The sequence below is a fragment of the Schistocerca americana genome, chromosome 3 (assembly GCF_021461395.2).
Source record: "Schistocerca americana isolate TAMUIC-IGC-003095 chromosome 3, iqSchAmer2.1, whole genome shotgun sequence".
Lineage (NCBI taxonomy): Eukaryota > Metazoa > Arthropoda > Insecta > Orthoptera > Acrididae > Schistocerca > Schistocerca americana.
The window spans coordinates 209,942,601-210,230,958 of NC_060121.1; the positions used below are offsets into that span (position 1 = coordinate 209,942,601).

At 43.4% G+C, this 288,358-nt stretch overlaps 1 protein-coding gene and 1 pseudogene across 5 annotated transcripts; one reads left to right on the forward strand and one right to left on the reverse strand.

Annotated features, from left to right (window-relative positions):
• The first annotated feature begins 86,497 nt into the window (after window positions 1-86,497).
• On the forward strand, window positions 86,498-184,083 carry LOC124606861 (basic salivary proline-rich protein 3-like). Of its 5 annotated transcripts, none has more exons than XM_047138944.1 (8): window positions 86,498-86,604; window positions 98,277-98,316; window positions 118,572-118,757; window positions 132,108-132,272; window positions 141,469-141,615; window positions 148,520-148,699; window positions 174,154-174,288; window positions 183,701-184,083. In XM_047138944.1, the coding sequence occupies exons 1-8, from the start codon at window positions 86,542-86,544 to the stop codon at window positions 184,018-184,020; spliced, it is 1,236 nt and encodes a 411-aa protein (XP_046994900.1). In that variant the 5' UTR covers window positions 86,498-86,541; the 3' UTR covers window positions 184,021-184,083. The 5 variants fall into 5 exon arrangements, with proteins under 5 accessions (XP_046994900.1, XP_046994901.1, XP_046994902.1 ...); XM_047138945.1 differs by having other exon boundaries at window positions 141,478-141,615; XM_047138946.1 differs by lacking the exon at window positions 174,154-174,288.
• A 28,868-nt stretch (window positions 184,084-212,951) lies between these two features.
• LOC124607898 lies at window positions 212,952-213,069 on the reverse strand (annotated as a pseudogene).
• Window positions 213,070-288,358: the final 75,289 nt, after the last annotated feature.

Here is a 288,358-nt window from a genome sequence, read left to right on the forward strand (position 1 = left end):
AGTAGTTCACCTTCCGTAATGTTCGCACATGCACTGACGATCCGCTGGCGCATGTTGTGAAGCGTTGTCGGTGGATCACAATAGCACATATCCTTCAACTTTCCCCACAGAAAGAAATCCGGCAACGTCAGATCCGGTGAACGTGCGGGCCATGGTATGGTGCTTAGAGACCAATGTAGCATTCTCAACACCGACGTTTTTGAGATTTCCGATTCTCGCGTAATTTTTCTGCTACTGATGTGCGGATTAGCCGCGACAGCAGCTAAAACACCTACCTGGGCATCCTCATTTGTTGCAAGTCGTTGTTGACGTTTCACATGTGGCTGAACACTTCCTGTTTCCTTAAATAACGTAACTATTCGGCGAACGGTCCGGACACTTGGATGATGTCGTCCAGGATACAGAGCAGCATACATAGCACACGCCCCTTGGGTATTTTGATCACAATAGCCATACATCAACACGATATCGACCTTTTCCGCAATTGGTAAACGGTCCATTTTAACACGGGTAATGTATCACGAAGCAAATACCGTCCGCACTGGCGGAATGTTACGTGATACCACGTACTTATACGTTTGTGACTATTCAGCGCCATCTATCACAAAGTGAAGAAAGTGGTCCAACTAAAACATTCATATTTCTTTACGTACTACACGAATATGTAATAAAAATGGAGGTTCCTATTAAAAAAAAAAAGAAACGCAGTTGATATCCGTTTGACCTACGGCAGCGCCATCTAGCGGGACAACCATAGCGCCATCTTGTTTCCCCCGTCAAGCTAGACTAGTTTTGTACTTTGCAGTTTTTTCGTTTAGAACTTATTTAGTGACAAATTGGGCCCGGACACTATCAATGGACCACCCTGTATATATATATATATATATATATGCGCCCAGAAAGTAATACACAGCATTTTTTTTCTCAACCGAAAACAATGCTACGAATGTGAAACGTTACGTATGTATAAGTCTCCTGTGAGAGAGCGCCAAGTTTCCGCCACTTCCGACAGATAGCGCAGCTGCAGGACAGTTTCAAGATGGCGTCTGTAGATGACGTACATTACAAGCAACGTGCCGTCATTGAATTTCTCACTACAGAGAAAGAAACTGTGGGACATATACTCAAATGCTTGTGCAGAGTCTATTGAGCATCTGCTGTCGGCAGAAGTACAGTTAGTCGCTGGGCACGGAGTGAAGGTGGTTAGGCTGAGCTCCACGATTTGCAGCGGTCTGGGAGACCACCCACGGGTGTCACACCTGACATGCTGCAGCGAGCTGATTTTGTTATTCGCGAGGACATACGCATTACGACTTGAGAAGACATTTTGAGGACGATGAGGGGGTGATTCACACAGCGAAGCACTGGCTCGGCCATCAGGACAAGGATTGGTACCGACAGGGCATACGAGTACACGCCCTTGTTTTGCTCTGGAGGAAGGTCATGGAATTTGATAAGGTATTCACTAATAGACTGACTCACGAGGAAGTCTCTTATACACAATTTATAAACATTTGTTGCTAAAGGGCTTCAATATGATGAATTACAGTACCCCGCTTCGTTTTTCTGTCTTATTGTGAAGTAACTGCTGTGGGGAGTTTGGTACTTGTCGTGCAATCTGCATGAGACACGGAAGATATCTATTCAACGCGTTTAGAGTGAATTCTCGTACTTAACTATTTATCAGGTATATACAGTGTAGTAGAAACAATACATTACTTAATTTGTAAGTGTTTGTAGGGTATGTATGGGGGCTAAATATGTTCTCAGTGCAGTAACCTCAGGCAATGAGAATGAGTCTAGCCCTGCTGGGAATAGAATAGAACTGTACTCGGATGGTAGATACGAATGCTGCTTCGGCTCTTGGTCACAGTTCATCAACCATAGTGGCTGGCAAGATATGTCGTGCTAGACTCTGAAACTCAGGACCAAGTGTTTTCACCGATTCGAACATTCTCTGAAAGGAGGTAGGCGAGGAAAGTAAGATCAACACGCAGTTTTGCATAATCTTTGGAAACCAGTGTGTATCCAATGATACCCCATCATCACGCCAGATGTTCACGTGACGTTGGCAAGGGTAATCCGGCAATTTTGGTTCTGCCCGGTGCTTACGTCGCTCGTGATGCTGTGTGCAAAATCAGGACTCGTTTGTTAAGAAGACATAGTGTAACTCCTGCGTCGAGTGTTGTCTTAGTCGCACTTCTGTCGGAGCATCTCTCTCCGCTGCCGCCTCAGGGGAAGCCACAACACGGATGCTGTGCTGTCAATCCGTGATGCCCTAGATGTCTTGGTACAGTCTGAGCGGATACTTCTCTTGCTGTAAGCAAGTCAAGTTCCTCACTCAAGGTACGTGACATGGCTGTACGATCCTGCGCAGCGGAGTCGAACGACCAGTATGTCTGTTGCCTGAAGCAATAGTCGCTTGGTGTCAATAGGATACCAGTTCGCATACAGCATAGCTCTCCTAAACCCATAGATTCCAGGCCGGCATGACGGGCGTGGGATTCCATACAATGCAAGCAGCAATATCGCGGAACGACAAACCAATGTGTTACGGCTGTGACGTAATCGACTCACACGAGACATAATTTAGCCGTCTCACAAAGAAACAACATAAATACGGAATTTGTGATTGACAAATCGTACCATGCAAAGGACTTTCATAATCTCTCCATCACTACACAAAAACTGTTAATCATACACAAAAAATAAACTGAGCCTTTTCGAAGAAAATGTAATGTAGTTAAATTTGGTGCTGGGACACGTTTTAGCTAGAGGCAACGGTTTTCGATTTATTCAAGAAAAAAGTAGAAAAGTGACTTCCAAACGCGTTTTACTTGAAGAAATCGAAAACCGTGGCCTCCACGAAAGCGTATCGCAGTACATAATTTTACTACATTAAATTTCCTACAAAAACGTCCTGCTCATTTTTTCTGTAGGACTGATAGTTTTCACTAATCGAGTAAGGTAAAATGAAAAGCTCGCATGTTGTTTTTAAGCGCAATGCGGGTTACATAAAACCCATAGGTGGGAGCAGATGCAAGATCGTGTAGGCAGAGTGTGTATGGCGTTACTCCAACAAACATTTTGGAGTTCCGCTGAAATGCTAATAATTTGCATATCCAAGCATGTTTTACCCTTCATGCCAATTTAACATTTGTTTCACACTGTCTATGTGTTGTGAAATTTTAATGTCCAGAAGTACAGGGTGTCCATAAAAGAATGTCCCAGTTTCAGTGGTATTTTATAACAGTTTACTGTAGAATATTACAGCATCAGGCTGAAAGTAAACTAAGCTCTGCGCTCGTTGGCAGCACACCGCGTCTTGTACTCGTCCACGGCAGCGCTCGGGATCACAGCACCAAGTTACGACACCTGAAGATGGGCGTATGAGCGCCCTAAACCGGTCGTGTGGTAAATGAAAGAGCCTTACAACTGTAGCAGTATTTTCAACTTCTGGTAACCTAGTTTTCCTGACAAGTGTTCAATATGTGCACCTTCAATTATACAGCACATATCCAGCCTACAATCTAATTCATTCCACACTTTGATTAACAACTCTGCAGTATGGAGAAAAGTAACATCTTCAGTTCTGTGTCTTAACTGTGACAGATCGTTAGGTAGTGTCAGAACGTAATGCTCAAGAGGGAAAAACTGCATCGAATGAGGCCAAATGAACGTGGAGGTTAGCAGAAAAGAGCTTAGTCGTATTGGACAATATGACCAATCCAACGGTCAGGGACTTCAAAGTTCAACCACTATCGCACAAAGAGATGCCAATGGGGAATGGCTTTATCTTGTTGCAGGGACTTCAACGTTCAACCACTGTCGTACAAAGAGATGCCACTGGGGAGTGGCTTCACCTTGTTGCCAAATAGTTTTCAGGTTCATCTTCTAAATACGAAAAGAGCCACCACTGTTACGGTAGCTTCAGCGAAAAAAAAAGATGATCTATGCACTTGACACTTGAGGTCGAGTACAGTGCAGAACGTTTAATTTTGGAGACTCTCTTCGATACAGTATGTTGTGAGCAAACGAAGCTACATTCATTGGGCCATAATGTGGGCTCTTTGTTTGCCCGGTGAAACAGATCTTTGCCACGAGAGGTCGTAGAATATTTACAACCGACTTGGTGCACACAGTCACAGACCTTCCTCTTGAAGTACAACGTTCAACACTAACAGATGTACATGTTCCAGAAGGCTTCGACTAACACTATACGTTGTTGCGTGCTGAAGCTGAGGTCACAAACTGGGCCGAGCTCGAAACTATATTGACCTCAGTGTGAGGGCACCGTTGTTGCTGAGAGTGAGGTGCAGACCCCCTAGAGCGCCTCCCATACATCGTTGCGGATTGTAGGGAGCCCTCGCTAATGTCTGTGGTATCAATTCCCTCTGTTGACTTGGGTGTGGCACCGCGATCTCTGGTCGATACAACACTGTACAAGTTCATGAAAATGTTCCGACTATAAAGAGTAACATTATGACTATTTGCCTTCCCACAGAAATGAAATGTTTCCTCACTAATGAACACCAAACCACCAAGGAAGTCAACTTCCCGCTGCAACTTTTCACTTGTAGATTTATAATGTACATAAAAGTAATCTGTCTTTAAAGCGTGAACCAACTGCAAATACACACATCAAATAAGTTTTGCATCACCTCGGTTCCTGAGTTTCGGAACCTGTACAGAAATTGGAATAGAGATCAACATAAACATCATTTACTCCCTTTTTATTGTTCATGAAAGCCACACATTGCATTGTACCACCCTACAGCCAGACCTTCAGCGGTGGTGGTCCAGATCGCTGTACACACCGCCACCTCTAATACCCAGCTGCACGTCCTCTTGCATTGACGCATGCCTATATTCGTCATGGAATACTATCCACAAGTTCATCAAGGCACTGTTGGCCCATATTGTCCCACTCCTCAACGGTGATTCGGCGTAGATCCCTCAGAGTGGTTGGCGGGTCACGTCGCCCATAAACAGCCCTTTACGACCTATCCCAGCCATGTTCGATGGGGATCACGTCTGGAGAACATGCTGGCCACTAGTAGAGCGATGTCGTTATCCTGAAGGAAGTCATTAATGCGGTATCGATAGTAACGATGCCACTTTCAAAGGTTGGCACTACCATGAGACACCGACGGCAGCACCCTCTAGCTGGTGCTGTGTAGCTCTAACGAGCTCCACGACAGATTCTGCCCAGCCAGGACACTTCGCTTCAACTTCGCACCACCTTGCAAGTTATGTAATATGTTTGCATATCTTTATCAACTAGTAAAAGTGCTTAAACCGTATTTGCAGTACCGAGAGATTAGTACCTTTTCCTGTTCCTGTCCCTTACCCACACGCCGCCTCCCAGGCGGGATACAAAAATTAACAAGATTTGCACGATGGAGGCGCGAATTGTCGTTCAAATGGTTCAAATGGCTCTGAGCACTATGGGACTTAACTTCTGAGGTCTTCAGTCCCCTAGAACTTAGAACTACTTAAACCTAACTAACCTAAGGACAGCACACACATCCATGCTCGAGGTGGGATTCGAACCTACGACCGTAGCGGTCGCGCGGTTCCGGACTGAAGCGCCTAGAACCGCTCTACCACCAGCGGCCGGCGCGAATTGTCGTCCATGAAGACGAATGCCTCGAGAATATGCTGCCGATATGGTTGTACTATCGGACGGAGGATTGCATCCCCTTTTCGTATAGCCCTTACGGTGCCTTCCATCACCAGCAGCGGCGTACTTCGGCCCCACATAATGCCACCCCAAAACAGCAGGGAACTTCCACATTGCTACGCTCGCTGTACGGTGTGTCAAACGCGTTCAGCCTGACCGGGTTGCCTCCAAACACGTCTCCCACAGTTGTCCGGTTGAAGGCATATGCGACACTCATTGGTGAAGACAACGTGATGCCAATCCTGAGCGGTCCATTCGGCATGTTGTTTGGCCCATCTGTACCGAGCTGCTTGGTGTCGTGGTTGCAAAGATGGACCTCGCCATGGACGTCGGGAGTTAAGTTGTGCATCATGCCGTCTATTGCGCACTGTTTGATTTGTAACACGACGTCCTGTGACTGCACGAAAAGCATCGCTCAACATGGTGGCGTTGCTGTCAGGGTTCCTCTGAGCCATAATCGGTAGGTAGCGGTCATCCACTGCATTAATAGCACTTGGGCGGCCTGAGCGAGGCATGTCATCGACAGTTCCTGTCTCCATGTCCGAACAACATCGCTTTGATTCACTCCGAGACGCCTGGACATTTCCCTTGTTGAGAGTCCTTCCTGGCACAAAGTAACAATGCGGACGCGAACGAACCATGGTATTGACCGTCTAGGCATGATTGAACTGCAGACAACACGAGCCGTGTGCGTCCTTCCTGGTGGAATGACTGGAACTGATCGGCTGTCGGACCCCCTCCGTCTAATAGGCGCTGCTCATGTATGGTTACATCTTGGGGCGTGTTTAGTAACATCTCTGAACAGTCCAAGGTGCTGTGTCTGTGTACAATATCCACAGTCAACGTCTGTCTATCTTCAGAAGTTCTGGGAACTGGGGTGATGCAAAACTGTTTTTGATATGTGTACCACGGACACATGCGTGAACGTTTTCTTGAAACCTTCTGTGCTGCTTTGTGAGCAGTTTTCTTGGGACTACGAAGGTAAGATGATCTTTTATGGTCAACATCTTCTTCAGGCACTTTTGGTTAACCATGCGTTTTTCCCTTTACACACACACCTCGTCGTTCCGAACAGACTACGCCATTGGCGGATGTTTTGGTATGTGGGAGATCACAATTAAAGTTTAAAGGAAACACACGTTGAACCGAAATTACAGATACACTGTCAGCATAGGGCAGAATCCAAATCGCTTTACGATCAGTAGTCATCATTTTGTGTGTGGCCCCGCAATTGGGAAAACAACAAAGTAGTACTCGCGCAGACGCTTAGCTAAAACAGTTTGAGTTACTCCTTAACTGTCACCCTGAACAACATTCTATAGCGCTCACAGTTGATACTATTAAAATGTATACCTCGGACACTCTTTTAACACCCTGTATGTATAACCAAGTAGCTGATGCAAAACCAATGTAAGGAAACCCACGATAATTCATTAGGTAGCAGTTTCTTCGCTACATTTTGTCTCGCTTCTCTGTTTCCTGTTTTTTTCATTGTACTATTCAGTCGGAAGACTGGTTTCTAAAGCCATCCGCACTAGTCTATGCTGTGCAAGTGTCTATATCTCTGAATAAAAACTTCTCGGTTTTCAAGCCACGTCAGTTCGAACAAAATTCTCTCACTTTTGATGGCTACCTCCACCAGCGCGGTCAGGAGTGAGTGCCGGGGCTGCTTCTTTTCCCTTTATTTTATTTCATCCTTGAGCCGTGGTAAAAATTGCTGTTTTGAAGACCGCGCCCCAGCGCGTAGTGTGAAGCCGTCGTCCTCCGTTTCTGGCGGTGGCGCCGCTGTCACAATCGCTGCTTTGGTGTCTCCCTCTGGTGGGAATGGGGAAAGGTTGCCTGTTCACGTGCATTTAAGGGGCGCTATGAGCTCGCCAGTTGGTCAGTTGGTCAGCCTGGTCAGTGTGGGGCAGTCAGTGTCTGTCGTCCGGAGTGCTAGTATGTGTTAGGCCGCCAGTCTGGAGTTTGCTCAGGCAATGGGCATTGGCGGTTGGATCGATCGGTTGGTCGCTCGCGCACTGGGACACAAGATAACTTCTCCGTCTTGAGCGTCGGCAAATGTGAGGTCGCCACGTCAGTCCAGTGGAGGGGCAGTGGCTTCGCGGCCGACACGAGAGCAAGAGGAGTCAACCCACGACATCAGTCTGGCCGGGGCGAGCTGCGACGCCGTGAGACGGGAGATTGGCGGGCCTTCCTGCGTCCGTTGAAGCGGCTGGCAGCGGACGGTTCGGAAGAGCGTTTTGGGGGTGCTGCGCTTCGCCAGACATCGCAGTTTATTAGAAGTTAAGTGATTCGTGATATGTTGTTTCATTTACTTGTTAAATTCTACTTGTTTTCTTGGTCAGTCTCTCGTCCCCAGCTTGCTCGTCTGTCTCCCGTCTGTATTTGTTAGGCAGTTAGTGTCTGTCTGTCTGTCTGTCGGTCTGCCGTACGTTAATAGCTGCCTCTGTCATGTTTGTCAGATTCGGTGTTAACGAATTTATTGCTTGAAGTGTAACGGCCGAATTCCTGAAATATGTTTTTATCTTGCCTATCAACTTGCGAGGTGTTATATGTGTAATGCAGAGCATGTTTGGCCAACATTGTATATTTTATGTAAGACTGCATTTCATGGGTTTTTATTTAAATGGTCATTTTAGTATATAAAGTTGCCACCCTTCCACCGTAAGACTTTTCTTAAATCAAGTTGCACCTTCGGTGGCAACTTAATCTTTTAATGTTAGTGTTTTGTTCCATTTCCATCCCTCCTACGGGATGCATAGTTTACGAGGTGCGGCTAGAAAAAAACCGGACTGATGCTGGAAAAAACATTAATTTACAATTATTTACAATTTCATTTTATCTCCTTCAATGCACTCTCCTCCTCGGTCTCTACACCGCTCCATACGAATTTTCCACTGTTCATAGCAATGCTGCAGATCATTTTCGCTAAGTCCATACATTACTTCCGTCGCTTTTTCTTTTACTGCTTCAACAGTCTCAAATCTAGTTCCTTTCAAAGCTGACTTGACTTTAGGGAAAAGAAAAAAGTCACAGGGGGCCAAATCAGGTGAGTAGGGTGGATGATATAAGATGGGAATGTTGTGTTTTGCCAAAAACGTCTTCACTGACAACGCACTGTGAGCTGGGGCATTGTCTTGGTGAAGGATCCATGACTTTTTTCTCCACAAATCGTTCCGTTTTCTCCGTACTCGCTCACGTAGGGTAGCCAGGACGCTAATGTAGTAATGCTGATTCACTGTTTGTCCCTCTGGTACCCAATCAATGTGCACAATCCCTTTGATGTCAGTTTTTGCTGACAATGGTCTGCCAGTGCGAGTGTCATCACTGGTGTCTTCGCGGCCATCTTTAAATCGTTTAAACCACTCAAACACTTGTGTTCGCGATAAACAATCATCGCCGTACACTTGTTGTAACATTACAAACGTTTCACTTGCAGATTTTCCTAGTTTGAAACAAAATTTGATGTTAACACGCTGTTCTTTCTGTACACTCAACATTTTCCGACGCACAGACAAAACGTCAACTACTTAAAACAGACGCCACGGGCAGACTGAGTGCAGGAGGCAGATGAAACTCGAGCAGTAGGCGGAGCGAGAGTCACGTGACAGGCCACGCGACTTTCAGCCTTATTGCATTCGTTTTATTGTTTCACCAGTACTAGTCCGGTTTTTTTCTAGCCACACCTCGTATGTGCTTGTGTGAGTTGTTAAAAATTTTTAGTTTAAAGTAATCTGGTGTGTTGCAGATTTGTACCAGTGTAGTCTTTCAGAGGTTGTTGTGAGCGGTCTTGACTACGGCCGCGTCAAAAGGGAGCGGCGAGTTTCTCAGCCCGAAAGCTCATACAGTCAAAAATTTGTTCTTTCTGCCTCTGAATAAATTGTAACTTGATATTTAGAGGGTGCTTTCTGATTATAATTTTAAATCTGTTTCTAAAAAAAGGGGCTTTTAGGAATAAAATTTCCATTTGTTGAAAGAAATTTGATTTGTTTTCCATGAGTTACCCACTGGCACTTCCACGCTCACATAGTGTGATTAAATGTGTTAATGTTCTTGATGAATCGATAGTAAATAAAGTAAATTCTTTAAAAAAAGTTTTGAAAGTAAATTCACGGTTCAGTCCTCCCTCGCCCCATGTAAGCGGGAGGGGAGGGGGCAGCCAGTAGAACTTAACTCTGACTTAGATGCTAAAGACAATAAACAAGGAGACGCATGTACTATGAATTTAAAATACACTCCTGGAAATGGAAAAAAGAACACATTGACACCGGTGTGTCAGACCCACCATACTTGCTCCGGACACTGCGAGAGGGCTGTACAAGCAATGATCACATGCACGGCACAGCGGACACACCAGGAACCGCGGTGTTGGCCGTCGAATGGCGCTAGCTGCGCAGCATTTGTGCACCGCCGCCGTCAGTGTCAGCCAGTTTGCCGTGGCATACGGAGCTCCATCGCAGTCTTTAACACTGGTAGCATGCCGCGACAGCGTGGACGTGAACCGTATGTGCAGTTGACGGACTTTGAGCGAGGGCGTATAGTGGGCATGCGGGAGGCCGGGTGGACGTACCGCCGAATTGCTCAACATGTGGGGCGTGAGGTCTCCACAGTACATCGATGTTGTCGCCAGTGGTCGGCGAAAGGTGCACGTGCCCGTCGACCTGGGACCGGACCGCAGCGACGCACGGATGCACGCCAAGACCGTAGGATCCTACGCAGTGCCGTAGGGGACCGCACCGCCACTTTCCAGCAAATTAGGGACACTGTTGCTCCTGGGGTATCGGCGAGGACCATTCGCAACCGTCTCCATGAAGCTGGGCTACGGTCCCGCACACCGTTAGGCCGTCTTCCGCTCACGCCCGAACATCGTGCAGCCCGCCTCCAGTGGTGTCGCGACAGGCGTGAATGGAGGGACGAATGGAGACGTGTCGTCTTCAGCGATGAGAGTCGCTTCTGCCTTGGTGCCAATGATGGTCGTATGCGTGTTTGGCGCCGTGCAGGTGAGCGCCACAATCAGGACTGCATACGACCGAGGCACACAGGGCCAACACCCGGCATCATGGTGTGGGGAGCGATCTCCTACACTGGCCGTACACCACTGGTGATCGTCGAGGGGACACTGAATAGTGCACGGTACATCCAAACCGTCATCGAACCCATCGTTCTACCATTCCTAGACCGGCAAGGGAACTTGCTGTTCCAACAAGACAATGCACGTCCGCATGTATCCCGTGCCACCCAACGTGCTCTAGAAGGTGTAAGTCAACTACCCTGGCCAGCAAGATTTCCGGATCTGTCCCCCATTGAGCATGTTTGGGACTGGATGAAGCGTCGTCTCACGCGGTCTGCACGTCCAGCACGAACGCTGGTCCAACTGAGGCGCCAGGTGGAAATGGCATGGCAAGCCGTTCCACAGGACTACATCCAGCATCTCTACGATCGTCTCCATGGGAGAATAGCAGCCTGCATTGCTGCGAAAGGTGGATATACACTGTACTAGTGCCGACATTGTGCATGCTCTGTTGCCTGTGTCTATGTGCCTGTGGTTCTGTCAGTGTGATCATGTGATGTATCTGATCCCAGGAATGTGTCAATAAAGTTTCCCCTTCCTGGGACAATGAATTCACGGTGTTCTTATTTCAATTTCCAGGAGTGTAATTGAAAAGGTGACTTGAGTGGGAGAAGTATAAATAATATAACGCTGTCTTCATGAATTGTTTAAAGACAGTGAAAAAATGTTGACAGACAGCACAGTTAAAAAGATGCCAGGTGGGACGAGGGGCCGCCGCCGCGTTTGAAACTGCCGCCCCCGCTTCCCTGCAAGCGTCAGGCATCCGTCGCTGCTTCCTTTCGTCATCCAAAGCCCGTCCCCACTCCCTGTAAGTGCGTACCCGTTGTCTCTGAAAACATAATTGCTGTTCTAATCTCAGCCGTCTCTTTTATAACGGAATTCCAATACGTTGATACATGAGTCAAGACTCTCGTGTTCTCAAACTACGTTTTGTGCCCGTTTTCGAGGTAATGCTTGCCTATGGACTTGTGGAGCTACCTTTGTTTAATAGGTCGCTTGTGCTCGATACGACGCTATATTCATTTTTTTAAGCTACTCCAGGCACAACTTTACTCATGCCACATTCTCCATTGACAGCTTTTACTCTCATACTTTCCTCTATTACCGAATTGACTATTTCTCGCTACGTCAGGAAGTGTTCTGTCAACCGATTCATCCTTTTAATCAAGTTGCTTGATACAGTTGTTTACTCCCTGACTTCGTCAGGTTTCGTGATAACGTTGTTTATTTCCTGATGCGATCTAGTACGTCTTTGGTAGTTACTTGATCTATCCATCTAGTCTGCGACATTCTTCCGTAAAACCGCGTTTTGAGAGCTTCTGTACTCTTCCTGTCTGTGTTGTTTATCACCTACATTTCGTTTCCGTATAAAGCTTCACTGTTTCTCATACTCTGCTTCTCACTCCCCTATTGTACATCGAATACATGCAACGACGCCAAACGGTCCAAAAACTGTAGTGTTATTCGGGAAGAGCAACGCTCAAAAAAATTAAATGGCTGCGAGCACTATGGAACTTAACTTCTGAGGTCATCAGTCCCTTAGAACTCAGAACTACTTAAACCTAACTAACCTAAGGACATCACACACATCCAGGCCCGAGGCAGGATTCGAACCTGCGGCCGTAGCGGTCGCGCGGTTCCAGACTGAAGCGCCTAGAACCGCTCGGCCACGGCGGCCGGCCAGTAACGCTCAAATCCTCTCGCAGTCTATCTGATTTACTCCATCCATAGCTTTCCTAAATGGTTTAAGTGAGTAATGGGATATCCCACGGCTACTTTCTTCCGTAAACGAGCTAGTGCACCAACTCAAATGACTTCGCCGTCGGCGGAATGTTTTTCTGCCCCTTTAATCCAACGTTCTCAACAACCCGTGACAAATGAAACTTAACTTAAACTTTGTGTTCTGCCTTACGGCAGGTCTGGTCATGAGGGGAGCCCCGTCAGAGAGGTCCACCGCATGAGTGTCTAGGGAAGTGATTCCAGTGGTGGTTTATCGTTCCCTTCCACTGATGATGATGAAATCATAATGAGGACAACACAACACCCAGTCCCTGAGCGGAGAAAATCTCCAACCCAGCCGGGAATCGACCTCGGGCCCCTTGGCGCGACAGACCGTCGAGCTGACCACTCAGCTATCGGGGCGGACTGACAGATGAAAGCCGCCTCGTATTAGACACTTACCGTGTCTCCCATTCGTGTGATCGTCTATAGGCACTTGTCTACTTCAGAGCGCTGTAGTCACTTATATATCTGCTGGGGGTAACACGTATCTTGGTCGAAACTTTATAAGTTATGTCTTAACAACCCGTGCAAACATGGTGGGACTCAAGCAACAAGGAATCCTGGCTGCAGAATCGGTTCGAGAGGCCCGGTGGCCGGCAGACAGACTCACTACTGCCTTCCGCCTGCTGCCGGGACGTTTTGTCTTGTCATAGTTAATCGGCAATACCAGGGCGACTTCGTTGCGGACTAGGCTGAAATGGTTGCTGGCTGGGAGACTTGTGCTGCATTGACGTGACTGAACCTGACGTGGTATTCCAGATTTTGCAGCGTTAGATTCTTTTCTGCAATAAATTTTGCAGTCGAGTTTAACGTTGTAAATGTAAGATTCTTGTTCGTGTATTTAACTTTTCAGAACACGTGGAATTAATATACAATTTCAGTCGTTCAAGGTTTCAAATAGCTTATTGATCTTCGACTCATCAAATATTTCGGGCATTACGTGGTGGTAATGTAAAGGAACCATTCCGTTGAATTGGACTTTTATATGAAATATCACATATGGTACTCAAATATTGAACATTTTGTTACGTGTGACCATAATTTGTGATTTTTGCTAGCTTATTTTCATTCCCATTGGTCTGCGTTTATGTAAACCTTCCACGTGTTCTATACCTCGCCATGGATTCATCCAAACACTTCGTACTCCCAACGTCATATATTAGAAAATAAACTGCCTTAAGCAGAGATCAGAGATTTAGTAAATAAAGTTTTCAGTTGTACAAGTGATCTACGACGCTGTTAAACTTCGAGACACTAGCCAACGAAGACGGAGCCATAGAAAAGGTTTCTGCTACCACGCTAGCACAGGTTTTTCTAGAAAATTGTTAGGAGTTGTAGGATACAAAGAGCAAAAACATTTTCACAGCACGAATTGTATCTGAGGGGCACTCACAAATGACAATCGAACATCCACCACAATAGAACCACAGACTGAAACCGACGTCTGCGCATGTCTTTCAAAAAAATGTTCAAATGTGTGTGAAATCTCGTAGGACTTAACTGTTACGATCATCAGCCCCTAAACTTACACACTACTTAACATAATTAGCCTAAGGACAAACACACACACTCATGCCCGATGGAGGACTCGAACCTCCGCCGAGACCAGCCGCTCAGTCCATGACTAACGCGCCTGTGACCGCTTTATTATTATTATTGTTATTCATTTTTGGTCGATATTGTTCGCTGCGTTTGGTCTGGGCGGACGTCACAAGACACCCGTTCAAGTTGATCGTTGATGTTTTGACTCAGTTTTGTTTTATTACAGAGAGCACGCAGCCCTCTGACCGAACACACTGTGCTACCGTGCCGGTTCGACCGCTCGGCTAATCCCGCGCGGCGCATGTCTTTCTTCAGTTCCCCAGAGATGTGAAAATCGCATGGTGGAAAATCCGGGCTGTACGGAGGATGTAGTAGTGTTTCCCAGTCACATAAAATTGCTGAAGCGTAGCTTTCGTGAAATTGTGGTTCCACGACCATGTGTATCGCTAAGAGCTCGTATAGCGACCGGGCGAGGAATTCCGGCCGCCTCTGCTATACAGCTGTCTGAAGTATAGTCGAGTCGTAAGCGGTAGCGATATGATGCTGTGAAAACTGAACGAACACACTAGTTCAGTCCGACAACAACCAAGCTCATAACTCAACAACTGCGTGCGCCTGTGATGTGACACAGTGGCGTTCCCCTACCACAACGGTGACAGTATCGAAACGTAATAACGGTAGGGCATCCTCTCGTGCAGACTGTTTTTTTATGGCGGATCTTCCGTGTTTTACTTGACTTCCCCTTGTATAAGATGCAGTTCTTACACGTATATAATTAGTAGCGGCATGAGGTCTGTTATAAGGAGTATAGTTTGTTTTGTCTTGGTTAACTCTTATTACACTCTCTTTCAATTATTCCGTTGCGCTTTGCCAAAGTTCTTACCACTACGAAACTTAAAATAAAGTTAGCCACATTGCGTTTATTCAAATAAAAGACCATATTTTATACCAAAGGGTAACATTTCAGTTGGTAAAACCGGGGTCGTAGCCTCTTATGAACTCACAGGTTAAAGTAAACAGTAACGGCAGGCTTTCGCAAATATTCCAATATTTTCCCTGCAGCTTTCTCCCCTTTTAGTGCACCAAGCAGCGAGAAGCAGTGAAACCCTGTTGTTTAAATACAGGAATCTGATATTTGAGGAAGACAATTCTGCTGCTTCCATCAGATATATCAATCGCCATGAGCTAGTTTACGAGCCTTTGTACTTAGGGCAGTTTAAGACGACAGTAAGAGAAATACACACAACAGTAAACGTGACATGGAGTGCCGTCCGCAAAAAGTTTTCAAAACGAAGATTTTAATGGGAAAGGGAAAGTTTGTTATCGGTGTGTGTCAACATTTCTGTGTAATATCACTGACTCTCGATCATTCATAAAATGAGGTTTTTTTTCAACTTGCCGTGGAACATTGTGGCAAGAGAAGTAGTCATGGGCCCTTCCAGAAGGTCTCTACGGCGAGAAGGGCAACGGATTGGTCAGCTGGTCAACTGGCTCTAACTAATATACTGATAACGGCTGAAATCCGAGCAGAGATTACATGCATAGTTCAGCACGAACCGTCGGTACCAGATTACCGAAGTCTGGACTGAGATCTCGTGTTTCCATCCGTCATTTACAGCTGATACCACACCACAGACAACGGAGAGCCGCATTGTGTAGGGTAGTGCCAGAATCCAATGTGACGATGGGTGGCATTCCGCTCAACAGCGACGAGGCTCTCTTCTGTCTGTGACGGTCGTATCAATGTCGAAATGTAGTTGGACGACTTGGTGATAGGTCAAAACAAGCTGTGATATCCGAGACCCATAGATCTCTACCTAGGAGACACACGATATGAGGAGGTACTGAATTTGGCAACAGGGCTGATTTAATAATTATTGAAGGGCTGAATGATGTTAAACAGTATTTTCATATCCTTCATGACCAGTATACGGAATGACATTTTCCAGCAAGATAATGCAAGCCCTACACTGCAGTTCATACCACAAATGCGTTCAGGAATATATGGACACTTGACCAGCCTTCTCCCCTCGCCCAAATGCCCGTAAGGAACAATGGGAAAGTATATATTTTCAGAGCAGCCTTCAGGCGGCAATTTTAATGATCAGATAGAGCCTGTGTGAAACTTCAAGATACATGTTGGAGTAGGAAAAGAATCCCTTGGAAGGGTGGGTCCACAATTCTTGCATCATTTGTACTTTGAATGATCACATTTATTTGCAGTGTGCATGATAACATAAAATAAAATAGAATAATCATCAAATATATCTCTGAACATAAGAGGTTGTTAAATGAAAATAAGCCTTTTTAAATTTAAACCACTGACTGACATGACTAAACTCTCAATTCTTGCTACCACAAGGAATGAGTACCCGTAACAAATAAAACATAAATCGTAATAAAATCTGTCTTAAATAATCAATAAAGTAAATGATAACTCTTGCACAATATTCTTAAGCATTCACAGTTATTAAGAACTGATAGTTTAGAATAGACACCCAAGCTGGGGAACCTGACAAATTTTCTTACATCCATAGAACGGATACAATGACAAATTAAGCTAAAACAAAGAATAGTGAACAGTGGTACTACCCAATTCTTTAGAAAATCAAAATTACAATATCACCACAGTTATTTGAAGGAAATAGGAAGCCCGCGATTACTGGTAGTGGACAAGCTTGTGATTGTTTTACAATTTTAATTTGATTTTATTATAAACTTCAGTTCGCACACTTGCCCTCTTACTGATGCAATATACAAATCTTCACTTTGGTTGAATTACATAAACACGAATAAGAATCATACTATTTTGCCTCCGCAACCAAAATCATAGATAGTAGGCACAGTGAATAATCAGTCACAAACAATCATTCTTGTTTAACCATATCTCAAGAGACTAATAACACTATACACTTTCAACCAAAGTTACACAGCCACATAATACCATAACTTCATAAAGAGAAAAGAGATCTTAAAGCTTAATAAAACTGAACTGTCTCCATAAAGGTCCACAGTGAAACATGCTTATACTAAAAATACAAAGTGGGCCAACCAAGGTCGCATAACTTGTACACAAAAATAATAACAAGTTGCACGTTCATTAAAGATACATAAATGATTAACATAAGTGTTAAATAAAAGGGCTATTAATAACTCAACCTATAAAATGACTTAAAGAAACGCCAATATTAAAAGGGTGGCCTCACTTAACTAACGGACATAATGTCTCAGAAAGATTCCCAAATTGCACTTAACTTTAGAGAACAGCGTTAAGGCCCATGGCAGTGTTTGGAAGCAATAACGCTACGGCCGGCAGGCAATACGAGCGTTCACTCCCCACGGCTTGTGCACAGGGTCACATAGCAGGCGGTATATATTTATATATAACCCGACCGGCCCCACAATGAGCGGTGCTGACAAGAATCCATAACCGCGCCGACGCCAGGGAACGAGCAGTCTTAAGAAATGGCCTGCAGCACAATTGGATTGCAATGAAAACAAGGTCAAATCACCGTACACTGGAATATATAATAAGCACGCCCCCAAATTCTTAAGGAGCAATACTCTACATGACCCGTCTCCTAGTAAATTAGCAGGAAACTTAGAGATCACTCCCAGATGTCTTAAGATACTTTCAAAATTAAATAAACAACATACCAAATGCTGCCGTGACAAATGATTAAACCATTATCTCTACGGCTGCCAGGCACGTACACAACCGCAGCCAGTCCCAAAGTGTAAAATATGTCCTAAAATTAAGTTCAAATTTGCATGAAAACGACTTAAAACACATACTCCACGGATGATCAAAGACGGACTGAGCAACATCAGCCTCCTTAAAATAGCCACTGTGGAACCAAGTTCAGAACCATCTCCGGCGGTTACCCATGCCACAATAAGTTTCAACAATCTTCTTACTTGAACACAGAATAAAAGTAATACGTAACTCGGAGCTTGCAAATTACGAGCTGAGAAGCTGTTAAACGTGAGACGACGAACCCACCACAATTTTGCACGTCAAGGCGCCCAATGATCGGCACCGTACATGCGGCGCACGCCAAAAGACAAGGGCGGCGAGCACGGCGAAGCCCATGCACCACGGTTTGGGACGCGGGCTTGTTTTCAACACAAGTTGGTTCGTTGAACGCCGACCGGAGACTCATTCTCACACGTTCCAGGAAAACCCGCCGGGGTAGCAGTTAAAGACAGCAGGACAGCCGAACATCAATATCAGCGATGCAAGTCGAACAACCTAGAGCCAGCCGCCACGGCTCAAATGAGACGATACTGCAGTGCCTGTCTTATTCTGATTACGATGCAGAGTTTCTTTCTACACGAATGCATGGTCCAAAGGAACTATGCATCATAATCAGAATAACAAAGTGTTGTGTACATAGTTCTGCGTAGTCAGCTCGTACACAACTTTCCTACTAGAGCGCGCCCTGCTAAACAAAACAGCGCAGGCGCAGCGCTCGTCCGTCTCCACACTACGAGATGGCACTGCCATAGAGACGGACCAAATTCTACTTCCGCCGCTCCGTGTATTAACATGTAATGCAGCCAAAGAGATTGCTGCTAACGTAGAACCTTTTCTCCTCACGGATCACACTCGCGCAGTGATACATGAACGCGCAAGGTATTATAACGAGTGTACAGACCTCCGATTAGTCAGTCTGCATTTGTCTGTACCATCTGCAATTGTCTGTACCAGTCTGCATTTGTCTGTATCAGTCTGCAATTGTCTGTACCAGTCTGTACGAGTTCTACATTTGTCTGTACCAGTCTACAGTCAAGTTTCAGTCTGCACCTAATAAGATTACCATATTCCTCTACATAGCCAGGAAGATAAATGTGTAGACACTTTTGTCAATTATCAGAGATATATTTGAGAATAAGATTATCGTACCAGTACCAAAGGAACTTCAGATTGTCAATTGTAAATAGCATCCAGAACTAAGTTAAGTAATTTTTATGCTTGTTATTATTTTAATAAGTGTGTGTGAAAATTAATCAAGTTCTGTTTAAAGTTGGTCACCATCAATCTGCTACTCTAAGCGTGCAAGTGGCATTTCTATCATCTGACCTAACGGTAGAAGATAAACACGCCACGATAAGACCACGAGACATATTGCTGACACTCGCCTACTTCTTTAGAGCGACAAGTCAAATAATCTGATGGTGTGTGTACTGAAGGTCTTACAGTACGCACACCACACAAAGGCATTGCAGTAGCCGATACCGAGCAAGCGACTTTCAAATACAACGTATGACCTGTACGTGAATATACACAATGGATGTACGGGTACAGCTTGTAGAGGCGTTGTTGACGACGTACGGTAATTGGGTCTAGCCGTGAGTCGTCCTCGGATAGCTAAATGGTAAGGCGACCGCTGTCGATAAGCGGGAAATACGGTTTGAGTCCCGGTCTGGCATAAATTTTCATTGTCGCCATTCCATTCTACAGCTGATGGTTGACCTTCATCGCAGTTGCGAAATCAGTTAAAAAATAGTGAGTTATAATTAAAAATAGAAGTCAGAGGAGATGGAAATCAGAACGCAAGTTTCTTTAATATTTCCCTCGGCGAATCAAGTATATACGCAAATATTTGAACAGGCAAAGGAACGACTTCGAAATTTACTTACAACATTGTTCACATATAGGCCTTTAGGCACTATTTAGAGGTTAGAGGCAGCTGGGAAAGGCGAAGCCTGAAGGACAGCCGCAAGGGTGAACAGTTCCACTAAGCGGATGCGTCTCAAGTGTAGCCGGAGGGTACGTGCAAGAGCACAAGAGAGCAGAGCCCCGTGGCCGCCAGAAGTTGTGATGACGAGCATGCAATACACGAGTGTAGCGTTTCATGATGCAAACCCCATAAACCAAACTTGTAGTCCGGGGTGATATGTTACAATACAGCATCACCGGTCTATTGAAGTCTAACTGTGTTGGGGAGGCAGTAAATTTCCACAGGGCAGTGACTGCGTCACTACGTCCGGGGTGATATATTACAATACAGCATCACCGGTCTATTGAAGTCTAATTGTGTTGGGGAGGCAGTAAATTTCCACAGGGCAGTGACTGCGTCACTACAATTCACTTTGGAGGTGTGGCGGTGAATGTGCGACGGAGTATTAATACAATGATATATGTAAAATACCTGCGCGAGAGATAAATACTTTGTGGAATTTAAGAATCTTCGTGCGAACTCGATAACAAAGATATACAGACTGTATTAAGCTACGGCAAAGATATAATTATTCCATGTTGGACATTGGAAGGGAGATGCTCTATGTCGGATTGAGAGGAAATTGTTGGAAGCCGCCATTAAGGCAGTAATCTATTTTTTATGGTATTGAAGAAAATAAATACATATAAAAGCACAAAATGATTATCATTTCAAAAGTCCGTCCCAATAGCTGAGTGGTCAGCGTGACGGACTGCCGTCCTACGGGTCCGGCTTCGTTTCCTGGCTGGGTCGGGGATTTTCTCCGCTCAGAGACTGGGTGTTGTGCTGTCTTCATCACCATTTCATCCCCATCTGGCGCGCAGGTCGCCCGCTGTGGCGTCGAATGTAATGAGACCTGCACCAAGGCGGCCGGACCTGCCCCGCAAGGGGCCTCCCGGCCAATGATGCCAAACGCTCATTTCCATTTCAAAAGAAATATTCAGTGATTATAAACACGCAAGTCGTTCAGAAGTGTTGTGTGGTTTGATGGTACAAACCTGCAATTTTACACGGTTTTGGGATTCGTCGAGAATATTTCTCCGAAGACCTAAATAATATCACGAACTAAAGTTGGACGCCACATTCCATAGAATGGAGGGCGGCTAGAGCCAACGCAATGAATAGCACCAGACAGAACTGCAATGTGTTGAACAGTGAATACAGAAGAGAATTGTACGAAATAGCTATGTCCAAAATGGGTGCAATTTTGGGTGATGTAGAGATGTGGGTAGGTATTGATGATTGTAGCAGAAACAATAAAGAAGAGAGAGAAGACAAATCTAATGAAACTAGTAATGACGAGGACACCAGTTATTACACTGCGGGATTTTTCTGAGAATGTGTAATCAGGAGAGCCAGTACAGACATTTGTTACTGAATTATGCCACCATTCACCTTAAATAAAATTGAGGGTGAATCTTAACACTATGGTCAGGATACATTTTTATCCTAAAGGACCTTTCTTATATCTTCTTTATTTAATAATTTATTTTTATTTGTTCTTGAATATTTAATCACTAGTTGTTCATTAGACTGGAATTTTATTATTTCAAAGATTTTCATGAGAGCACAATGCAACAGCATACGACCAAATATCTAAGTTGGGAAACGAGTCACTGAATTGATTTATGGTTTTGTACTCGTTTCCTGATGATCAGGTAACAACTAATTATCATCATCACCCGAAGGTTAATTTCACCTCGTTGAACTCCTACTGTAATCCGCCTGGTACATTGAAAACTATGACATCAATATTGCAGCGATGAGCATCTGCTATCACTTGCTCTAAGCAGCATTTTATTTGCGTTCTGTTCATTTAAGTACGCATTACACCTGCTCATTACATCCAAACGTCTCCGTCTCTCCAAGAATTCCAATGACGCATTCTACCAGTCCTCACAGAGAATCTTCCAGTTTTTGAATGAAATGTATGGAAAGTGGATGACTTCCGGCCATAGATCAAAACTGGCAATATACACTGGTTATAAGCTTTCCGTTTCACATTAGACTTTTATATCTAAAAAATCAGTGTAGTTTATAAAAAGTGCTTCAGGTCATCTTTCTAATTCTGTTTATGTCTTTTCCTGGTCATGTAGCTACGCTCTTCAGCCATCCGATATACAAATACTCCTGAACTGGCTCGAAGACTGCACTGTTAATTTGTATAACTTTCTTTGTGAAGCATTGTTTAAAAATTATTTTAGGCTTACTGTAAGAGATTCTTGTATATATTTTTTTGTATTCAGTGGAGCCGTTTCTGATGAAAGCTCATTTTACTCCTCACCATCAAAATAAGATAATTCTTGTGATTTTCTACCTGATAAAGATGGTGTGAACTACGAAAAAACATATCAGAATAATAAAGAAGTGACGCGCAGAAGTTTGTTTCATTTACATCTGTTTCTTTGTTCACGCCTTAAGTTTACACGGATTAATTGTCCTATCAGAGAAATAATTTCCGCCCATGTGTTCATTGTACACTATAAAGCTGTCGAATTAAAACTGTGACATATAAAACAAGTTCATGTATATTTTAATTCTAAGAGGAAACGCAGTTGCGATTTATCCTTCATAATCATATTTTTGTATTGACCATAGTTAACTGTTTATTGTCATATTGAGCTAAAAACGAAATAAATATAATTTTTAACAAACAGACATAGTCATGACAACATACCTCATCTCGCAAGGGCTTAGTGTCGGGTTCTTAACTTCTCGGAATGGATTACATGAACTTGTACTAAAGCGCTATAATGGTAGCAGTTAAAACAACATTCAATCAAAACGTTCTGTAGGTTGTGCTGAAATTCTCAAAGGTTATTCTTTGCCCTCAGCGTCTGTGGTAATGCGACACTATTCAATAGCGTTGCATTCTTTCTGTCTGTGACACATTAATGACAATTAAATCGAACGAGGCATAGAAGTGCATGATAAACCAGTCTAATACTGATTTAGGTTTCGCATGATATCCTGCAATTACTTCTGGCGATTGGCGTGAGTATCCTATAGACAGGTCAACGGTTTGTATCCTTTGTTTTCCTTATCGAAGATAAGGCCTACTGCTGAATATATTGTATGTTTATGGCTTCTGTATTTAAAGTGATACTGACGTTTGTAACAATCTGGTATTCTTATAATTAAATGTTTCCATGAGACATTTAAGTCTCTTTTCATTATCTACAATAATGATCGAAGCAGACGAAATGAATTAAAACTTGTGCTACAGCCGGGACTCGCACCCGGGTCCTCCTTCTTGCTAGGCAGAAATACTAACCATTTGGGGAGGGCACTCACCTTACGTAGGTCGTGCACCAAAGTTGACCATCTTACTGCGGCGGTGTAATGGTAAGCATTTATGTCTACCAAGCAAGAAGGCACTGGTTCGAGTCTCGGCCGCAGTACAAACTTTAATTCATTTTTTCTGCTTCGATCATAATCTGGTATTCGTTTCGTAGTTCGTGCAACCTACAAGAAATGTTTTCTTATCAGCGCCAAATAAATTACAAAATGACGCTCAGTTTAGATAGAGTTTTTTTTTCAGTTTAGTTTCGACGTAAATAAAATTTATTATATTAACTTAATTTTAAGATGCAGTTTCGAATGCAGAGAATTCCACGAGAAGCAGATAAGCTACGCGAAAACGATTATTCAGCTAAGAAACGAAGTCTAATAAGATTTGGAACTGGTGATAGTTGATTACACATACTGAAGTTTAAATTACGTAGACTTCGTTGCTAACGGATTATAAAACTGGTAGCAGGGCAAAATACTGTAATCTTTAAATCTACTATAAACTACTAGTAAAAGTGGAAGCAAATTACTGATTTAATCTTTTCAGTACATGTGATGACGCCCTCCTCTCATCATTTTCCACAATACCAACTAAAAAAGAAATATATTTGTGATCAATATGCGAAATCTCTGACAGTCAACAAATATTATAATTCCCTCAAAGATAGACAATTTTTTGTAGACAGTTTTTAAAAGTGCAATGGACGTGTGGCCCGGGAAGGACGGAGAGTGCATTTGCAGGTCAACCGGCAGTTTTTCGACTCATGCCTGGCACGACGCTGCAGTCGGAGGCGATCGATACTCACACAAATCCAGCTGTGGAAAATCCGATAAAGGGGATTTCCACCTTTTATGCGTCTCAGTGACTTTAATTATTCACCGCTACAGGCGGAACAGTAGCGAAGGCCCCCACTTTATCTTCTACGTCCGAGTGCGTCTCTTCTCTCGTGACTACACGAGACTGCATCCGACATACTGTCACCTGCTCAGTACGAAGCAGGACTGGACTGAATATGGCAGAAAATATTGCAACTACACTAGGAGATACTGATATCATTGATACATTTCGTACCAAGAATGCTCTTATTTAACACGTTGTAATACGTCCTGTCATTCGTGCTAAAGCCAAATTTCTTCACTGTCGCTCATGTTCGACCTATACGTTTGGCGCTAGTAGAATATACACTGAAGAGTCAAAGAAACTGGTACACCTGCCTAATGCAGTGTAAGATTGCAGCGAGTACACAGAAGTGCCACAACACAACTCGGCATGGACGCGACTACTGTCTGAAGTAGTGCTGGATGGAATTGACACCATGAACCCTGCAGCGCCCTCCATAAATCTGTAAAAGTACGAGGGGGTGGAGATCTCTTCTGAACAGCACGTTGCAAGGCATCCGAGATATGCTCAATAATGTTCATGTCTGGGGAGTTTGTTGGCCAGCGGAAGTGTTTAAACTCAGAATAGCGTTCCTGGAGCCACTCTGTAGCAATTCTGGACGTGTGGGGTGTCGCATTGTCCTGCTGGAATTGACCAAGTCCGTCAGAATTCACAATGGACATGAAACGCTGCAGGTGATCAGACAAGATGCTTACGTGTGTCACCTTCCAGAGTCGTATCTAGACGTATCAGGGGTCCCATATCACTCCAACTACACACGCTGCGGTCGACGCGGTTTCTTCCGTCCATTACCTGCACCTACCTGGGAACTCGTTGCAGCAGATCGCCGGTAGGAAAGTCGAACAGAAACCTACCTTACTGCCACTGGCCCCAGCCTGCATACAATGTAATTATTCCAAGAATCGGGAAAAGGTCTTAATTTTGAATGAAAGGTGGAAGTCCTAGCAAAACTTTGGTATATTCTGAACCTTGATATTGTACACGTTCACTGCCAAGCCCGTGCTAATCATAACACAGTCATGCACAAACCCTTTCATTCACGTTAGCAAGTCTATGGTAACGTATTTCCAGAAATATGAACAGCTACTAAGCACGGACTGCTGTTAAATGTAAATACTTGCCATACTATTAAGTTTATCGGTATCTAATGCACTCACGTTTTTAGTCACAGATCTGTTCAATATGCCACACGGAATTACTGTCTTTTCTCAAACACAAAACTACGAAAAAAATCCGTACATTTAAAAAAACACACCGGAATGAATATGCCTTTACTTTTAAACGCGTTTGAAACATGTAGCACAACTAAAACCGGCAAATTATAACTTCCTTCGAAGCTCATACTACACACGATCGCACCATTGAAAAACTGGACTCCGACTTATTTTGACTGCTGTAAGCATTCTATATCTCCAAGAGAATAGACGCGCGAAGAATAATCTGTTCCGATTGGTCAGTTTTCTTAAAGGCCAACAGAAAAACATTACTCTCCCGCGTTAGTCCGCGCTTTTCATGACTAAGCAATCAACAAATAACACACTTTCGAAGTGCACTTTTTCCCGTAGTAAATATTTAACATTTTGATGTTGTTGTTGTTGTGGCTTCAGTCCCGAGACTGGTTTAATGCAGCTCTCCATGCTACTCTATCCTGTGCAAGCTGCTTCATCTCCCAGTAACTACTGCAACCTGCATCCTTCTGAATCTGCTCAGTGTATTCATCTCTTGGTCTCCCTCTACGATATTTACCTTCCACGCTGCCCTCCAATACTAAATTCGTGATCCCTTGACGCCTCAGCACATGTCCTACCGACAGATCCCTTCTTCTAGTCAAGTTGTGCCTCATCCTATTCAATACCTCCTCACTAGTTATGTGTTCTACCCATCTAATCTTGAGCATTCTTCTGTACCACCACATTTCAAAAGCTTCTATTCTCTTCTTGTCCACACTATTTATCGTCCATGTTTCACTTCCATACATGGCTACACTCCATACAAATACTTTCAGAAACGACTTCCTGACACTTAAATCTATACTCGATATTGACAAATTTTTCTTCTTCAGAAACGCTTTTCTTGCCATTGCCAGTCTACATTTTATATCCTCTCTACTTCGACCATCGTCAGTTATTTTGCTCCCCAAATAGCAAAACTCCTTTACTACTTTAAGTGTCTCATTTCCTAATCTAATTCCCTCAGCATCACCCGACTTAATTCGACTACATTCCCTTATCCTCGTTTTGCTTTTGTTGATGTTCATCTTATATCCTCCTTTCAAGACACTGTCCATTCTGTTCAACTGCTCTTCCAAGTCCTTTGCTGTCATCGGCGAACCTCAAAGTTTTTATTTCTTCTTCATGGATTTTAATACCTACTCCAAATTTTTCTTTTGTTTCCTTCACTACTTGCTCAATATACAGATTGAATAACATCGGGGATAGGCTACAACCCTGTCTCACTCCCTTCCCAACCACTGCTTTCCTTTCATACCCCTCGACTCTTATAACTGCCACCTGGTTTCTATACAAATTGTAAATAGCCTTTCGCTCCCTGTATTTTACCCCTGCCACCTTCAGAATTTGAAAGAGAGTATGCCAGTCAACGATGTCAAAAGCTTTCTCTAGGTCTACAAATGCTAGAAACGTAGGTTTGCCTTTCCTTAATCTAGCTTCTAAGATAAGTCGTAGCGTCAGTATTGCCTCACGTGTTCCAATATTTCTACGGAATCCAAACTGATCTTCCCCGAAGTCGGTTTCTACTCCAAATTTTTCTTTCGTTTCTCTCACTGCTTGCTCAATATACAGATTCAATAACTATTCGTTTGTAAAGAATTCGCTTTAGTATTTTGCAGCCGTGACTTATTAAACTGATAGTTCGGTAATTTTCAGACCTGTCACCACCTGCTTTCTTTGGGATTGGAATTATTATATTCTTCTTGAAGTCTGAGGGTATTTCGCCTGTCTCGTATATCTTGCTCGCTAGATGGTAGAGTTTTGTCAGGACTGGCTCTCCCAAGGCCGTCAGTAGTTCCAATGAAATGTTGTCTACTCCGGGGGCCTTGTTTCGACTCAGGTCTTTCAGTGCTCTGTCAAACTCTTCACGCAGTATCGTATCTCCCATTTCATCTTCATCTACATCCTCTTCCATTTCCATAATATTGTCCTCAAGCACATCGCCCTTGTATAGACCCTCTATATACTCCTTCCACCTTTCTGCTTTCCCTTCTTTGCTTAGAACTGGGTTTCCATCTGAGCTCTTGATATTCATACAAGTCGTTCTCTTATCTCCAAAGGTCTCTTTAATTTTCCTGTAGGCAGTATCTATCTTACCCCTAGTGAGATAAGCCTCTACATCCTTACATTTGTTCTCTAGCCATCCCTGCTTAGCCATTTTGCACTTCCTGTCGATCTCATTTTTGAGACGTTTGTATTCCATTTTGCCTGCTTCATTTACTGCATTTTTATATTTTCTCCTTTCATCAATTAAATTCAATATTTCTTCTGTTACCCAAGGATTTCTACCAGCCCTCGTCTTTTTACCTACTTGATCCTCTGCTGCCCTCACTATTTCCTCTCAAAGCTACCCATTCTTCTTCTACTGTATTTCTTTCCCCCATTCCTGTCAATTGTTCCCTTATGCTCTCCCTGAAACTCTGTACAGCCTCTGGTTTAGTCAGTTTATCCAGGTCCCATCTTAAATCCCCACATTTTGCAGTTTCTTCCGTTTTAATCTACAGTTCATAACCAATAGATTGTGGTCAGAGTCCACATCTGCCCCTGGAAATATCTTACAATTTAAAATCTGGTTCCTAAATCTCTGTCTTACCATTATATAATCTATCTGATACCTTTTAGTATCTCCAGGATTCTTCCATGTATACAACCTTCTTTTATGATTCTTGAACCAAGTATTAGCTATGATTAAGTTATGCTCTGTGCAAAATTCTACCAGGCGGCTTCCTCTTTCATTCCTTAGCCCCATTCCATATTCACCTACTACATTTCCTTCTCTCCCTTTTCCTAGTGTCGAGTTCCAGTCACCAATGACTGTCATCTCCCTTCACTAACTGAATAATTTCTTTTGCCTCATCATACATTTCATGCATCTCTTCGTCATCTGCGGAGTTATTCGGCATATATACTTGTACTACTGTGGTAGGCGTGGGCTTCGTATCTATCTTAGCCACAAGGATGCGTTCACTATGCTGTTTGTAGTAGCTTACCAGCATTCCTATTTTCCTATTCATTATTAAACCTACTCCTGCATTACCCCTATTTGATTTTGTATTTATAACCCTGTATTCACCTGACCAAAAGTCTTGTTCCTCCTGCCACCGAACTTCACTAATCCCCACTATATCTAACTTCAACCTATCCATTTCCCTTTTTAAATTTTCTAACCTACCTGCCATTCCACGCTCCGATCCGTAGAACGCCAGTTTTCTTTCTCCTGATAACGACGTCCTCTTGAGTAGTCCCCGCCCGGAGATCCGAATGGGGGACTATTTTACCTCCGGAATATTTTACCCAAGAGGACGCCATCATCATTTAACCAGACAGTAAAGCTGCATGCCCTCGGGAAAAATTACGGCTGTAGTTTCTCCTTGCTTTCAGCCGTTCGCAGTACCAGCACAGCAAGGCCGTTTTGGTTAGTGTTACAAGGCCAGATCAGTCAATCATCCAGACTGTTGCCCCTGCAACTACTGGAAAGGCTGCTGCCCCTCTTCAGTAACCACACGTTTGTCTGGCCTCTCAACAGATACCCGCTACAGCCGATGTATGACTAAGTTGTCCAGGCTGTTGGCTCACCTCAAGCCATGGAATGGACCATAGGGCAGAAGGATACTCAGATCGTAGTCTCCAGCATAATCAACATCCAAGGCATGTGGTGATCGGCGTTGATGAAAGCTCTGCTTCTAGCAGGAAGCAGTCACCCAGAGGGGGATCCGGTGGTGTGAAGGCACCAAGTCATCTGCACATACACACAATCCACAGCAAAGGCATTTGCCTGCTTATAAGGAAGGATGGAAGATTGGGTTTAACGTGCCATCGACAGTGAGGTCATTAGAGGTGGAGACAAGCTCGGATCGTCTCAAGGATGGGAATGAAATCGGTCATGACCTTCGAAAGGAAGCATCCCATCATTTGCCTGGAGTGATTTAAGGAAATCACAGAGAATCTAAATCTGGATGGTCAGATGCAGGTTTTTAACTGTCATCCTCCCAACTGCGAGTCCATTGTGCTAATCATTAACCATCTCACTTGATGCGTGCTGATACTGGAGACAAAGTCCATCGCTGATGAGTGGATACTCCATCAGGCGTTTCAGTAGTCTCTATCTCAAACAGCTGATGGAGATGGCAATGACTGGCATCACATAAACATCCTGATAACGTGTACAGGGAACATCGGTGAAAATCTGGGAGCAACTGAATACCTCTGCGTCCGAGTTCTGGTTTGTGTGGAAGGGGGGGGGGGGCGATATTTGTGAGAGTACAGCCAGTATTTCTCCAGCAGCAGCTCCGCCACCTCCCCAGAAGAGACAACAGGTTTTAGTAGTCAAATGCCGCTATTGCATGGCGATGGTTTCATTCCTTCAGCTCTTCTTGTTAGCTTCTGGAGCTGTTGTATTACCCGACTTCGCTCTTAGGACGCGCTAGCTAGCTTTTTCCGATTTTTCAGCTTCCAGAATAAGCGCTCTTCCACTATGAACAAGTGTTCTTATTTCATAATGCTTAGTCACCACAATGACGGCACATCTCTCCATTTGACTTCGTTTTTCTTGATTGGCGCCAGATGATTCAACGCCCCAAATTAGGGAGTGGCGCAGCTCTGCAATCTGAGCAGGACAAATGCGTCTTTATCAGGTACACAAGATATGGATCTACATCACTTCTGCCAGATGTGCTGCCCAGGAAGGGAATGCTTTGTGCTGAGAACTGCACAAGGCGTCCAACTGAAAGGTACTCGGTCAGTGCTCTGATTGGTCGACACTGGCTGACAAAAACCGGTGCCGGTGCCAGAGATAGGGGCTCGTGTGACATTATTCTGAACGTCTCGTCCGAAAATTACTTTCAGCAGATAATTAGAGAACCAATGTCTTAGACTACTTAGCAACCTGAACTTACGGAATTAGTGATCATGAGGCTGTGACATTATCTATGACTGTCAGCTTTACAAGGAGTGTTAAGAAAGATACGACGATATTTTTGCTTAGCAAGAATGGCAGGATACAAATTGCAGAGTATCTGAATATTCAGCATCAAACATTCAAGGATGAAGACGAAGATGCCGAACAAAAATGTAAAGAAAAGTATATAAAAGCATCTTTCAATATGCCTCAGACAAGTATGTTTAGAGCAAGGTCTTAAAGGATGGGGAAGACCCACCATGGTTTAACAGCCGTGTCAGAAAATTGTTACGTAAACAAAGAGAACTTTATCTCAGATTCGAAACAAGTCAAATCCTAGCGTTATTTTGTCAGTCGGTGCGAGTAAAAACCGTAAGAAGGATTGGTCTTATGCAAAATCGCAAGCAGTTCAAAATAATCTATTCATTCCCTCAGAAACCATACTGGCACCGAAACGGTAGATAATAGAGAGAACGCCAAAATAATGAATTCGGTTTTCAGAAATTGGGAAGATCTCAACACAGTCTCTCCTTTCAGTCATCATAGGAACGTCGGAATGGGAGATACTGAGATAACCGGTCGCGGAATAGAAAAGCAACTACATTCGCTTAGATGTTTGGACAACCTGGTTATGGAGTAACAGCAATTAATATACATTAACTTAATATTAAGAAAACAGTCTTAATCGCGTTTTTTATTTATTTAGTACCGACCGATTTCAGCCCATCGCAGGGGCCATCTTCAGGGCGAAAATACTGTGAAATTACAATATATATCTTGGGTAAGAGTAATGATAACTATCTTTAAGGAGTGTATTTCGTAAATATAATGTTTTATCCACTGGTCGACTGCTGGTGGCGTCACGTCATACCAAGGTGTCTTTACCTTATGTCTGGGTTTATATAGCACGTTATGAGCACGTGATCCACTCTTTTAAGATAGTTATCATTAGTTTTATCTAAGATATATATTTTAATCTCACATTAAGTTTGCCCTGAAGTTGGCCACTGCGATGGTCTGAAACCGGTCGGCACTAAATAAATAAAAAACGCGATTAAGACTGTTTTCTTAATGCTACATTCGCTTAGTAGTGGAAAGGCTTCAGAACCAGAGGAGATACCCATAAGATTCCACAAAGATTACACAAATAACTTGCTCCCCTTCGAGGATCAGTTTATCGTAGACCGCTGGAACAACGAAGGTTACCTACCTACTGGAAAAAGTGCCGGTCATTCCGTTTTCAAGAAGATCCATAGAACAAACACAGTTATAGACCTAACGTCCATGTCAGTCTGTTGTAGAATTAAGGACAATGTTTTATGCTAAAGAATTATGACTTTTTTGGACAACAAAGTTCTCCTCTTTAAAAGTTAATATGGATTCCGCAAACAGAGACCTTGCGAAACTCCGCTCGCTCTGTTCTTCCAAGAGATCCATAGCGCTGTAGACAGCGGCTCTCAGGTTAATGCCGTGTCGCTTGACTTCAGGCAGGCGCTTGACACCGCCCCGCACTGACTTTTAGTGAAAAAACTACGAGCTTATCGAGTACTGGACCAGAAGCGGGAGTGGATTGAAGCCATCCTTGCAGGTAGAACACAACACGTCGCTCTTAACGGAACAAAAGCAGCGGTTGTAAAGGTAATTTCCAGAGAACCCAAAGGAAGTGTGACAGGAACGTTACTGTTTACATTGTGTATAAATGATCTTGTAGAAAGCGCCGGAAGCTTTTTAAGACTGTTGGTGGATGATGCGGTTGTCTTTAGGAAAGTAGCAACACCAGAAGACAGTATTGATTTGCAGAATGACCTGCAGAAGACTGATAAATGGTGCAGGCACTGAAAGTTGACCCTGAACGTGAATAAATGTAACATATGAATACATAGAAAAATAAATCCACTACCGTACAACTATACTATTGATGACAAACAGCTCGAAACAGTATCTGCAGTAAAATATTTAGGAGAAACTATCCAAAGCGACGTTAAGTGGAATGACCTCATAAAAAAACTAAAACTAAAACTCAGAACAGGCCTCGGAAGTCAAGCGATACCAACTGACAGCTATGTCATTCTCAGCCAACAGGCGTCGTTGGATGGGAATATGAAGGAGTCAGCACTCCTGGGCGTTGTGTGCTCTCGTGACCGGAGCCGCTACTTTTCAGTCGGGTATCTTTCTCATTGGCCTCCAGGGGCTGACTGGACCCCGATAGAGAGCCTGTATAGTGAGAGAGTGGCCAACCGGACGATACGGCGGCCATTTTTCTACCAAATTGCGGGCGGGACTTTTGAATGGCCAGTAATGGAGTACACACTCACAGAATCAAAATCACAAGACAATATGGCGAAATCATTCGTTAAACGCCTTTGTTTATAAGAATAATGTGTTATAATAATTTTCACACAGCCAATTTACAGGTCTGTTTTGAAATTTATCTATGTATATTGCAAGTTGTTTTATATGTAGTAAAAAGCAAAAACGATTTACTTCGCATAGATAAGAGTACTTGGTTGGTTTCCACAAGGCTCAGGTTCGATTTATGTCAGCCCTGTTGACTGCGACTGCCCACTGCTTTCGTCTTTCTTCATTGTGTGGAAATGCTAACATGCGAAATCCACCTTAGTCTCTATTGGAACAACCAAATGCAGCACAACCTGGCATCGTTTACGAACGTCTGCAGAACGAATTACAGATGTCAAAAACAATACTGTACAATTACTAACGTGTTTACTTCAAACATGTGGGCCTACCGACTTCATCACAAGACGCTTCATTATTTCAACTCGTATTTAAGATCGCAAACATCTAATTACGTACTAAAAACGATATACAGCTAAATCGAACATGCATGCACAACGCATAACAAGTCTCTCAATAATTCAAATGCCTTTTAATCGTTTACAAAAGTCCTCTGCACTTCAATTCAACTCAAAAGCACGGCGTACATAGGAAGCGCGAGAGACGTTTGGTGCCATTTTTCTGCCAAAGATAATCAACCAATCACGCGCAACTTCACCTATAGCCACTCTCTCCCTATACAGGCTCTCTAGACACCGCTTGCCAACAGCGCTCTGCAGGCCGGATGGCCAACCATCCAAGTGTTAGCCAAGCGCGACAGCGCTTAACTTTGTTATTTTGAAGGGAACCTGTGTTACCACTGTTGCAAAAGCCATTGGCACAACACAAAACAAATGCCAGACTAAGATTCATAGGAAGAATCTTAAGCAAACGTGACTCGCTCACGAAAGAAGTAGCTTATGAGGCACTTGTTTGACCGATCCTTGAGTACTGTTTGTTAATATGGGATCCTTACCAGGTTTTATTTAATCGTATGGTGATTTTATACTATATATACAGTTGATATAAGGCAAACGATCTTATACAATATACATATGATATTAGTCAAGATTAAACCTTAAAGTCCGTGTTTCTCAACCAGTTAATTAAGCTGGGTGTGAGAGTGAACAAGTCATCGGGAATTCCAGGGTGTGAATGAAGTGGACAGCGTTGGGCCGGCCGGTGTGGCCGTGCGGTTAAAGGCGCTTCAGTCTGGAACCGCGTGACCGCTACGGTCGCAGGTTCGAATCCTGCCTCGGGCATGGATGTGTGTGATGTCCTTAGGTTAAGTAGGTTTAAGTAGTTCTAAGTTCTAGGGGACTGATGACCACAGATGTTAAGTCCCATAGTGCTCAGAGCCACTTGAACTTGGACAGCGTTGGACTAAATTTTCAGTTGTCTGCTCTTCTTGATTACATTCACACATTGGTGAACTGATCCAGCCCCATTTGCACCTGAAGTACCTACAACAACCATGTCCAGTCCTTAACCTGTTGAGGCGGCACCAAAGGTTCCTCGGTAGGTCAAAACCTTTTGGCTTCTTTGTGGGATCAAGGTGATGGGCTCTTGTTCCCAATGTTTTTGTTGACCATTCATGCTCCCAGATTTCATTTAGATCAAAACCATCCGTGATGAGTTGTCCTGCAGTAACACTTGCTGGTCTTCTTGATCGCAATCGTTACTGTGGCGGATGGCAGAATTACTGGTGCAGTGGTAGAGAGGGTGGTGCAGAGATTTTCTTGGCCTCTTTCAGTAGAGCTTGTTTCCGCCTTAAGTGAGGTGGAGGGATGTGACTCAGTACAGGTAACCAGTGGCATGGGGTTGATTTGGTGAAACCAGTAATGCAGCGCATTGTGTCGTTAAGTTTTGTGTCTACCTTCTTCACATGTACACATCCCAACCAGACAGGTGCACAGTACTTGGCAGCAGAGTACACAAGACTTACCAGGTAAGACTGATAGAAGAGATAGAGAAGATCTAGTGGAGAGCGGCGCATTTCGTCAAGGGGTCGTTTAATCGGCGCGAGAGTGTTACTGAGATGCTCAACAAACCCTATTGGCTGACATTACAAGAGACGAGGACATTCGCGAAATTAGAACCAATACAGAAGCTTACCGACAATCATTCTTCCCACGAGCCATTCGCGAGTGGAACAGGGAAGTGGAGGATCAGTTAGTGATAGCAGAACCTTCCAGTGCACATCATTAGGTGGCTTGCGGAGTATGGTGTACATGTAGTAAGCCTTAGTGTCTCCACAGCTGTTATGTATGAAGTGGAAGTATGGGACTCGTGAAAAAAGGGTGACTCGACTGAGTCACGCAATTTAACTCTTAGTATGATCACGAGGTGTGGCCATTAATTGCACGTAGACTGACTTGAGGATCAATGAACTGCACTTGACGGGACGTATCTGGAACATCTTAGGTGATTAGAAAGTTAGTGGACAATTGTCAATGCATAAACTGTATGTGGCATCTGGCTAGGTCGTAGCTACTGGCCTAACTGGAGGCTATGCTAACTATCGTCTCTGCAAATGAGATCTCTGAAGCTATAACGAGTGAACCATTCCTATTAAAGTCGGTTGTAGAACTGGGCAGTGCGCTAGTTTGCCTCGTAAGACCAGCCGAGTGGCGGCGCTCGGTCTGCTAGCGTCGACAGTGGCGTCTCGTGGGTCCGATGTGTACTGACGGACCGCGGCCGATTTGAAGCCTACAACCTAGCACGTGTGGTGCCTTGCGGTGGCACCACAACAACAGATACCTATTTTTAAAGATGTACCACTCTACCGCACAAATTCGACTTGTGGCAGACTGTCTGCGAGTTGACAAGTGACTTACGCGTGGTCCGTGGTTGCGCAATTTATGAACCCTCGTGAAGCAGCGGTTGCCTTTCACCTTGCACAGGTACCTGCAAATAAACCAAAAAATAATTATTAACAATATTTCCGAATGAATCATTAAATCTTCATGACTGCCTCCCGTAGATGTACACTACTGGCCATTAAAATTGCTACACCAAGAAAAAATCCAGATGATAAACGGGTATTCATTGGAAAAATATATTGTGGTAGACTGACATGTGATTACATTTTCACACAATTTGGGTGCATAGATCCAGAGAAATCAGTACCCAGAACAACCACCTCTGGCCGTAATAACGGCCTTGATACACTTGGGCATTGAATCAAACAGAGCTTGGATGGCGTGTACAGGTACAGCTGCCCATGCAGCTACAACACGATACCACAGTTCATCAAGAGTAGTGACTGGCGTATTGTGACGAGCCAGTTGTTCGGCCACAATTGACCAGACTTTTTCAGTTGGTGAGCGATCTGGAGATTGCACTGGTCAGGGCAGCATTCGAACATTTTCTGCATCCAGAAAGACCCGCACAGGACCTGCAACATGCGGTCGCGCACTATCCTCCTGAAATGTAGGGTTTCGCAGGGATCGAATGAAGGGCAGAGCCACGGGTCGTAACACATCTGAAATGTAACGTCCATTCTTCAAAGTGCCGTCAATGCGAACAAGAGGTGAGCGAGATGTGTAACCAATGGCACCCCATACCATCACGCCGGGTGATTCGCCAGTAAGGCGATGACGAATACACGCTTCCAATGTGTGTTCACCACGATGTCGCCAAACATGGATGCGACCATCATGATGCTGTAAACAGAACCTGGGTTCATCCGAAAAAATGACGTTTTGCCATTCGTGCACCCAGTTTCATTGTTGAGTACACCATCGCAGGCGCTCCTGTCTGTGATGCAGCGTCAAGGATAATCGCAGCCATGGTCTCCGAGCTGATAGTCCATGCTGCTGCAAACGTCGTCTAACTGTTCGTGCAGATGGTTTTTGTCTTGCAAACGTCCCCATCTGTTGACTCAGGGATCGAGACGTGACTGCACGATCCGTTACAGCCATGTGGATAAGATGCCTGTCATCTCGACTGCTAGTGATACGAGGCCGTTGGGATGCAGTACGGCGTTCCGTATTACCCTCCTGAACTCACCGATTCCATATTCCGCTAACAGTCATTGGATCTCGACCAACGCGAGCAGCAATGTCGCGATACGATAAACCGCAATCGCGATAGGCTACAATCCGACCTTTATCAAAGTCGGAAACGTGATGGTGCGCATTTATCCTCGTTGCACGAGGCATCACAACAACGTTTCACCAGGCAGCGCCGGTCCACTGCTGTTTGTGCACGAGAAATCGGTTGGAAAATTTCTTCATGTCAGCACGTTGTGGGTCTCGCCATCGGCGCCAACCTTGTGTGAATGCACTGAAAAGCAAATCATTTGCATATCACAGCATCTTCTTCCTGTCGGTTAAATTTCGCGTGTGTAGCACGTCATCTTCGTGGTGTACCAATTTTAATGGCCAGTAGAGTAGATACAAAGGGAAGTATGGAGCTCATCGGAGATGAGATTTTCGGGAGGTTCCGTGTTCCCCCCACACGGATTGGGCAGTCCAAGCGTACAGGAATTAGAGAGGTCCGCCAAACGGGGAGGAGAACAGGCGCGGCACGTGGTGACTGCTGGCGGGGTGGGGGGCGGGGGCGCCGGAGGAAGCGCGGCCGCTTTTATTGTCCGCACAAAGGGCACAATGGGTGCTCCGCACACACAACTCGCGCCTTCCTGTCACCTGCGCGCGGGCCAAGTGACTAATAACTTCCCCTGCTGTGTGTCCACCGCCGCGGACGGCGTTAAATTATTTCCGCACCTCTCCAGAACGCCGGACTCGGAGCTGGTAACACCAGTGTCCGCCTCCCGGTGGGACGTCCACCTCTACAGCTACAGCTACACGAGGACCGTTTCTTATTTCATTTATATATTTAACCTCATCTGACAATGCCCTTCAGACCCTCGCTTACAACGGACCAGGGTTTATCAAACACAGGACCTTTTTAAAATCATAATTATTTAATAAATAACATTTTTAATATGACAAATAATATTAAAATGATTAGAATGTCTATAGTGGCCCTGTGAATAAAAAAACTGACTATGAACTAATAAAGTTAATAGGAGTTGTAGGCCCCTATTTGTACTACTGTCACTGCTCCCATTGATAGTGATGATAGGATATAAATGACAATAATAACAATAATGACCATCGCAGGTATACACACATCAAAAAATGTTTTGCATCACCTCGGTTCCGAGAATTACGGATCCTGTACAGCAAATTTCAATAGAGATCAACATAAACATCATTTCCGCCCTTTTTATTGCTCATGAAAACCACACATGTTGTACCACCATACAGTGAGACCTACAGAGGTGGTGGTCCAGATTGCTGTACACACCGGTACCTCTAATACCCAGTCGCACGTCCTCTTGCATTGATGCATGCCATCAAGGCACTGTTGGTCCAGATTGTCCCACTCCTCAACGGCGATTCGGGGTAGATCCCTCAGATTGGTTGTTAGGCCACGTCATCCATAAACAACCATTTTCGGTCTATCCCAGGCATGTTCGATAGCGTTCATGTCTGGAGAACACGCTGGTCCCTCGAGTCGAGAGATGTCGTTATCCTAAAAGAAGTCATTCACAAGATGTGCACGATGGGGGCGCGAATTGTCGTCCATGGAGACAAATGCCTCATCAATATGCTGTCGATATCGTTGCACTAACGGTTGAAGGATGGCATTCACGTATCGTACAGCCGTTACGGCGCCTTCCATGACCACCAGCGGCTTACGTCGGCCCCACATAATGCCACCGCAGAACAGCAGGAAACCTCCACCTTGCTGCACTCGCTGGACAGTGTGTAGAAGGTTTTCAGCCTGACCGAGTTGCCTCCAAACATGTCTCCGACATTGTCTGGTTCAAGGCATCTGGGACATTCACCAGTGAAGAGGACGTGATGCCAATCCTGAGCGGTCCATTTCACATGCCGTTGGGCCCATTTGTACCACGCTGCACGGGGTTGTGGTTGTAAAGATGGACCTCGCCATGGACGTCGGGAAAGAAGTTGCGCATCATGCAGCCTATTGCCCACAGTTCGAGTCGTAACACGACGTTCTGTGACTTCACGAAGAGCATTTTTCAACATGGTGGCGTTGCTGTCAGGGAGCGGTTATCCACCACAGTAGTAGCCCTTGGGCGGCCTGAGCAACGTATGTCATCGACAGTTCCTATCTCTCTGTACCTCCTCCATGTCCGAACAACATGGCTTTGGTTCACTTCGAGACGCCTGGACACTTCCCTTATTGAGAGTCCTTCCTGGCACAAAGTAACAATGCGGACGCGATCGAACCACGGTATTGACCCTCTAGGCATGGTTGAACTACAGACAACACGAGCCGTGTACCTCCTTCCTGGTGAAATGACTGGAACTGATCGGCTGTCGGACCACCTCCGTCTAATAGGCGCTGCTCATGCACGGTTGTTTACATCTCTGAATAGTCAAATGGTTCAAATGGCTCTGAGCGCTATGGGACTTAACATCTGAGGTCATCAGTCCCCTAGAACTTAGAACTACTTAAAACTAACTAACCTAAGGACAGCACCACATCCATGCCCAAGGCAGGATTCGAACTGTGACCGTAGCAGTTGCGCGGCTCCGGACTGAAGTGCCTAGAACCGCTCGGCCATCACAGCCAGCTCTGAATAGTCAAAGGGAATATCCACAGTCAAGATCTAGCTTCAGGAGTTTTGGGAACATGGATGATGCAAAACTTGTTTTGATGTGTGTAAAAAGATTCTGTTTTTACTTACATTTTTTACAAAAAACGGACAAAGAAAATTGTTTAGTACAAGGGCTCTTATTGCTTTTCGAAAAGTTCACCTTCATAAGTTATACACTTTTTGCAGTTTTTCCAATCAATTCTGAAAAAAATGCATTGTAATGTTAGGACATCAAAAATGCATGATTTGGATAGCTTTAACAGCCTCTAGAGCTGATGAACAGTGGCATCTGCGTATTCCTTACAAGACGTAAGGAAACCGAAAGAAGTCATTATGCGATAACTCAGGCTAATACGGACGAAGGGAGGCTAATTAAATCGTTTTAGCGTTTCTCCATTTCGTACTAGCTTCAAAAAGTACTACCTTCAAATTCAAACATTTGATTTTGAAATTCTGACGCAATTTCAATATACATATATAAATAGAAAGTGTATAATATAAGGATGAAAATGAATGTGTTCTCACTATGGTAAAGTGTAAAATAAATTAACAAAAATTCATTTAAAAAACAAATTAACTTACTTCACTAATCAGGTACAGGTGAAATTTAACAAATGGTTCAAATGGCTCTGAGCACTATGCGACTTAACTTCTGAGGTCATCAGTCGCCTAGAACATAGAACTAATTAAACCTAACTAACCTAAGGACATCACACACATCCATGCCCGAGGCAGGATTCGAACCTGCGGGCGGAGCGGTCGCTCGATTCCAGACTGTAGCGCCTAGAACCGCACGGCCACTCCGGCCGGCTGAAATTTAACAGCATTAATAAATAACAACTTATTGGTTGCAACATTTTCTACAACTAGGGGGTCTACAACTTCACTTTTGACATTTTGCAGCAGGTAACAGTAGCGGCAGGTGGTGACGCGCGTGTGGGTCCTAAGTCTCATACAGGAAGGTTAAGCGTTCATAATCATAGCATAATCAAAATATTGGTCGCTTTGCGACTGGATCATAAAGTTATGTCATCTTACGTGCCAGTTTCTCGTCATTTGCGGGTTGTTTTAGTTTTCTGCTTTAACACGAAGGAACTTGCGGCTGAGGCTCGTAGAATTCTGGGTAAGACCTATGGTGAGGCACCTGTCTGTGAACGCACGTCTAGGGAATGGTTTCAAAGCTTCAAGAACGTTGATTTTGACTTCGATGACAGGCATGGCAGAGGAAGAGAAAAAGTTTTTGAAGCTACTGAAACCGAAGGAAACGATCACAGATCATTATCGAAAGCAACTGATACGTTTGAACTGAACACTGAAAGACAAACGGCCACATTACAGCGATAGACACGAAAAGGTGATTTTTGCAGCTTGACAGCTCCCGACCCCATGTCGCAAAAACCGACAAAACACGCTTAGAAACGATGGAATGGTAAGTCCACCCCACTGACATACTCTCCAGACACTGCCCCATCTGACTAGCACCTCTTACAATCAATGGTATAAGGCCTGGCTGATCACCACCTCCGGTCATTCGAACTAATACAAAATTGGATCGATTCATTGATCTCAAAAGACGTCCAGTTCTACCGCCACGGGATTCGTATGGTGCCCAAAACATGAGAGAAAGTAGTGGCCAGCGATGACCAACACTTTGGATAGTTAATTTTTGGTAAGTTTTTAACAATAAAGCCTCGAGAAAAAGCCTTGAAGAAAAAACTACGGAAGCATAGTTGTAGACCCAATATTTAGAGTTAGAAATTTAAGAAAAACTCAATTAATGAATACCGACTCCATTTGCTAAAATGATCTTTACTTTAGACCGCTTTTACTTGCAGATCTGAAAATTAGGGTGGTGACGAAGTAATGTCGATAAAATCTGATACCTGGTGATCTAAATTAAAGAACATTTTAGCAACAGGGGAGGGTGTACTTATATTCAGTGCACAGTTCCGAAGCAGCGGTACTCTCCATACACGGAATAACGAACGTTAATCAAAACTTCTATAAGAAATTTATTTTGGTCCTAATAGGTATGCTGAAGACAGTCATGGCTTTTCATCCGCGAAAAATGATTCAAACACTGTCTACACATATTTAATACTGACGCATAGAAATACAGTTCACATGGGAAATTACTAATCTAAACAACTGCAACCGATATCCGTATGAATGCGGTTACTGTATGCACACGTATGTCTCCAGCCAAAATTTTAATCACACACGCACACACAAACACACACACACACACACACACACACACACACACACACACACACGCACACACACACTTCCGTACATTACAAAGCTGATCACTTCTTGATGTCCCAGGATGTGTCCGATCCCTTCGTTTAGTCAAATTGTGCCATAAATTTCAGTTTACCACAATTCTATCCAGTATCGCTACATTAATTATTCGATCTACGTGTTCAGTCTTCAGCATTGTTCTGTAGCACACCATTTCAGCAGTTTTGTTCTCTTCTTGTGCCGGCCGGAGTGGCCGAGCGGTTCTGGCTTTACAGTTTGGAGCCGCGCGACTGATATGGTCGCAGGTTCGAATCCTGCCTCTGGCATGGATGTGTGTGATGTCCTTAGGTTAGTTAGGTTTAGGTAGTTCTAAGTTCTAGGGGACTGATGACCTCAGAAGTTAAGTCCCATAGTGCTCAGAGCCATTTGAACCATTTTTTCTCTTCTAGTGTGAACTGCTTATCATCCACGTTTAACTTCCGTACAAGGCTGCAATCGAGACAAATTGCTCCAGAAAATGCTTCACATAAATTTGTATTAGATAGTGAAAAGTTCCTCTTTTTCATAAATACTTTTCTTGCTGTTGTGAATCCGCAGATTGTAACCTTTCTGCTTTGGCTCAAAAACGGTTCAAATGGCTCTAAGCACTATGGGACTTAACATCTGAAATCATCAGTCCCCTAGAACTTACAACTACTTAAACCTAACCAGCCTAAGGACATCATACACATCGATGCCCGAGGCAGGATTCGAACCTGCGGCCGTAGCAGCAACGCGGTTCCGGACTGAAGTGCCTAGAGCCGCTCGGCCGCAGTGGCCGGCTCTGCTTTGGCCATGTCAGTTATTTTGCTGCCCAAATAGTAAAATTTACCTACCAGTTTTAGTTTCCAATTTCGTAATCTTATTCCCTCAGCACCGTCTGTTTTAATTCGACAACTTCTCATAACCTTGTTTTATTTTTGTTGATTTTATATTGTTGTTGTCCGCAGACTGATTTGATGCAACTCTCTGTGCTACGCATTTCTGTGCAACCCTCTTCGTTCCCCAATAACTACTGCATCCAACATCCTTCCGAATCTGCTTACTGTATTCATCTCTTCGTCGTCCTCTACGATTTTTATCCCCACACTTCTCTGCAATACTAAACAGGTGATCCATTGATGTCTCAGAATGTTTCCTATCAACTGGTACCTTCATCTAGTCAGGTTGTGCCACTGATTTCTTGCCTCCCCAATACTTTTCAGTACCTCCTCATTAGTTACGTGATATGCCTATCTTCTCTTCAGCATTCTTCTATATCACCGCATATCAGGACCTTCTATTCTCTTCTTGTGTAAACCGTTTATCGTCCATGTTTCACTTCCATACATGGTTACACTCCAAATACCTTCAGAAGGAACTCCCTAACATTTAAGTTTATATTCGATGTCAACAAAATTTTCTTGAGAAATGCTTTTCTTGCCATTGAGAGGCACCCACATGCCTTGCTCATACTGTGGAATCAAGCAGTCAGGCCTGCAAGATGAGTGGGCTGCCAAGCGAGTGGATTTGTTGTTATTTCTCCTGTAACATCAATGACTGATTATGAGCTCTAGTGCCCACAATCAAGCTACAAATTATTCTCCTGTTCGAATATTAAGCAACGGAAACGGATAACGCACATCTGACTATTAGTAATTTACACAACTCTGATTGTTCACTACACTCTGGCAATAGCACATTTTCTTTCTTACCCAACGGCTTTGACGAACACGTGGCCATCGCACTGAATATGAATGGTGCACACATTATAAATTCTGGGTATCATAACTACACAGTATTTGAAGAACAAGGCCACCAATCTTTTTCTTTTCACTATCTTTTTTTATTCCGATAAATCCTATTATGGTTCAAAGATAACCTAAACACACCATTACATTTTATACAACAATTACACATGAGAAACTTCACCCAGTGGGCATGGCTTTACATTGGTGATTCTCTATCTTATGGTCTCGTAATTATTTAACGCTACAGTGCACTTTCTGGATAGGATGGTGGATCTTTTGCTACATCTCACACTTCGACTCTCATACCCATCATCACGAAAATTTACTCCAGACCGAACGGTACAAAAAGGAACATGCATAACCCACTGCCACTGAACATCTCTTAATACATCACACTGGCAACATACATCACAAAGAATAGTCACAACGTTAGAATCACTTCGCTTTCAGCTTTCCCACTTCAATTAGTATTCATCCCAGTTTCACACGACACTGCCCCACTTCGTAACTTTTCTTTCCTACTACGAACTCTGGAGGATATATGCACGTCTTCCTGTGCACTGTAAGCCAAGTGGCGTTGCTGGATAGACGGCTGACTCACCTTGCTTCTCTCTCAGAGTATTAGAGTTTGAATCCAGCGTCACACGGAAACATAACGCGCAAAGTAATATTAAGAACATATTCGTCACACAGGCGAGTGCTCAACTGATACGATGGACGAGTACTTCTCTTTATCCTTTGACTCATACACAGATTGAGACTCACACAGTACTCACCACGTGGAAGTACTCGTCTCTAATTTCAAGTTCTGTACACGCCATTTCTCAAATATTTCCAACTTATAGTACACACGCCAGTAATTCAGCTTAACATTAGCACTCGGAAGTATTTCCACTTAGTACTAGCACTCGCAAGTAGTTCAACTTATTGCTACACGTGGTTTCATTGTGACCGTTGGTCACTTCCGAAGATTACTACGATCCCCTTAATATTACCTGCCTGACATTTAATTCTCCCCCCAAAAGTTCCTAAAACAGAGAAATAATTATTCCAAACTACTCTTAAGTATTTCACATGCATACCATTGTCTCCACTCTTTTGTCTTTACGAAGCACACCAAAGACAGGTCTTACCAACACAAGATCCAGCGCCAGAGTGCTGAAACATGGCCGTTCTTCAGGTCATCTCGCACCTCTGCTGAAGTGGGGGAGCACCTTGCTACCGTATTGGTCAGCCACATTTCAGGTGCTCAAAGCTCAGGTAAATTTCATCTCTTTGGTTCCACCAAAGGTGACCAAAGGACCGTCTCAAAGATGATCATATATTGCACATTCGCTATCTGCGGTTAGCAGACGACCATAATTCATTCATTTCACAGATCTCACCAAACTGGATGTAGGGATTTATTTTGTGGGAGTGCACATGTGATCAATTAAATAAATAAATTGTCCTTCCTTCCTACACTGGTATCCGGCTTCGGTGTATTAAGTGAAATTGAGTTATTATTACAAAAAATATGTTGTTCTGACAAGACTAACGAAGAATGTTGTACCTATTTTCAATGTCGGGTGGTACTGTACCCTTTCACCATTGCTACTCTAAATTTTGTATTCTCTCTGCTTCAGCCATCATCAGTTTTTTTTTCTCAAATAACGGAACTCATTTGCTTCTTTAAGTGCCTCGTTTCCTAATCTAATTTTCTCAGCGTCACCTGATTTAGTTAGACTATATTCCATAATTCTTTTTTTGGTTTTGTTGACGTTCATCTTATACCCTCCTTTCAAGACACTGTGCATGCCGTCAATTGCTCTTCCAAGTCTTTTGCTGTCTGTGTCCGAATTATGGCTTCCTTTGCTGTTCGCTCAATGTACAGATTGAATAACATCGGGGAGAGGCTATAGTCCTATCTCACTCCATTCTCAATTACTGTTGTTCTTTCTTGTCTCTCGACTCTTATAACTGTTGTCTGGTTTCTGTGCAAGGCACAAATAGCTTTTCACACCCTGTATTTTACCGTTACTACCCTCAGAATTCCAAGGAGAGTATTTGAATCAACACTGTCGAAAAGCTTTCTCTAAATCTACAAATGCTATGAACCTAGGATTGCCTTTCCGTAACCTATCCTCTAAGATAAGTCGTAGGGTCAGTATTGCCTCGCGTGTTCCTACATTTATCCGGAATCCAAACTGAAATTCGCCGTAGGTTGGCTTCTACCAGTTTCTCCATTTTTCTGTAAAGAATTCCCGTTAGTATTCTGCAACTGATGGTTCGGTAACATTCGCACCTGTCATCACCTGATTTCTTTGGTATTGGAATTGTTACATTCTTCTTCAAGTCCGAGGGTATTTCACTTGTCTCATACATCTTGCGCACCAAATGGAAGACTTTTGTCATGGCTGGCTCTCCCAAGGTTATACGTAGTTCTGACGAAATGTTGTCTACTCCCGGGGCCTTATTGTGTCAAATTTTTCGCAACATCAAATCTCCATTTCATCTTCAACTGCGTCCTCTACCACTTTGCTGTTAAGTTCATCTCCCTCGTACAGATAGTCTATACATGTCTTCCACTTTTCAGCTTTCACTTCTTTTCTCAGAACTGGTTTTCCATCTGAGCTCTTGATATTCATACAGTTGCTTCTCTTTTCTCGAAAAACCTCCTTAATTTAGTTGTAGCTGATATGTATATTTCCACTAGTGATATGTGCTTCTAAATATTCACATTTTTCCTCTAGCCATTCCTTCTTAGCCATTTTGTACTCATTTTTTTAGATGTCTGTATTTCCTTTCGCGCACTTTATTTGCTGCATTTTTATATTCCCTCCTTTCGTCAGTTAGACTCAGTATCTCCCTTGTTATTCAATGATCTCTACTAGGCTTTGTCTTTTTACCTGTTTTATCTTTTTTTGTCTTTATTATTTCATCTATCGAAACTAACCATTTGTCCTCTACTGAATTCCATTCCCCTGTTCTTGTCAGTCGTTGCCGAAAGCCCTCGGAAACTCACTAACTTCTTCAATAATTTGTGACGCAGTTTCTACCAGCAGAAATTTCCAAATAGCCACCTAATCCGAACTTCCCTATCACATTCTTCAATCTCGGTGCGGGAAGAGGACCTCTCCGAATTTCTGCAATGCGTCGATACTAGCAAAGAGTAGCAGCACTATTGATGTTGTTTTGATAAAACAGCTTTTCGACTAAGGCTCTGCTCACCTTGTCTACATCCAAGTCGACTGTTTTCAACTGTAATGCACACTGATGCTTATGTATCAGCCTTACGTCGCCGTACCAGCACCGGCGGCTATCGGCAAGTCGGCGCCAACACCACTAACAACGCAAATCCTGCAGCGCACCGTCTGAACATCATTCCTATATAGTTGTGTATCCATACTGTAAATAGTTTTCCGTCTACACTGGCTCAAGCAGCGAAAGTTTAATTGTAACCATTCTGTTCTAAAATATTTGAAAAGAACGCTTTTTTTTTATGTATAATGTACATAGGCGACAGCATTATCGTATTGGTAGGGTGGTAGTATTCCTCAGTTTTCTAGAAGCTCTTTGCATTTCGCATACCAAATAATGGAGTTGGCGCGAGAGGAAAAATTAGACGCAATAAAACTCAGTGTTCGCTTAAATTAAACCATACAGCCACAGAAATTTACGAAAAGCTGCAGCAAGCTTATGATGAAAATGCAATACCGCGTGAAACAGTGTTTAGGTGGTTCAAGGAATGGAAAGAAAGCCAACTTGTATGTGCTAAGCAAGGTGGGACTGCTAATTTGCCTTCTGCTGTGACTGAAGTCAATATCAACACATCTACTGTGTTTATCCATGAGGATCGGCAGATAACATTACATAACCTCAGTGAAGTGTTGAGAATTTAATATGGCAATGTCTTCACGATTATGATGATCATCTCCATATGACCCATGTTTGTGCCCGTTGCGTGCCACGTCTGATTCCTGAACAATAGGATGTGCAAACGGGGTGGTGCGTCTCCTTCCTGATGGAGGAAATGTTTTTCCGGAATCTATCATCACTGATACTGAGTCATGGCTGCACCATTAAGATCCTGGAGGAAAACGAACCAGTACAGCTTGGAAATTGCCAGCTTCTCCGTCACCAAAAAGGACGAAAGATGTTTTATCCGCGGGGAAAGTTATGGTGACTACATAGACAGTTCTCCCTCACAGTACTGTTAAAGCAGCGTACTACATGTCAGTAGTGACTAAACTGAGTGCGGTATCACCCGCTATCCGGACGGCCGCACTTTCAAATATGCTCTCCGCCAGTTACGCCGCCACGTTTCCTACAGCCGCCACCGCGGCACGAAGGCGCTGTCACGAACGATTACGCCGTTACCTATGAGATGCGAGCATCGTCTCTCCGGAGGTCCAGCAGCAGGTCTACTTACGTTCGAATATTCATGCACTAAACCCCTTTTCGTTTGCCAGCTGAATAACATTTCCAGATTTTCGTACTGGCCAGGACTCGACGTCTTCTGAATAGGCATTGTATTGAAGAGTGACAGATTTATAAATCTTTTGTTTCTGTATATATTTCTACATTCAAATCTACTGTTAGCAACTGACGCTGCAAACATAACAACGAAGTTATGTATTATTTTTACTATTTAATATTAGATGTAGAGTAAATTAATATCTGAATTCTCTGTTCATGAACGGCATTTGTTCCTTGCTCGTGCATCCACTAACAAAGCATGCAGTGTGCAAGGAGGTCCTAACAAACTGGCGACGAGAAAATTCTCTTTTGTGTGTGTGAGTTTATCATGTTGAAATACATACGCTGAAATATTTGAGATATTTATGGAATCATGGCAAAATGGGGAGAGCAACATCTAAGTGCTGTGCACATCAATTGTTCTGTTTCAGAGTCAATAAATAACAGAATTGTACAAGCACAAGCAGCCCAGCAACAAAAGGGGTCAGAGGTTAAAGAAGGAATTCAGCTGTCACCCCCTCTGCCCTTCTGACAGTTCGATGAGACAAAGGAAACATGGAAAGATTGTATAACACTGCATCAACATTTCGACACCTACAAAATCACAGGTGAATTACGTCGTGCATTTTTCTTTTCATGTGTAGGACGGTACACCTAAAACTCCTAGTGAAATTATTTCCCCTCAGTGAGCCCAAAATCCAGCCCTACGAGGTCATAATTGCAAGATTACACGAATTTTTTGAGAGTCAGATATACGTTCCTGCTGCACAGTATAAATTTTTCCGCATACAACGTCGTAGTGTTCAATCCCATAAAGAATGGATTTCGGAATTGCAGGGCACGACTAGAGACTGTAAATTCAAGCCGCGCCGTGTAGCCGTGTGGTCTTTGGCGCCTTGCCACGGTTCGCGCGTTTCCCCCCGCCGGAGATTCGAGTGCTCCCTCGGGCATAGGTGTATGTGTGTTGTTCTTAGCTTAAGTTAGTTTAAGTTAGAGTAAGTAATGTGTAAGCCGCGGGACTGATAACCTCAGCACTTTGGTCCCATAGAACTTTACCACAAATTTCCAAATATTTTGTAAGTTCAGTTGTTTCTGTGGCGCAACTTATCAAGATGAAATGCTTCACTATACAATTATTAAGACTCTGTCAGATCAGATAGGGCTGAAATTCTAATGCATCGCAACCCTAGCTCAGCGTAGAGCTTAAAGTTATCGTTGCACTTGAAGTTCAAGAGCCGGCCACTGTGGCCGAGCGGTTCTAGGCGCTTCAGTCCGGAAACGCGCTGCTGCTACGGTCGCAGGTTCGAATCCTGCCTCGGGCATGGATGTGTGTGGCGTCCTTAGGTTAGTTAGGTTTAAATAGTTCTAAGTCTAGGGGCCTCATGACCGCAGATGTTAAGTCCCACAGTGCTTAGAGCCATTTGAACCTTCCTTTTTTTAGAAGTTCAAGAATTAGCTGAGCAAGATTTCTGCCTACCAGCTATTGCTTCTCTTGAGACAAACAAGCCGTCCCCAGCCACAGCCCTGGCCCCAGCAGTCACAAGTCAGAACGGCGTAAACAAGGCGGGACACATTACATACAGCGTTTGCCGCTCCTGATTAACGCTAATTACACTGTCCCAGCTTCACGCGTAGCGAAGTCATGTGTGAAATGCACGATCGAAAGAACTGCTTCTTCAGACAAGATGAATGAAATTTTTGTCATCTCAGGGAACGCACAAAACCGGTGCGTCTTCGAAAGACTAGAAAGCCCTACTCCGTTTCATGCGAGATAATACAAAGCAGGTAAGGAGGGGAATCAATATCATTTCGTGTTCAGATTCTGCTGCTCCTCCTGCTCAAAATCAGACAAGCGAAGACTCAGAAACGCACATACAGTCATTTAATGCGTTCAGCCAGGCTCTCCTAGTCTCGAAATTCACAAAAATGCTATAGTGCGCAGATGGAAACAGAGAACAGTTTTTCACAGCACCGAATGGAAAATTGTATTCAGAGAACACACCACAAACTGTCGATTACACTGCAAATTTGTAACCAGTCGATGCTTTTTCAACTAGATACCGATGCTTCCGTCACGTTGCTTAGCCTAGATGCATAAGAAAACTTTGAACAGCGCTCAGATTAATTAAAAGCTGGACAAGGCTGCCCTGGCTATAATATATGGTGTCACCAAATTTCATCATTACCTGTATGGCAGAAAATTTTTCCTGGTCACGGACCATAAGCCTTTGACTGCAGTGTTTAATCCGTCGAAAGAAGTTTCCGACAGCTTGGCGCAAAAGCTTCAATGTTTGTCACTATTATTGTCATAATATCAGTATGAAACTGTGTGTCGCCCGACGGTGTAATGCGCAAAGCCGACACATTGTCTCGTTTACCTGTCGGCACAGATACAGCATTCGACTTACCGGAAGCTGCTTGTTTACAGATTGATCCTTATGATTTTCAAGCACTGGATTCTTATCCTATTGATTTACGGTCGATCACACAAGTCACGATGCATCACCATTCTCTACGATTGTTAAGAGGTTACATTCGCAAAGGTTGACTGCACTGTCAGAAATGTATTCCTGATCCTTTAGTGCAAAGGTACTTTGTGCACCGCAACAGTTTGTCTCTTTTGAATGATGTGACTCTCTTGCACCGCTTAAGGAATAGAGCAGAGAGCTAAGCCTGCCTCGTTCCAACAGCAAGTGTTAAGTCTTCTACAAAATCTCATTGGGGAACAGTATCCACTAAGCAATTGGTCTGCCAACACTGTTCATGGCTTGGTTTAGATAAGATTAGATAAGAAAATGGAACGTGTGACGGCACACTGTTGCACATGCATGGACTACCAAGCCACTCCGCAGCAGGAATTTTTCTCCTGGCCACATTGTGATACCCCATGGCAATGCCTCCATGTAGGCTTTGCTGGCCCCTTTTGGCAAAAACGTTGCTTGTTTATCGTCGATGCCGACAGTAAATATCCTCTTGTTATCTCAATGCATGAACGCATTCCGCCAGCACTATCAAGGCTCTCACTTGGCCCCAAACAATTGCTTCTGAAAATAGACTACCTATTTCGCCCAAGAAATTTCCACAATTCTGCAAACACAATGGAATACAACATGTGAGGATGGTACCATTATCGCCTCAGTCTATCGGCGAGCCGGCCGCTGTGACCGAGCGGTTCTGGGCGCTTCAGTCCGGAACTGCGCGACTGCTACGATCGCAGGTTCGAATCCTGCCTCGGGCATGGATGTGTGTGATGTCCTTAGGTTAGTTAGGTTTAAGTAGTTCTAAGTTCTAGGGGACTAATGACCTTAGAAGTCAAGTCCCATAGTGCTCAGAGCCATTTTAATTGACGACGTCGAACGTTTCGTTGGAACTTTCAAGACCCAAATGTCAAAACCTCGTGCTTCATATTCACATGGTGGTGGCTTACTGATGTTTCTAGGTTCATGTTGTACTTTGCCTGCTCCTGACATTTCGTCAGCAGAACGTTTGCATGGGAGGTGCCAGCAGACCCCGCTGCATTTGATTCGTCGTTACCACTCTGCTCCAGCATCAGACTTGACCACGAAGTTTCACATACGTCAGAGTTCAATATCGAGTGTGTAACAAGCCACATTTATGGAAATCCGGCGTTGTCCTCAGATAAGCTTGCAGTGCGCAGTATGTTATTCGCAACAGTGCAGGCGCACACCAACGCCACCAGAAACAGCTACGGTTTCATGAATTCCGTGATCCTACCGCAGATCACACTGTTTCAGATTTCGGCACTACATGACGTCCGGCCGCCGTGATGCAGCCACGTCCGTCCGCCGCCACGCACCCTTCTACGCATCTTACCGAGCGGATGGCTCCACCCACGGCCATCTCACCGACTGAAGTCTCCGACTGCTCACCTGCGACGCCGCAGCTCGCCTCTCCCACTGACATCGACACCGTCACCGCCGCCTAGTCGCCGGCAACCCCTGCAGCACCCTCCATGCTCGTACCTATGCTATCAGATACGTCCCGCACCTGGTTTTCCGGGGGAATTTCCCTGGCTCTAGCAAGATGAAATTTCGGTAGGTGGGTTGGTGTGTTCTCCCTCCAGCCAAGAAACCAACCTCATCACTATCCACGGCACAGACCTACCCCGTACCTCCCAAACTGGGCGGGAATGGGTGCGGTTATCGGTCGCTATGCGGACGGCCGCACTTTCAAATACACTCGCCAGTAGTATGCCGCCGCGATTCCTATAGCCAACATCGCTCCACGATGGCGCTGCCACGAACGATTACGCAGCTGTCAATGACATGCAAGCATCCCCTCTCTGGAGCTCTAGCGGTGGGTGTACGTCAGTCCAAACATTTATGCATTGAGCTCCTTTTTTTGTGTACCTGCTGAATACTGTTTGCAGACTCTCATAGTGGCCAGGATTCGACATCTTTTACGTAGACATTGCATTGAAGAGTGGCAGATTTATCAATATTTTATGTCTGTATATAGTTCTACATTCAAATCTGCTGTTAGCAACTGTCGCTGCAACTTCAGCAAAAAAGTTATGTTTCATTTTTGCTGTCTGATATTAGATGTAGAATAAATTAGTGTATGAATTCTCTGTTTCTGTACGGCATCTGTTCTTCACTCATGTATCCACTAAAGAATCACACAGCGTGCAAGGATGTCAAAACACTGAGGAAAGACAATGCAAGGAAATGACCAGAACTTTCACCGACTGGGTGGTGACTTCATGATGACAATGAATACCATCTGAAACGCCCGCTAAATCACGCAGGGCTAACAGGTAATTAGGGTTGTGGAAGGGGCCAAGGGAGTCGCGGGCGGATTCATTTCACAATTGTAATTTATTATCATTTAGTTGAGAAACTTAACATCGGGACTGACCGTCACGAAGTAGAGGACGTTAAGGAATTTACTACCTAGGCAGCAAAATGACGAATGACCTACGGAGCAAGAAGGACATCAAAAGCAGACTAGTACTGACAAAAGCCGGCCGGGGTGGCCGAGCGGTTCTAGGCACTACAGTCTGGAACCGCGCGACCGCTACGGTCGCAGGTTCGAATCCTGCCTCGGGCATGGATGTGTGTGATGTCCTTAGGTTAGTTAGGTTTAACTAGTTCTAAGTTCTAGGGGACTAATGACCTGAGAAGTTGAGTCCCATAGTGCTCAGAGCCACCTACTGACAAAATCGCATTCTTGGCCATGGTAAGTTGACTACTATCAAGCATAGGCCTTAATTTGAGGAAGAAATTTCTGAGAATGTACGTTTCGAGCACAGCATTGTATGGTAGTGTACCCTTGACGAGTACACTTTTCAAAGAATTAAATTTGCTTCGCGGCTGAAGGCCTCCAAACAGATGTTTTAAAATAAGTTGAATTTTGAAAAGAGATGACATAGCTAAATTTACGAATAAAATAAATCGTATACATATGTGAGATCAGCATGCGGAGCGGCTGAAAGCTGCCCGATTAAATCTTCAAAATTCCGAATATACTATGATGATTACTGAAGGCAGAAGGTCTTGTTTTTAGAGGCTAACAGGGCTGATGGCCCACAAGGTTCACAGAAAGCGAAAAACGAACGCAATAAGACGGCTAAAGGCCGCAAGGTTAAATTCTGCAAATTAAGGAAATATTTATTGCAACAATCGGTTAAACAATACATTAAGGTTAAAAATTTCCTTTTTGGAATACCAACGGCGGAAGGCCCACAGTAACTTGTAAAATCTTTCAGAGGAAATTACGATAACCTTTCAAGAGCAGAAGGCGATAATGCTTGGACTTGAAGAAAACTCTGAGAACATGTTTCCAGGGCTGAAGGCCCACAGCTAACCTTACCAAATTAAAAATATAAAATACAGTTAAATTACAACAACATTAACACTCATCATCATCAGTGTTCTGCCTAAAGGCAGGTTTTCACATGGTAGTTCTCCAGGCTGTCCGGTCTTCTGCCATCCTCTTCAGGTCTGCATAATTTCCTCTTCCCTTTATGTCGTCTATCACCTTGTATCTCCTTCTTCCTTTCAGTCTTCTCCCACAAACCAATCCTTCGAAAGCATCTACTGGCAAGCTCTCCCTTCTCAATGAATGACCCAACCAGTTCTTTTTCCTTTCTCTTACAACCTTCAGCAGACATCTTCTCTCACCAATCCTTTCCAATACTCTTTCATTACTCACTCTTTCCATCCAGCTTATTCTCTCCACTCTCCTCCACATCCACATCTCAGCTGCTTCTAACCTTTTTTATCCTTTCGTCCTCATTACAACTCCCCGACTGGCAGGTCCGGACTGCATTCCAGACGCGTTCCAACTGACTGGCAGACGGTACTCGCTCAGAAGGCTTTTATCGGAAACATGTCATTAATTGAAACTTAATTATACCAAATAGTGCCAAGGAAAAAGTGTGTTTGTAGTTCTCCAAGAACCTTTACCCTGAAACGGCATCCTTTCATAACATGTAAGTTTCAATTTGAAAATTCTTTAACCATCAACATTTCGTCTCTTATCTTCCTATTAAAAGGTTAATCGTATGGCTAGAGCCCCCGTCGGGCAGGCCGTTTTCCGGGTGCCGATCTTTCACTTTGACGTCAATTCGGCGACCTGCAGTCGATGAGAATGATAGGATGATGATGAGGACAACACAACACTCAGTCCCTGGCGAAGAAAATTTCCTGACAGTCGGGAATCGAACCCGGGCCCAGAGTATTAACAATCCGTCACGCTGACCAATTTTTTTTTTTTTTAACTCATTGTGTTCGGTATAGTTCGTTGCGTTTGGTCGGGGCGGATTTCACAAGACATCCGTTCAAATTGATCGTTGATTCTTTGACTCAGTTTTTTTTATTACAGAGAGCACGCAGCCCTCTGACCGAACACGCTGAGCTACCGTGCCGGCGCCATTCAGCTACCGGGGCCGACCTTATTCAACCGTTATAATTTAATAACCACACCAGAGTTAATATTTTTTTGCCAGCTTTAAAAACCTGATACTGTATTTTACTAAGATCTCATCTAATCGGACGATGATAATGGAGGAGCTGCCCCCACCTTGTAGGACACACAGTTAAGTGACATACCTGTATGATCCACATTTCTATATATTCCCTCATACAGTGCAGAACGAATATTTTCCTCACTGATCCTAGCAGGGGATGGCGTTGTGTCATGTGCTATCTTCTCAACAACAGATAGCTCCTGTTGTAAGCTGGTAATTTGAGAAGTGACACTGTCTCGCCACTCCAGAAAATCTTTACTCAAGGTAGTTTTAATTTGGTTCAATTCTGCCTTAACTCTGAAGCTCCTTTACAGGACAAGACTTCAAAAGGCATATTTTTTTACAACTCTTATTTCTGAGTCTAACTTTTCATTTATTTGTGTGCAAATGGTTCAAATGGCTCTGAGCACTATGGGACTTAACATCTATGGTCATCAGTCCCCTAGAACTTAGAACTACTTAAACCTAACTAACCTAAGGACAGCACACAACACCCAGCCATCACGAGGCAGAGAAAATCCCTGATCCCGCCGGGAATCGAACCCGGGAACCCGGGCGTGGTATTTGTGTGCCTTTATTGTAAATCCATTATGAGGAATTTGAGGGAAAACTTTCTCTTTGTGTGTCATATTGTTCCCTTATTTTAACTTCCCTTTCAGATGAAAAATTATCAATTATTTCATTTATTTTACGAACAGATTCTTTTATTTGGTCTTGTTCGTCATTAAGTTGCCGTAGCACATCAGGAATTCCCTGGTATCCAGTTTTTAATTCTGTACTTTCAATCGCCAAGGCACTCTGATACGCCAACAAATTTGTGTGTTTAGAGGACAGTTCATTCTGCTTAGTGGACATTTGAGACGACTTGATACGTTGTTCTTATCATAAATTTGTCACGTAAGTTAGCAAGCTTATTAGTCTGCTTGGTGGTCATGGTCACTTACCTTGCGTTGTAATGAAATTTGTTCAAAACTTGTTTTTATCGTAGTTCCGTATCGGTAATTGGATCTTGTATGGGGTTGGTGGTTGGATTAAATTCCTCGTCCTCGGCGTTCAATTCAATTTCGCGAGCTGAGGCTTCAATGTTTTCAATAGCTGCATCAGCAAATTCAATATCACCGGCATTTGATCCTATATCTCCGCGCGTTTCGGTTTCCATTTTCGTGAGCTTCCCTATTTTTACCATATCACAAGGTGACTGAATTTACGTGCGTAAAGTTACGTATTTTTGTTTTGATATCAGCACCTAAATAGCAATAGTGCTAAAATAAACTTTCCAGAAAGACAACATGAGTATTCTGAAACAAGCTAGTATCGGCGCGCAGTACTGCGCACATGCGGTGTAAAAATCAGACATCTTGTGCAAGCCAGCTTCACTGTTGTTAAAACTAATTACTATAAAAACTTTAAAATAACCAAACACTAAATACAACTGGGCAGTGAATGATGAGATTTGTTTAACGGAATCTACTATACGCATAGACGTAGGAGAATGAACGGTGTTGTGTTAACTCGTAATGTAGATCGCTGTCGACAAATTTATTTATTTTTTTTTTTTTTTTGAAAAATTTGTCTGAATTTGTAAGTAACTTGTAATCCTCTTTGTATTATTTGCTTTTTACAATTACAAGATCCTTCGTGAATTATACATCAGTATAGTCCATTGTTCGTTGTTTTCGTGATACATGAAACAGACACAGAAAAGTACGTAACGATGTAATGACTATAAAATTTTATAGGAAAATGTACATCGGACGCTCGTCCTGTAACTGAGTCGCCATCGTAACGTTTCCCCTTTTAGTGTGACAGTACGTCCTTTAAAGGTACAAGAAAAAGAAAACATTTTGCTCGTAAATTCAGTGATATGGCATAAGTTTATCTTTAGTGCCATGATCTCCTTTTCTCGTCGGAATTTCGGAATTATCATAGTCAGAGGTCGTAGCTGGAAAATGGTTAGCTTGATGACGCCAGACCATACAGCTATTACGGATAATGGAAAAAACTTCAGCCTTCCATGAAAATAATAATTATGATCGGACTTCGCTAAAAATGCAAACTACAGGCTCAACTGACGCACATTGTAATTCGAAAACGGTAGCGCGTTTATGGAGTTCTCATTTTTTTTTAAACATTGTAACACCGAAATACAGACTTTATAACTGTAAATATGAAATATAGTTTCTGCAGCACTACACATTTTCTAGGCATTCCACAGTCTAAATGAAATGCCAGAATGCTGTAGTTGGAAAACTTTTATTGAAAAAACAGTAGAGCACTGTGAAATACTGTAAACTGAATCTGTGGGTTCACTACTTTTGAGCAAATGTTCACAGCGTTACGACCACCAATTTCTACAGCTACATGGATCTCCATGGATACTCTGCAAATTACATTTAAGGCCTGGCAGAGGGTTCATTGAACCACCTTCACAATAATTCTCCTTTTTCCAATATCGTAAAGGTCACGGAAGAAACGAACACCAATACATTTCCGTGCGAGTTGTGATTTACCTTAATTTATTATGATGATCTTTTCTTCCTATGTAGATCGGCGTCAAAAAAATATTTTAGCATTGGGAGGAGAAAGTTGCTGACTGAAATTTCGTAAGAAGTTTCCGCCGGAACGAAAAACGCCTTTGTTTTAATGATATCTGTCCCAAATCCTGTATCACTCCAGTGACACTCTCTCCCCTATTACGCGATAACACAAAATGTGCTACCCTTCTTTGAACTTTTTCGATGTACTCCGTCAATCCTATCTGGTATGGATCTCAAATCGCGTAACAGTATTCTAAAGGAGGACGGACAAGTGTAGCGGTGGCAATCTCTTTAGCATCTCTGTTACCTTTTCTAAGTGTCCTGCCAACAAAACACAGTTTGGTTAGCCCTACCCACAACATTCTCTATGCGTTGCTTCCAATTTAAGTTGTTCGTAATTGTTATTGCTAGGTATTTACTTGAATTTATGGCCTTTAGATTTGACTGATTTATCGTGTAACCGAAGCTTAACAGGTTCCTTTTAGCAGTCATGTGGATGACCTCACACGTTTCGTTATTTATGGTCAATTGCCAATTTTTGTACCATACAGTGGGCAACAACGTACCACGTTTCGTCTGATTCTCTGGAAGATTTCACGCTTCCTTGGGATGAGATGCACTTATTGAGCTCAGATACTTGTTGCTATTAATGTTGAGTACATACGGGACTATACATAACTTCTGAGGAAAAAGGCAAGAGGCATGCGGAGTCAGGAGAGCGAACTGGCCAAGAAATCTCTGCCTACAGTTTTGTGTGAGAAGACCTGGTCCAGCACGAAAGTGTACTGGAGCTCTGTCACGCTAAAACCACAAACTAGCGCGCAATTTAAATGGGGCTACCTATAGAACATCAGGTAAGGCGTTCTCGAGAAAGGTCAAATACCATAAACTATTCAAACGATATAATATGTGGTCCTAAAAGGTTTCATCCAAGAACTCCAGCCCAGAGGTTTACTGAAAATCTCACCTGGTAACTTCTCATATGGACAGTGCGTGGATTTGCAACAGCCTATTGGTAGCCGTAGGCGCAGTTAAAAATAGCCTCCCTTTTAAAAGCTGACTCATTAGGAAACAGTAACATATCTAGAAAATTGAGGACTGCAGCACATTAACGAAGAATCGACTGTGAGAATTGTTGCCATGTTTCAGAATCGGTCTGTCTCATAGTTTGAACCAGTTCATCACGGGATGGATGTAGGTGTGCACCATGCAAAACCTGCCAAACAGGTGATTTAAGTGCACTGCCACTGCACGAATAGTTGCACGTATGATTGTTTTTGGATTGGCAGCTGCATGTTCCACAACGTCTTCGTGTTCATCTTGCACCTGCCTGAGGCGTATCAGCCGACTCGCTTCCTCTCCACCTCGACGACGAACATTAGTGAATAGTGGGATGCTTCCTGCGTGTAACTGATGAGCTCCCCTACCATTTCCGCTAGCTTCACCATAACAAACATCGACAGAAGCAAGTTCTCCGAATTTGTAATTACCCCCCATGGAGAAGACAGAACTTAACAACAGGACGTAAATCACGATAAGTAGGGAACTGTATCCCGACTCACGTTGACGAGCAGTGTGTTTACCGCAGCACGTGAAAGAAACGGTTGAAATTAAGGACAAGCACTAAGTAAACAACTTCCTGTACATCCAAAAATGTTCAAATGTGTGTGAAATCTTATGGGACTTAACTGCTAAGGTCATCAGTCCCTAAGTTACACACTACTTAACCTAAGTTATCCTAAGGACAAAGACACACGCCGGCCGCGGTGGTCTCGCGGTTCTAGGCGCTCAGTCCGGAACCGCGCGACTGCTACAGTCGCAGGTTCGAATCCTGCCTCGGGCGTGGATGTGTGTGATGTCCTTAGGTTTGTTAGGTTTAACTAGTTCTACGTTCTAGGGGACTGATGATCACAGATGTTAAGTACCATAGTGCTCAGAGCCATTTGAACCATTTGAACAAACACACACACCCATGCCCGAGGGAGGACTCGAACCTCCGCCGGGACCAGCCGCCTGTACACCCCTCTGACTCATTTGGAACACTATAGATATGTATTTACAGTCTTCCATCTGCAGAAATAAAATATCGTTAATGGGTGAAAGGGTAGCTACCCAAGTTGCAGAATGTCTGACACCTCCTACTGCTGTAGAAACTTGATTTCACATTTCGGGCTATAGGTTACTTACTGCAAAACGTTAGAATTTTAGTACTAATGATTCTATGTGATCTTGGGATTGAATAAACAGTTTATAGAGGTACTCAATGCATTCGCAAATGTTAGCATGCATGAAAATAGAGAATCTGCTAAAATAAAAAAAAAAGGAATGTGCCGAGTGGTGAAGAAGAAATCAGTATATCAGTATTACAGTTAATATGTAGTCGGGATTCATCTTGTTAGAATATAGTACTAAAACTGTGTTGATGAAAATAGAATGCTGTCAGTGTCTTCAGCTTGCCTCCCCACTGTCTCTTCATCTGTTCCTACCTCTCTCTTTGTCCGTTTCCCTCCACCCATCTGACCATATTTCCTTCCTCTGACTATATCCTCCTTCTCACTCTCTTTCCACCTCTGCCTCCTTCTCCTTCTTTTCCACCTGCCCACTGACCCTCTGCACCTTCCATTTGCCTCATACATCTCCCCCTCGTCTCCTCTCACTCTCTCACCTTCACTCTGTCCATCCTCTCCTCCATCCATCTCAACCTGTCCCCAGCCATTGGTACATGTAGCCCCTGCAATCCAGTTTAATAAAGCAGGCCAATACTACACCTACAACACGCTTGTCATGCAGGGCAAGCTACGACACTGCCTTAAAATAATTTACGTATTCACCCCTGAAGCATAGGTCGTCATGCAACACAAGTCGATAAAGCAGGCTGAAACTTCTCCAACACAACATGGCTGTCATGCAGGGCAGCCTACATGTTGGGGCCTGGAAAACTTTTCTTTGCCTGTGATATGCAGGCTGCCCCCCAAAGCAGGTTGATTTGGCAGCCAATACTATTTTCACCAAGAAGATTATTATGCAGGGGAGGCTGTACGCCAGAGGCTGTGAAATACACGTTCTTGCCTGTATCTCCACTCCTATTGGAGTTGGGAGGGTATAAACCCCAGTGCGATAATCATGAGACTCTCTGTTCTGTACCAAATTTACGTGAGATCAGTCCAGGGATTTGGAAGGAGATCCTGGGCATATGCACCTATGTATGTGCGCTCTGCATTACACTCACACAGTGTGACTCACTTGACCTTATCGATGTCGTATTATACAATACACAATGGTGTATCTGAGCTTCAAATACCAAGTGGAAGATTTACATATTCTCTCGTTCATTATGCGCAAACTTTAAGTCCTACAGCAAAAATGAACATGACCCATTTTAGGAAATTTAACTTAGTTACATTTTGTACTCAGATACATTTTCACTGAATGCCACTGTTTTCGAATTAGTTAAGAGAAACGTACATAAGTGATGTTCAAACATGTCTCCACCGCCAAACTCATCCATCTACAATCAGTATTTAAAGTATATTGTTCAGGATTTCAAGCATGTCGTTCATAGCACTCTTGACCCTACAAAAATTTCCGACTACACGAGCTAGTCCCCATATTTGACCTTTTTTGGTCTATATTGATGAGGCTATTACCCCACTAATATAGTCGGCTATTTGATTAACATTATAAATTCAAATGTGCCTGTGAGGATAATGGAAGAGAACTGCCTTTTGTACACGTTACACTAAAACTAATCACATTGGCAATTCAGTCCAGACTAAACTCTAAAAGGACAGTAGTTTCGTAGGCAGGCCTGGCGAATACAACGATGTAACTGTTTACTGTATGATGTTAAAATTGACAATATTGCTAGTTAAAATTTACGCAAACGCCAGTTTTACCATTTTTAAGTGTTCGATTAAGTCGGTGGCGTAATAAGGCCAGTCAACAAAGACCGGAAAAAGTCGCATCTGGGAAATAATTCGTATAGTAGCAAATTTTTGTGCAGTGGTAGGAGGGAGTCTAATGAACATCATACTAGAAACCCTGACTGCAGGGGGCTGAGCGTGAGAGTAGGGGTATGTTTGTATGTCTTTCTTGAAAAACTCGAAAACTACGCCCTGTAACGAAAACGTATCCCAGTGAAAAATTTAACAACATTAAATTTTCTACAAAAAAGTTCTGTTCATTTTTTCTGTAGGACTTTCAGTTTGTGCGTAGCGAGCGAGATAATATGAAGATCTCGTGTATAGTTTTTGAAAGCTAGATATTACATTGCGGGTTGCACAAAAAGACATCGGTCGGGTCAGCTGAATCACCCTGTGTACGTAACGTATGAAAACTAATGATGGTAAAACACTACGTTGGGGTGCGCCCGAAGTTACTTTTACATCTGAAAATTTCTCTATTTCCAGAATGATTCCTGTGTCCTATTCGCTAGGAACCTTTCAATCTAATCCCAAAGCCTATTTGGTATTCAGTACCTTCCTATTTTGTTCATTAAGCGATGATACTGTATCGAACGCCTTCCGTAAATTAATGTAGATGGGCGCAGGCATCTACTGTCTTCTGGGTACTGCGGACAATCAGAGTTTGATGGGTTTCGCACGCTCGTTGTTCGTGAAATACATCCGAGGACCTATAGTCAACAAAATGCGTTGTTTGTGTCCAATACACTGTCTCTACAATTTTATACTGATTCAACGGCCAAGGAAGAACTCGAATCAATAGGCGCAGAGTTGAATACAGTACACTGTATAAAACATTATGTCCACTGCCCATCGCGATGTTGAATGCCTCCTGGTGGTGTTGCAGGCACGTGATGAAGTAAGGAAAGAAAGTAAATGGAAGAGACACGAATCGGCAGTGACTTTAGAGAAGAAGTGGTTCTGACAAAGGGCACATTGCTGTAGCGCTACGGCTAGAAACGAGAATCTCTGAAATGGCGAAGCTGGTCACCCGTTGGTGTTGTACTAATGTCGCGAGCGTCTATGAAAAATGGTTGGAGAATGGTGGAATAACGCTTAGGCCGTATGCTACTGGAAACCACGTCTGACTACAAAACCTAGAGGTCGGAGGATCCCCTATTGTGTAATTCAGGATACGTAGTGATGTGTGGCAGATCTGACGTCAGAGTACAATGCTGGTGCAGGCACAAGTGGTTCGGAGTTCACCGTTCAAAGTCATTTTTGAATATGGAGCCCCACATCCCACCATCCTACGTGTTCCTGTATTCATCCAACGATATAGCCAGTTACCATTGCAGGGGCACAGCATCACTGAATTTTCACCGTGGATCAATAGAAACATGTCCCTTATCGAATGAATCACATTTCTTGTTGCACCAAGTTGATGGCTGGGTCGTTACACGCCGTCAGGCGGATGGCTGCTTGAAACACCCACCGCGCCACACATGCAAGCCGTTGAGAGCAGAATTATGCTGGGGGGTACACTGAGTTGGGCTTCTATGGGACCTATGGTACAGTCGAAGACTTCATGTCAGCCGGCCGATGTGGCCGTGCGGTTCTAGGCGCTGCAGTCTGGAACCGCGAGACCGCTACGGTCGCAGGTTCGAAACCTGCCTCGGGCATGGATGTGTGTGATGTCCTTAGGTTAGTTAGGTTTAACTAGTTCTAAGTTCTAGGGGACTAATGACCTCAGAAGTTGAGTCCCATAGTGCTCAGAGCCATTTGAACCATTTGAACTTCATGTCAGCGGTGAACTATGTGAACATTATTGCGGACCACCTGCATCCCTTGATGGTTGCAGTCTTCTCCGACGGCGATGACATCTTCTAGCAGGATAACTTTCTGCGACACAAGGCCAGACTCGTGCTGAAGTGATTTGAGGAGCATGGTAGTGAACTCACATTGATGTCTTAGTCAGCAAATCCCCTGATGGAACACATATCGGGCGCCACCTGCGTGCCGCAAACAACAGTTCCGTAATTTGAGGGAATTTAGTGGCCCGACAGTAGACATGTGGCGCTACACGCTTCGGGAAACCTATCAAGCACTTGTAGAATCCATGCCAAGCAGAATCATTGCTGTACTGCGTATGAAAACTGGACCAAAACGCTATTAAACAAACGATCATAATATTTTGGCCCATCGGTGTGTATTCAGGTTCGGAAGAAGGAAGGAAGGTTCAAATTGGTGAGCATTTAATTTTTTTCCTTAACTTGATTAAGCTGTATGTGAATTTGTTCGTTCATAAGACCACGTCAAATCTCCTCCACAGGCCACATTCAACTTCGCTCATGGTCGTTCGCTAACTATCTCGACGTTTACGAAACTTCGAACGAGAAACTTCCTGCCTTCTTACTCACACACGCTCCTCTACCGTGCAAATGTAATCGAACAGTGGAGGCAAGTAGTCCTCAATCACCATACAAATGTCGAAATGGCAGATGTTGAAATAACTGATCGCGGAATAGAAGATCAACTACAATCTATCAGTAGTGGAAGGACACAAGGACCAGATGAGATAGCTGTAAGATTCTACAAACATTGTGCGACGGAAATTGCTTCCTTTCTAGCAGCAGTTTATCGTAGATCACTGGAGCAACGAAAAGTACCTAGCGACTGGAAAAAAGCGCAGATCATTCACATTTTCAAAAAAGGTCGTACGGCAGATGCACATAATTTAAGGCCTGTACCGTCGGCGTCAATCTGTTGTTGAGTTATGGAATATGTTTTATGCTCACATAGTACGAAGTTTTTGGAGTACGAAAATCTCTGCTATAAATATAAACATATATTCCGCAAACAGAGATCTTACGAAACTCAGGTCGCTCTGTTCCTCCGTGAGATCCAAAGCACGGTAGACAAGTTTCAGGAAGGCATTTTACATCGTCCTGCACTGCTGCCGTGTAATACACTCACACACAGACACACACACACACACACACACACACACACACACACACACACACACACTCACTCACTGGTCATACCGGACTCGAGAGTCCATTACCGCAGCAACGTATTTTCGCCATCTGTCCCTGTCTTGTGCTATTTCCTTCCATTTACGTTCAATACCTAGGCTCCTCAAATCAGCCTTCACATTGTCCTCCCATCTACGCCTGGGTCTCCCCACAGGACGTTTTCCTTCTAGGTGCCCTACCAGTTCTCTGCGCGCTGCCCTGCCCCCATCCATTCGAGCTACGTGACGCGCCCATCGCAGCCTACGTGATTTAATAATACTGATTATGTCAGGGCTTGAATAGAGTTCGTGAACCTTTTCGTTATGCAGTTTTCGCCACTCTCCGCTAATGTCATCCCTTTTTGCTCCGAAAATTTTCCTCAAAATTTTGTTTTCAAATACTCGAAACGGCTTTTCATTTTGCATAGTGAGAGACCAAGTCTCACACCCATACAGCATAACTGGTAGAATAATAGTTCTGTATATTCTAATCTTTAAATTCCTAGACAATATCCGTGATGAAAGTAATCTATTCAGTGAGACGTAGTACGCATTTCCCGCCCATAATCTCTTCTTCAGTTCGGAATCAATCTCACTTTTGGAGATAGATACTTAAATGTGTTTACTTTTTCAAACTGCACGTTCCCAACTCTTAACATTTCCTGATCTACTGCTGTTGGCATTCTAGTAGCAACCAGGTATTTAGTTTTGTCTTCACTTATCTGCCGTGTAATGAACAAAAAAATAGGAGCTTTCCAAGAATCTGACCAGATTTGAGACTGAATACATCTTTACAGATGGAGCTCAACAACGGAACAAAATAGACAGATGTAAAGGTAATTTTCGGAGTGCCCTAAGGCAGTGTGATAGGACCGTTACTATAACAATGCACATGAATGATCTAGTAGAAAGTGTCGGAAGCTCTTTAACACTGTTTGCAGATGATGCAGCTGACTATAGGAAAGTAGCAACAACAGAATACAGTATCGATTTCCACAATAACATTCAGAGGATTGGTGAATGGTGCAGGTTTTGGCGGTTTACCCCGACCGAAAATAAATGCGACATAAAGCGCATAGAAAAGGAAAAGAAATCCACTACAGTACAACTGCACTATTGATGAGAAATTGCTGGAAACTGCATCTGCCGTATGATATCTAGGAGTAACTATTTCCAGAGCAATGTTAAGTGGAATGACAATGTTAAACAAACAGTAAGAAAAATAACTGCCAGACTGAGATTCATAGAAAGAATTTTAAGGAAATGTATCTGATCCACGAAGGAAGTGGCTTTCAAGGCGCTTGTTCGACCGATTCTTGATTATTGTTCATAAGTCTCGGATCTTTACTGGGTAAGACTGATAGAAGAGGTAGAGAAGTCCAACGAAAAGCGGCGCTTTTCATCACGGGATAGTTTGGTCAGCACGAGAGCGTTACCGAGATGTTCAACAAATTCTAGTGCAGACGTTACAAGACAGGCTTCGTGCATCACGGAGAGGTTTACAGCTGAAATTTCTAGAAGCCACTTTTCGTGAAGAGTCGGACAACATACTACTTCCTCTCACATAAATCTCGCGAAATGACAGTGACGAGAAAATTCGAGAAATTAGAGTTAATACAGAGGCTTAGCAACAATTGTTATTCCCACGCGCTATTTGCGAGTGGAACAGAGAAGGGGGAATCAGTTAGTGGTCGCAGGAGTGCCTTCCACAACGCTCCGTTAGGTGGTTGACGGAGTATGATGTAGGGTGTACGTGTAGGTACAGATGTTAACGAGACTTTAAGCGCCAAACTTCGTCTCTTTCTACTCACAGAACTCCTCCGGGTAGCAAAGTTATCGAATCGTGGAAGCAGACAATTTTATGCGTCTATAAATTCTCTGATCGGGAGGAAGATACTTTGTTTATCAGTGAACGAGATTGTGCTGATCATTAAGTCTCTGATTATTACTAACTGACGTCAGTTTTTCGACTACGTCTCTGTTCAGTTCACTGCTTCCGCACAATCCTACTTCACATCCAGAATGCAGTTAAGTGAATCGGAAAGTGACTGATTATCAACATCAATCGGTATTCCCTTGTTTTAACGTTGTTGGTAATTCCAGTCATACAAGAATGTGAACTGGCGGAGACGCGATGCATTACACCATGAACATCTTGAGCGAACGCTACTAAAGTGATACTGCAGTGACGAACAAGTGGTGACGAGTTGAACTGTAGAGACTGCACTGCGAGAAGATTGTAGGATTGTTCGACTGGCTGTTATGAATAGTCGCCGGCCGGTGTCGCCGAGCGGTTCTAGGCGCTTCAGTCTGGAACCGCGCGACCGCTACCGTCGCAGGTTCGAATCCTGCCTCGGGCATGGATGTGTGTGATGTCCTTAGGTTAGTTAGGTTTAAGTAGTTCTAAGTTACAGGGGACTGATGACCTCAGGAGTTAAGTCCCATAGTGCTCAGAGCCATTTTGTTATGAATAGTCGGATGACAACAACTGGAATCCGGGCAGAAGTCACGACCAGTGTGTCAGCGCGAACTATCGGGAGCCGTTTACTGGAAATTAGGTTGAGATCCGGACTGGGATACTGGGTGGCATTTTGAGGTGCTCGACGATGAGTGTCGCATGTCTTCTTGGCGGTCAGATTCACTCCAATGTCTCCGTAGACGACCTGCGAAAGGCCTCAGGAACTAGCAATTCTCGAGACCCATATTGTCCAACTCCAGAATCGTGGTATGGGCAGCTATCGGTTGAAGAGAGGCTGAATGCGTGCTAGCATATGACAAGAATGAGAAACCCTGTCGTCATACCAGGGCACCAAATTACATACACAGAATGATTATACAAGGTCCCACACTGCAATCCACACCACAAACGCCTTGAGAACTGTATGAATCAGTCACAGGACTGCCTGCTCCTCTGACATTTCACACATACGGCATGATTGGGACGAGATATGATGACATATAACTTGATACCAGTCTAAAGTCATCAATCTTCATGATCCGATAAAGTATATCACTGAGGCATGGTAATAAAATGCAAAAACAGTTTTATGTAAAAACATGAAACAGTATAGTGACAGTATCAAAGCAGCCTGTATCTTACTTTCTTTCATTTGTAGATGACCCAAGACTCACTTCCGTAGAATAGTGTGGGAACGATCATTACTTTAAAAAGCACTGTTCGTATTAGTTTCCTCTCTGATGTTTCTAAAGTACCTATTTATTGTTCACACTCACAAATACTGATTAATCGCTAAAACGGGTTCGAGTGGTTACTCGAAACCGTTTTAGCGATTAATCAATATTTGTGAGCGTGAATGTTAACCTATGTAGTCAAGAGACTAATACAGTAGAATGAAAACGGAAGTGCGACGTAAAGTATATTAAACAAGCGACAGTTACATGGAGTTTGAAAGTCGGTAATATTTTATAGGTGCTGCTACTGGAGACCGTCCAAATCGGGCTTAAGGATGGCGAGTACTGGATATTGATTAGTTGTGTGTGAGAAGACAAGATTTTCAGAACATGACACACATCTTTTCAGGTGTAGAAAAGTACGAATACGAAACAGAGTGGTATCAGGAATAATACGCGACAAGAGAAGTCTACGGGAATACCTGCTATGGTGAACATATTGGAATCAGGATAGCACAGCATCAGAACATTTAAAGCGCGCGCGCGCATACACACACACACACACACACACACACACAGAGAGAGAGAGAGAGAGAGAGAGAGAGAGAGAGAGAGAGAGAGAGTCGTATTGGACGTTGCGAATGTGTGACATTTGGTGAGGGATCACCGAAGAGAAGGTAGGAATGGACAGATTAGTAGTCTAATATTGCAGACCATTGGTCGTTATATCGGAACAGGGGAAGTGAAGTTGGTAGTTTCTCGTCGTCGTTTAACTTCTGAAATTCAGTTTATCCGAATATAGAGAATGGAAGATAGTAAGAGATGGGCCAGACTCGAGTGACCTGGATGTTTCTATTGCTCACGAGACACGATTTGTCGTGTACCCCTCTAACAGAAGAATAGTACTGCAACATGCCGTCGTTTGTCGTGGAGCAGGGTCCACTGTATTTTAGTTACGTCTAAAATAATAAAATTCCTCCCTTGCGACAAGAAACGGCACTCAAATTCTTTATAAGTACAGAGTAGTATAAAGGATGGGTGGAGTTATATCGAACACTCTTTTTATTTCGTGAATGGGTCAATGTTTTAGAAAAATAATACGATATTGATGGGCAAGTAATTTCGTTTCTTCTTCTGAGCTTCAATTGCAAGGCCTTTACTTGTTGTGATATCCGTCCAGAGTTCTTCGGCCTATCGGACTTTAATAATTTCTGACTCTCTGAGGTAGTCTGCTGTTGCTCATTCTGTCGACATGTTAGCTCGATTTACTTCTATTGTATTTATGTCTATCGCTTACGTTAAGTACGTTTAATTTCTCCATGATATCGCTGTTTCTTAATCTGTCTACTCAGCCTTTCATATCACTAATAAATCTCATTTCAGCTGCCTGTATCTTACTTTTTGTTCGTCTGTAAATGACTCAAGACTCACTTCCGTAGAATAGTATGGGGACAATCATCACTTGAAAAAGCGTTATTCGTATTAGTTTCTTCTCTGTTGCTTCTAAAGTACCTGTTTATTGTTCCACATATGTTTAAAAAATTTACTACCTTCTTGTCTATATCTCCATCATACTCGTTGTGATATAAAATCCCAGACAATCAAAATACCTCATTTGTTCTATTGTTGTATTCTACTACTATACTGTTCACCACTATTTTTGTACTTAAGGGATCCCTTCCTATTAAGGCCATTGTTTTAGTTTTATTTGCGGTTTTAATCATATCGCAGTCTTCGGATGTTTTGCTTAGAAAGTAAATTCCGACAGGCAGGCGGCCATGATTGTCGGACGAAATACTTAAACTTACTGATTAGGAAACAGAAAAACATATAGCTAAAATCTTTAATGCTTGGTATTCAAACACGAAGCATCCCCACCTCTTGGAATCAAACAGAAATAATGCTTCTACACAAGTAAGGAAGTTTTCCTGATCTGAAGAATTACTGTGGCATCAGTTTACTCACTGCAATCTACAACGTTTTTGCTTGAGTCTTAAACGGCAAGCCACAGAACTAGCTGGATTCTACAGTGGTAATATCAAAGTTGACCGATTACACATACAGAGCATGAAGTAATTAGTCGAGCTAATGAACATGAAATACAGCTACGCACAGCTTTCATAGGTTTTGATTGTGTCAGCCATACGGCAGTTAATAGGTACGGCTGAGCAAGGTGCGGGAACAAAGTACATAAACATTTTGTGAAACATTTGTGATATCTCGATGGCTTCTGTCAGCACAGGAAAACACACAAGGAAATTTGCCATTAGAAGAGGAGTAAACCAGGGTGCTCTCATATTCCTCAAACTGTTTATAGCTGTGCTTGAGAAACCTGTGTCCAAACTTATTTGGAAATAAGGGTAACTAGAACAAATGCGAAAAGACTAACTTGAGATTGGTAGACGATATAGTAGTTTTAATCATGAGTGTTAAAAAGACTGCAACCCTCTGTAAAGGATTTATCAGTTAGTTAAGAAAAAGTTAGCCTTAAGATAAATCTGTCCAAAACAAATGTTATGCACAGAAAATCAAATAATACTGAACAGCAACTACACAAAAGTGTTAACGAATAGGTTTATCTGGAACAGTTAATTGGTGCCCAAAGTGACTTAAAACCTCAAATTTTCTTCCGAATGAAGCTGGGTTGGAAGGTTTATTGAAGAGACGCAACCGTTTTTAAATCCAATGTGTCAATAAATTTTAAAAGTGTTGTTTTCGAACGATGTGTTCTTCTCGTACTAACATACGGCTGTGAAGTTTGCTTTTTAAAAGAGTTTTTCAACAGAAAACATCGAACAGCTCTGAGAACTTCGGAAAGGTTATTCCTAGGTCTCACTAAGAAAGATCAGAAAGGAAGCGAAGAAATAAAATAGGCGTCCAGAATGTTGTGGAAAGGCTAAAGACTCTGAAATGGAAACGAGCAAGGCATATCGTACGAAAAAATGACGGAAGATCGACAAAGGCAGTAACTAAGTGGACCCCAGAGAAAGACGAAGTACGCAAGGCAGATCACCCTAACACCAGCGTAAAGGACTGAAGAAAGCCGCAGGCTTGAACTGGCAGAAGGCAGCAGGAGACATGAAACATCAATTGAAATTGAATCTGTTAGCCTAACATTGAAGAGACTACAGTTTGTAAAGGTAGGATTAGCTTAAAAAGTGTGAGTGAAATGCTACACCCTTCTCTGACTCCCCTGTTAGTGGTGAAGGTTGGTGCCATTTATCTCTTTACCTCTAACGTGAATGTCGTGTTTTGATATGGGCTTCTTAAGGTGATTATTAAATGGAAAGTGTACCTTCTTTTTTTCGTTATGCTCCACTGTTTTCTCTGTTAGCTTTATCTAAGACTTTTGCCAAATCAACAAATGCTAAGTGTATCTCTCAATTAATTCCTGCTTATTTTTCAATGATCTGTTTCGTCTCAAATTCTTCGTCTGTTGTCAATCTTCCTCTATGGAAAGCCATTTGCCCTTCACATAATAAACACCCTGATATTACTCAGCTGTTCAGGATCGAAGCATTTCCCCATTTCCTGTCTTCTGTTACATACCAAAAGGATCTTTAGTGTTCGCACCATTATTGCTTTTCTACGTTATTTATCTGCACTGCTCCTATGTCTGATAATTATGTTAACCATTGTCATTGTCTTAGAGACTAGTGCTCGTCGTCCGTGGACGTCAACGTTGTAGTGGTTAGTAAATTTGATTTGATACTATAATCACTGAAATAACATTACTATACCCTCTTCACCTGCGAAGTTTCATTTCGTTTCCTCCTCTCATTGTACGTGCTTCAGTCTTTTTATCAGGAAGTTTCGTGAAGTTTGCATCGCAACAGGCGAGACCGCCTGCCTTGCCTTTCAATTTCAAGACACTTCTCGGACACTTTTGCTTTAGCTTCAGCACTAATAAGCGCTATATTGCAGTACTTGTCTTTTCAAGAGCTCTGGAATGCCCTTACAAGTACATCATTTGATTAAAAAAAAATACACCTTATTCGATGTCACGGTCACTGCAAGATTTAAGAATATTAACCATGCAACAAAATTAAGTACCCTTCTGCATCTTCTGAGAATATATAAATAGCGCCTGCCTCATTGCTTTTAACGAAAACACAAAGGAAAACCCTGAAATTCATTTTTAAAAAAATGGTTCAAATGGCTCTGAGCACTATGGGACTCAACTGCTGAGGTCATTAGTCCCCTAGAACTTAGAACTAGTTAAACCTAACTAACCTAAGGACATCACACACATCCATGCCCGAGGCAGGATTCGAACCCGCGACCGTAGCGGTCTCGCGGTTCCAGACTGCAGCGCCAGAACCACACGGCCACTTCGGCCGGCGAAATTCATTTCTATTGATCTTACCCAAATAAGAAATTTGTAACACACAAAACAAATAATTTTCCAGTCAGGTGCATGTGGATATGTGAATGCAGCACCTGTGTTAAAACTGTGTTTTTAGAATCTACTGCACACAAAAGGAAGAACACATCAAGATGTGTTTAGAGCAATGAAAACTACCACTATCTTCTCACTCCACCGTGCGAGTACTTATCACATTTTGTCTTTCATTTTATCGCTCTGGAAATATTCCCTTTTTATGATATTTGACACATGAATGAACAACATGAATGATAGCGAAACATGGGGTAATGAACTAACTTTCATAGCGCAATGGAACAATAAAGCGACCTTTAACATGCTGAATCAAGATAAATTGTAAAGAATGAGATTTTCACTCTGCAGCGGAGTGTGTGCTGGTATGAAACTTCCTGGCAGATTAAAACTGCGTGCCATACCGAGACTCGAACTAGGGACGTTTTCCTTTCGCACGCAAGTGTTCTATCGACTGAGCTCCCCAAGCACGACTCACGACTTCAAATGGTTCAAATGGCTCTGAGCACTATGGGACTCAACTGCTGTGGTCATCAGTCCCCTAGAACTTAGAACTACTTAAACCTAACTAACCTAAGGACATCACACACACATCCATGCCCGAGGCAGGATTCGAACCTGCGGCCGTAGCAGCAGCGCGGCTCCGGACTGGAGCGCCTAGAACCGCACGGCCACCAACGGCCGGCTCACGACTTCAACTGTCCTTTTACTACGTATCAGCGTATCACTCCATAGGAGAGGTATGTGCAATACAGATGTAACTGTACATGGTATGAAATATCCATTCTCGGATGTTCTATGGAAGAGGTACTAATATCTATAGTGGTGTTACGTAGCTGATCGTACCACCACGTAGCCCTGGTTCTCAGTTGACCTCGCCTTTTCCAGTAGGAGGCATTGTCTTTGTGGTGTTGTCTGAAAAATGAGGTGTCGTGAGACGGAACCACAATTAAGCACAACCCCTGCTAGACGAAACGACTAATTAGAGACTTCGGCGTAGACACGCCTTCAAGAGCATCCATACGCCGCCTCTGCTGAAGACTTGACTTACGCCAGAACGGAGTGCCGCTCAGCCCCACTCTGCAATCATCGCCGAAGACGACAGCATCGACTCACTACAGAGCCAGTAGCGCGAAAGTTGTATTAGACAGAGCTATGTCTGCAAAGTTTATAGTAATTGAGAGGAGAGACTATTATTCTGTACTGTATCAAGTGGTTCGTCAGTGACAGTAACAAATGTTGTGGACTGGCAAGACAGCCAATCCACAGTGACGGGTAGCCGAAAGGCACGCGTTTAAGCTCACGCAGGCTGGCGTGAGGTCAGGAACTGGACAAGGTAATTAATATAGCCAATAACGTACGTAGCTGCTGGAATACTTAACTTTAATCCACAATTGGTGGACATCGGTCCGACGGTACATGCATCACAAGATAAATAGCAATTGATAATGGCGCCTTGCTAGGTCGTAGCAAATGACGTAGCTGAAGGCTATGCTAACTATCGTCTCGGCAAATGAGAGCGTAATTTGTCAGTGAACCATCGCTAGCAAAGTCGGCTGTACAACTGGGGCGAGTGCTAGGAAGTCTCTCTAGACCTGCCGTGTGGCGGCGCTCGGTCTGCAATCACTGATAGTGGCGACACACGGGTCCGACGCATACTACCGGACCGCGGCCGATTTAAAGGCTACCACCTAGCAAGTGTGGTGTCTGGCGGTGACACCACAACAAATATACGCAGACAGTTCTGCGGACATGGATTGTTTCCAATTTAAGTATTTCATCTTTTTCAAGTTATAATAAAGCGATCCAGTATTTTGTGCATGTTGCAGCATCCGCTCGCCCTCGTCCAGAAGCAAAGCTAACAACCTACCACAATAACGAAGAGGGTTTTTCGTACGTCACGACAGTCTTGCTGCTTCGTTCAACGAAGTCCAAACGCTGCCATTGACGTGCATTTAAGCATGGCGGATGCAGTCGTCGAGATTTCCCATAGAAGGGAATATACTGTACATTAACTCTTAATCTTCATACATCCATAGTTGAAATGGAGGACAGTGGGACGTCAACTGGTATAAATGTATATTAAAAATGAAGAAATTCCTCCAGCTACATTTAAGGTGTCGATTTTATTTTTGCAACTAGTTTTCACGTTGTAACAACGTCATCTTCAGGCCCATACACTTCTTGACGTCAACTGCGTGCGGCTGATACTAGAAGTCAGTGGTGAGATACGGACGTGCTCTGTGTTGAAGGTAACTAACCACCTTCTACACGGAGCACGTCCGTATCTCACCACTGACTTCTAGTATCAACCGCACGCAGTTGACGTCAAGAAGTGTATTGGCCTGAAGATGTTGTTACAACGTTGAAACTAGTTGCCAAAGAAAAATCGACACCTTAAATACAGCTGGAGGAATTTCTACATTTTTAATATAAATTAACTCCTAATAGCTGTCGATAAAATACGGGTTTGGAAGTTTTTAAGCTAACGGTAGGGCAACAGTAAGAGATTAATCGGTCCACTCGCGGCGGGTGCGCGTAATTGCACGCAAAATGAGTGGACAAATCAGTATCGTCATATTTAGTTACTAGCATCTGTATTATCATTTGAACAATTATTAAGGCTATAGCGAACTGTTAGAAGCGTGACAGTTTATTTTCGAAAAGCAGTACAGCAATGGAAAACCTAGACCTGAAGTGTGACTACATTTAAGTTCAAGTGTGGGTATGGCTGTGTCTAACCATAGTCAGAAAGAGCGTTACTTACGAAATCAATAAATCAAGTGAATGGCATGGACCATTAACCGGACAAAATAACCTTTTCACTTGTAATTAAAGTATTTAAAAACGCTAAATGTTCGTAATTAAAAACCTTCAATGTTCGTAAAGAAAATAACACACGCTCAAGTTTTGTACGAAGTGTCTTCTCGCTGCTGCCCAACACTTACCCAAAGAAAACTGTTTCAATTAAGCTCCAGCGAAATGTAACGACAGAGAGGTTACATTTGCTTCTGAACATATTTACAAAAGGGAGGGAGAGAGAGGCAGCATTCTGCTTATGATTCATTCTGACTTCCGTCCACAAATCAGCACATATTGGAAAGCATCCCTCGTGCGAAACTCAAGTTGGCTTTTTTCTCATAATATACTGCGAACAATGGTCGAAGCGCAACAGGTAGATTGCATGTTCCTAGGTTTCCGGTAAGTGTTTGACAAAGTGCTTCATTGCTGACTGTTAACGAAGGACAGATCATACAGAACAGGTTCTCAGACATGTGAATGGCACGAAGACTTCTTAAGTAATACAACGGGACACATTGCGCTGAACGGCGAGTGTTCGTCAAAGCCAAGTGCATCGTCAGGAGTGCCCCAGGAAAGTTTGATAGGACCGCCTTTGTTTTGTATATACATAAACGATCTGACGGACAGGGCGAGCAGCAATCTGCGACTGTTTGCTGATGACACTGTAGTGTACGGGTAAGTGTCGTCGTTGAGTGACTGTAGGATGATACAAGATGCCGTTGACAGAATTTCTATGTCGTATGATGAATGACTTGCTCTAAATGTAAAAAAAAATGCAAGTTAATACAAATGAGCAGGAAAAAAATTCTCGAGTCGCTGACTTCAGTTTATTGGGAGAATTCTAGGAATGCGTACCTCATCTATAAAGGAGACTGTGATTTTTGATTTGTGGTAAGTTCCTTTGGGACCAAACTGCTGAGGTTATCGGCCCCTAGGCTTACACACTATTTAATCTAACTTAAACTAACTTGCGCGATGGACAACACACACACCCTTGCCCACAACACACACGCCCATGCCTGAGGAAAGACTTGAACCTCCAACAGGGGGAGCCGCGCGAACCGTGGCAAGGCGCCCAAGACCGCGCAGCTACCCCGCGTGGCCAGGAGGCTGTGTATCGAACACTACTGCGAGCCATTTTCCACCAGTTCGGATTAAAGGAAGACGCTGATGCAATTAAGAGGCGTGCTGCTGGATTTGTTACCGGTAGATCCCTAAAGGCGGAAGAATCAGCAATGATCAACGGCATGAGGGTGCAGAAGGCAATGGAAACCACTGCATTAAAGACACGTAACGTGTATCCACAGGACATGTGGCCTGTAATTGAAGAAGTGTCATGATGATCTCCCCTTTGGCAAAAGATTCCGGAATAGTCCCCCATTCGGATCTCCTGGAGGGGACTGCCAAGGGGGAGGGTACCACGAGAATAAGATTGAATAATCAACGAAAGGATAACGTTCTACGAGTCGGGGCGTGGAATGTCAGAAGCTTGAACGTGGTAGGGAAACTAGAAAATCTGAAAAGCGAAATGCAAAGGCTCAATCTAGATATACAGTCCTGGAAATTGAAATAAAAACACCGTGAATTCATTGTCCCAGGAAGGGGAAACTTTATTGACACATTCCTGGGGTCAGATACATCACATGATCACACTGACAGAACCACAGGCACATAGACACAGGCAACAGAGCATGCACAATGTCGGCACTAGTACAGTGTATATCCACCTTTCGCAGCAATGCAGGCTGCTATTCTCCCATGGAGACGATCGTAGAGATGCTGGATGTAGTCCTGTGGAACGGCTTGCCATGCCATTTCCATCTGGCGCCTCAGTTGGACCAGCGTTCGTGCTGGACGTGCAGACCGCGTGAGACGACGCTTCATCCAGTCCCAAACATGCTCAATGGGAGACAGATCCGGAGATCTTGCTGGCCAGGGTAGTTGACTTACACCTTCTAGAGCACGTTGGGTGGCACGGGATACATGCGGACGTGCATTGTCCTGTTGGAACAGACAGTTCCCTTGCCGGTCTAGGAATGGTAGAACGATGGGTTCGATGACGGTTTGGATGTACCGTGCACTATTCAGTGTCCCCTCGACGATCACTAGCGGTGTACGGCCAGTGTAGGAGATCGCTCCCCACACCATGATGCCGGGTGTTGGCCCTGTGTGCCTCGGTCGTATGCAGTCCTGATTGTGGCGCTCACCTGCACGGCGCCAAACACGCATACGACCATCATTGGCACCAAGGCAGAGGCGACTCTCATCGCTGAAGACGACACGTCTCCATTCGTCCCTCCATTCACGCCTGTCGCGACACCACTGGAGGCGGGCTGCACGATGTTGGGGCGTGAGCGGAAGACGGCCTAACGGTGTGCGGGACCGTAGCCCAGCTTCATGGAGACGGTTGCGAATGGTCCTCGCCGATACCCCAGGAGCAACAGTGTCCCTAATTTGCTGGGAAGTGGCGGTGCGGTCCCCTACGGCACTGCGTAGGATCCTACGGTCTTGGCGTGCATCCTTGCGTCGCTGCGGTCCGGTCCCAGGTCGACGGGCACGTGCACCTTCCGCCGACCACTGGCGACAACATCGATGTACTGTGGAGACCTCACGCCCCACGTGTTGAGCAATTCGGCGGTACGTCCACCTGGCCTCCCGCATGCCCACTATACACCCTCGCTCAAAGTCCGTCAACTGCACATACGGTTCACGTCCACGCTGTCGCGGCATGCTACCAGTGTTAAAGACTGCGATGGAGCTCCGTATGCCACGGCAAACTGGCTGACACTGACGGCGGCGGTGCACAAATGCTGCGCAGCTAGCGCCATTCGACGGCCAACACCGCGGTTCCAGGTGTGTCCGCTGTGCCGTGCGTGTGATCATTGCTTGTAGAGCCCTCTCGCAGTGTCCGGAGCAAGTATGGTGGGTCTGACACACCGGTGTCAATGTGTTCTTTTTTCCATTTCCAGGAGTGTAGTAGGGGTCAGTGAAGTGAAGTGGAAAGAAGACAACGATTTCTGGTCAGATGAGTATCGGGTAATATCAACAGCTGCAGAAAATGGTACAAGGGAGTAGGATTTGTTATAAATAGGAAGGTACGGCACAGAGTGTGTTACTGTGAACAGTTCAATGACAGGATTCTTCTTATCAGAATCTACAGCAAACCAACACCGACACGTAAACTGAAGATGAAGAGATAGACGAAGTATATGAGGACATTGAAAGGGTATTACAGTATGTAAAGGGGGATGAAAACCTAAGAGTCATGGGGGACTGGAATGCAGTTGTAGGGGAAGGAGTAGAAGGAAAGGCTACAGGAGAATATGGGCTTGGGACAAGAAATGAGAGAGGAGAAAGACTAATTGAGTTCTGTAACAAGTTTTAGCTAGTAATAGCGAACACTCTGTTCAAGAATCACAAGAGGGGAATGTATACTTGGAAAAGGCCGGGTGATACGGGAAGATTTCAATTAGATAACATCATCGTCAGACAGATATTCCGAATTGTACGGCATACACAGGGGCAGATATAGACTCAGATCACAATATAGTAGTGATGATGAGTAGGCTGAAGTTCAAGACATTAGTCAGGAAGAATCAATATGTAAAGAAGTGGGATACGGAAGTACTAAGGAATGACGAGATGCGTTTGAAGTTCTCTAAAGCTATAGATACAGCAATAAGGAATAGCGCAGTAGGCAATGCAGTTGAAGAGGAATGGACATCTCTAAAAAGGGCCATCACAGAAGTTGGGAAGAAAAACATAGGTACAAAGAAGGTAGCTTCGAAGAAACCATGGGTAACAGAAGAAATACTTCAGTTGATTTATGAAAGGAGGAAGTACAAACATGTTCCGGGAAAATCAGGAATACAGAAATACAAGTCGCTGAGGAATGAAATAAATAGGAAGTGCAGGGAAGCTAAGACGAAATGGTTGCAGGAAAAATGTGAAGGCATCGAAAAAGATATGATTGTCGGAAGGACAGACTCAGCATACAGGAAAGTCATAACAACCTTTGGTAACATTAAAAGCAACGGTGGTAACATTAAGAGTGCAACGGGAATTCCACTGTTAAATGCAGAGGAGAGAGCAGATAGGTGGAAAGAATACATTGAAAGCCTCTATGAGGGTGAAGATTTGTCTGATGTGATAGAAGAAGAAACAGGAGTCGATTTAGAAGAGATAGGGGATCCAATATTAGAATCGGAATTTAAAAGAGCTTTGGAGGACTTACGGTCAAATAAGGCAGAAGGGATAGATAACATTCCATCAGAATTTCTAAAATCATTGGGGGAAGTGGCAACAAAACGACTATTTACGTTGGTGTGTAGAATATATGAGTCTGGCGACATACCATCTGACTTTCGGAAAAGCATCATCCACACAATTCCGAAGACGGCAAGAGCTGACAAGTGCGAGAATTATCGCACAATCAGCTTAACAGCTCATGCATCGAAGCTGCTTACAAGAATAATATACAGAAGAATGGAAAAGAAAAGTGAGAATGCGCTAGGTGACGATCAGTTTGGCTTTAGGAAAAGTAAAGGGACGAGAGAGGCAATTCTGACGTTACGGCTAATAACGGAAGCAAGGCTAAAGAAAAATCAAGACACTTTCATAGGATTTGTCGACCTGGAAAAAGCGTTCGACAATATAAAATGGTGCGAGCTGTTCGAGATTCTGAAAAAAGTAGGGGTAAGGGGTAAGCTATAGGGAGAGATGGATCATATACAATATGTACAACAACCAAGAGGGAATAATAAGAGTGGACGATCAAGAACGAAGTGCTCGTATTAAGAAGGGTGTAAGACAAGGCTGTAGCCTTTCGCCCCTGCTCTTCAATCTGTACATCGAGGAAGCAATGATGGAAATAAAAGAAAGGTTCAGGAGTGGAATTAAAATACAAAGTGAGAGGATATCAATGATACGATTCGCTGATGACATTGCTATCCTGAGTGAAAGTGAAGAAGAATTAAACGATCTGCTGAACGGAATGAAGAGTCTAATGAGTGCAGGGTATGGAATGAGAGTAAATCGAAGAAAGTTGATGGTAATGAGAAGTAGTAGAAATGAGAACAGTGAGAAACTTAACATCAGGATTGATGGTTACGAAGCAGATGAAGGAACTACCTAGCCATTAATATAACCAATGACGGAGGGAGCAAGGAGGACATTAAAAGCAGACTAGCAATGGCAAAAATGGCTTTCCTGGCCAACAGAAGTCTACTAATATCAAATATCGGCCTTAATTTGAGGAAGAAATTTCTGAGACTGTACGTCTTCAGTACAGCATTGTATGGTAGTGAAACATGGACTGTGGGAAAACCAGAACAAAGGAGAATCGAAGCATTTGAGATGGTGCTGCAGATGAATGTTGAAAATTAGGTGGACTGATAAGGTAAGGATTGAGGAGGTTCTATGCAGAATCGGAGAGGAAACGAAAATGTGGAAAACACTGATAAGGAGAATGGACAGGATGATAGGACCTGTTAAGACATGAGGAAATGACTTCCATGGTACTAGAGGATGTTTTAGAGGGCACAAACCGTAAAGGAAGACAGAGATTGAAATACATCCAGCAAATAATTGAGGACGTAGGTTGCAAGTGCTACTCTGAGATGAAGAGGTTAGCACGGGAGAGGGATTAGTGGCGGGCCGCATCAAACCAGTCAGACGACTGATGACAAAAAAAAGGATCCTTTCAACAGACGACTGTCACGGAAGTGCTCCGTGGCCTCAAATGGCAATCCTTGGAGGTAAAGCGACGTTGTTTCCGCGACATACTATTCCGTAATTAAAATATTAGTGCAGCCGCGATTCATATATATTTTTCCTTATTTTATATACGTCGGCGGCGGAATAGACAATCTGATATACTTACGTAACGTGTGGCTCTTGGTTACGTAATTTCCGAAGGTGCTCGTGCTGGTCGAGTGAAACATGTCAATAGAGGATATTTACATGCCACTTGTGACTGCTCTACATTTTTATTCCTAACGGTCTCTGTTCCCCTGAAGGCGAAGTTTGCACTTGTTACTACTGAGAAAATCTAGAGAACTGCCATTCGTGGCTAATAGCAGAAGGATTCTACTGCCACCAATGTGCATTTCTCGTAATGACTTCGAAGACAAGATAAGCTGGACTCGTACACAGGCATACAGAAAGTCCTATTTCCTTCCCTTCATTTTCGAGTGGAAGAGGAAAGGCAGTGAGTACTAGTGGTACAAGGTAACCTCCACCATTTACAGTATGGTGGCTTGCAGAGTATGTACGTTGACGATGATTCTACTGTGCATCTTGCCTAGATATCAGTACATACGGATGTAGTCATCGCAACCTTCAATAGCTACCTTATCTCCCGTCTGTCGAGTAATGGCATCCGGCGCTTCACTAGACTGGTATTGGCTTTGTATTTATGTGGCAGTCGGCATGTTCAGTTTTGGTGAATGTTCGTCACTAGTGTTACGCCTCCATGTTGCTACGGACTGCATCTAGGACGCCGGGCTTCTACACTTCCACTCTTGCAAGCATGCCACATACCAGTCGGATTTTTGTATTTTTTTATATTTATGGTACATGAAGTTCAGGAAAATGTCAATCAGCCATCTCTGTTCAATGCCACTCTCAAAAATTCTCGAGAAAATCGAGTTTGTAGTTTCCCGCCCATTTTTAATACACAAAACAATGGCTGTTGTTTTCGATAAGCAATGTGCTATGCGGTAGACTGCACACATGACTCGTGTGGGGCATGACTTCAGTTCCTGATGGAATCAAATTTTTAAACAAAGGTGCATATTCTACTAGCATTTGTGTGAAGCGTTAAGTGCTTAAAGAAGGAAAAAGCTGTAATTTTTTAAAAATATAAACAATTCCAATTAACAATCTTTTGTAAAAGATCAGTAATTAAGAACGCGTTTGCAACGAAAAGTGGAGCTAAGTGTGTGATGTGTACATGGACGAAAAAAAATTGCAACACCAAATAATAATTAATGTCGAGTAAAGAAATTTCTGTAATACACTTCTCTAGGCAACATATTTAACTGATTAAGATTGCAAGATCATAGTAAAATGTAAACATGCGCAATGCCATTGCAAATGTGAAATTCTGGTGCATTAATAAGCAGTGTAAGCGCCAGAATGTTGAATGAAAGCATGCAAAAATGCATGCTTTGTGTTGTACAGGTGCCGGGAGTCTGTTTAAGGGAGGAGTTCCAAGGTGGTTGCACTTAGTCGGGCAACACACGGATGATTAATGCTCGTTGTGGATGATGCTGGACTTGTCGACTGATGATGTCCCATACGGGGGCGTTTGAAAAGTCCGTGCAAAAATAAAAACTACTTACGTGTTTGGGGTAAACCTTTTTTATTTTTCGACATAGTCTCCTTTTAGACTTAAACACTTCGTTCAACGCTGTTCTAATTTGTTGATCCTTTCCGAATAATAGGAACTGTCCAAGTCTGCAAAATAGCTACTAGTTGCTGCCTTCACCTCCTCATTTGAATGAAATCTTTGGCCCGCCAGCCATTTTTTCAAATTAGGGAACAAATAGTGGTCCGAGGGAGCCAAGTCTGGAGAATAGGGGGGATGTGAAACGAGTTGGAATCCTATATCCATTCATTTGGCGACCACAACTGCTGAGGTGTGTGCTGGTGCATTGTCGTGATGGAAAATGACTTTTTTGCGGTCCAATCGCCGGCGGTTTTCTTGCAGCTCGGTTTTCAGTCGGTCCAATAACGATGAATAATATGCACCTGTAATAGTTTTACCCTTTTACAGATAGTCTATGAGGATTATCCCATGCGAATCCTGAAAGACAGTCGCCATTACCTTTCCGGCCGATGGAATGGTCTTCGTCTTTTTTGGTACAGATTCTCCCTTGGTAACCCATTGTTTAGATTGTTGTTTGGTATCAGGAGTATAGTGATGTGTCCATGTTTCATCCACAGTGACGAAACGACACTTAAAGTCCTGCGGATTCTTCCTGAACAGCTGCAAACTGTTCTTGCGACACTTCAAACGATTCCGGTTTTGGTCCATCGTGAGCAATCGCTGAACCCATCGTGCGGATAGCTTCCTCATGTCGAAATGTTTATGCAAAATATTATGTACCCATTCATTCGAGATGCGCACAGCACTAGCAATCTCACGCACCTTAACTCTTCTGTCATCGATCACCATATCATGGATTTTTATCAATGATTTCTGGAGTCGTAACCTCCAAAGGGCGTCCGGAACGTTCAGCATCATTTGTGCCCATATGGCCACTCCGAAAATTTTGAAACCACTTACAAACTGTTCTAGCCGAAAGTACAGGGTCAGCATAATGTTTATCAAGCTTCTCTTTAGTCTCTTGAGGCGTGTTGTCTTTCATAATGTAATGTTTAATCACCACACGAAATTCTTCTTCGTCTATTTTTTCACAATCACTCGACTTCCTTGATTCACACGAATGCCAAACACAAAGAAATAGACCAATATGGCTGAAACTTGGTGTGCGATCTTTCCAAAGATGCTACTAACTAAACATGACCTCGATACGCGCCGGTGGTGCCATCTCTCGGACTTTGCACGGACTTTTCAAACGCCCCTCGAATGTGCTCGATTGGAGATCGACCTGGTGATCGAGTGAGCCAGGGCAGCAGCTCGACACTCCGTAGAACATGTTTGTTTACACAAGCAATATGTATGCGAGCTTCATTATGTTGGAATACAGACCTGGAATGTCGTTCATGAATGGCAGCACAAAAGATCGAATCATGCGCGGGATTACCACGAGAGTGCTCCTCCCGTCATACGAAGTCGCACCCAGACCCTAACTCAAGGTGTGTTTAGCACACATTTTGGTTGGAGACCCTCAGCTGGGCCCTTTCTAAGCAACACACGGCCATCACTGGTACCGAGGCAGAACCAGCTTTCATCACAAAACACAACAGACCTCACCCTGCCCTCAAATGAGCTCTCGCTAGACACCTCTGAAGTTGCAAAAGGCGGTGGTTTGGGGCCACTGGAATGCACACTGCAGGGCGTCTGAATCGAAGCTGTTCTTGAAGTAAGCGATTTGCACCGGTTCGTTGTCACTGTGGTGCTAACTGCTGCTTAAATTGCTTCTGCAGGTGCGCCGGAGCCAGACACCGAACTTGATGGTCTTCTCTCTCAGTAGTGCCACTTGGCCATCCGGAGTCCCGTCTTCTTGCGATCGTATGTTGTCGTGACCGCCGCTGCCAGCAATCTAGTTCAGTGTCTACATTCCTGCTAGCCTCTCTGTAATACCGCAGAAAGAATATTCAGTTTAAAAAAATGGCTCTGAGCACTATGGGACTTAACATCTGAGGTCACCAGTCCCCTAGAACTTAGAACTACCTAAACCTAACTAACCTAAGGACACCACACACATCCATGCCCGAGGCAGGATTCGAACCTGCGAACGTAGCAGTCGCGCGGTTCCGGACTGAAGCGCCTAGAACTGCTCGGCCATCACGACCGGCAATATTCAGTTTCTTGTGGCTCTGTTGCACGACCTCGTTCAAACTGAGTGAGGTGTTCATGAGGGTGTCTTTCTCCCCTTAAAGGCATTCTTGAGTAACATCAACTCACCATGTCCAGTCTCAAAGATAACTACCGCTCCCGACCGTCACAACTTTTATTTAAGCGAACCTGATTTGCATGTATATAGTGGCGCTACTAGCGCTAGTCTTAAGCAACTGGTGCCAGATTTTAATGGACTTCATGTTTTAGATGCACAAACAAGATTATGAACTTTCGTTTATGTCGCACAGATTCTTCTTAGTATTGCGATTTCTTTCCGTCAGTCAAATTATAAATAAGGAGACGTACATTGCTCATAAAGATGACAATTAGAATCGTCAATTAGCTTATATTTTATAAATTTTACTTTTAAATGCCGTAGGTATTTGAACTGAACGGAGAAAACTAAAAAAATAATAACCGAAACGAGACTCATTCGAGCAATTAACAGACTCGAATGCTACCAAGTTTTTTACAACTTCACTTATTGGACGCTTAACGGAAACGTTCGTAGAACATACGTCTTTGTTTAAAAATTTGCTTCAGCCATGAATCGGACGTGTGGCCCCTTGTGGGTAGCGAGGGAGCCATACCACGGAGCCACGCTTCTTGTCGAGAAAAGTGTCTAACTTATTTTAGCTTATTAATCCTCTCATTACCAAGGGGGCAGGGGAGGATGCTAGGTGACTTACTTTTGAAAAAATATTGTGATCTAGTCAGTTACTTCATATTTTAAAATTTTGAATAAAAATGGTTATTGTTTATAATGAATTCTTCTTCCGGATTCCATAAATGTTTTACATTTTTCAGGGAAACTTAACCCAGAAATTTAAGTCTCAGTAGACCAGTAGATGTCAGACCCGCCAGGTTAGCAGAGAGCGCTGATGCGCTGCTTCCTGGACTGAGGGACTTGGGTAGGCGCACCGGTCCCGTATCGAATCAGCCCAGCGGTTTAACGACGGAGGCCAGTGTGCCGGCCAGCCTGGATGTGGTTTTTAGGCGGTTTTCCACATCCCCCTACGTGAATATCCCGCTGGTCCTGATGTCCCACCTCAGTTACACGGCTCGCAGACACATGAAGACATTCACACTGTTCCGTGGATTGCACTCGACACAGACAGTTGGGGTACACTAATTGCGTCTGGGATATGGGATGGCGGCAGGAAGGGCATCTGGTCACCCCTTAAATTAACCTTGCCAACTCCGATTAACCATGCCGACCCTGCGTCATTGCGGGAAGAATGCTCAAGCAAAAGAAAAAAAAAAAAAGACTAGTAGATGTCACTTTGTCCAGTGAACCCCATATTCATTATTTTGAAGTTTAGTACCTTATTTACACATCAACATTTTTTTGAAAAGTATGTTGTGCGTAAAAGTCATCAACAGTCAACGAAATTTGCACTTGTTGTAATTTTTTTGGGGTAGGCGAAAGTATATCCCCCCTCCCAAGCTTGGCAGTACATGTTATTAAAAGTGTATTGATATTGCTAAGAGTGGGCTATAAGATATTTTCTTGTTCTGGACTCAGCTAACATACCAGTGCCTTTTTAAAAAATAAGTTGTTAAGATAAGTCAATTACAGTTACTGAATTATTTTTTGGCTAGGCATGAAGTAGCTGCAATCCCTTGGTAATGCGCGTTATGGAAAATACGTCGGTGTTGTTGTTGTGGTCTTCAGTCCAGAGACAGGTTTGATGCAGTTCTCCATGCTACTCTATCCTGTCCACGCTTCTTCACCTCCGAGTAACTACAACAACCTACATCCTTCTGAATCTGCTTAGCGTATTCATCTCTTGGTCTCCCTCTACGATTTTTAACCTCCACGTTTCCCTCTAATACTAAAATGGTGATCCCTTGATGCCTCAGAACGTGTCCTACCAACCAATCCTTTCTTCTAGTGAAGTTGCCCCCACAAATTCATCTCTTCTCCAGTGCTGTTTAGTACGTCTTCAGTTATATGGTCTAGCCATTTAATCTTCACCGTTCTTCTGTAGCATCACATTTCGAAAACTTCTATTCTCTTCTTGTCTAAACTATTCATCGTCCATGTTTCACTTCCATACAAATACTTTCAGGAAAGACTTCCTGACACTTAAATCTATACTCGATCTTAACAAACTTCTTCAGTGACGCTTTCCTTGCCAGAGCTAATCTACTTTTTATATCCTCTCTACTTTGACCATCACCAGTTTTTTTGCTCCCCAAATAGCAAAACTCATCTACTACTTTAAGTGGTTCATATTCTATTTGAGCGATTTCCGAAATCTCTTGTATTTGGAGTCAGCGGCTGGTCGATGGCGTAGATGCTGATGAGAAGAGTGAACACTTACCCGAGGTATTCTCCGTGCATCCAGCTATTACAGATGTTACAGGAATAGCTCTTAGCACAGAGGATGTGTGGAAACGTCTGGATCAGATTTGCGGGCGCTCGCCGTAAAACTCTGTCATTAACTTTCGTGCAAGTGATAATGACAAACTGTGTTATGCGAAAATTTGACACTCTGTTGCGAGTGCACAGTGCGTGGCGCTCTGTGACCTCAGCTGTCAGCAGCTGGACGGCCAGGTCAGCAGCAAAAAAAGCGCAATAAAAATGATACCCGGGCCACCAAGTTTCCGCCGGAAGGGTATAAAAGCGAGTCTGGAGGCACGCCGCTGTTAGAGCAGCAGCAGTGCTCACCATGGGGAGAGTCCGACACAGCCCGCCCCCGCTTTGGCTGGGGGCTGCCGTCGCAGCCTGCCTGGTGAGTGAGTCCACATCCTCCGCTCGCTTTCACGTCCACCGCGTCATTCTTACCGGGATTAGACAGTAGATAATACAGACCACGCGTGACATCATTATGTTGAAACCGAAATCTCGATCAGCTGACGAGAGCGGCGGTATCCATTTGCACGCGACTTCTGGAATACTCTTCAGTTCATGTGAACATAACTGCGTAGATAATACAGAGTACTCGTGACGTCATTATGTTGAAACCAACATCTCGATCAGCTGTCTAGAGTGGCGGTATCCAGTTGCACGCAACTTCTGGAACACTGTTCAGTTCAAGTGAACATAGCTACAGTAGTTTCAGCAAAGGTTTTTTTATTACAGTGGCGAAATCTTGCGTAGCGTTTGATCACATATGTGACGGAAAGTAATATTCCGTTCCGCAGGTGAAGTTGTTTGGGATTAGTGAATTTACACGCTCAAGCTAAGGACTGATAGAGTTACCAAACGGGTGCGAATGGTCTTCTATTTGCCACTACTTATTTTTAATATGAATCGAATGATAAATATGATCGTGTTAAAAAAGAAACTTCTGTAGTTTGAGAGGCAGTACAATCGAACAAAACAATGAAAAAAGTTCCATAAAATTTCAGCCATGCAGCCGCATAAATTCGACATCTTCTTCTAATATTTCGGCTGTATACTGTCCAGGCATCTTCAGAGCGAGCTCACTCTGTACAATATTCAGCTAAAATGTTGGAAGAAGAGGTCGAATATATGCTGCTGCAGGCCAGAAATTTTATGGAACAGTCTTCGCGCCACCAAAATATGGAAATGGACAACGAAAAAAGTTCAGTAAACATTGCGTCTAAAACACATATCTTGGGTTATGTGCGCTTCTTGGAAAGAACATGTGTTTCAAGGTAGTAAAGATCAGAAAGTGCCAATAGCTCGTAAGATATGCATTTTAGGGCCATGTATACTGGACATTTTTGTTTTGTTTCAGTGCACACTGTCATCTCTGAAAATGTTGTTGTTATTGTGGTCTTCAGTCCAGAGACTGGTTTGATGCAGCTCTCCATGCTAATCTATCCTGTGCAAGCTGCTTCATCTCCCAGTACCTACAGAAACCTACATCCTTCTGAATCTGCCTAGCGTATCTTGGTCTACCTCTACGATTTTCACCCTCCACGCCGCCCTCCAATGCTAAATTGGTGATCCGTTGATGCCTCAGAACATGTCCAATCAACCGACCCCTTCTTCTAGTCAAGTTCTGCCACAAATTTCTCTTCTCCCCAGTTCTATTCAATACCTCCTCATTACTTATGTAATCTATCCATCTGATCTTCAGCATTCTTCTGTAGCATCACATTTCGAAACCTTCTATTCTCTTCTTGTCTAAACTATTTATCGTCCATGTTTCACTTCCGTACATGGATACACTGCATAGAAATACTTTCAGAAACGACTTCCTGACACTTAAATCTATTCGCGAAGTTAACAAATTTGTTTTCTTCTGAAACGATTTCCTTGCCATTGCATCTACAGTTTATATCATGTCTACTTTGACTATCATCAGTTATTTTGATCCACAAATAGCAAAGCTCATCTACTACTGGAAATGTCTCATTTCCTAATTCCCTGAGCATCACCCGATTTAATTCGACCACACTCCATCATCCTCGTTTTGCTTTTGTTGATGTTCATCTTATGTCCTCCTTTCAAGACACTGTCCATTCCGTTCAACTGCTCTTCCAAGTCCTTTGTTGTCTCTGACAGAATTACCATGTCATCGGCAAACCTCAAACTTTTATGTCTTCTCCATGAATTTTAATTCCAACTCTGAATTTTCCTTTTGTTTCCTCTGAAAATATAGAATACTTTTTTGTAATATCCTATTTACAGGGTGATTCAGCTGCCCCTACCTATGCGTTTTATGAAACCTGCAACGCTTTCAAAGAGCACGTGTTAGATTTTCATGTTCTCTCGCTTGCTATACGCAAACTGTTAGTCCTGCAAAAAAAAAAAAAAAATAAAGTGGACCTTTTTGTAGGAACCTTAATGTGGATAAATTTTGTGGTGGAGTACATTTTCGTTAGAAGTCGTAGTTGTCGAATTATTCAAGATAAACCAACAAAAATGACCCTCAAATGTATTTTTATTGAGTGACTCAAACTCTGTGGCCTCCAGCAATAACGCGTCCGAGTACAAAATTTAAGCACATGAAGTTTCCTACAAAAAGGTCCTGTTCATTCTTTCTGTAGAACCAAAAGTTTGCGCATACTGAGTGAGAGAATATGAAAAGTTCGAATGTCCTTTTTGAAGGCGTTGCAAGTTGCATAAAACCCACAGTTAGGGGCAACTCAATCATCCTGTATATAGGGCGACCCTCCTAGGAGTCATCAGGCTCATTTTTTCTGGTGTTTCAGCAGATACTTGCCGTTCAGTTTTTTGCAATGTGAACGTAGAGTCACCTCAAACAGATATTGCTAATCGCGTCTTTCATGTGACACCCAATGCCAACTAAAAGTTTCAGTTTGTTACCCACTGCAAACAAAATGAATTTTTAAAACGGAATTTTATGTGCCCTTTCGCCGTGGTGGTTCACAGTTACTCTAGTGAGATATTCGTTTTACCGATATGTATTTACAGGGACAGTAAAACACGAAGAATAACCAGTGCTCTAGCAACGACCGAGCACCGCCATTGCCGGCCCTGACTGTTATCGCCATGCACCGGCTTCGCACGAAAAAAAAAAAAAAAAAACCCTTGATGAATGATATATAAACCTTGCACCTCACGTCCAAAGCTTGATGGACGACAAAAATTTTGAGACGACAGGATGTTAATATCAAACTCAATACTCATTTTCTAATACAGCATGCTTCTTATGTTAACATTGTTTCGCTGTCTGTACTGGACTCAATGAAACTCATAGAACATAATCGCTTATTTTTGTAAAAACCGGGCATTATGGAACAGAGACGTATCTCATTTCTTATAAAAGCATAATAAAATATTTCACATGTATTGTTGAGGAGTTGTCAAAGACTAAATACTTTCTGTCAAACCTATGTTTTCTTTTTTACTCCTGTGGTAGCAGCGAACTAATTGACTCACTTTGATACAAATACAGGAATTCAGCGAAGAACTGTAATTCTATTGCTTGCAACATAAAAATCTTTCACGCAGGGTTTAAAATGTTTCTTATCGTTACACATGGACAAACGTAAAGGTGATAACTATCGTACTAATACTGGAAATGGACAAGTTGCGTTAATTGTACTACTACATGAGTGTTACTAATACAAGTCGTTCAACAAATGAGGAAAATCGTAAACGTCAGCTCTACTTCGCACAGTACGTGATGTTAGAAACTCGCCTTTTTGCTCTCCGTCACACGATTCAAAGGCTGATTTCAAACCTCAACATGGCAGAAACAGGGGGGTGCGCAGTCTAATCGTTCCTATGTCTGCGTTGCCGGGTCTGCTTCATACAGCAGGTGCTGGTGATAGTCCTACGGAAAGGGGGCCTCCCGTAACAAATAAAACTTGTTGTCATCACTACTTATAATATGCTACATAGCCAATGATTTTAATGACAATAATAATAAATATATAATATGATTTAATATAATACTAATCTGTTTACATCAGCGCTTTACCGAGCGAGGTGGCGCAGTGGTTAGCACACTGGACTCGCATTCGGGAGGACGACGGTTCAATCCCGCGTCCGGCCATCCTGATTTAGGTTTTCCGTGATTTCCCTAAATCGCTCCAGGCAAATGCCGGGATGGTTCCTTTGAAAGGGCACGGCCGACTTCCTTCCCTAATCCGATGAGACCGATAACCTCGCTGTTTGGTCTCTTCCCCCAAACAACCTAACCTAAACCCTAAACATCAGCGCTTAGTTTGAAAGTTACCTGAAAGATAAAGTTCATTAATTTAAAAAATTAAAAACTTACGAAACCCCAGTCCTAAGTAAAACTGAGAACAGATATTTGACATGCTACATCGTTGGCGAATTTCAGATTTTTACGTGATTTTTATAACAGTTGGAGATATTAAACTTATTTTCTATTCTCCGCGGACAGCAGAACTCTGCGATGACTTCCTGAAGACAGTTCTTGTAACAAAAATGTCGTAACCTGGACCCTAGGATATGGCGTCCCAGGCTTTTCAGTTGGTAGATCTCTGTGCAGTACGATCCTTCGTAATGACAGAGCCAGTTTTCGTGTTTGTTCTTGCAGATTTCGGGCCATTTCCCTTTAATTTATCGAAAACATGTGTGATGGTGGTTATAATTCCATGTTCATGGATTCATGGATTCATCCCAATTCCAAGAACTCCTGAAAATAGACGTTGAATGTGGATATTGCATCACAGACACAGTCTGTTCAGTGTTGTCATTAAACCCGCCCAAAGATGTAACCATGCATGAACAGCACTTATTAGACGGAAGGGGTCCAGCAGCCGATCAGTTCCAGTCATTCCGCCAGGAAGGAGGTACACGGCTCGTGTTGTCTGTAGTTCAACAATGCCTAGACGGTCAATACCGCGGTTCGATCGCGTCCGCATTGTTACTTTCTGCCAGGAAGGGCTCTCAACAAAAGAAGTGTCCAGGAGTCTCGGAGTGAACCAAAGCTATGTTGTTCGGACCTGGAGGAGATACAGAGAGGCAGGAACTGTCCATGACATGCCTCGCTCAGGCCGCCCAAGGGCTACTACAGCAGTGGATGACCGCTACCTACGGATTATGGCTCGGAGCCAGCAAAGCTATCATGTTGAATAATGCTTTTCGTGCAGCCACAGGACGTCGTGTTACGACTCAAACTGTGCGCAGTAGGCTGCATGATGCGCAACTTCACTCCCTACGTCCATGGCGAGGTCCATCTTTGGAAACACGACACCATGCAGTGCGGTACAGATGGGCCCAGCAACATGCCGAATGGACCGTTCAGGATTGGCATCACGTTCTCTTCAGCAATGAGTGTCGCATATGCCTTCAACCAGACAATCATCGGAGACAACCCGGTCAGGCTGAACGTCTTAGACGCACTGTCCAGCGAGTGCAGCAAGGTGGAGGGCCGACGTACGCCGCTGGTGGCCATGGAAGGCGCCGTAACGGCTGTACGACACGTGAATGCCAACCTCCAACCAATAGTGCAACAATGCCGGCAGCATATTGGTGAGGCATTCGTCTTCATGGACGACAATTCTCGCCCCCATCGTGCATATCTTGTGAATGATTCCCTTCAGGATAACGACATCGCTCTACTAGAGAGGACAGCATGTTTGACACACACAGTGGTTACGGTTACTACAAGCCACACCACAAGCTGGGAAACGGGGCCAAATTTCTAGTAGTTTACTGTCGAGTTGAGATTCTCACACACAAATGTTTTATTCATATCTTACAGGAACTAGCAATACGGCAATAAACAGCCTTTTAAACACGCCGCTAACGGCAATCAAATCATTTATAACAATACAACAATTTGAAAAAAATTCTTTTCAAAAAAATGGAAGTGACAGTACGGCAATCAACAACCTTTCCAAAACACGCCGCTAACGGCAATCAAGTAATTTACAGCAATGCAACAGTTTAAAAATTTCTTTTAAAAACGGCAATCAAGTCATTTACAGCAATACAACAGTTCAAAATTTAAAAAAAAAAGCAGAAGCTAACAGTACGGCAGTAACAGTCTTTCAAAACACGCCGCTAACGGCAATCAAGTACTTTATAGTAATACAACAGTTTAAAAATTTTAAAGAACATTAGTAAACAGGCTACTACAGTAAATACAGAACTTTGTTAATAAAGTACGGTGAGGTAGTGAAGCTACCCACACCGCCATTAAAAAAAAAAAAAAATCAAACGCCTCAGCAAACACACGATTGATGGCAATAAAGGAATGGAGGAATTTAAAAGGTTTTTAAACAAAAGTGTCCTGGAATATCATTAGAACATAACAGATATGACGGACCCGTGTAAGGCGGCCACAAATCACCCACTCAGGGATGCTCAGGCTAGGCAGAATACTGACCAATTTAAATACGCCCGTAAACACAATTGCCTCTCTCAGGCTGGTCACTGCACCGACTTTTAGCCAGCGAAAACTTGTAATAAGATGGCTTAACTTGCTGACAGAATTAGAGCTAACCTCGTGCAAGGAAACATTACACCACACAGTCCTGAATGAGCGACCACATGATCAACCAACAAGAAGCATGAATTTGCTCATAACACACGACATAATAGCGAAACAACTTCAATTACACCGGTGCCAAGGACAGGAAACCCGATCGCCGGAGGCCACAAGGCAGAAGAGACACTGGTTAGGCAAACTTATTACTTAATGATCAAATCTTCCACTAAGTTAACTTGCAATTATGCTCCAACAGGCCGTACACGACCTCCCATGGCAAGCATCCACACATCCGACCGCGCACGCGTCGCCAGTGTACCCAACACGCCACGGGCACGCGACAACACACTCTGTCACCGGAGCTCACGTCTTCTCTGCAACGTTGACGGGTAGTGACCGCTCCTTCATGTTAGGTGTCTCCTTTTCAAACTCCAGTGCTGAAACGGAGGACATAAAGAAGCTTGTAAACGTCCCACCAAGGTGAAATGAACAGCAACTACTCGTGGGGCGATTCTGTATACAACCAACACGCGGGGAGCTCTTCTGTCAACTCGCCCGCTCGTTACACACAACCGACATACATCACGTGGCGACTCGGTACAACCGACCACGCCTGCTTCGCGCTGGAGAGCCACACTGCCCTCCCGTGTCCACCAGACTCTCTGTGCGCATCCCCTTACTTCCGCGCCACCACACAAGGTTACAATCGGTCAAAGACCTCACTTCCTCCATAGCAGTTTCCCGGAAGCAAACGCAGATATCGATAGCAGAGGGAGAAGACAACCAAGCAGCCACTTAATGACAGACAACATATCAAACAAACATGTCATGGGAAGGAAAGGAAAACCAATGCAATCTAAATACAAGGTGTAGCACGAGTCGATACACGGCTCAACCTCCTCCCCTCAAACTAGAACCCGGGGGGTGATATCGCGAAATAAACTAACTAGCAGCTTCTAAAAGGCACAAGACAATGGCCACGAAAGGCCGCAAGCGATACACTCGGTCTGACCCACCCCTGCAGAGGAAACATGCCCTCAGGCTACCTCGACATCCCTGCCCCGGGACGGCACCGACCTAAGACCGACAAGACGACCAACTCACAGCCACTGCTAAGCTAGCAACGAAAAATAACGAGATACCCTTTCGGGCTCCAACCATGCAGAGGAAACATGCCACAGGCAATCCGACATCTCTACACAGTAGAAGGCACCGAGCTAAGCCTCACAAGATGACCAAGGTTGAAGGGACTATTCGAAGCTGACAACCAATGAGCTACCAGAGGTTAAAGACCAGAGGGTAATGCTCGGAACCTAACGGACGCGGTTGATCAACACAAAACCAATTGTGTGTCGACTTATCTGAGCCACTTAATTCAACTGACCCTAAGTCACGTACCCGAGTACCGAGGTGAGCTAACTGCGCCCGCACCCTATCTAATTGCCTGCCACTAGGCTGAGCATCCTCTAAGAATTTTGCTGCCGCCTTAGACTCACCAATCACTTCCGGCGTGATGACCACCGGAGACGAAAGTGCAGACCGTAAACGCACTGCCAGCTCCGACACACTTCCTCCTGTGGGCTGCTGGCGGATGGCCAATTCGTACAACAAATGTTCCCTCTTCAACAACTTTATTCCAGGGCACTTTCGCGGTTCCGTAATTGCTAGGACGCTGAAACAGAACAAACAAATCAGCTTTTGCACCACACAAAGATTTCAGACAGTGAAACAATTTCTCGAACTCGACAGTAAGCAACTGACCAAGAGACCGTAACCATGCTCTGCTACCAAACCTGACACACACAGTGGTTACGGGTACTACAAGCCACACCACAAGTTGGGAAATACAAGGTGTAGCATGAGTCGACACACGGATCAATGTTCTACAGACATGAACCCTATCGATCATGTCTGTGATAGACTGAAAATGGCTGTTTATGGACGACGTGACCCACTAACCACTCTGAGGGATCTACGCCGAACCGCCGTAGAGCAGTGGGACAGTGTGGACCAACAGTGCCTTGATGAACTTGTAGATAGTACCCCACGACAAATACAGGCATGCATCAATAAAAGAGGAAGTGCTATTGGGTATTAGAGGTACCAGTGCGTACAGCAATCTGGAGCACCATCTCTGAAGGTCTCGCTGTATGGTGGTACAACAAGTAATGCGCGGTTTTCGTGAGCAATAAAATGGGCGGAAATGACGTTTATATTGATCTCGATTCCAATTTTCTGTACAGGTTCCGGAACTCTCGCAACCAAGGTGACGCAAAATTATTTTTGGTGTGTATATGTTAGTGAAACGTTCTTAGCAAATAGGAAAGTTGTATTTATGGATCATCGGCTTATGATTTGGATACTGCTACAGAACCGATTATAACAATAAATGAGGCTCAATATCAGACAGGGGCGAAGAGGAGATGGACAAGGGATGAGAGGAAATATACACAGAAAGTGGAAAGGAGGAGATGGACAAAGAGTGAAGGTGGGACGAGCTAGAGAGTGGAAAAGAGAAGATGAACTGAGAAAGTGGGCAGGAGATGGTGAACAAGAGGTGATGGACAGAGCTAGGAGGAGATGGAGAAAGAGGGGAGGAGAAGATGGACAATGGGTGGAGGAGGTGATGGGTTGAGAGAGGGAGAGAGAGAAAGGCAGGAGGGGATGGTGAGGGATAAGAGGAGGGACAGAGATGGGGTAGAAGGTGATGAACAGAGAGACAGGGAGAGAGATGTCCTGGGCAACAGCAGGTGGACAAAGAAAGAGGGTGGAGGTGATTGAGGGAGAAGGGGGGAGGGGGGAGGGTGGAGAGTGGCACAGGAGGAGATGGAGGGGGGGGGGGGGGAGAGAAGATGGTCAGAGAAGATGGACAGGAGAAGGAAGAGACATATATCCAATTTCCATACGTATTAGAAACATGTGCGTTTGTCATTTTTCTTTCTGTTCATTGTAACCAGACCCAGCCACAGCAATGCATGGCTGGGAACAGCTAATTCTCTAGAAAAATCTGAGTTTTCGACGTACATCGTCAGGGAAGCAAGGGTGACTATCGAAGTGATGGAATCACACAAAAAAGACTGTGATAAACTGCATAAGAATATGTCACGAATTACACATTGCGATAGAAACAAAAACACCGCGGACGAAATATGATTGTTTCCAGTGTAATCTCTGGCCACAGTGGTCGCTACCACATCTACACTCATGCTCATAAATCAAAGATAATTGCAGAATGTGGTGCCACACAACGTGGCACTACACAAAACTGGTGCTAAAAGCATTAGCACATAGGGAACACACATGACGCAGATCTGTAAGTCCACTGTGTTGGTGATAAGTTGAGAAAACCGTCCCGAAACACATGTGCTACAAAACGCATCTGTTTCCTGCGCATGTACCCCGACATCAATATGTGATATGATCACCATGCACACGTACACAGGCCGCACAACGGGTTGGCATACTCTGGATCAGGTGGTCGAGCAGCTGCTGGGGTATAGCCTCCCATTCTTGCACCAGTGCCTGTCGGAGCTCCTGAAGTGTCGTAGGAGTTTGAAGACATGCAGCGATACGTCGACCGAGAGCATCCCAGACGTGCTCGATGAGGTTTAGGTTTGGAGAGCAGGCAGGCCACTCCGTTCGCCTGATATCTTCTGTTTCAAGGTACTCCTCCACGATGGCAGCTCGGTGGGGCCGTGCGTTATCATTTATCAGGAGGAAGATGGGACCCATTCCACACCTGAAAAGGCGGACATAGTGGTGCAAAATGACATCCCGATACACCTGACCCGTTACAGTTCCTCTGTCAAAGACGTGCGGGGGTGTACGTGCACCAGTCATAAGCCCACCCCACACCGTCAAACCACAACCTCCATGCAGGTCTCTTTGAAGGACGTTAAGGGGTTGGTATCTGGTTCTTGATTCACGCCAGATGAAAACCAGGCGAGAATCACTCTCTAGACTGTACGTGGACTCGTCCGTGAACGTAACCTGTGACCACTGGTCCAGTGACCATGTACTGTGTTCATGACACCAGGCTTTACGGGCTCTCCAGTGACCAGGGGTCAGTGGAATGCACCTTGCAGGTCTCCGGGCGAATAACCCATGTCTGTTCAATCGTCTGTGTCTGGAGACAACTGTTCCAGTGACTGCAGTAAGTTCCCGAGCAAGGCTACCTGCATACTCCGTGGCCTTCTGCGGGCACTGATGGTGAGATATCGGTGTTCTTGTGGTACTGTACACTGTGGACGTTCAGTGCTGTAGCGCATGGACACGTTTACTGTCTGCTGGAATCGTTGCCAGAATCTTGAGATCACACTTTGTGTCACACGGAGGGTCTCTGCTACGACCTGCTGTTTCTGACCAGCCTCCAGTCGCCGTCGTATTCTACCCCTCATAAAGTCATCGATACGTGTTCTTTGAGCCATTTTCAACACACAGTCACCATTAGCACATCTGAAAACGTCTGCACACTTACTCGCTCCACCGTACTCTGAGATGCACCACCACACCTCTGCGTATGTGGATTGCTCCCAGCGCCACCGTGCGACGACCGCGGGTCAAATACACCGCATGGTCATACTTTGAGGTGATTTAAACCCACAAACCGCCCACCAGAGCGTTGTTTCACCATCTATCAGCACTATCCTTACTTTCTGAACATGAGTGTAGTTCATCTGCCACTACGTTTACATGGGTTTCCCAAATCCGGTTTTCGTAAACCGATTTTGGAATACCGCTTCTGGTTGTCACTTAAACTCTCCAAAATCTACTCTGGAACTTCTTCAATCTATATTTGCTCACTTGAAAACGCTGTACCGTTTGCAACGTGTTACAGGTGTCAGGTTTATACTCGTCTTTAAAAATTTCGACTAATCTTGTCGGAGTGAACTTTTATGCAGCGTAGAACAAGAACAAGAATTAGAAATAGATTCAGCGAGAAGTTTTCACTACCTCTCCAACCCCTTACCCCCCCCCCCCCCCCCCCACCCAATAAGTCACTGAAGAGAAACAGTCACCGTACTGACTGAACAGACCACGTGTGTGTAAAACCGATTATCGGAAAACCGATATTTGACGGGGCTGGCAAAATCGGTTTAGATTTTCGTATGTAAACTGGTTACGACAGTAGATGCCGACATCAGGTTTTCGTCTTTCACAATTGGCATCGCATTTAAAGGTGATGTGTGTGATTCAGACACTTCTTTCACATTTAGGAGGTTTTATGAGGAAGAAAATGCTGGATATTGTTTGAAGCTTGGATTTTTGTAGAGAATTAACTCTTTGGTGTAACGTTTTCAATGCAATGGACAGCTTTTGATGGTAACTTCTCTGGCATTTTCAAATGCATGCATGGCATAACACCAGCAGGGAGTCCCCACTGTAGCCTCTACGGCCTCATGCCTGACTGAAAACGCCAAAGAAGCGACCATTAACGGCCATCCACTTAAGTGGACAGTAGGCGCCACAGGGTTAAAACAACTAGTGCACCGAGAACATTTCGTGTAACACACCCGCTACTGAAAGACTTCGTAGTTATGTATTACTTGTTGTTTCAGGTGACCGTGGGATTGGGATTGGCTGTACCCCAGGATGCAGGTGAGTTAAGTAGCGTCCAATAACGCAGTACGTGAGTGTACCTTATTATAATACTGTTCGGAGAGCTGACGCTTAGGTCAGATGCTACTGTACAAAAGCTCTGTTCTGTCTTGCCTGTAGCTCGAGATGGCGTTTCCACCGTATGTAAATTCATGTCGAACTAGTTCCGAAATATCACAGTATGCTAAGTGAATTATCATTGAAACTTGTTGTTTGTACAATGGACCATTCTTTAATAAAACTATTTTGGTATGCAAGACATTTTGAGCTCATGAAGCATTAAAGTTGTAGCTTCGTACTCTGGAGGAAAAACGATAATCAAAAGCTCTTTGTAGTAGGAACTATTTGTTGGCTGCATTACAAAGACGAGTTCGGGACTGTGTAGCGTACTCACCCACATGTTGCTAAGGTTGTTTCCACCACGCTGCAGAAGTTTCACTGGGAAGCCCTCACACATCCGCCATACAGACGCGACCTCTTCCCATGTGGTTTCCGTATTTTGGGAGCCCTGAAGAAAGACATTCGTGGACGTTGATTTGCGTTTATCTGGATACAGTAGTGATTCCGTAGGCAACCGCTAACATTTTTCCATGGAGGCATTGAACGCCTTGCCTCGCAGTGGGATAAAAGTGTTAACAGTTATTGCTATCATTTTTGATATAATAAACAGTTTACCTACGTTTTTTCATCTGTCTCATTCTCATTTGACTACCCCGTTCATATGCGGGCTCACATATATGGAGAAAAATACACGGTACGTACATATTGTTCGAAGACGGTGTTATTACTGCAGCGGGTTAACACGCAAAGAAGATTTCTGTATTTATTTCTGAAAAAATAAGCAAAAAATAAATAAAGAATTTAACTTTTGACTCGGGTGTGTTTCACTCTGGAAGGATTTCAGGGCACAGGCCACTGCAGTTCCAGTTAAATATACCATAATAGCAAGAGAACGTTGTCACGTCTGCGAACATATTATTCTGAGAGCATCTGGAAGTAGAATAAATAGAATAACAGCTCTGATATCAGTAACATTTTACACACAGACCAGAATGAACTCCACTGTGATAATGTTTAGTTACGCCGCTATTTTGCAGATAACCGATACGCGGTTTTCGTGTATACGCTATCGTTTACCAAACAGAAATATTACCGTCTGTTTGCTAACGAGTACTACGAAGTCTGCAGTGTACAGACGAATGGTGAATGATGCTTTGATGTAACTTGTTAAGATAATTAAGCCCGAATTCAACAACGCAGCAAGCCACATATAATGATAGTACCGTGTTATGCTACATGATCCGTATCTTCCTATATCCCAGATACTTCGCTGAAAGATGTATTTAGTCGTACTATCACTTGTTACTTGAAGTGACAACAAATAAAATCAATTTTTATTTGAAATGTGGTGCAGCAAATGAAAGGTCCGATGACATCCTCAAAACAAGAATATAAAAACGCTTTAGGCCAAATTATACCGGACATTAGTTATTCAGCTTGTTTTTATTGTTTAATATGTTAAGATGTGGCTATTAAATACCGTTTTTTTACTGTAGTAATTGAATTACTGAAACTAGATTTATAAGGTCACAAAATGATTGATCCACAAAGTTCCAAATTTAATTGTTGTGTTGTTCTGAATGAGAGCCATTTTTCAAATTTAAAGCAAAAATGGTAGAAACCGACGCAGCTGCACTCGAGGTCTTTTGCTTGTGATTTTGGACTCCAGTGAACCACAATCAGTAATTTGTCAACGTGAGTGTTCGCGACTACATTTTGCAAGCGACTGTTTCATTGTTCCAGTGGAGACTTAGAGACATTTGCGGTCACTTTGGTGATAGATCCTCGCTGATTTTCTGCGAATCACTACGGTGATGCAGCAGTGGGGAATAGGAAAATCTGAGGACTGTTCGAGCGTTGGAATTTTGCTAAGTTGAGGAGCTTTATATTTTGGAACTAGGCGGTTTAAAATGTCATGATTGACTTTCTGAGATCATCTTGCATGTGTTTGTGACTAGATGGATTTCTGGACCATTTAAAAGCAATTAATGGGATTTGATCGCATACTAAAACAACCACCTCTTTAATTTTGCTCTCTGAGTCAGTGTGAGAACACACTGAATGAACAAGTAGTTCATTCTTGGAAGTAGATAGTGTCGATTACAGTAATTTATGACATTTCATACTAGTTTTTGTGAAGTATGTCCGTTTTCACAAGTGCTAGATCAGCATCATTCAGTGTAGTTTGAAGTTTGTAAGCAATTATATTATCAGACCATAATGTTCGGCTGTGGGAACCTTTCCCACGAGTAGTCATGTGAGCTAAAGTAATGATAAAAGCTGTACAGCAGCCTGAACCCCATGTTTTCACAATCATGTAATGTATTTCTATGCATAGTGGCCAGATTTGTTCTTTCTATACCGACGGCAACCTCACAGCAGGTGTCTGGAGATCCTGTGCCATCAGTATCCACCAGCTGACAATTGGCGTTTGCTGTAAACATTCAATAATAAGCCGCCACGTCTTGTTCAGTACCTCGTTGATCTCCCTCTGGAGTGGAGAGACTTGTACCAGACAGTAAATAGGTCTTTTGTTATGGAGTAGCAGAATGATAATCGTTCTTAACGTTCGTTGCTGTGGAGGGGGAAGGTATAGGACAGATTAAAACTACGTACCAGACCGAGATTTGAACTCGAGACCTTTGCCTTTGGCGGACAAGTGCTCTACCGTCTAAGCTACCCAAACACGAGATCATGCCCCGTCCCCACAGCTTTACTTCTGACAGTACCTCGTCTCCTACCTTCCAAACTTCACAGAAGCTCTCCTGCGAATCTTGCAGAACTAGCACTATTGGAAGAAAAGATATTTCGGAGACACGGCTTAGCCATAGCCTGGGGGATGTTTCCAGAACGATATTTTCACTCTGCAGAGGAGTGTGCGCTGATATGAAACTTCCTGGCAGCGCACACTGCGCTGAAGAGTGAAAATTTCATTCTGGAAACATTCCCCAGGCTGTGGCTAAGCCATGTCTCCGCGATATCGTTTCTTCCAGTAGTGCTAGTCCTGCAACTTTCGTAGGAGAGCTTCTGTGAAGTTTGTAAGTTAGGCGACGATGTACTGGCAGAAGTAAAGGACTGAGGACGGACCGTGAGTGGTGTTTGCACAATCCGCTGCAGAGTGAAAATCTCATTCAGTTAGGACAATTCAAAGTGAAGATTGTGATTATAACCGGCTGTAATGTTTTTGCATAACTACATATCAATAAGAATTTTAAAAACAGGAGGTTCAAAATATTTTTACGTACTTTATGCTGTACTATACAGTGTGGTTCAGCTGCCCCTACCTATGGATTTTAATCACCCCACAATGCCTTCGAAAATCGCGTGTGAGAGTTTCATATTCCCTTACTTGCTACACGCAAACTACTTGTCCTACAGAAAAAAATTAGGAAATTTTATGTACTGAAATGTTATGTTTGGATACGTTTCCGCTGGAGGCCACAGTTTGCGAATTATTCTAGAAAAACGAAATTGAAGGTCATTTCTTGAATAATTCTAAAACTACGGCCTCCCGGCCTCTAGCGAGAACGTATCCCAGAACGAAATTTAACTGCATTAAATTTTCTACATAATGGCCCTGTTCATTTTTTATATAGGACTAATAGTTTGTACGTAGCTTGCAAGAGAATATGAAACTCAGGTATGTGATATTTGAAGGCGTTGTGGGTTGCATAAAAACCATATGAAGGAACAGCTGAATTATATTTAGTTCTAATAAATATGGCGACATCAATTTTAACCCTTTACCGCTGTAGGTGTCCTTTACATAGTACCTATCATCCGTTAGCATAGGTACATTATTGTCTTTGAAACGATCGTTTTGGAGACAGCACTACAAGGACGCCACCAATGGAGAGACTCTCAGCTGCTTCACAAGAATTCTAACTTGTTGATTTTTCGACTGCTAATCTGTGTACTCGTTTCATTTTATCATAGAAAAGATCTGTCTCTGGAGACGAATGAGTCAGGATGGTACTTTGGGGGATGGAGGGTTTCCCCAAGCAGATATTGCAGACCATAGTTGCTGCAGAGTAATTGGAATCTTCTGGAAGTACTAGAATTGTATGACCATAAGACTTCGGCATGAATTCCCTTAGCCCTTAGTTTACTGTGTTAAGTTTTCCCTTGGGGATGCTTTCACCATAAGTGATATTCTCCTGCTTATCCTTCATTTACCAGTGGAGAAGACGTCGTGTTTTGCGAAGTCCCAGCATAATCTGTGGGCTGTCTGGAGGTGTCGATGGGTTTAGAGGTAATAACCTATTTTCTGTTGCACCTCCAAGACTTAGCCCAGTCAATTTGCAGATGAGTTGAGATGTCGCCTGTCCAATAGGTGTTTTTATATCCGAAGCAGTTTCGGAAGTTAGTGTTATTGTGTTTTTGTGTTATTATCAGTATAAGCAATCCGCCTCGTTTCCTCAAGTTTCAGAGTCTTGAATTTTCCAAAATACGTAGGACATTCCCCTTATTTTAAATGCAATTGGGGTACCATGCAGCAGTTAAGTGGAGTGAAGTTCGAGCTGAGGGTTGTGCAGAAGTGGGGCTAAATTTGACAATTATTTCATTTAACATCAAAGTACAGGGTATCCCAGAAACCTTTCCCTGATTACAGACGCGAATAAGGCAGAAAATATGACATGTAGACTTATATCTTTTAAATTGACGTGCAGGATACATATTCTAGTTATTATGTACACACATACAAACCTCATTTTGGGGTTAAAGGCTCGTACCTGTTTGGATACAACATTTCCGGGAAGATGCATTGGACTTGGTGGTCGCATAAATTGGCCTTCAGAATCACCCAACATATAACCACTGGATTTCTTCCTGTGGGATTACACCAAGTACTAAGTTTACCGAACGTCAGTGACTCTCTGGAGGCCGTTAGACACGGACCAAGAGCTTGAAGGTTCCATCTGCACCTTGCGAATATCTTTAGAAATGGTGGATATCCAGACAGAGCCCCTTATGTGTATACTAAGCTAATAAGCAAACCAAACAAGACAGCGAGTAACACCGGTTGTTACCCCAGACAGAGCCCTTTATGTGTATACTAAGCTAATAAGCAAACCAAACAAGACAGCGAGTAACACCGGTTGTTACCCCAGACAGAGCCCTTTATGTGTATACTAAGCTAATAAGCAAACCAAACAAGACAGCGAGTAACACCGGTTGTTACCCCAGACAGAGCCCTTTATGTGTATACTAAGCTAATAAGCAAACCAAACAAGACAGCGAGTAACACCGGTTGTTACCCCAACAATGGTGTCAGCTGGTCAAGTAATAGAGCCCACATGGTTCTTCAGGTATCCCACTTTCAACTGAAGTCGCTCATTAATGACTGGATCTCGTAGATTTTCAGCCTTACTGCGATGTTCATACCTACGTTTCACTCGCTGTTCCAAACAGTCCCAACCATTTTCTGCTGGATTAATAGTCTGATTTATCAGTCCAGTTGATCTGTAATTGGATGCCTGACTGTTCTTCAAAGCTGTGAGGACGGGGCGCTCAGATGGTAGAGCACTTGCCCGCGAAAGGAGAAGGTCCCGAATTCGAGTCTCGATCCGGCACACAGTTTTAATCTGCCAGGAAGTTTCAGGGACACGACTGTTGTACACCCCAAAGGCGGAAGCGTGTACATAATACAGATCGAGTTGTGAGACAAGGGACGACACTAGGTCACCGAGAAAGTGGAAATAAACATCCTGGTTCACGTTCACAGTACCCTCAATCAACGGGCCCGTCATGATACGAGAACCACCCACAAACATTGCAGAACCACCGAAGGATTGAAATACACCCACCCCATACTAAGGGTTAAAAGTCTCGTTGGGTCATCGGTGCATCGATTCCTTTGCATAATTTGGAAACAGACGAAATTACGAGTAGTAGGAGTACGCTACACGTCTCCAGTCAGATACTGTCCAGTTTCGGTGTTGTTTGCGCCATTGGAGATGTCCAGATTTATATTCCTCAATGAGCAGTGGCCCCTTGAGAGATATGGACTCCAAATATCCACTGTTCGCAATGTTCGCTCGCAAACTGGTTCAGAATCTGGATTCACTGACAGCTCTCTCATTGCCACTGACAAAGCGTGACACGCAAACTCTGTTGGCCCATCATGGACAGGGGATTTCACCTGGTTAAGTACTTGTCAATGTCAATGAAATTGCTTCTTGGACTGCAGGTGTGCTTTGTTGCTATCAAGTATTCGAATGAAACACTAGTGCTATGGCTGTATTCACGACATCCAGAGATTTATGTTTCTATATGACATTTTCGTTTATTTGGAGAAATGCATATGGGGCTTGAAGATGAAATAGTGAAATGCTGAAACTGGTAACCTTCAAAGTACAAATAAAATAACATCTTTTAAGTTACAAAGCTGTTCGTGAATTTCATTGACATTGACAAGCGTCACACTTGCTTCCCGTTTCCGTCGACTGGGATCTTTTTACATCCACCATGTTCTGAAACAGTGTTTTGTTTCTCCACCAGACAGTGCCACAAATTCCTCCAAAAAGTCGTAACACAAGACACACACACACATACACACACACACACACACACACACACACACACACACACACACACACACACACACACACGTCATACTAACAAATGTAAATCCATCTGATGACGGAGGTTTAAACATTTGAAACACGTTGTGGAAATAAATGAACAGTGACTGGCCGTGTTACATATCTGCGACTGGTACATCCTTCCCTGTAGTCACAGTGAACAGTCCGTGCTAATACATCAAGAAATCTGGCAACGTAATTCACAGTACGGTCATGGACACGTCCAAATACGATGTCTCAATCCTATCATTCTGTCACTGCCACGATTCACGTCTGCAGTGGAGAATCACATGATCGTTTGGTACGAATTCCACGCTATCAACGGCGTCCCAAACAGACCAGTGTGCTATATTAATGGGTGTCTAACTTTTGCAAACCCTCGTAGCCAGTCTTGTAAAGGCCTCGTCGCTACTGCTGTGCCGAGTTGCCATTGTAGTTACGGTAGGCCGAGTTTGTGAGTTCGTGAAACGGCTTCTGGTGCAGTACACCGCTAAGACTATTTCTCCCTGCCACGGTTACTAAGCTATGCGCCAGGTTCAGATAACAGGATAGGAGAATAAAGGTTCTACAACACTCCAACAAATTAGTAACAAATGAGTTCAAATGGGCCGGCTGTAGTGGCCGTGCGGTTCAAGGCGCTACAGTCTGGAGCCGCGTGACCGCTACGGTCGCAGGTTCGAATCCTACCTCGGGCATGGATGTGTGTGAAGTCCTTAGGTTAGTTAGGTTTAAGTAGTTCTAAGTTCTAGGGGACTGATGACCACAGCAGTTAAGTCCCATAGTGCTCAGAGCCATTTTTTTTAGTTCAAATGTTCACTTATCTTTGTGACTAGTTGAATGATTAAGTCTGCAATACAGCTTGTAATATAAAGCAAAAAAAGGCCCTCAATGGTTAAGTGCTAATTATCAAAGTAAAACTTCACAGTACATAGCAAATGCAATTTACAACAACCGCCTGTTCACTTCTAAGATTTCACTAAACGACGTTTCCTGTTTAAGTCAGCCTTTGGACGATGATCTATAACTTCCGAGTAGGCTTCTGTCCGATCGTCCAGTCATTGATGGATTGTACTCGACATTTTGTGCGGTGAGCTTAGACTAGGTCGTGGAAAGTGCCAGAAAGGTTTTTCCGATTCAGCGACCATCCATTCTACAGGCTCGCCACAGACCTTAGAGGTTGGAGTTTTTGGTTTTTTATGTATTTATTTTTTCACATCTAGCCGGCTGGGATGGCCGAGTGGTTCTAGGCGCTACAGTCTGGAACTGCGCGACTGCTATGGTCGCAGGTTCGAATCCTGCCTCGGGCATAGCTGTGTGTGATGTCCTTAGGTTAGTTAGGTTTAAGTAGTTCTAAGTTCTAGGGGACTGATGACCTCAGAAGTTAAGTCCCATGGTGCTCAGAGCCATTTGAACCATTTTTTTCACACCTGATCGTCTTACAGAAGACTTTCCAGAATAGTTCACTGTACTAGAGGATTGACAGCGTCGACCTTGCCCCAGAACACAAGGAAACGGCCAATTCCCTCCCCCATACACACACACACACACACACACACACACACACACACACACACACACACACACACACACGCACGTACACACCATTTTATTTCTTGGACGCGTAAAGAGTGTAATGTTTATTGGCAGAGTCAACGGCAGGCTTGAACTGAATTTGTGAATATTCGAAGCCTCCCCAAAAATTCAAACAAAAGAAAAATGAATATTTTATTCTCGTATACTCACACATGATATGCTCATTAGGCAGTGATCTAAAGTAGGTTACGTTACGTCCAGCTACCGAAAAATCAGAAATAATCAACTACATAGCCAGGATGAAACAGGGAGTGATGTGTTTGACGACTCGCCGTCAAAATGGAAAAGATAGCTTTAGTGAATACTTTTGACGGTTTACTGTATTATTAGATCCGTGTGAAGTCTTTAAGCTGCTGTTGTAAGGGATTCTTTAGTTTAAGTGAGTAACAGATTCATATTTCATTTAATTTTCTTCTCTCTTAAAAGACAGGTCTTCTCCTTCGAGTCGCGTGAGTAACTGAACGGTACCTCATTGAAATTCATTGTATCACAATAATGATCCGCCGTTGTAGAGGGATGGTCAATTTTCAAGAAGGTGACACAAACGATCATTTGACGCAAATAATAAATGTCTTAAGCTTTGTGAACACTTTTTTCTTCTTCGATACTGTGAAACAAATCTCTTCTACTGCTAGCTCATTGCTTTCCGTATTTCGGAAGGATGCAGTGTGGACCAAAAGAAGAAAGAATTGTCTAGTAAACATTGGCTATAAAATGCATATTTTAAGAGCTATGAACACCTGTTCAGCAGAAGAGATTTGTTTAATAGTAGCGAATACGGAACAGTGCTCATGTCACTTAAGGTGCGCACTTTAGAGCTACGTTTACTGTTTTTTTTCTTGTTTACGTTCATACAACCACCTTTCAGAAGATGAAAATCCAAGAGCTTGCAGTAGAAGAGTTTTGCCTCACAGTATCCAAGAAGAAAAATTGTTCACAAAGATGAAGTGGTGTTCAAACATCTTAAGGTATACCTTTTGTTGTGTATTGTTTATTTTATACCTATCATGACTTAATGTAACCTGCCATAACCTGGACTAAACATTGCTGCATTACATCGTTGAAATACTCTTACCAAAATAAATGCGTCACGAGTATATGCCGTTCTTGTGAGTATGCAGCATAGGCGCCGCTTCGGCCTATAAATAGACATGGTCCTTCAGAATCTGGTCCGCGAGTAGATACAGGCAATTTCTCTGTCGCAGTTAGGATATAACGTTAATGGTCTACAAAATTACGGGATGACTAATGACACTATGCAAGATAGTAATCATGATGTGTTAGGTGCTTGAGGTCACGCAAGGACGCCGACCTTCATGAAACGGAAATGGTAAAGCCACCGTTTCCGTGTTGTTGTGACGACTCGCTGGGACTCATTTGCCGCATATTTCCACCACGTGTGTTGTGAGTGACGGCATTTCAACGACTGACGGAAGTTGCGTTTGCTCTGACGTAATTTGTTGAGTTACGTGTCCTTTGTCTCACTATGGGTGAGTACAGTCATAGGAATCTGTACTTTACGTTGAGTACAACACATGTTACATGTTGATTTTGTTTCTTAAGTGACATTCACTGTATCTACACTCCTGGAAATGGAAAAAAGAACACATTGACACCGGTGTGTCAGACCCACCATACTTGCTCCGGACACTGCGAGAGGGCTGTACAAGCAATGATCACATTCACGGCACAGCGGACACACCAGGAACCGCGGTGTTGGCCGTCGAATGGCGCTAGCTGCGCAGCATTTGTGGACCGCCGCCGTCAGTGTCAGCCAGTTTGCCGTGGCATACGGAGCTCCATCGCAGTCTTTAACACTGGTAGCATGCCGCGACAGCGTGGACGTGAACCGTATGTGCAGTTGACGGACTTTGAGCGAGGGCGTATAGTGGCATGCGGGAGGCCGGGTGGACGTACCGCCAATTTGCTCAACACGTGGGGCGTGAGGTCTCCACAGTACATCGATGTTGTCGGCAGTGGTCGGCGGAAGATGCACGTGCCCGTCGACCTGGGACCGGACCGCAGCGACGCACGGATGCACGCCAAGACCGTAGGATCCTACGCAGTGCCGTAGGGGACCGCACCGCCACTTCCCAGCAAATTAGGGACACTGTTGCTCCTGGGGTATCGGCGAGGACCATTCGCAACCGTCTCCATGAAGCTGGGCTACGGTCCCGCGGACCGTTAGGCCGTCTTCCGCTCACGCCCCAACATCGTGCAGCCCGCCTCCAGTGGTGTCGCGACAGCGTGAATGGAGGGACGAATGGAGACGTGTCGTCTTCAGCGATGAGAGTCGCTTCTACCTTGGTGCCAATGATGGTCGTATGCGTGTTTGGCGCCGTGCAGGTGAGCGCCACAATCAGGACTGCATACGACCGAGGCACACAGGGCCAACACCCGGCATCATGGTGTGGGGAGCGATCTCCTACACTGGCCGTACACCACTGGTGATCGTCGAGGGGACACTGAATAGTGCACGGTACATCCAAACCGTGATCGAACCCATCGTTCTACCATTCCTAGACCGGCAAGGGAACTGTCTGTTCCAACAGGACAATGCACGTCCGCATGTATTCCGTGCCACCCAACGTGCTCTAGAAGGTGTAAGTCAACTACCCTGGCCAGCAAGATCTCCGGATCTGTCCCCCATTGAGCATGTTTGGGACTGGATGAAGCGTCGTCTCACGCGGTCTGCACGTCCAGCACGAACGCTGGTCCAAGTGAGGCGCCAGGTGGAAATGGCATGGCAAGCCGTTCCACAGGACTACATCCAGCATCTCTACGATCGTCTCCATGGGAGAATAGCAGCCTGCATTGCTGCGAAAGGTGGATATACACTGTACTAGTGCCGACATTGTGCATGCTCTGTTGCCTGTGTCTATGTGCCTGTGGTTCTGTCAGTGTGATCATGTGATGTATCTGACCCCAGGAATGTGTCAATAAAGTTTCCCCTTCCTGGGACAATGAATTCACGGTGTTCTTATTTCCATTTCCAGGAGTGTAGTTTCAAGGATGGTCAGAATCTTTTATGGATGGACGTTTGTTAATAAGTGAAATCACAGAACTCCAAGTCAAGCTTACGTGTGTGCTCTGTTCACAAACAATTATTTCCATTGTTTGTACTATTGTGCCAATACACTTGGTCGTATTTGGGTATTACCGGGTAGTTGTAATTAAATCGTAGTTACTCACGGAGGACAATCATGGGTTGTAATTACCGTATGGCAGCAAAAATTGGTAGATTTGCAAATGCGTAACCTATTTACACTGGAAAAAATTAGTTCCAATTTCGGCAACCGGGTGGAAATCTGGCTGTGTACCGTCTTTGTATGACGATATGACACCCACGCTGTCATTTGAAAAGCGATAACGTGAATGAACAGTAAGGATACCGAGAAGAGGGACCGTACGCTCTTAGTGAGATTGTTTTATGTGCACAGCAGCAATTACAGCGCTGCACTGAAAGAGTAACGCCGACTAAAGAGCCAGAGGAGAGGCCAGATGTCATTAAGTGGTTTAAAGGAGATAAGAACGGAATTCGAAAACATGGGTGTGTTTGGTGTGGCACCTGAAAGAGGAAGACGTCCTACATCGGTGGAAATTGTTGACGAGGTTGCTGCTGCTATAACTCTATAACTGTCAATGCAGCACGTGCACCGGCGAGTGCTACTACCTGTGCAGTGTCCATCCCACGGCCAACAGTACGGAAAATTTTGCGACCTCTTATAAAACAAGATCGAGGTGGTGCGGCAACTGAAACAGCCGGCCATACCACAATTCATCAAGAGTAGTGACTGGCTTATTGTGACGAGCCACTTGCTCGGCCACTATTGACCAGACGTTTTCAATTGGTGAGAGATCTGGAGAATGTGCTGGCCAGGGCAGCAGTCGAACATTTTCTGTATCCAGAAACCTGCAACATGCGGTCGTGCATTATCCTGCTGAAATGTAGGGTTTCGCGGGGATCGAATGAAGGGTAGAGTCATGGGTAGTAAGACATCTGAAATGTAACGTCCACTGTTCAAAGTGCCGTCAACGTGAACAAGAGGTGACCGAGACGTGTAACCAATGGCACCCCATACCATCACGCCGGTGATACGCCAGTATGGCGATGACGAATACACGCTTCCAATGTGCCTTTACCGCTATGTCGCCAAGCACGGATGCGACCATCGTGATGCTGTAAACAGAACCTGGATTTCTCCGAAAAAATGACGTTTTGCCATTCGTGCACCCAGGTTCGTCGTTGAGTACACCATCGCAGGCGCTCCTGTCTGTGATGCAGCGTCAAGGATAACCGCAGCCATGGTCTCCGAGCTGATAGTCCATGCTGCTGCAAACGTCGTCGAACTGTTCGTGCAGATGGTTGTTGTCTTGCAAACGTCCCCAGCTGTTGAATCAGGGATCGAGACGTGGCTGCACGATCCGTTACAGCCATGGGGATAAGATGCCTGTCATCTCGACTGCTAGTGATACGAGGGATTCAGCACGGCGTTCCTTATTACCCTCCTGAACCCACCGATTCTATTTTCTGCTAACAGTCATTGGATCTCGACCAACGCGAGAAGCAATGTCGCGATACGATAAACCGCAATCGCGGTAGCCTACAATCCGACCTTTATCAAAGTCGGAAACGTGATGGTACGCATTTCTCCTCCTTACACGAGGTCAACTGCTGTTTGTGTATGATAAATCGGTTGGAAACTTTCCTCATGTTAGCACGTTGTAGGTGTCGCCACCGGCGCCAACGTTGTGTGAATGCTCTGAAAAGCTAATCATTTGCATATCACAGCATCCTCTTCCTGTCGGTTAAATTTCGCGTCTTTAGCAAGTCATCTTCGTGGTGTAGTAATTTTAATGGCCAGTAGTGTATGTCAATCAGTGGCAAGCCGTATAACAGTTTACATAAAGGGGCAGAGGTGAACCCACGCGTGATTGACTTGCTCAGTTTGTGAAGCTCTTTCTCTTGAATAAATCATCCAATTTTTTGGCATTGTAATACTTTGTTTGTCTGTACATCTACATCACCTGTGCTGATTGCCGTCCCCATTCAGATAATTCCTACGTGCTGCGTTATGTTTTTGTTTGGCCATGACCTGCAGATAGACTTGCATGCCACCACTCTTCATTTACTATGACTGATGAACTTGGCATAGAGTTCAATCAACATGGAATGACGTATCTGTGTCATTCGAGCTCGGTTACACCCGACTCCCAGCCACCCTAGAGCCGTCGTTTCTGCCAGTAGTGACAGCTCTGTGTATCAGATTTCACACGCTGTACACTCCCAAACCATCTACAATTCTTCCTTCTAGACCGTATAAGCACAAAATAAAATTTTAATATTTTCTATCTTTCTGGTGTTGGTATTTTATTCTCCCACAGTGTACTTGAAAATTAAGTACTTAAATATCTCCTTTAATTATCTGTGACCGAGACCGAAGTGATACGGAATTTGTGAAGAAATTCTTTGCTGTTTAGGAGGTGTACCAAATCTTACACGGCTGTCCTCAGAAAACGGTGTCCTAATAACCACTGCTCACCTGAATCCCCCCGGCTGCGCCTGAAATAAAGTTATATACACTCCAACACTGTTCATGACTGGAAACACCGGCAGCAATCACGAAAACAATTAAACAGCTGAGCATTACCCATTCCTATACTGACGGATTCTCATGAGCCGTCTTAGTTCACAACGCACCCGCTCGTGTAAGACCACTGTCGCACTAACAGACTCTCCAAACACAGATCTCAGTCTCGCACCTGCTCGTTTCCCTGTTGTCTCTCTGGGGAGCTAGACTGACGATACTTATTTTTAAAAAATATGCTTCACAGAGCGCACAGAGCTGATTCGAAGGTGCGTATTTGCAGTTCCTTCGGAAACAGTGTCCGCTCATTAGGATTGCTTGCGTCGATAATACGTGGAGCACATTGACCGAGGCACGCCTTGGATTTCACGACTTTGTGCGGTCTAGAAAGTGAGACTCGGATTGTTACAACATGACTGCTTTTACAGGCAAACGCTTTCATCTCGTGGTGGTCGCTTTCTGTCAGTTCGCATCCTATTTGATATTCTGCTTTCCGTGCATCCAATTTTTGAATGGACTCTTGTTTACTTTAAAAAAGTAATTTACTTGTCAAGTTTCCACATATGCAACCGGTTTAAATTTATTGGCTGTACTACATTTTTCTTGAATGTTGCTCGATCTTAGAATCTCCTTTCAAACGCATTTTAGGGGAAATTTTGAAGTACAGTAAGAAACAAAAAAGTCCGAGCAGCTGAAAAACTAATGATAAACATTACATGCTTAAAATCTAGAGGTCATAGATCACACAAAAAAAATATCAAGTAAGTAAATTCAGTGTAACAAACGGAAGAGGTTAAAGAACTTGCAACATAACTAACTCAAAGTACACTTGGACCGTGGCACTACCCAATTCTTTAGAAAATCAAAATTACAATCTCACCACAGTTATTTAAAGGGAATGGGAAGCCCGGGATCACTGGTGTTGGACAAGCTTGTGATTGTTTTACAATTTTAATTTGACTCAAAAGAGATTTTATTATAAACTTCAATTCGGACATTTGCCCTCTTACTGATACAATATACAAATCTTCACTTTGATTGAATTACATAAACATGAATAAGAATCATATTATTTTGCGGCCGCAACCAAAATCATTGATAGTAGGCACTGTGAATAATCAATCACAAACAATCGTTCTTGTTTAACCATATCTCAAAAGAGTAGTAACACCATACACTTCCAATTCAAAGTTACACAGCCACGTAATACCACAACTTCATAAAGAACAAAGAGATATTAAAGCTTAATAGAGCTGAACTGCCCAGATAAAGGTCGACAGTGAAACATGCTTATACTAAAAATACCAAGTGGGCCAACCAAGATCGCAAACCTTGGATACAGGAATAATACAAGTTGCACGTTCATTAAAGATACACAAGTGATTAAATAAGAAGGACTAGCAATAACTCAACCAATAAAATGACTTACAGAAAAGTCAATATTAACAAGGTGGCCTCAGTTAACTAACGGACATAATGACTCTGAATGATTCTCAGATTGCACTTAACTTTAGAGAACAATAAAATGACTTACAGAAAAGTCAATATTAACAAGGTGGCCTCACTTAATTAACGGACATAATGACTCTGAATGATTCTCAAATTGCACTTAACTTTAGAGAACAGTGTTAAGTCCAATGGCAGTGTTTGGAAGCAATAACGCTAGGGCCGGCGCGCAATACGAGCGTTCACTCCCCACGGCTTGTACACAGGGTCACATAGCAGGCGGTATACATTTATGTACAATCCGACCGGCCCTACAGTGACCGGTCCTGACAAGAATCGATAACCGCGCCAACGCCAGGGAACGAGCAGTCTTAACAAATGCCCACCAGCACAAATAGATAGCAATGAAAACAATGTCAAATCAGCACGCCGTCAGTTCTTAAGGAGCAATACTCTAACATTGCCCGTCTCTCAGTAAATTAGCCGGAAACTTAGAGATCACTTCCAGTTGGCTGAAGGCACTTTCAAGATTAAATAAACATACCAAATGCTGCCCTGACAAATGATTAAACCATTAACTCTATAGCTGCCCGGCACGTACACAACCGCAGCCAGTCCCAAAGCGAACAACATGTCCTAAAACAACTTAAAATTTGCGTGAAAACCACTTAAAACACTCCACGGATGGTCAAAAACGGAATGCGGAACATCAGCCTCCTTAAAATACCCATGCCGCGCGGGATTAGCCGAGCGGTGTAAGGCGCTGCAGTCATGGACTGCGCAGCTGGTCCCGGCGCAGGTTCGAGTCCTCCCTCGGGCATGGGTGTGTGTGTTTGTCCTTAGGATAGTTTAGCTTATGTAGTGTGTAAGCTTAGGGACTGATGACCTTAGCAGTTAAGTCCCATAAGATTCACAAACATTTGAACATTTTTTGAAAATACCCGCTGTGGAACCAAGTTCAGAATCATCTCCGGCAGCTACCCATGCCACAATAAGTTTCAACAATCTTGTTAGTTAAACGCAGAATAAAAGTGATACGTAACTTGGAGCTTGCAAGTTACGAGCTGGAAAGCTGTTCAGCGTGAGACGACTGATCCAAAACAATTTTGAACGTCAAAGCGCCCAATGATCGGCACAGTACATCCGGCGCGCACCAAAGGCCAAGGGCGGCGAGCACGGCGAGGCCGATGCACCACGGTTAGGGTCGTGGGCTTGTTTTCAACACAAGGTGGCTCGTTGAACGCCGACCGGAGACTCCCTCGTCACACGTTCACCCGGAAAACCCGCCGGGGGAGCAGTCAGAGATAGCAGGACAGCCGACTATCGATATCAGCGATGCAAATCGAACACCCTAGCGCCAGTCGCCACAGCTCAACACTGACGGAAAAAAAATCGAAACACCAAGAAGGAGTTGCGTGACATAAACGGAAGTTGGCATGCGTATTTCTGGATCTAAAATATGATTTCATATTTGGCACCAGTCTCAAACGTGTGTGGCGATAGTAGCAACACAATGAGGTTGGCTTTGAATACTCGCTGTAATGGTCGTGGGCGTTAGTTTCCTTTGCGATCGGACGTGGTGAGTTGATGTAAGGTAAAAACGCCTTTAAGGTGACAAAGACGCCGCCATCAACACCTCAGTATGTTTGAATGATGTTGTATGAATGTCTACAAGAGGCTGCATGTTCCTTCTACAATACTGCAGAAAGACTTGGCAGGAATGTAGCCACTGTTCATGACTGCTAGCTGCGGTGTTGACGAGAATATACAGTCAAAAAAAGACCGGGCTCCAGACGGCCACGTAGCACAACCGAGAGGGAGACCGTCGTGTTCGGCGTATGGCTCTGGTGCAACGTATTGCATCTGCAACGGCAGCACAGTTACACAACGAACTGTTAAAAATCGGTTACTTTCAAGGACAGCTCTGAGCCAGAAGCCCTGCAACGTGCATTCCAATGACCTCAAAACACCGCCATCTGTGACTCCAATGGTGTCAAACGAGAGCTTATTTGAGGACAGGGTGGAGGTCTCTTGTGTTACCTGATGAAAGCCGGTTCTGCCTTGCTGGTAGTGACAGCCGTGTGTTGGTTAGATGGAGGCCGACTGAGATCTTGCAGCCAACCTGTCTGCGTGCTATACAGGTTGGACTTACACCTATGGTCTGGGGTGTGATTTCGTATTATATCAGGAATACTCTCGTGGGTATCATACGCAGCCTAACAGTAATCTTGTATGTCAGTCTGGTGATTTGATCTGTTGTGCTGCCATTCATCAACAGTATTGGTTGGTTCAAATGGCTCTGAGCACTATGGGACTCAACTGCTGAGGTCATTAGTCCCCTAGAACTTAGAACTAGTTAAACCTAACTAACCTAAGGACATCACAAACTTCCATGCCCGAGGCAGGATTCGAACCTGCGACCGTAGCGGTCTTGCGGTTCCAGACTGCAGCGCCTTTAAACGCACGGCCACTTCGGCCGGCATCAACAGTATTCCAGGGGATGTGTTCCAACTAGATAAAGCTCGACCACATACTGGTGTCGTAACGCAACATGCTCTACAGAGTGACGACATGTTGTCTTGAGTTGCTCAGTCACCAGGTCTGTCTGCAGTGGAGCACATCATGGGAGGACAGATCCAGCACCACCTACGACCAGCATTAAGCGTCTCTTATTGACCGGCTATATCCAACAGGCACGGAAGTCCACAAACTGACAATCTGCATCTATACAACACAACGCACGCACGTTTGCATCTTTGAACTCAACGTTCTAGCGATTACACCGACTATTAATGTACCACCATTTCACACTTCAAATGGTTTATCTCGCGCTTGCATCAACCTGTGATCTTGCTGAGAGCTGGTTTATCAGGATGGGGCAGGATAAGGATTCGATTGTGGATGGGGCCATAATCAGTTACTCTCGGCTCCACAACAAATACGTAAACTTTATTTCAAGAAATTAAAATTTTAAAACAATCTCTTAAAAAAACATAACTGACTGTGCAACAGCTGAAGGCCTTATCACAAAAAATTCGACAATTTTGGGGCCGAAGGCCACCAACAATAACCTCAAACAACAAACGACTGAAGTCCTGAATTAGAAGTCAGAATCCAAATAGCACATTTAAAATAAATAACTTGCTTAAAAAAACTTACTGTAAGATGGCTGAAGGCCTTATCACGAAAAAAGTGAAATTATTTCTCGGCTGAAGGCCACACCAACAATAATTAGAAAATTACAGATATCCTTAAAACAAACATCACAGTCTAAGTAATCAGGACAAGCGGTTCTCTGCAAGTGTTCCAAGGGTCGGCCTGCGAAGGTAACTCAAGGTAAAATGAGACAGGCAGTCAAGAGCTATACTCACGTAACAGGATGGAAACTGAAGCTAGGGGCAGCTTAAGCGCTGATCGACCGACTAACCAATCCGCCTAACGTCCGATCACCAATACGACGATGGAATATTTTTAAGCAAGGGCGAAGAGACAGACAGCACCACGTCTTGAGAAAACAAGACACTAGAACCAAGGTAGACCTCCCCAAAAATATGCACAGTACTATGCAAGAGGCTGTCAAACTACACGACGTGTTGGACAGCATCAACAAGACGAGGAAAGGTACACTGCCAGAAAAGTACACTAACATCCAGGGCAGGTAACTGGGGCGTTAGCGGCCACAAGGCAGAAAATACCGCTGGTTGCACTTCACTAATAAGAATAATACTAAATACAATGATGAATAACAAATAGGGAAATACGGCTACAATAGGCTCCGGCTTGCGCTGCACGGACCTGTTCGCTGCCGCGCGCCAACCGATCTGATTTCCGTTCGCAACTCTCCACCAAATCCAGTACGCAGACAGCATTAAAATAACTGCTCATTCAAAACCGCAAGATACACACGGATCCAGGAAAGCAATTACACCAGCAACTCACACTGTCAAACAACACGGACGAATTAAAAGTCGGCACAAACAAGCCGGAAGCGGTCGGAAGAACAAATGCACGTCGTCCGCTGCGACGACCGACCGAACGACCGACCAACGGTCGTCCCCATTCAAGTCAGGCACGAAAAAGATCCCAGTACAAATATTCGGCAGACAACTTATTGCCATGAGGTTACTTCGACGGGCGGACACACACACACACACACACACACACACACACACACACAAACAAACAACTGAAAGTTGCGCTACTCGAATATCACGGTCCATTCAACCAAAACTCGCTGAACCCGGCGCTTGACGTGGTCGTGCACTCTCGCGACCACATCCTTCCGTCGGACAGTGAATGCGTGTCGCCAGCGGTCGGGCGAGTCCTTGCTGTCCGGACCTCACCGCTACTCCGACGCAACTCCCTAGCCCGACACACGACGACCCGGAAATACTAGAGGCCGTTCCCAAGCTGGTACTGCAGCACGCGCTATCGATAAGCGCTGCTGCTGACACTCACGGACAGACAAGGACAGCAAACGTAGTGGCGCCAGTAAACACTCTATGAAAACGAGACACCACTATCGCTATTACAAGATGCCAAGCTACGAACGGCATCAACGCGAGCCGCACACGGCTCACTTGTTAATCATTTGTCATTTGAATATCTTGTCTAGACATTTATATTCCCGAAATTTCATTGCATTGATTATTTCATTTGTGCTGCGATCTTTTGCGACAGTGTGTTAACAATTATTAAGCCTTCAAAATCGCACATTACATAAAAGGCAGCTTCAACCTAACAGATCAAATTAAAGACAGAAAGATTCAAGAAAGAATATGCATAGTACGGTTGACTCTCGTGGTGGCTGTAATTGTGTTTTTCGCACCAGTGTGTGCTCAGATCCTTTTTTTTTTCATGGCTCCCAGTAATTGTCAACATCTCTCCATAGCTGGCTCAGCAACATTCAAATCTGAATGATTTTTGCATTACAAGACACGTCCCGCTGCTGTTTGACGAACTACCGAGAGTCCTTTGGTTGCAGGCTGGGCGCAGCTCCTGAGGCATCGCCGCAGCAGTAACAGCTCTTCACCCCCGGAGCCTCCCAAGGACGCCAACGGCCGCCCCATGCCTCCCCCAGACGGCTACGCCCACGGAAGGGGGAGGAGGGACGCACACAGCTTTAGTTCTGAAACAACCACATCAGTCCCACTAGAATACATCAATTCTGGTAAGTACCCATTCAGAGATACAGTGACCAGTGAGAACATAATGATCGCCCGCCCACTATCGATATAAACCCGTCTGGCGATAGTAGCCTTACTTGGACAGGAATGACTCCCAGTCAGACACATGCATGGTGCATGTAGTATCGACGAGCAAGCTTTCCATGTTTAGAATGGGGAATGTGCACGATCTGAGTTTGACCGAGGGCAGATTGTAATGGCCCAGAGGCTCGGCACTAGGAATTCGGAAACCGTACGACTTGACGGCGTTAGAGGAGTGCTGAGATGGATTGCCTCATTACAGTTGTCGGACGTCATATGTTGGTCAGACTGCTAAAACAAGACAGGAGGCAATCTGTGGCGGAACTAACATCAGACTTTAGTGCTGGGCAGAGTACAAGTGTGGCTGGACACACAATGCACTGAACACTCCTAAGGACCTAGTAGAGGATAAATGAGCTGTTCGTGGATGATGCTGTTGTCTACGATGAACTCGCTGCTCTAGAAAATTGTAACGTAATGCATAAAGATCATCAGAGGATCGGCGCTTGGTGCGAGGATTTTCAGTTAACCGGCAACATAAATAAATCTACTGCGTTGCTTATGAAGACCCGTTACTGTATAATTGCGCGACTGTCGAAAAGTCACTGTAAACAGTCACGTCTGCTAAGTACCTGTATATAAAGACACGGACATTTTTGTAGTGGAATGACCACATAAAATTAATTGTAGGAGTGCCAGATGCTAGACAGAGATCCGTTGGAAGAGTGCTCAGAAAGTGCAGTCCACTCATGAAGGAGCTAGTTTACTTCGCCAGTCGGGGGCGTACACATAGACCCAAAACGCTCGCTTTCGTGTGACCGAACAGGTCAGTCCAAGGAGGATTTCCAAGCGTCAGTAACCAATCTCGATGAAACTTAGCGGGTGTGCAGAAGAGGCGAAATAGTGCAATACATATTTCTTTTTTTGTGCCCAAGTTCACTTTTAAGTGTTGAAACACATCCCAAAAGGTAACGTGGCATTGTTGGATTGGAGAGAATATCTTTGGTCCTCATATAAAAATTGATATGTAATTAACGTTCTTGAAAACTGTATAATGGAATTCTGTAATAATTTGAAATTTTCCAAACCACCCTACCACCATTAATTAGTTTTAAAAAATGGAAAATTTTGTTACAACTTAAATTAAAGAAGCTTTCAAGCTACTCACACCCATGTGTAATAAAGCTGTTTTCTGAAGTACTATTTCCGGAAAATAAACTGTATACAATGTGCTGTCAGAGTATTTGCAACATAGCTTATTAAAATACCTAAACATCGACCCACTGTCCATAATTGTGTTGTATAAATGGAGATGATGTTTTAACTACTGACGACGCCTTTGGCACAATTGTTTTATCAATCTCCATTGCAGGATGTGATTTTAGTGTATTTTACTTCTGATGAAGGTATATTTAGATATACTGAATTTTTAATGAATCTTTATCCTGCAACTGTTTTGGCAGTCATCATTTACCGTGAAGAATTTCAACAGTTGCTGTTTCAGCCATGTTTAAAATCTTGAAATATCTAAACATTCTTTATTAGTCTAGTTGTTTATTATACTCCTTTTTGTTTTATGTTTAAATTGTTATTTTACGTTTTATTCTTTTGGTTTAGTTTACCGTTTCACATACGTGGATGAGTTGGGGTTGTTTGGGGGAAGAGACCAAACTGCGACGTCATCGGTCTCATCGGATTAGGGAAGGACGTTGAAGGAAGTCGGCCGGGCCCTTTCAAGGGAACTGTCCCGTCATTAGCCCGGAGAGATTTAATAGAATCACAGAAAACCTAAATCAGGATGGCCGGACTCGGGATTGAACCGTCGTCCTCCCGAATGCGAGTCCAGTGTGCTAGCCACTTCGCCACCTCGCTCGTTCACATACGTGTATTTTGTTATTGAAAATAATAACTCGTCATCATGATACAATATCATCATTATAATATTAATCTGTAAATTACTGCTTAAAACATAACATTTTGTAACATCTAACACATGAAATGAACGAAATTTGTTCACGTAATGTGCATGATGGAGAACACAACGAAGAAAAAAAAAATAAAATAAAATAAAATTAGCAGGATGTTAAATTGTCGTGTGTGATCCACTAAATATCTTGATTTGTATCAGACATATTTCAGTATACTGCTAAGCCATGGCGAAAAGAACTGATGATGCACTAGTGACTGCAGCTTAATTATATTGTTTCTTAAGTGGAGATCGACATCTAACCCATTCAACAGAGCTAGATCTGAAAATCTATACCTGTGCCGTCGAGTCCTTTGGGATCACCAGGTAAACAAGTCTCTTGTCCTCATGAACGATGCTATATACTGTTCTTTCACACTGGCAGCCCTAAGAATCTAACAATAATACACATTTTTCTCCTTCACTGGGAACGAAAACATGTTTCAAATATCTTTTGAAACAGTCAGATGTTTGTTTATCAGATTTCCGTGTTTTCACGAGGACATTAGGGCTTCAAAAATAGATATTCAAATCCTCGGTCCAAAAGTGTCATTAGTTTCTCCTAAAACTATGAAATGGCGGTTGTTCAGTGTGAAAAAACAGTTTTGACTACCACACGCAAGGACAAGAAACATGTTCATCTGGTGATTCCAAAGGTCTTGACGGCGCAGGTACAAACGTGGTACGTATACGTGTACAGCTTTAGACGTTGGAACAACTTCGTGCGAAGAATTTCAGAATTTCAGATCTAGTTACGTTGGATGATTTTGATGTCAATTTCTAATTGAGAAACAATGTAATTAAGTTGCAATTACTAGTACATCATCAATTCTTTTCTCCACGGCTTACCAGTGTACTGAAATACGCGTGATATAATTTGGGATGCTTAGAGGATTACCCGCGACAATTTAAAATCCTGCTGAATTTTGTTTTGTATCGTGTTCTACATTATGTATATTATGTGAAAAAATTTCGTTCCTTTTATGTGAAAGGTGTAAGACAACGTTATGTTTTAAGCATTTATCTACAGATTATCATTTTTGTAGTTATTTTGTACCATAATAATGAGTTATTTATTACTTTCGATTAACAAAATACACATATTTGAAACGGTAAATTAAAAAAGAATAAAACGTAAAGTAATTTAGAACATAAACCAAATATAAGTACAATAAATAACTAGACTAATAATGAATGTTTAGAAATTTTAATTAGGTACGTTGGAAATACTGTGACAGTACAATGGATACAGATTATTTTCCAAAAATAGTATTTCAGAAACCAGCTTTATTACACATCCATGTATATAACATGAAAGCTTTTTTAATTTCTGTTGTAACAACATTTTTCATTTTTTAAAATTAATTAATGGTGGTGGCGTGATTTGCAAAATTTCAAATTATTACGAAATTCGGTTATACAGTTTTCAAGAACGTTAATTACATATCAACCTTTAAACGAGGAACATTTTTTATAGGTCATCGTTTCGGTGTTATTCCCTCCATACCTAATATGCCAGACTACTTTTAGGGATGTGTTTCACACCTTAAAAGAGCAATTAGCAACAAAAAAAATCAAGAAACACTTTATTTTGTCCCCTTTACACACCCGCCAAGTTTCAAGACCGTTTATTAACACTTGGGAATGGTCCCCTGTTAGTAGATGCAGAATCTTCAGACGAAGGGGAAACATACAAGAATGTGTCGGTGTGATGCCGTCAAAGAGTGCAATATCAGGATGTACAGGGTGTTTCAAAAATGACCGGTATATTTGAAACCGCAATAAAAACTAAACGAGCAGCGATAGAAATACACCGTTTGTTGCAATATGCTTGGGACAACAGTACATTTTCAGGCGGACAAACTTTCGAAATTACAGTAGTTACAATTTTCAACAACAGATGGCGCTGCAAGTGATGTGAAAGATATAGAAGACAACGCAGTCTGTGGGTGCGCCATTCTGTACGTCGTCTTTCTGCTGTAAGCGTGTGCTGTTCACAACGTGCAAGTGTGCTGTAGACAACATGGTTTATTCTTTAGAACAGAGGATTTTTCTGGTGTTGGAATTCCACCTCCTAGAACACAGTGTTGTTGTAACAAGACGAAGTTTTCAACGGAGGTTTAATGTAACCAAAGGACCGAAAAGCGATACAATAAAGGATCTGTTTGAAAAATTTCAACGGACTGGGAACGTGACGGATGAACGTGCTGGAAAGGTAGGGCGACCGCGTATGGCAACCACAGAGGGCAACGCGCAGCTAGTGCAGCAGGTCATCCAACAGCGGCCTCGGGTTTCCGTTCGCCGTGTTGCAGCTGCGGTCCAAATGACGCCAACGTCCACGTATCGTCTCATGCGCCAGAGTTTACACCTCTATCTATACAAAATTCAAACGTGGCAACCCCTCAGCGCCGCTACCATTGCTGCACGAGAGACATTCGCTAACGATATAGTGCACAGGATTGATGACGGCGATATGCATGTGGGCAGCATTTGGTTTACTGACGAAGCTTATTTTTACTTGGACGGCTTCGTCAATAAACAGAATTGGCGCATATGGGGAACCGAAAAGCCCCATGTTGCAGTCCCATCGTCCCTGCATCCTCAAAAAGTACTGGTCTGGGCCGCCATTTCTTCCAAAGGAATCATTGGCCCATTTTTCAGATCCGAAACGATTACTGCATCACGCTATCTGGACATTCTTCGTGAATTTGTGGCGGTACAAACTGCCTTAGACGACACTGCGAACACCTCGTGGTTTATGCAAGATGCTGCCCGGCCACATCGCACGGCCGACGTCTTTAATTTCCTGAATGAATATTTCGATGATCGTGTGATTGCTTTGGGCTATCCGAAACATACAGGAGGCGGCGTGAATTGGCCTCCCTATTCGCCAGACATGAACCCCTGTGGCTTCTTTCTGTGGGGACACTCGAAAGACCAGGTGTACCGCCAGAATCCAGAAACAATTGAACAGCTGAAGCAGTACATCTCATCTGCATGTGAAGCCATTCCGCCAGACACGTTGTCAAAGGTTTCGGGTAATTTCATTCAGAGACTACGCCATATTATTGCTACGCATGGTGGATATGTGGAAAATATCGTACTATAGAGTTTCCCAGACCGCAGCGCCATCTGTTGTTGAAAATTGTAACTACTGTAATTTCGAAAGTTTGTCTGCCTGAAAATGTACTGTTGTCCCAAGCACATTGCAACAAACGGTGTATTTCTATCGCTGCTAGTTTAGTTTTTATTGCCGTTTCAAATATACCGGTCATTTTTGAAACACCCTGTAAGTTCTAACATGAAAGAATGACTGGACTTCGGGAATCGGGTTTGTAGTTCCATGACATTGCTGCTCTTACATGGCACGCTGCTGCGACAGTGCTGTATTTGAGAAACCGGTGGATAGAGCAGGGACCTACACAGCAATGAGCGGGTACTGCAACACACCCTGTGCCCATCACGCAGGATGACCGCCGCCTTGTCCGCATGGCCGCAACCGACAGATCAGCTTCGTTCCAGTGTTTGCTCGACGTTGGAGCACTGCAGTTAGGAAGACTGCTATAGCATACAATCTCGCCTCCTTACTCAGGATAACCTGAACAGCAACCTTTAGGTCAGGGAGATTTTAGAGCCAGAGTCACTAAACCTTCTGCATGCAGCTCCGCAAGCCACAATTCAATAGGACAATACCCGGCCACGAGTTGCAGGGATTGTGCAAGCATTATTTAATAGGTGAAGCACTCTAGAACCTGTGAAACACGAAACCAGACAGTGAAAAGTGTGTGCATGATGCGCGGGGTGTCCTTGTAACAGTAAACTGCTTGACCATAGGCACCGGGACGTCTAAAAACATTGAAAGTTATGCGGCTGTGACACCACACTTCCTAACCAGGTTTCACAGAGTCGTTTTGAAAGATAAAGTTTGATAACAACAATTGCTCTGTGGAATTTAGTAGCTCCTCCTGCAGGAAAACATCGCACGAATAATTAAGTTTCTTTTGTTCATCGTTAACTGTTTCACATAATTACGGACTATATCAACTGCACAATTTTTGATACTTCCTAGTGGTATATCACATTTTCGTAGTACGTGAATACAGGACTGCAGACAAAGAACGTAAAATACACTTGGAATCGTAAACGTCCATCGGTTTTCGCGTTGTGTACGCAGTCGACCGCTCCTGTTGATCGTTACCGAGCGAACGAACACGTTTCAGCCGCCGTTACGGACTAGTAATTCTTGTATTCTCCTCACACAACACCCAGGGATCTCTGCGTGGCAGAAACTTCCAAAATGAAGAGAAGCTGATTTTCAAGGTGGAGCTTTCCCTGAACACCCAAAATGCAGACTTCTACAACCAAGGTGGCCGTCAAGTTAACTGTCGTTGTGAAAAATCTGTAGACTTGTAGAAAAAACATGCAGAGTAGGAATAACACCAACACCAAGTCTCATGGAGACAACTTGATTTTTTTAGAGGTGGCAATTGAAACTTCATTACCACACGTCGTGCTTTCCCATCGATTTCATCATATTCTTTCCTCACTCGCTCGCCATTTCCACATTTACATGACAGCAAGAGCTTATCAGCTTTCTGTCTTCCTCTGTTTTGTTGAGGGAGTCACATGATGTACAGCATCATTTGTCTCTATTGAGCGAAAATGGCGAGCAGGGAATATGTATTGCCGGCTAAACATCAGCGAGCCTGAGCCATGTTAATGAGGACTAAGCGAAGGCAAGTCTGTGGAGCCAGGTCATCATTCACACATTACGCTATGGTGCTCGGTAGTCGTTTATCTCGAAAGGAAGCGTGAGCTGCGAATATACGAAATGAAGAGTGGCCACTGACGTTAGTAGGTTAAATATCCGTGCATGTTTTCTCTTAATGACTCGATTTCATTAAAAGGATATTTTTTTTAAATTTCAGTTGTACAAACCGTTTCGTACCAGATTTATCAGATTTCACGATACTGCAAGTGTTTTACATGAATGTAGACAGAAACTTAGGGTAAATTTTAACTTACATAGTTGATATTTTCAAAACAACCATCTGATTTTGCAAAGTAATATTTTTTACATAAGCGTGCGTACAACCTTAAGGTAGTTAATATAATTCACAAAATGTTCGACGTTCCTCCACGAGATGTGCAATAAACATCCAGACGATAGCAAAACTCGTCTTCTACTTTTTAGAGCACATGTGGCGTTACTGCACTCACTCCTGTTGCTATGAACTTTTCAGAGCTATGCAGTGGTTTACAGAATTCACGAGGGCCATAGTCACGCCGCTTTGTTGAAGTGGACAGGTTTACAGTCGCTGATACAGCATAACATGGACGAAGACGAGGTGCTACCAACAATTGGCTACAGGCGTGATGTGAAAAAACTATACATGCATTGTCAGACTGTTTTAGACAATGTCGGATACTATATTTCTGCTGATTAATTTATCCCATATGTTTATTTGTTGTGTTCATAACCTATCGAAAAAGCACTATTTAGTACGCACTGCACAAATACAAATGTACACTACTGGCTATTAAAATTGCTACACCACGAAGATGACGTGCTACAGACGCAAAATTTAACCGACAGGAAGAAGATGCTGTGATATGCAAATGATTAGCTTTTCAGACCATTCACACAAGGTTGGCGCCGGTGGCGACACCTGCAACGTGCTGACATGAGGAAAGTTTCCAACCGATTTATCATACTCAAACAGCAGTTGACGGGCGTTGCATGGTGAGACGTTGTTGTGATGCCTCGTGTAAGGAGGAGAAATGCGTACCATCACGTTTCCGACTTTGATAAAGGCCGGATTGTAGCCTATCGCGATTGCGGTTTATCGTATCACGACATTGCTGCTCGCGTTGGTCGAGATCCAATGACTGTTTGCAGAAAATGGAATCGGTGGGTTCAGGAGGGTAATACGAAACGCCGTGCTGGATCCCAACGGCCTCGTATCACTAGCAGTCGTGATGACAGGCATCTTATCCGCATGGCTGTAACGGATCGTGCAACCACGTCTCGATCCCTGAGTCAACAGATGGGGACGTTTGCAAGACAACAACCATCTGCACGAACAGTTCGACGACGTTTGCAGCAACATGGATTATCAGCTCGGAGACCGTGGCTGCAGTTACCCTTGACGCTGCATCACAGACAGGAGCGCCTGTGATGGTGTACTCAACGACGAACCTGGGTGCTTGAATGGCAAAACGTCATTTTTTCGAATGAATTCAGGTTCTGTTTACAGCATCATGATGGTCGCATCCGTGTTTGGCGACATCGCGGTGTACGCACGTTGGAAGCGTGTATTCGTCATCGCCATACTGGCGTATCATCCGGCGTGATGGTATGGGGTGCCATTGGTTACACGTCTCGGTCACCTCTTGTTCGCATTGACGCAACTTTGAACAGTGGACGTTACATTTCAGATGTGTTACGACCCGTGGCTCTATCCTTCATTCGATCAGTGCGAAACCCTACATTTCAGGAGGATAATGCACGACCGCATGTTGCAGGTCCTGTACGGGCCTTTCTGGATACAGAAATTGTTCGAATGCTACCTTGGCCAGCACATTCTCCAGATCTCTTACCAATTGAAAACGTCTGGTCAATGGTGGCCGAGCAACTAGTTCGTCACAATACGCCAGTCACTACTCTTGATGAACTGTGGTATCGTGTTGAAGCTGCATGGGCAGCTGTACCTGTACACGCCACCCAAGCACTGCTTGATTCAATGCCCAGGCGTATGAAGGCCGCTATTACGGCCAGAGGTGGTTGTTCTGGGTGCTGATTTCTCAGGATCTATGCACCCAAATTGCGTGAAAATGTAATCACATGTCAGTTCTAGTATAATATATTTGTCGAATGAATACCCGTTTATCATCTGCATTTCTTCTTGGTGTAGCAATTTTAATGGCCAGCAGTGTATTACAGCTTATCATAGAATGTTACAAAAAAGGTATTTTTTTTAACTAAACGCAATATCCCGAACATTCACGAATCAACAGGATAATATAGACTTTTGCCTTCGAAATTGTCTATATCTACTTTCAGTCCGCAGCCATAACGAAGTAGTGTTACAGGGAGGACTACCATAAAAATAAGCAATTGTAGCAGTAGTGTTAGATACATAACGAAATCCACTTAAAGAATCATTCAGTGCGACAACTGAGTCAATGCAGTTGACAGAAGCAGAAAATGCAGGCATTCGGAAATGTACAATTCTGCAAGTTTTTCACCTTTAGGTCTACAGCGCACAGAATCAAGTAGCGACGAAAGCTATAGCGCAAAAGTCGTCTTAAGATATCTTTACTGATTGTCGATCTGTGTGCTAGTGCGTCTTTACATAATAGGTAAAAGTGTTGTCTCCATTGAGATTATAGCTGGAAACTAACACAGGTGAACATTTTACCAATAAGCTAGCATACAACTGTAACAGACATCGCTGCCTTGTTGTCCCAGTCATGGGCAAGAAGGATAATTCAGAACCTATACGGCAAAGTAAGCTACAGTTGCTGAAGGAACAAGGTTCCAGGCGGCAAAAAAGATGAATTTACTTACCTCCGCGTCATCCCTTAAGTGAGAATGATTCACAATATTTAATGCAATCACAAAAAATACATCGAGTGGATTTACCAGGATAATTACGAACCGCCCCAGGAAGCAAATCGACAGCCTCATAGTTGCCAAACGCTTTCTAAAATGTTGCCAACTCTCGATTAGACTAGCCACAGGCAGAATACGTTTGCTTTGCTGATGCGTTTTCTTCGTTGGGGAAGCTTGCGTCGGCTGCCAACGCATTGCCTGAGAGTAGAAATACCTAGTAATAACAATAAGTTTTGTTCGCATTTCTGTAACTACGATTCGTACATCATAAATAAAGAGCAGGGGAAATTATTTCGGCGGTTCTCCTCTAGTTGCTGTCATAGCTATTTTTGTTTTTCTGCCTTAAGCGAACTGCTAACTAACGAAGATACTCATTCACCGGAAGCGAATCTCTTTATTGGCGTCAGAAGTCACTATTAACACTATGAGTAAATTTGTATAATTAATATTATGTACTTGGAAACAGCTTTCCTTGTGAATGCTTGCACTGGCACCATCTTTAATACATAGTAACACAAATTAGAAAGACAACGCAACAGCTATTACAAAGCGCGAACATCCACAAACAAATTTCAATAGCTACGAATAACATACAGTTTCAAATCATAAAACCAGTCTCTGTAAGGAAATTTTTAACAATGACAAAAAAATAGGACCCAACAGCCGCAGAAAGACAGTTAAACTTGTTAATAATTGTAGTGCAAATTCGATTCCAGTTATTGATGGGTAACACTCGTTTCACAACACTTCCCGCATTCGCGACGTCAATTTGACGTTACACGCAATTTTGACGACAGCTCGATCGATTATCGTTTTTGTGACAAGGAAGATTATGAATGATTTTGCTCTTCGTTTCCCTCGTAGCAATTTAAGGTTAGAAATAATTCAAAATCCAAGATCGGTTAAATACTGTTTGCTGGATAACCGGTTTCAACACACTAAAAGTGCCATCATCGTATCTGAATGCAGCTTAGCATTTATAAACCATTTGGATATAACGATACATGAGGCAGACCAACTGATGTAAAATCATTGTCACAGAAATAAAAAATAAAAAACAACTGCTCTCATGATCATTCTGTTCCATCAGATATACAAAACCGAAGTCACAAGATAAAACTATTTGGTACATGACCGCTTGTGACTTCGGTTTTATATATCTGATGGAACAGAATGATCATGAGAGCAGTTGTTTTTTATTTTTTATTTCTGTGACAATGATTTTACATCAGCTGGTCTGCCTCATGTATCGTTATATCCAAATGGTTTATAAATGCTAAGCTGCATTCAGATACGATGATGGCACATTTAGTGTGTTGAAGCCGGTTATCCAGTAAACAGTATTTAAGCGATCTTGGCTTTTGAATTATTTCTACAACAGAGTGATCGCCCCACAACACACTATGTTTTCACCGCAAAATGTAAGCTTAGGTTCATGGCTAACCACTCTCTCAGAAATCATCACAAACTCGGTAATAAACAGCGAAATATTTTCAACAAGGAATAATATGAATGTTACACCTATTCGTTTCACTAGAAGCAGTTTAAGATGTCGTCTTAGGTTCATGCCTAACCACACACTCGAAAGCGCCACATATTCAGAAGTAAAGAGCCAAATACTTGTCGTATGAAGAACATGAATTTTATTGCTGCTCGTTTCCGTCGCAGCCTCCCTGTTTGGTTCTTGATTAACTAAACACTCGGAAACGCTAAATATTTATCTCAACCTACGTTGTCTAATCAGAATAAAATCTAAAGAACATCTAACATCTTGTATTAGTGTCATAAGAAGGTACCATAATGTGTCAGCAACACTGACTTGAACAGAAAACTATTTACGTGCGGCGAGATATAAACCTATATCTTTTAACTACAGAAATAACGACGTTATCCATTACGCTAACACTTACTCGTTTGACTTTTGTTTTTTGATCTGGTTATCACAAAATTTCTTGAATGCTTATGTAATTGATGCATTATTAAATGACATTTAAAGATAAAGGTGACATGTTTGTGAAAAATTTTGATGTTTCGTTACTTTGGAACGACATACTGCAAATTATAATACTATCGTCTTTCATACTTGATTTGTAAATCAATGACGATAGCAGTTCACGTCTGAAGAGCACTCACATATGAACGGACTAACCGTCGATAAATCTTTATGTGAGGTTCAATTATAGCAATAATTATAATAAATCATTCCAAGAATCATGTGTTTCTATAAATCTCTTATACGTGTACATGAAGTCCTGTGAGAGGACTGTATCAAACGATAATGGAAGTCGATAGCAGTTCCTGTGGTCGTCGATATTAAGAGTGACGTCAAACTACTGGTGATGCTCTGTCAATAAAAGGGAAAAGCGCCTGGTGAATGTGATTTTTAGTTTTCACAGTTGGCGCATTTTGATCGTAGTTCTTTCACTATCTTACAGTGTGGCAATAAATGTATAATAAAACACATGTTACATTGAAATACCAGTAAGAGTACGATAAACCTGTTTTGTACCGTAATACCCTACATTAACGCATAAAAATCTATAAGTTCGTTCACTGCAGGAACCAAAAAGACATCATTTTTTAGTTACGAGCACTCTCCTAAAGAGCCATGACTACCATCTGTGCTGTCACGTATAACAGTGTTCACATTTATATGGATCAGCGATATTAATCATGTGTTGCTAGCAAAAAAAGGGAACGATTTTCAACACCGGTTGTATAATAATGCACAAGTTTTCAAATCAATGCTAACGATGTGACTGTAATTATATTGTGCTTTGTATTTATTTTAGGTGTACAAGTTGCGAATATGGAGAGTACGTTTAAGTTTAATAACGGTAAACCCTTATGTAGTATTAAATAAAATTACCGTGTAAATCATTTATTTAAATTATGCATTTACTGAGCTGATGGGGTTCGTAGTCAAAACTTTACTCACATACAACATAAGGCTGTCAAGAACGTTTGTCTGCCATGAACCAACCTTAAATTCAACCCATAGTGTTTTCATATCGCAGACTTTAAAACAAGTTCGCTGGTATACTGTGGATTGCACAAGGTGATAAGAAGGATTCTTGTTTTAAAGGCCAATGTCGTATCGCAGTTTGAAGAGTCTGGGCACATGTTTTCGGACTTTCTGTACACATAATTCTGTTTAAATAGCACCCCCCCCCCCCCCCCACACACACACACACACACAGGCGCGCGCGTGATAGCAGGCAGAGAGAGAGAGAGAGAAAGAGAGAGAGTCGTTGTTTTGGAAGGTTGTGTTCCATTTGTCGCTGTCGTAAGATAAATAACCTATATGGAACTAAATAAACAGTCAATACATAGCCACAAAAGAACTTGAAAGGTGGGTTGGATGCAGCTATTTCGCGACATCTTAACAGAAGTTCAAATGGCTCTGAGCACTAGGGGTCTTAACTTCTAAGGTCATCAGTCCCCTAGAACTTAGAACTACTTAAACCTAACTAACCTAAGGACATCACACACATCCATGCCCGAGGCAGGATTCGAACCAGCGACCGTAGCGGTCACGCGGTTCCAGACTGTAGCGCCTTTAACCGCTTGGCCACACCGGCCGGCGCTTAACAGAAGTAACCAACGTTCATGTGTAGAGTATATCAAAACGACCGTAAATAATAACTTGTTAAGGACATCAGTGAGATAGTCCCTCACTGACTTCCAATTCTACGGAATCTGACACTTACTGTGAATTTTGATGACACATAGGTTCTGCCAGAGAGAAGCGCAGCAGTGGTGGTGACGAGGCCGTGGGGACACCTCACGTCCTGGAGATGACAGGTGGCAGGAACCGCCGTTCCAGCAACCATTCAGCGCCACCAAGAGGCCCGCCCCCCAACCGAGGGCGCAGGGCTACTGGAGACCTTGAGAGTGGTGAGTGCATGCGACTTAATGTTCGGAGGCTGCGGATGTAAAAGCCACAAACCAAGGAAGAAGTACAAAAATTACAACGCAGCTGACAGATTGTAATCAAACTGCATAACGCATTTTTATCTTCTATTTCCAACAGCCCTCTCTCTCATACTTGAATCCGGACGTTTCTCAAAAGCATATATCGTTCTTTGATAAAGCTTTTCTACTGGACGCCATCCCAGCTTATATTATGTTACACTGTTTCATTTCATTATTTACCTGACGTCCGCGGCTCGTGGTCTTGCGGTAGCGTTCTCGCTTCTCGTGCACGGGGTTCCAGGTTCGATTCCCGGCGGGGTCAGGGATTTTCTCTGCCGCAAGATGACAGGGAGTTGTGTGTCTTTCATCATCATTTCATATTCATTCGAAAGTCGCCGTAGTGGCGTTAAAGAAAGACCTCGCGAGGGGTCTCCCGGCCATAATGCCATACGCTCATTACTTAACTGACTGTTTTATCTGTAGTATTCTTCACTATTAACTCTTCTTTCAGTTTGTTAACATCAATGTCCTGTGTGTGTGTTGATGAGCCGTTTCAGAAAGCAGCAAACTATAAATGTGGTGGCTATTTATTCTATCTTATTCAATCTGACTTGGAAATCTACTTCAGGGACGACAAGAATGAATTAAAACTGTTTATTAATAAGAAGACTTTTTCTGATTGGGCAGCAGAGGCACGTGGCCCATTGAATTAAACTCAAGGAAGAATGTACAGTAAAGAGAAACGAACTTCGTTGATAGTTTTATGTTGCTTAGAAATTGCTCGTACTGAAATGGGACGTGCTCGGTGATCATACCAATGTGCGAGTAAACTGTAGGGGAGAAGAATCCAGTTTACGGCGCTTGTGACTCCTTCCTTAAGCGACTATAATCGAATGTCAGGTGGAATTTGCGTTTCTGCCCTAAACTCAACCGGTAGTGAAATTGTGCCCCCTCAAACCCCTCTTGAAGCTGTGGCTGTCAGAATAAGGACGTCGGAGGAAATAATTGTCTGCAATGTATAACTTCCTCCAGATGGTGCAATACCCCCGAAATGCCTTCACAAAAGAGGACGAAGTAAATATTCAGCTGCCAACATGAGTAGCGTAGAAGTAAATATCATCGGAGTAGTGAAGCAACTCAAATCACTTAATAAAAGCAAATCTTCTGGTCCAGACTGTATACCCATTAGGTCCCTTTCAGAGTATGCTGATGCAATAGCTCCGTACTTAACAATCATATACAACCGTTCGCTCGACGAAAGATCCGCACCCAGAGACTGGAAAGTTGTACAGGTCACATCAATATTCAAGAAAGGAAGTAGTAGTAATCCACTAAATTACAGGCCCATATCGTTAACGTCGATAAGCAGCAGGATTTTGGCAAATATATTGTGTTCGAACATTATTACATTGATGAAAACGGTCTATTGACACACAGTCAACGTGGGTTTAGAAAACATCGTTCCTGTGAAACACAACTAGGTCTTTATTCACATGAAGTGTTGAGTGCTATTGACAAGGGATTTCAGATCGATTCCGTATTTCTGGATTTCCGGAAGGCTTTTGACACTGTATCACACAAACGGGTCGTAGTGAAATTGCGAGCTTATGGAATATCGTCTCAGTTATGTGACTGGATTTGTGATTTCCTGTCAGACAGGCCACAGTTCGTAGTAATTGACGGAAAGTCCTGGAGTAAAACAGAAGTGATTTCTGGCGTTCCCCAAGGTAGTGTTATAGGCCCTTTGCTGTTCCTTATCTGTATAAACGATTTGGGAGACAATCTGCAGATGACGCTGTCGTTTATCGACTAATAAAGTCATCAGAAGATCAAAACAAACTGCAAAACGATTTAGAAAAGATATCTGACTGGTGCGAAAAGTGGCAGTTGAGCTTAAACAACGAAAAGTGTGAGGTCATCCACATGAGTGCTAAAAGGAAATCGTTAAAAATCGGTTACACTATAAATCAGTCTAATCTAAAAGCCGTAAATTCAACTAAATACCTAGGTATTCCAATTACGAACAACTTAAATTGGAAGGCACACACAGAAAATGTTGTGCGGAAGGCTAACCAAAGATTGCGTTTTATTGGCAGGACATTTAGAAAATGTAAGCACACTGCCTACACTACGCTTGTACGTCCTCTTTTAGAATACTGCTGCACGCTGTGGGACCCTTACCAGATAGGGCTGCACGTTTTGTAGTATCGCGAAATATGGGAGAGAGTGTCACAGAAATGATACAGCATTTGGGCTGGAAATCATTAAAAGATAGGCGTTTTTCGTTTCGACTGAATCTTCTCACGTAATTCCAATCACTAACTTTCTCCTCCGGATGCGAAAATATTTTGTTGACACCGACCTACATAGAGAGGAACGATCACCAAGATAAACTAACTGAAATGAGAGCTCGTACGGAAAGATATAGGTGTTCATTCTTTCCGCGCGCTATAGGGGATTAGAATAATAGAGAATTGTGAAGGTGGTTCGATGAACACTCTGCCAGACAGATTTGCAAAGTATCCATGAAGATGAAGATGTAAAAAATTTCACAGCACTTGTGAAACACTTCGTAGAAATTTTTGTCTGCGTACAAGATGGTACTTCATGAAATACATTTTTACCTTCTAGAGACGGCCGTAATCGCTATAATTATTAGTATTGTTTTATTTTTAGACATAAAGAAAACATGGTTCTGACTCTGTACAAAAATAAAAATTATTTTGAGGATGGTAGTTTAGCCAGACAATCTCAAACAGAGATGATCAGTCGGGGCTTATGATGGATGATGGGGGTAGGTCTAAGGAGACAACTGTAGCCCTTCTCTTTCAAGGGACGATAAAATCACAAAGAGCTCGATCTGCCCTGTTGTTACATCGCACCTATCTTTTCCAAGGGGCGTACTAGGTGGACATTTTTTTAAATTTTTTGTCAATTCGACCTCCTCCCGCACAAGGACGGAAGTTGGGCTGTCAGCAGTTGCAATTCCCCACTTTTCAGCCAAATAAATGATTTTGATTTTCAGATGCCGCTAAAAATAATGGTAAGTCCCGTTGGGTAAAAAACGAAAAGCTGTTTATTGAATTTGTTTAAGGTATTCACACAGAGGAATGAAGTGATGATTCTACGTAGACTGCGAGGGATACCGGTGGGAGTGTCATAAGATCAGTGGCATGTAGCATGGGTTTTATGTCAGGATGCCTCATTGAGGGACTTGGGAGGGTGACGAGAAAAGACGTTCTCGACCAAGCATTTGAATATGTGTTACCTTTTCCTCACAATCCTTATGTGTGATATAATATAGCAGAAGAATTATCGCATAGTCTTCTTCGAGTACAGGTTCCATAAATTTACGCAACAGTGTTTCGCTACACCTAGGTCGTCTTTATTCCAGAGATAACCCATTTAACTACCCGCGCATTTCTGTTAAAATTCGTTGTGGCCTATACTTACCTATTACGACCCTATGTCTGTTCTGATGTCTACTTGATAAGGATTCCAAAGACTTGAACAGTATACTAGAGCTGGTCGCTTTAGTGTCCTGTATTTAATTTCCTGTACAGAAACGTCTCACTTACCCAGAACCCTCCCAATAAATCTAAATCTTTAGTTCGTCTTCCCTAATACAGATTTTACTTTTTATATCGCATCCTAGAATTACCCCTAACTGCTTACATGACATCACATGTTCAAAATGTTTAGCACTAATCTTGTAATCTGATACTGTCGTGATTTTTTTCTCTTTGTTATAGACATTATCTTACGTTTGTCCACATTTAAGGACAGCTCCGATTCATTACACCAAGTGGGCATGTTGTCCTAGGCTTTCTGTAATTCATTACGATCATCCAGAGACGATGCTTTCCCGAACACAACAGCATCGTCAGGCAAAATTCTTATAGCGCCTCATATCCTCTCTGATAAATCATTTACACATATTGAAAACATTTGAGGTGCTGTTCGACTTCCTTGTGGTCATTCTGTGTCACGACGGCGTGTCCAAAAGCAATGGCTCCCAATATTTTATGTGAAAACTCTTAAAGCTTTTTAAATGAAACAAACGTTATTAACATTCTACATCTTCATTCTTCATTTCAACATAGGCAACCTGGCGACGAACACAGTTCTCCCAAGGAGAGACCAGATTCTTGATAACGTCACTTTGTTGATGGAGCCATAACCACACTTCTGGTTGCACCGCTTCTTCACTACGAAAGTGACGTCCTCGAAGGTGTTATTTAAATTCTTTAAACAGACGAACGTAGGATGGGACAAAGTCTGGACTATATGGAGGACGATCGATGACATTGAAGCCAAGGCGTCGGCTTGTTGCAGACGTATCAGTGCTCGTGTGTGGTCTAGCACTGTCATACTTAAGGGGAAGGTGCTCCATGTGTGGACGAACTCTTAGATTTCGAAACTCGATTACAGCACGCTGTTTCTCACGCCTCGACATAGTAATATGGCACACCGCCATGTTACACAATTCGGAGCCCTCTAGCGTGAGGACTGCAATTATGTAGACGTGAAGAATAAAGACTCAGCGGAGGAGCGCCTCTGAGGATGTCCAGCGCAGTCATGGACGAAACGTGAGGAACAGGGGAGTTTCTTGGACCATGACCTCACATCCCCAAAGTTTTACCAGCAGCTAAAGATGTACAACGTTAATGACGTTTGTTTTCTTTAGAAAGCTTCGAGAGTTTTCACATAAAAAAGTCAGAGGCATTACTTTTCAGCACGCACCCGTACTGTCATTTCTGTAAAACATTCACTGCCCTAATGTAGAATACCCAGACCGTGTGCAGTAACTAAAAAGTGCATCCTAATACGTGTTATTTCTAATTCGACTGCTTCATTAACTTCGATTTGACTTTTCGCCGCTCTCGGGATACTATTCTGAGATAAATTACGATACATTTCAGCAAACTGAAACAGCACAATGGCTACTACAACGTCACTTCACACTGTATTTTTTTCATACGTTAAGATGATAAAACACAGATTTTGCCTGATGAGTGTTAATGATCTGATTGAAACCCGCATGAGAAGGAGTACGTGGATAACAGTTCGGATATTTTTAGCAACCATGGTATGCATTTTCTTGAAGAGTGTCCATTTGAAACTGGTTAGTGCCCCAAGGTGTAAGGTGTGGGATGCGTCACCAATAGCCTCTCCCACACAAATGTCAACCTCTCCGGCACGTGGTATCCCCTGCTACGCTAACGAGGCTCTGGCGACCGAGTTTCTCCCGGGATAAGGAGAACCCTCTACTAAGCCAACGACCTTCTAGAGGGCGGATGAGCTGGTAGAGCAAGGGCACCCTCTTGTCCTTGGAGTGAGAAATCACTCCTAAAGACGGAAGAATCACCAAGGGTGGTCAACGGCATAGGACGCTGAAGGCAACGGGAAACCACAGCATTAAAGATCCAATGGATATCCCCAGGAAAACTCATCATGGCAGGGTTCAATGTCAAATTATCCGGAGTTTCAACTCCCCCACTCGGATCTCCGGGGGGGAGAGCCTTGAACAATGCCACAAGTAAATACAAAAATAATGCAACAATAGCAACTTGGAATGTAAGATCATTATACCAACCAGGCAAAGTAAATAATGTTATACAAGAAATGAAACGCCTAAAAATTAACATTTTGGGTGTAAGTGAAACAAGATGGCCTGACTCAGGAGAAATGACCATTGACAACATGAAAGTATATTACTCGGGAAATTCTGATAGCCAGCAGAGGAATGGGGTAGGAATAATTTTAGATGAGTATGCTAGTAAATCTGTCAAAAGCATTTTACCAATCTCAGATAGAGTAATCAGTCTACATTTACAAACGAAACAAACAAATATTAATTTAATCCAAATCTATGCTCCAACAGCCGACAAAGACCAAGAAGAAATAGGAAAATTTTATGAAGAATTAACACAAGCAATAGGAACCTCAAAAAGCAGAGACATTATTATCATCATGGGAGATTTTAATGCCAAAATAGGTGAAGGAAGTGAAGGTGATCTTATTGGACCTTTTGGTTTAGGAACAAGAAATGAAAGAGGAGATTTGCTGTCACAATTTTGCCAGGAAAACAATCTGTCTATTACAAACACATTTTTTAAACTCCCTAAACGAAGACTTTATACTTGGAAATCACCAAGAGACTGTAATGAAGAAGTTTGCAGAAATCAAATTGATTTCATACTTATAAACAAGAGGTACAAAAATTCTATTCATGATGTGAAAACATATCCAGGAGCTGATATATTTTCTGATCATAACCTTTTAGTAGCAAAGTTCCATGTGAAACTGAAAGCCATACAAAAGAAACAAAAGAAGGACTATATAAATACAACTATTCTAAGAGACCCCTTGACTAAACAAAAGACTTCTGAAGAGATTAATAAGGAATTAGTTAGGATAAAGAATAATCAAACAGAAGACATTGATGGCAAATGGGAACTTATAAAAGACACATTAAATAATGCATGTAAAAACACAATGGCGACCAAACACGACAACATGAAAAAGAAGTGGATGACAGAGAAGATATTACAATTGATGGAACAAAGAAGAATACTTAAAAATAGAGATGAAAGTGAGTATAAAAGATTACATGCAGAAATACGAAAAGAAACACGGCGAGCAAAAGAAGAATGGTACAAGGAACAATGCTCTGAAATTGAGAGTTATGAAACAAGACATGATAGTTTCAACTTACACAAAAAAGTTAAAGATTTAGCTGGACTTAATAAAAAGAAAAGTACAAGTTTATTGTTAGATAAAAATGACAAAATAATTCCTGATGTTAAAGGTAAACTGGACAGGTGGACAGAATATGTCAAAGAACTATTTGAAGATACAAGAAAAGATCAAAAACTTTATGATAACATGATCGGAGAACGAGGACCAAGCATATCGAAAGAAGAAATATTACATGTTATCAACAAATCAAAGACAGGAAAAGCCCCTGGTCCGGATAAGATACCAAATGACATCCTGAAACTCATAGGAATAGACCATATAGATATATTTGTACAATTGTTTAATGATATTTATAATTCGGGAATTATTCCTAGGGATTGGTTGACATCTATCTTTGTTACATTACCCAAAAAGGCTAATGCCAAAACTTGTAATGATCACCGTACAATAAGCTTAATGAGTCACACCTTAAAGATATTTCTAAAAGTTATACACCAACGAATATACAAAAAAGTAGAAGAAGGTATAAGTGAAACACAATTCGGTTTTAGAAGTTCCCTTGGTACAAGAGAAGCATTGTTTGCTTTTAACATATTAGCGCAACGATGTATGGAGGTTAACCAGCCACTATATGTGTGCTTCCTGGATTATAATAAAGCATTTGACAAAGTTCGTCATGATCATCTCATAGAATTGTTAGAAAAGAAAACACTTGATAAGAAAGACATCCGCATTATATATAACCTCTACTACAATCAAACCGCAACCGTGAAGGTAGAAAATGAGTTATCGAATGATATAGAAATAAAGAGGGGTGTGAGACAAGGTTGCGTTCTCTCACCCTTATTGTTTAATATGTATTCAGAAGACATAATCCAGGCAGCTCTATCAGATGAAATAGCTGGCATTAAAGTGAATGGGCTAAACATTAACAATGTTAGGTTTGCTGATGACACTGCACTACTAGCTGGAAACCTCAAAGATCTACAATTACTTCTTGACAAAGTCGCAGAAAAAAGTGAAGAATTTGGCTTGACTCTTAACGTAAGCAAGACTAAGTTCATGGTGATATCTAAAACACACCAACAAGAAAATCTTACAATCAATAGGGAAAGAGTCGATCAAGTACGTAAATTTAAATATCTCGGAACAATTGTAAATGAGGAGATTGAAAGCTCAGAAGAAATTAAATCGAGAATAGGACAGGCCAGAAGTATCTTTAATAAGATGAAAAATGCATTCTGTTCGAGAGACATTTGTTTAAACACAAAAATGAGGTTGCTAAGATGCTATGTATTCTCAAAATTATTATACGGAATGGAAGCGTGGACTTTGAAAAAGAAGGACATGAACAGTTTAGAAGCTTTTGAAATGTGGGCATATAGAAGACTACTTAGAATTAGTTGGGTGTCGAGGATTACTAATCAAGATGTCCTAAGAAGAATGGGAAAGGAAAAAGAATTAATTAAAATTATTAAAGTAAGGAAGCTACAATATTTAGGCCATGTTATTAGGGGAGTAAATTACAAAATATTGCAAATAATACTAGAAGGGAAAATTTGTGGGAAGAGAACGAGGGGTAGAAGACGGACATCCTGGATTGACAATTTAAAAAATTGGTACAACTGTTCAACGTCAGAACTCCTTAGATCAGCCAAATCAAGATCAGAAATTGCCATGATGACAGCCAACCTTCTTAGAGGAGACGGCACATGAAGAAGAAGAGTGCCCCAAAGTGACCTCCAGTGCCAAATTAACGATTTCGAGATGCCTCAGAATTTATCCTATCACCCGATCACTTCTTTTATTGAAGTTGTGCAACACATTTCTTTTCTCCCTAGTTCAGTTCATGCCTCCTCATTAGCTATCTGATCTACACGTCTAATCTCCGGCATTCTCCTGTAGCACCACATAACAAGACATTCAGTTTTCTCTTGGTCTGAACTGTTTATCGTCCTCGTTTGTCTTCCGTACATGGCTGCACTCTAGAAAAATACCTTCAGAGAAGAATTTTTAACACTTTTCTTTTCCACAAACGTTTCAATCTGTATTTTATGTTTTCTTTTCTTCTCTCATAGTCAGATATTTTTCTGCCCGCTACTACTTCTAGTGCCTCATTTCAAAATCTACTTCCTTTACAATATTCTGACGTAATTTGATTGAATTCAATTATCCTTGCTTAACTTTTATTCGTGCTCAGCTTAAAACCTCTTTGCGAGATACGGTCTATTTCGTATAACTGAACTCCCATGACCTTTGCCGTCTTCGTCGAATTACAACTCTTAACGTTTTCGCTTCTCACCCGCAGCCTTAATTTCTTTCTGAGGAACTACAAATCGTAAAGTGTTCATTTCTTCTCCCTGGATTTCAGTTCCTGTTCTTTATTATACCTCTTGAATTAGCTGATAACATAATTATGCGGAAGTTATTTAGACACCGAGACGTTACGGTGACGCCTGGCATACGTTTCCTGCAGCTGCTGCAGATGGTGGAGTCGGCCAGTGGGACGATGCACAGCAGCCCGTAGCCTTAGAGAGGGAGCGGCGCGCCAGCAACCATTCTGGTCCTCCCAGAGGACCTCCACCCGGCAGGGGCCGCAGGGAACTGGAGAAGGAGGAGCCAGGTAGGATGCAGCTTTGCGTATCCGGACACCACCAAAAACATACGCTTTGCATATCAGGTGCATTGTGCTGCCACCTACTGCCAAGTACTCCAATCAGCGACCTCAGTAGTCAGTAGACATCGTGAGAGAGGAGAATAGGGTGCTCTGCGGAACGTGATCAGGTGATTGAGTGTCACAGGGTGATAGGATATCTGTTGATAGATCAGCGAATAATTTCCATTTACTAAAGGGAGGCATAGAGGGTAAAATCCGTAGACGAAAACAGAGATTGGCATACATTCAAAAAATAAATGAGGACGTAGGTTGCAATTGCTGCACAGAGATGAAGAGGTTTGGACAGGAGAAGAATTTGTCAGTGGTCTGATGAAGACGTATTCTATTTGTATGTTATTGCCGAGTAACATGACAGCCGACCAAACAGTGCCGCGTAACTGGTCGCTTTACCCCTATGTGCCCCGAATTTCGCCGCAGCAGCGAGTCAAGCTCACGCATTGGTTCAAATGGTTCAAATGGCTCTGAGCACTATGGGACTGAACATCTATGGTCATCAGTCCCCTAGAACTTAGAACTTCTTAAACCTAACTAACCTAAGGACGTCACACAACACCCAGTCATCACGAGGCAGAGAAAATCCCTGACCCCGCCGGGAATCGAACCCGGGAACTAGCTCACGCATTGTTCCGGGTTGTTATGAGAATTGTTAAAAAATTTGTTCTAAGATTTCGATGTTAATGCAAGAGTTATCTTGTTGGACATGACCTTATTAAGAGTATTAGAAATACAACGAATATTAACAAATGTGTATATTGATGGAGTGTTCTTATTTCAAAATAGTTGAAGCATATCTCTGGATGATTTGTAATGGATTTCTTATTTATACCATCTTACAAGCAAGATGACAGCTTGCGAAATGACGTGGGTGTGTATCTATTTAAAACCTTAGTTAATGCGCTTGTGCCATTACAATGGTTGATCTGTGAGTCGTCGTATCATCCAAATGGAAAACCACACATTTTTTGTTCGCTAATGTAGATTGTTTCAGTTCCATCTTTCTAGAAAGCGTCTAATTACGCTAACCATTGTTTCCCATTTAAAAGTAAAAGCCATCACTCTTATCACCGGCAAATTAGTACTAATCTGGTTTTGTTGTAATTACACCTTCATCGCTCGCGGTTTTTGTCTTCAGGCTGCTCAGGTGTATGCACCTTTCATCTAGGAAAGGCCTTGAGATTAAGTTCCTATCTTTTACAATACGTTTTCTTTGAGAAGTTTTTTATAGACGTAAAAGACCTACACATATTAGAGAATATGCACCTTCATATGCCAAACTTTTATCGTGATATGATGCATCTAATAACTTCTTTCAAATGGGATTCACATCCTGTAAAATGTTGTTAATTGTAGCCAGTGTTTTGTTATTCCAATGCCACCTAGCAACTGTAAGTTCGTTTTCATTGACTGACTTCGGGAGTGTAGTGTTTGGACTAAATTAATCTCACAGTGTGTGATGACAGCTCATAATTTTCAAGCAGATGCATTTGAAGTTTGACATTAGGTGCACATTCCTGATACATCTGCACATACTAATAACTTTGATAATATCCACCACGGTCGAAAGCAGCTGATGATGTACGACGTGTAGACTTTTGTGTAATTATTATAGTCAATAACGTAACACTGAATCTACCCAAGTGGGATGCGTATCATCTGAACTGCGAAATGAATTCTGTCTTCCCCTAACACTCCTACAATATTGTGTTTGTGCGTGTGATTTGATCTTATGGACGCCCAACGGTGAGGTCAGCAGCGCCCTTACACTTATTAAAGCAAACTTATGTAGAGATGAACTAAAGTTGTTTCACATGTATGCATCCGAAATGACCACACAGTCACTCTATCTCAGATGCACTCTTACATGCACTAAAACGTATTAGTAGGGCAGATAGATAATCAAGAAATTAAAACACAGAGAAAGCAAAACACAGAAGAACCAACAGAAAAGCACAAGGAAATGTGACTGGCTGACATTGTATTCTTGTATAAAATTTATTTATCCGATAGTAAACAGTCATACTAAATAAAAATGTGTTGTCGCTGTATGATACTTAATTTTCACTATTTTTACAAACCGTGCCATAGTGATTACCCAAGGCAGCTGTTAACAAACAAACATTGCGTATTTATCTGTACGAAAGACTGAACAAAAATCACATCACAGGATGTATACTGTCCAAGACTGGTCGTATGTAAAATCGATAAGCGGTCTAAGATTTCCATTGAGTCTCTTGTTGACCAGCCTGGTTTGGCAGTTGAAGATAACAAAAAGAAAGCAAAAGTTTTTAATTTCACCTTCAAGACATCGTTCACGCATGAGAATCGTGCAAACATAATGTCATTTGACCACTGGACAGACTCTCGTATGGACGACATAGTAGTAGGCATCCCTGAAGTAGAGAAACCACTGAAAGATTTGAAAGCAAATAAATCACCAGATCCGGATGGAGTCCCAATGCGAAGAGTACTCTAGGGCATTAGCCCATTATCTAGCCTACATTTATCGTGATTCTCTCGTCCGACACAAAGTCCCAAGCGACTGGATAAAAACGCAGGTGTCTCCAGTATATAAGAAGGGTAAAAGAGCCGGCCGGAGTGGCCGTGCGGTTCTAGGCGCTACAGTCTGGAACTGAGCGACCGCTACGGTCGCAGGTTCGAATCCTGCCTCGGGCATGGATGTGTGTGATGTCCTTAGGTTGGTTAGGTTTAATTAGTTCTAAGTTCTAGGCGACTGATGACCTCAGAAGTTAAGTCACATAGTGCTCAGAGCCATTTGAACAATTTGCACCAAGGGTAAAAGAACGGACACATAAAGTTACAGACCAGTACTCCTGTATATTCCAGAATCCTTGAATACATTCTCAGTTAGAAAGTAATAAACTTCCTTGAAGTTAAGCAGCTCATGTCCGCGAAAGCATCCCTCGTGCGAAACTCGGTTTGCCCTTTTCTGACATGATATACTGGGAACTATGGATGAAGGGCAACAGGCAGATTACATATTTCTACATTTCCGGGAAGAATTGGACAAGGTGACCCATTGCAAGCTGTTAACGAAGGTACGAGCGTATGAAATAAGTTCACAGATATATGAGTGGCTCAGAGACTTTTTACGTAATAGAACCCAGTATGTTGTATTCGACGGCGAAACAAGGGGAATCTTCAGAAGTGGCCCAGAGAAGTGTGATAGGACTGCTGTTGTTCTCTAGGTACATAAATGATTTGGCGGACAGGACGAAGCAATTCACAGTCGGCTGCCAGATTTATTACCGGTAGGTTCGAGCAACAAGTAAGTGTTACGGAGATACTTCGGGAACTCGAATGGGAATCCCTGGAGCGAAGCGGACGTTCTTTTCGTGAAACTCTATCGAGAAAATTTAGAGAACCGACATTTGAAGGTGACTGCTGGGCGATTCTACTGCCGCCAAAATACACTGCGCGTAATGACCACAAAGTTAAGCTTCGAGAAATTTGGGTTCATAGAGAAGCATTTAGTCAGTCGCTTTCCCTTCTCTCTATTTGTGAGTGGAAATGGGAAGGAAATGACTAGTAGTGGTACAAGGTGCCCTCCGCCACGGGCTGTACGGTGACCCTCCACCACCATCCGTGCGGTAACTTGCGAAATATCTGTGTAGATGTAGATGTAGATGCTTACCGAAGTCTCCCACTGTTATGTCTTCACAGATTTGTGCAAGGAATTATACAATAGGAAAACGGGAACACATAAACCGACAGATTATGTTGCTAATGAGCATCGCTTTTTGCAAAACCCGGTATCTGATCCTCAACTTAAAATAAATTTAATTTAACGTTCGTAAACAGATTCGCTAACAAAATACTCGCGTATAGTATTCTTGAGTACTTGTCTCTGTGTAGGGCTTTCGCCAAATAGCAATAGCGCATTTAAAGAGAACAGTGAAAAAAAAGGGGAAAAAAGGATTGCCCCATTTGTTGCGCTACCGTTTGGTCCAGAGCGTGGCCGTTACAGAGGTGCTCAGCGACCTCAGACGGGGTTGTTACAAGAAAGCCGTGGCACATCAGGTATTACAATGCTTTCAGAATATCGAGAGCCTCATTTCAAGTAACAGATTAAACATAGATCAAAAAAATTTAGAAATTTGTGGTAAGTTGCTATGGGACCCAACTGCTGAGGTCATCGATCCCTAGGCTTACACACTACTTAATCTAACTTAAACTAACTTATGCTAAGGACAAAAACATACCCATGTCCGAGGGAGGACTCGAAGATCCGACGGGGGAAGGCGTGCGGACCGAGGCAAGGCGCCCTGGACCGTGGCAAGGCGCGGCTAAACACAGATCAGCCAGCATATGTGTTGCTTTGTGATCGCGCGATAAAATTAGACAAATCCAGGACTATGTAGAGGACTATCCAGCAAGATTTTGTCTTCCACCGGCAGCTTTCGAACTACCACTACATGCGCATTTGCAGTTTCCTCAGAAAGCTCTTCGTTAACAGAACCTGTCAAATTCTTCCAGGACAAATACACAGAGTGTTAATAACGTTTATTTTACCTACAAAGCTTCAGGAGTTTTCGCATAAAAAAATTGAAAGGCACTATCTGTAGAATGAAATTCTCACTCTACAGCGGAGTGGGCGCTGATTTGAAACTTGCTGGCAGATTAAAACTGTGTGCTCGACCGAGACTCGAACTCGGTACCTTTGTCTTTCGCGGGCAAGCGCTCTACCAACTGAGCTACCCAAACACGATTCACGACCCCTCCTCACAGCTTTAATTCCGCAGTGCCTCGCCTCCTGCCTTCCGTGTTCGAGTCTCGTTCTGGCACACAGTTTTAATCTGCCAGGAAGTTTCGTATCAGCGCACACTCCACTGTACAGTGAGAATTTCGTTCTAGAAACAACCCCCAGGCTGTGACTAAGCCATGTGTCCGCAATATCCTTTCTTCCAGGAGTACTAGTTCTGCAAGGTTCGCAGGAGAGCTTCTGTGAAGTTTGGAAGGTAGGAGGCGAGGTACTGGCGGAATTAAAGCTGTGAGGACGGGGCGTGAGCCGTGCTTGGGTAGCTCACTTGGTAGAGCGCTTGCCTGCGAAAGGCAAAGATCACGAGTTCGAGTCTCGGTCCGGCACAGTTCTAATCTGCCAGGAAGTGGCATTATTTGTCTTTACGACCGCTCAAAAACTATTATGGCGCACAAACGTCAGTCTACCGAAGCCATTTAAACATCCAACAATGAATGGCGGGAGAAAATGTCCCTGATACGTCATCAACTAACTGAGAGCGATGAGCAGGTTTTCATCTACCCCCCACATTGGTGCATTCTGAATCGAATCAGAACTGACCAGGGCAGATGAGAAGCATTACCACAACAATGGGGACTGAAGTCCCCTTCTGAAAGTGACTACACCAAAGAGAAGTAAACCGTACATCAAGTAATATTTGAATGTCCTTCAAAGCATTCATAGTGAGAATGGATTACCTCCACAATTTGCCTACAGATCCTTTTGATTGGATTCCAGACATAGGGTTAAAAACCCATTGTTAATGGGATATGGTGTGTATCTGTGTAGAAATCTATCTACAGGGTGAAAAGTATTTAAACCGACAAACTCTGGGAGGTTGTAGAGGAGATCGAAACAAATATTTTTCCCTAATGTCATTTTTTGCTTTGAGGATTATTTAAACCGGTGGAGGCCGTACTACGCTAGTCAGTTGTTAAGAGGCCGTATTACGATCTTCAGTTGTTAAGAGGCCGTATTACGCTCTTCAGTTGTTGGAGGGCGTATTACACTCTTCAGTTGTAGGCAACTGCTATCCACCAACCTAGTAGTGCATTGTCTCTGTTTACTAATGGAGCGATACACCTGGAGTGAGTACACTGATATGGTTGGTGCGTACTACGTAGCGCACCACAACGGACGAGCTGCACAGCGGGTTTATCAACAACAAATCCTAATCGCCATATCCCGCATCATACGACCTTTGCTGCTGTGTACCAACGTCTGCGTGAGACCGGGTCATTTAGCAGATTAGTTGGACAGGGACGCCGTCGCACGGTAAGAACGCTGCAATTTGAGGAAGCTGTCTTGCAGCATGTGGAGCGGGATCCTTCAGTCAGTGCGGTTCTTCGTTAATGTGTGGGTCGGTGTTGTTGGGGACTGTTTAATTGGGCCGTATCTGCTACCTAGGCCATTAAATGGCAGGCACTATTACAATTTTTTCGCCAGAGCTTTGCCAGAATTGCTGGAAGACGTCCAGCTCCCTATAAGACAAGGCATGTGGTTCCCACATGACGGGGCGCCGGCACATTTCGGTCGTCGTGTGCGTCGATTACTGGACCGACGGTTCCCAGAAACGTGGACTGGCAGATGTTGTCCTGTACCATGGCCTGATCGATCCCCAGATATGTCCCCTCTGGACTTTTTTCTGTGGGGCTAGATGCGCAAACCTGTTTACGCAACTGCTGTTGCATCAGAAGAGAATCTGGTTGCCCAGATAGTAGCAGCAGTAGGAACAATTCAGGATACTCCTGGGGTTTTTGCCCGTGTCAGACAGAACATGATCCGACGGTGTAACCTTTGTTTATGTGTCAATGGAGGCACTTTTGAAAATCTACTATAATTGAAAGTGGGTTATGTTAATGTTTTGAGTATTGGTCATAGAAAAATGGACGAGTCTGTCGGTTTAAATACTTTTCACCCTGTATTTGTTCTAAATAGTCATCTAGTATTTTCTTCATTGTATGATAAATAAACTGTTATAGTTACAACTTGTGCTGGTAGTAGCTGTGCTAGACCTATGCTGTTGTTATGTTACCATTTTGTTGAACGACACACATTAGTGCTACGGTGCTGCATGGTACGTGTTATGCACAGAGGCTGTGGACGATGATGGCCAGTGGAAAAACACATGGCAGCCAGTGGCAGTAATGAGGGAGAGGCGGGCCAGCAACCACTCGCGACCTCCCAAGGGGCCTCCGCCTGGCAACCATTCAGGACGTCCCAAGGGACCCCCACCCAGCAGAGGCCGCAGGCAGCTCGACCAACAGGCACCAGGTGGGTCGAAGGAAACTGGGAAAGAGCTAAGAAAACAGGCCTCCACACACAGGATGACCGGTCCACCAACCTGCTCATGCAGGGGGTTAGTCTCAATCCACTTGTCTGTGTGTGTGTTTGATGGGAAAACTGTCAGGTCTGTGGTTTGGTGCGTCAGTTCCACTGGTATGCACCTACCTACTTACCATGGCCGTTACCTGCCAGCCCACACTCTGTCAGCATAGGGAGGTAGGGTCCCACAAGCAACTGATGGGTTGAGTGAGCTGCTTGCCAACCTTAGCCACAGCCCATCTGACTGTGTTTGTACACTGGCAAGTGCTTATATGGATCGAGTGTGGGCTAGCAGGTAACAGTCAGGGTGAGCAGGTAGGTACTTAATGGTGGAACTGACACATCCAAAACACAGACCCTACCGTGAACTCATCAGCCACACACAGGTGTGTGGGTATGGGCTGACACCCTCAGTGAATGGGATGGCTGAATGGTCAGCCTGTGTTTGGAAGCTTGGAATACAGAAATACAAGTCGCTGAGGAATGAAATCAATAGGAAATGCAGGGAAGCTAAGACTAAATGGCTGCAGGAAAAATGTGAAGACATCGAAAAAGATATGATTGTTGGAAGGACAGACTCAGCATACAGGAAAGTCAAAACAACCTTTGGTGACATTAAAAGCAACGGTGGTAATATTAAGAGTGCAACGGGAATTCCACTGTTAAATGCAGAGGAGAGAGCAGATAGGTGGAAAGAATACATTGAAAGCCTCTATGAGGGTGAAGATTTGACTGATGTGATAGAAGAAGAAACAGGAGTCGATTTAGAAGAGATAGGGGATCCAGTATTAGAATCGGAATTTAAAAGAGCTTTGGAGGACTTACGGTCAAATATGGCAGAGGGGATAGATAACATTCCATCAGAATTTCTAAAATCATTGGGGGAAGTGGCAACAAAACGACTATTCACGTTGGTGTGTAGAATATATGAGTCTGGCGACATACCATCTGACTTTCGGAAAAGCATCATCCACACAATTCCGAAGACGGCAAGAGCTGACAAGTGCGAGAATTATCGCACAATCAGCTTAACAGTTCACGCATCGAAGCTGCTTACAAGAATAATATACAGAGGAATTGAAAAAAAATTGAGAATGCGCTAGGTGACGATCAGTTTGGCTTTAGAAAAATTAAAGGGACGAGACAGGCAATTCTGACGTTACGGCTAGTAATGGAAGCACGGCTAAAGAAAAATCAAGACACTTTCATAGGATTTGTCGACCTGGAAAAAGCGTTCGACAATATAAAATGGTGCAAGCTGTTCGAGATTCTGAAAAAATTAGGGGTAAGCTATAGGGAGAGACGGGTCATATACAATATGTACAACAACCAAGAGGGAATAATAAGAGTGGACGATCAAGAACGAAGTGCTCGTATTAAGAAGGGTGTAAGACAAGGCTGTAGCCTTTCGCCCCTAACCTTCAATCTGTACATCGAGGAAGCAATGATGGAAATAAAAGAAAGGTTCAGGAGTGGAATTAAAATACAATGTGAATGGATATCAATGATACGATTCGCTGATGACATTGCTATCCTGAGTGAAAGTGAAGAAGAATTAAATGATCTGCTGAACGGAATGAACTGTCTAATGAGTACACAGTATGGTTTGAGAGTAAACCGGAGAAAGACGAAGGTAATGAGAAGTAGTAGAAAGGAGAACAGCGAGAAACTTAACATCAGGATTGATGGTCACGAAGTCAATGAAGTTAAGGAATTCTGCTACCTAGGCAGTAAAATAACCAATGATGGACGGAGCAAGGAGGACATCAAAGCAGACTCGCTATGGCAAAAAAGGCATTTCTGGCCAAGAGAAGTGTACTAATATCAAATACTGGCCTTAATTTGAGGAAGAAATTTCTGAGGATGTACGTCTGGAGTACAGAATTGTATGGTAGTGAAACATGGACTGTGGGAAAACCGGAACAGAAGAGAATCGAAGCATTTGAGATGTGGTGCTATAGACGAATGTTGAAAATTAGGTGGACTGATAAGGTAATGAATGAGGAGGCTCTACGCAGAATCGGAGAGGAAATGAATATGTGGAAAACACTGAAAAGGAGAAGGGACAGGATGATAGGACATCTGCTAAGACATGAGGGAATGACTTCCATGGTACTAGAGGGACCTGTAGAGGGCAAAAACTGTAGAGGAAGACGGAGATTGGAATACGTCAAGCAAATAATTGAGGACGTAGGTTGCAAGTGCTACTCTGAGATGAAGAGGTTAGCACAGGAAAGGAATTCGTGGCGGGCCGCATCAAACTAGTCAGTAGACTGATGACAAAAAAAAAAAAAAAAAAAAAAAGTTTCAGTGCAGGACCAGGCCACTCAGCTAAAAGTAGTTGTTGCTACTGGAAGAGCTACCTTGTTTCAGCACATCGTTACCACAAATAATCTGAACAATGACGTCACATTTCTTGAAGTGTAGATGCACTGTGAAGCGTTTAGCAAGCATGGAGAAAGGACATATTTGTCTGTATGTAGGTTTGTGATTCGTGGAGGGTGGCTGCTAACTGCCCATACTGAAGTTCGTTTTTGACCAAATAAAAGCACAGTAGTAATATTCTTCTGTAGCTACGGTGCCCAACACGCACCGGTACCATGTTGCTCGAGACGTTAATACACTAAAGCGCCAAAGAAACTGGTGTAGGTATAAGTATTCAAATACAGAGATATGTATACAGGTAGAATACGGCGCTACAGTCGACAACGCCTATATAAGACAACAAGTGTCTGGAGCAGTTATTAGATCGGTTACTGCTGCCACAATGGCAGGTTATCGAGATTTAAGTAAGTTTGAATGTAGTGCTATAGTCGGCGCACGAGCGATGGAACACAGCATTTCCGAGGTAGCGACGAAGTGGGGACTTTCCCGTACGACCATTTCAGGAGAGTACCGTGAATATCGGGAATCTGGTAAAACATCAAACCTCCGAAATCGCCCCGGCCGGAAAATCATCCTGCAAAAACTGGACTAACGACGACTGAAGAGAATCGTTCAACGTGACGGAGTGCGGCCCTTCCGCAAACTGCTGCAGAATTCATTGCTGGGCCATCTACAAGTGTCAGCGTGCGAACCATTCGACGAAACATCATCGATAAGGCCTTTCAGAGCCGAAGGTCCCCTCGTATATCCTTGATGACTGCACAACACAAAGTTTTACGCCTCGCCTATACCCATTAACACAGAACTTGGTCTGTTGATGACTAGAAACACGGTGCCTTGTCGAACGAGTCTCGTTTTAAATTGTATCGAGTGGATGGGTGTGTACGGGTATGGAGACAATCTCATGAATCCATGGACCCTGCATGTCAGCATCGGACAGTTCAAGCTGGTGGAGGCTCTTTAATTGTGTGAGGTGTGTGCAGTTAAAGTGATATGAGACCCCTGATACGTATAGATACGACTCTGACAGGTGACATGTACGTAAGCATCCTGTCTGACCACCTGCAACCATTCATGTCCTCTGTGCATTCCGAAGGACTTGGGAAATTCTAGCAGGACAGTGTGGCATCCCACACATCCAACTGCTACAGAGTGGCTCCAGGAACATTCTTCTGAGCTTAAACACTTCCGCTGGCCACCAAACTCCCCAGACATGAACATTGTTGAGCATGTCTGGGATGCCTTCCAACGTGCTGTTCAGAAGAGGTCTCCACCCGCTCATCCCTTACGGATTTATGGACAGCCCTGCAGGATTCCTGGTGTCAATTCTCTCCAGAACTACTTCAGACATTAGTCGAGTCCACGGCACTTCTGCGAGCTCGTTGGGACCCTACACGGTATTAGGCAGGCGTACCAGTTTCTTTGGCTCCTCCGTGTAAATAGCTGAACTGATGATGATGCTAGAACATTTAATCACCGCAGCTTGGTCGGCCACAGGATGGCATCTGGTCACATGACATCCATGCACCTTTGCCATGGATTTGTGTTGCTAGTCGCATGGGGTAGCCAAACTCTCCCTTGTTGCTATTCCAGAGGAGTAGGCTCTTTACTGATCCTCGTTTCACCTCCTCCTTACTCTGTCTGTATGTTATCATCAGCACAAACATGACGCTGTACTCTACATGCATTCATTATGGTTACATTGAAATAGATGTCTCCTATTTATTTTTCGCAAACACTTCGTTAATACGTATAGCTTATCTCATATTTTGTGTATTGGATCGCCATTTCTCCAAATTTATATTCGTAATAGGCACGGTGGTGTATTTGCACTAAGGGTCAGGCGCGTCAGAACGTGTAGACATACTTTATGCACTCAGTATTGTCACATCGAATTAGCCCACACCTGCAAATAGGCAAACGATTGAACAGATTTTCAAGGCATTCTGCTGTTGCGTCTTCCCAAGCAGTTCGTATCAGCAACTTCAATGAATTGTATGCATGTACTGACGTTTGCTGTTTCACAAACGGTGCCTCTAATAGGAACTGAATCAAAAACTTGTGAAGATGCTCTATCCATTGATATGTGTTCGTTTTCTATATATCCAGTTGTTCCGAATCCTCGGAGGTACTTACGAGTAGCACTACATATTATGCATGGTCATTCAGCTGCCCCTACAGACGTTGCATTATGCAGCCCGTAATGTTATATCTGGCCTTCGAAAACCAAGCGCGAGATTTTCACATTCTCTCGCTCGCTACGCGCAAACTATTCGTCCTACAGAAAAAAATGAACAGGACCTTATTATAGGAAATTTCATTTAGTTTTTGAGTCATTCAAGAAAAACGCACAAACGTGACCTTTAAACGCACCTGCACTCTCACATTCAGAGTCCACAGGCGTTCTAGTATATTGCTCATGGCACTCCCTCCTACCCCTGCACAAAAATTTTCGACGTCACAGATTGTTTTCCACAATCGTCCAGTCATGTTACGCCGCTGGCTTAGTCGAGCACTTACGTATTGTGAAACTGTCATTATTGTACCTTTTACCTAACAGTTTTGTGAATTTTTACAGCATAAAATAATCAATCTCATCGGTTGTATTCGTCAGGCCTTCTGCACACGATATTGCTGTGCTTGTAAGAGTTAAGTTGGGATAGAACCGTCAATGTAATTGGTATTAGCGTAACGTTTACAGAAATCGATTTCTTTGTTTAACCTTAAAGGCACTCTTAAATTAATAATGTGATGGAATAGCCGACAATGCTGATAGCGTAAGAGCCCAGTCAACAGAGACCAAAAAAGGTCGAATATTGGGCTTTGTTCGTGTAGTCGGAAATTGTACTGTGGTAGGGGGGGAGGCGAATGCCACGAACCCTATCTGGTGAGGGTTGAGTGTGGGATTGATGTCCATTTGAAGATCACTCTTGTACATTTGTCCTGAATAACTCGAAAGCCGCGACCTTCACCGGAAACGTATCCCAGTACAAAATTCAACTATATTAAATTTCCTACAATTACATTAAATTTCCTACAAAACGGCACTCTTCATTTTTTCTGCAGGACTCGCGTGTAGCGAATGGGAGTATATGAAAATATCGCGGGTGGTTTTTCAAGGCCAGTGGGTTGCATAAAATGACAGCGATAGGGGGAGTGGGACCAACCTGTACATATCTCGCAACAAGACTTCTAAATGCAAACATCAAAAAATCAGTCAATGTATATTGAATCAATGAAATGGGTAATACAAGAGTACAGAAAAGCAAAGACAATAAAGTAAGTAACACATTATTACGGCTGGCCGGCCGGCCGGTGTGACCGAGCGGTTCTAGGCGCTTCAGACTGGAACCACGGTACCGATACGGTCGCATGTTCGAATCCGGTCTCAGGTTAGTTAGGTTTAAGTAGTTCTAAGTTCTAGGGGACAGATGACCTCAGATGTTAAGTCCCAATGTGCTCAGAGCCATTCGAACCATTTTTTATGGCTGGCCAAACAACTTTTATTGAATTTGAGCTAAAATTCAAAGTGAGAGAGATACATTATACTATTTTTGATCTGGTCACCAGTTCTCTGTAAACAATGGTCATAAAGTAATACCAATCGTTCGGTTCCTCGATGGCAGAAATCCACTGCTTTGTGACGGAATCATTCGACAAGTGCTGTGTGAACGTCCCCTCCATTATAAAACATATTTTTCCCCAGATGTTCTTTCAGTTTGTCGAAAATATTGATATAGCATTATGCAACATCTGAACACTACGTCGTGCCGGCATGTCTGTTGGGTCTTGGTCTAGTAGCTGGCACCATTTCACTCCGACTGGGCACGCCATTGCGTTTGGTACATATACCGTCGGAATTTCGTCATGAATCTGAGGACAAACGTAGACTTTTGTTCGCAAGAAACGTTCTGTGGTGTGTAATTCAGCTTTGGAATACATTTCCGATTGCCCTCCAACTTAGCCTCTAGCTGTCATGCACCTGTTATCCATATCGCAGCATAGCCGCGTCTGCGGAAAACCTGGAACATTTACTCTCGTCTTACAATGACCCGCTCTTACTGCGCAATGGGCTTAGAATGGGGCGACGTTTATAACTCACTTTATGAAGGTCCTCCATGTTGCCTGCGATTCTTTGCCTCAGGAACATTGCCTTGTAAGGACCAGCGGCAGACATAAAACGCTGCCTTTGCAACGCTTTTCCATGTTTGAAATGTATGGTGGAACAGTTCTCTACGTTCACCAGTTGTGGAGCCAATGTAACTCGGAAAGAAGTACAAATGATTATTCAAGGAATGACACGTTACATGCCGTAAGGTGCTATGATCTCTGTAGTTCTTGTGCAGTACTGTGATAAATCGTCGGCTTATGGTTGTGTAAAAAGCTCTTGTAAACACTTGTGAACGACACGCAGGCCGTACATCACTCAACAAATCAAGGAAATCGACATAAAAGTTTTCTGGGTATGGTACCGCGTCATAATGTATAAAACTATTGCTGCTGGAGAAAAAAATCAACGTTTCGGCCACAGTTGCTGTTAGACCCTGAAGAAGTCCGCTGCAACCGTGGCCGAAACGTTGGTTTTTCTCCAGCAGCAATAGCTTTATAAGTGTACGTTATGACACGGTACCATACCCAGAAAACTTTTATGTCGACTCACGCGGAAGCCTATCCAAATATAAAATCAAGGAAATGTTCATCAGAAATCCCAGTTTTGGTCAGGCAAATTTTCCTTCCTTTATTTTTGATTCAACGATCCCCGACAACCACTGTTCTCTGCTGTCCGATTCCTAATAGAATACAGCAGTACTTCGCACAACCGAGCTGCAAGCAGAGAAATTTGCTGTTACATCCATATATACAGATGTACACCATTTGTGTGCCTCATACCGGATAAGTGTGAGTAGAGTTTAAAGTTTCCAAATGGCTCCTTGAGATAAACTGTATAAACGATCGGAAAGGAGGGAAATTTCTTCCCATTGTGGGAAAGTACCGTTTTCAGACTAGGTTTACTGGAATCTGTGAAGAACTGCCATTCATTTACGCTAAAATCGTGTCTCGAATCGCCTTCCTTTCAGAAATATTAAGCAAAAAACCATGACACTCACTTTGGTACTGCAAGGAAGAGGATTCCAATATTTTTTAATGATGAAACTTTGGAACTGCAGTGAAGAAGATTCCACCTTTTTAATCATCAAGCTAAAAGTTCAGCCTGTTGCACCGGTGAATTTAAACCATGAACAAGAACGCTGAGATAAACTTGAGACAAAAAATATGACTCATTTGATTCACAGTGGACTGAAAATTAAGGGTCGACATTTTTATTTCCTTCGCTGTCTTTTGAGTGTTCGTCACTGTATTCCTCTTCATCTACTGTCACGTCCTTACCAGCTACTTGTATCGGCAAGTCTTCACTGTGACAGAAAACCCTATAGCGGACAGTAAATTAGGATACGGCAGAGGTTTCTTGCTTTCGAGGCGATTCTGTCCATTTTTGTCACAAAAATCTCACATTCCGCAGTGTGGTCCGCTGGTTCCCTGCAAATCAAGAGAACAGCAAAGGACCTGTGATGTAATCTTTTTAACCAGCCCATCAGGAGTATACAACATAATGGACGGCATACGCAGTGCTGGTCGCCAAGCTTACACCCGAAATAAAGTTCGCAGCACTCCTTAACAACAACATTAAGTTTTTTTTATGTCAGGGTTCATTCTCTTCGAAATTTGCGCTATGCTCGGAGGTACGAGGCTTTTATTCTTCTCAATTAACGCAAAACGAAACCGCAAATCATGAATTTAGGACGCCAAGCAATCATTTCCCGAAACTGTCAGAACCGTCAGTGCTGATATGCAAGTGGCAAGAAACACAACTCCATTCTACATGTCCGAAGATAACTCGTCAGCAGTGCTGACGCATCACCTTGTGACACGACTGTCACATATAGTTACGCAATATTCTTTTCATTTTATGCCACTATTTTGCAGTTATTATATTGAGAGTAATGGGGATGTCTGCTAGGGAGGAATGTTCAGCGTATGTTCTCATTGGGAAGGGGCTACCGGGGTGGTCTCAATCTCCTGCTTGTCGCCAGAATGCGGCCAGTCATTCTCAGTACGAGTGATGAGCGTCCCCAGGGAGCTGGGCAGTTTTCACAGAACTGGACCAGCTGCCCGGTCTGAGTTTTTTCTTCAGATAGACGGCACCTGCACTAGCTGGCGGCAAGGACCGCCGAGGCGCCACCATTGCGCCCAGAGGCTATTCGAGCGTGATATTTAGCCTTTTCTGTATGGACATCAGAAGACAGATTGATGTACGGCACCCTTTTTTTTGGTCATCAGTCTTCTGACTGGTTTGATGCGGCCCACCAAGAATTCCTCTCCTGTGCCAGCCTCTTCATCTCACAGCAGGACGTGCAACCTACATCCTCAATTTGCTGGCTGTATTCAAGTCTCTGTCTTCCTCTACACCTCTACAGTTTTTGCCTTTTACAGCTCCCTCTAGTACCATGGAAGCCCATACAGCGTCTGAAAGTTGATTGCTTTTGCTCCAAATTTTTGGGGTATCCAACTGAATGAGTCGCCCCCACCACTGTAGTTAGTTGGCGCGAAGAGGCCGATCAATTGGTGGGACAATGCTACATGAAGGTACTAACATATTGTTTGTTAGGGTGCATTTTGTCTGTCTAAAGTGGGAAGTTTCTGCTGTGTTCCCCTGTTTTTATGTGAAGTTAGCGATGTTCTTGTTCTTCGGTTTGGCAACAACGTAGAGTCACCCTTTCCACAATTTTTTTTTTTTTTTTTTTTTTTTTTTTTTTTTTTTTTTGTGCAGTTGAGGCTTGTAAACTAAATTTCGTGGGATTTCATCTACCGGCCGACTTTTGGTGGTGATCGGCCCTTGCTAGCAGATTTCGAAGAATTGTGTCACAATTTCCGTACCACAATATACATTTTGAGTAGCTTGCAGTCTGATTTTTCTGCCACGCAACTTGTGCTGCCTAGTTGAGTAATTTTACCGGTTTTCGTCTCGTTAACTTTGAATTTGCGAGCTGCACCGATGAGCAAGTTTTGCATCGTTTTCCCCGTGTAGTCTTCCATAAAATTTGGTATCCCCCCCTCTTCCCCCACCCCCTCCCACCTCCCAGGGCTATCGTAAGTTTTTCTAATTTCCATTGAGCTCTAAGACAGCTTTGAGCTCTCTCAATTTTTATGTGAGTTCTTTTCATTCAGAGGAAAAAAATAAAAAATTATTATACTTAGTCTTTAGTTTTATTTCGAAATCCCTTAACCATCCCACAAAACAAAACAAATATATCCTGCGCATCTAATCTGTTATTTTCATTGTGCACCGTGGCCAAACATAACAAGCATTATTTCATGTTTAGAACAGGAAATGTGCATTGCACTGTTCAGATTTCTTTCTTTCTTTTCTTTCTTTTTTTCTTTTTTGTGTCATCAGTCTTCTGACTGATCTGATGCGGCACGCCACTAACTCCTCTCCTGTGTCAACATCATCATCTCAGAGTAGCCGTTCCATCCTACGTCATCAATTATTTGCTGAATGTCTTCCAATCTCTGCCTTTCTGTACAGTTTTTGCTCTCTACAGCTCCCTCTAGTATCATGGAAGTCATTCACTGATGTCTTAACAGATGTCCTATCATCCTGTCCCTCTTCCTTGTCCGTATTTTCCACATATTCCTTTTCTCTCCGATTCTGCACAGAACCCCCTCATTCCTTACTGTATCAGTCCATCTAATTTTCACCACTCGTCTATAGCACCGCATCTAAAGTTCCGGTTTTCTCACAGTCCAGGTTTCGCTACCATACAATGCTGTGCTCCAGACGTACGTTCCCGGAAATTTATTCCTCAGATTAAGGCCTACGTTTGATACTAGTAGACTTCTCTTGGCCAGGAATGCCCTTTTTGCAGTGCTAGTCTGCTCCTGATGTCCTCCTTGATCCGTCCGTCACTGGTTTTTTGCTGCCTAGGTAGCAGAATTCCTTAGCTGCATCTGCTTCGTAACCATAAATTCTGATTTTAAGTTTCTCGCTGTTCTCATTTCTGCTACTTCTCATTACTTTCGTCTTTCTTCGATTTACTCTCAATTCATATTTAGTACTCATTAAACTGTTCATTCCATTCAGCAGATCATGTAATCCTTCTTCACTTACACTCAGGATAGTAATGTCATAAGTGAATCGTATCATTGATATCCTTTCACCTCGAATTTCAATTTCACTCCTGAATTTTCCATTTATTTGCATCATTACTTTTCCGATGTACAGATTGAACAGCAGGGGTGAAAGAATGCATCCCTGCCTCAGACCCTTTTTAATCCCAGCATTTCGTTCTTGGTCGTCCAGTCTCATTATTCCCTCTTGGCTTTTGTACATACTGTATATTATCCGTCTCTCTCTATAGTTTACTCCTACTTTTCTTAAACTTTCGAACATCTTGCACCATTTTAACTGTCGAAAGATTTTTCCAGGTCGACAAAATGTATGGAAGTGTCTCGATTTTTCTTTAGTCTTACTTCCATTACCAACCGCAACATCAGAATTGCCTCTCAGGTTCCTTTATATTTCCTGATGCCAAACTGGTCATCATCTAACAGATCTTCAATTTTCTTTTCCATTCTTCTGTAAATTATTATTGTCAGCATCTCGGGTGCATGAGTTGTTAAGCTGATCGTGCGATAATTCTCGTACTTGTCAGCTCTTGCAGTGAGGATGATATTTTTCCGAAAGTCAGATGTTACGTCGCCAGACTCGTACATTCTACACACCAATGTGAATAGTCGCTCTGTTGCCACTTCCCCCACTGATTTTAGAGATTATGATGGGTTGTTCTGCCAACGGCCTTGGTGCAGTGGTAAAACCGGTTCCCGTCAGGTTACCGAAGTTAAGCGCTGTCGGGCTGGGCTAGCTCTTGGATGGGTGACCACCCAGTCTGCCGAGCGCTGTTGGCAAGCCGGGAGAGTGGTGTGCTGACCACATGCACCTCCATATCCGTATCCAGTGACGCCTGTGGCCTGAGGATGACACGGCGGCCGGTCGGTGCCGTTGGGTCTTCCAAGGCCTGTCCGGACGGAGAGTTATCTATCTCTTCTGCTTTCTTTAAGTAATCCAAAGCTCTTTTAAATTCTGGTTCTAATACGGAATCCCCTGCCTCTTCTAAATCGACGCCAGTTTCTTCTTCTATCACATCAGATAAATCTTCCCCCTCATAGAGGCCTCCAGTGTACTCTTCCCACCTACCCGCTCTCTCCTCTGCTTTTAGGAATGGAATTCCCGTTGCACTCTTGATGTTACCACTCTTGCTTTTAATTTCACAGAAGGTCGTTTTGACTTTCCTGTATGCTGAGTCATCCTTTCCGACAATCATTTGTTTTTCGATTTCTTCATATTTTTCATGCAGCCATTTCGTCTTAGCTCCCCTGCACTTCCTATTTATTTCATTCCTCAGCGACTTGTATTGCTGTATTCCTTCATTTCGTTGAATACTTTCATACTTTCTTCTTTCATCGATCAACTGAAGTATTTTTTCTGTTACCCATGATTTCTTCGCAGTTATCTTCTTTGTACCTACGTTTTTCTTTCCGACTTCTGTGATTGACCTTTTTAAAGATATCCGTACTCTTCAACTGTGCTGCCTGCTGAGCTATTCCCTATTGCTACAGCTATAGCCTTAGAGAACTTCAGGCGTACCTCGTCACTGCTTAGTACTTCCGTATTCCATTTCTTCAGTATTGATTCTTCCTGACTAATATCTTAAACTTCAACCTACTCTTCATCACTATTACATTGTGACTTACCTGAATCTACGTCTGCTCCTGGGTACGCCTTAGAATCCAGTATCTGATATCGGAATTTTTGTCTGACTATGATGTAATCTAACTGAAATCTTCCCATATCACCCAGCCTTTTCCAAGTATACCTCCTCCTGTCGTGATTCTTGAACAGAGTATTCACTATTACTAGCTGAAACTTGTTACAGAACGGAAACTAGTTGAAATTTATTACAGAACTCAATTAGTCTTCCTCCTCTCTCATTCCTGGACCCTAGCCCATATTCTCTTGTAATCTTTTCTGCTACTTCTTCTGCAACAGCTACATTCCAGTGTCCCCTCACTATTAGATTTTCATCTCCCTTTACGTACTGCGTTACCCTGTCAATATCCTCATACATTGTCTCTGTCTCTTCGTCTTCAGTTTGCGATGTCGGCATGTATACCTGAACGATCGTTGTCGGTGCTGGTTTTCGGTCGATTCTGATAAGAACCACCATATTACTGAGCTGTTCACAGTAACGCATCCTCTGCCATACCTTCCTATTCATAACGAATCCTACTCCCGTTTGTTACGGCGTTAAGTCAAGCGCTTACACGCCAGTCGGGAATGATAGAGAAGACGTCAGCCAATCGCACGCTGACCGACCCGTCTCCATGACGATGAAGTGACAGCAGCGGCCTTTGTGTGAAGAAGACGTAAGCGGCCCAGTCTAACAGCAGCCTCAAGACTAGATACTTGAATAGAAGCGTCAAAGCTCATTACTGCGCTTGTGCTAGGATTGTTTGTACTGAAGAAAATGGATTATTTTGCTTGTTACGTTTTGTTATTTAATTATTTGTAGTAAAACTCATTAATATGATTTGCTTGAATTGATGCCAAGCGAACCAAGTACGTAGGATCCCTAGACTCCTCATATTTGACGATGGCCATAGATACGTATTCTGCTGCTGCTGATATCACCCTGTACTCGTCTGTTCACAAATCCTTGTCTTCTTTCCATTTCCCTTCACTGACCCCTACTATATCTCGACTGAGCACTAGCATTTCCCTTTCCAGATTGTCCCCTTTCCCTACCACGTTCAAGCTTTGACATTCCACGCCCAGACTCGGAGGACGTTATCCTTTCGTTGGTGATTCAGAGTCTGTTTCTTGTGGTCACCTCCCCTGTGGCAGCCCCCTCCCAGAGATCCCAATGGGGGACTATTCCGGAATCTTTTCCCACTTTTCAATTAGAGGCCACATGTCCTGTGGATACATGTTACGTGTCTTTAATTCAGTGGTTTCTGTTGCCTTCTGCATCCTCACGCAGTTGATCATTGCTGATTCTTGCGCCTTTAGGGGCAGTTTCCCATCCCAGGGTCAACAGAGTGCCCTGAACGTCTGGCCGTCAAGGCCGTTGGCAGGATGAGGGTGACTTCTTATGACGGAAGTCTTCAGCGGCCTGTGCTGATTATTAATCAAAATTTAAGCGATGATAGCTTTACAACCAGATACCGATGACGTTTCGATTTCTGATAAAAGTCGCTACCGCTAGACCCGATATAGCGCACAGCAACATTTTTATAGAAATATTTTATCATAGCTTAGGCCAAGGGCTTACTGCACCGTTCACTCAGACTTATGTCCTACAGGAAGCCAAAAGTTTCAACCTTCATTTCCTGGAGGTAGGAATGTGATGTCAGTGTTATGTGTGGTAGTTTCATGTAAGTGTTGCGTTTATTCTCGACAAACATACCTGCATAATTTATGTTAAGCCACAGGCGAGTTACCAACATGAAGCTTTTCAAAGACTTCGATAACTAGTATAGAGGGAAGGAAGTCTCATGAAAACTGAGTTCGGTAATCAGAAACGTATTTCAATATCGAATTCAGCACCCAAAGTTTTCTAAGGATTCAAATTTTAATAAATGTATTTGTCATTTATTGTTCCGTCTCAATTTCGCATTTATTACGATACGACCAGTTTGAATCACAGTCGATCTATATAACTGTCTAGCATCCCGTCGTGTCTATACAGGAACTACCGATCAATATGCTGCCAGTGTTCTAACACATAGCTGAGATACATATACGATGGGTTGCTTACGTAACTACTTAGCTCTGAAATTATGGACTATGATCGAAACTAGTCATACCGTAAAAATGTTCGACTGGGACCGAACAATAAACGACATATAGATTTTTCAAAACATCAACACAGTTGTTAGAATTAATGTGTACGACCAGCAGCGCACGTGCTAATAAATTTCAATAGATCACGAAAACCGATAACGAGTTACGTGCTAGCAAACGGAATGTCCGTGAATATGCTGGTAAATTTAGACACATCCTGCATTGGTTCAGTTTAAGATGTGGACAAGTTAAACAACGGTGTCAGGTTACAGTGATACAGCAATGAAGGCGTGAAGACTATAAAACTATATACATTTATTTTTAGCACGAAGGCTTATCAAGTTAAAAATGATATGGGTGAGGCTATTTGAGACCTTTTTTATGATGTTTTGCTGACGCATGGAGTAACAATTGGAGTAACGCTAAAATCCGTGCTCGTATAAATTTGTCTGAGACCGTTGGAGCTCGAAGGTCCAGATGAGGTACGTTTTTCAGCTAGAAACGTCGAAGCGGAGAATGGCGATAAAGCTATATTACTTTTGATATTATAGTAATCGGTCTTTGACGTTCGTTACAAGTCGAAATTACTTTGAGATGAATGGCTGAAAGTCATTTCTTGTATACGCAGTGTACATAAAATACTGATGTAAAGGTCTTTATGTGAAATAGAGAGTATATTATGCTTACCTTAGAAGTTATAACTCACTTCGTAATAACTTTTCGTGAAAATACGATAACGTAACGTTCAGTGAACACGTACCAGCGCAGCCGCAAGGAAATTCTAAGTGCGCCGGTCGGAGTGGCCGAGCGGTTCTATGCGCTACAGTCTGGAACCGCGCGACCGCTACGGTCACAGGTTCGAATCCTGCCTCGGGCATGGATGTGTGTGATGTCAGGTTAGTTAGGTTTAAGTAGTTCTAAGTTCTAGGGGACTGATGAAAGAAATGTTCAAATGTGTGTGAAATCTTATGGGACTTAACTGCTAAGGTCATCAGTCCCTAAGCTTACACACTACTTAACCTAAATTATCCTAAGGACAAACACACACACCCATGCCCGAGGGAGGACTCAAACCTCCGCCGGGACCAGCCGCACAGTCCATGACTGCAGCGCCCCAGACCGCTCGGCTAATCGCGCACGGCGTGAGTGATGACCTTACCAGTTGAGTTGCGTAGTGCTCAGAGCGAATTCTAAGTGCGGAATAACAAGTGCGACTCCGGCCTATTTTTGCGCCTACCTTAGAGGGATTGAGTGTCCAAAGAGTTACGTCCCTTGATCACGAACCAATACAGGTGCGACGTTGTGTGGCCTCTAACATATTTTAGACACCGTATTCACTATTCGGGAACAACGAAGACCGAGCTGCTTGCAGAGAGAAAACCTTCTCAATTACGAGACTGGAAAAGTTGGAAATCTCGTAGCCGTCATTTTACTGCACTTTGCATTGTGAATGACACTCATTTCTAAGTCTTGTAGCAGCAGCAGTAGATATAGTGCTGTGGTATAGTAGTAGTTGATTACTTTTGTCGTATTGTTGGACATACCGTTAGATTAAAGATTAACAGCAAAAATCGTAATTCATTTATAGAAGCTTTTACGTATTTTCAAATTTATTTTGAGAGGGATGGAACACTTAGCCGAGTTCTTATATTGAGAACCTTCCTAGCATTTTTCTGAAGTAAGTTAGCAAAACCAAGAAAGACGTAAATCAAGATGACCGAATGACGACTATTGCTTCCATCCTCCGGAATGCTGAGGCAACTTGTTGACAAGAGTGAAATCCCATTGGATTTAACCCTGGAGATCAAAGCTCCTTTGTTTTTGTTGTATATTGTTGCAAATAAATTATATATCAATGTAAAAAAAAACTTATCTATTATTTCTCAACACTAGTCAAGTGCAGCACCATCAGCTGACGTCAGGACCACGTCAGTGATGTTTGGTTTCCATTTTGCGTAGCGCAACTTACCGTTTGCATGTCTAGAAAACCGTCGGCATCTCTCCGTAGTGAGTCACCGAACTCGGAAAGAGGATAAGATGTTAGTAAATAATTTTATTCTTTGCAGAGATTTGAATTAAAGTCTGCCTGAAATAAACAATAGTGCATACGTGTGCTTGTGTGTTGTCAAATGATACAGGCGATTGTTTCATTTACATTTTTTTTGGAAAATGTATTGATTGACATATCGTTTTTAACTGTCATTTTAAATAAATTTGACTTAGTAATCTCTTTAACCGCTTTAGGAAATAAATTGTACAATTTTATTCCTTGATAGAAAATACTGTTCCACGATCGTGAATAGAACTGTTGTTCCATGCACTATCAATCTTTTTTCTTTTTCTATGTACGTAAGAGATTGGTAACTGTACTCGGTTGGTGTAGTTAAATTTCCCATTGTGCTGAACACATCTTTACAATGAACTCGGCAACTATTTTTGACTGTTATTCTTATGATCCTTTTGTTGCAACTTAAAACTACATTTATAAATTGTAAATTTATTCCTCAAAAAGCATTCCTTAGCTAGAACTGAGTGTAGATAAAAATAGACTAAAAGTCATAGGAATACAGTGAAATACATTGGCTGATGGAATCTAAGGAGAGGACTCAAACGGCACATTCACAGTATGACATTCTGTTTGCTACCATCTCTGTGTGTCTGCTTCAGTCAAAAAAATTGTTGTGTAGTCTACAGGGTGTAACAAAATGAGTCCGACAAAACTCGATGTACTGTAGTGTGTGCATTCGTAAACAAGTGGAGAACAGGGACTCATGTCCGGAAACGTTATCCAGTAGCGCTACATGACGTTGACTGTCTAAGGCCCGAGAACTGCCCTTAGGTCGTCCTTTAGGCAGCGAAGGCGAGTTTGACGGACGGCAAGAGCAGCTTCTTTCCTTGTATCTGATAGCATTCACGGCGCACCGACATTGCAACCCCTATCCTAGCAACACCCATTGAGATATGTCAGCCTCAAAATTTAAGGGATGAGCTAGAGCCGGCTGCAGTAACCGAGCGGTTCTAGGCGCTTCAGTCTGGAACCGCGCGACCGCTACGGTCGCAGGTTCGAATCCAGCCACATAGATATGTGTGATGTCCTTAGTTTAGTTAGGTTTAAGTAGTTCTAAGTTCTAGGGGACTGATGACCTCAGGTGTCAAGTCCCATAGTGTTCAGAGCCATTTGAACCATTTGATGAGCTAGAGACTGCTTTTGACTTCCCGGGTGATTTAGATGCCCCGTGGGTGAAGTTTCCGGCCTGAATTCCTATCTTGTCTGTTCCACAAGAAACCCTCTTCAGCCTCTGGTAATTTGTTTGTGTCGTTTTCTTAGACACTGTCTAGAGATTTTACCTACATTTAATATTGTAGTGACATTTTCCGTCCTCAAACTGAAATTGGTGCATTTGTTTTTCTTTGATTTTTATGTAACTTCATTACATGTTGACCATTAAACGATAATGTTGCTGTTGTAAACGACCCACTAGAATAATGCCCCTAGAAAACTTTGTTTTACTATCGTGGGCTATATCACCTACCTGAAACTCCACCTCAAAATTTCTCCTTCCTCCGCGTCACTGTCCCTGTAGATTTACTGAAACGGCTAAACACATAATTCGACACGGGGCGAATGAAAGGGTTCTGTTGTATCGATTAAGGTAACTCGCTTCTCGTAAAATGCAAATCTATTCTGAGACAAAACTACTGGACAAATTAAAACTATGTGCCGGACCGAGACTCGAATTCGGGATCTGTTCCTTTCGCGGGCAAGTGCTCTATTCTGAAACGGTTCGCATGCTGTTTTCATGCATGGATATGAGTCACTTTCACTGTCAAACCACTCCAGTCTACTGATTGTCTGTTCGTGAGCGTGATTACCATCTTACTGGCTCATCCCAAGCTGCACGGCCGATGTGTCCGGATATTTTATAGCATACGCGATTCAACTTCATTTGTGCCTTAAGAGTATTGTTTGCACTTTTACGCGGCTTACACGTACATACACTATCGATAACTGACGTTTACCACTTTTTCATCTCATCTAGCTTAACATCCCACTCGATGCTGTGATGCTCTATCTAGCCTCCATTCATCTCGGAGGATTCCAACACATTCCTCTTGCTGTGTCGTCCGAACAAGACACAGTCAGGACAAAAGCACCACAGGCGCCACTATCGGGTCTTACACCAGATCCAAGGACTTCGCCTCTGCCAACTGCCAGCCGAATACGATCCGCCATTGACGACAACGCACAGAAGAACAGCTCTCGCCCACTTGGTTTAGATCAGCGTCCAGGGCCGAATTAGACAGGGAACGTCATTTAGTGAACTCTTACAAGTGAACAGACGGTTGTTGTAATTGTATTTTCTATGTACTGTGAAGTTACCTACATATTACATGCAATGTTACAGACTTCATTATTCAACATGTCAAAAAGATAAGTAAACCTTTTCGTTACTAATTTGTTGGAGAGTTGTAGAGCCTTAGTTCTCCTATCCTGTTACCTCCTGACCCTGGGGCAGGGAGTAACTATCTTAGTAATGTACTGCACGAACTCACAAACTCGACCTATCGAAACAACAGTGCCAACTCGGCCTCCACAGCAGTAGCGACGAGGACTTTAGAAAAAGGTTTGCACAGGAACTGTCAGCTCTTGAACGTCCAAGAAACAAATGCGACGCTAAAGACGCCGGCCGCTGTGGCCGAGCGGTTCTAGACGCTTTAGTCCGGAACCGCGTGTCCCATATGGTCGCAGGTTCGAATCCTCCCTCGGAATGGATGTGTGTGATGTCCTTAGGTTAGTTAGGTTTAAGTAGTTCTAAGTCTAGGAGACTGATGACCTCAGATGTTAAGTCCCATAGTGCTTAGACCCCTTTGAACCATTTGACGCTAAGGACGTTAACGCTACTATATACACATTCGATATACAGCTTACATTATCATGAGAATTTTTTCCCCTCAAGAATAAAACTGTTGGGAAATTCCACTGATGTTCGGTGCGTTTAGAGAAAAGTGTCAAGAAAACTTTCTGTAATGATATGTTCAGACACCAATACCTGCTCAGGTATGGGCCGTTGAAGATCCGCATTTCACAGCCTGCATTTTATTTACAGATAATCCAGAATTCACATGTGATGCGGTAGTAAATTGCCCCAATACGTACATGTTAGCAGATGCAAATCCTCGTGCAGTCATCGTGGTCAAGTCAGGATCGCTTCAGTGAGACTGTATGGGCAGGAATTTCCGGCGACTAACTCAGAGGACCATACACTTTATCAAACAGATTAACAGGTTCTGTGCATCAGCGATATCTTTGTGATGAATTACGAGCACTATTAGACAACATTAGCCATTCAGAAAGACAATGACTGTTATTTGTGCATCACAGCGAACCACCTCATTTTCAATATTTCATGTGGGTTGGTTTGATCGAGGAGATCCGGTGGCATGGTGTTCTCATTCGATGTACCTGAATCCATTTGATTTCTGGCTATGGGTACATTTAAAGGTATTGGTGTATGCCCGACACAGCAACAATGTGCAGACGTCACAGGACCGAATGACCAATGCATGTGACGCAATCTGAATGCAGCCAGATGTGTGTGTGTGTTTTTTTTTTGTGGTTTTAGGGCACACAACGACAATGGTCATTAGCGCCTAGGCTAAGTTAGGAATGCACTGCGAGGCACAAGGTTAAAACAGCAACTAAAAGGGACAACACTATATAAGACGTAGTAACAGGCAAAGGATTAAAAAAAAACAGCATAATCAAATGTCCTTAGACAGGTTTGTCAAGTTGATAAAACGAAGAACGCGAGCAGCTGCTCCTAGGTCATCCGCTAAAATGGCATCCAGAGTACATGGCAGGCCAAGATCAAGACGCAGTGTAGTAAAATCCGGACAGGACGTTAAAATGTGGCGGACCGTCAGCAATTGCCCACATGGACAAAACGGCGCCGGCGCAGCCGTCAGCAGATGGCGATGGCTGAACCGGCAGTGTCCAAATCGTAACCGGGCCAAAACGACCTCCTCCCGCCAAGAAGGGCGTGAGGAGGACGTCCAAGCCACGGGAAGAGGTTTCAAGGCCCGAAGCTTGTTGGCCGTAAGTGCAGCCCAATCGGCATGCCACAGCGATAAAATGCGCCGACAAATGACCCTGCTACAATCTGATGAAGGGACACAACAAGAAGCCGTCCGAGGCTGGAGAACCGCAGCCTTGGCCGCGGCATCTGCAGTTTCGTTCCCAAGGATACCGACATGGCCAGGAACCCACATAAAGTTAACCGGAGAACCGTCGTCCACCAGCTGCTGAAGAGAGCGTTGGATCCGGTGCACGAAAGGGTGAACCGGATACGGATCACTGAGGCTCTCGATGGCGCTCAGGGAATCGGGGCAGATGACATAAGCAGAACGCCGGTGGCGGCAGATGTAAAGAACAGCCTGGTAGAGGGCAAAGAGCTCAGCTGTGAAGACCGAACAATGGCCATGGAGCCGGTATTTGAAACTTTGTGCCCCGACAATAGAAGAACACCCGACCCCGTCATTGGTCTTAGAGCCATCTGTATAAATGAAGGTCATATTAATGAACTTCAAACGAAGTTCGACAAAACGGGAGTGGTATACCGAACCGGGGGTAACCTCCTTTGGGAGCGAGCTGAGGTCAAGGTGAACGTGAACCTGAGCCTGGAGCCAAGGTGGCGTGTGGCTCTCGCCCACTCTAAAGGTTGCAGGGAATGAAAAATCAAGGTGTTGAAGGAGGCGACGAAAGCGAACTCCAAGGGGTAGCAGGGCAGAGACATACAACCCGTATTTACGGTCGTGAGAGTCGTCAAAAAAGGAATGATAAGACGGGTGGTCGGGCATTGACAGTAGCCGACAGGCATACCGACAAAGCAGTATATCGCGCCGGTAGGTGAGTGGCAATTCACCGGCTTCAGCATGAAGACTCTCGACGGGACTAGTATAAAACGCTCCGATCGCAAGACGTAAACCCCGATGCTGTATGGAGTTGAGACGGCGTAAGATGGACGGCCGTGCAGAGGAGTATACGAAGCTCCCATAATCCAGCTTGGAGCGGACGATCGACCGATATAGGCGAAGTAGGACGGTTCGATCCGCTCCCCACGACATACCACTGAGAACACGGAGGACATTTAGAGAACGGGTACAACGGGCAGCCAAATACGACACATGTGGAGACCAGCTAAGTTTGCTGTCAAATGTAAGACCTAAAAATTTTGTTGTCTCCACGAATGGGAGAGCAACGGGACCGAGTCGTAAGGACGGTGGGAGAAACTCTTTGTAGCGCCAGAAGTTAATACAGACCGTCTTCTCGGCAGAAAAATGGAAGCCATTGGCGACAGTCCAGGAGTAAAGAAGGTCAAGAGAACGCTGAAGACAGCGCTCCAGGAAACATGTACGCTGCGCGCTGCAGTAGATGGTAAAATCGTCCACGAAAAGGGAGACTGATACATCTGCTGGGAGGCAATCCATTATTGGATTGATCGCTATGGCGAAGAGAGCGGCGCTCAAAACAGCCTTGTGGCACCCCATTCTCCTGGCGCAAGGTGTCTGACAGGACAGAACCCACACGTACCCTGAACTGTCGATCCATTAAAAAGGAACGAATAAAAAGAGGGAGGCGACCGCGAAGGCCCCATGTATGCATGGTGCGAAGAATGCCCGCCCTCCAACAGGTGTCAAAGAACACAGCCGCGGTCGGGCGCTTCCGCGAGAAGTTATTCATAATGAAGGTCGACAAGGTAACCAGATGGTCAACAGCAGAGCGGCGCCTACGAAATCCGCATTGTACATTGTTAAATAGGCGTCGAGATTCGAGCAGCCAAACCAAACGAGAGTTAACCATTCGCTCCATCACCTTACAGACACAGCTGGTAAGCGAGATGGGTCGATAACTGGAAGGCAAGTGCTTGTCCTTCCCCGGCTTAGGAATCGGTACAACAATAGACTCGCGCCATCATGCGAGAACATGTCCCTCAATCCAGATGCGATTATAAGTGCGAAGAAGGAAACCTTTACCCGCAGGAGAAAGGTTCTTCAGCATCTGAATATGAATAGAATCAGGCCCTGGATTGGAGGACCGTGACCGGGCAAGTGCATTTTCGAGTTCCCGTATGGTGAATGGGGCATTATAACTTTCACGATTCGAGGAGCGGAAGTTAGGTGGCCTAGGCTCCTCTGCCTGTTTTCGGGGGAGGAAGGCAGGGTGGTAATGAGCGGAGCTCTAAACCTCTGAGAAAAAGCGGCCGACGGCATTGGAGACATCCTCAGGGGCCACAAGGACGTCATTCGCGACCGTCAAGCCAGAAACTGGTGAGTGGACCTTAGTGCCAGATAGCCGGCGCAGGCTACCCCAGACAACAGAAGAAGGAGTAAAACTGTTGAAGGTGCTTGTGAAAGCAGCCCAGCTGGCTTTCTTGCTTTCTTTAATAACACGACGACACTGCGCACGTAATCGTTTATAATTGATACAATTCGCCACTGTAGGGTGGCGTTTAAAGGTGCGTAAAGCACGTCGACGAGCACGTAAAGCGTCTCTACATGCTGCGGTCCACCAGGGGACCGGTTGCAGCCAGATATATTTGAAAGAGTGCGTTATTCAATGCGACGAAGGGCTGGAGGATGTGTGTGGACGCGTGGTAACCACATGCAGCACTGAGTGTGGTGTCTGCTTATGCGTAACACACATGCGAATGAGAGGATAGATTGGCCCACATCTCAACAGATACTGGTTTCCGGACATACCATTGTAGGAAATCGTCTCCTAGTTTTGATCGATACGATATCCTGTAGGAATATGACACATCTGTTCTTTAAACACCCTTTGTATGAACAGTACTGATCCTAACTCACTGCTGTGAGGAACTGATACTTAAAGTATTTAAATACTCAGGTGTCTACCCCCACACTGAAGAACTGGCTTCTTACGGCATGTGTCACGATTAAGAGTTGCGCTCTATCAAAACCGCGGTTCCGTAGTTATGTTACAGTTCATGAATGACGTAGTAAATTAACGGTAACAATGGTAGCACTTGTAGGGGAAGAAACACCTATGAATTTATCTGAGACAATCAATGAGCCTATGACTTCTCTTTGCTTTTTGTTTGTTTGTTCACGTAATTGGAACCTGTAATCTACCGTCTTGTTCCTACTTGCAACTGTTGTCCACAATAAGCAAAGTCTTCTATGAAAAATTTGAGAGGAGCGAAGATTACAATAAACTTTCTAGTTCACGTAGCTTTTCGTGTAGATTTGGCTCCAGTTCGTCTTGTCAAGCAGGCTGATTCTTGAAGCTGAAAATATCACATTGTAGGTCCTCAAGGTCTGTTCTAAATAAATTTTAAGACTGTTGTTGCCGAAATTTTGTTGTTACGTTAATATATTTTGTCACATTTTAGTTTATCATATAGTCTCTTGATTTTTCACATTAACAAAGCCGATTTGCATTGTTCGCACAAAATATAAAAATATATATTCGTCCTCATCGGAGGCATGCTTACTACTCTCTCCCTCAGCGGAAATAACAATATTCCTTTATAATTTTTCTTGACAAATGAATTTCTATTAGTTTCTATTACGCTATTACTTTCGATTATTATTTCATAAATGAATCCAGAAATAAACATAGTAGCCAGTACAGTACTGCGTAATTAATAATAGAAATTTCAAGTGGTCAATATTTCGTAATTTCAAATGTTTCTAAAAAAAATAATTTTAACTGTACATTCAGAATAGTACTTATAGACTATAAATCGAAAATAAAGTAATTCCTTTTCATAAATTTTAGCTTGAAATATAACACACTGTGCATAAAATTACATGAAAGTTTTCATAAAAGATGCTGAGATAATACTGACCTGTCCAAAATTTGAAAAATAATACTGGTATCGACAGTGACTTTTGAGGAGAAGTAATGCTAGAGGAGGATGTCCAGTTACAAACCTCACATCTCTCTGCGTCAGTTCATTGTGTATTTTTGATTCTTACAAAATACAAATTGCGTTTTATAAGTAATAAAAATTAGTTGATCGCATAACTTCTGCACCTTTATGTAACCAAACCAATTACTTTAGATGTAAGTACAGTTTATATGCACAAACATAAAACGATCTATATAATTATTGTAATATTTAGCATTCAATGGAAGGTTTTTCATTATGAACAAAGGCTAGAAAATAAAATGGCTCTAAGCACTATGGGACTTATCATCTGAGGTCATCAGTTTCCTAGAACTTAGAACTATTTAAACCCAACTAACCTAAGGACATCACACACATCCATGCCCGAGGCAGGATTCGAACCTGCGACCGTAGCAGCCGCGTGGTTCCGGACTGAAGCGCCTAGAACCGCTCGGTCACATCGGCCGGCGAACAAAGGCAAGAGTTCCTGTTATTATCGATAAGCGTGAAAATTATGCATGAATAACAGAAATATGTTTCATACAAGCGCGACGAAGTATTGCAGTTCCAGTATTTGATAGGGTTTTGTTTTGCATTTTATTTTTTTTAATTTCCCTCTTTTCTCCAGAAATTGCGTTTTCTATCACTTTTGATTATTTATTTTCATTTTTGCTTCAACATCCCTTTGTTTCACATGAAAGATCAAAAATTTTCGAATACAACCTGAATCAAACATCGGCAATTTCAATTTTGCTATAACTACCGTTTATTTTAAGGTAACAGACATAAGGATATCTATGTAGAACATAAATGTTCCTTACATTACGTGGCCATTTATGTATCCTCAATCAGTCTCTAGTCGGTCATCGCTTCCGATTTCTAGAGGAAATTACTAAGACACGGACCACATATGCAAACATGCAAACAAAGCGATCGAAATGAGCTAACGCCCGATAGGTATGCAACACACCTACGTACAGGTAATGCGGTTACGATCGGAACTGAGGTAGGCTGCTGAGAAAGCTACCGTAGCCTATTCATACTGAGGAAGGCTACTGGGAAAGCTACTGAAGTCTACTCATACTTCCTATAGTCTCCGGTAGCCTACAGTAGTTTTACGACTCCAGTCACTATGAAGTAGTGCGTAGTAGGTAGTCCACAATGAAGAAATGGTAATTCGTAGTGTGTTGCGTATCTCACAGGAGCAGAGGCCGAGGACTGGGAACAGCTGGAGCAGAGTGAAGCGCTGGCAAGGGAGAGGCGGGCCAGCAACCACTCGAGACCTCCCAAGGGGCCTCCACCCGCCAGGGGCGGCGGCCAGCTGCACCGCCAAGCAGGTCAGTCCCACCAGCAGCACCGCCTCTCCAGAAATCACGTATCAGTTACAAGTCACAGTTTTCACAGAAACAAATTTACTGTATCTGGTGTTCTCAGTCACAACTAGAAGTCACAAGAAGCAATGAGCAACCAAGCCATGTGCCATCTGTTGGACGAACTTGGCACTTCTTTCAAAGATCCTTGTGTCACGCTATCGAATCCGACTGCGATTTCAGTGACAAGTAGCAACTAAAAGTCACAATAGCAACGGAAAGTAACATTTAACATTCAACTCCTTGCGCCACCCGTTGACCAACGTTCGTGGTTCGTTCTAAATCCCCTTTTACACGATCGACATTCTTGTCTCACAACGAGAACACGGCAAGTCCATTACCCGGTTTCCCAGAAACTTCACACAGTGAAAGAGCAGCAAAAATAAGCGAACTTGAGTCTCGGTTTATGCGTAGATACTCGACCGTTTCTGTGAAAACGACCGACAAGGTGCGCGATGAGCTCAACCCAATTGATGGCATAAAATCCGATTATGGTTTTTATTTTATTTTTATTTTTTCATTTATCTACCCATGTCCGTAGAAGGTTACTATACGAATGTTTCTTATTAAGTCAAAAGATACAAGGGCATTATACTAATAGTAAGGTTACAACTGAATTTCACAGTAAGTGTCACACGTTTGTTGTACAGAGTGATTTTTTCCATCGAAAACAACCTCTAGGAATTGATCAATAAGAGGATACGGAACAAAAAAGGTCTTATGATCTTATTCCTGAAATGCATGGCTTCCATGCTAGAGACCATTTATTCAATCATACTTCTTTACAGGGACTGCGGTCTAGTAAGCGCTGTATCATGGAACCACAGTTACAGTATGCATGGTTTCCTCCTAAAGGTGGTACTGTTCCTCATACGCATGCCCTACAGCCATCTCCTGCCATAGTAATTGGTAATGTTGTGTCAAATTCACTTCTCTTGCTGACTCACCTGGTAGTTGATGTGATATAGCGTTGAACACAAAGGTTCCGTATTCCAATCGTGAGCTTGCCGACATGGTGTTTAGTTACGGAAAGGTAAATGGCAATGATCGGCGGGCAGCAAGATCATATGAGGATTACTTTTTAATACATTGTGGGAGTGAACAGTGATCGAAGTGTTACAAACATTTAAGAGGCGTGTTTTTTAAGTAAGTACTGTTTTGAAATTAAAAAAAGTTGTGCTAAGATATCACAATAATTTTATTTTTACATGAAAGCCTGTTCCTTAATCTACGCACTGACGCCATTACAGTCTGATTCTTCCTTGTTTACGTTGTGTACTGAGTGTTTAAGATGCCTCCGATAATCGTGAGTCCCGCCGATTGTGTAGTACGGGCTGTTATAAGATTTCTTTGTGCTAAAGGACTTAAAAAGGATCGATATTCATCGTGAGATCTGTGCAGTTTACGGAGAAAACATTATGAGTGATGGAATGGTAAGAAAGTGTGTGAGAGCACTGAAAGATGGCCGCACAAATGTGCATGATGAACAACGGAGTGGGCGTCCTTCCGTCGTTAATGAAAGTTTAGTGCAGGAAGTGGACAATAAGGAGAGAGAAAACAGACGATTTACGATTTCCTCCTTGCGGGATGACTTTCCTAATGCTTCTCGTAGTGTTTTGTATGGCATTGTGACCGAGAACTTGAATTACCGAAAATTGTGCGCACGTTGGGTATCGAAAATGTTGACGGATGTGCACAAAACCAAACGTTTAGACAGTGCATTGACTTTCCCTGAGCGGTACCACAACGACGGTGATGATTTCTTAAGCCAAACTGTTACGGGCGATGAAACAGGGGTGGCCTACGTCACACCAGAATCAAAGCAGCAGTCCATGGAAGTTGAGCAAGGGCATTCCCTTCCGCATGTGGCGAATTAGACCAAAGATCTCATCACATCTTTTAGATGGGAAACTCTAGAGCATCCTCCGTACAGCCCCGATCTTGCGCCCAGTGACTACCATATGTTCCTGCACTTGAAGAAACACCTGGGCGGTCGGCGCCTTCAAGACGATGACGAAGTCAAAACAGTGGTGATGCAGTGGTTAACAAGTCAGGCGGCATACTTCTATGAGGAGGGTATTCAAAAACTGGTACAACATTATGACAAGTGCCCCAATATTGACGGAAATTATGTAGAAAGGTAGATTAAGGTACAGGCAGGCTTTCATGTAAAAATAAAATTATGGAGATATCTTAGAACGTCTTTTTTTAAATTTCAAAACGGTACTTACTTAAAAAAACACGCCTCGTACTATCAAGAACAGTCTTGATCCCAATTTCTTTATTACGGTGACCGGTTTCGACCACTACTGTGGGCATCTTCAGACCAATGAGTAGGACCTCCTTCTGCTGGAGAATTCTCCAGCAGAAGGAGGTCCTTACTCATTGGTCTGAAGATGACCACAGTAGTGGTCGAAACCGGTCGCCGTAATAAATGAATTGTGATCAAGACAGTTCTTGATAGTAATTATTCATATGACGATGCCTAACCCCACCGACAACAAACACAGCATTCAATGTTTAAAACAGCGTTTCGCTGTTTGTCTGAGACAGGGTCGTTTCAGGAAGCAGGAAATCATGAAGGACGTACCCAAAATGTTCGGACGCCAGACTTAGAGGAAAATGTGATTAACACTGTGGAAGGAGACCACTGTGTCCAGTACCAGGCAGTTGGCTCAGCAGTATAGGGTATGTGAGACGACGGTGTGGATCATTCTGGTTCAAATGGTTCAAATGGCTCTGAGCACTATGGGACTTATCATCTTAGGTCATCAGTGCCCTAGAACGTAGTACTACTTAAACCTAACACACACATCCATGCCTGAGGCAGGATTCGAACCTGCGACCGTAGCGGTTGCGCGGTTCCAGACTGAAGCGCATAGAACCACTCGGCCACTTCGGCCGGCGTGGATCATTCTCCATGAGAACTGTTACTGCCCTTATCACTTACAGCGTGTGCAGGGCTTACTAGCGACAGACGTTCCACATCGAGAGCAGTTTTGTCAGCGGTTTTTTTACCAGGCAACGCCGATTCCGGGGTTTGTGTCATCAGTCCTATTCACAGATGAGGCCTTCTATACTCGGAGTGGTATCTCAAATGTTGGGTAGTACGCGTAACCCATGGTTCGGTGACAGCGAATAATTAGCTTGTGCAGCCGGAATGTGTGGGGCAGGATAATTGGCGACTGTGTTTTGGAACCAGTCTTCCTTCCACGTCGCCAAGAGGCCGGAACTATCAGCGTTTCTTGCAGGTGACTTTTCCTACTCTACTGGAAGAAGTGCCATTGATGATTCGATGGATTATGCGACTGCTGTATGGTGGTGCTCCACCCTACTTCGCCGATAACGTCCGGACGCATCTCAATCGTGTCTTCCCTGGCCGATGGATTGGGCGAGAGGGTCAAGTTGTATGGGCTGCTCGTTCACCGGATCTCAAGCCGTACCATTTCTGGTTAAAGGGCCACTCCAAAAGCATAGTGTATGCTGTCCCCATTTCAGATGTGGAGACACTGGAGCAGCGTATTCATGCTGCCATTGGCGCTGTTCGGACGCAGTGTGGCCGATGTGAAGGTATGAGTAAGAAGATGCTACGGCGCGTACACGCTTGCGTTGAGACACATGGAAACCATTTTCAGTTCATAATGTAACTGTGACTGCATTTTACGGCGCTTATTGGACCGCAGTCTCTGTATGTGTGCTGTGGAAACCATTGTAAAGTGCGCGGCGGGGGGTACATAGCATGGTACCACATGTTATAGCTTGTTCCTCTTTCAGTACCGCATGGAGTGCAGGAAGACTTACTGATTAAATGCTTGTGGGCCTAATTTATTAGTCTAAATTTTTTTATGGTCCCTACAGGACGATACTTACGAGGCTGAAGAATATCTTTATATTCTTCACCTAAAGCTGATTCTAGAAGCTTTCACGGGATAATAACCGTCTATCTTGAAGAATCTCTCAAATCATGGAAGCAGTGGCGACTGAATGCACATATGGCCAACATCTACTAAGAGCAGTGCCAAATCCAGTATAAGCCTAGGAAAAAGAAAAAAGACCTTTCTTTTTGTAGAGGACTGAAGAGCTTTAGACTTTTAAAACTATTTTTTTGAAATGTGTCAATATACAATCAACATTTAATAATTTTAAGCAACTATGTAAACATTTTATCTGTTTCGTAATATGAAGGCTATTCGTAAAGAAAGACCCGACCTAGCGCGGCATAGAAACCACAGTGAAAATCCTATGAAGCTTTGCACGGATCTGTTGGGCAGTGTCTCTAGTGTTGAAACATTCCCTTGGAAAAATTTATGAATTACTGTGCTGATAAACCTCTTACGTTGTTTGATTTTCAAACAGCCGAGTAGAACTGTTCGTACTCAGACATTTCTCTCTTTACTTATTCTGATCAACACTAAACTGGCACACAATATTTTTGGCGCAACACAATCTGACTTTCAATAATCCCTACAAAAGAATGGCCCTGACTAAAAATAACTTATACCTTTCATGAGTCACTTACCTCACAAAAATCTTTGTTACTCGAGCTACTACAATACAGCGAGCGCCAATACTGCCAGCTCAATAAAAGATTCTAACTACTGAAGGCACTAACTACTGACAGGCATAGTCAGCAAATTAAAAATTTTGATGGAGAACAAACAATGTATTTACCTTAATTATGTTCCAAAGTCATTCATGATATCCAATATTACAAATTTACTCTTTCTGATGTACACACGTCCAGATCGTCCGCTCTCAAAATTCTACCATCTCTCTCCCCACATCCACCACTGCTGGTGGCTCACCTCCAGCTGCGCAACGCTACGCGCTGTTCATATCCAGCTGCCCAACACTACAATAGCGAATATTCCAACAATGCCAACCAGCCACAGACTGCACACAGCACAGCCAGTGATTTTCATACAGAGTGCTACGTGGCGTTACCAACACAAAAACCTAAACTGCCTACTTACATTGTGCCTATCGGTCGCATCAAGTCGCTCTTTTCAGTTCTGAGCGCACAGTGAGCACGTACAGAAGGCTAGAAAATAGTGGCCTCTACAAAGTATGAGAGCCTGGTGAGAGATTTCGCCTGATGTCATGCAGCCCACATAACGTACTTGTCATGCGTTTCCCTCTTCGTGACAATTATGGCCTCACTCTGCAGTGCCAATGAAGAAGCTCCTACGGCGTTTTCTGTGGGAGGTGTATGGTCATCCACAATACAGCGCGCAATTCGTCCCCCCTGAACTTAATGTCTGCTCACATGACTCGCTGGCTACGAAGAAAACATTTTGGCACGGACAACGAGCTGTAGACCATTGTAGAGAACTGGCGGAAAGCATTGCCGGCTGCTTTCTATGACGAGGTATTGGAAAGTTGGTACAACGCTATGACAGATTTCTAAGTTGGGGCGAAAACTATGTAGAGGAGTAGCTGGAAGTTGTAGCTAACGGTTGCAAATAACACGTTTTTGATTTTCGCAGTGGTTTTCATTTCGCGATCGGTAGGACCTTACTTCCCGAACAGCCTTGACATAAACGCTTCTGGCTCAAGAGCGGCGTGTTTTACCGTTGCCAGCCTGTCCTTGCGGTAAGAGGGGCAAAGAATGAAAGAACAATAAAGAAATAAAATACAGGCAAGGCTCTCGTTTGTGATTTGAAAATGACAGGGGGCTACGTGTCGAGATGCCAGTGGTTTTTGAGGAATTTGTCTGTTCGCATTCCCGCAAGTTATTCTCACTATTGGAATGAAGCCATATTCATGACGTGAGCGTGGGAGGCAGATACAGGAACCGCACATTGCCATTCTGTCCTCGTTTGCCGTTTTCTTCCTCCGACATGTTATGATGTGTGAAGTGTGTATTTGAGCCAAGAGGTTGATTGTAATGAGTGCTTGTACAATATGTTATTATATTTGAGTTGTTATGGATGAAAATTAGTTAGCTGTTTGTTCCTTGTATCATACGTATGACTGGCCATAAAGAAGTGCAACGAGTCATTCTGCATTTACAAAACACTTTCACATGTAGCCATAAATATGTTTGCATGTCATTCGTCTATTTTTTAGTACTGTTATGAGTTAATAATACCCAGCCACCACCTTTTACACATTACAAAATTTGAAATTCTTCTGCACAATAGAATGAGTTGCCAGGGAGGAACATTTTTAGTTTGTTTTCAAATTTTACTTTCTTGTCCGTCAGACATTGGACAAGTGATCAAAAATTTTGGTGGCTTCATTGTACACCCCTTTTCGTGCTAAAGACAGCGTTAATGTGGAGTAATACATGTCTTTTTTCTTCTGGTATTGTAATTATGCGTGTCGTTATTTCTTTTGAACTGTAATGGATTATATACAAGAACTTTCATGAGGGAGTAAATATACTGTGAAGCAGAAGTCAAGACTCCTTAAAGATATGTCTACAAGATGATTGTGAGTGAGCATCAGACATTATTCTTACAGCATGTTTTTGAGCAACGGTCGTTTTCAATACTGAAGTTGACTTATCCCAATACAAGAGAAAGGTGAGGGTGAAACGCGGTGCTAATACGCGGCCTACTCCTTTCGAACAGCACTATGGGGATAACTGAGCTCAACCTCCCAATCCTATGAATGGACCACCAAGCCATCACACTAACTTCAGTGAGACATCGAAGAGAAGTTTGGAATTCAAGCGAGAGCATCGTCGCGAATTTGTTTATTAGAAACTGTACGCCATCACCTCTCCTAACCCTGCCGGTAAAATACAGAATGGATTAAAAACAGTCTTGTTCGAAATGAGATATATGTTTGAATGGTAAACGGTTTCGGTCAGAAAGTGACCATCTTCAGACCATTTATACATTGATGGTAGGTGGTGTTGGTGAACAGAGTAGATGTTGTGACTCTGCGAACTTCAAGGAACAGCTGACGTTCGTGCCTCCACGAGTGTCAACTACTCGTTAACGTTCGCGGAGCGACAGCACACGATCTGTTTGTCCGCAGCTCGTGGTCGTGCAGTAGCGTTCTCGCTTCTCGCTTCCGGCGCCCGGGTTTCCGGCTTCGATTCCCGGCGGGGTCAAGGATTTTCTCTGCCTCGTGATGACTGGGTGTTGTGTGATGTCCTTAGGTTAGTTAGGTTTAAGTAGTTCAAAGTTCTAGGGGACTGACGACCATAGCTGTTAAGTCCCATAGTGCTCAGAGCCATTTGAACCATTTGAACACGATCTGTTCACCTCCACCACCTACCATCAGCGTATAAACGGTCTGAAGATGGTCTCTTTCTGACCGAAACCGGTTTCCATTCAAATAAATATCTCATTCCGGTCAAGACTTTAATCCATTTTTAAAGTATTTGAGTTAGACCGCTGATTGTATCCACGAGAAATGTTCTGTGAAATTATTGACAACGCAATTTTCTTCCACCACCAGTATCCGAAAAACCCAATTCAAGCACTCTAGCACAGCGCTAGCGATCTCTGAGTCGTGTTTTTCTCTATTAATGGAGGCAAAAACCGGTCACCGGTATCTTTCTAGCGGAAAAACATTTTGAGTGAAATTGTTAACTTTTTGGAAATTTTTGGTACGTTCCTGTGGGACCAAACTGCTAAAATCATCGGTCTCTAGGCTTACACACTACGTAATCTAAGTTAAACTAACTTACGATGAGGACGACACACACACCCATGCCCGAGGGAAGACTTGAACCTCCGACGAGGGGAGCCGAGCGAACCGTGGCAAGGCGCCTCTGACCGCGAGGCTAACGCGCGCGGTGGAATTGTTAAGTAAGACACTATATTAAATAAATAGTGTCGTTTCACCACCTGCGACATGGCCGCGTATACAAATAGTGATCCAATACTGTCAAATGTTTTTTATTCCAGTCTTTGATGACAATATCGATTCTTTAGACGACACTCGATTTCAGTCCGTATGTAAGCAGGCTGTTTAGGTTTTTTTATTGGTAACGCCACGTAGCGCTCTGTATGAAAATCACTGGCTGTGCTGTGTGCAGTCTGTAGCTGGTTTGCATTGTTGTAATATTCGCTATTGTAGTGTTGGGCAGTTGGCTGTTAACAGCGCGTAGCGTTGCGCAGTTGGAGGTGAGCCGCCAGCAGTGGTGGATATGGGGAGAGAGATGGCCGAGTTTTGAGAGCGGATAATCTGGACGTGTGTCCATCAGAGACAGTAAATTTGTAAGACTGGATGTCATGAACTGATATATATATTATGACTTTTTAACACTATCAAGGCAAATACATTGTTTGTTCTTTATCAAAATCTTTCATTTGCTAACTATGCCTATCAGTAGTTAGTCCCTTCAGTAGTTAGAATCTTTTATTTAGATGGCAGTAGTGGCGCTCGCTGTATTGCAGTAGTTCGAGTAACGAAGATTTTTGTGAGGTAAGTGATTCATGAAAGGTATAGGTTATTGTTAGTCAGGGCCATTCTTTTGTAGGGATTATTCAAAGTAAGATTGCGTTGCGCTAAGAATATTGTGTGTCAGTTTAGTGTTGATCAGAATAGGTAAAGAGTGAAATGTCTGAGTACGTTCAGTTCTGCTCAGCAGTTTGAAAATCAAATAATGTAAGAGGTTTATCAGCACAATAATTCATTAATTTTTCTAAGGGGACGTTTCATGTAATGACCATCCTCAGATCTTTTTTACACCATGTCCTAAAGTGATAAGGCCATAATGGCCTGCTGTGCTGCTTATATTTATATGTTTTGACGATGCCATTATGCCCGCATCTTGTGGTCGTGCGGTAGCGTTCTCGCTTCCCATGCCCGGGTTCCCGGGTTCGATTCCCGGCGGGGTCAGGGATTTTCTCTGCCTCGTGATGGCTGGGTGTTGTGTTAGTTAGGTTTAAGTAGTTCTAAGTTCTAGGGGACTGATGACCATGGATGTTAAGTCCCATAGTGCTCAGAGCCATTTGATGCCATTATGGTCTTATCACTTTAGGACATGGTGTAAAAAAGATCTGAGGATGGTCATTACGGACTGAAACCGGTCATCGTCTAAAGAATCGATATTGTGCTCAAAGATTGTAATAAAAACATTTAAAGAGTGTCGTTTTCCTTCCCTCCTTCGTATTGCTTGTCATTGGCCGGCCGTTGTGGCCAAGCGGTTCTAGGCTCTCAGTCCGGAACCGCGCGACTGCTACGGTCGCAGGTTCGAATCCTGCCTCGGGCATGGATTGTGTGATGTCCTTAGGTTAGTTAGGTTTAAGTAGTTCTAAGTTCTAGGGGACTGATGCCACAGCTGTTAAGTCCCATAGTGCTCAGAGCCATTTGAACCATTTTTTTTGCTTGTCATTTATGGGTAGTCTACTTCCCTAGTGAGATGAGAAGGACGTGTGTGCCTGTGACGTCACGGACGCCTTTACATGGGTTGCAGAGGACGAAGATGCAGCGCACGCGATGCGACAGCGGCGGGACTCGACATCGGACAGTAGCAGCAGCAGCAGCGAGGACAGCGCTGACGACGACGACGACGAAGACGAGGACGAAGAAGACGAAGACGACTCCAGCCCCCGCGGTCCGCCCCCGCGCGGCGGACCGCCTCCGAGGGGCGGCCCCCACGGCAGGGGCCCTCCCCCCAGGGGCTGCGGGCGGCGTCGCCCCCCCTCAGACTCGGGCACCAACTCCACCACCACAGACACCGACACAGAGACGGTGGAGAGGTACTCCAGGCGCCGCGGCAGGAACAGGGGCTGACCGCCGCCACTGACGTGTACACACTTGCCAAATAAACCATTCCACATGCAATGAACTCGAAAATTCTTTCTTATTTCTTACTTTTATTTCCTATGTGTCTTGAAAGGAGGATATAAGATGAACATCAACAAAAGCAAAACGAGGATAATGGAATATAGTCGAATTAAATCAGGTGATGCTGAGGGAATTAGATTAAAAAATGAGACACTTAAAGTAGTAAAGGAGTTTTCCTATTTGGGGAGCAAAATAACTGAAGATGGTCGAAGTAGAGAGGATATAAAATGTAGACTGGCAATGGCAAGGAAAGCATTTCTGAAGAAGAGAAATTTGTTAACATTGAGTATAGATTTAAGTGTCAGGTAGTCGTTTCTGAAAGTATTTGTATGGAGTGTGGCCTTGTATGGAAGTGAAACATGGACGATAAATAGTTTGGACAAGAAGAGAATAGAAGCTTTCGAAATGTGGTGCTACAGAAGAATGCTGTAGATTAGATGGGTAGAACACGTAACTAATGAGGAGGTACTGAATAGGATTGGGGAGAAGAGGAGTTTGTGGCACAACTTGACTAGAAGTAGGGATCGGTTGGTAGGAGATGTTCTGAGGCATCAAGGGATCACCAATTTAGTATTGGAGGGCAACGTGGAGGGTAAATATCGTAGAAGGAGGCCAAGAGATGAATACACTAAGCAGATTCAGAAGGATGTAGGCTGCAGTAGGTACTGGGAGATGAAGAAGCTTGCACAGGATAGAGTAGCATGGAGAGCTGCATCAGACCAGTCTCAGGACTGAAGACCACAACAACAACAACAACATTTCCTATCAGCGTCGCAATTTCATAATTATTCATTTATTTGAAGGGTGGGCAACGAAAACGTTGGAAGCGCCGTTTTTATCACGAAACGTATTTTCAGAGCTGTTGTGTTCTCGGTACTCTGTTGCATGTCCCTAAACTTGACCCAGGTGCCAAGCCATGGAGAAAATCTGTGAAAGTGAGTTTAGTAGACTGTGTGCCAAGCTGTGTTTTTCTGTGGAGCTTCATAATTTAAAATACTTTAGGTTTTTGTTGTCTATAGCTACAAACCTAATGCTGTATTTCTGTGCTTACATTATATCAAATAAAACGTAGTGCCTCAGTACTAATGTCACTTGGAGCAAAAGCATACTTGATACATATCTGCAGACTGAAATGAGGATGAATATTCGTATGAAGGCCGAGATCTGAACCTGGGTCTCCTGCTCACGAGGGATATGCGCTAACTACTGTCACCTTGGTACAGCGGCTTTTCACAACTGCCTGGACTATCCTAGCATGTCTCCCTCCTCAGCCCAAATTCACTTCCGCACCTCTGCCCACTTGGTATTCCTCCTAAACTCCAATAGAATCGCAGAGTGTCACCAAAAATGGCTCTGAGCACTATGGGACTTAACATCTGTGGTCATCAGTCCCCTGGAACTTAGAACTACTTAAACCTAACTAACCTAAGGACATCACACACATCCATGCCCGTGGCAGAATTCGAACCTGCGACCGTAGCAGTCACGCGGTTCCGGACTGAGTGCCTAGAACCGCTAGACCACCGCGGCCGGCAGAGTGTCACCTGTACTGAAACAGCATCTCTCCAGCGAACGAAACAGGGGATCTGCCTAAAACCCATACATGGGCTTCTTTATCAAATGAAACACTGTGGTTCCAGAGATCTGGGTTTGCATCCCAGTTTTGGCACAAATTTTCATCCGCTAATTCAGTCTGCATATATGCATGGTAGAGGTCTCTGGAACCTTAGAGTTTCATTTCTGGAAAAATACTTCCTGCTTTTTTTGTCGAAAACTGACATTTCTGAGACAGTGTCTGTGTACATAATGGAAGTTGATACATGTGAAAAATACAGCCATTGTTAGTAACAGTATTTTCTCTAACAAATAGTGCCGTTACCGGTTTCGAACCGACAGGTTCATCTTCAGACAGCTATTCACGTTTACATCACATTTACTTTTGTTGGCTGCTTCTTTGGCAACAACTAATGTGAGCAACAATAAATGTAATATAAACGTAAACAAGGGTCTGAAGATGAATCTGTCAGTTAGAAACCGCTAATGGCGCTATTTGTGTAAGTGAGTAGTATTATTAACAGAGGCTGGTTGCTGTTTTCTTTTTTAAAAGAATCAGCTTCTAAAAACTTTCTTATTGGTACTTAGAATCAATCAGTTTCCCGCAGCACAATTCTATGACGACAGAAATCAGTTACGTGTAAAGTACATTGACTTTTTTTTAACTCTCGTGACAAACTATCGGATTTGACACAACTTTTTCTATTTCCATTCTTCATTTGTTTTTTATAGATCTACTGACTTAATTATCCTGCTGAGTGTGGGGCCAATTGTCCTTTTCTAATATCTGATCAGGCATCCTTATTGTATTACATTACATTCTTCATGACTCCAATAATTCCACCTGACAAAATATTACTCATCCCTTAATTCTGGGCTGTAAGTGTTGCCACAGCCCCGTTACCGTGTCAAAACACAATCTGTCACTCGTCTAAATCGCTGCCACACAAATCCGATAATGCTTAACAACACTTAGTCATAAACATTCTGAGGAGTGAAGCGATTTATGCGCACTACATATTAACAAAACCCTGCACTAGCGAACGAAATTGATTGGGTACGTCCGTCACATACGTGTCCGTTCTCGACAACAACCCGCACCCAACTTTTAACAATGACAATGGAGCTGCTGCCTCAAACCTTTCGGACAATCAGGGGTCAGGAATATCCTCGCTTCCTTATGAGGTACGGCTTCACTCAGCCGGTAGGAATCGAACATACTGGCTACAGATGGGTTGTGACGCTGTAATTTTCAACCGAGACGACTACATCTTGTAATAGACTCGCCAGCAGCAGGGCTTGCTACGTTTTGCACAATAATATAATTTCATTGACACTAATTTGCCATAAAAGTAACAAAATATTACTGCTGCTTGTGGGGAATATGGTAGATAAGTTCCTAACAGCAGATACCAAATTCAAGACCATTTAGTCACCGGCCGCTGTGACCGAGCGGTTCTAGGCGCTTCAGTCCGAAACCGCGCTGGTGCTACGGTCGCAGGTTCGAATCCTGCCTCGGGATGGATGTGTGTGATGTCCTTAGGTTAGTTAGGTTTAAGTAGTTCTAAGTCTTGGGGACTGATGACCCCAGATGTTAAGTCCGACAGTGCTTGTTAGTGATGCAAAAAGTCCAGCAACCACATCATATCTGAAAGAGTAAAGATTGTGGATGAGGCAGAAGACATTTAACTCGTAGAACGTGCTCCTTCAAAACTCACACGCAAAATTTCTACACGTATTTATGCTTATCATTTATTACAAATTCAACACCTTTGGGAAGGAGATTAATGTACCCGATAGTAATTTTGTCGTGATTCTTGAAGTTTGCCCCGGTGTTACGAATATTCTATGAGGTTTCGAGATTGCAGCCGGATCATGTTGACGTCTTGCCATAATATTTCAGCTGGCGGCCGTTCAGTTATCTTCAGGTGAGTATCTGCCAACCGAGACGACTACATCTTGTAATAGACTCGCCAGCAACAGGGCTTGCTACGTTTTGCACAATATTACAATATTACAATGTTAACGGTGTCAGCTTTACAGCAAAAATTGGCGCGGACTCGCATGTGCATTTGCGGCTGTCATAGGAGAGACCCGCGCGCTCGTGGCGCTAAAAAAAGAAAAAAAACTGACGTCACTAGACGTGTTATTATGAATAAAAAGTCATCTCTCGTAAGAAATTAATGAGCTCACCGGGTCGCGAGCCTTGTCCAATTGAAAGCCGCCGTCACGATTTGTAAGATCTTGTGCTAGACGTATTTCCACATATTGTTTAATTACTGAATCCCAAAAGGAACCCGCCGGGGTCAAGATTTTCGTGGCAGAATAGATTGTCCTGTGGTACGGCCGACAAATAGTCTGCGAAAGGCGAGTATGGTGCTCATGATCAACGCACGTTTCACGTACTGTGCGTATCGTCTGACGTATGTAACCTTTGCCTCACTGGCAAGAAACTTTGTGAATTCCGGCCTTCCGCAGTCCCAGATCGTCCCTTACTGAACCAAGTCGAGCACTAATTTTCGCCGGTCTTCGGAAGTTTGCTTAAACTTGATGTTTCATTAGGATCCTGCCTACTTTAGACGAAAGGTTGTCGACATATGAAAGGAACGCCCTGGAGTTGAACAGCTCCTTATCTGACGTCTGTTTTTAGCGCCGCGAGCACGCGTTCCGACAGAGTACAAACATGTAGTTTTACCTTTACTCATGCGCCTACTCGCTACAGATGGAGCAGAGGGCGTGGATTTAGCTAGAGGACGCTCCGGTGACGGCTGCCAATGCGCATGCGCCTCCCTGTCAATTTTTTCCATATAGCAGATACCGTGAACTAGTTGTCTGCAGTGGTGGATACTCACATGAAGACGCTTGAACGGCTGCCAGCCGAAATATTGTGGCAAGAAGACAAAAGGGTCCGGCTGTAATCCCGAAACCTCATGGAATGGTTCAAATGGCTCTGAGCACGATGGGACTCAACTGCTGAGGTCATTAGTCCCCTAGAACTTAGAACTAGTTAAACCTAACTAACCTAAGGACATTACAAACATCCATGCGCGAGGCAGGATTCGAACCTGCGACCGTAGCGGTCTCGCGGTATTAGACTGCACCGCCTTTAACCGCACGGCCACTTCTGCCGGCAAACCTCATAGAATATAGGAATTTTGTCACTGGTTAATTGAATATTGTCGAATAATCTCATTACTACTGTTTAGTGACGAAGGCACTTTCACAGATAACTCACTTCAACGGTTCGACGAAAATCCACATACCATTGCGTATTCAAGTTTTCAAGGTCGCTTCTTTGTAAGTCTTTGGTATGGTATGATGGACAATCAATTGACATGGCCTATTCCGTTACCACATCGTCTTACAGGGTATCGTTATCTAGACTGTCGTAAAAACGAGCTTCCATTATTATTGGAAAAGGTTCCTTTGGCTAAAACGGTGGGTATGTTCTTCAGCACGACGGATCATCTGTACGTTGCAGTCGTCATGTGCCACATCTACGAAACCTAACATTCCCGGGAACCTGAATCGGTTGAAGTTGTTACATTTCTTGGCTGCCAAGGTTTTCAAACGTTATTCGTTTGGAATTTTATTTTCGGGGGTGGTTGAAAAGTGAAATCCAAAGAGAAAAAGTGAAAAAGAGAGATGAATTAAACGTTCTGGTTTACGAATAGTGCTGCCCTCAGAAAATAACACGATGACGACCTCTGAAGAGCTACACGTTGTGTTGTCAAGTGAATTCGAAAGTGCATTGGATTCGGAGGTGGAATTTATGAAAATAAAGTTTGCACTTAATGATTTGCCTTTGCTTAACACATTTTACGTGTATTTGTTTTGGTTAAATTCTGCCTCTGTAATAAAAAATTGGGCACATGTTACATGGAATGTTTTATTCGAAAATGTTCAATGTCCCTCCCGAAACACACTGCATACCTTCATCTTCAGACATATCAATACCACCGTCTAGTCGATCGACTACAGGATAAGACAAGCACTTCAGATAGCGATCACATCGAATCTAAAAAACTAAACTCCGCCCGAACAGGCTATGAAGGCCCAAGGGGACCAACCGGCCGCCTTTTCAACCTTAGCCCACAGGCGTCACTGGATGCGGATATGGAGGGTCATGTGGTCAGCACACCGCTCTCCTGCCCATATGTAGGTTTACAAGACCGGCGCCGATACTTCTCAGTCAAATGATGATGATGGTGATGTTTGATTTGTGGGGCGCTCAACTGCGCGGTTATCAGCGCCCGTGCAAAGTGCCAGCCTTTGCTCAGTAGCTCCTCAGTTTTGACTCATAGGGACTGAGTGGACCCCGCTTGCCAGTTGCACTTGGCAGACCGGACGGCCACGCATTCAAATGCCAGCCCAGCCCGACAGCGCCTAACTTCGGAGATCTGACGGCAACCGGTGTTACCACTGCGGCAAGACCTTTGGCAGACATTGAATCTATATTGTGCAATTCCCAATTGTTTCACGTAAGTAATATTTTCCCATTAGATGTCTACGTTACTCTGTCATCGCAGTTTGATGAGCATTCCAACTACACTCTCAAATAATCCTTCGCAAGGCCTTCTTACATTATGTGCCAATGTTAGTCCAACCAGATACAGATCTCAAACATTTTGAGTTTCCTTGTGTATGATGTGCGAATGTTTCGAATGGAGCTTCTCTTTTCGTAGAGAGAGATTACGATTACCTCGTAAACTGTCGACGATCTGAAACCCGAATTTGCTCTTACGTACAACTGAGCGGGTGTGGTTGCATCACTTTCCCTCCTTATGTATACTACCACCAATTAAATGAATTGCATGCTTGATCCCTATAATGATTCATTATTAGGTTAGCCCAATACAACAACATCTGTACTATTTACAGGGTACGTTTTATCTATTGAAAGAGAGTTTGTAGTAGCTGCATCATGTTGATATTTTGTCACAATCTCGTTACAGATTAAAACACACATTTTCAAATACTAACTAGTCATACATTACCACATCGTATGTGGTACTTTCCGAGTACAGTAATCGATAAGTCATTATCGTAACTGAGGCACTAACACCTTACTAATAAATCGTTCATCCAATTTACTTCAGATAACATTCACTCTAGACAAATTTTTAAACACAAAATGGATAGCGAACCTAAGATTTTTTAAATCTGCTGGAAACTGGAAGGAATAATGGTACGGTATTAGTATCATTAAAAAGTAATCTCATAACTGAACTCTTTTTTGTCTGAAACATTTTTTGATGTGTGTCATGGATTTCATATAATGTAAAAATGTTTCCGTCACCAAGATGTTGCGCTACTCTTTGAGAAATAATAATTTCTTTTTGTGTGTTAATACGTGTACTCAATCACATCTGCTACAACGGAAGAAGAACAAGAAAGCAAACTCAACTTTCTTAGCAAAAGTGTAAGAAAAGACAATCACAACTACACCGAATACCTACAACAGACACTGTGATAAATATAATCTAAAACTACCCACAAAATTACAAACAAAACAGCCTCAATAAGATTCCTGTGAACTCTTCAGATTAACAAAACGACCTAACCATTATAAAACAGATGACATTTAAAATGGATACAAAGAAACACTAGCAGATAAAGTTAACAGAAAAATAGATGCACAGCTTATAGTTCTTTGGGGATAATAATAGGGATTGGTATCAAATACTGACCACAATTTGACCAAGACCACACAGATTCTGAGTGATACTGATCGAGAAGTAAGGCTGTCAATGTTGACCACGAACGATAATGATGAGGCAGTGGAAAAACTGATTCACAGCAGTCGCAGAATTTCCGACGATGAGGAGATTCATGCACCGGTTCTCGAATAGCTACGTGACCAACGAGTGCGGAACTTAAACGATCAGAAGGTTCCACCGTTGTTTACACAAACCTCGCCACAATGGCGAAAAATAGTGTCATGTGTGTGCGTCACTTTGAAATGTAGTGCAACATTCAATAAAAGTTATTTGGCCGGCTATGATAGTGTGTATTTCATTATTTGAAATCCCATCTCATCGTATGTTGATATATGAGAGTGAAAGAAGTTTATTAACACTAGATGAATTTATGCTGGTGCATTGTTAACTACAATGTTTTGCTGCGTGATGACACGTTTATGAATAAACCTGGTACTCCTCGTGTGCCGTTCTAGAAATGTTACTACCGGGTGGCATAACAGATGTGTACATTGAGACGTTACTGCTCCAGAAAACGAAATGGTGAAATACAGCTTGAGTTGTTATTGTGTGCCATGCCGGTGAGTGTAATCGTTAGGCTAAATAAACAGCAAAATACGTTTCAAGGTGGTGACTTAAACTAATATCAGAAGGTGATAGAGACTCTGAAACGTTGAGACTGGAAACGAGTTAAACAAATTGCGAAGTATCTGAGATCAAGCGAATAAAATTGATATGCAGGCAAAAATTTGCAAGTAGATCGCCACACGAAACGCCTTTCAGACCTTCACACCACCCAAGGACATCCTCCAACGTAGAACTTTGTGGAAATGTAGTGGATGAAATTCGATATGTGAATAATCAACGTTCAAAATGCAAAAAAATATACGTCGCCTTAATAGTATTCGCTGTTCTATGTCATTAACACAAAGTAACATAAATAATAGGAAAGTAGTATTTTACTTTATTGTTATTATTATGATAATTATTATTACTAGAAGTAGTAGTAGTAGTAGTAGTAATAGTGCTACTAGTATTGCAAAAGAAAATCTTTGAATGTGTTAGGACATGTAAGGAATGAATTTTATCCATAGTGGATGCAAAACCTTTGCACTTCCTATGGCTAAGTTTTTTGAGCAGAACCTACGAGTTTCTGTGTGAGCAACATCTTTACATCTGCTACATCTAAGTTCTTTGACCACAGCCCACATGTTTGTATATAAACATAGTGTATTTCACGAGTGCACATCATAATAGTGTAATATGGAGCTATACCTGATATATGGACGTGAAAATGACCAAAGTGTGTAACATTATCACAGCATAACTGTAATAATGGTGCTTCATCTTTGTGTAAGTACAGATATATTTTCGTCAAATGCTGCTCTACCACTTACAATTGTCCCACTTGTATTTGTGTAGTCACCAGCAAATAATTTTTTTGTATTTATGCAGTGATCTCCAACAAAACATGTAAATGAATGTATAAACACCTGCAGATGGGCGCAAGCCCGAAACCGGTCGTGTAACAATAAACAACCTTTTATTGTGACTGGTAGCGGATATTTTTCTACAACCACATGTAAGGAACATTTTGCAAACGTTATCGTTTAGTATTTCTGGAAATATGATTACTTGCTGCAGAGCTGTTGGTGGTCAACCTTTCCATTAAAACACTTAACAAACACGCTTAAACAAGAATTCATAATTATTTTGTGGAGTTTATATTTACAGTGTTCACTGAGAAAATTATTTTTAATGAGTATGGTGGACTGTAGGTTTCTTGTCCGATGTAAAAGAAGATCTTTCTCATTCCCCTTACGGTGCACGGTAACAGTGACTGTTTATACAGCTCTTTCATATGTAAAATTAGTGTAACGATTATTTTTGCCGTCTCTCGAACGAGGAGCGTGTTGATTTTTATTGCGTCTTTTTGGTTTAGTTTATGTACGGTTGCAGTGGTGTGCCCGAATAATTTACGAATTGGCATTCCACGCACGGATTCGCGTCGTAAAATTCATAATAGTCTTCCATTTGAAACACGTAACAGATGGAGGTGTTAGATTGCCATGATGTGGATTTTCATTTCTCGCTTTTGTAATTATATTTGGTCTTATCGTACCGACACGTCCGTAAGCTCAATGCGTTTGCGACTCCTTTGTGTCCTCCTACATGTGTACAAATTATTTACATTCGAAGCCGCCATCGGCGTTTAAAACGTATGCAGCAGGGGTACTGCCTTCCCTGCCCATAGTTCTCTCACGATTTTCGATGCAGTGATCGCCAGGTTCGCGGCTTCAGAAACCACAACCGTGCAGCACTTAATATTTTTTGACAAATGGAAAAACTCTTCATATCCATAACAGTAACGGGTGATTTATTTCCCTGAAAGCCCGGTTGATGACAAGAGAGGCATGTAACAGTCGGACGCGAATGTAATGAGAGCAAAAAGCAGAGCTTGTAACGAATTGGAAATCTGTCTGCATTCGCGGCGGCATGCGCTGTGGGAAAACACGGGATCTGCTCGCTTTGTTTGAAGAGCCAGAAATGGAGACGAAATTTTCGGCGCAATATTTTCCCCTCATTAGAATTACAGCGGCGCACATAATTTTCAAAAGCAACGGCGGCGTGTGCGTTGTCCTGCGAACCTAAAACTGCAGTGGTGTGGAAGAGCGTCCAGTGGAACGTGAGCACGGAGAAGAGTGCGGAAAATGCCATAGCGCCGTTGTAAGCTTTGAAAAGGAGGTGAAAGGTATGGGTGGAGTAAAAAATGAGGGGAGGTTTCGTTTTATTGAACTGAGTGATAGGGGAACTGGATTGAAGGGTTAGAGTAAAGAAGCTGCATGCACTAAAAAAACCAGAGGAACATGTCATTTGAATTGTGGAAAAGTTAAATTGTGATAATGATTTTCATCAACTCCTTGTAAATGTAGACACCTCACTGCTGGACGAATAATTCGTTGTATTATCTGTATACGTTTCTGAGTTATCGACTTAAGTCAGTGCAGGTGTTCAACCTCCCTCTGGTCAACCGAATCTCAGAAACAGGACTATAACCAAGGTCATGGGGAGATGCCATCTTAATTTCGTTTCTGAAGCCCTGAAGCCTGAGAAAGACCTTACTTGCCTTACTGGATACCACAGGTCAACCTGTCGACCAGCGAAACAAAAACCTAGGAGCAGATGGTGAACCGGTGTGTCACGTGGTTTCTCTAATCCCGATACATCTTTCCTCAGACTTAGTGTGGCTTCAGTAAATATAATTCCACAACTGATAATTTGATCCTACTACACATGGATGTGCTATAATGCTCAAATGTTTCCGAATGACCTAGGTTACGTTCCGCCTGATTTGTATGCTAACCACAAAATGTAACATTCTTGCAGCTCCTCTGATCTCTTTTTGGTACAGTCATTTGATTATATTAAATGGTTACTACAAGAATCCATCAGAGAACACTGCTCTGCATAGCAATCAATTCAGACGCAAATTGATAAGACGTAACGTAAATAACAGGTAACACATTATGAGAGATGACACAGTTTTAGCTCTTGTAAACTACAATTTATGGCAATAAATGACATTTCAAAAAGCAGTTTCCAACTTGCCATTACATGATGAAAATTTTTGTATTGGACCAGGTCCCTGGAGTCCTGTCTACCAATTACTTTCTGAGTTAACTGATCTCGAAACAACTGAAATACGATTTCATCCACAAATTGGAAAGCGTCATGTTTAAACGTAAAATTTGTGTTGGACGCTAATTCGGACCCAGCACCTAATAGGATAGCTTACTAAGCATACTGATTTTTTAAAAATCGAATTTTTTCGTCAGTAGTGAAAACGACCGAAACTGAAATGAAGAGAAGAAAAGTTTTGCCTTGTCAAAATTCAAAACCAGCGCCTATCGCTATAGTTCTCTAGTCACAAGTAGACATTAAATGTAGGTTTATTTCGCCAGTAACGAGATGTGCACGTGACTAAACTGGGAGTAACGTGACGAAAAGTTCTGTGTAGTACTTAATTATGTATGTAGACAGTTCATCCATTCCAGGAATCGAGAATCTCGTCGATTTTCGCCTGTTATCGACATTGATACTGGCAAGATATTGATCCCAAGAATTCCAAGATTTTCGAGAATGTTTTAATTTCAAATTTGAAGTTGGGTAACAAATGACAAAAGAAATTTACTTTCGTGTGGTACCTTTTCTGATTCTCTTCCTTTACTTGTACCGTGAAACCTTTCTTCTTCCCAAATTTCTTGATTCTACGTCAAAGGGGAAGTACACTACAGGTTTTAATGAGAGGGTTTGCACCTTGAAAATATTTTACATAAATGGCCGTATCTTGGGATTGATTGACGGACAAGCTTAAAAGTTTTACATCACCATGGAACTATAAATCTCAGTATATGACACAAATTTTAATTTGTCATGTCTAATCGTTCCCGAAAACTGGGGCCTTAAGAGGGACAGACAGACGATAGAATAACAAATGACAAAACATTTTAGTGTGGTATAACTACACATTGATAGTTTTTGGATTTTTTTCCTTTACTGTTAAACTTTGCTTCTTGCCAAATTTCGTGATTCTACGCCAACAGAAAGTACCCTATAGGTTTTGATGAGTGAGTTTTCGGGTATGAAAATATTTGACATAAATGGCCGTATCTTTCGATCACATCGACTGAGAAGCTTAAAATTTTTACACCGCCAAGAGACCGTAGACCTTAGTATGCCACATAAATTTGATTTTGATACACCAAAATTTTCAAGAGATAAAGGATTCTTCACAGACGGACAGACAATTAGACAGACAGACGGACAACAAAGCGATAGTATATGCGTTCCTGTTTTACAGATTTAAGCAACTGAATCCTAAAAAATAACGTTTGTGACATTTCGTTCCCATTGGCTTTAACAGAGGGTTGCAGGTAGCGTAGGCGGGTAAGAGTTTAGCGCACCAAAGAAATCGTGTCAGAAAATGGATTTCGTTTTTCGAGGAGGATCGTTTCGACGTGAACTATTTTACACATTCAAGAAGACAAACAAGCTTTCATGAAGGCCGTTATTAGGGTCTACCACTATTTTTCACCCGATTATTTGCAACTGCGTTTAGCTGATTACCTTCTGCCATTTAACCTTTTATGTGAGACACTTGTGTTCTGTGGGCAACCTTGGGGAAAAAGAAAGAAAGGTTGAGCAGGAATAAACATCTAGTCAGCAACGTTGTCGTTGCAGACGAAGCGGAGGGTCGGGAAGGAAATCGAATGTGTCGTTTCAAAGGAAATATTCTAGCATTTTTCTTAATCGACTTAAGAAAAAATGGAAAATTTTAAATCAGGATGACCAGATAAGAATTTGAGGAAACTCTTGGTAGCTTCATAAAAAGAAAATATTAGTTGGTCCTATTAAAAAATATCTGAAGGAAAGGCCAGTGTGAGTCCACAAAACGTAATGTTGTGCGTCTGGTGGCACAAAGAAGGTGTTTTATGTTACGAATTGCATCTCAAGCGCCTGTCCACTGCACTTAGCATTTGCTGCTAACAACTGAGACAACTTACAATCGCCATATCAGAAGGAAACTGCATCAAGAATTTTTACTGTACGCCAACGGCCATCTGTACTTTGCTGAAGTCATAAAAGAACCTATCCAGGATCTTGGCTGGTAAGCCATATCAACAGCACTTATTCTTCTAATTTTGGCCCTTGAATGTTAAACTTTTTTGCTCTTTATCGAACAGCCATCAAGAAAATTTCTTTTCCGACGAAAATGCACATTACACTTGGATTTACATCTTTAGTTCTGAACCAGTAGCTTTCTACAGGCGTAGAATACGTAAATTGCCTGAGTATCATCAGATTGTTTTACTTCATGTGAGACAATATGTTATTGATGATTAATTTACCACTTTTTTGTTACATTCGATAAACCACTGAGAAGTGATATCAAAATACGTACTGATTTGGTACAAATGATTTACAACTTACCATGATACTCGCAGCTCCCTGTTATCAGGTGAACCATACTTAGTGATATATTTGGTTGTAGTTGATTCCATCTGAATAGAGTGCGGCCTCCCGGTGGGTTCATATAAGCAAAGTCTGACTGCGTTGAAAAAGGGATTAATTCAGTGAAGAATTTGCATAGCTTCCACCAGAATGTATGATTTGCTAATCAAACACCATCCCTTTTCTGATTCGTGTTTGTCATTTTTTTGTCTAAGATTTATCAGCTAATTGTTCGAGGGTCATTCAATAAGTAATCACATTTTTTTTAAAAAAGCGATTAATATATATAGACAAACGCCCTTGTTGGTGCTTCACATTTTCACATTTGATGTTTGTTCTGTGCGCCGGTGAAATTTCGAACCGTTCTGGCAGATGGCAGAGCCGCAGTAAAGCATCAAAATGGCGTCTACATACGACTCCCGTTATAAGCAGCGTGCTATTATTGAATTCTTGTGTGCCGAAAAAGAAACCGTGGTGAAAATCCATAAACGTTTGTGTGCAGTGTATGGCGATGCTGCAGCTATAGGAGTACAGTTGGGCGACGGGTTATGAAAGCTGCAGCCTCAGGAAATGAAATCGCTCTGAGCCCCATGGGACTTAACATCTGAGGTCATCAGACCCCTAGACTCGGAACTACTTAAACCTAACTAACGTAAGGACATCACACACATCCATGCCCGAGGCAGGATTCGAACCTGCGACCGCAAGGTTCCAGACTGAAGCGCCTAGAATCGCTCGGCCACTCCGGCCGGCTAGCCTCGGGAAATGCAGAAACAGAGCTGCATGATCAGCCAGGCTCGGGATGTCCTGTCACAGCCACTGCTCCAGACATGCTGAATCGTGCGGATGCTATTATCCGTGCCGACCGGCCCATCACAACTCGGCAATTGGCACTACAGTTGTAGGTCAGCATTGGAAGTGCGTCTGCAATGATCGAGACTCCCGGATATTCAAAGAGGTGTTCACGATGGGTTCCACGAATGCTCACAGAGGACCACAATATTCAATGAAAGGCCATTTCACCAGAATTCTGAATTGTTGGAGCGTTTTGAGTCCGACGGAGAGGCCTTTCTGTCACTGATCGTTACTGGGGACGAAAGCTGGGTGCACATATTTGCGCCGGAAACAAATAGGCAGCCCATGGAGTGGCATCATCCTCACTCACCACAAAAGAAGAAATTCGAGAAAACCCCCTCTGCCGCAAAAGTCATGGTGACAGTCTTCTGGAATTATGATGGCTTCATTCTCGTGGATGTGATGCCATGAGACTCAACTATCTATTCGGAGGCATACGTGAAGACTCTGAATAAACTCAAGAACCGTTTCCGACGGGTTCGATCGGACAAGAATCCAGCAGAAATCTTTCCCCAGCACGATAATTCACGCCCAAACACAAGTCTGAGAACCTTGGAACACATCGCACAATTGGGTTGGACATCACTGCCTCATCCACCTTACAGTCCAGACCTGGCACCCTCCGACTTCCAACTCTTTGGGCCACTTAAAAATTCTCTACGGGGAACACACTTTGAAGATGACGAGAGTGCCAGTCACGCAGTGAAAACATAGCTACGCCTACAGGACAAGAGCGTCCACCAGCGGGGAATACATGCTCTTCCACAACGTTGGCGTACGGCCATAGAACGTTATGGAGACTACGTAGAAAAATAGGACGTGGACGAGACATATTGACGTAGATTGTTACCAAATACTGTCTCTTAACAGTAAATATGTTCTGAGAAAAAAAAAATGTGGCTGATTACTTACTGAACGACCCTCGTAGTTATGAAAAAATTAATAAAACTTATCAGTATTTTGTAAACTTAAATACGACACTGTTCTCGTTCTTACTCCCTCTACTATTCACTGTTTTTATTTTATTGTGGTGATACATGAGTAGCTTCACGCAGAGATATAAAGCGTGTGGCGGCTTGCGCATATAACTGATGGTGATGCTTTGCCAATAAAAGCAAAAAGCACCTTGAAAGATTTCTGAGTATTTTTGTACCTTTCTTACAACTACAATAAAATGTCTGCTTTTTTTTCTTTTCTCCACCAGATTCGTTTCTCCCTATTGAATTAAAGCATCAATAGTGGAGGTAATGTCAGCTTAGTTTTTCGCCTACATCAGAAAATGCCCTTTGCTAGCACGTTTTTGGTTCCTTTATTCGCTAGGAACTGATAATTATGGTCTAATTTTACGCTGGTTTGGAAAACCATTTTTGATGTTAAATACAGTACAGTTCCGTACACCACTGTTCACTGTTTATTTGCTTGGCTTTTGACAATACGAACCAGTATTCAGCACCTGTACCTCCGCAGAAAAAAAATCGAAACCGGAGATTTTGAGGTGTGGTACGACAGAAATTTTGGGAAAAATGATGTTGGGACACTTGCAATTCGCTTTCAGTTGTACAAACAAGATACGATTAAAGCATTTCATTGGAAATTGTGAAAATAAAGCAAAGTATCCAACAGATTATCTTCCATTGACAACTATCATCAAGACAGTTCCAGTGTCGTCTAGTGAAGGTGAATACGACCATTATGACTGCAATGCCTCTCTGTTAACAAAAACTGTTTCTTCACTATTTTGTCTGATGTTGAATGGTGCACCACTAACTCGTTTTCATCCTTCAAAGTACGTAGCATCTTGAGTTCTTCGTGGACAGACTCTGTTTTGGAGAGCAACAACAAGGAAAGAGAGAGAGGAGGCACATACAACGAAATCGTTTGGAAGATTTAGACAGTTACATAAACTGTAAGTTAAAACATTTAAGGTTTTTCCCTTATTAATTATGTTGTAGTTCAAATGTACATCTTATTGTAGGTTCTGTTTTGTAACAAATCGTAAATTTAGAAACAATGTTTAAAACTCTAATAAAACCATCAAAATATCGCATCAAGAAGTCTAAATTTCAAAAACAACTCCTGCATGGTCACATTACTGGCACCTCTTGTTTTACTGTGGTATTTCAGAACAGCCAAAGGCCAAATTCATGATTACCGGTAGAACGATCTATACAGTGAAATGGCGGAACTTTCATTTAAAAAGTGTTTGTGGTCCCAAATCATGGTAAAATGAAAATCTTTCGAGTTACTGTCGTCTGAGCCCCACCCGTTTGTGACATTTACAAATAACTTCATATAAGAAAAGAATGGCCTACTTCTTCACATATTTGTGTTTTCTCTTGAAATACACTTTACAAACAGTCAGCATTGATTACGTACCTGTAAACAAGAGGTGAAACAAGAAATGTCGGCTCGCATCAATCATCTTACAATATCCATGTGTCACAAAGCACGTATGGATCCAATATTCGATTCTCGTGGTTAAAGTTTGTCACTGACTCTACCCCCCTCCCCCCCCCCCCCCTCCTCACCTAAATATGACTTAGCGACACACCCACTTGTCATGTTCCACATATGCCGCGGACGCTAATAATAATGTCAATAAAAATATAAAATATTTTGGTATAGTAGTAAATTATTTGATTACAATGAACTATATAACAGATTTTGATACAATAACAATATTTGTGATAATCAGTGCTTAGAACATTGCTTTGACACAATATCCAAGAAATTGCAATTAGAAGAAATAAAGCATTTTAAAAGTATTCGCCGGAAATTTGAGATGTACATGTGATGACATACAGTTACGTTACGACGTGTGACAGCAGCGAAAACTCACACTTTGGCAACGCCGTAATTTATACAATACAAAATTGACGTATGTAACCAGGGCCCAGCATTGTCAGTGTATCTTTTGGGAATGTGACTGTGAACAGAAGTCTGCAGGCGACGGACATGTGAGAGTTTAAATGTGGGGATTGCGTTTATTTCAGTTGTTTCCATTATTGTTCGCATTGCGAGTTGTTCCGTTATTTTTTTTCCCTCCTTAGTCAAAAGTCTTTTCTCTTTTCTCTCCCGCCTTTCTCAACTTACTGTTATTTTATATTTCTACCTGCCTACTCAAGCATTATATTGGATTTGATGTTTATAACAGCCTACGAACGGCGCCCTATTCCTAGCTGGAATGTTCGCTGCAGGCGCTCGGGCCGCTGGCCGATTTACGTGGGCAGACAACTTCCTGGGTTAAACATTGCTTGAAATTTCTAGAATGCCTTGCCATTTTGGAGACCCTTAACTTTCATGCTACACACACGATCAAAAGTATTGAATCATGCCTTTATTTCGAAATTCATGACTCATCAAACAAAAATTGTTTTTGAGTCATGTGTACATATTCATTTGCAATGTGTCTCCGTCAACAAAAGAAAAGTGTAAGTAAAAAATCGTCTGTTTCCCAAGAGGATTCTTTCAAAGCTCTCCTGTGCAATGTCAGAACATGGCGGATCTTCAACTTCCTTGGACGTTGGCTTAAAATTGTCGTGGCTTATCACCAATGAGATCAATGAACCAGTCCGGGTACAAATTTTCCCGCCCTTCAGTAGCGATTCTACGTAAGGTCGCGCAGAGTACGTGGTCATTGTTGACGTCTAAAACCAGCTCTTCTGGTGATTATGGTGATCCTAGCTTGATGAGGGAACATATTCGTGAAAACAGCATGACGAGCACGAGTGTTATCAGTCAAGATGAAATCGTCACCAAAATGTCCCACGCCTGGTTGCAGAACCTCGTCACTATACCACAGAGCAGTGAGATAGCCCTCAACTACCACAGGAGGTATACAGGGGCTCTATGTAGCCCCATCCTAGAACAACATTCCACCACTACCTTGTTGTACATGTGGGATACAGTTTTGGAAGTGTTCGACATTACCACCTTGTCTCGATTCACATTGTCTGCGAGTATTGGGGTACAAACGGCTCTAAACTTCGTTTTTAAACACCATCTGACGCCAATCTAGGGCATCAGTTCTGCATGATTTCTTGCCCATCTGGAACGGAGATCATCGTAATTGTGGAGTACGATATGGTGCTCGCTATGGTTGCCACGAATGGAGATGCGCATCAAGCAATCGTCTCCAAACAGTTTGATACGACACATGACGTCCTCTAGCCTCTTTGAAGCTGAATACATTTCTGGAGCACTCAACCCACAGATCCTTTGACTCAATAGTCGTAGATATCGTTCAAATTGTATATATGTCGAACATGGACGGCCTTTGTGCTACTCAGCACTACTTGTCAACTCGAACCGATTCCATATCTGCGCCACATTACTCTTACACATCGAGCAGCTTCCGTGGCTGACAAGCCTTCTGCATGTAACGTGATGAAGTAGAGCTGATCATGGGTTGTGACTGTCCTTCATGACATGATTGATGTTGACACTCTCCTTGTAAGGCACCCTTTATTTGCAAATAAGAGCCTATTTTGCTTTATTTCCAGTTTTTCTATTTGACATGCATGAAGTGAATGTATCAGTGCTACAGTATGTATGGAGTAAGATGCGAGTGGTAGGTTCCCACGCTGCCTAGTAGAGGCGGTTGGTCGTCTGGCGCTTTCAGAGCCAGTGGGATGAGGTGCCGATGCAGAAATCGCTCGTGACGTCAGCAAAGAGATACTGAGGCCCACGAGAAAGACAGGCCGCGGCGCGTACGTCACGAAGGTAGTCCTGAACTCGCTCGCTCGCTCAGATCAGCAGACAAAATGCGTTTCTATACCTGTTAACTCGCAGCTGGGCGGGTAAGTACTAACGAGAATTGCATCTTCCACTGGAATCTGCTATTATGAAGTCTTGCTGATTAACAGTACTACAGCAAAATTTAATTTAAGATCGATACTCGATATAAATGTTGTAACGGCGTGTTTATAGCATTTAGTCTCTTCTACTTAACAGTACATGCTGGTAGTGGTGCCTTATGCAACTGATAATCATTTTAGCATGATTTGATTTTATTGCACGCCAGTACAGCCGTAACAAATTATAAGTAGACCCACGGACTTCCCATCATTATAGGACTAAAAACAGTAAGATTCCATAATAGCGGATTCCAGTAGAAGATTCAGTTTGCGTTTGTACGGACACGCCTAGTTACGAGTTAACAGGTGTAGAAAAGTAGTTTGTCTGCTGATTTGAGTGAGAGAGCGAGTGCAGGACTACCTTCGTGACTTACGCGATGCGGTCTTTCTTTCCCGTAGGCCTCGAGAGATACGTAGGGAAAGTACATTTATTCTGGCGCGAAACAAGTAATTGCTGTTAATAAATATTTGCCCTTTTGCAATTCAGTGATTAGGAGGAGTCTATGGGTCATAAATAGTATCTTTCAGTCATTTTACAGTGCCAGGAAATGTTGACATTAATAAATAAATGAATAACTTTGGCGTAACCTAAGACATACGATCTTATATGAAGCATATCGACTGTACCCTCCAGTTACAGACCGTGCGCCATAGTCGACAGTCCTCGATACGACGCCTTTCGATTTAGTCATGCGATAGATCATGCTCTCATACCGTTAACAGTTAGCTTATAATCAGTGTGAACAAGTCTATTTTATGGTGTTTCTTAAATAAACGCTCCATCATCGCATCCTGTGCAAAAATTATTAAAAAGAACTCTTCTTCCAGCTTCATTACGTAATACATAGGCAGTAGCACTGCACTTTCAGAATCCAACAGCACTGCTATGGGTCTCCAAGGGGGCATAAAACTACGAGAGCGTCTCCACATAACAGGTACGAAGAATTCCTACACGGCGGCTCACTAAGTCAGTTTTAAGGACGGACTGGCTTAATTATCGGCAGACTTTGGTGGGAAAGCGTCATCAGTTATAACGTACGCCCCTTACACCATCGTCTACGGATTCACCGACTAAACTGAGACATTTCTGGAGGTTTAGTACGAGTGGGGGTTTCTCACACCCTGTTCCACAGACATCCCTAAAGAGTACCTACTGATGCTTTACTTTCGACTGCAATGCTGTAATCCATTCGAGTGAGGCGTTCTATTCATAGATAGTGCTTATGTCTACTGCGTTTACAAACAATAACAGGGGTGACCTTCCGATCGGTACAGGAATAGCCACAATAGCAACACACCTCCGCAACCTACTGCGGTGATGCATGTACTAGGGTAATCCCAAAAGTAAGGTCTCCTATTTCTTTATAAGTACAGAACTCTGTTTGTGTGGCAGATGGTCACACTGTTTTGAAGATTGCTTCACGCGCTGTGTGTAAACATGCGCACAACGCGCTGAGGCGCTCAGTCTTTGCTTGGCAGCCGTTGAAAATGGAGCTCCCGTTGGATGTTACCGCCAAGTGCGAATTGCCCGCAGTTATTCTGTTTTTGAACGCAAAGGGCACTGCGCCGATTGAAATCCATCGCCAATTGACGGAAGAGTATGGTGAGTCGTGCATGGATGTCAAAAATGTTCGTAAGTGGTGTAGAGAGTTTGCAGCTGGTCGGGCCGAAATTCACGACAAACGAAGGAGCGGGAGACCGTCAGTTTCTGAGGAGACAGTGTTGAAGGTTGAGCAAAGCATGCGTGAAAATCGGCGGATCACCCTGGATGATCTCTGCACGTTGTTTCCTGAGGTTTTCCGAAGCACCGCTCACACGGGTGGCGAAACCTGGGCGTACCACTTTACACCTGAGACCAAGCAACAATCACGCCAGTGGCGGCATCCTTCTTCGCCAAAGCCGCGGAAATTCAAACAAACACAGTCTGCCTGTAAAATCATGAAACCGTTTTTTGGGATCGGAAAGCGGTATTGTTGGTCGACTTTATGCCCACTGGGACCACAATTAACGCTAACAGGTACTGTGAGACTCTGAAAAAACTCAAACGGGCAATTCAGAACCGGAGAAGAGGAATGTTGAGCAAGGGCGTACACATTCTCTATGACAACGCTCGCCCACACATGACTCGGCAAACCGTTGCTCTCCTGCAACTTTCAATAGAACATAATCACCCACTCACCCTGTAGTGCTGACTTGGCGCCCAGTGACTATCACCTGTTCCCTAGGTTAAAAGAGCATTTGGCCGGAAAGTGATTCAGCTCCGACGACAAGGCGGAATAAGAGGTTCATAACTTTCTGAACAGCATGGCGGCGAGCTGGTATGACATGGGCATACAAAAACTGCCACAGCGTATACAAAAATGCATAGACAGAAATGGTGATATGTCGAAAAAAAGCTAAATGTTCAGGCTGTAAACTGATGTCAACCACTGTAGAAATAAACAGGTCTTTGCACTTATAAAAAAATAGGAGACCTTACTTTTGGGATTACCCTCGTACCTTAGTCGCCGATTGTTAGCCGATAAATGTGGAAATTAATATACGCAAAAATATAAATGCTTTTATTGAGGAGTTCTCTGGAAGGGTGGCCATGATCCCCACGACCTCTGTCGTTGATGCTCGTGTCCCGCGAGTTGCCTTCCTGACAGTCCTGTGCGGTGCGAGGCTTCCCGGACAGGACGTACCTCTGCTGCCGGCAGCCGTGAGAACAGCGGCGTGCGATGTGCAGTTCACGCGGAAACTGCTAATGTAATCATAACACGGCGCCACAGCAGCTGCCCGCTAACACCCGCCATGTGGGAGCTCCCCCACACTCAACAGCTGCGCGTAGCTTTTACTCCATGAAATGACGGCATCGGCGTGCTCGTTCCATAACTGCAAAACAAATTTCACATTTGTGTACCTTACAAGGGAACCTCCCCGTCGCATCCCCCTCAGATTTCGTTATAAGTTGGCACAGTGGATAGGCCTTGAGAAACTGAACACAGATCAATCAAGAAAACAGGAAGAAGTTGTGTGGTACTACGAAAAAATAAGCAAAATATACAAACTGAGTAGTCCATGCAGAAGATAGGCAACATCAAGGACGTTATCAGTGCAGGAACACAGTGGTCCCGTGGTTAGCATGAGCAGGTGTGGACCATGAGGTCCTTGGTTCAAGTCTTCCCTCGAGTGAAAATTTTACTTTATTTTCGCAAAGTTATGATCAATCCGTTCGTTCATTGACGTCTCTGTTCACTGTAATAACTTTAGTGTCTGTGTTTTGTGACCGCACCGCAAAACCGTGCGATTAGTAGACGAAAGGACTTGCCTCTCCATTGGGAACCGAAAAGATCTGGACGCAATGTCATTTGTCAACCGATTCCTCCAAAGGAAAACACGTCTAATATATTCTATACGACACTGGTGACGGCATGTGCGCCACATGACAGGAATATGTTGTCGACCAACCTAACTTGTACACTTGGCGAATGGGTAAAAGGATTCTTCTACCTTGCCCGATTTAGGTTTTCTTGTGAATGTGATAATCACTCCCAAAAAAGTGATGAAAACATGATAGTTTGTCACATAAACTGAAAATAAAAAATTAAACTTTTCACGCTAGGGAAGACTTGAACCCAGGACCTCTCGTCCCGCAGATGCTCACGGTCACCACGGGACCATGGCGCCCGTAAGCTTTAAGTCTTCTTGATGTTGCCTATCTTCTGCATGGACTACTCAGTTTATATATTTTGCTTATTTTTTCATAGTTCCACACAACTTCTTCTAGTTTTCTCGATTGATCTGTGTTCAGTTTTTCAAGGCGTATCCACTGTGCCAACTTATAAATAAATCTGAGGGGGGTGCGATCGGGAGGTTCCCTTGTTAGTGACGCTTGACGACAAGTAAATACACTGAGATGACATTAGTCATGGGACAGTGATCTGCACATATACATATGGCGGTAGTATCGCATACACAAGGTATAAAAGGGCAGTGTGCTGGCGGAGCTGTCATTTGTACTCAGGTAATTCAAGCGAAAAGGTTTCCGACCTGACTACGTCCACGACGACGGGAATTAACAGACTTTGAACACGGTATTGTAGTTGGAGCTAGACGCATGGGATACACCATTTCGGAAATCGTTGGGGAATTCCATGTTCGAGCCGAAAATACCACTCACCACGGACAACGCAGAGTCCGATAGCCTTTGAATAACGACCGACAGCAACTGGGTAGAGTTGTCAGTGCTAACAGACAAGCAACACTGCGAAAAACAGCCTCAGAAATCAATGTGGAAAGTATCCGTTAGCACAGTGCGAATATCGTATGCAGCGCCTCTCCTGGGCTCGTGACCATATCGGTTGCACCCTAGTCGACCGGTAAACCATGGACTGCTCAGATGAGTCCTGATTTCAGTTGGGTAAATCTCATGTTAGACTTCGAGTGTGGCGCGGACACCCCCTCCACCCCCAAAAGCCATGGGCCCAAGTTGTCAACAAGGCACTGTGTGGAAGCTGGTGGTGGCTCCATAATGGTGTGGGCTGTGTTTACATGGACGTTTGGCAACTTAGAGACCATTTGTGGCCATTCAATCACGTCATGTTCCTAAACAGGGATGGAATTTTTATGGATAACAATTCACTGGGCCTAAATTGTTCGTAATTAGTTTGAAGAACATTCTGGAAAATTCGAGCAATGATTTGGCCACCCAGGTCTACCGACATGAATGCCATCGAACATTTGTGGGACATAATCGAGAGGTCAGTTCCTGCACTGTCAACACTTTCGTAAATATGGACAGCTATAGAGGCAGCACGGCTCTATATTTCTGCAGTGGACTTTCAACGACTTGTGGAGTCCATGCCACGTCGTGGTTCTTTTTTTTTTTTTTTTTTTTACCATGAAAGTCATTCTCTCATGTATTAACAAGTGTCCTGTCCTCCTGTCCCTTCTCCTTGTCCGATTCCGTCCAGAACCTCCTCATTCCTTGCCTTACCAGTCCATCAAATTTTCAACATTCGTTTGTAGCACCACGTCTCAAATGCTTCGTTTCTTTTCTGTTCTGGTTTTCCCAGAGTTCATTTTTCACTACCATCAACACTTTATTCCAGGCGTACGTTCTCAGTAATTTCTTCCTCTAATTAACGCCTACGTTTGATATTAGTAGACGTCTCTTGGTGAGGAATGCCCTTTTTGCCATCGCTAGTCTGCTTCTGATGTCCTCCTTGCTCCGTCCGTCACTGGTTATTTTACTGCCTGCGTAGCTGAATTCCATAACTTCATCTACTTCGTGACCAGCAACTCTGATGTTAAGTTTCTCGCTCTTCTCATTTCCACTACTTCTCATTCCTTTTCTCTTTCTTCGATTTCCTCTCAGTCCATATTCTGTACTCATAAGATTGTTCATTCCGCTCACCAGATCATGTAATACTCAGGATAGCAATGTCATTAGCGAATCTATCATTGATATCCTTACACCTTGAATTTTTATTCCACTGTTGAATCTTTCTTTTATGTCCATCATTGCTTCTTCGATGTTCAGATTCAATAGTAGGTGGCAAAGACTACAGCCCTGTCTTACATGCTTTTTAATCGGAGCAATTCGTTCTTGGTCGTCTACTCTTATTATCCCCTCTTGACTCTTGTACATGTTGTATATTACCCGTCTCTCCCTACAGTTTAGCCCTAGTTTTATCAGAATTTTATATTGTCGAAGGCGTTTTCCAGGTTGAGAAATCCTATGAACGTGTCTTGATTTTTCTTTGGTCTTGCTTGCATTATCAACCGCAACGTCAGAATTGTCTCTCTCGCGCTTTTACCTTTTCTAAAGCTAAACTCATCGTCACGTAACACATCCTCAATTTTCTTTTCCATTCTTCTGTATATTATTCTAGTCAGCAACTTGGAGGCATGAGCTTTTAAGCTGATTGTGCGATAATTCTCACACTTGTCAGCTCTTTCAGTCTTCGAAGTTGTGTGGATGATATTTTTCCTAAAGTCAGACGGTACGTCGCCAGACCCATATATTCTACACATCAAAGAACATTCTACACACACCAACGTGAATAGTCGTTTTGTAGCCACTTCCCCTAATGATTTCAGAAATTCTGGGTGAATGTTATCTATCTCTTCTGCCTTATTTGATTTTAAGTAATCCAAAGCTCTTTTAAATTCTGATTCTAATACTTGATCCCCTGTATCTTCTAAATCGCTCCTGTCTCCTCTTTTATCACATCATACAAATCTCCCCCCTCATAGAGGCTTTCAATGTATTCTTTCCACCTATCCGCTGTCTCCTCTGCATTTAGCAGTGGAATTCACGTTGTACTCTTCATGTTACCACCCTTGCTTTTAATGTCACCGGAGGTTGTTTTGACTTTCCTATATGCTGAGTCTGACCTTCCGACAATCATTTCTTTTTCGATTTCTTCTTCTTTTTCATGCCTCCATCTCGTCTTAGATTTCCAGCACTCACTTTTTATTTCATTTCTCAGCGACTTGTATTTCTGTATTCCTAACTTTCCCGGATCATTCTTGTACTTCGTCCTTTCATCGATCAGCTGAAGTATTTCTCCTGTTACCCATGGTTTCTTCCCAGTACCTTGTTTGTACCTACGTTTTTCCTTTCAACTTCTGTTATGCCCCTTTCTAGAGATGTCCATTCCTCTTCAACTGTACTGCCAACTGAGCTACGCCTTATTGCTGTATCTATAGCCTTAGAGAACTTCAAACGTATCTCGTTATTCCTTAGTACTTCCGTATCCCACTTCTTCGCGTATTGATTCTTCCTGACTAATGTCTTGAACTTCAGCCTACTCTTCATCACTACTATATTGTGATCTGAGTCCATATCTGCTCCTGGGTACGCCTTACAATCCAGTATCTGATTTCGGAATCTCTGTCTGACCATGATGTAATCTAATTGAAATCTTCCCGTATCTCCCGGCCTTTTCCACGTATACCTCCTCCTCTTGTGATTCTTGAACAGAGTATTCGATATTACTTGCTGAAACTTGTTACAGAAATCAATTAGTCTATCTCCTCTCTCATTCCTTGTCCCAATCCTATATTCTCCTGTAACCTTTCCTTCTACTCCTTACCCTACAACTGCGTTCCATTCTCCCATGACTATTAGGTTTTCGTCTCCCTATACTTACATACTTTCTCTATCTCTTCATCTTTAGCTTGCAACGTTCGGCATATATAACTGAAATATCGTTGTTGGTGTTGGTTTGCTGTCGATTCTGGTAAGAACAACCCTATCACTGAACTTTTCGCAGTAACACACCCTTTGCCCTACCTTCTTACTCATAACGAATCCTACTCCCGTTACACTATTTTCTGCTGCTGTTGATATTATCCTATGCATATCTGAACAGAAATCCTTGTCTTCTTTCCATTTCAGTTAACTGACCCCTACTGTATTTAGGCCGATCCTTTGCATTTCTCTTCTCAGATTTTCTAGTTTCCCTATCATGAGCAAGCTTCTGACATTCCACGTCCCGATTCGTAGAACGTTATCCTTCTGTTGATTATTCACGCTTTTTCTCATGGTCACCTCCCCTCGGCAGTCCTCTCCTGGAGATACGGATGGGGGACTATTCCAGAATCTTTTGCCAATGGAGAGATCATCATGACACTTTTCAATTACAGGCCACAGGTCCTGTGGATACACGTTTCCGTCGTTATTGTAGTAGTTTCCATTGTCTTCTGAATCCTAATGCCGTTGATCACTGCTGATTTTTCCGCCTTTAGGGGCAGTTTCCCACCCCTAGATAGTGCCCTGATCCTCTGTCCGCACCTTCGCCCTTATTTGACAAGGTCGTTGGCAGATTGAGGGTTACTTCTTACGCCGGAAGTCTTCAACCGCCAATGCCGATTACTAATCAACATTTGAAGCAGTGGCGGCATTCGAACCCTGGACCGCTGTTTTGATTACTAATACACCTAGACCACGGGTGCATTACGCCGGGAAAAGGAGGTCCGACGCGACGTTAAAGGTATCCCATAACCTATGTCACCTCAGTGCATTATTTAATTGAGCACGGCTAGTGGAACGGGTTACCTAACCCAATACTATGAAGGCTACAGGACAACGAAGCGGTCAAAGAAGTAATGGTATAACTGGACGACGTGAAGATTCTTGTATAAGGAAACTCCTGAAGTAACCTAGAAGGTTATAGCTACTACAGTCCTTCAAGGATTGCATCAGGAGTTAAATTATCCCTTGAGTTTGAAGAGACACTGACATATTGTAACAAACTACTTCTATCCGCTTCTTGTACTCGCCCTGAAATACGACTTCAGAGTTACTCGCCCTGAAATACGAATTCAGAACCAAAGATTGAAAAATGTATCAAGCGGTGAAATTCCTTTCATTCATCTGTGTGTTAATGTATGTTTCATCTCACTGTCTGATAAATATCTGAACCGTCACTCAGCATCGCATACCAGGTATTTAGACCCAGAAAACAAATGTGTATGTGACGGAGGCCGTGAAGAACGGGCACAGAATACGATGAGGCAACCTACACACCCAGCAGTTATGTTCTGAAGAAAGACATCTGAGACTGTATAGTAAAAGTAAATAAATAAATAATCGGTCCTTACTTTGCATTCGAACTGGGCTGAAGAACTTTGCCTGCGCCAGCGTAGAACTGTTAATTTTATTGCTTTATATTCAGAATGTTAGAGAAAACAAGAAGGCTAAGTAGTTGTATAGTTTACGAAGTGTGGAGGATGTGATGTGAAAAAGTGCTTACGCTTTATCTAGCGTGATATAAAATTTTGAAGCGAAAACTCACAATGAACGCTTACGAGCTAGGAGAGTTCTTTATATTCTTTGCAATTTCAGCTTTTAGTTCATTTGTTTGAGAAGAGGTTTTGCGCAGCGCCGGAGTCAGATACTTATACTGACGGGAAAAAATCACAAGAAGGAGTTGTGCGACGGAAATTAAAGTTGGTAGGCGTGTTCCTGCATTTGAAAGATGATGCCCATTCAAATTTCGCGCCATTCGCACAAGAGTGGCGCTAGTTGCACAACTGCTAGGATGAAAATCACGTTGTCTTTAAATACGCAATGTAATGGACGTGAGCGTTAGTTATCTTTGGAACCGGACGCGGTGAGCTCACTTCAGTCATGAATGACTTTAAGGCGACAAAGATACCACTATCAACACCTCAGTGAGTTAGAACGAGATCCTATAAAAGGACTACGAGAAGCTTAATGTTCCTTCTACAATATTTCAGAAATATTTGGCAGGAATGAAATCACTGCACATGATTCCTAGCAGCGGTGGTCACAAGGATGTATGGTAGCAAGAAAACCGAGTTCCGGACGGCCTAGGTGGCACTACCGACAGGGAAGTTCACCGAGTTCGGCGTAGAGTTTTTACATGTCGCCTTGGCCCTCTAGATCACCGGATCTGATCTGTCTCCAATCGAGCACATATGGGACTTCATCGAACGTCAGCTCCAGTGTCATCCACAACCAGCATTAACCGACCCTGTACTGACCGACTAAGAGTAACAAGCTTGGAACTCCATCCCACAAACTGACATCTGGCATATGTACAACACAATGTATGCACGTTTGCATGCTTGCATTCAACTTTTTGGTGGCTACACCAGTTATCAACGTACCAGGAGTTCACATTTTCAATGTTAATCACTTCAATTTATTATGTAGACAAATGTTTTCCCGAAATTACATTAATGCACTCCGTCAACAGGCCACAAGTGGCCCATCGAGACCATCCGACAGTCGTGTCGTCCTCAGCTGAGGACGCGGATAGGAGGGGTGTGCGGTCAGCACACCACTCTCACGGTCGTTACGATGGTTTTCTTTGACCGGGGCCGCAACTATTCGGTCGAGTAGCTCCTCAATTGGCATCAACGTGGCTGAGTGCACCCCGAAAACTGTCAACAGTGCATGGCGGCCCAGATGGTCACCCATCCAAGTGCTGGCCACACCCGACAGCGCTTAACTTCGGTGATCTGACGGGAACCGGTGTATCCACTGCGGCAAGGCCGTTGCCCCAAAATTACATTACTATACATTAATTATATTTTGGTGTTGAGATTTTTTTCCCTTCAGTGCATTAGTCTCCCAGTAACGTATTTCATAATGTTAAAAGTAGTTCTTCCAGGAGATTTTTAGTCAAGCGTAATTATGTAGAGAGATCTAAATTTTATTCCAAACATTATCGCTTGGGGTCAAGGACATTTCTTTCTTTGAGATAGAGTAAGGGAACTGCCACACTAGTGAAATTGTTATCAGGATTCAATTTCCATTAACGTGTGATTTTCTGACACAGGAGAAGTGTTGTGGATTGGCAGGAGCCAACCCACGGAGTTTGGAGGAAGCCGAAAGGCACGCGTTTTAGCTCACGCAGGCTGGCGTGACGTCTGGAACAGGACAAGGAAGTTAGACTAGAAGAAAAGGATGTAGTTGGTGGAATACTTAACTTTAATCCATTAATGTTGAACATAGCTCTTGTCTGTACATTCTTTACAATATCAATAGCAACTGACAATGGCGCCTTGCTAGGTCGTAGCAAAGGACGTAGCTGAAGGCTGTGCTAACTATCGTCTCGGCAAATGAGAGCGTATTTTGTCAGTGAACCATCGCTAGCAAAGTCGGCTGTACAACTGGGGCGAGTGCTAGGAAGTCTCTCTAGACCTGCCGTGTGGTGGCGCTCGGTCTGCAATCACTGACAGTGGCGACACGCGGGTCCGACGTATACTAACGGACCGCGGCAGATTTAAAGGCTACCACCTAGCAAGTGTGGTGTCTGGCGGTGACACCACAAGAAGGTTTATTTTTATTTTTAGGAAGTTCAGTCACTAGTATGCGCACCACGAAAGACGTGGGAGGGCTGCTCATCATTCACTGCCTCTACTACGGTTCTTGGGGATTCTAGACGACGGCACGACGACGGCTGTCCAGACGGATGTCCGGCGATCGATTACAGTTACTCCTAGGAGGACGGGGACGCAATATCAGTTGCATATTAAGAGGTGACTGCGGACTTATTGGCTTTCTCACTTGGACGCAGTGACACTGATGTTTTTATGTTATCGTGAGGGCTTACAAGTCTAGTTTTCCTCTAAACAACCGGAAGGGTTCCTTAGAGATAGGAAATCACCTCAATGTGATAAAAAAGGAAATCTTTCAAAAGAGCTGCCCATGAAATTAATCAACAGGTCCATAGACAGAAAATCCGTCACCAGATGTCTACGCGTCTTTTTGTTTAGCGACAGGATTACAGTGCACGCGTTGAAGGAAAGAGGCAGGAATTTAATGAACTGAATTATTAGCGTAACCACTTATGATTAAAATCTACCAATGAAAATAGTAAGAATTATAACGTTATGCTAGTTACAATGATGGGATACTGTTCAGGTGCCTGGGTGTGTAGACTTCTGCTCATAATAAAGTCAAAGTAAAACCTGCGGTATGTCCATTTGATCTGCAGATACGAATAAAAATCGGCGATATATTAGTCAAGAAATAAGGACATCATAAAGTGCAGAATTTAACAGGAATGCGGAGCATATGCAACCAGCAATTTCACAGTGAGATATTTCTCATAAAACAGAAACGAGGAACGATGCTCAAACAGAAAGACACACCTAGGTTTCCTCCCAAGTAGGAGAGAGAGGCTAAGAATAGGGCACCTGAATCCCAAAAGGGACTTAATACACGACTAGAAAGATCTTGGGTGTTACGCCACCTGGTGGCACCGAATTGGACGAGGAGAAACTTCCGAATGTGTGTGTGATGAAGAAGGACGTCCACAACTTACTATCTGGGAATGTAATGTGTCGGTAACTGAGGTGACCAATAAAGGCAATCAAACATCTACAGAGGGATAACACATTAGTAAGTGTATTTACAAGGTAAAGTGTAAGGTCCTTTATGGTGTTGAGGTATATACAGGGTGCGGAAAAACAATTTGCCAGAAGTGTAGGACAGAAAGACAGCATCAAACTAAGGAATTTAAGTACAGGAACTAGCTGTCGCAGTTGATTATATACGGCGCTATGCCACAGGAGAAATGGTGGTCTATTTGAACATTTTATACGACGTACTTAAGTTAATTAAATGGTGGCAAGCCTGTGTACAAGAGTATATTCATTTTTCATTTACTTTGACCTTTTTAGGACATATTGAAACATGAAACATAGACACTTCAGTGTTTAGTTCTCTAAAGAATTGCTGTATGGTGCGTCAGCTAAGTAGGATACACGTGTAAGTGATGCTCTAAGTTCTCTACGCGACCATTGATTAGTACAAACGTTTTGTTTACTTATACGTTACCTGTTAATTACATTTCATTTTGAGTAAAGTCGTCCGTATGTCAGATTTCAATTACATTCCTGCAGCACCGAAAATAAGCGACTGCGACCCCCAGATCCTATACTCAAAGTCCTGTGTTCGATGCTGTCTTCCTATCCTACCACTTTTGTTCAAATTGTTGTTCAGTGACTTGTATAACGAGAGTAATCTTCTTGATAGAAACAAACAGTCTCGAATGCTGGAACAATCAAATAAGAAACTGAAACTCAGAAATGCTTAGTGTTGATATTAGTTCAAAGACTGAGTCTCAGATTTATGCGATTGTCTATAACAAAGTAGCAACGCCAGGAGATAGTATCGATTTTCAGAATGACCTGCAGTGGATTTAAGGATGGCGCAAGCTCTGACAGTTAACCTTCAATGGAAATAAATGTAACATATTGCGCATAGTTACGAAAAGAAAGCCACTAGTGTACAGCTACATTGATGATAAGAAACTGCCGGAAAGAGTATCTGCCGTAAAACACCTCCAGAATGACCATATAAACAAATTGTACGAAAAGCAGATGCCAGATTGGTAGGAAGAATTTTAAGGAAATGTAAAGCATTCAGGAAGAAAGAGGCCTTATTCAACCGGTTCTTGAGTAGGACATGAGCTGTTCGTCAGTCAGGGATCTATACTATGTATAACTGATGCAAGAGAGAGAAGATCCCACAGAGAGCAACACGTTTCATCGCGGGGTCGTTTAGTCGGCGCGAGAGCGTTACAGAGACAATCAACAAACTCCCCTAGCAGACGTTACAAAAGAGGCGTAGTGCATCAGCAAGAGAGCACTTTCCGAGAAAAGTCGGACAACATATTACTTACTCCCATATACCTCTCGCTTAATGAACACTGAAACGGAACTTGTTGTCCCGATCCATATCTTCTTGAATAAATCCTGGCACATGAAAACTATTGCGAGTGCTTTTTATTCAGCAAAAGTAATTACTAGGGTAACATACAGAAGAGAATGGACCAAGTGTTTTTTTATTTTTATTTATTCAGTCATTCATTTTATGTGTGCCACATTTCCTAGTTGCCATTCCTTTATGCGACCTGGTTTGTGTGATTGAGATAGTTAATGATGTAGCAGAAAGCTTGGTCAAAGGTCGTAGCTGTGCATGTGTAGAGTGGTTCTGTGGTAGGATAGTACCATCCCCCTAAACGTGAGCATGTTTAGCAAAGATTGTGGGCAAGTCAGGTCAAAGAGCTCGCGAAGCCTCGCGGTTCGGGTCTGTTAGGTTGGCGAATCTTCCCCCAACCACCTTTTGAACGAAGTTCGGTTAGGCGAGGTGTCCGGTCTTCTCTTGCTCCTGGGACCGGGCACTGAACAGACGTGGAGACGCAGCTCTCGATTTGGTAAAGTAACAAAGATATTCGACTGTGTGAAATCTGTTCTGTAATGAAGTCCAGTTGTTCAAATCAGATGTAAGATAACCACTAAACCCCCACAAGGGAGTTTATTTTCACAGTTTATTCACATTTCAGTTGAACTTTACGTTTGGACTTTGGTCACGCCAGCACCATGAACCTGAAGCTAACGGTCATTATTACTGCTCTCCGCTTAACGGAAATCCACTCATTAAATGTGTTTTAATCTCCTCTTACATTTTCAGTAATATTTTGGGGGATTTTTATTTATTTTCTATGTTTCCTTTGTGGACTTGTTTTCGCGCCACGTGGTAGGTCGGAGCAGTCGCCACACTGATTCGGTGTAGTTTCGGACTGAAAATGTAAACGATGGATAACCATACGATGCTGCGCGAGTGTAAATAGCGAAGGAGTAATCTTGTGTTTTGTATTTTTCTGGATTTTTGTTGCCCACTGAAACTTGGCCACGTGTGAAGTAATAATGTTTCGCGTTCTCCCCCATAATTATTTGATTTGTTGGCACTGTTGTGCATTACGGAATATACATGGTTTAAGCTCGTACATTTAGCAAAGGATCTGATTTTAATGCCCTTTGACTTGACAAAGATTTTGAAATTCTTTTCCACCCTGACCTAGTTCACTTGTAGCGTTTTGCTCAACTTGTTTTACGTGCCCAATAGCTGCGTTCCAGTCTCCCATTCCATAATTACGTGGGGGAACTGGACGATGTTAAGTAGCGAGACCAATTGTGACCACGTTCATTGCAACAGAAATAAACCAGTAGTTTAAACGCCATTGATGCTGGATAAATATCTTTTAAGCCATATCTTTTGCTAATTATTTGCTCCCTCATCATAGAGAATAGCTCAAAATCAGTACCTCAGTCGAATCCTGGGTCACGAAATTAAGAAAATGAAAGCTATATATACTGCCTAGTAAGATCTGTATAGGTACTTTCTGTAGTCGTTCAACAAAGAAATACTGCGTTATCCGTGGCGTACTAATTTTTACTCGTTTCTCAAAACCACCTACTAGCAATTATTAATACCCGGCAATAAATTTAAGGGGCCAGTAATTTCGTGAACCACACGAACTGGAGAATCCATTTACTACACACGGTAGCTTACAGGAGCTGTAGGACAGAAAAGCAACGACAACTATCCTCGTAACAGGTCCAGACGTACCACCCACACATAAAAGTGAAGTCCACAACATGTCTCCACGAATAGTTGTCACGTGCACCACAACGAAAAAATTCGAGAAGTTAAAGCCAATACATTGGCTTACCGACAATCATTCTTCCCACGCGCCATTCGCGACCGGAACAGGGTAGGGGGGGATCAGTTACTGGTAACAGAAGTATGTTCCTCCATACATCATTAGGTGACCTGCGGAGTATGATGTAGAATTAAATGTACAGATTGACATAACGGTAATAGTAACAGTTTTGTCTGTTCCATTCAACAGGGACTCCATCCTCCCCAGTTCGAAGGCGCACCCTGCTGGTTTCTTGGACGGCGTAGAGGTAGTGGTGGGATTTGCCTCTTCCATTGCCTGTCGGATCCCAGGTTGCAGGGGAAAACTACCCTATTCTGGGGGAGCATCGTTGTTGCCAATGAATTTCTGCAGATGGAGAACTCACAGTGTCGTCTCTCGGTCTTTCGTCGCAGCATCTTGTTGCGCAGCGGAATTGGATTGACTGATAAAACCATTGTTGAAGCTCTGGTGTGACTGCTTGAAAAGATGCGCCGGCCAAAGTCGCAGGTAGTGAGGCCACGCGAATTTAGCGTCCTCAGGTAACCTGTATGCGTGGCGTCCCTCATTCGGGACAGCGGCCTGGCAGTGCGCTGATGGGAGGTTTAAAAGTGCCGTCCCCCGCATAGATAAGGGCAACACACTGCGCGCCGTGTTCGGTCAACGAAGATGTTATCAACGCTGCAAGACGTACGCTGTATGCCAAAATCTTTGACGCAGCAGCAACTTAATCGTCACGGAAGACCTGATGTAATGCGAGAAGAATTGGCAGATCCCAGAGAAAGTTATCGACGTCAGTCCAAGAATTGCTTGGGTAATACGACACCTTTATCAGTCAGTCCCCTTCCACTGCACTACAGGAGGCTGCGACGAAAGACTGAGAAGCGACGCTGCGAATTCAACATCTGCACAAAATGGGCAGACAACAGCCTATGCGTGGTGTTAAGTTTTAATACTTATATTGTAATGTATTTTACAAATATGTATTAGGTATGATGTGTTGGCAAATGTGCCAACACCTTGTAGATAGAGGAGGCCGAAATGCACGCTATCTAACGCAGACGGGCGTGAATTCTGGAACAGGATATGTAGTGAATGCTAATAAGAAAAGTATGCAGCTCCTCGAATACTTAACTTTTATTCCTTGTGTGAATACAGCATTCTTGATGAGACATTTCATACGATAACTATCAACTATGTAAGGCTAATGGCGCCTTGCTAGGTCGTAGCCATGGACTTAGCTGAAGGCTATTCTAACTATCTCTCGGCAAATGAGAGAAAGGCTTCGTCAGTGTAGTCGCTAGCAAAGTCGTCGTACAACTGGGGCGAGTGCTATATGGTATCTCGAGACCTGCCTTGTGGTGGCGCTCGGTCTGCGATCACACAGTGACGACACGCGGGTCCGACATGTACTACATGGACCGCGGCCGATTTAAGCTACCACCTAGCAAGTGTGGTGTCTGGCGGTGACACCACAAAGTACCTAATCACCTTTCAAACAATCTAATTATAAGTTCTCTTCCAAATGCGAATTCGACGTGTCCAAAGAGAAATTCTTGCAGCTGGAAGACGTGCCAGAGACAAAGGTATCATTAAGAACTGCTGCCAAGGAGGTAGCCTTAGGATCGCTGTGTGTGTAAGAAGGCATGTATTTCAAAAAGGTGCTTTTTTAGGAAAAAAGGAAACCTTCCTAAGTCAAAATGTCACGACAGTTTGCCTTGCAATAGCAAATAATCAACATTTAATTGTTAAATTCTTTTGGTTCGTTTCTCTGTCTTTAAGACTGTTGCAACTTTTGTCAAATGTATGCGTAAATAATATACTTTTACTGTATGATTATTTTGTTTTCACGTTCGTAACTAATACTGTTAATATGGCTCTGTAATGTTCCTTAAAATCTTTCTTCAGTGTATGGTTATTTTTGTATTGCTGTACTTAATATTAATGACTTATATGTATGATCAATATTCTCAATAAATATTGCATAGCACAATACAAAAATGCTGTTTTTTATTTTAATCAACACGTAATTGCTCTTAATTTTAATATTTCCCTCCTAAATAAATTTAGTGAAAACTAATTCTATCTAGTTTAGTTAGAACGCCGTCTTACTAGTTGAAAATAGTTGATACTGATAGACTTAGTTACAACTAGAATTTACTGCTGGTCAAAATCGAAAGCCAGTTAAAACTAGTTTTAACTAGGCAAAACGTGTTTTGACGAAGTGGCCCAGTATAAACTAGTTTTTACTAGTAAGAACGCGTTCTAACTAAAAACAGGTTTTGATTGTAACAAACATAGCTACAACAACTGAGCGGAAGCATAGCCATGTACGTGTGTGTCTTGCCATCCAAGGAAACAGGACTGGGGTGACATGGGCCGGCACTTGGCTGCGTTCTTCATTCGCAACAACGATGCTCCCTCGAAATAGGGGAGTCGTCCCCTGCAACCAGGGAGCTGACAGGCAGATCCCACCACAACGACCTCCTCTGCATCGCCCAAGAAACCAGCAGGGTGCACCTTCGAACAGGAGAGAATGGAGTGCCTGGCGAATGGGTCAGACAAAACTGTTATTATTACAGTTATGTAAATCTGTACATCTAATTCTACATCATACTCCACAGGCCGGAGCGTACTTCTGGTACCACTAAATGATACCCCTTACCCTGTTCCAGCCACGAATGGCGCGTGGGAAGAATGATTATCGCTAAGCCTCTGTATTGGTTCTAATTTCCCGATTTTTTTCGTTGTGGTCATTACCCGAGAAGTATATGGGAGTAAGTAATATGTTGTCCGACTTTTCCTGGAAAGTGGTCTCTCGGAATTTCAGTAGAAATCCTCTTCTTGATGAGCAACGCCTCTCTCGTAACGTCTGCCATGGAGTTTGTTGAGTATCTCTGTAACGTTCTAGCACCGACTAAACGATCCCACGGGGAAACGCGTCGCTCTTCGTTGGATCTGGTCCATCTCTTCTATCAATTACACGGTAAAGATCCCATATTGATGTACAATACTCAAGAGTCGGTTTAACAAGCGCTTTATAAGCCTCTTACTTCGGAAATGATTTACATTTCCTTAAAATTCTCCCTACCGATCTCAGCCTGGCATCTGATTTTCGTACAGTTCTTTTTTTATATGGTCATTCCACTTAACGTCGCTCTTGAGATATTTTAACGCAGATACTGTTTCCAGCAGTTTCTCATCAGTAGTGCAGTTGTACAGTAAACGCTATCTTTTTCTAAATATGGGCAATATGTTTCATTTACTAACGTTCAGGGTTAACTGTCAGGGCTTACACCATCCTTGAATCCTCTGCAGATCATTCTGCAAATCGATACTGTCTTCTGGCGTTGCTACTTTGTTATAGACAACCGCTTCATCTGCGAACGGTTTAAAGAACATCCACTGTTTTCTTTCCTTCTTTCGTTCTTTATCTCTTTCTCTGGCCTTTGTCCCGCTCCAACGCGGGGTCGGCTTTGTTATGACGGATTTGGCAGTGTTAACTGCAGAGGGTGGCCGGATGCCCTTCCTGCCGCCAACTCCAAACCCCCCAGGACGGAAGTAGTGTACCCCTGCTGTCTGCTTCTAGTGTAAGTCATGAAATAGTGTGAAAGTTTTCAAATGTCTGTGAGTCGTGTAACTGTGGCTGAACTTGGGGACCAGCCCGTTATCCACCTAGCGGGATGTGGAAAACCGCCTAAAAACCACATCCAGGCTGGCCGGAGTACCGGCCCTCGTCGTTAATCCGCCGGGCGGATTCGATCCGGGGTCGGCGCGCCTAACCGAGTCCAGGAAGCAACGCATTAGCGCTCTCAGCTACCCTGGAGGGTCTCGTTTTCTCCTACATCCTTGTAAATAATAAAGGTCCTATCACACTTCCTTGGAGTACTCCGGAAATTACGTTTACATCTGTCGATTTCGTTGCCTTAAGAGCGTCATGTTAATTCCGTCTGCAAGGAAGTCTTGAATCGAGTCGCAAATTTGGTCCGATAATGGATAAGCTCGTAGTCTGTTAATATTAGTGAAATACAGTCTAGATAGGAAGGTTTTTTTTTTTTTTAAATGTGCTGTTTCATCTTCAGAATAGCATTGTGAATTATAGGAATCGTATTAGTTACATAAAGAAGTCGATGACTTATAATAAAGTGATTTATATTTATTAAAATGGAAGAGTCGTTAACCATCATCTGAAGTTACAATGCCCAGAAGAGTCACTAGACCTCAGTCGCTGAAACTGTGCTGTTTGCTTGGCAGCATTGCATTATATAGATGTGGTGAGGCCGTCTTTGTGCTGCATGACGTCAACGTCAGACATAAGGAACGATTTACATAAATTACGTGCCATTTGAAGATACAGTTTATCTAAAAGTGAATAATTATATAAAAAAAGGTAGTGTCTTTAGGACAGAACAGAAATACTGAGTAACTGTAATAACATTGTTTAAAAATTATATAATTATTTCTCTTGGAATATAGGCAAAACCCTAAAATGTGCTCTGCAGCGTTCTCATTATAGCCTGAGCTCTGAAAACAGATATTAATTTCTCTGCTGAAAATGAATGTATTAACAGTTACTTTTACTAGAAACTTTGCTTACCCAAAAGCTACTGTAGGAAATAAGTAAACAAATGCCAATGCAATGATGTGACCTGTATGCTGTGTACTAACACTATACAGGGTGTTACAAAAAGGTACGGCCAAACTTTCAGGAAACATTCCTCACACACAAATAAAGAAAAGATGTTACGTGGACATGTGTCCGGAAACGCTTAATTTCCATGTTAGAGCTCATTTTAGTTTGGTAGAGGCGGACCAATTCCATGGCCTCCACGCTCTCCTGACCTCAACCCTCTTGACTTTCATTTATGGGGGCATTTGAAAGCTCTTGTCTACGCAACCCCGGTACCAAATGTAGAGACTCTTCGTGCTCGTATTGTGGACGGCTGTGATACAATACGCCATTCTCCAGGCCTGCATCAGCACATTAGGGATTCCATGCGACGGAGGGTGGATGCATGTATCCTCGCTAACGGAGGACATTTTGAACATTTCCTGTAACAAAGTGTTTGAAGTCACGCTGGTACGTTCTGTTGGTGTGTGTTTCCATTCCATGATTAATGTGATTTGAAGAGAAGTAATAAAATGAGCTCTAACATGGAAAGTAAGCGTTTCTGGACACATGTCCACATAACATATTTTCTTTCTTTGTGTGTGAGGAATGTTTCCTGAAAGTTTGGCCGTACCTTTTTGTAACGCCCTGTATCTAAAGGTAGAGATGCGACGTGGTTCTTCTGAAGGCGCAAAATTACACGAGAAATCTGCTTCGTAGAAGAATATGTACTAAGATTTACGAAAAAACGAAAACTTAGAGTAATTTGCTAAACACTAGACTACACAGTAGGCAATGGAGGGTGAAGCTTTGACAATACCAGCCACTTGTGATGGCGAAACGTCAGTAAAATCATTAGATGAACGTCGGCCGAAGTCTCGAGACAGAAGCCAATAGGCAGTTTGTCAACAAGTGGCCACAAAAGCCTTAACAATTTTGTGCATTTCAGTTATTTATAGTACGCAGTAGTGACTGATAGGAGGGAAACGGTTGTTACCCAATAGTGATGATTGACATGCACTGCTGGAAAAAAATTAGTATAGAGGTTTCCAGTTCACGGAAGGAGGGAAGATGGGGTTTAACGTCCCGGCGACATCGAGATCATTAGAGACAGAACACAAGCTCGGGTTGTGTCAAGGATGGGGAAGGAAATCGGCTGTACCCTTTCAAAGGAAGCATCCCGGCGTTAGCTGGAGCGATTTAGGTTAATCATGGAAATTCTCACTCTGGATGGTCAGACATGGGTTTGAACTGCCATCCTCCCGAATGCGAGTCCAGTGTGCTTTCCATTGCACTCAAGTGGCGACAATGAATATGGAGTATATGAAATGATTACATTTACAGATCAATAGCACAAGATTCTAGTACCAGATACCGACTTATACTGAAACACAGATATTAGAACGTAGTGTAGCCTCCAAGGGCGGCAATGTAGACGCTGACTCTGGCATCCAGTCGATCGTACAGGTGGCACATGCTGTCCTAGTATACGTTATTCCACGCCTGCTTGTCCTGTTCACGTAGTTCTGTAAGAGTTATTGGCTGACAAGTCACACGAGTCACTTCTCATCCCATCACATCCCACATGTGCTCGATTTGCGACAAGTTCTGAGATCGTGTTGGCCAGGGTATTTGCTGTACGTCTTGCAGAGCACGTTGAGTTTCACAGGCTGTGCGTGCGCAAGCATTACCCAGTCAGAACAACACATCACCATCCTGTTGCAAGAACGGCAAAATTACGGGTCTAACTACAGTCTACACATACCGATCACTTGTTAGCGTCCTCTCCAGAAACACCGAAGATGAACGAGAATTGTAAGTTATCGCGTCTCAGATCATAAGGCGTGGGATGGGGCCAGTGTGTATTGGACAAATGCACTCTACGAGACAGTGCTCACCATGTCGACATCGTACTTGCAAATGTCCATCACTTGAGTGCAGGCAGAATCTGCTTTCATCGCTGAGGACCACAGCGCGTACTTCCAAATTCCAAGTGATCCTTTGACGACACCGGTGAAGCCTCGCACGTTGATACTGTATCGTGAGTGGAAGACGCTGGATGTGTTTGTGCCAGTAATCCGCTGCTAATAACTAGTTTGCAACCGTGTTGGCAAATCTGGGCTCACAAGACCTCCTATCTGTGCTGTGGTAGCTGTACGTTCCCTTACAATAAGACCGAGCAAGGTGGCGCAGTGGTTAGCACACTGGACTCGATTCGGGAGGACGACGGTTCAATCCCGCGTCCGGCCGTCCTGATTTAGGTTTTCCGTGATTCCCCTAAATCGCTCCGGTAAAATGTCGGGATGGTTCCTTTGAGAGGGCACGGCCGACTTCCTTCTCCGTCCTTCCCTAACCCGATGAGACAGATGACCTCGCAGTCTGGTCTCTTACCCCAAACAACCCAACCCCATACAATAAGACGATCCTGGCGGGCGTATGTGCTGCTTGGATGTCCAATATCTTATCCACAGGAGAGAGAATATTGACATGACTACTGATACCAGCATCGTTGCAGAACTGACGCAGCACATCCAACTTGTGTGGCAATTCTCTGAAAGGACCATCCCGCCATTCGGAAGGCCTCAACTGAGCCTTTTGGCTGTGAACGTTCTCTATTAAAGAACAGACCCAGATATGGCGTTCTGGAATTATGCCACTAGGCTCTCTGTTGGTAGACGACATTGAAACCATTATCAGAACATCTACTACCCCTTATGTACCACATGCCATCATCGGATCAAAATCGACGCCGTATTTTCAGGTGCACTAATTTTCTTAGGCAGAGTCTTGCAACAGCAGAAATAGTTATGGTAATGGGAAGTTGTGTGAGACGTGGTAGTCCTTTTATTATCATTACTTGCCGATGTATAAGGGAAAAATATGTCTGGTGATGGGGTAATCTAAGTAAGAATGTATGCAGCCTGTGTTTAAATTTTAGGTAAAGGACACAATGCAATAAATATGTAAATAATAGGATGGAATTTGAATTTCAAATATTCAAAAACTTTGTCTGCAGACAAGATGTTTGACTGTCACATGTACAAAAGAAAGGGGCGAGTGGATGGCAACGAAATCAGCAAATCATATTAATAAACATAGGTCCTGAAGCCAGCCGTTTTCCCGATTAAACGTATGCACAAGTGCAGTCATGCCAGTTTCACAACCCTGTTAATGTCTAAGGCTACGTCCTTTTCGAACCATGGCAACTACAGACCTTTTGATGACAACATTAGTCAAGTTCCTATCATACAGGCAGCATCTGAAATTAGAACTGTTCGTTTGAATGCGAACATTTTAGGTTAGGCTTTACCATGACTTTTGACATCGAATGAAACAACAAGTTTACTGTTGTCATTCGCTTTTTATTTATATCCACAACGCGTTTCGAATGTTTAAGCTTCCATCATGGAGATTTAAACATTCGAAACGCGTTGTGGATAGAAATAAGCAGTGACTAATAACAGTAGCTCTGTTGTTTCATTCAAGAACTGTTCGTGTTTTTGAATTTCCTTTTGAAGTCACTGCTGAACAGATCAGTTCAGTGATAGCTCCTTGTGGAAGGGTAATCAATAATTTTGCAGAAAGGTGATCTCCTGCTAACAAACTCCCTATTCGGATTGGTATAAGGCAATTGCGAGTATATTTACACAAGCACATACCCTCATGCAACAACGTTTGCGGTTACCGTGCTATTGTAAAATGTAAACAATGCCGAGTGGACAAGCTACCAACCAGTGAAACTTTAAGATCCCTAACCACGTCCACACTGCCTTTAACTCATGCACCAACAGCCACTAGACAAGTCCATATGCTTCATACCTGATGTTACACTACTGTTTTTACCAAATTGTGCTGTAACTTACGTAAAACGCTTAATACAGAGCCAGATTAAACCATAATAAATTAAACCCCAGCGAATAGCGAAATGTGCATTGGTACCAATGACAGTCAACACGTACCTAGTTATATTGCGGTTTCCTATGTTAAATTGCTTGTGTAGCTACAAGAGAAACCACCATGAAAGGACGTTGTATTGCACTGAGGACGAGGGTTGCTCTATAGGGCCATGAAACGACAGGAAGGCAACCACCACTACTATTCACAGAATCGTTGCTTGCTCTCTGTGTGAAGAGAAATGAGAGGCAGTTATAATGTCGGAAATAGCTGAGTTTTGTAGAACAAGAATAAAGCCACCATTTACAAACTGGCTGGTTGGTCAACACGCCCTGTTGAACATCTCTGTCCCCACATGTTCGCCTTTGTGGTGGACGATTTTACAGCAGCCGCGTCCATGGTCCGAGTGCGTCGGCTCCACTGCTAGCCCCGACCGTTACCTGCTACCACACACCTTTCCCTTTTCCCTTCTGATTCCGCATGGTGAAAGCTGCCACGTGGCTGGGCGCAGGTAGGGTCACCACACCAATCGCAGTGTCCCCACACATATTCAGACGGGTTAGCATCACGCTCAGCAGAATGGGTTGGCTGACTGAATGGGCAGTTTAAGAAAGAATGCTGCTGTGGCACTGAGCATCTGAAGTCACACAATGCACGCTATGTCTCCAGGATGTGCAAGACAACCGGGTCTGTTTCTCAGAAACTGTCCTGTGGGACATGTGCTGTTTCACGGCCAGAGACGCAGAGAAATGAAGTTGTAGAGGAAATCAGCATGATGTCAAACTTCGCTAAAGTACACAGGTTGATAAGCTACCACCTTATTAAATGGAACAGAAACAGGAAGTTTGGGACTTCTTTGCAGAGCCTGGGACACTGAAACACTCCTAGGCCCTACCGGCCTGAATTGGTTAACCACCTACAAAACGAGTGAGGAAGAGACACCATCATCTTGTTAGCACTCACAAGATTTAATATTCAGACAGGGAAAATTATGCAGCGACGAAAAATACAGATCTCATGGTTTCCCTTTTCGGAAGATCTCTGTAGACAGTCATGTTTCAGGCAGGTTTCTTCAGTTCAAGACTATACTTCTAGACGACTTCTTCAGTAGACCCTCGCCACATCAAGGCTCCTTCAGAACTTCTGCTCATCTGGGACGAAAGGGTCTCTTCCGGTTGAGTTAGATGCAGACGGAAAGAAGTTGTTTGTACCTACCAATGACTGATATTGCAGCCACCTCGGAAGTTACTTCCAGATTGTCAGTGTGGGGAGATTCAGCTGCAGCAGTGAGGTGAACTGTAGGGAAAAGGAAATCGTTCGTAACGATGTTCAATAATTTCCGCCTTCATTTTGAAGGCTTGTTTGTAGTTACAAGTTCGACACTTTATCAACTTTGACAATAGCTGCACACACATTTCCGTAAAATTTTCTATGCAGTAGCCTACGACAGTCAAGGTTGACTTCTCTGAGTGTAAATGTTTTGTCGTGATACGTGCACACTTTAATTATGTTTCTAGACTCCCTTATCCAAATTTGAAATGCGTTATCTTATTGATTTCAATGATTGTTAAACCCATTTATTGTGCATTTGATTTCATACATGTAACAAACTGAATACGCTGGGATCATTGTTTAATTTGATAGATATATTGCTTTCTGATATATTTGGTGGGTCATAATTTACTTGTGTCAGATATTACAGTGTCAAATTCATCTATTCAATTAAATATTCCAATTAAAGACGCCACTCGCACGGTAGGCAAGGGCTACAAAAATAACGTAAAATTGCAAAGACACTGCACTTGACCATGAGTTAATGATGGATGTTAGCGATTCGACTAGTATTTAAATGTCAGTTTTATTCACATCTTTCAAGTGAAATATTATACGTTGTTGTGTCCAGCTTCCAATGTGTGATATTTTAAAAAGTTCTGAAACAAAGCCCTACAGTAGATGGCTACTACTTTTATATAATGTATTTTAAAAGGTGATTATATGTATGATTCATATTAGACACAGTCAACGACTCCCACATTGGCTATAGATAATGTGATTCTACACACAATATCTTCTGAATACCATGGTTTTAAAACGATGGTAAAGGTCTAATAAACTTGTATTTTGCAGGTGGTTGGCTGTTACTTCTAATCCATTAAAGATTTTTACTGTCTTCATCTCCTGTCCTCTGATATTTCTTTCAGTGATCCAATCATTCATTATGCTAGACTTTTTTTGTTAATGTTTCTGTGATGCACTTGAAATGTACTGCAGACGTATCTAGAAGGCTGTGACGAAGACAGTGCCCACTGATTTCCAGTTCATCTTCACAAAGAAGTTTTGATTTAAGTAAAAATTCGTGTTGTGTATGACTTCGTTCACAATGTTAACGATAGATGGGTTACACACTCGTGTGGCAACGGCCATCATAGGAAAGCTGGACAGAAGCAGAAATGTTTAGCAAACAAGTTAACAAAGTAAACAGAAGAGTTACTTAACATGTATTTCTCCAAGTGTATGAAACCTCATTACTAATAATGCAGCAAGATACTGAGTCCATCTGAAGGAATAGCAACAAGGATGAGGCTCTCTGAACTAAAGCATGAGTGATGGTGTTGGAGTCACAACTACGCAGTGTCTGATTATCTTCATGTAGCGAAAAGGCTCCAAGTGCGAATGGGCTGTGTGGCTTCCACTGACCTATGTAGCGGCGGCAGAGGTCTCTCGTGGTACAGAGCTGATGAAGGCAAGGCTCAGCGAGCGTATATCACTGGGTCCGCTGCACGACCGCTATAGCCGCCTGACAGAAACCTGCAGTTACGTTGCCAACACTATGATGCATGTGGGGTTGGATTGACAGGTGATGCCACAAGTCGGATATGAGTTTATTTCAATTTTGGTTTGCAGTTTCAGATAAATCCTATGCTCAACCATCAGAAACCACTCGACTTTCTCATCACTCACAGAAATTCTGTGTCAAAAATTGATTGCGAATTTTTACAACAGTCGATTTGCACTTCAAGTGGCACGATAAAATATATTCACAAGGATACTCATTTGGTAGAACAACTTCGTATTGGTAGTAATAAGATTTTACCAGAGTAGCTTCTTTTCTGTGAACTTGTTTCAATAACATCTACTGAAAGCCTGCTTAGTTAAACAGTATCTTCTTTACTGAAAACACAAAATCTTGGCTTAAACGAAATGGAATATGTCCAGACTGTACTCATGATATGACTGAAGGTCCTGCAGAATTTCAACAAAAATTCTTTTATCACACTGGAAGACTTGTGGACTCACAGTCTGACCCTTCAGAAAGCTTCGGGACCAAGGACACTATATAAATTCCTTAACGGCCAATTGAAGACCGTAATGATGTAATTAGCACAAATACTCTGAAAGCTAAAATTTTTAAGCTCATTGCTGAGAAATGGATCTAAACATGCTGTATTGTTAATTTATATTGATGGGAGACAGTTTTCAATAGCTAATACATTACATAGCTTATTTGACTTCAGCTTATGATAAGGATACTAGTAAGCAAGCGTAATAAAATTGAAAACCTTCTTTCTTGATTAACCAGTAATGTCGGAAATTCGTTTTGAAAACTATTTCTGTCTCAATTTCGGCGAGCTATGATGGATTAAAATCATTTCGAAATCTGCTGAGAAACGCATGTTATTAAGCGATCGGGAGTAGCTGATTTTACCTATAACACTACAATGAAGATAAATTTATTTATCCCTCTTCAAACCTGAATACATATAGACAATTAAGTATTGTTCCGTTTGCAACAATACGTTTGTGTAAGACATGCTTCCCTGTTCGGACAGCTATTAAACCAAAATATTGTCCAAGGTTATAGCAAATGTGTTCAGAATAGCAATTTAGAGCACCACACCACGCTACACCAGACTCTGTTCGGAAAAAAGATGTAGCCTGTTCGCTGTAGTCCGCATTTGGTTTCATAATAAATCATACAAATTTGAAATGGTTCAGCACGACTGCATTCTGCTACATATTCTGGTTACCTCTCATAACTGAAGAGTTAATAAAAACCTTATACAGAAGTTTTTGTTTGTAGTTTGAACCATAATACTTCTTACAAATAAAAATTAAAAAATTAAACGGACCAGCAAAGAAGAATGTTACAGGGAAACTTCGTAACAATTTTTTAAAGAAGAAAGTGCTTTTACATGAATGGTATCAGCAATTCGCGATCTGTAACTCTTTAAATACTCTCCTATCAATTAAGGGTAATGCTGATCGATAAAGATTATAGATCATCCCCCATTTTGTTGCTGCTAGGTTAAATTTACATTAAAGTCGAGTTTTTTTAATATAGAAATCATCGAAGTGCATGCAGCAGTGGGCTTAAATTCAGATCAGGAAGGAGAAAACTTGTACAAAGAGTTACACAAATCTATAAAATAATAATAGGAATTTCAACAAAAACATTAACCACTCAGTGGGAAACTTTGAGTGGCAGTGTACATACATTAGTAGACTTTACTAAGAAGAACAGTGCAAACGGCTTTAATACATTCACTCAGAGGAGAACAAACAGAAAACTGATGTTACACGCAATAACCGAAACTAAAATGAAATTGACCAGACCTGTGCATATAGGTTAACGAGCAGCATGCTAACTTGCTGGAGTGGTAGGTGAGTCAGATCTGAATCGATTCCCCGCAGCAGATTAACAACCATGACAGTGCAGTGGCCAGCCTGAGGGTGGTTTTCAGGTGGTTTCCCACGCTTATTTAGGCAAACGCTGGGCTAGTCCCCATGCTCTTCTTTAAAAAATACGATACACAATCAGGTAGACACACAGAACATAGTTTCCACAATTGGCACAGAGGTGGCGCACACGATTTTATCTCTTAGATTACATTGACGAGTGCGGCGGCAGCGACTACATCTAATGGCAGAATTAAATAAACATAAATTTGCCAAATTTTGAGCATAGTGGAGCCTGTACTGGGTGGCATCAATACTAACTAACGGAAGACGAAGAAGAACAAGAAGAAGAAAATGGAACTGACTATAGTTTGTCAAACAATAAATAAACTTTGCAGGACACAATGCCCCTAAAACTCTTAAAAATATAACATACAGCTTAAATATACATGCAAAGACAGAAAGATATACATTCATCAGATAGGAAATCCGAAATGTGGAAATGTGATTATTTAATAATAGGGATATCAAGTTCTGCATCTTAGAAAATGTATATTATACAAACATAGACGAAAGGAGTAATTATTTAACAAAGGTACTTATGCAAAGAGCAAAAGATGTAATGGAAGTATAAGTAAGACAAATTCAAAACGTAGTAGGTGTAAGTTCCAAGCAAACAAAAACAGAAATATGATAGAATTTGCTTGACTAAACGAGACTAGTCGGAAATGTCTTCAAGAGGATGCGGCTATGGATAGTGAAAATTTGAGAAGAAAAAAAAAAATTGACTCAATTACAAATAAGAAGACAAAAAATCGGGAGCGTATGTAGTGTAGAAATCATATTTTTTCACTTAAAATGGTGAATGACACAGTAAATAAGAATAATAAGAAAATTGTCCAAGTTTTTCAAGATTTATTTAAATATTAGCAGAATTTAAATATTAGCAGAAATATTACAAAGAGATTAATGTGAGACACAGGTGGTTAATAGCGGAAATAAATACATTCAGAAAGGAGTAGATTAGCGGCACATAGCCATTCGAAGGACAAAGAGGAAAGCCTCCTAGACATGACTATGTCTCAATATAATTTATTTAAGCTAGAGGTAGAATAATACAAAAGGATATGGGAAAGATATTTATAGAACAGGAACAATACTGTAGTTGGTGTAAGTTACAAGACGGGAGGCAGGCAAGGCAAGAAAAAGCTGTAGACCAAACAACCTCCTTCCTGTAATATACAGAATATCCCCAACACTATCACCTAATTATCTAGAAAAAGTCGATTTTATCTACATACGACAATACGCTGGTTTTACAAGTATACATAGCACAATAAACCTTTTGTAAGTCGCATAGAAATGGATGTTGATTTCCACGTGGCTTGTGCTAAATCTATTACTCTTGAGAAGCAAGACATTGATTCAACCAATGGTAGTATAGCGACGAATATTCTAGTCGTTACCAAACCCTTCATAAGACTTCATCAGGATAGTTGGAAATTTAGAACTGAAAACCGATTCAGGCAAGCTGTCTCACGGAAACTGTTGTAGGCAACTCTGGTCAATGTCTCAGATTCCACACCAGGAAGATGTTGATAAAACATGATCCACGTCATTTTTTATGACACTGCGTTGTTTGATTTTAGTGCAGACGTAAACTACAGTAATACCCGAAAATAGCTTTTGCCTTAGGGTAGCTGAAGAGAATGGCTTCTCCGATAGCGAGGGAAAGGAACATGAGTGAAAATAAAGTTTCCTAAAAGGGACTTCTGTTGAATCAGAACTGGAAAATTTACAATCATTGGGCATCAATAGGTTTGACTTCTGAAAATTAGGTATGGAATTTCTATAGAAAAACGAATTTAAAGACTACAGGTTGATCACCGAGGAACGAAGAGATAAATGGTGGAAATTGTTAGAAGAGGCAGGAAAATGTATAAATAGAGAAGGGAACAAACTGGAGGAATATATGTAATGCTGACTGTAATGACCTTGTAATGGAGGCTAGCAGGGTTTGTAGCCAGAGGAGCGGATGGTAGATGGACAAATGAAGGACTAAGAAGAATTCTGAGATGTAAGAAAAAATCAAGGCGACTATCTAAAGTAACTAACATCCAACTCAAGTCTTGCAACATTAAAAATACTAAGTAACGGTTAAGAATTCAGTTTTACATAGTATTTATTTTCCCAGCATTAAATTCAACTGAGAAAATACTAAATTTGAGAAATGACTCGATAATAAATTTAAAGAAGTGCTTAAATTTAGGTGTTGTCTTGTTAGTTTTCAAGGAAAGGAAAATCTGAAAAAAACTGTTCATGAACTTGAACTCTTTTAATAGTTAGTAGCAGATAAATATGTGACCCATGATATTTTTCAGATCCATTCAAAAACTTCTTGAACTATTGGTTGGAGAGATATGAGGAATTCTTGAATGTAATTTTTGGTATGGCAACTAAGAATACAAGAAAGGCGAAGTTTTAAGTTTGGAGATGCGTTCATATGTTTTCACAGTATAGACAATTTACATTTTCAACACCAGTAAGAATACATCGTGAACTATACCAAAAATAATACAGACAGCTACATAGGACAAAGTAAAGAACGCCTCCGTGACATCAAAGTGATTGAGCACATAATAACATATATGACGACATATATTCGACCGTTATTTGCTGGGGCGCGAAACATGTGTGTCATGCATATCACTAGCACTGCAGAACCAGCACTGATCAGGTATACTCGTGCACACTATTGCAGCACAAAAGAAAATTTTCAGTCCACATGAATGTTTTTACTAGAAATATGTTGTTATGTGAGCAGCCAGCTCCTGAAAGAGATCAGAGATGCCTCTGTGAAAACGGTTTCTCCTGGTGATTACATCACTGACCGGAAACTTTCTCTGGCGTACCATGTTTGATGAGTCATCATTTCCTGTTCGTCAGAGACTGCCTGCTGAATTTCTGTTTCTACCAGTAATGTGCTACACAGGGGGCATATATCGCTCTATTTTGCGGCAGTAACATTTGTGTGACAGGAAAATAAATATCTGGAATTCTCACAGGGTTTATGAATTCTAATTCACGGATCTTCTGACGCATACGTTATCAACAGAGGTACTGAACGACTACGGAAACTTCTGCAACAAGTATTCGCAGTGTCCTATGGCATGTACTCTGCAAGGAGCCAAAAAACTGAAACCGGAATTCATTGTACTATAATTCATTCATGTCTCACATTTAGCTAAATTCCACATGCAGATATTGCTGCCATTTGAAATGCTAATTTTACAATAGTGAAATCGAATCTATTGAAGTCATATTTGATAATTTAACTGAAAGCAGTTGTTAGTTTTAAAGGCTTTCTGTCATTACGTATGTACAGGACCAGGTACACGAAAGAGCTGTATTGACCATGAGCTCTCTATTTCTGCTTGCACTTGTGTATCTGTAAACATTGGAAGCGAGCTGGTAACCGACATCCCGCTTCGACGCAGGTTTCACACCAACTACCACTGAATCGTGTTCCACAACATCTATGTTTTTATGCTTCAGGTGTTGTACATAGTTTCCCCCCACTTGAGACTAACGCACGGATCGTTCACATAACCATGGGAAACTACACTGAAGAGCCAAAGAAACTGGTACACTTGCCTAATGTCGTGTAGCGCAACCCGAGCACGCAGAAGTGCCGCAACACGACGTGTCATGGACTCGACTAATGTCTGAAGTAGTGCCTGCAGGACTATCCACAAATCCATAAGAGCACGAGGGGTGGAGATTTCTTCTGAACAGCATGTTGTAAGACATCCCAGATATGCTTAATAATGTTCATGTCTAGAAGGGATTGGTGGCCAGCGGAAGTGTTTAAACTTAGAAGAGTGTTCCTGGAGCCACTCTGTAGCAATTCTGGACGTGTAGAGTGTCACATTGTATTGCTGTAATTGCCCAAGTCCGTCGGAATGCACAAAGGACATGAATGGATGCAGGTGATCGCACAGGATGCTTACGTGCGTGTGACCTATCAGAATCGTTTCTGGACGTATCAGGGGTCCCATATCACTCCAACTGCAGACGTCCCACACCATTACAGAGCCTCCACCAGCCTGAACAGTCCCCTGCTTGCATGCAGGGTCCATGGATTCAAGAGGTTGTCTCCATACCCGCACACGTCCATCCGCTCGATACAATTTGAAACGAGACTTGTCCGACCAGGTAACATGTTTCCATCAATAGTCCAATGTCGGTGTTGACGGGCCTAGGCGAGGCGTAAAGGTTTGTGTCGTGCAGTCATCAAGGTTACCCGAAAAGGCCTTCGGCTCCAAAAGCCCATATCGAAGATGTTTCGTTGAATGGTTCGCACGCTGACACTTGTTGATGGCCCAGCATTGAAATCAGCATCAATTTTCGGAAGGGTTGCTCTTCTGTCACGTTTAACGATTCTCTTGAGACGTCGTTGGTCCCGTTCTTGCAGGATCTTTGTCCGAGCGCAGAATTGTCGGAGATTTGGTGTTTCACCGGATTCCTGATATTTAAGGTACATTCGTGAAAAGGTCGTACGGGAAAATCTCCACTTCATCACTGCCTCGGAGATGCTGTGTCCCATAGCTCGTGCGCCGACTATAACACCACTTTGAAACTCACTTAAATCTTGGTAACCAGTCATTGTAGCAGCAGTAATCGATCTAGCCGCTCCGCCAGACACTTGTTGTCTTACATAGGCGTTGCCGACCACAGCGCCGTATTCTGCCTGTTTACCTATCTCTGTATTTGAATACACATGCATGTACCAGCTTATTTAGCGCTTCAGTGTATAAGAGAAGCCCTTCATTGGGATTCTGTTCACTCGCGTATCACATTGGCATGAATGCCGGTTATGTCGTCAACGGGTCAACCCTTCATGTGAAGTTATTTACTTCGCCAGTTTTGGTAGGTTTGTATTAATAAGGTGAAGTATCGTCACCCGAGATGGTAATTTCTAGAGATAAATTGTTCGCGTTTAGGTTTTCAATCAAATCGCAGCAGGAGTCCACGTGTCGTCATTTCTGATCACGAGTCAAGATGCGTGAGAGAAACCGAGGAATGAATGTACAGCAATTGCCAAGTTAGAATGCATTCTAACGGCCATGATACTGTCTGGCGACCGTCCTAGTTGCGGCTGTGACCGTAGGCTTAACTGCGTCGGCCAGTAGGGCCATGTGCGAACTGCGAGTCTGCAGCACAGAGTACCCTAAGAATTGAAAGCCACTGTTCATAGTGACGCGGAAGGAAACTCCAATGCTGCTATAACAAACGCGGAAGAATACACTACGTAGCGTTTAGTTCGGCGTTAAACTTCGCTTCACACAGTTTCCGTTTATTTTCGACTCACAGTGCTTCAGAATGAGGACATATAAAGTCGCAAGATTCTCTCCGCCAGCAATGAGAGATACGTTTCTTAACCTTGACGAAACTTAAAGTAGGTTCGAATTCCAAACCGGAACTCAGAGTCACTTTCAGTGTAGAATCGTCAAGGAGATTCATTAAGGTGCACACTCAGCTACAGGACGAAAATTTTATTCAGGATTATGAAATCGCCGCGTAAGTCTCACCAGACAGTTTGCGGTATGAGAAAGAGAGCAACTCCATCTCCGTCACGGGAGTAATCAGCATTAAGGGGCTCGCATATAAATGTGGCGCTGAGGAGACGGATCGCTTCAGCAGAAGGCGCTAGACAGCTTAGCTCACACGCTCTTCGCGGAATATTGAGCGGACCAGTCTCCTCGCGGCTGTAAAAGGAAATCTGATGCGCGTTCCACGGAATCCATATCTTCCCACACTGTGCCACGGAGTGGCGGGAGAAAATGAAATTTAATAACGCGCCCTGGAGAAACTGCCGGGCATCTGAAGTTGGGTGCGCACACAGGCATTTTACGACGGCCGGAAGATAAAGTCATATCGTTTGGGTGGGGATATTGACCGGAAACCTATCAACTCCTGATATTCCATAGAGCGACGTTCCACCGACTCTGTTCCGCGGGTGCCGTATTAGCGGCGAAGATCCTTTCCGCAGGCATCTCTAGTCCCAAGGTAGCAGTCACCACCTCGAAAACCGCGAAAGACGTAACAGCGCTTTTATTTTATGGATGTTTCAAGATACCGAAATGATGTTTTCTCGAAATTATGGTGTACAGAGAGGAACGTTATGATGTTGCAAGGTTATTACTCTTACCTCTTGCATCAAGAGTGATACTGTAGTAAACGACCTTAAATTTTTTCAAGTGGATCGGTGTACTTTTCTTGATGGCACCTGTCAGTTTTTGAAAAGAAACTCGTATGGCTATAACACTTGCTGCTGTTGGTGGTGAAATTTTTCAACAGTTAATCCGAGAAAATTGTCAAAGTTGAAAAACAAGATGACAGGAACTACTGTAGCTTTTGCGGAGTGGAGTCACTTTACAGGCTGCACTGTTATATGCGGCAAGATGACTGGCCTAAGCTAGTAATAGAATACTTACTTTCCTCTTGACCCTACTTTATGACATAAATAAGGGTAAGTTATGATTTTTGTAAATGGAATTGTATGCAGGTTCGAATCCTGCCTCGGTCATGGATGTTTGTGATGTCCTTAGGTTAGTTAGGTTTAACCAGTTCTAAGTTCTAGGGGACTAATGACCTCAGCAGTTGAGTCCCATAGTGCTCAGAGCCATTTGAACCATTTTTTCTAGCCCGTCAATAGGGGTACAGGAAGACTTTCAAATACTCATTGTTTTCATATCCAAGCGAACTGTTATTGTGTGTTTTGGAAATAAGCAAACACCCGATATACTTGACACGAGGGCTGACGAAGATATGAGAGCGGCGCTTAGCCGCGTTTACACCGCCATAACCGGTACCGGTCCCCTTGCTGGTTAATTTTAGCACATTTCTCTGGTATACCTGCGAAAAGTTTCCATGTAAGCATTAACGAATGTCAAATGAAACTTTGTGGTCATAGAGATCTTTTCAAATCTCGAACATCTATGGTGTATATATACAGACTGAAGTGATGAATGAAAATTTGTACCAAGGCTGGGATTCGAACACATGTGACGTCCCCTCTCCCCTTTTGTTGTCGCTGTTGATGTTAAGCCGCTGCTGCTACAGCTCAGTCGGTGGAATGGAGACGCGACGCACAGTGATGGTTGTCCCTGTCGGATAACGTGGAAAAGCACCTGAAAATCTCTAAAGAAAATTGTTCCTCGCGTAATGTATGAAAGCCTGTTTGCGAGTCCGCAGTCTTCTCAGCGATACGAACTGCTGATTTTTAAATTGTCTGTTATGGTTTTGTGATGATTTGCTATGCCCGGTTAGTTAGCTATTGCGGTATTGAGTGAATCATTCATCACCGGCGACGTTTCACACCACTGCAGCGAGGAAAAATTCATTTGCGGTTCAGTGTCAGTAGTTGTTACGTTGTTAGGCAGAATTGTTCGCTACGGCACGACACAAATCCAGAGATAATCTATAGCGCTATCTTGCGTGTGTCGTGATATTCTTTCGGAAAAACACCCCTTTCAATGCTCAATGTTCATCAAGTCACTCTTTCAATTAAAATGTTCACAGTTAACTAATTTTGATCATCAACTATCACACAGTTCAATTAATGATGGAGCCAACACCTGAGATTTCCATTACTGACGAACAATTTTATTTTTCCTTCTTAGCAATTAGTTTATAATCATCACACCACACGCACACCGATGGATCAGATCAATTACGATTCTTTTCAATTACGACAACTTTTACAATCGGCGTATTTGTATTATCTTCGTGAGGTCGTATTAATGTTTCCGACTCAAGGCTAATGAGGTATTGCAGTCTTCGATACTATGTCTATTCTTCGTGTAACTGTTCACTTTGATGAAGGTTGAGTCCAACAATAATATCTACAATAATTAAAGTTCATTAACTCGTCGTACCCTATCAGAATATCAATTCAGTTCAAGTTCTCAAGCCAGAATAACTGAGAACAAAGTCCGCGCATCTCTATCACACAATATTACTTTTTTTAAAAAAAAGAAATAATCTCGTAGCGTTCCGTTTGTAGTACTATAACAAACGGTGCTGTCTCTCTGCTTGATAGCAAGCAAGCTAGCAACCGACTAACATTTCCATGATCGAGCATTGTAGACGCAATGAATTTCCTTTTCCCCGCGTTTACAACTCTCTTTCGCAATAAATGTTATCTCTGACCAAAATATTACTTTGGACTTAACTTTCGTCGTACTGATTTGCAGTTATTACTGAGATGTTTGACAGCTAATTAAAAATAACCTTTCTTTCTTTCTACCTTTATATCATGACATACTCAGTAATTATTGAAATTGATGTTCATCAAAACTTTAAGGTGTTATATTATTGACAAAGTCGCCGTACCTGTCAGGATAACACGGTTCCCTACTTTAAATTATTATGACATACTTATTTGGGTTTTCGGGTTTCTTGGAGTGTTACACACAGCTCCCCCGCTTACTAGGCAGTTGCACTAACCACTAGGCACAAGGTATTTGCACAACTGCACTGGCTGCCATAGCACACCTATCTTCTCAATCTTAATTCTCACTTATGCTTCAGCCCACTTGTTTAGTGGGAATACCAAGTGAACTGAGATATGAATGGAAATTTGCATTGAGGAGGGAGGCAGGCCTGCCGTGGTAGTCTGCGCAGTTCTGCAAAACCACTGGGCCAGAGTGGCGTAGTGGTTAGCACTTCTTCCTAGTGAGCAGCAAGCCCGAGTTTGAATCCTAGCCTTGGTACAAATTTCCATTCATCACTTCTGTCTGCATATTAACAAACGTTGTAGTCTGGTATTCGTCTTTTCAAGAAATTTCAAATGCTGATAAATATTATATCGTACTACTTACAAAAAGTTTTTGCTTCAGTCTCTCGACTGAAACATGGGTTACGGAGTTGAAGAGTGTAAAACTTGCAACAAAATACACTGCCTGAGGAAAAGAAGCATCTAGAAGTCACAGTCGGATGTCAGTGCAACTTCGTACACGTGACACAATTGGCGGTTATGTAAATAATTAGAGTTGCCACCCTCTGTGACCGGCAGAAACTCCACCAGGGTATATTACTGTTACCTGCAGGCCTGTCAGGCTATATAAAAGGCGTCAATAGCGTCAGGTGTTGAGTAATCGCCGTGAAGGATACGAGGATGCTGCGTACTCGTGTGAAACAGCATTATCAGAAGCTGACGGTGTTTGACAGGTGCCTCATTTTGAGTCTCCATTCGTCCAGCTGGTCGAATCGCGCAATATCAAGATGTGACAGTGGCCCGAAGTTGGACCACAGGGGAATGTGAGGGCAGCAGTACTCGTCGTCAAGGTTTCAGCCGTCTGCGTCTGACCACCAGAAAGGAGGATCGCATTACTTCGCACTAAGGATATTGTAACCTCTTCTCATCTGCGTCTGCCACCCGACAACAAACAGTGGAATCCCTGAAACATTCTGTGTCATCCCACAGCAATGGTCACAGACAGGCAGCAGCCGTTCTGCGAAATTACTGTCCCACGTGTTGTCTGCCATTAGTGCTACAACACAAATGGCTGCGTTGGGAGTGATGCAGTGATCGGGAAGCATGAACCGCTGATGAATAAGGTTACATTGTGTTCAGCGATGATCACGGTTCTACACTACCCTGGATGATCATCGTTGGTGAGTAGGGTGGCGATCTAGTGAGAGGTCCCGATCTTCCAATGTCATGTAGAGGCATAGCGGCGGCACTCCTGGCATCATGGTGTCGAGAACCATAGGGTATGATTTCAGGCCACGGCTGGCTGGTTGAGGGAACTCTGACAGCGCAAGGGTCCCTCACGGACATCCTGTGTTCTCGTGTTACCGCTCACGTGACAGTATCTTGTTGCCATTTTCTAACAGAACAATGCACGTCGACACATGCACGTGTCTGCTGATTCTGATGTCTGAACTGTCTGCTTCATGCTAAAGCACTGTCACATGCACTCTTCTGGCGAATGAAGAAGTTCAGAAATGGTTCAAATGGCTCTGAGCACTATGGGACCTAACTTCTGAGGTCATCAGTCCCCTAGAACTTAGAACTACTTAAACCTAACTAACCTAAGGACATTACACACATCCATGCCCGAGGCAGGATTCGAACCTGCGACCGTAGCGGTTGCGCGGTTCCAGACTGTAGCGCCTGGAACCGCTCGGCCACCCCGGCCGGCAATGAATAAGTCTTTGCCAACTAGTGAAAGCAGGCAAATCGGAATTAGCAGACATGCTCTTCAGCCGGGAAATCACGAAGTGAAGTTTTCTGAAACAAAAATTTTATTTACGATGATGAACTATTTTCCACAGCTATATAGAGAAGCCATTGAGATATATAAACATGGGATAATTTTAATAGGAAAGAAGAGACCATGAAACTTAGCGACTTAGGGACAGTAGCTCAAAGAATCGCTGAACAGTGTTTCTATCTTTGACAAGACGACAATCAATAGTTAAGTTTTATCTTTGATAAGGACCATGTCTGTTTATCGCGTGTAGCTCCAGCCACAGCTTTTTTCCATAGGGTCTATGTCGCTCGCAGACTCTGTCCAGTTGCCAGTATAAAGCAAACCACACAGTTATTGTAATCGCTTCTCAGCTTTGGTTGCTGATAACTAGATACCAGTGTCTATGAGTTTAATTTGTACACCACAGCACTGAAGATGATCACTATGTGATTGAAAATCGATTTTCCTATCAATAAACCGCCAATATTATGGCCAATGGTGACCTTCCTTTAAATATAACTACAAACCTGTTACAACAGTTGTTGACCAGCTTTCCAACCGATTCAGTGCATGCATCAAAGCCAGATGTGGTTCAACCTGATAGTGATAAGTGGTCTCGTACTGCCGAGTTCTCTGTAAATTTTACTCGATCTGAAATGACATCATATACCCTCTCATCCCATGTACACTCCTGGAAATTGAAATAAGAACACCGTGAATTCATTGTCCCAGGAAGGGGAAACTTTATTGACACATTCCTGGGGTCAGATACATCACATGATCACACTGACAGAACCACAGGCACATAGACACAGGCAACAGAGCATGCACAATGTCGGCACTAGTACAGTGTATATCCACCTTTCGCAGCAATGCAGGCTGCTATTCTCCCATGGAGACGATCGTAGAGATGCTGGATGTAGTCCTGTGGAACGGCTTGCCATGCCATTTCCACCTGGCGCCTCAGTTGGACCAGCGTTCGTGCTGGACGTGCAGACCGCGTGAGACGACGCTTCATCCAGTCCCAAACATGCTCAATGGGGGACATATCCGGAGATCTTGCTGGCCAGGGTAGTTGACTTACACCTTCTAGAGCACGTTGGGTGGCACGGGATACATGCGGACGTGCATTGTCCTGTTGGAACAGCAAGTTCCCTTGCCGGTCTAGGAATGGTAGAACGATGGGTTCGATGCCGGTTTGGATGTACCGTGCACTATTCAGTGTCCCCTCGACGATCACCAGTGGTGTACGGCCAGTGTAGGAGATCGCTCCCCACACCATGATGCCAGGTGTTGGCCCTGTGTGCCTCGGTCGTATGCAGTCCTGATTGTGGCGCTCACCTGCACGGCGCCAAACACGCATACGATCATCATTGGCACCAAGCCAGAAGCGACTCTCATCGCTGAAGACGACACGTCTCCATTCGTCCCTCCATTCACGCCCGTCGCGACACCACTGGAGGCGGGCTGCACGATGTTGGGGCGTGAGCGGAAGACGGCCTAACGGTGTGCGGGACCGTAGCCCAGCTTCATGGAGACGGTTGCGAATGGTCCTCGCCGATACCCCAGGAGCAGCAGTGTCCCTAATTTGCTGGGAAGTGGCGGTGCGGTCCCCTACGGCACTGCGTAGGATCCTACGGTCTTGGCGTGCATCCGTGCGTCGCTGCGGTCCGGTCCCAGGTCGACGGGCACGTGCACCTTCCGCCGACCACTGGCGACAACATCGATGTACTGTGGAGACCTCACGTCCCACGTGTTGAGCAATTCGGCGGTACGTCCACCCGGCCTCCCGCATGCCCACTATACGCCCTCGCTCAAAGTCCGTCAACTGCACATACGGTTCACGTCCACGCTGTCGCGGCATGCTACCAGTGTTAAAGACTGCGATGGAGCTCCGTATGCCACGGCAAACTGGCTGACACTGACGGCGGCGGTGCACAAATGCTGCGCAGCTAGCGCCATTCGACGGCCAACACCGCGGTTCCTGGTGTGTCCGCTGTGCCGTGCGTGTGATCATTGCTTGTACAGCCCTCTCGCAGTGTCCGGAGCAAGTATGGTGGATCTGACACACCGGTGTCAATGTGTTCTTTTTTCCATTTCCAGGAGTGTAGTTTCACTTCGTTTCCTCCTCCACTTATGGATGCTTCGCTTTTATGTTGGACTATGTACACTACCTCAAAATATCTGTAAACACCTATATAATTAGGATTTAAATATTTTCAAAATCTCCCTGGCCTGTCAGCAACTATATAAATATTAATTTTAATTTTAATAACCAACAGCCTCAGTTGCACCGTTTACCTAGAATTTACCTAGGTTTCAGTCGGGAACAGCAGTGATCAATGTCTTATAAATATTTACTATAAAAAACAGTCTTGGTCACGATTTATTTATCAAGGTGACCGGTTTCGACTACTACTGTGGTCATCTTCAGACCATTGAGTAGGAACCTCTTTCTGTTGGAGAATCACTACTCACTGTAGTGATTCTCCAACAGAAAGAGGTTCCTACTCAATGGTCTGAAGATGACCACAGTAGTGGTCGAAACCGGTCACCTTGATAAATAAATCGTGATCAAGACTGTTTTTTATAGTAAATAAAAAAAATAATGCGGATTGACCACTGGACGTCAGGAGAGTCGGGTCCGCCAGTATAAAATGAGGTGAAGAGTACTGTGTTATCAATACAGAAGCAGTAAGAGCAGAATGCGTCTGTCGGGAGAGCTCAGTAAGTTCGAACGTGGCCTAGTCACTGGATGTCGCCTAAGCTATAAGATCCATCAGGTACATTTCAGCCCTTTTAAAGTTGTCCATATCGACTGTTGGTAACGTGATTGTGAAGTGGAAACGCGAAGTGACAACCACAACTAAACAAGACCAGGCACAACTCATGCACTGGCGGACAGGGACCGTTTGAGCATTGCGGAGATTGATTGTAAAAAATTGCAATGGAATGGTTGGAAGGATTCACATGTGGGTTTCAAATTGCTACCAGCAGTCCAGATAGCTTGATGACTGTGCGCAGAGAGTTAAAAAGAATGAGGTACAGTGATCGAGCAGCTTCTCAAAAGCCACATATTTCTGTGGTCAGTGCTAAGCGAGGCTTAAGACGGTGGAGAGAGCAACGACACTCGACAGTGGATGACTGGAGACGAGTGATGAATCACACTGTACCCTGCGACAATTCGAAGGAATGGTTTGGATTTGGCGAATGCTTGATGAACATTACCTGCCAGCATCTACATCGCGATCAGTGAAGTGCGTGTTTTTGATGGTCAGTGTGTCGTCCCTTTATTGTGTTTAACTCCGCCCCGATAACTGAGTGGTCAGCATTATAGACTGCCGTCCTAAGGGGCACGGCTTCGATTCCCGGCTGGGTCGGGGATTTTCCCCGTTCAGGGACTGAGTGTTGTGTTGTCTTCATCATCATTTCATCTCCATCCGGCGCGCAGGTTGCCCAATGTGGCGAATGTAAGACCTGCACCAAGACGGCCGGACCTGCCCCGTAAGGGGCCTCCCTGCCAATGACGCCAAACGATCATTTTCATTGTGTTTAAGAAAATACTGTATGTGAAAGGATACGAACACATTTTACAGCATTGCGTAGTGTGTACGGTAGAGGAATAGTTCAGAGACGATGACTGATTGTATAAGCATGAGAATGCACCCTGTCATAAAGCAGCATCTCTGAGGCAATGGTTCGTGGACAGTTACATTCCTGAAATGGACTGGCCTGCTCAGTTTCCCAATCTGAATCCAGTGGAACACCTTTTGGATGAGTTAAAATGTCGACTTCGCCTCAGACTCCCGCACCCACCATCACTATCTTCTCTGGTTTCGATTCTTGAGGAAGAATGGGCTGCCATTTCTTCAAAGAGATTGAAACATATCATTGAGAGCCTTCCCAGCAGAGTTCAAGTCATCATAAAGGCAAAGCGTGAACATACTCACTTATGTGTCTGGATGCTTTTGATCAGATAATGTATTTAAAAGTGAAGACAATGTTGACTACTAATTCAAGCAGTATGCAAAATTTAAGGTCTAAAGTAACTTTGGCATGACATATTACTGCTGAGTAATATATCTTGATGAAACTCTGACCATACGTACAGAGATCTGCTACAGTATAGTACAGTAGGTATAGTGAACGCAACTCATCTCCCCTGGTCACAGAAGACTGGAACTTTCTTGTGGTTTCCCAGTCTTTTTTTCGCGTCGGTATGTACACTCCTGGAAATTGAAATAAGAACACCGTGAATTCATTGTCCCAGGAAGGGGAAACTTCATTGACACATTCCTGGGGTCAGATACATCACATGATCACACTGACAGAACCACAGGCACATAAACACAGGCAACAGACCATGCACAATGTCGGCACTAGTACAGTGTATATCCCCCTTTCGCAGCAATGCAGGCTGCTATTCTCCCATGGAGACGATCGTAGAGATGCTGGATGTAGTCCTGTGAAACGGCTTGCCATGCCATTACCACCTGGAGCCTCAGTTGGACCAGCGTTCGTGCTGGACGTGCAGACCGCGTGAGACGACGCTTCATCCAGTCCCAAACATGCTCAATGGGGGACAGATCCGGAGATCTTGCTGGCCAGGGTAGTTGACTTACATCTTCTAGAGCACGTTGGGTGGCACGGGATACATGCGGACGTGCATTGTCCTGTTGGAACAGCAAGTTCCCTTGCCGGTCTAGGAATGGTAGAACGATGGGTTCGATGACAGTTTGGATATACCGTGCACTATTCAGTGTCCCTTCGACGATCACCAGTGGTGTACGGCCAGTGTAGGAGATCGCTCCCCACACCATGATGCCGGGTGTTGGCCCTGTGTGCTTCGGTCATATGCAGTCCTGATTGTGGCGCTCACCTGGACAGCGCCAAACACGCATACGACCATCATTGGTACCAAGGCAGAAGCGACTCTCATCGCTGAAGACGAAACGTCTCCATTCGTCCCTCCATTCACGCCTGTCGCGACACCACTGGAGGCGGGCTGCACGATGTTGGGGCGTGAGCGGAAGACGGCCTAACGGTGTGCGGGACCGTAGCCCAGCTTCATGGAGACGGTTGCGAATGGTCCTCGCCGATACCCCAGGAGCAACAGTGTCCCTAATTTGCTGGGAAGTGGCGGTGCGGTCCCCTACGGCACTGCGTAGGATCCTACGGTCTTGGCGTGCATCCGTGCGTCGCTGCGGTCCGGTCCCAGGTCGACGGGCACGTGCACCTTCCGCCGACCACTGGTGACAACATCGATGTACTGTGGAGACCTCACGCCCCACGTGTTGAGCAATTCGGCGGTACGTCCACCCGGCCTCCCGCATGCCCACTATACGCCCTCGCTCAAAGTCCGTCAACTGCACATACGGTTCACGTCCACGCTGTCGCGGCATGCTACCAGTGTTAAAGACTGCGATGGAGCTCCGTATGCCACGGCAAACTGGCTGACACTGACGGCGGCGGTGCACAAATGCTGCGCAGCTAGCGCCATTGGACGGCCAACACCGCGGTTCCTGGTGTGTCCGCTGTGCCGTGCGTGTGATCATTGCTTGTAAAACCCTCTCGCAGTGTCCGGAGCAAGTATGGTGGGTCTGACACACCGGTGTCAATGTGTTCTTTTTTCCATTTCCAGGAGTGTATATTAAAGCACTTACAGGTATGAAACTTCCTAGCAGATTAAATTTCATTCTGCGAATAATGTGATACGCAGTGGCTAGGCCATGTCTCCTCAATATCCTATCTTCCAGAAATGTTAGTCCCCCAAGTTTACATTGGAGCTTCTGTGAAGTCTGGAAGTTAGGAGAAGATTTAGTGGCAGAAGTAAAGCTGTGAGAACGGATATGAGTCGTGCTTGCAAAGCTCACTCGCTCATTCCCCGCTTTGAGCGTCAAGTGAGTAGGTTCTCTTAGTTCCACTTCTACAGTAGCACTGCGAGTCTTCTTTTCTTGCCGAGCAGTGTCGCGTGAATTCTTGTGTGCCTTTCATTGCTGTTTGTTTTCTAGCGTCTGGTGTTTCTGTAACCCTTCCTGACACAGTATTTCCTCGCACCAGGAGATCCAACACGCTTCCCGCTGCTATGCCTCGTACAGCTACTGCCAAATTTAGTTTTGATAAATCCACGTGGCATGTGCAGCCCGGTTCTTTAGAGAAACACGACTAGTTGGTGGACAAGATTGAAGTTACTACGGATCATGTGCATACTGCGTACATTGACGCGGAATTACTTGTGTTTTTGTTATATTTCTTGACCCACTTCAGGCTGATAGGGTACTATTGCGTGACGGTTCTCAGGTCCCCTTCACTCATGGTGAAGGTTTCACTAGCATGGTTCTTTGACGAATTCAGAAGCAGTGTACATAAATGTTATGATTTTTGATCTTCCGCTCGAGTCAGAAGTACCGATGTGTGTACTGAAACAATGCATAGACATTATACAAGGCCCCTTAACAAATATAGTAAATGAATCCTTCAGATCAGGGACATTTCCAGAGCAGTCAAAACAGGCAAGAGTTGCACCTTTGCTTAAGAAAGGTGAAGCAGAATACATAGAAAATAACCGGCCCATTTTCCTGTTGTCACCACTCTCAAAAATAGTAGAAGCAATTATGAAAGACATATTAATGAATTACCTGAATAAATACATTCTTTTAAGCGAATCACAGTTTGGTTCCGAAATGGCAAAAATTCGGCGTCAGCCCTAGCAGAATTCACAAAAGTTGTACTTGATGCTCTTGACAAAGATGAGTGTGCCACAGACATATTTTTGCATCTTCCTAGGGCTTCTGATACAGTCGACCACAAGATTCTATTAAATAAATTAGAAGCATTAGGAAGAAGAGGGGTAGCTAATGACTGGTTTCGATCGTACGTGGCAGATAGGTTACAAAGAAAAGAGATACCACATACTTCAAATATATCTAAACATTTAGTGAAACACTTATCAGAACCAAAATACATTAATTTAGGGGATCCGCGAAGTAGCGTATTAGGATCCATACTATTCCTGATATACGTCAATGACTTTCCCAGTAGTGTTGTTGTTGTTGTTGTGGTCTGCAGTCCTGAGACTGGTTTGATGTAGCTCTCCATGCTACTCTATCCTGTGCAGGCTTCTTCATCTACCAGTACTTACTGCAACCTACATCCTTCTGAATCTGCTTAGTGTATTCATCTATTGGTCTCCCTCTACGATTTTTACCCTCCACGTTGCCCTCCAATACTAAATTGGTGATCCCTCCATGTCTCAGAACATGTCCTACCAACCGATCCCTTCTTCTAGCCACGTTGTGCCACAAGCTCCTCTTCTCCCCAATTCTATTCAATAACTCCTCGGTAGTTATGTGATCTACCCGTCTAATCTTCAGCATTCTTCTGTAACACCACATTTCGAAAGCTTCTATTCTCTTCTTGTCTAAACTATTTATCGTCCACGTTTCACTTCCATACATGGCTCCACTCCATACAAATACTTTCAGAAACGACTTCCAGACATTTAAATCTATACTCGATGTTAACTGATTTTACTCATGGTGATGATGACAGCAATATTATAGCCACTGAGAAAACAAGAGAACTCCTTGCAGAGAATGCAAATGAAACTCTCAAGGAAGTTTACGATTGGTCAATAAGCAATAACGTGACATTAAACATAAAGAAAACTAATGCCATGAATTTCAGTTTGAAGAGGGAAAATGACAATGTTAAATTAAATGTGGATGGCACCTCTATAGACTGTGTAACAAATTCAGTATTTCTAGGAATGAATATTGATTTTCAGCTGAAGTGGTGTGAACACACAAAGGTACTTGCAAACAGAATGTCATAAGTATGTTATGCCCTTAGAATCGTATCATCCGTGTGTAAAATGCAGTATCTTTTAGTTATATATAATCCATACGTACACTCAGTTCTTAGCTATGGCATTCTTTTTCGGGGAACATGTGCACAAAATGTGGACACAATTTTCAAACTCGAGAAAAGAGCCATAAGAATAATAACCAGAAATAGCAGTCGAGCTCATTGTAAAGATCTGTTCAAAACACTGGGGATTTTAACTGCTCTGTGTCAATACATTTACTATTCAGTTGTATATATCAAAAATAGCTTTGGTAATTAAAACCCAAACAGCTCTGTCCATGACCATAGAACAAAACCCGACTTACATTCACCAAGAAAAAATAAACATAAAACTCAAAACAGCATTTTCTACCAAGGAACAAAACTTTACAATAAATTACCAAAAGAGATTACAGAAATTGCAAAAATAGACTTATTTAAAAAGCCAGCTAGAAAGCACGTGTAATGCAATACATTTTATACATGAAGGATTACTTAGATAAAACAGAGCAGGGGTTTGGTAAAAAAAGTTATACAAATAAATAATAATAATCATTATAAAACATCCATAATTCCACATAACACTTTCACACTGTGGTTTTTTCCTTCTTTTTTCCATTTCTAGAAAAACTTATCCCAAGCTATACATTGCACATACTAACACCTCTTCCTCTTTCTGAGCTCAACATCTCACACATTATAGAGGGAAGCTGACTCAGGTTTTCAGGATAACAAATGGGAAGTTACGGTACAGAAAATGGCCCAGAGATCACCATTGTGTGTGTGTGTGTGTGTGTGTGTGTGTGTGTGTGTGTGTAGTGAGTGAAGCGTTATGACACAATGTGTGTGTAGTGTGTGCGGTGACTGATAGTGAGATATGAGTGAACAATGTTTCATTACATTATTCAATAAGTTACTTGTAAAAAAAGTATTGTATACCAGGAGTAAATCTAATGATTGTCTCTAACTAGAAGTCTGCAAGTGTATGTGTAAACGAATTAGCTTATTTTAAATTGGTCTAAACTTGTAAATACTTTGACATGTCTTATATCCTTGTAAAAAGAGATCTACGGATGAATAAAGCTGCTACTAATACTAATACTAGATGACAGTTTTCTGAGGTCCATCCTGCTCCCTTGTTAGGATATATGAAATATTCCAAGGGTACACTGGCTCGTTCAGCACCACTTACAGGTCTGTAGCCCCGCTTACAAACAGCGAGAAAAGGGACTTCAGAGGGTCTTCTTCCAGAGGAACCAGCAACTGAGCCAACCCAGGTTATTGAGGGTCAAAATGGACCTTTCAGGGCTAATGCTCGTGATTTTCCCACGCTGGCCAGGGGTAGGGTCATTCAGGCCGTCACTTCCACGATGCCGGCCCCGGTTACTCAAAACAAAGGTCGCAGAACACAAGGCATGATGCAGCTTATGAGCCTTTTCCCTTGGCTCGCCCTTCGAATAGTCTTCCATTGAAGGACCCTCTTCCCTGGCCTGAATGGTGGTTGAGGACTCCGTGGGTGCCTCTGCACCAGACCAGTTCGTTACTGATAATTCACCTGGCGATTGCCCCGTCGTCGATGGTGCCCAGTCCCAACCGTCTGTTAAGGATCTCGTTTCAGGTCCCCACTTATCTTCCCGGGCTCTGTCGGATACCTCTCCTGTTACCTCAGCTTCCCAAACTACTTCTGCACCTTCTGTCGCGGCCTTCGTGTCACAATGTCTTGATGTGTATAAAATGATTGATTGCCAAGGCCAGGAGGACCCCGTCGTTGCTAAACAAATCTCCTTAAGCCAACTCTGTCCATCGACGAGTGGGGTGACGAGGTCTCTTACTCTATGTCTGAAAGGGACTTTCTGCATGGCCCACTCCGCCCACACACAACCTCAAGAGGTAGCGACAATCCCGAGGAGCTGCAATAAATAACATATCCAGCATGTGAGAGTCGTACCATAGAAGAAGAAAAAGCGGTTAGAAGATTGGAGAAAAGTTTACATTTCTTCTCACTCCACTGCGTCCATTAATTCTGCCGTGGATATTGGTACATATCTCCGTCAGATGATGGATTTGTAATTTTTGTTCCGGTCAAATTGTCTATATAGGCATACACTTTTCTCTGAATATGAACAGAATTGGTGCCGAACTCATGATCACCACTTTGCAACGTTTTATATATGACTCTGGTACAAACGTCATTTTTTTTTACAAGAAGTATTATTTGACCACTTTTCAGTTCCTCCGTGCTTGACTTTTTTATATGTGGCTACGGGCACTGCCTTGTTTTATAGTGAAGGAATTCCATTACGAGATTTCTATGTTTTCGATGATGATAGGGGTATAGGTTGTACCTTTCGCTATCTCACTTTATTTCTTCTTTATTCACCGTCTGGCTCTGGTCGTTCTACGTAACTTTCGATTTCGTACAAAGAGGAAGTCATTTACCTACTTCGTAAATCCCCGACGAGATACTATTGGGTGACCAGTTGATCAGTCTCCTAATTTTAGTTTTAGTAAAGAACTCGATGACATGGTGCGCTCTTTGCACCTACGTGACGCATGGGTTTGTCTGTATCCTAAACTTGTCCGATGCATTTTGCCCCATGACTCATGCTTTTGCTGGATTTCGTCTTCACCCCTGAATTAAACGACGTTTATTTGAGCGATTCACTGAAGGATGATATATATGATGTTGCTACCGGGTCTCAGCCACACTAGTCACCTGAATTGGATAGTATTTCTAAGGAATTTGGCCTCTCACAGGTGACACAGTAACGTCGATAGTCAATGAAGCGATACTTGGTGTCTCGTTTCCCGCTCCTTTCAAGGAAGCTAACGGTCCGCATCTCGTAAACCACAGGTAGAGCTGATCTTGACTCACTTCATTATTCCTCACCTTCGAATACAAAATTGTCTTTCCAGCTCTAAACACCAGTCTCTATAAATTGCTCGACAGAATTATTGTCCTTCACCAAAGTTGTGTACCTGGACGCACGATACTGGCTTCTGTTACCGAATTTCGCGCTGTCGTTTCGGTGGCTGTGGCCACTAATATCTCGGGGAGGGGGGCGGGGGGGGGGGGGCGCTTCCTTTTTCTCGACTTCCACAAGGCATTTGACCGCGTCAGTCACGGTTATTTTAATAAGTGTGTTAATCGCTTTGGGTTTTACTCACGACGCACGTCGCACGCCAGGTTCTAGCCATTCTTTTCGCTGGATGTGAACGGTCACCTTAATGACCTCCAACTCACCGATTTTCGATCCTACGGTGTCTCCTCTGGGAAGTTCCTTATCCATGTCACTCTTTTTTTTTTTTTTTTTTTGTTCTTGTAACCCTTCCTTCGCAACACTGCCATGCTCCTACGTGGCTGGTCTATATTGCCGGAACCATTTTCGGTCTGTGCGTACGCCGATAACGTCATGATTTTAGCACGAAATATTGATGACACTTCCGGGCTGAAGGATACCTTGAAATCTTTTTATCGCTTTGGCTGTGCCCACTTTAATGAAGGCAAATGTACGTTCTTGCCATAGAGGGGCTTTAACCAATTGTAATTCCTTTGGCGACGGTGGTCGATCGCCACAGGACTTTAGGGATCGTAGTGGATCGCAACATGATCAAAATGGCGGCGCTTACCTGACGAGAGGTTACGATTCGTGTCCAGGGAGCGGCTCTTGAAAACTGAAGCCACCTCCTTAGCCTTCTTCATCAAATGCCGACCTTAGACACAGATATTTTCGGTAAAGTGCACTACATTACATATTCCCGCTTCCCGCGATGATGACCTGCAGACTCAAACAATTATCCGGTAAATTTCTGTGGCGACGACACATCTTTCGATTCCGTATGAAGTGGTCGCCAGGCCCTGCAAGCTCGGAGATTTAGGGATTCCCGATATTAAAGTGAAGTCGTCCATATTGTTTGTACGACGTATTGTCGTAACATGTACACTGGCGCCGTTTTCCATTACGTATCGTTTGTTATCTTGTCTCCGACCGGTTAGTCGGACTGTACTTTTCGGATAATCCTTTGCCCGGCTGATCAGTGTTCGAATGTCATCAGATGGATACTTTACTTCGCAGGTTGGTCTCTTGTGGACGGCATCATTCGCTCTGGACTCGTCGACACCTGGCTTTTCTATCCTGAGTGCGTGAATCCGCTTTTTCAGACAAATAATGGAAGGACAGCTTTAGCCTATGGAAAAGTCAAATTAATGTTCAGTGAAATTAAAAACCAGGGTGACAACATAAAGAACGCAACGGAAAGAGAGAGTGGATAGGTGGAAAGAAGGGTAAGACTTGTGTGATGAAGTGACAGAAGAAGCGACAGGTGTCGATATAGAAGATAGGGGATCCAGTATTAGAATCAGCATTTAAAAGAGCTTTGAAAGATTTAAGATCAAATAAGGCAGAAAGGATCAATAACATTCCATCAGAATTCCTAAAAACATTGGGGAAAGTGGCAACAAAACGAATATTCCCGTTTATGTGTAGAACATATGAGTCTAGTGACATCACATATGACGTTCGGGGAACCATCATCCACATAATTCCGAAGATTATCACAGTTGACAAGTGACAAAACCATCGAACAATCAGCTTAACAGCACATACATCCAAGTTCCTGACAAGGACAATATACAGAAAAATAGAAAAGAAAATTGTGGATGCGTTACGTGACGATCGGTTTGGCCTTATGAGTGATAAAGGCACCAGAGAAGCAGTTATGACGTTGTAATTGGTAATAAAAGCAAGACTGAAGAAAAATCTAGACACTTTCACTGGATTTGTTGACCTGGAGAAAGCTTTCGACAATGTAAAACGGTGGAAGATGTTCGAGATTCTGAGAAAAATAGGGGCAAGCTATAAGGATAGGCGGGTAATATACAATATGTACAAGAACCGATAGAGAACAATATGATTAGAAGACCAAGAACGAAGTGCTCTGATTAAAAAGGGTGTAAGATAGGGATGTAGTCTTTCGCCACTACTGTTCAATCTGTACATCGAAGCAATGACGGAAATAAAAGAAAGGTTCAAGAATGGGATTAAAATTCAGGGTGGTAGGCTGTCAATGATAGGATTTGCTGATGACATTGCTATCCTGAGTGAAAGTGAAGAAGAGTTACATAATATGCTGAATGAAATGGACAATCAAATGAGTACAGAGTATGGTCTGCGAGTAAATCAAAGAAAGACAAATGTAATGAGAAGTAGCAGAAATGAGAACCGCAAGAAACTTAACATAACGGTTGATGGTCCGAAGTAGATGAAGTTAAGCAAGGAGGACATCAAAAGCAGACTAGCACTGGCAAAAAGGGCATTCCTGGCGAAGAGAAATCTACTAGTATCAGAACTGTGGGAAAAACGGAACAGAAGAGGATCGAAGCATTTGAGATGTGATTCTACGGACGAATGTTGAAAATGAGGTGAGGAATGGGAGAGATTCTGCGCAAAATCGGAGAGGAAAGGAAACGTAGGACTGACAAGGAGAACGGACAGGATCATAGGACATCTGTTAAGACATCAGGGATTGACTTCCATGGTACCAGAGGGAACTGTAGAGGGCAAAAGGTGTAGAGGGAGACAGAGATTGGAATACACCCAGCAAATAATTGAGGTCGAATGTTCACATGTTACTGTCATGAGCATCTACAGAAAGAGGAAGAAGGAGAGTGAAACTACCATTAGGCGGAAATTGGTTGGACCTCCACGACTCTTCACAGAACGTGCGGTTCGGAGGCTTGTCTGCTCTGTAAAGTAGGATACATGGTGATGTGTGCATCTCTGCTGAAAGAGCACTATGTTGGTGCAGGTACAAGTGTTTCGGAGCACACCCTTCATCATACGTTATTGTACATAGAGAACATCCCTACTTGTTCACTAGCTGACCCAACGACATCGTCAATTACGACTGTAATGGGCACAGTGAATCACGCTTTTGCTACACTAGGTCGATGGTCGTCTCCACAAATGCCGTCATCGATGTGAGAAGCGGCTCGAAACGTGCAGCGCGCCATGGACGCAGACTGGCGGAAGCTGTATTATGCTATGAGATACATTCTCCTGCGCTTGCATGGGACCTGTGGCAGTAATCAAAGACACGCTGACAGCTGCGAACCACCTGCATCTCTTCATGCTTGATGTTTTACCCGACTGCGGTGTCATCTTTCAGCAGTATAACTGTCTGTGTGTCGGAGCCAGAACCGGAATACAGTGGTTTCAGGAGCAGTATAGGGAACTCACGTTGACTTCCTGGTCACCATATTCTCCTGATGTAAATTCTATGGAACACATCTTGGTCGCCGTCGGGCGCCATCACCGTGTACGGAAATAAGCGGTCTGTGCGTAGACATCCAATGCCACACACCGCCACAAACCTACCTATCCCTGATACGCAGTATCAATGACGTTTTTCGTTCCGAAGACGGACAAACAAGCTATTAAGCAAATGGTCGTAATGTTTTGGCTCATCAGCGTATTTAGTCTAGTCTACAACAGAAGTCGGATGCCCACTTCCACAGGCGGAGGTTGGCCATCAAACCCACGGTCTGCAGCCGACGCTGCAGCTTTCACAGAGGCCCTTTGCTGCAATGCTGGCGAAGGTCTCGAAATTCAGTAATACCGTTGGTCACTGACCGAGTAGCCGTACTGGTGTATCGAGACAGAAATGGTGGCGAAATGCTGTGCTAGCTGATTACTACGAGCAGTGTAATTACGTTCACGAGCGCTACAGAGCTGTACAGCGAAACTGGGACTACACGTTATAAAATTTCATTCTTGTTTCTTTTATCGTTTTCGTAGATAATTTTCTTATGATTTTTCCACATGTGGCCCGATTCTCAGTTTGGGACTGCCATTATGATTAATGTCGTTACGTTGTGTCACAGCCAATGAACTGGAAGTGAGACACGAGACACTTGTTCAATACTTTTGTATGTCCATCCTTTAGCAAGAGGTCTCTGAGACGACGGCCATTTACTATCGTGACAAATAAATAAAAACACCTACAGCCGTCCTTATGATTTTACACTCCTGGAAATGGAAAAAAGAACACATTGACACCGGTGTGTCAGACCCACCATACTTGCTCCGGACACTGCGAGAGGGCTGTACAAGCAATGATCACACGCACGGCACAGCGGACACACCAGGAACCGCGGTGTTGGCCGTCGAATGGCGCTAGCTGCGCAGCATTTGTGCACCGCCGCCGTCAGTGTCAGCCAGTTTGCCATGGCATACGGAGCTCCATCGCAGTCTTTAACACTGGTAGCATGCCGCGACAGCGTGGACGTGAACCGTATGTGCAGTTGACGGACTTTGAGCGAGGGCGTATAGTGGGCATGCGGGAGGCCGGGTGGACGTACCGCCGAATTGCTCAACACGTGGGGCGTGAGGTCTCCACAGTACATCGATGTTGTCGCCAGTGGTCGGCGGAAGGTGCACGTGCCCGTCGACCTGGGACCGGACCGCAGCGACGCGCGGATGCACGCCAAGACCGTAGGATCCTACGCAGTGCCGTAGGGGACCGCACCGCCACTTCCCAGCAAATTAGGGACACTGTTGCTCCTGGGGTACCGGCGAGGACCATTCGCAACCGTCTCTATGAAGCTAGGCTACGGTCCCGCACACCGTTAGGCCGCCTTCCGCTCACGCCCCAACATCGTGCAGCCCGCGTCCAGTGGTGTCGCGACAGGCGTGAATGGAAGGACGAATGGAGACGTGTCGTCTTCAGCGATGAGAGTCGCTTCTGCCTTGGTGCCAATGATGGTCGTATGCGTGTTTGGCGCCGTGCAGGTGAGCGCCACAATCAGGACTGCATACGACCGAGGCACACAGGGCCAACACCCGGCATCATGGTGTGGGGAGCGATCTCCTACACTGGCCGTACACCACTGGTGATGGTCGAGGGGACACTGAATAGTGCACGGTACATCCAAACCGTCATCGAACCCATCGTTCTACCATTCCTAGACCGGCAAGGGAACTTGCTGTTCCAACAGGACAATGCACGTCCGCATGTATCCCGTGACACCCAACGTGCTCTAGAAGGTGTAAGTCAACTACCCTGGCCAGCAAGATCTCCGGATCTGTCCCCCGTTGAGCATGTTTGGGACTGGATGAAGCGTCGTCTCACGCGGTCTGCACGTCCAGCACGAACGCTGGTCCAACTGAGGCGCCAGGTGGAAATGGCATGGCAAGCCGTTCCACAGGACTACATCCAGCATCTCTACGATCGTCTCCATGGGAGAATAGCAGCCTGCATTGCTGCGAAAGGTGGATATACACTGTACTAGTGCCGACATTGTGCATGCTCTGTTGCCTGTGTCTATGTGCCTGTGGTTCTGTCAGTGTGATCATGTGATGTATCTGACCCCAGGAATGTGTCAATAAAGTTTCCCCTTCCTGGGACAATGAATTCACGGTGTTCTTATTTCAATTTCCAGGAGTGTATTTTATTTTGTCGCTACCAGTTTCAACGCTTCATTGCGTCATCTTCAGGCTGCTTTTTATGCGGCACAGGTTGATATGATCCCCATGCATAACACATCAGTTACCAGCATTACTGGACACGCAGATAATGTGTCACCACTCCAACCATCAGCTGCCAACATCTTTTTTCCTGTTACCGTCAAAAAATTCTAACCTTATCACTATATTCAGCGATACTTAATATTACCAAGGTATTCCCCTTATCAGCTTTCACAATTATTAATTGGAGCTCTTTCACTTTAGGATTAATACTACGAACTTGAAACGCCCTGCTGAACCCGCAGATCGCAGATAGAAACAGCTTAAATTCAAATCGGCTAAAGGCCGAACCCTTAAAGTTCAAAAGATTACAATTTTTTTTATACCAAAGTCCTTAGTTGAAACAGTTCTTTAATTTAGGCTGAAGGTCTTAAGAACAAACAACTGAAACTCAAACCGGCTGAAAGCTGAAGACTTAAAAATTAAATTCTTTTTTAAATGGCAAAGGGCTTATGTGAAACAATACATTAAACTAGGCTGAAGCCCTTAAGAGTAAAACAACTCTAATTTAAAACACAAAACCGGCTAGAGGCCATACAAGTACCAACAAGAACAAATTTTAAAAAAAGGCGGTACACACAAGGGCGTTCAGATGTTCGAGGGTCGGCGTGTAATTCAAACAGTAACACTCGCTTAGGTGAGACCCACTTAGTCGTTCGCTGAAGTCGTCGCCCTGCCTGTGCACGGTTGGTAACCATGCATGGTTGGCTCTCTGCATGAGCTTGAATAATGGCGAACAACACGTGGGCAGACGGTAACGCCCTTCACGGTGACCAACGGTAGTTACATGCTTAAGCAAGAAATCGTAAATTTTAGAGTTTGTTCCAGTTGTAATATAAAACAGCAAAAATAATAATAATAAATATAACTAATTAAACCTCGAGAAATTTAAAATTATTTAAAATTAAGGTAACTGTTGTCCTCCCATTCATTTTTCACATCATTTGTGGATAGAGCAGACCTCTCTATCTTTTGTGGTAGGGACGCCGTTGCCACGGGCAATAGTGTATATCGAGCGCCCCCTAGCCTGTGCGGTTGGGGCGCTGTCGTCATGGTAGCCGCTTCGTATAAGTCGTCTGCTGTAATACCAACTTTGCGTGGAATTCGTTGTTATGGTAACGGTGTACCATAACCATTCTTTCGCCATTTTGGCTAATTGCTTGTAGATTACGTACATGATTACTTACTAATATTATAACTTTACAGTGTAAATTGCCCTGAAGATGACCGCATCGCAGGTTGAAACTGGTTGGCGGCAAAATAAATAATGCAATTGTGATTGTCATTTTGAATAATTGATTATAAGTAAATTAATCGCTGTTTATCTCCATACAACTATGTTGCCTAAAAATTCACTGGTAAATACTAGGAAAAATGCAGTCGGTCTTCAAAGATGATTCAGATGGCTCTAAGCACTATGATACTTAACATCTGAGGTCATCAGTCCCCTAGAGTTAGAACTACTTAAACGTAATTAACCTAAGGAGATCACACACATTCATGCCTGAGGCAGGATTCGAACCTGCGACCGTAGCAGTCGCGTGGTTCTGGACTGAAGCGCCTAGAACCGCTCGGCCAATGCAGTCGGTCTATAAAGAATATTACTTACAAATAACTAGTGCGTCCCATCTTCGAAAACTGCTCAAGTTTGTGGGATTCATACAAAATAGGACAAACAAGAAATTTGAAACTCGTATCCCAGCAGTCCAAAATATTTCGGGACTGATTTAGAAAGAGTAGAGTAACTTTGAAGTGGTGGTTTTAATATTTCAAGTATTCTACATAGCCTCCCCTACGTGAGTACAACATACAAAATGTTCATACAACTCTGTGATACAGCCAGCGAAGACCTTCTTTTACCTTCTGTTAAAGTCGTGCCTTACACTGGCTCGAATGTCGGTGATGACGTCAAACTGTTGACCTTTCATGTCAGTTTTGTGGTAGATTCATACTGATAACACCAAGTCTACGTACCAATAATGTTTTCTTCTCATAAAGAATTGCCCACGATTTGCATTCCAATCAATTCGTGGCAGACGTCCATGCGCTGCCGTTTTCGTTCGTGTGTCAACGTGTCCGGAACAAACTCTGCATTTTTCGCTTCTTCAGACATAGCAGGGAATGTCTTGAGCACTTGATTTAGTGAAACTACTCTATTGCGATTTGTGACACAGCAACGTTCACACTTTATGCCATCACGTTTACTGTTTAACACTGTCCGCTCACAAATGACGCGTCGAATCACAGAACAGAAATTATACAGGAAGGCATCTTTGATTTGTATGAAGTCAAACGTTGCGCTCGATTCCATATTGAAACTGAGTAAACGCGAAACGATGGCTGCTACTACTATGGTTCAAAGCGGACATTGTTACGAAACGGAAGTAACATTATGACTAAATTGAAACTTTTACGAAAGTAAACGCTAATGAAAGAAGACGTGATAAACTTTTTAGTTAAAAGCTTGTAATATAAGCTTTTAAATTCATTTCTGTTCGCTTGTGCGAGCTGTGAACAGCTACTGCTTTTTGCTTCAGATGACAATGAAGTTACTTTGTTTTGCAAAGGAATTTTATTGTACTTATTAATTTTTCTTTTTTTGGGATTTCGAGTTGCTTATAAATCAACTTCTAATAGAAGCAGCCGTGGTGGGACACTTTGCAGGGGTTTCAGTGTTTTTATCAGTGATGGAATTTTCATTTGCGTTTTCAGCCTAAAAGTAACACATATATATTAACTTAAATGAAGACATTGAGTTGCATTAAAACTTAATTTATACAAATTAATGTTTTCAATTAGGCCCAGGCTTGTGTGTTCCTTATAACATATTGTATAACAGTAGAAGAAATAGAAAAGATTATCAAAGCATTGAAGAACAACAAAGCACCAGGAAAGGATGGGATGGTAGCAGAAATGTGGAAACTAGGAGGCTTATCCGCATGGCAGAAAATTCACAAAGTAATTAAAGACATTTGGACAAAAGGAATCATACCCAGAGGCTGGAAACAAGCATTGATCCATCCTCTCCATAAAAAAGGAGATAAAACAGACACCAACAACTGCAGGATCATATCCTTGACACCAGTGACATACAAAATAATTTCTAAAGCACTTTTAAATAGAATAGAGGAACAAGCAGCACGTAATATAGGAGATTTTTAAGCAGGGTTTAGAAAAGGTAGATCATGTGCAGAACAGATTCTTAATTTAAAAACAATTTTGAGAGTGAGGGCTATACTAATAAAAATACCGTAGTTACTTTCATAGACTTCAAGAAGACCTACAATTCAGTTGACAGACAAACGCTATTCCAGATACTTTATGAATCAGGGATAGACGAAAACACCAGAAGGCTTGTTGAACAAACGCTCACAGATACAAAGTCAAGAATTAAGTTTCAAGGCGAAATTTCTGAACCATTCAAAATCAAAACAGAAGTTCGACAACGAGATGGGATGTCCCCAATTCTCTTTAACTTGGTTTTAGATAAAATACTAAAAGGGTATAAGCATGGGCGAAGGAAAGAACAAATTTGAAGTGAAATGTTTAGCCTTCGCGGATGATATTGCATTGATAACTGAAAACCGAACAGACGCAACAGTTATGCTTGATCTGTTACACGAGATTGCTGAAAAGACTGGGCTAAAAATATCCTATGAAAAAACCGAGTATATAGAACACAAACAATACAGAAAAGTTTATGAAAACAAAGTATGGAAAAATTAAAAGCGTTGATAGATTCAAATGCCTGGGGAAGTTGTTCCAAGCCAATGGACTGGATAACACAACAAATAAAGAAGGAATAAAAATTTGGAATTTGCATATAAATTAACACAAAACTACTACAATAAGAAATCAATATCCATACAAGCGAAGATTAGACATTATAATTCAGTTATTAGGGCACAAGCAACGTATGGATCAGAGTGCCTAACATTGAATAAGAAAGGCAAATTAAGAAAACTAGAAAAAAGAGAGACAAAAATACTAAGAAAAATTCTAGGTTCTGAGAAAAACAAGGAAAATAGGTGGATTAAAAGGAGAAATGAAGATTTATACGAAAATATGGAAAAGATCACAAATACTATGAGAAAGAGACGGCTAAAATTTTATGGACATTTAAAAAGAATGCAAGAAACACGGATTAGAAAGAAAATTTTTAATTACGTTAGTAAGCTGAAAAAAACTGTAGGATGGATAGAAGCAGTAGAGAAAGATGAGCCAAAATCTCGATCCAAGAGAGTGTGGACAGATGACTAGAGACGAGCAGATGGCGAGAAAATGAAGAAGTACTGGGAAGAACGGAAGAAAAAGAAACACCATAAGTCTTAAGTTGTACGTGGTCCATAGCCGGCGAAATTCACAAATAAAAAATATATATATACACTCCTGGAAATTGAAATAAGAACACCGTGAATTCATTGTCCCAGGAAGGGGAAACTTTATTGACACATTTCTGGGGTCAGATACATCACATGATCACACTGACGGAACCACAGGCACATAGACACAGGCAACAGAGCATGCACAATGTCGGCACTAGTACAGTGTATATCCACCTTTCGCAGCAATGCAGGCTGCTATTCTCCCATGGAGACGATCTTAGAGATGCTGGATGTAGTCCTGTGGAACGGCTTGCCATGCCATTTCCACCTGGCGCCTCAGTTGGACCAGCGTTCGTGCTGGACGTGCAGACCGCGTGAGACGACGCTTCATCCAGTCCCAAACATGCTCAATGGGGGACAGATCCGGAGATCTTGCTGGCCAGGGTAGTTGACTTACACCTTCTAGAGCACGTTGGGTGGCACGGGATACATGCGGACGTACATTGTCCTGTTGGAACAGCAAGTTCCCTTGCCGGTCTAGGAATGGTAGAACGATGGGTTCGATGACGGTTTGGATGTACCGTGCACTATTCAGTGTCCCCTCGACGATCACCAGTGGTGTACGGCCAGTGTAGGAGATCGCTCCCCACACCATGATGCCGGGTTTTGGCCCTGTGTGCCTCGGTCGTATGCAGTCCTGATTGTGGCGTTCACCTGCACGGCGCCAAACACGCATACGACCATCATTGGCACCAAGGCAGAAGCGACTCTCATCGCTGAAGACGACACGTCTCCATTCGTCCCTCCATTCACGCCTGTCGCGACACCACTGGAGGCGGGCTGCACGATGTTGGGGCGTGAGCTGAAGACGGCCTAACGGTGTGCGGGACCGTAGCCCAGCTTCATGGAGACGGTTGCGAATGGTCCTCGCCGATACCCCAGGAGCAACAGTGTCCCTAATTTGCTGGGAAGTGGCGGTGCGGTCCCCTACGGCACTGTGTAGGATCCTACGGTCTTGGCGTGCATCCGTGCGTCGCTGCGGTCCGGTCCCAGGTCGACGGGCACGTGCACCTTCCGCCGACCACTGGCGACAACATCGATGTACTGTGGAGACCTCACGCCCCACGTGTTGAGCAATTCCACTATACGCCCTCGCTCAAAGTCCGTCAACTGCACATACGGTTCACGTCCACGCTGTCGCGGCATGCTACCAGTGTTAAAGACTGCGATGGAGCTCCGTATGCCACGGCAAACTGGCTGACACTGACGGCGGCGGTGCACAAATGCTGCGCAGCTAGCGCCATTCGACGGCCAACACCGCGGTTCCTGGTGTGTTCGCTGTGCCGTGCGTGTGATCATTGCTTGTACAGCCCTCTCGCAGTGTCCGGAGCAAGTATGGTGGGTCTGACACACCGGTGTCAATGTGTTCTTTTTTCCATTTCCAGGAGTGTATAAGTCATATTCGTTTTAATAAAAGACGATTGATTTTTTTGAGTCATCAGTCTTCTGACTGGTTTGATGCGACCTCCCAGGAATCCTCTCCTGTGCCAACCTCTTCATCTCAGAGTAAAACTTGCAATCTACGTCCTCAATTATTTGCTGGATGTATTCCAATCTCTGTCTTCGTCTACAGCTTTTGCCCTCTCCAGCTCCCTCTAGTACCATGGAAGTCAATCCCTATCATCGTGTCCTTTCTCCTTGTCAGGCCTACGTTTCCCTTCCTATGCGATTTTGCGCAGAACCTCCTCATTCCTCATATTATCAGACCATCTGATTATCAACATTCGTCCATAGCACCACATCTCAAGTGCTTCGATCCTCTTCTGTTCCGTTTCTCCCACAGTCCGTGTCTACCTATGTTTTACACTAGTAGATTTCTCTTCGCCAGGAATTCCATATTTACCAGGACTAGTATGCTTTTGATGTTCTCCTTGCTTAACTTCATCTATTTCGGACCATCAACCGTTATGTTAAGTTTCTTGCGGTTCTCATTTCTACTACTTCTCATTACTTTTGTCTTCCTTTGATTTACTCACAATCCATATCATGTACTCATTTGGCTGTTTATTCCATTCAGCATATCATGTAATTCTTCTTCACTTTCACTCAGGATAGCAATGTCATCAGTAAATCCTATCATTGATAGCGTTGCACCCTGAATTTTAATCCCATTCTTGAACCTTTCTTTTATTTCCGTCATCGCTTCGAAGTACAGATTGAACAGTAGTGGCCAAAGACTACATCCCTATATTACACCCTTTTTAATCAGAGCATTTCGTTCTTGGTCTTCTACTCTTATTGTTCCCTCTCGGTTCTTGTAAATATTGTATACTACCCGCCATTCCATAAATCTTGCCCCTATTTTTCTCAGAATCTCGAACATCTTGAAGCGTTTTACATTGTCTAAAGCTTTCTCCAGGTCGACAAATCCAGTGAAAGTGTCTCGATTTTTCTTCAGTCTTGCTTTTATTATCAACGGCAAAGTCATAACTGCTTCTCTGGTGCCTTCATCACTCATAGAGCCAAACCGATCGTCATTTAACGCATCCTCAGTTTTCTTTTCCATTCTCCTGTATATTGTCTTGTCAGGAACTTGGATATATGTGCTGTTAAGCTGATTGTGAGATAATTTTGTCACTTGTCAGCTGTTAAAATCTTCGGAATTAGTGGATGATGGTTCCCCGAACGTCAGATGTTATATCAGCAGACTCATATATTCTACACATCAACGGAAATATTCCTTTTGATGCCACTTTCTCCAATGTTTTTAGGAAGTCTGATGGAATGTTATTGATCCTTTCTGCCTTATTTGATCTTAAATCTTTCAAAGCTATTTAAATGCTGATTCTAATACTGGATCCCCTATCTTCTATATCGACACCTGTCGCTTCTTCTGTCACTTCATCACACAAGTCTTACCCCTCATAGAGGCCTTCAGCGTACTCTTTCCACCTATCCACTCTCTCTTTCCGTTGCGTTCTTGATGTAATAACCCTGGATTTTAATTTCACCGAACATTACTTTGACTTTTCTATATGCTAAAGCTGTCCTTCCATTAATCATTTCTTTTCTGCATTCTTCCCATTTTCATCATGCCATTTTGCCTTAGCTTCTCTGCACTTTCTATTTATTTCGTTCCTAATTGACTTGTATTTCTGTATTCCTGATTTTCCATGAACATTTGTGTACTTCTTTCTTTCGTCGATCAACTGGAGTATTTCGTATGTTACCCATAGTTTCATCGCAGTGGCCTCCTTGCACCTACGGTTTTCTTTCCAATTTCTGTGATGCCCTTTTTAGAGATGTACATTTCTCTTTAACTGAGCTGACTATTGGGATACATATTATCACAGTATCTATTACCTCAGAGAACTTCAAGGATGTTTCTCATTTCCTTCCGTATCCCACTTCTTTGCGAATTCTTTCTTCCTGTAGTCTCTTAAACTTCAGCCTACTCTTTAGCATAACTAAATTTTGATCTTGACATATATCTGCTTCTGGGTACGCCTCACAATCTAATATTTGATTTCGGAATCTCTGCCTAAAGATGAAGCAATCTAACTGAAATCTTCCCTATCTTCCGGCCTCTCCACCTCTTGCTGCACCTGTTGCAATTCATGAACAGAGTATTCGCTATTACTAATTGATATTTATTCTAGAACTCAGTTAGTCTTTCTCCTCTCTTGTTCCTGCTACCAAGCCCATATTCTCACGTAACTCCATCTTCTGTTCCAACCCCTACAACCGCATTGCAATTCACCTTGGCTGTTAGATCTTCATCTTCCATTACATGCCCGCATCTCGTGGTCGTGCGGTAGCGTCCTCGCTTCCCACGCCCGGGTTCCCGGGTTCGATTCCCGGCGGGGTCAGGGATTTTCCCTGCCTCGTGATGGCTGGGTGTTGTGTGCTGTCCTTAAGTTAGTTAGGTTTAAGTAGTTCTAAGTTCTAGGGGACTGATGACCATAGATGTTAAGTCCCATAGTGCTCAGAGCCATTTTTTCCATTACATACAGAATTACCCGTTCAGTATCCTCATGTGTTTTCTCTATCTATCTACGCTTACGATGCCGGCATGTATCCTGAACTATTGTTGATCTGCTGTCGATTCTGATAAGAACACTGAAATGTTCACAGTAACTCACTCTCCGCCCTACCTTCCTGTTCATAAAGAATCTTATACCATTTTCTGCTGCTGTAGATATTACCCTGTACTCGTCTGACCAGAAATCCTTGTCTTCTTTCCATTTCACTTCACTGGCACCCACTGTATCTAGACGTGTTCAAACATAGTGAGGTATGTGGAACAGAAAGTCCTCCATGTCAACCAACATGGATTCCAAAATCATCGGTCATGCGAAACACAACTCGCTTTTCGATTGAGCCTTATCATTTCCATTTTCAGATATTCTACACTCCCTACCAAGTTAAGACTTATGACATTCCACGCCCTAACTCGTAGAACGTTACCTTTTCGTTGGTTATTCATTTTTTTCCCCTCATGGTCACCTCCCCCCTTCGCAGTCCTCTCTCGGAGATCCGAATGAGATACTAATCCGGAATCTTTTGCCATTGGTTGCAAATGGTCTGTATGTAGCCGAAAGTAGCCATTTCCAGTCAATGATCGGTTAGTTTGGACCAAGGGAGCCCGTTCAGTCCACGTAAACGCAGCCCACACCATTATGGAGCCAGCACCTGCTTTCAGAGTGTCTTATTGACAAACTGAGTCCACAGTACAGTGGGGTCAGTGCCACACTCGAACCCTACCATCAGGTCTTACCATCTGAAATTGGGACTCGTCTGTCTCGCACACGGTTTCCAGTCGTCTAGGGTCCAATTGTTGTGGTTTCAAACCCAGGAGAGGCGCTGCAGGAGCTGTCGTGCCGTTAGCAAAGACACCCATGTCGATCGTTTGTTGCCATAGTACATTAACGACACAGTACACTGCACTCTACTAAAGGATACGATCGTCGTATATCCCACATTGATTTTGCGGTTATTTCATGCAGTGTTGCTTGTCTATTAGAATTGACAACTCACGCAAACGCCGCTCCTCTCGTTCGTTACGTTAAGCTGTTGGGCCATTGTGTTGTTCGTGGTGAGAGCTAATGCCTGAAATTTGGTATTTTCGACACACTCTTGACACATGGATCTTGGAACACTGGATTCCCTAACGATTTCCGAATTGGAACGTCCCCTGCGTCGAGCTGTAACTACGATTCCGCGAACAAAGTCTGTTAATTTCAGTCTTATGCACAACAATACTGGCCTTTAAAATTGCTACACCAAGAAGAAATGCAGATGATAAACGGGTATTCATTGGGCAAATATATTATACTAGAACTGACATGTGATTACATTTTCAAGCAATTTGGATGCATAGATTCTGAGAAATCGGTACCCAGAACAACCACCTCTGGCTGTAATAACGGCCTTGATACGCCTGGGCATTGAGTCAAACAGAGTTTGGATGGCGTGTACATGTACAGCTGCCCATGCAGCTTCAACACGATACCACAGTTCATCAAGAGTAGTGACTGGCGTATTGTGACGAGCCAGTTGCTCGGCCACCATTGACCAGACGTTTTCAATTGGTGAGAGATCTGGAGAATGTGATGGCCATGGCAGCAGCCGAACATTTTCTGTATCCAGAAAGGCCCGTACAGGACCTGAAACATGCGGTCGTGTATTATCCTGCTGAAATGTAGGGTTTCGCAGGAATCGAAAGAAGGGTAGATGCACGGGTCGTAACATATCTGAAATGTAACGTCCACTGTTCAAAGTGCCGTCAATGCGAACAAGAGGTGACCGAGACGTGTAACCAATGGCACCCCATACAATCACGCCAGTTGATACACCAGTATGGCGATGACGAATACACGCTTCCAATGTGCGTTCACCGCGATGGCGTCAAACATGGATGCGACCATCATGATGCTGTAAACAGAACCTGGATTCATCCGAAAAAATGACGTTTTGCCATTCATGCCCCAGGTTCGTCGGTGAGTACACCATCGCAGGCGCTCCTGTCTGTGATGCAGCGGCAAGCTGATAGTCCATGCTGCCGCAAACGTCGTCGAACTGTTCGTGCAGATGGTTGTTGTCTCGCAAACGTCCCGATCTGTTGACTCACGGATCGAGACGTGGCTGCACGATCCGCTACAGCCATGCGGGTAAGATGCCTGTCATCTCTACTGCTAGTGATACGAGGCCGTTGGGATCCAGCACGGCGTTCCGTATTACCCTCCTGAACCCACCGATTCCATCTTCTGCTAACAGTCATTGGATCTCGACCAACGCGAGCAGCAATGTCGCGATACGATAAACCGCAATCGCCATAGGCTACAATCCGACCTGTATCAAAGTCGGAAACGTGATGGTACGCATTTCTCCTCCTTACACGAGGCATCACAACAACGTTTCACCACGCGACGCCGGTCAGGTGCTGTTTGTGTATGAGAAATCGGCTGGAAACTTTCCTCGTGTCTGCACGTTGCAGGTGTCGCCACCGGCGCCATTGTTGTGTGAATGCTCTGAAAAGCTAATCATTTGCGTATCACAGCATCTTCTTCCGGTCAGTTAAATTTCGCGTCTGTAGCGCGTCATCTTCGTGGTGCAGCAATTTTAATGGCCTGTAGTGTAGTTATGTTGGAAACCTGAGTACAAATGACAGCTGCGCCAGGGCACTGCCCCTTTATACTTTGTGTACGCGATACTACCGCCTCCTGTATATGTGCATATGGCTATCGCATGACTTTTTGTCGCCTCAGTGTAAACTGTCCATCGAAAGTCCGCAAAGGCAGCTGCCGCAGGCCCCTATTCGACAATTGAAATTGGAAGTGGCAATGGCGCAGCTTACCGCCCGCCATACCACCGTCAAATGCCGCGCTGCGCTCCGGAAGTTCTGCCCTGTCGGGCGGAAGGAGAGGCGTCAGTTGTTGGCAGGCAGCAAGTTGGCAAAGCACGCCACGCCGGCGCAGGCCGGGGTGTCCGCGCCAGGCACAGCTATGATTCATCAACGCCGCGGCCGGACGCGATAAATCACGGGGCGCTGATCGATCGCAATCTTTTCTGGGCGACCGGCATCCATCAGGCACCTGGCCAGGCCGCGCCAGCAACAAATCGCCGCCATTACCCGGCGCGATCGCAACACAGAAAAATGTGCCGGCCCGCTCTCCATCATCTCCCGGGTTGTCCCGGCTCAGTCAAACGCTCCAGCAGCGGGCAGCTGATCGACGTGCAGCGACTTGTGCAGTTCTGCCTCATTAGGGCCGGAAAAGTGCGGCTGTCGTTTGGCGAAGTATTGCAGCCCATTGATAAGGGTCCAGTGCCGGGGACAGCCAGCCATGTCAACAAAGTACCAGCAGCGTCTAGCAGCAGCGATAATATACCGCACTAAAGTGCTGGAAGAAGTCGTATCGAGAGAATGATGAATGGTACTTGACAAGCACCAATTCCATCCCCTTACATGCGTCTTCTATCACATTCTCTCTTTTCGCTGACAGGGAGGTCAGCAACAGTGATTGTTACAGTGGAGGTTGTGCTGAGAAATACAGGATGTCCCAAAATAATGGATACACTCTTTGAAACTGAATACCTCTTTAATTAAAGGAGATAGAAGTACAGTACAATGTCTGTGGTGTACCGTAAGGTCCAACTGGAGGTGGTAAATATTCAAAATGGCCTCCTTGTGCCGCAACATACTGTCGACAACGAGTAAACAACAGATCGACGTGCCAACTGTATCGTTCGTAATGGAAAAGCATCAAAGGCTGGCTCAATTTGATCTTTAAGATCATTTAGTGTTCGTGGTCCTGCAGTGTAAACTGTGTTCTTGAGAGAACCTCATAGATACACGTCTATAGAAGTCAAATCGGGAGATCTAGTTGCAAACTCGATATTGTTCTTCGTCCTATCTATCTGGCAGGCAATGTACAACTGAGAGTCGCCCTCACATCGATGTGAAAGTGAGGTGCCGCCCAATCCCGTTGAAAGCATCTTCCTTTTCAAAAAAGTCGTTAGACCAGGAGTTATTATATGAAACATTTCTAAATAAGCGTCACATATGACAAATGTTTTGAAAGAAGTACGGCCCGTTGAACCCTGTAGAAGACAGACAAGACCAGACTGATTCTTCTGGTACATTAACACGCCTTTCCTCAGTTGCGTATAGATTTTCACTGGCCCAGTACATGCAATTATGGCGGTTAATTGTTCCGTTAAGTTTAAAGGTCGCCATATCCGACCAAAGAATTAGATCTTGGAGACGTTACTCTTCTTCACATCTGTTAATGACCGACACACATAATTCATTTCGCCTATCGGGATAACCCTCGTTAAGGGCCTGAAAAAATCCTGGAACGTAAGGCTTAAGCTTCTGAGCCTGCAAACTTCTATGAACATTTATCACAGATCCCATTCTTACGAGAGCACTGCCTCACAGATTTCTTAAGGGATTGTGCGTACTCCTGTATCACTGCATCAACCCTCGCAACTGTCTATTGAACGTCTCTTTCTTCCGTAATGACCCTTGTTCATATCATGCACCGTTCCTTGAGCGTCAAATTCATTTCGGATTTTTGTAATTTGTACTCTTGTTGGTGGTGGTGTTCCAAATTCAACCCTCCAAAGTTGCCGTACCTCACACACATTCTCTGCTTCCCGGTAACACTTTGGCACAGATTTCCGTTGATCCAACGATAACGCCATGTTTGTTTGCAATCCCGAAACAAAAGAAAGCGTTGTTATGTTTTTCACCGCCTTGTATTTCTATCTGTTTTAATTAAAGAGATATTCAATTTCAAAGTCTGTATAGCATATTTTGGGACACCCTGTATTTGTTAAGGAAAAAATGCGATATGTTGTGCCATTTCCGAGTTATTTAGTATCAAAGCTAGCCAAACAGGTCATTGCGTCCGCAAATACAATCACACCTGCACGCGCTAAATTGCGGTAATGCACAGATAGCTGAGGATCCGTGACTTACCACTTGTTGAAATGCTCATTACCAGTAAAAATGTGCGGTTTTTGGGAGAGATAAATTTAAGCTAGGCAATCAAAAGCTACGTTTGTTCGATTTGAGGAAACTGAACGAAGAACACGTTTGGGAAGGTGCTTGAATATGCGCGCGCAACGACCAGATTGGCTAGCTCCAATGCTACATAACTCGGAAACGGTGCAAACTATCGAATTTTTTTCTTAACAAGTAATTCTCAGCACAACCTCCACTGCAACACCCTTACAAGCTTTATGGACTGTTTCTGACCAACCCGTATAGAACGTTTATACGGCTGTCGCAAGTTTAATTGAGGCCCCCGGATATGGTTTAGTTACGGGGTGAAGAACTTGCTACAATCCCAAGTATCAGTTTATGGCTCCTGATACAGTTGCAGCATTGTTAATTGTAATTTAATAAATGACTGGATGGCAGATAATGATTAATAAGAAGTATTTGCAGTTATTTTCACTGCTTATTAGACAATAATTTCGAACCAACCATACTTCAGCTTACACCAACACTCGTCACTGTGTTTGCATTAATACTTTTCTTCCTAGTTAGCACCACTCTGGAATAATTCTCATGAAAATTATTGAAGTTCAAATCAGCCATCGTTTAGCACAATTACCATTTCTCACTGCGTGCATGCGACTGTTAATCTTAATCGCTTGAGCTACTTGAATCCGAAGGCGACTTTCTTCATAACTTCTTATTACCTTATCTTTCCTGACTTCCGTAACTAAACTGCTTCTTTCAGTAGCACTTACACATCTTACCTCACATCAATATTTAACCCACTTTTAACATCCACAATATTGAACATATTCGTTCAAGGTTCTCAGTACCTAACTTTCCGCTATGCTTCCGTACTCAACACCCAGTTCCCACCCAATGACCCCTTGAAAACACATGCATGCTTAGCTCTAAACACCCACATTGTCGGCTCGCCAATGCCAACGAATGTTCATTTTCCAAAGAACTTGCCACCATGGTCCATGAAGTACCCTCACAATGGACATCATTTCGACTTATAACTACCGAATATTTGTATTTTGCTTTGTCTGGTGCCGAGCGCCACGGGTCTCGAATCCGCGCCAGACGGCATGGACCTCGATTATCACTAGAAGTGTCTACAGCCGTCGCGCCGTAGGCCGTGGCTGCACTCGTTCGTGGCCTGCATATAACCTGAGGGCGCCACGGTGGAGCACGTGGTCCCAGCAGCCAATAGCGACTACCCTATCCTCGCTCAGCAAGGCAGTCTGATATTCGCATGAGTCTATAGGCACCACAGCTACAGACAGCGTGTTTTACTTTGTTTCCATGTGCGAGTGGACGTTGTGGATTCACGAGGTTGTCACTTGTGACTCCGTTGCTTCTTGTTGTTTGTAAGATCTTGCTGGGTCGTCCATCGTTGTTCGTGTCCGTCCCCCCACCCTCTGGTTTCTTCCTTCCTCTCCACCCCCCACCTATTGCCGCGCCTCTATTGCTGTATCCCTCCCTCTCTCCACCTCCATACCCTCCATCTCCTTCATCAGGGCAATTTCCAGCACCTCCCGCTCCCAGATGATGAACTTCGCCATGACATATACCCTTCTCTCCAACTATAACCTGGCCTTGTTCCCCCCCCCCCCTCCCCAGGATCCCCTTTTTCCTCTCCCCTCCTTCTCCCAGAGCGGATTTTCCTCCTTCCCCCCCCCCCCCCCCCCCGAGACCCTGTACCCCATCCTTGCCTCTCTCCTTCCCACATCCCTCCCTACCTGGCCCTCTTCGGCTCTCCCCCTGCCCATCTCCTCCCTCTCTTCCCCTCCCACCCTTCTTCCGGTGTCCCTCATCTCCTTGCGCCTGGCAGATCCTCCGTTTTGATCATCGCCAGTGTGCCACATCAGTGTTGTGTTTAGTGCTGTTTCTCCTGTGCATCGAGAGGTGTGATTTTAATTGTGTGCTGGCCTTGTACTTAGTGTTACTGTCAGTGTTCCTATGTGCTACGCCATCCATCGATCCTTTTATGCTCCGGTCATATGAGATGCATTCAAGTTCTAAGGCCTCCGATTTATTTTCTAATTAACTACTCACCCGAAATCGATGAAACTGCCGTTACTTCTCGACGTAATCGCCCTGCAGACGTACACATTTTTCACAACGCTGACGCCATGATTCCATGGCAGCGGCGAAGGCTTCTTTAGGAGTCTGTTTTGACCACTGGAAAATCGCTGAGGCAATAGCATAGCACCACGGCTGGTGAATGTGCGGCCACGGAGAGTGTCTTTCATTGTTGGAAAAAGCCAAAAGTCACTAGGAGCCAGGTCAGGTGAGTAGGGAGCATGAGGAATCACTTCAAAGTTGTTATCACGAAGAAACTTTTGCGTAACGTTAGCTCGATGTGTGGGTGCGTTGTCTTGGTGAAACAGCACACGCGCAGCCCTTCCCGGACGTTTTTGTTGCAGTGCAGGCAGGAATTTGTTCTTTAAAACATTTTCGTAGGATGCACCCGTTACCGGAGTGCCCTTTGGAACGCAATGGGTAAGGATTACGCCCTCGCTGTCCCAGACCATGGACACCATCATTTTTTCAACACTGGCGATTACCCGAGATTTTTTTGGCTGCGGTGAATCTGTGTGCTTCCATTGAGCTGACTGGCGCTTTGTTTCTGGATTGAAAAATGGCATCCACGTCTCATCCATTGTCACAACCGAAGAAAAGAAAGTCCCATTCATGCTGTCATTGCGTGTGAACATTGCTTGGCAACATGCCACACGGGCAGCCATGTGGCCGTCCATCAGCATTTGTGGCAACCACCTGGATGACACTTTGCGCATTTTCAGGTCGTCATGCAGGATTGTGTGCACAGAACACACAGAAATGCCAACTCTGGAGGTGATCTGTTCAACAGTCATTCGGCGATCCCCCAAAACAATTCTCTCCACTTTCTCGATCATGTCGTCAGACCGGCTTGTGCGAGCCCGAGGTTGTTTCGGTTTGTTGTCACACGATGTTCTGCCTTCATTAAACTGTCGCACCCACGAACGCACTTTCTACACATCCATAACTCCATCACCACATGTCTCCTTCATCTGTCGATGAATTTCAATTGGTTTCACACCACGCAAATTCAGAAAACGAATGATTGCACGCTGTTCAAGTAAGGAAAACGTCGCCATTTTAAGTATTTAAAACAGTTCTCATTCTCACCGCTGGCGGTAAAATTCCGTCTGCCGTACGGTGCTGCCATCTCTGGGACGTATTCACAATGAACGCGGCCTCATTTTAAAACAATGCGCATGTTTCTATCTCTTTCCAGTCTGGAGAAAAAAAAATCAGAGGCCTTAGAACTTGAATGCACCTCGTACTGTACCTTGTGCTCTTTTAATTGTCCCAGTGTGTGGTTTTTTGTGTACACTACTTTTTTACGGTTTTTATCTCCATTTTACAGTCGCCCCTTTTTGTCTGTTGTCTTTCATGATGTTCCCCCTTTTTTATATCTATGTTCACCATGTTTTCTCCTTTGTACATTTTTAAGTGTCTTCTATTGTTTGTTCTATGTCTTTCGGCTGAAGAGCAGCGCATATGCTGGTGCCAGCCCGCCCCACTGGGGAATTGAAATACATTAAAGGAAAAAAAAGAAAAAAAATCGTGTCTGTCCTTTCCTGTTCGTTTGTTTGTTCGTGGGCCGCTCCTGTTTGGTCCTGCCACGCTTCGTTCTCGGGAACCCCACGACTGTTTTGGTAACGGTTACAACACTTTGCACTGCTGCAATTTGTCTGAAACCATTATCTCATTTCCAGTAGTGATCTGAAGTATGTCACATCTGCCAACAATAGCAAGTTCATAACACATGGTCAAATATCAATATATAAATAAAAGTGTTTTACGTGATGTCTCTTCTAAGAGTCGTCAGATTCATTTTCTCTGTTTCAACAGATATCTGCGATTTCGTTTATATATCGTGTAGCTGGAGTCAGTACGAACAATTACTATCCGTCATGTCTTTCATGCAACGTCCAGTGTCACCAGAAAGCGTCGGTTTGTCTCCCATAAAAAACAAATTCATTTCTAAATCGGAAATTTACGTGGTCATTCCATAGAGCGCTGCCAAATTAGTCTCTTGCTATATTTGAGCTGTCACTATGTATTAACACGAACTGTAAAACACTAAGAATAAACAACATCTAACATGGAATCACAATTTTTGGCAGCAGCAGTCAGCGTGGGCAAGCACGGTGCTGCCACCGCTGGAGTACTGGCTATTATTCGTGTTTTACTGTCCACGTTAGTAAATAGCGATAAAATGCAGTCAGCCGAGACACCAGCAGCCCAGGGAAGTAACCCATTTTGCCACAATTCACAAGATCCCAACCAGGAGTGAATTGTACAGTTTCATATATCTGATTTTGTTCTTTCTTTAGTTTCTGCATGTGAATTTAATATTTATTAGGCACACTTCTTGCTTTTTCGTTTGCTGTTTTTGTGACATATTACAAGTTCCTAATCAGGAGCTAATTATTTAGTCTCTCCTGAGTGTTTTGATAGTTTGGATTTTGCAGCACTGCGTGTTAATCTAATTTTTTAGACACAGTTCTTGCGTTTTTCTCTGTCTCTACAGCAGAGTTCTGTAGATTGTGTCGATTGTCCTTGTTTGCCTGTGTAGTATAGTTTTCCACAGTCTTTCATATGGATATGGACTGTTATGGCTGTATGAGGGTGTGAGTTGTGTTGGTGACACATCGCTCTCAGCTCCAGGCTGTGATTGCTTTGGTTACACAGCTCGAAGCTGCAGTGTATCGACGTCACTGTTGTGGGCCAGCTGTGTGGATCCAATCTGAATCCACCACATCTGAGTCCGCCGATCGGCTCGCATTGAGGTTGACCACTCACCCATGATTGAGTGGAAGGTCGCCTCGGGGCGTGGCAGGCTGTGAAAGACTTGCCCGGGTGCAGCACGTAAGGCCTCTCTGGTTAGTCTGACAAACAGGTTCCAGTTACTGTCTATGGCTGACACTGTCCCTCATGCAGATGCAGTAGCTTGCCCTGTTTTAGAGGGAACCTCTCAGACTGCAAGATCCAGGCAATCACAGAAGATGGGATTATTGGTAGTTGGGAGCTCCAAAGTTAGAAGCGTTATGGGGCCCTTTAGGGACGTGACTATCAAGAAGGGGAACAAATCCAATGTGCACTCCATGTGCATACCAGGTGGAGTCACTCCAGACATGGAAAGGGTCCTTCCAGATGGGATGAAGAGCACAGGGTGGAGCCAACTGCAGCTGGTACCAATGATGAATATCACTTTGGATCAGACGAGATTCTTTCTGGTTTCATGCGGCTAACAAAAGTGGTAAAAGCCTTTACCACTTACCAGTTTTGCTTGCGAAATAAGAGCAGAGCTCACCATTTGCAGCATAGTCAATGGGACAGATTGCGGACCTCTGGTACAGAGCCGAGTGGAGGGTCTGAATCAGAGGCTGAGACGGTTCTGCGACCATGTAGGCTGGAGATTCGTCTGCTTGCGCGATAGGGTTGGGTTTCGGGTTCCGTTGAAAACGTCAGGTTTCCTCTACGTGCAAGAGGCGCCTACACGGGTAGCAGGGGCTGTGTGGCATTGACTGGGCGAGTTTTTAGGTTATAGGGCCTCGGAGAAATACAAAATGGGCTTCAGTCTCAAAGCGTGCAGGTAGAACTTAGAAAGAGCGTAGATACAGGAACCATCCGTATAACAGTTGCAAATTGTCGTAACTCTGTTGGAAAAGTATCAGAACTCCAAGCGCTAATAGAAAGCACTGATCCTCAAATCGTTATAGGCACAGAAAGTTGGTTGAAGCCGGAGATAAGTTCAGCCGAAATTTTTGCGAAGAACCTAACAGTGTTACGAAAGGATAGGCTAAACACAAGTGGCGGTGGCATATTTGTTGCTGTTACAAGTAGTTTATATTGTAGTGAAATTGAAGCAGAGAGCTCCTGTAAGTTAGTGTGGGTAGACATTGACAACCGGAATAAATTAATAGCTAGATCCTTTTACCGACCTCTCCACTCAGATGAAACAATAGCTGAAAGGTTCAAGGAAATTAGAATTTAATTTCAAACACGTACCCGACTAATACAATTATAGTTGGTGGTGACTTTGATTTACCCTCATATATTGGCGAAAATATGTTTAAAGCCGAGGGAATGCATAAAAAATTGTCCAAAATTGTGCTTCACGCATTCTCTGAAAATTACTTCGAGCCCATGCGAACAGTAAGCGGTTGTGAAAACACACTTGACCTCTTAGCAACAAATAATGCTGCGCTAATAACAAGCATCAAAACGGATAATGTGATTAGCGAGCACAGGTTTGTCGCAGCGAGATTGAATACTGTAACCCCCAAGTCCTCCAAAAATAATCGAAAAATATTCCTACTCAAAAAGCAGATAAAAATTCGCTTGGCGCCTTCCTGAGAGACAATCTCCACTCCCTTCAAGTTAACAAAGAATGTGTAGGCGAGATGTAACTTGAATTCAAAGAAACAGTTTCGACAGCAACTATGGATTTATACCAAATAAATCAACAAACGACGGAGCTGATCACCCTTGGTCCACAAAATGGGTTAGAACACTATTGCAGAAACAACGAAAGAAACAAGCGAAATTTAAAAGAACGCAAAATCTCCAAGACTGGCGATCTTTTACAGAAGCTCGAAACGTAGCGTAGACATCAATGCGAGATGCTTATAATAGTTTCCACAACGAAACTTCACCCGAAACCTGGCAGAAATTCCGGAGAGAATCTGGTCGTATGTAAATTTTGCTAGCGGCAAGACACAGTCAATGCCATCTCTGCACGATAGCAGTGGAAATACTATCGGCGACAGCGCTACGAAAGCAGAGTTACTAACCGCAGCCTTCGAAATTCCTTCACTAAAAAAGGCGAAGTAAATATTCCAGAATTAGAATCAAGAACAGTTGCCAACATGATCAACGTAGAAGTAGAGATCCTCGAAGTAGTGAGTCAACTTAAATCACATAATAAAAGCAAGTCTTCTGGTCCAGACTTTGTACCAATAAGGTTCTTTTCACAGAATGCTGATGAAATAGCTCCATACCAACCTCTCGCTCGACGAAAGATCTGTACTCAAAGACTGGAAAGTTGCACAGGTCACACCAATATTCAAGAAAGGTAGTAGGAGTAATCCACTAAATTACAGGCCTATATCATTAACGTCGATATGCAGCAAGATTTTGGGACATATATTGTGTTAGAACTCTATGGATTACCTCGAAGAGAACGATCTAGTGACACACAATCATTCCGAAAACATCGTTCTTGTGAAACATAACTTACCCTTTACTCACACGAAATGCTGAGTGCTATCGACAAGGGATTTCAAATTGTTTCCGTATTTCTAGGTTTCCAAATGGCCTTTGACGCTGTAGCAAACAAGCAGCTTGTAGTGAAATTACACGCTTGTGGAATTTCGTCTCATTTATATAACTGGATTCGTAATTTCTTGTCAGAGAGGTCATAGTTCGTAGTAACTGACGGAAAGTCAACGAGTAATGGTTTCTGGGGTTCCCAAAGGTAGTGTTATAGGCACTTCGCTGTTCCTTATCTATATGAACGATTTAGCAGACACTCTGAGCAGCCGTCTTATATTGTTTGCAGATAATGGTGTCGTTTATCGTCTAGTAAAGTCATCAGAAGATCGAAACAAATTGCAAAAAGGATTCGAAAAGGTATCTAAATGTTGCGAAAATTGGCAATTAATCTTAAATAATGAAAAGTGTGAAGTCATTGACATGAGTGCTAAAAGGAATCCGTTAAACTTTGGTTACACGATAAATCAGCCTAATCTTATGGCCGTAATTCAACTAAATACCTAGGAACTACAATTACGAACAATTTAAATTGGAAAGAACACATTGAAAATGTTGTGGGGACGGCAAACCGAAGACTGCGATTTATTTGCAAAACACTTAGAAGATTTAACAGATCTACCGAAGAGACTGCCTACACTGGACTTGTCCGTCCTCTTTTGGAGTACTGCTGCGCGATCATGGAGCCTTGCCAGATAGGATTAACTGTGTTATAGGGCCGTATAGTGGGCGACAGTCGGGTTGGAATCCAACCGCTGTCTAGGGGGTCTCCAGACACGTCTTCGCTGGTCGTCAGGGCTTCATTGGAAGCGGTACTTATCACTGAAGATAATTCTACTCCAGGTTGAAGACTCGCCTGGAGACGACCCGGACAGCTATGAGATACTAAGCTGATTCTCGCCCTTCATATCACCTGACAACGAGGACTGAGTGGGGTGCCATTGCTTTTCACAGCATGACCTCTTTGGCTGTCGTTCGCGGACCCTCACAGCACAGAAGTACGTCGACGATAACCAACGCTCCGTTTTGTTGCCGTTCATGGTAAGCCATCTTGGGCTTACATGTGCGCAGTATAATGCCTGCTTGCATATGGCGAGAGTTTCTGCTCCTTGGCTTCAAGCTTGACAAACCATACCTTCGCCGGCAAGGTCGCCGGATCTCTCCCCGGCTGACAACTTTTGGAGCGTTATGGGCAAGGCCCTCCATGCAGCTCGGGATTCTGAAGATGTAAAGCGCCAATTGGACAGAATTTTATACGATATCCCTCAGGAGAACATCCAACAAGTCTGTCAACGCTAAACCGAATATTTGCTTGCACAAGGGCCAGATGTGGGCGGATGCGTTACAGACTTCCACAGTTTGTGAGGCTCTTTCTCTCGAATAAATCTACAAATCTTTCTGAAATTGTAATCATTTGTTTGAGTGTACATGTGCGTCACATAAACCGATTTCTACCCCATTCAGATAATTCCTTCGTGGTATGTCTTTTTTCTTGTCTTAGAGTGTGCATGGCGGAAACAAAAAGCAGCATGAGTGGGCGGGATTTCGTTATTACAAAACAATATGTACTTAAATATTTATACTGTAATAATATTACTTCTTACCGTGGCTGAATATTACACCAGCCACCATCTTAAATGCTCAGAAGCAAATGAACTTTATTTGCTATGCAAACTCAACAGTTACATCATTCAAGTTATCGAAAATCGACTTTATATCCCTTTCTCTATTCCAAGAACTGCATGCGTTCGTAGTCTTACGGCAAACCCGAGAAATAACAACTGGCCCATACTTGTCGCCGGGCCATACTAACTGTCGTTCCTCTATAATCTTGCAGAAGGTGTATTTTCCCCTATAATCTTGCAGAAGCTATATTATCGGGAGCAGGAAATGGCCAATGAAAATGCCTGCATTTTTTATCGTGATTTGTCCTGGCAAGAAGTCCTCAGCGTTAAATAACTTGGCGGTGTGTAGCTCGGTAAACAGTGGTGGTTGAGGGGGGGGGGGGGGGGGAGGAGGCAATCAGCCATTGTGCAGTTGAGGTGGTAAGTCGAAGACCCTCTGGGCAGGAGTTTAGTTACCATTTCGCAGTCTGTGATTCTTCGTGTGCAAAGAGATTACTTTTCCGGCACGGTAAGCCGACAAAGCATTCGAAAGTGCGCTCCCGTGAGCGGGCGTCTAATTCTGCTTAGGCACTTTACTGTTTTTCTTGGAGAGTATTACGGATTAGGCAGTATGGACTCGTTTGACAGAAATGGGTTTTAGGACAGTGTTTGGAGCCATTAGCTAATTGTAGACGGTCTCAGATATGAGTAATGGACTTAGCTGGAGTTAATAATTACCTGGAGTTAATAATTACCAATAAATTTCATTTGATTCCATGAAAAATTGTCATCTTTTGTGTGATTCTTTCCCTGTTTACTCTCAACTATTCTCCTGTTTTGTTATTGAAACTATCAGTGAGAGTTGCCAGTGTCCAGTTCGGGGCAGTGTACTGAACTGTTAACGTTGTACGTATTTCAGACCAGTGACCGTTTCTCGGAGTATTTCTGAAAGTAACTCTTCAGGCTTTCCCGGCGATCTAATGACATCTTGGGTTGTCGGGTGTTCTGCCGGATATCAGCGTCGTACTAGTTTCGATATTTCGGTCACGTAGCTCGTGGCCTTCATCAGGTGCGACCTGAGACTACTCCTCGAGTGGACCTGGTCCAGTATTTATGCCTTTGGCCTTCCCCCTCAGGTCGCACCTGATGAAGGCCACGAGCTACGTGACCGAAATATCGTACAAGTACGACGCTGATATCCGGCAGAACACCCGACAACGCAAGATGTCATTAGATCGCCGGGAAAGCCTGAAGAGTTACATCAAAAGTCTCTACGGGGAGGAGATGTATCAGAATATCAAGAAGCTGGACAAGCTACGGCAGAAGAAAGGGAAGATGCTGAGTTCTCTCAGTTTTTTGCTGAGGTGTCGAGATGGAGAAGTGGTACCAGTATTTGTCAGAACTAAACATCACATCAACTCCAGAGCGGCGAACAAGATAAAACGTAGAGCCAGCATGGCACTGGTGAGAGAGAGGATTCGAGATATGCGCCACAGGTTAGATGTTGTGGCCAGGGAGCTGTTACACATTCATCTATACATGGCAGCCTCCTTAACAAGAGATGATTGGGATTGGGTAGACCGTGCCTCCTGGTCTTTAGCTGAGTGTGCTAGAAGGAATGCCTCATCTTGCCAATCTGCAAAGTTTGACCGTATGAGTAAGAAAGCACAGCAGATGGAAGAGACACGCACTGTGACGAATCTGAGTGGCATACAGTTTGATGATACAACCTTAAAGGTACTCAGCAAGGGTCTCAACTTTGCTACGACCCCTAGAAACGTACCCATTTCAGGTTTCGTCAGTGCAGTAGAGCAAGTTGCAGCCACTCTTCCACCTAATGTGGCAGAGGAAGTCCGCCGAGAGACCTGCAGGGCTCTCACCAAGGCCAGGCCGCCGAAATCGAACATCACAACCGAGGAGAGGCTTGCACTCAAGAAACTACGGGAAGACAACAGCATTGTGGTACTGCCAGCAGACAAAGGGAACTCCACTGTCATCTTGCAGCAGGTGGATTATGATGAGAAAGTACGCCAACTTCTGGAGGACCCTGCATACAGAATTCTGGAGTGTGACCCCCACGGACAAGGTGGCCAAGAAGACTAGTGCTCTCTTGAAGGAAACAGGGATGCCCGATAAGATCATTAGACAACTACGGGAAAAAGCGCCAGTGCCACCTAGACTGTATGGTCTACCTAAAATACACAAGGAGGGCGTGCCCCTATGGCCTATTGTCAGTAATATTGGGGCACCTACGTACACAACAGCCAAATACTTGAAAGGTCTCCTGTCTCCATATGTGGGGAAATGTATTCACCACATCCGCAACTCAGAAGATTTCCTGCAACGCCTCAAGCAACAGCACATCACAGATTCGGACACCATGGTTAGTTTTGATGTGGTATCCCTGTTCACCAGGGTCCCACTGAAGGACTCACTAGAACTGATTGCAGAGAAATTTGACGGTGCTCTGTTGGACCTGTTCAGTCATACACTGACATCCACGTATTTCCTGTACAGAAACCAATATTACGAGCAAACTGAAGGTGTAGCTATGGGCAGCCCACTGTCCCCTGTGGTTGCCAACATGTTTATGGAGAGTTTTGAGAAGAGGGCATTGGAGACAGCCACATTTAAACCCACATGCTTCTTTAGATATGTGGATGACATCTTCGTGATCTGGCCACATGGGATGGACAGGCTCAATGAGTTTCTTGAACATCTTAACTCATGCCACCCTAATACCAAGTTCACCATGGAACTGGAGAAGAATGGCCAGCTGCCATTTCTGGATGTACTAGTCCAGAGGAAAGCAGATGGATCAATTGGCCACAGTGTGTACCGAAAACCAACACACACAGATTTATATCTGCAGGCCAGCAGCTGTCACCACCCTGCACAGAAGAATGGGGTTCTGAAGACTTTGGTCCACTGAGCACGTGCCCTGTCAGACCAAGAGAATCTACCTATAGAGATAGAACGTCTCAAAACAGTTTTCTCCAAGAATGGATACACGGACAGACAAATTGAGAGGGCACTCCAACCAGCCAATATACCACAGGTTCCTGAAGATGACCAAGATGAAGCAAAGAAGGTGGCATATCTGCCCTATGCTGGCTCTGTTTCTGCCAGAATCAGTAGGATCCTCCGTAAACACAATATCAAGTGTGTTTTCTGTCCATCCAACAAGATCGGGGGACTGCTGGGGAGTGTCAAAGGCGACCTGGGGTTACGAAAACCAGGGATTTACAATATACCTTGTCAATGTGGCATGTCCTACATTGGCCAGACGACAAGAACTGTGGAGATCAGGTGCAAAGTACATCAGAGGCACACTAGATTAAGACAGGTGACTAAGTCAGCCATTGCTGAACACTGTCTAGAACTAGACCATGCCATGAAGTATGAGGATACCAAGATTCTAGCACAAATACCCAGATTTTGGGACAGTGTTATAAGAGAATCGATAGAAATTAAAATGGCTGGCGATCTTATGAACTGTGACACAGGGTACCAGCTAAGCAGAGCCTGGGATCCGGCTCTGGAATTGTTAAAGGAGCAACGGGCCCAGCTGCAACACTACACAAACAGAAGAACCAGAGACATGGAGATGGAAAACGAGCCCCTGACGGACTGCCAGGCGCACCAGACGGAAGATGGAACACCCAGAAGTGGGACTGGTGGGCGCGGACCGCAGAGGGAACATCCAGAGCCGCAGCGGACGAAAAACGGGGTGGCAAAGCTCCAACAGGTCGTGGTGAGCGGGCGCGGACCGCAGGGGGAACGCTTGGTACCCCAGACCGTAGATGAAACCCCCAGGAGCGGGTTTGGTGGGCGCGGATCCCAGAGGGAACACCTAGAACCGCAGCGGACGGAAAACGGAGCAGCAACGCTCCAGCAGATCGCAGGGAATGGGCGCGGACCACAGAGGAAGCTCCTGCAGCCGTTGGTGGAGGGGGAAGGCCATAGGCATAAATACTGGACCAGGTCCACTCGAGGAGTAGTCTCAGGTCGCACCTGATGAAGGCCACGAGATACGTGACCGAAATATCGTGCAAGTACGACGCTGATATCCGGCAGAACACCTGACAACCCAAAATGTCTTTCTGAAAGTAGTTGGACAGCTACAGGGCTTTCGATTAATGACCGCTGAACAGGAAGACGTTTAACCCTGTCTCGCGTGTCAAAGCGTGGTTGGTGAACTTTATTTAGACCGATTTGGCAATGTAACAGGGCAGAGAGTTAATCTGGGTTTGGCAACAAAATTTCACGATTAAATGCGCGTCGCGTAACTTGTTTCACACCATGACACATCGCCAAGAGTATGTGGATTCCAGCGGCGGCCGTGAGTGCAGCTTCACGTGGTGGCACAGTAGCTCCGGGCACGAACGAAAGGAACTTTTCAAACCTTGGCTTGGACTGGTTAGTTTATTGTGTATTTTTATTCGTGACGTTAAATTCCTTCCAACTACAGTAACCTCCACAGCAAAACATTTTTCTGTACATTCATTTGTCTTTGGTGATTTCATTTCTCTGTATAGTATATTCAGTGTATGTTTGCAAGCGTCTGTACGAGAAATGAGTGATCTTCAACTAGTCGTGATGTTTAAAGACTGCTAGAATTCATCTTGCACGCATTACAACTGATTATGTGTTGATTTACAAGATAGTATCACCAAAGGTAATGTAGAAGGGAAGCTATCAGCTGTGAAACGTAAGTACAGGTGACCCCAAAGTCCGTTAACTTTTGTCACGGAGTGATGTAGGTTTCACTGAAACCAAAAACGAGTGCAAAAACCGGCCAATAGATGGCACTGGACAACAGCACGCCATTGACGCCGCACGAGAATCGTTTCAACGTAAAGGGTGCGAGGTAGGCTCATATGTAAAAGGATCACATTATCCCAAGCTTGGCTGATAAACACTTGCAGGAAGGTACGACTTTTATGCAGAAAGGCGCTCCATCCTATACTGCTACATGTATGAAAGATCTCTTACCCACATCGTTTGGTGAGGATCGCTTGCTGAGACACCACGTCTGCCGTGCTTGGCCTTCCAGGTCCGCAGACCTGAATCCGTGTAATTATTGGTTGTGACGCACCTGAAGTCTCAAGTCTTCCGCGATCGTCCGATCTTATTACGAATGCTAGAAGACAACATCCGACGGCAATTTCTCACCATACCTACTGATATTCTGTACAATGATGTTCGCAACATTTTCCCTCGACTACAGCCAACATTATGAGTGTGTGTTATAAAGAATATCATCTTTGCTGAAAATCAGTCGTTATGCTAATTATTGCATTGTATCATCTGAAACGTCATCTATTTGTCATTTGCGCACTTTTTTTGGTTTCATCAAAACCACGTGTCGCTTCAGACATATTTATCAATTGTTTCTACCTCTCTGCTTAGATTATCCCGTGAAGTGTTGAACCTTCAAATGTTAAACGGACTTTGGGTCACCCTGTAGATTACAATCACATGCCTCACCGCGCCTTCAAGAGTAGTACTATCTGAAATATTCATTTCTGACCATTCGTTTCTGATTTCAAACTACTCGGTATATAATTGTCCGGTGACAGTACAACTTCGTCCTGAAAACCTTGGTTCACAATCTATTACCCAGTTACTTGTGGCACCAGTAAAGCTGTGTATTTAATTATCTAAGCTCCATACGAAACAGACGAGGTGCCGTTTTTTTTTTTTTTTTTTTTTTTTTGAGCAAGGCTTAGGATGTGAAACCAAACCAGCACGGTAGAAGGTTCGTTGCAAGCATTGCTCGTAACTATGCGAAAATTAGTCAAGAAAGCGGTAGTGGATAATAAATGGCGTTCTTCAATCTTTTACGGACTATTTTAAGCTGTTTATCAATTTTCCGGATGTACTGTAAGAGATACGGAATACTGGATTAGCTGGCCACTTTGATTGTGCTTATCTTCAACAGGAAACGCTATTGTCACTCTTCCCCCTTCAAGCCTAATTTACAATGAAGAGTCGCAGATAATAATCCACCAGGTACTATCAGGAGAACGCCCAGTTGTGGGCCTGGTCTACCGTGGCAAACGTATAAATTGGGAGAAGGGTCTGGGGACGACATCATCCAGTGCTCCTCGTTTATATATATTCTTGTAATTAGTCTTTCGATTGGTGTGTTGGTTCTGCTATTGTGCTGAATGACTGAGTTTAATTGCACGAGTTCCAGTCATCACTTTCAGAATTTACTACAGAGTTCTGTACCTCATTCGGTAAAAACGGATTCCTCATGGGATCACTTTGTTATTTGTCTGTCTGTCTTTCTGCCTATCCGTCCGTCCGACTGCTAATAACGGTTTTTCTAAGGAACGAGTAGACGTATAAATTGAAATTTGAACCACATGCTGAAGTCTATGGTCTCTTGTCGATGTGAAACATTGAAGCAAAAAAATTCATGTCAAATATCTCAATATTCATAAAAACCTATAGCCTACTTCCCGTTGGCCTAGAACCATAAAACTTGCCAAAAAGGAAGAGTTTTCATTACAAACGAAGAAAAAAGTCCGAAAACTGTAAATCTGTAATCGTGTCACAAGAATTTGAATTTTTTTAAAATTTCTTTTCTGATTCTCCGTCTGTTCGTTGGTCTGTTAAGGTCCCTTTCTTCACTTGGGTGGGTAGACATATCAAGTTGAAATTTGTGTCACATACCAAGAGGTACGGCCCCTTTGCGGTGTAAAAACTGGAGTTTCTAACTCTATGTAATCAAAAGGTACTACCATTTATGTCGTATCTTGATACTGAAAACTCACTCGTCAAAGCCTAAAGGGTATTTCCTGTTGACCTAGAACCATGAAATTTCGCAAGAAGCAAGATTTCACAGTAAAAGTAAAGGAAAATTCCATAAATTGTTAATTTGTAATTATATCACAGGAAAAAATATTTCTTTTGTCATTTGTTATCCCTCATCAAATTTTAAGTTAAAACAATCAATAGTTCTGTATTCAGACTGACCGGGTCACAATGGTACAACTCAAACATATGACAAAAGATGACGTTACTGGACATATGGTACGTTTCGGGGTTTATCCATCATCAGATATCCAGCACAAATTACTGAACGTAGATATGGGGTTTCAAGTTGTAAGTGAAAACAAATATTCGCAGACTAGTATGCGCAATAAAGTCATTGCTTGCCTGCTGTTTTACTATTGCGACCCAGTCAGCCTGAATGGAGAACTGCTGATTATTATAATAATGGTAGCCTGCCACCTGCATGACTTTATGTCACATTTATGTTATTGAAATTAAAACATTCTAGAAAATCTTGAAATCCCTGGGACAGATTTCTTCCCAGTGTCGGTGTCAATAATAGGCAAAAACGGTCGAAAACCTCAATCACCGAAATGGATGAACTGTCTATATACATAATTAAGTATGTACGGAACCCTCATTATACGGGTCCTACTCGTTCCTGGCCAATTTTTTGTTCTGATGAACCAGCTTACTACGATATTACAAGTATTTCAGTACACAAGTCACACTGGGGCTTTAAAATGTACGATCTGATTGCGTTTTAATGGTACTACGACAAATAAATTTCGCCGCTCTGGGCGGTTAAATAAATAGACTGTATTTCCTGTCAATTGGAGAGTAAACAATTCTCCGCACTGCACGTAACACTTGTCAAGACAATAAAAAGAGAAAATTACACAGCACTCAATTCAAAATATATTTCACATAGTCACACAAATTCTCTCAGTATCTAAATGAAAAATTATGAATGGCGGAACACAAATATTCTTCGTATCTTCCGGAAAATTATGTACAGCCGCTGCGCCTTGATTTCCAACTGGTTTCTGAATGAAATCATTCAATTCTAACAGCAATAATTGTGACCTGCTTTAAATAAGTCAAGAATGAATACACAACAAAGAATTGAGTGTGCGTAATTTGAATCAAATCTTCTTTTGGCACGAAAGCAGCAGCCGGCGTTGCCTGCCTCGTTGTCTCTCATATCCACCACTTACGGATCCTCCGTCCATGCTATTTAGTCAGGAACACATGTAACAGGGTGTTTTGTGAGATCGTTATCTAATTGTAAACCTTCATACATGTCTCTCATGGCATCAGGTAAATAGAGTGTTGCTGTATCTCACAACAGTAACATTTTAGGCACACAGACACACGTGTGGCAAAATGTGAGCCATGTGTACTCCGTTACTGCTATAGAACAGTTAAGTTACAACCTAGTTCCACATATGTGTTTTGTACCCAAAACCGTTGATAGGGAATGGTTTACAC

Coding starts and splice junctions, on each gene's coding strand:
- LOC124606861 (XM_047138944.1), top strand. CDS start 86,542: ATGGGGAGAGTCCGACACAGCCCGCCCCCGCTTTGGCTGGGGGCTGCC. Junction 86,605..98,276: donor CTGCCGTCGCAGCCTGCCTG/GTGAGTGAGTCC, acceptor TTGTTGTTTCAG/GTGACCGTGGGATTGGGATT. Junction 118,758..132,107: donor ACTAGAATACATCAATTCTG/GTAAGTACCCAT, acceptor GATGACACATAG/GTTCTGCCAGAGAGAAGCGC.